General features: G+C 50.7%; 5 protein-coding genes across 19 annotated transcripts; 3 read left to right on the top strand and 2 right to left on the bottom strand.

Moving 5' to 3' along the window:
- Positions 1 to 60,645: 60,645 nt before the first annotated feature.
- On the top strand, positions 60,646 to 73,042 carry LOC123348730 (tyrosine-protein phosphatase non-receptor type substrate 1-like). The gene is made up of 7 exons (XM_044986348.1): positions 60,646 to 61,009; positions 63,168 to 63,482; positions 64,084 to 64,461; positions 66,504 to 66,611; positions 68,356 to 68,377; positions 69,311 to 69,350; positions 70,695 to 73,042. The coding sequence occupies exons 1-7, from the start codon at positions 60,646 to 60,648 to the stop codon at positions 70,944 to 70,946; spliced, it is 1,479 nt and encodes a 492-aa protein (XP_044842283.1). The 3' UTR covers positions 70,947 to 73,042.
- Positions 73,043 to 83,045: 10,003 nt separating this feature from the next.
- On the bottom strand, positions 83,046 to 186,578 carry PDYN (prodynorphin). 12 transcript variants are annotated; one of them, XM_044984686.1, is made up of 12 exons: positions 186,403 to 186,578; positions 184,802 to 184,910; positions 182,394 to 183,000; positions 163,983 to 164,115; positions 136,015 to 136,149; positions 134,323 to 134,573; positions 98,283 to 98,376; positions 95,881 to 95,976; positions 94,850 to 95,021; positions 94,352 to 94,412; positions 85,222 to 85,369; positions 83,046 to 84,340 (listed from the first exon to the last, which is right to left on the bottom strand). In XM_044984686.1, exons 11-12 carry the CDS (start codon positions 85,348 to 85,350, stop codon positions 83,681 to 83,683), a joined length of 789 nt encoding a protein of 262 aa, XP_044840621.1. In that variant the 5' UTR covers positions 85,351 to 85,369; positions 94,352 to 94,412; positions 94,850 to 95,021; positions 95,881 to 95,976; positions 98,283 to 98,376; positions 134,323 to 134,573; positions 136,015 to 136,149; positions 163,983 to 164,115; positions 182,394 to 183,000; positions 184,802 to 184,910; positions 186,403 to 186,578; the 3' UTR covers positions 83,046 to 83,680. The 12 variants fall into 12 exon arrangements, with proteins under 12 accessions (XP_044840621.1, XP_044840622.1, XP_044840617.1 ...); XM_044984687.1 differs by having other exon boundaries at positions 134,323 to 134,569; positions 186,222 to 186,578; XM_044984682.1 differs by having other exon boundaries at positions 186,222 to 186,578.
- STK35 (serine/threonine kinase 35) lies at positions 113,165 to 140,123 on the top strand. 2 transcript variants are annotated; one of them, XM_044984680.1, is made up of 4 exons: positions 113,165 to 113,316; positions 113,747 to 114,284; positions 123,190 to 123,937; positions 139,547 to 140,123. In XM_044984680.1, the coding sequence occupies exons 2-3, from the start codon at positions 113,852 to 113,854 to the stop codon at positions 123,900 to 123,902; spliced, it is 1,146 nt and encodes a 381-aa protein (XP_044840615.1). In that variant the 5' UTR covers positions 113,165 to 113,316; positions 113,747 to 113,851; the 3' UTR covers positions 123,903 to 123,937; positions 139,547 to 140,123. The 2 variants fall into 2 exon arrangements, with proteins under 2 accessions (XP_044840615.1, XP_044840614.1); XM_044984679.1 differs by lacking the exon at positions 139,547 to 140,123 and adding an exon at positions 125,086 to 127,202 and having other exon boundaries at positions 113,186 to 113,316.
- Positions 184,247 to 189,151, top strand: FNDC11 (fibronectin type III domain containing 11). Its single transcript, XM_044984681.1, is given in 3 exon segments — positions 184,247 to 184,274; positions 184,277 to 184,354; positions 188,104 to 189,151. Coding segments are annotated over 3 exon segments (1,056 nt in total). The 3' UTR covers positions 189,054 to 189,151.
- Positions 189,152 to 191,483: 2,332 nt separating this feature from the next.
- HELZ2 (helicase with zinc finger 2) lies at positions 191,484 to 238,264 on the bottom strand. Of its 3 annotated transcripts, none has more exons than XM_044985592.1 (20): positions 238,152 to 238,264; positions 221,572 to 222,720; positions 221,180 to 221,363; positions 220,253 to 220,360; positions 218,969 to 219,492; positions 215,573 to 216,205; positions 212,745 to 213,528; positions 211,934 to 212,009; positions 206,427 to 209,934; positions 205,399 to 205,484; positions 204,022 to 204,153; positions 203,556 to 203,714; positions 202,961 to 203,105; positions 202,120 to 202,236; positions 201,110 to 201,305; positions 199,677 to 199,811; positions 198,185 to 198,403; positions 196,197 to 196,353; positions 195,454 to 195,621; positions 191,484 to 194,289 (listed from the first exon to the last, which is right to left on the bottom strand). In XM_044985592.1, the coding sequence occupies exons 2-20, from the start codon at positions 222,576 to 222,578 to the stop codon at positions 194,168 to 194,170; spliced, it is 8,460 nt and encodes a 2,819-aa protein (XP_044841527.1). In that variant the 5' UTR covers positions 222,579 to 222,720; positions 238,152 to 238,264; the 3' UTR covers positions 191,484 to 194,167. The 3 variants fall into 3 exon arrangements, with proteins under 3 accessions (XP_044841527.1, XP_044841525.1, XP_044841526.1); XM_044985590.1 differs by having other exon boundaries at positions 204,022 to 204,156; XM_044985591.1 differs by lacking the exon at positions 238,152 to 238,264 and having other exon boundaries at positions 204,022 to 204,156; positions 221,572 to 222,727.
- Between the last annotated feature and the right edge of the window lie 8,492 nt (positions 238,265 to 246,756).

Raw genomic sequence — 246,756 nt, forward strand, 5'->3', positions numbered from 1 at the left:
GGCCACCCTCTGTACGTACCGACCAGGGGACCCCATCGATAATCGAGGGCACTTCAGTCTAGCAGAGAAAAGTCCAACGCAATCCAACGGCTGGAAGTGGAAGCTAGACAAATTCAGACTAATGCATGTTAACAGGGAGGATAATTAACCACTGGGACAATTTACCAAGGGCCGTGGTGGATTCTCCATCCTGGGTTTTCTCTCTCTAACAGATCTGCTCTGGTTCAACCAGGAATTAACGCAGGGAAGTCCTATGGCCTGTGGCACACGGCTCAGACTAGATGATCACAGTCAAACCTTCTAGCCTTATAACCTGGGAATCTTAGGCCTCGTCTGTCTACACCTGAAAATGCAATCAACCCAGCCACACCGCTCGGGGCCGTGAAAAATGTTGCTCCTAGTGTGACGTCGTTAGGTCACCCTAAGCCCCACTGTAGATGCAGCTACGTCTTCTGTCGCTTAGCTCCCCCCTCTTCTGTTGCCTAGCTCCCCGCTCTCGGCAAGGTGGGTTATCTACATTGATGGAAACACCCCTCCCATCACGGTGTGGAGCATCTACACCATGGTGCTGTAGACACAGCCCTACGAGGGGCTAGACTGCCAGCCTGCCTAAAGGAACTCGCACTGGGGGACGGCCCTTTTGAAGATGATGAAGGGGCTGCTAAATTGTGCAGGACCTTCCATTTCAGGGGATCAGCCCCCCAGTTTGAAGGTTTCCTAGCACCTGTGGGAGCCCGGGGTGTTTTCGGCACTTTGGAGAGGAGGGTTGAATGAGTCACTGAAGGGAAATGATTCCATAACGAAGGGCTGGATGGGGCCATGCTGGTGCAGCCCCTAGCAAGGGGTGGCGTGAAGCAGCACCAGCGGGGGAGGGAGGGAGGGCCTAATGGGAGGCATTCTGCCTCATGGGGCCAGATCCTGAGCTGGTATAAATCAGGGTAGCTCCACTGGCTGCAGTGAAGCTACCCCAATTTACACCAGCTCAGGATCTGGCCCAGAGTAGTGTGCAGACACTCAGTGGCTGCATCCCGGCTGCCTCCTTTGCAGGGTGTAGCTAAGTCCCGCATGCCCGGACAGCTGCGTTGTCTCATGCACAGATGGGGCAGAGTCCTGGCATTGGCTGCACCGGGGAACAGGGCGGGAGTAACCCCTGCACACCCCAGGTGCCAGGGCTGTAATTTCACCTACACTTACATAAGCCAGGGAAGGGGGTGAGGATAAGGGTCCTTCCGCCGCCCACCCCCTCCACGCCCCCATCTAAGGGCTAGGCACCATCTGGCTCTGCATGATTCATTGTCATAGCGAACAGCAGATTTGGATGAAGGATACGACTTGAAACCAACACAGGTTCATTAGGCCTGATGCTCCTCTCATGAACCAGTGAAACCCTCACCCCCTAGGCTTCAGCGGCGTCACTCCTGAGTCACCTCTGTGTACATGACATGAGCAGCAGACCCTGCGAGTTAGGGCTGTGGGTGGTGCTAGATTGTATTCTCATCACAGACGGGGTTGGAGCTGATTCCAGTGTACCCCCGAGCGGCCTGCTGTGCTCATTAGCGTCAGGAGGAAGAATGTCCTGAGAGTTTCTCTGCATGCAAACGAGGGGCAGGAAATGACAGGGGCAGTTTACATGCATAGGGTCTGAATGGTTTTCCAAAGAGAATCACCCGGCACCAAACAAGCAGAGAGTTTTCTGTAGCACAGAGATTAGACTGGTAAGAAATGCGGATCTGGACCCATGCAGAGGTGCTGTAACAATGAATCCGAGCTCCTCTTTCTTTCCTGCTGTGTAGAAACGAGGAGGAATCCAGCACAGTGCCCAGGGAACAGGCCAGCGGCATTTGTAACCCTTTGTGCATCTGAACTTTGTTTCCCTTTCCAGAAAGACGGTTTAAAACATACTAAAATCCCAAGCCCCAGCCGGCATCTAGAGCTTGCAGCCACAAGTGCTGTGAGAGCACATAGAAGGAGCGAGGAATCGAGAGGAGTTGATCATGTTAAGCCAGGTTCCTTCCTTGGCCTCACTCTCAGACAGTCCCTTTCCATGCAATACTGGGAAACGCGAATGCCCTTTCACAGCCCAGCAAAATGACTGTATCAAATTCAGCCTCCTGCTGGTTCCTGTCTAATAACCTGGGAGCAAAATAAACTCTCCATCCCCAATAGCAAATACAAACCTAATAGAACAGCTCCCTCTAGTAGTTAACAGGGAAAGTGCTTTCCGTACCCCGGCTGTCTGCCTCTTTTTATGGCGCTTTTGCTACTTAATTGTATTAGAACTGTCCTCATGTAACTCGGCCTCTCAAGCTGCCTTTCCAGCCCGTAGCTCTTAATCATGTTCAAAGCCTTCTGGAGCATTCAGGTTGTGTAATATCACGCGTTTAATAAAGCATCTTCCTCCCAGAGAATCCCAACGCGCTTTGCAAACAGCAGGCCAAATCCTGAGCAGTGCGGGGCCTTTGCAGCTCCCAGGAACATCAACAGTAGTTTTGAGAGCTCAGCACCCCTCAGGATTGGGCTTTCTGCCGACGAGCATCATTTAAGGGAGCATCTGCTTAGCAGCGCACTGGACATCACCCGCCAGCACATGGGCCATTCGTACGCTACAGGGGTCAGTTTCTCAGAGGCTACCGTGATCGTCCTTGAAGGAGAGAAACAGGAAGAGGAGGTTGTTGCTTTACCTTGGTAAAAGAAAATTTCTTGATTCACAACTTCATCTGATTTTTTTAAAGCAACTTAACATGTAGATTAGTCTCTCCCTTGTTCACCATCCAACCCCCTTGGAACAAGCTGATGGCCATGTGCTGCCCCCAGCTCCTGGAGCCATGCAGGTAGGAGAGGCAGGTGCTGATGGCGTCTGTGACACTACAGCCGTCTGCACAATGCATATACATTCTGTGTGGGGCTGGGCGCTGGCCATGCCCCCAAGGTGGCCCAGTCCAACCCCTGGAGCCTTCTTTGCTGATGATTTTAGCAAAGATACCCAGGTTTCCATGGCTCCCACAAGGCCTGGCACACCACCCACAGTGCCCTACTGACCCCATACTAGCTACCAAAACTCCCAACTTCCCCCTGACAGCTCCTACGATCAGGGGCAGCTCCAGGCACCCCAGCGCAGCAAGCACGCGCCGGGGCAGCAAGCCGCGGGGGGGCAGCGTGCCAGTTGCCGTGAGAGCGGCAGTCAGGCAGCATTCGGCGGCACGCCTGTGGGAGGTTCGCCAGTCCCGCAGTTTTGGCGGAAATTTGGCAGCGGGTACGCTGAAGGCGCAGGACCGGCAGATCACCCACAGAAACGCTGCCGAATCTGCGTGACCGCAGACCACCCACAGGCAAGCCGCCAAAGGCCGCCTGACTGCCGTGCTTGGGGTGGCAAAAAACATAGAGCCGCCCCTGCCGACGATGCAGGAAGGCCCCATCAATACAACCACCTGTGGCACTTAGAACATCCAGGTTTACTGTCAAATACATTGAATTGAATCACTGTGACATGCTGTACCTCAGGGGAACACCCTGCACCCCCATGTTCATCCTTATAATATGATTGTGTGGTATCCAGTGCAAAGTTTGTCATGTCGGGTGTCTTTGGAAGGCTCATGATGCACTGAGCATTATTGTTACAGTGATGTTATAGGTTGTAATTTCATGTATATCGTTATGAGGCTGAAAATGTGTCCTCATGGCTTAAAACAAGCTCAAACAAAACTGTCCAGGAAGAGAGGGGCAGTTCACACCTCATCAGGGCAGGTATGAGACAAACCCAGCCCAACCTCACAAGAACAAAGGATACTGGCCTAGGCAGCAACAAATTACCCTGATTGCCAGCTCAACTGTAAAGAGTGAGTGAAAGGTCACAAAAACGTCACTATACCGGTTCTCTATGACAGCAAATGTTGATGGGAAAAGGCACGAAAGCAAGACAGACAGACTGACCTAGTCCCAGCAAACAGGCCGCTGGCTAGAACTCAAGGCCATTGTTAAGATCGTGCCTGTGAGCAAGAAAAGTGAGGGAATGGAAATCAGTGAGCCAAAAATCGGTGTGGCGAAAACTAGGCCTAATCCAGAGTTTCTCAAACAGGGGTCGTCGCTTGTGTAGGGAAAGCCCCTGGCGGGCCGGGCCGGTGTGTTTACCTGCCGCGTCCGCAGGTCCGGCCGATCGCGGCTCCCACTGGCCGCGAATCGCTGCTCTGGGCCAATGGGAGCTGCTGGAAGTGGCGCGGGTCGAGGGACTTACTGGCCACCGCTTCCAGCAGCTCCCATTAGACCGGAGCAGCGATTGGCCGGACCTGCGGACGGGGCAGGTAAACACACCAGCCCGGCCCGCCAGGGGCTTTCCCTGCACAAGCAGCGACCCCTGTTTGAGAAACCCTGGCCCAACCTGTGGCCAAAATAACGAGAGGACGGGTTGTTCTGCCCATCTCTCCCCTTCGGGGGGCCTTGAACCAAGAGGCTTGGGGGAGGGGGGATGGGTTGCTACATTGGCTGACTGAGAGACACAAGAAGGGGAAGGCGTGAGCTTCACCATAATGGCTGCCGCCCCCACCAGCCTGCGCTGTTTAAAGACACACGAGCCCTCTTTGTGGCAGATGTTACTGTATGAGGCTGACTTGACTTCCACTGGGGTCCCGCTACATCAGTGTCTGGATGCACAACTCTCCTCGGGGTCAGGCCCTGCCTCAGCTGGGAGCTGGGTCCTTTCCTGCATCCATCCTTCAGGAGCACAGCTCAGTCGCACGGCGTTTTCTTGAGATCTGGCTGTTCTTTGAACATGAGAAGTCCTGCATGAAGCTCCCAGGCGTTACGTGGCTGCGTGTCACTGGAGTTCCTTGTCTGGCTCTCCCAGCTTTGTTCTTTTGCACTGTATTTTTTCATACCAATTCCCGTATTGATTCCTGGAAAATTCACTTCATATATATATATATATAGTGACAAAGTTCCTCCTCTACCTTGGTGGGTCCTGCGCTTATTGGCAGATTTGCTCACCTCAGTGATCTCTCCCACAGTCTGGGTCAACTCCTCCTGTGTCTGATCAGGAGTTGGGAGGTTTGGGGGAACCCGGGCCCACCCTCTACTCCGGGTTCCAGCCCAGGGCCCTGTGGATGGCAGCTGTCTATAGTGCCTCCTGGAACAGCTGCATGACAGCTACAACTCCCTGGCTACTTCCCCATGGCCTCCTCCAAACACCTTCTTTATCCTCACCACAGGACCTTCCTCCTGGTGTCTGATAACGCTTGTACTCCTCAGTCCTCCAGCAGCAGCAGCACAGCCTCACCCTCAGCTCCTTGTGCCTCTTGCTCCCAACTCCTCACACGCCCACCACAAACTGGAGTGAGCTCCTTTTTAAGCCCAGGTGCCCTGATTAGCTGCCTTGATTGGCTGCAGGTGATCTTATCAGCCCGTCTGCCTTAAACAGTTCTAGCAGGTTCCTGATTACTCTAGTGCAGCCCCTGCTCTGGTCACTCAGGGAACAGAAAACTACTCACCCAGTGACCAGTATCTTTGCCCTCTACCAGACTCCTGGACCCCACTGGCCTGGGTCTGTCACAATATATATCAGGGGGCACCGACCGTGTTGTGCTGGCCGAGCTTCTCACTTCGGTGTAATTTCATTCACGTGGTTCAGTTTCCCCAAATGAAGATGCTTAATACACTTAAACAACAGCTCTGTTGACAACAGCCCTAAAAGCCCCTTTTCTGGTTATCTTTCTCTGCCCAGGTTATCTCTGCTCTGGACAGTTTCCTCTGCATAATCAGCAAAGAATCCTGTGGCACCTTATAGACTAACAGACGTTTTGCAGCATGAGCTTTCGATGAAGTGGGTATTCACCCACGAAAGCTCATGCTGCAAAACGTCTGTTAGTCTATAAGGTGCCACAGGATTCTTTGCTGCTTTTACAGATCCAGACTAACACGGCTACCCCTCTGATACTCTGCATAATGGAATCTGTGCTCTTCTCCGACACATGCTGCAGCACACACTGTGCTGTCTCTGCTCCTCCCCGTGTCACCGTTCAGTGCTTTGAATTTCTCTCCCACTACAGAGCTGCCTTCCTCCCTGGCTGTCAGAGCGTTTCGGTGTGTACTTAGCAGCACTGGATCGGTGAGCTCCAGCACGCCTCAGGCCTCAGCACTCTCAGCACTTTGAAATGCCCCCTGGAATTCGAAGGAAGACGAAGCTAATTTTTGTATCAAAGGGACATTTTCTACCTTTTTTCTTTAGCTTTTATTACTAGCCCCTTAAGGGGGTATTTTCCAGATATCGAAAATCTCAGTGTTGGGCATCTCCTCTGGAGCTGGGGATCACAGCAGCTAGGAAACTGGGACCCCCTCCCCCAACTTGCTGCTGTCGACGCAGTCAGGATATTGCAGGTTTGAATTCGATTCCAGTCTGCCAGTGCTTGTCTGTTCTGCAGACAAATACAACATCAATACAGATGTTCCCCTAGCGGCAGCCACACACACATCTGGGAGGTCAGGAGGAAAATCCTGATTAAAAAGGGTGTCTCTTCCCTGTAATAAATCAGGGTGAAGGAAGGGAGCAAGCCATTTGACGCACATGCTACACCCAGTCCGACACACCTGCAGCACTCCAACGCAATCTGATACATGTGCGGCAGGCAGACACACACAGTCTGACACACAGCATCCAAACATGCACACGCTCAGCCAGGCACGCAGGCACCTCTTCGAAAGAACACTTAGAAGTCCAACCACACACATTCTGTACAGAGCTGAAACCCCTCTGTGCCAATCACTGGCTCTATCATCCTGGAGGTTTCTGGCTGATGCCAGCTTCCAGCTTCCTCTCTCGGGCCCTCTTTCGGAGACTGAAACGAGGAAGTGAAACGAGACAGCAAGAGATACGTATCAATACAACAGGGCTTAATCACGGCTCCTGTGACAGGTCAAGCGAGTTTCTATTAAAAGCAACGGTTATTAGGCAATCCGGAGGAGAGGTTTGGGAGACCAGATGTCCCGATTTTATAGGAACAGTCCCAATTTTTGGGTCTTTTTCCTATATAGGCTCCTATTACCCCCCACCCCGGTCCCGGTTTTTCACATTTGCTGTCTGGCCACCCTAGGAGAGGCCGTTTGTGAAATCTGTTTGCATGACTGCAAAGTCGTTTTGATAGTCAAGTGCCTGGGAAGGAAACATGGAGGGTGCTGGTGCTTTCAAGCTGAATGACAATGACAAGCTTTGTATTCGGTAGCCCAGCCCAGCCCCACCTTGGTGCGGGGTGAGGGTATTAAAGGAGTTCATAAAGTCAAGCTGCATGAAGAGGCTGTGGGGGGTGCACAGCCGCTCTCTGGTGCGTGTAACTCACTGTGAAATGAAGCATTGAAAAAAAATACAGATTGGAAAGAGGAGAATTAAGCAGCAGGTGAATTCCATGCATAGAAGCAGCATCCAAGCTGCAGCAGGGCAGTGCAGGGACTGTCTCTGGTAGGGGGTAAAGCAGGTGTTTAACTGTTTTAATGAGGGAGACAAGAAATTCGGTGGAGGCTGCACACATAATATTTCAGAGGCATTGGCAAAGGCTCCACACTGCTGATCGTTAGTGGCAGCTGAGGGATCAGGGTATTGAGGGTGAAATAGCTTAAAAATGCATGCTTGGCCCTTGGTAGAACACTAGGTCAGATCATCCCTGAACTCTGGTTCTTTGTTCAAAGGCTGAACCCAAATCACGGTCTCCATTTTGCAGAAGGCCCCTAGCTTCCTAATGGGCCCAAAAGAAACCCTTTAAATCCAGAATATCCTGAACTTTGGAGGCATTGAAGGCCAGAGCCAGGTCTGGACTCTTCTGGTACAAACACTCTCACTTCTATAGCTCCTTTCAACGGGGGATCTCAAAGCACGTTGCAAACCAACTAAGTAGGTCTCACAACCTCCTCAGGGGGCTGTTACATTTTATTCTCATTGGACAGAGACAGAAGCCAAGACAAAAGAAGTGAAGTGACTCAGGGCTTCTTGTCCACACTACAGCCTAGCTATAGCACCATAGCTAGGCTGCTGTAACCCCAGAGTGTAGATGCAGGCTACTGTGACAGATGGTTCTTCTGTCACTGCTGGAACTCCACCTCCCCGAGCAGCGGTAGCGAGGTTGACAGAAGCGTTCTTCCATTGACCTAGCCACGTCTAGAGCCGAGGTTAGGTCAGCAGAGTCAGGTTGCTGAGCAGTGTGTAATTTTCTCACACCTTTGCACAACACAGCTCTGTGGATCCAAATTTTACCTGTAAACCAGACTTCCTTTTGTAGCCCTGGACACAGAAATGACAGATCTGGGAACAGAACCCAGGAGTTCTCCACCTTCATCTCACATTCTAACACTACTAGACTTGGTCTGCAATTAAAAGTGATGTCAGCAAAGTTACGTGGGTCCACAGTCTGTGTGTGTGTGGGGCAGGGGACAAATGAGAAGCCTGGCTGACAGCTGTGCCAACAAACCCCTCAATGTAGATTCAGCCGTGTCGATGGAAGAGGGCGTCTGGCGACAGAGCTAACGTCATTCAGGGAGGTGGTGTTCCTACCCCGACAGAAGAACTCCCTCTGTTGGTGAAGGCTGTGTCTACACTAGGGAGCAGAGCTGTGCTGACGTAGGCTTCATAGGATAGACATTCCCCTAGATAACACTCCTTCATTTTACTCAGGGCCAGCTCTACCATTTTTACTGCCCCAACTAAAAAAAAAAAAGCCGCTCAGACTGCCGCCCGAACTGCCGAAGCAAAAAAATAAAATTAAAAAAAAGCCGCCCGGACTGTGCCACCCCGAGAATGGACGGAATGCCACCCCAGGCGAGTGCTTCCCCCGGTGGTGCCTGGAGCCGGCCCTGGTTTTACTCATTTGAAAAACCTGTTCCTTGAACAGGGTCCTTTCCTTTAGAGGAGAAGCCTAACACATACTTTGTGCAAACAATTTAGGAAAGGATCTCGAAGAGGAGAAATCATACTGAGACCAAAACAACGAGGAGTCCTTGTGGTAGAACAGTAGGAGAACACTTCAATCTCCCTGGACATTCAATAACAGACTTAAAAGTGGCAATTCTTCAACAAAAAAACCTTCCAAAACAGACTCCAATGAGAAACTGCAGAACTGGAATTAATTTGCAAACTGAACACCATCAAATTAGGCCTGAGTAAAGACTGGAAGTGAACAGGTCACTGCAAAAAGTAATTTTCCCTCTGCTGATACTCACCCCTTCTTGTCAACTGTTGAGACTAGGCCACTTCCACCTTAATTGAATTGGCTCGTTAGCACTGACCCCCACTTGGTAAAGCAATTCCCATCTTTTCATGTGCTGTATATTTATACCTGCTGTGACAAAGTTCCTCCTCTACCTTGGTGGGTCCTGCGCTTATTGGCAGATTTGCTCACCTCAGTGATCTTCCCCACAGTCTGGGTCAACTCCTCCTGTGTCTGATCAGGAGTTGGGAGGTTTGAGGGGAACCCGGGCTCACCCTCTACTCCGGGTTCCAGCCCAGGGCCCTGTGGATTGCAGCTGTCTATAGTGCCTCCTGGAACAGCTGCATGACAGCTACAACTCCCTGGCTACTTCCCCATGGCCTCCTCCAAACACCTTCTTTATCCTCACCACAGGACCTTCCTCCTGGCGTCTGATAACACTTGTACTCCTCAGTCCTCCAGCAGCACAACCTCTCACCCTCAGCTCCTCATGTCTCTTGCTCCCAGCTCCTCACACGCACTTCCTCTCCTCTGGCTCCTCCTCACCTGACTGGAGTGAGCTCCTTTTTAAACCCAGGTATCCTGATTAGCCTGCCGGTGATCTAATCAGCCCGTCTGCCTGAATTGGTTCTAGCAGGTTCCTGATTACTCTAGTGCAGCCCTTGCTCTGGTCACTCAGGAAACAGAAAACTCCTCATCCAGTGACCAGTATATGTGCCCTCTACCAGACTCCTGGACCCCACTGCTCTGGGTCTGTCACACTCCCTATTGTATTTTTCACTCCATGCATCCGATGAAGTGGGCTGTAGCCCACGAAAGCTTCTGCCCAAATCAACGTGTTAGTCTCTAAGGTGCCACAAGGACTCCTCGCTGTTTTTGCTGATACAGACTAACGCGGCTGCCCCTGAAACCTGTCACCATGCTGAGACCGAAACGAGAGAGGGTGGCGGGATGAGGAGAAATGAAACCAGGCTCAACGTTTCGCAAGGCTTTTGCGTTCCTGGCTGGGCCAGGAAAGGGAAACTCCAGTTCGATGTGAACAAACACAAACAGCAGGAGAGGAAGCCGCCCCGAGTGGTGCACCTGGGAAGTGACCAGCTCTGCGGCTTACTGGCCAGGAGAGGGATTTGATGGTTATTGTGGGAAAATCCTTTAAGCCATCTGCCTAGCGTGTGGTTGGCAGTGAAAGCACAAAACAAGCTCCTGGCCCGTATCAGCGCACGGTGATAATACAAATCCAGGGGGGTGTATTGTTACTTTGCAAGGCACCTGTTAGCTCTGGAGCTATTTAAATCTGGGGGAGGGGCTGTGGCGGGGAGAGCACCTCCCATTCCTTAGGGGTCTCGCATTAGCCTGCCTGGGCTGAGCAGCGGGAAAGTATCAGGCAATGAACAGCAAGTCAGTAAAGAGAGAGACTCTGCAGCGCTCAGGGTTGTCCTGGAGGGAGGCAGCGAAGGCCCGGGGGGGGGGGGCGGGGAGGGGAGAAGAGGGACTAGCTCTTCTCTACCAGGCCAAGATGAGTCCAGGGTTCATCTCGCAAGAAAAGGCCAGGGAGGTTTTCAGTAGCGGCCACTGATTTCAGGTACCGCAGTTCGTGGTGCCCAGCTTGAGACACGTCTGACCCCCTTGCTTGCAGAGAGGCTGAGCTCCCACTGTCCCAGCTGGGAGAGCTCAGATCCCCTGAGGACTGTCTCACTTTGAGTACCAAGAACCTGCAACCCGTGGCCACCCACTCCTGAAAACGTGGCTCTGGGCTACCACTGACAGCAGGGCCTGGGAGTCCTGAGTTGGGCCCTGGAAGCAGCCAGAATTAGAGGTGACAGTGGGTCCATGGAGAACTGGTGAGGTGCACAGTTCAAACTGCAGAGGGATTTACGTCCCCGGGGGCAAACAGTGGGACATTCAGGGGACACATAGGAACCTGCCTGGACTATCTCACGAAGGGAATAGCAGAGAAGCAGAATGAGTTGCTGGGTCTGACGAAGTATAAATGAGCTCATGAGCGAGAGAGAGAGTGATTATGGAGAGCAGGGACTGACAGGCCTGGGATGTGGGGCGGACTGGCTGGCCCTAGGCGACAGTTCTTGGTTAGCTCCACCGCACAAAGAAATGCTGATAGTGTCGTTTTCCTGTCACCGTCCAGGCAGGCAGCTAAAATGCCTGGAGAGTGATCACTATGGTTTTCACACTAATGAGCAAAACATGGGCGACTTATTTTGCATTAAGAAAGACCAGCTCTGTCCCCGTGACAAAGAGAGCAGAGTCTAACATTGCCCGGAGACTCTCTCCAAAGTGGCAGCGCTCTCGGCAAACAGGCAGGATCCCTCTGTACATTTACAGTTACGGGGTGCTCAGGAATCGTGTGCACAATTACGTACAGTCGCTGCCAGATAACACGGTGATGGGCACAGTAGGAGGACCTGACTAGAGTGAAACAGAGTAGAGCTACAGGGCGTCATGTATACGGTGCTGTTTATCAGAAATGCGCTAGGAAGATGGCATCTGGTTCCAGATCAGATCTAAGGTCGGGTGCTGGGCCAAAGCCCAGCCACGGAGAGGGGCTGAGTTTGACAGTGACGCAATTTCACAAGCTGGCTTCCTCACACCCACCTCCAACCATCTTGAGCGACATCCAGAAATCAGACCCCATCTGGATTTGCATCTGGCCCCAGCACTGTATCTGGGACACTGTTCTTTGGGTCTAAGCACTGTTGTGATGCAGTCCCAGGAGCACCTAGGAGTGGGGCTCTGTTGAACTCACTGGGTTACAATGGCAGGGATAATGAGGACATAGGCCTCAGAATTGCAGGGCCCCTGACCTGCTGGGAGAGAAGTTTCTCATTCAGATGACGGCCTGGGGAATGTAACAGGGCTTTTCCAGCTCCATGATTTGTGACCTGGAGAAATAGGCTGGAGGAAGCTTGTGTGTTCCAGCTTTTTATTCATCCCGAGACAATAGGGGAGCCGGGAAAGAAAAGCGAAGCCCTGACAGGCTTTGGAAGGAGGCTGTTCTCATAGTTACACAACAGCAAGACTCTGTGCAAAGCCCTGAAGTCCGGAGAGGGAAGGAAAATACAAATAGCCCTGGAAGTGAGAAGTGGCCAGGCCCCAGATTCGCCAGGGGGGTTGGGCAGAATCTGCTTCCAGGCCCTCCACTGCTTTCCTGACAAAAACAAGCTAAGGATCAATCAACTGGTCTTGGACAAAAAGAGAAACCAGTTCGTCTCTAGATGCTATAAATTGGACTTCCTGGCAACTGGTCAGAAGCAAACAGAACAGCTCCTGCTGCTGCGGACAAACCCCTTTTTGTATTCTGGTACAAAAGATGGTCCGTCCTGACAAGATGGGACCCTGTGCCTTTCAAAGCCAGCACGGAGCGCTCAGGCTGGGTTCTCGCCAGACAGATAAATGCCGTGATTGAAGACCAGCCCTGCCAGGGTGACACTAGTTCCATGCAATGCACCCAGCTGAAGCCCAGGAGACAAACGGGAGGTGGGAAACCGCTTCTGCGGTGCCCAAGGAAAGGCAGTTGGCTACCCAAGCTAGTTACAAAAGTGCCAGATTATTATCTGTGCCTAGCATGGATGGAAGCCACCAAGGAAAGAGCACGGCTTGCAAACAGCCAGGGAAGCACACCCAGCTGAACGAAAGCTTGCAATAACGCCGAGTCATTCGTTCAGAGAACAGGATTCAGAAAAGAGGACAATCCAGGGAATGATTTAATTAATAAGGGGAGGAAGTGCGGTCTCAATTAGTGCACAGCAGCAGGCGTCAGGGCGGCTGGGTTTCATGCCCAACTATGCCACTGAATCACTGTGTGACCTCGGGCAGGTCACGTAAATGCTCTGTGCCTTAGTTTCCCCATCTATGAAATGGGGATAATACAACCTGCCTGCCTGGCAGAGCTGAGGTGAGGCTAGATTAATGAATGCTTGTAAAGCCCTTTGGCCCAGATCCTCAAAGGTATGGAGGCTCCGAGCCGCCATTGATCTGTTAATAGGGAGGGGGTTAAGGGTGGGTCTGCAAAGCTGTGGCTCCTCTAACACTGTTACAAAGAGTATCGCACCCTCCAGCCCGGCAAAGATCAGAGGCAAGCGAGTGAGAATACCACCATATGGAACCAGTTACCCCAGGGAGGGACACCGCTGAAGTCAGAAAACTCCAGCTGTTAGGGAAACATCTTCCCTAGAGACCTGGAAAACAGGCTCAGGTTGGTAATAAATGGCAAAGAAGAGACGGCCAGGAGAACCAGCGTGTGCTGGAGCCCGGGGTGAGCTCAAAGAAAAGCAGCGCTCGGCTGCCTGCATCGATTCCTCCTGCCCCGCGACTCGACGTGCTTGGGGTTCTCAGCACTTCGCAGACAGGAGAGTCTCTGGCTCGGACGGACGAACCGACGGTGTCACTGGACTGCGACAGGGAGAGGCGGCTCAGAGGGAGGCAGTTTCATGTCTCAGGAGCTCTTTGAAATCTTGGAGGCTGCAATTAATGCTGGTACCTTACAGCACGTTGAGGTGCATCCCCCCTCCAGAGAATGTCCTGGACTGTTTCCATTCGGCTGTACAGAGTTGTCCCCCTGCCTCCCCGTTTTCCTTTGCTCTGCGTCTCAGAGACTCTCCTTCGGGCTGAGAGGGGCCCTTTGGAGCCCACCAATGCTGCTCTGATTTGCCTCAGGCCAATACAAGGGACACCGGTCCCACCACACGGCCAGGGTGCTGCTTCCGCAGCCCGTCCAGGCCCAGGCGAGACAGAAGGCCAGAAACCACATCCCTGCCCACTTCACACCTGCAGCTTCCTTCGCGTCTGCCAGCTGGGAGAGACGGGAACAAGTGGGTGCCCATTCAGCGTGTGCAGCCTGCAGATGAGACTCCCGCTGAGGCTTAAGGCAGGACTCCCGTGGTCCCTAGGCAGCAGCGCTGCTCCGTGGACTAAAACGGAGGCTCCCTCTGACCTCCGCCATAGGAGCCGAGCTGAGCTGGTCTCCGCTGGGAGGCTGCTCTTTGCATGTACCTCCCCACTTCTCTGTTCTCACTCCCTGGCCGGCCCAGCTTTGGTCTCCTCATCCAGTGCTGACTGAGCAGCCGCTTTCATCTCCTCTATTTGATCTTCCTCTCTCAGCAAAGCGGCGCCGAACAGCTCCCGTGAAAGGCCCTGTCTGAATAAAAATTGTGTTATCCTGCGTCTGAGAACAGCAGCCGCCTGCAGAGCGCTGGAGAGGAACGGCTAGATAATCTGAACCCGTGCCCATCGGCTGTCACCCGGTGCACTGCCAGCCTCACCGCAGACCAAGGCCAGGCTGCAAAGATCTGCTACCGTCCCCAGCACCAGCGCCGTGTAAACCAGTGCCAATGGGGACTGCACTGGAGAAGCACAACCAGGATTGGAAGGTAAAAATATGAGGGAGCTACACAACAAGCAGATACATGATCACACAAGAAGGCTGACGGGGGCTTCGTAAACCAGGGAAAGCCTGAAATGACTCTGTAGAAGAGCGACCATGAGGTCATGCTGGCCTCCACTGAAGTCAATGGCAAAGTTCCCACCAACTGAAACGGGAGCAGGATGGAGTCTGACCTGGTGCTGGGTGAGAGAGGCTGGGGGGTGCTTCAGTGCAGTCTGATCTCTCATCATGACGGGGCTCTTGTCTGAATTACTCTGCTCAGCTACTATGGTGATTGGGACTAGACAGATACTAGATGAGCTAGTGATTATCTCCTGAAATGTCGAGAGCTGAATAAGCCCAGCTGGCCGCCTACGGTAGCTGCATGGCGCCGCCTCTCTCCTTTTGCAGAAAGATGGCACCGGCTGGGCTAGCCTGCCCTCCAGACACACAGGAACGTCTCCAAAGCCCCCTTCTGCCTCTGCTCCAGGACAGTCTTCTGTGTTGATGCCACTGCTGCATCGCTTTGTGCCCACAAGACCTAGTCACAGGCCGGATCTGTAGGCTGCGAGGGTTGAGTTTCTGTCCCCCGTATAATCCCCCACACTAGAGAGATCAAACAGACTTAGTCTCCCTTTTATTTGCTTGGGAAGCACACGTGAAGGCGGAAAGCAAGTTCACACCAGCAGGAGAACAATGGACTCGGCTGATCCAATACGCATGTTAAAATGGAAATACTTTCTCCTTATTGCGACCTCAGGCAGCCAGGGAGAGCCGAGGGGCATGGAGCCCCATCCTGCCTTCGCTGTGTTCTGCTGGAGAGGTCACCAGGGTTAGGGGCTAGCCGCGCTGTATCCGGGGTCCCTGACATGTCTGTGTTTGCAGGGTGGGAACAGGGGGAACGGGTTCCTTTGCTCAGCTGGCTCCATCACACATGGGGGGCCTGACCCTGCTCAGAGCCCAGCGTCGACGGGAAGGGGTCCATCCACAGCCTGCCCCAGGAAAGCCAGCGCAGCCGGAACCATGGGCTTGTGCTGGCCTCCACACCACGAGTCAGAAACCAGGAGACAAGTCTGGGAACACTGCCTGGCTTTTAGATTTTGGCTCAAACGTTTGCAGCCAGATTCTGGTCCCTGTGAAGGCTGCTCCACACTGTTCTTTTGCAGGAAAGCAGCAGCAGCGCTGGCTTAGCTGGCTCTGGGAGCAGTCACATTCATAGGAATCCCTCGGTGGTACAGGAGCTGTGTAGGAGACCAAGCACTGACTGGTGCAGCGCCTCCTTCTGGAGGCCTCGGGAATTAGCTCAATTCCAGCTCTCGGAGTGTCCTCTGCTGGCCGGTGTCTCGCCTGCCTCAGACCCCCACGTCCCTCCTGGACCCCGGTGCGCTTTACCTCGGGGTTCTGCCCCAGCAGTACCCCACACTCGGGTCTCCCCTCCCAGGGGAACCCCCAACCCGCTATACCCACCTTGCCACAGTGGCTACTGCCAGTCGTCATCCAGCCCCGTTCTCTGGGGCAGCCTGCAGCCTGTAACGACCACTCATCGCTGGCAAGGGGGTAGGACCAGCCGCCTCTGACTATCCCCGGGCTGCACTGCTGCAGCCCCCGTACCTGCTTAGGCCTCACCCAAGGCCTCAGCCTGGGGAGTTGCCAGGCTGGAGCTCCCCAGCTCCTCTGGCCTTTCCCCAGCCCTGCTCTGTGTCAGGAACCCTCTGTTCCCAGGCAGCCAGGTCCTTCTCCCTCCGAGGCTGGAGAGAGACTCTGACCCAGCTTCTCCCTTAGCCCTTTTATCAGGGCCTGCTATGGTCTCACTAGATGTGGCCCCAGCTGTGGCTGCTCCCCCAATCAGCCCACCTTTCCCCCCTGGAGCAGGGTAACTGCCCCTCTACAGGCTGCTCTGCTGGCCGAGGGAGTATGTGTTGGGAAAGGAAGTGTGGCAACAGTGCTTGCAAGGCTATGGCTATTTCTGGATGCAGAACAGCCCCTTGGGGGCCACTGCAGGCAGGCTCAGTTTAGAGCAGCCCCCAGGCTGCTCTATCCTGTGCCAAGAGCACAACTGGCCCAGGCTGGTTCCAGGATCAGGGGGGGAGAACAGAAACGTAGCTTTAGGCTCCTTGTGCACAGCCCTCGGGTCTGTCCCAGGCTATCTCACACCAATGCAGAAACGTTTTTACATGTCTGTGTGCCGCTGGGGCTGTCACTTTCTCCTCCTCACAGGAGTATTTCCAAAGCGTGGTGGGTACAGAGCCTTCCTGGGACTGAACTATTCCATACCACGGGCCAAATTCACTCTTACAGCGTAAAGGGCAGACATTTCAACAGCGCCCTGCATGCTGCCAGGTCAGCAGCGCTGCTGACCTTTGATATTTGCGGACAGGCTGTGTGTGCACATTCAGCTGGGAGGGTTGTGTTCCCAGCCCTGTACGTCTCGCTTTTCTTTAAGAGGAACATAAAGAGCTTGTGAAAGGTGTTAGACTCCAGTGCCAGGAGTCTGAGCTGTTCTGTGCGAGGCAGAGGAGAGGACAGCACCAGTGTAAGCTCCCCCAGGCTGCCCTGCTATCACGGACCCAAAGAGGCCCACCAACCCGTACTGATCTCACAGTGCCAGGCACGGCACGGCAGGCAGCGGCTAGTTATTCGTAGTTTAATAGAGAGATCATGCCCAGTGAGGGACCCTTGTTCATGCTCCATTCAAAAGCCTTTTGCTGCAATGGATCTGGGGGGGAAAGGGAGCTCGGTCTGCATGGGCCATTCGATCCTTGGCCTCTCTGCTGAGCCTGCCAGCGAGGAGCCAGTTGGGAGGGTGGTTATTTTGGAAAGTGGGTACATCCAGTAGGAACCGTCCTGAGGCCCCCAAACGCGTTACACACGCCACCAGCCAGCCGCCACATGGTAACCCATGGTCCTTGTGTAATATTCAAATCATACTTTGCCTCCTCTCAGGGACTCGGATAATCTATTGTACAAAGCCGCTGTCTTGGAAAAATGGACGCATATTTTGAACCCCATCAGTACCCTGTGGCACTCCTCATACAGGCACAATTCTATTTTTCATTCCCCTGCTTCCGAAAGTAGCAAGAGGTATGTGCCACCACATGCATGTTTCCATTGGCTGGAAAATGAAGCTGTGTCTAAAATGCCATTAGTCTTCTTCCTCAGGAATGTGTTTTTCTCAGCAAGCTCAGGGGAGGCAGTCGAAACTCAGAGGACAAACCAGCAATGAATCTTGGCTGTTTACTTACTAGGACAGCGTTTTCATTATGGAGAAATGAGCTAAGTGAAAGTATAAGGGGTCACACACTTTATGGTGTCATTGATCTCCTTCATATGCCAGTTATTAAATCTTCTTTTGTGGCTTACTGTAGGTTTTTTATGAAAGAGGATAAACAGGTTTGAGATTTGGGGTTGTCATAGGAACTGTTTCGGTCCCGTGCGCTTGCCTCTGAGATACTCTTCTCTCCTCCCCACCATTAGTGATTTAGTGCAAGGATTCAGTTCTCCCCAGCACAACACAGACATTTTTCCAACTGCATAGGCACGGCCTCCGTGAGTGAAAACACATGCTAGCGAGAGGATCTTAATTAAGTTGGCCAGTCAGTTTGACACAGTAATTGTCAAATCGCTTGGTTAAAACTTCTGACTAAATTTCCCTCATCAAACAAAAAGGAGCCAGTAAAACGACTCCCCGCTACACACACTTTTAAAATTGGCATCTCTGCTTTGTTAATCTGTGTGCAGTGAACTGGCCTTGACAGAGCAAGATGTCTGAGGAATTAGAAAATAGGGAGGTCTATAGAGCCCTGCCTAATATGAATATAATTGTCTGTATCTGTATCGTTAGCCAGGGGAGTGTTAATGCTAATACTAGCAGCTAAGGTCAGATGTAGTGGATGGAGTTCACCCCTCCAGAGAGGGTGACTCTCCCCCCAGGTGAACAGGTGATGTGCAGGTGTTCTCTGTCCATCAATGCACCGCAATCGTAGCCTGCAGCACTCCACATACGCCAGCATCACAACTTTCCCTGCACAGAGGTTGCCAGCCCTGCTAAATCGCACGGTGAGGTGTGCTGTTGTGGTTACACATCCCTTAAGGAGTGGAAAGAGGATGGCAAACTCATTTCCCATTTGTGTCTCCACAGACAGCTGTGAAAGCAGGTTTCTAGGACACACACACATCCACCCCCACCCAGAGAGTCTATCATTCCTGTTGGCTGCGAGATGGAAGCAGGGAAGAAAAAGGAAGCTGAAAAGAACAAACGACATCAAACCCCAAAGTTCACCAGATCTATATTTATCACCTGTGCTCTCTGCTTCACGCTTGATCTGTCGAACTGGCTGTCCCCTGCCACACAATAGGGAGGCTAAAGCCACATCCATCAGCCACGCTGGACGTCCTTCCAAATCTGGTGGCTCTGGATTGCGCACAGGGCCTGGGCTTTCCCTCCCTGGACGTAGCATCTAATTATAGCTCCCTGTCAGCCAGATTCTGCCACTCTTATGCAGGCTGAGTAATAACTGACTCCATGAGTAACGCCTCTGGATTTCAATAGGATTCCTCAAGCGTCGGGTCCTAGTCCACCCAGTAAGGGGGAAAGAATCTGATCCTATTGGAACCTGACCCAGCTCCCATTGACCCCAAACAGGGAGGCTCCCACTGAGTTAGACTGGGCCTTAGACATCTGGAGATGTTCAGACACAGGACTATGAATTAAAGCCCCCTGGTCTGGAGTTTGTTCTATTTGCTAAGGAAGCGAAATATAATAATTAACCGTACAGGCCAGGCAGCTCAGGAGCTGCTGTACTCCTTGTCTCACATCACCAGGCCAAGGGGATGTTCCATGACAATGAACGATGGAAAGTTAAGTGCTGACCAATGGAAATACTTTTTTGCACAATGCTCAATTAGCCTGTGGAACTCACTGCCTCAAGGTGCCATTGATACCAAGAGCTTAGCAAGAGTCAAAGAAGGATTCGGTGGTTACATGGGTCACGGGAATAGCCAGAGCTAGAGTAGTAAATGCTAAATATCTATTGGAAGGGAGAAAAACCTCACTGGGTCTAAGCCAATCTTGAACTATTCGGGATCAGGATGAGGGGCAGAAATAACTCGCATCTGCCTATTGTGCGGTTCTTGTAGCTCCCTCTGAGGCACCTGGTTCCGGCCAGTGTCCGAGACACGTTACTGGGCTAGATAGACCCGGGGGCTGATCCAGGCTGGCACCTAGTTGCAGTTATTCTGCTGAGGGCCACATTCTGCTCCTGTCAATGTTCGAGGCTTCCCTCAACCTGCTGACGCAACTAGTCCTGGGGACTTCTGCTTTTTGGTTTCGGGAGCTCCGCATGTGATCGAGTTTCCTGCAAGAGGCATGAGAACCTTTCGTTACAACCCCCAAACAGCTCGAAACCTGCCGGCTGCAGTTACAGCCTCAGGACTCAACCCAGAAGTACGGCGGGGGAGGCAGTGTTGAGGTTTTGTTCAAAAACGACACGAAACTCGCCAGTCCCAGCTGCACCTGGCTTTGAGTCTAGTCTCCAAAACGAGAGTGAAACCAAAGTGTGTGAAACCACACGAACCAAAACCAAAAATAAACTTAGCTGAACCCCAGCCACCAAATCTCAGCGCCACAACCCCACCCCAGCAGCAGCAGTGAGAAGTGTGCAACCCCCGCCCTGCCAGGGAGACCCCGACTCGGGGAGCAGTCGGTCAGGGGCCAGTCACAGTGTCCCACCCCAACCCTTTGTCTAGGAAGCTCAGCCCTTAAAGACACAGTCTCCAATGCACAGGCTAGTGCCCTAACTTCCTCTCCTGAGGGTGTCTTTCAAATAAAAGAGAATTATTGTTTGTTAGCGGGGAGGCGGGGGGGGGGGAGGTCCTAAACCAAACTCGCCTGTAATTCAGAGATGATTATATCTGTTTTTTAGATGATCTCATATTCTTCATGACCTGCCTCGCTGCCAGCGCCTGTTGGAAACAGGAGTTAAGCGCTACCTATAAAAGATATCCCTGGAAATGGCTGGCTGGCATATGTGCCTCTGGACTTGTGAGTTTATTTTTCGGCGTACTGTATCTTTAAATGTATTTGGTGTTTGCCAGCCTGCAGGGGCAGCCATCGTTTTGCAAAGGGGCCTTGATGCAGCATGTTACAGAAGGGATGCGCACACACTGTGCTCTTCCACAAAGACCGTACTTTGGTTTTCTCTTGTTCCCCTCACTCACACAAAGCCATTCAGAAAGAGAGGATGCCGTTGCTCTTTGTGCATAGGAAGCCATCACCATGTGGCGATCCCAGTCGCTATTCGTGCCGTGCATATGGAGCCTCCTTAAAACTTTCCTCTGCTTGGCTGCGCGCCTCAGGAAGTTGGCAGCAGCATCTACCAGGCAGTCACAGCTACCCTCTGATGGGAAGTGCAAAAGAAAGGAAAAAATATTTAGAGAACTAGAGAATGAAGCAACAGAAACTGCTGGAAGAAGCCAAGAGAAGTGTTGAAAGCAATTTCAGAGCACAAACGAGTGAAGCAAATCTGCTTTTGCTGGGCTGTGAGTGTACACAGATGTCCTTGGCACCAAGAGAAGGCCGTATGCAAAAGCGAAATGTCTCCTGGATGCCACGTGGACCCTGTATTATAGTGGAGTGTCCCAGCGCGCTCAGGAGAGGGGAGAAAGGATTTAGCAGGAAACATGCAAAAAGGGGGACTGGGGGCTTTTCCCTTCTAGGTGCCTGGCTCAAAGTCCCACCACTCTGACAAGCAGCGACCCAAAGCCAGGCCTGTTCAGGAGCCCACAGGAAAGTCATTTGTGAGCTTCTCTCAGCCCAGTGCCTAGGTGACGAGTGCCAGCACCCCCGGTTCCCAGGACAGAAGGGGCTCCCTGGCTAGTCCCCTCATTCACTAACCCAAGGATTAAGCTCCTGGAGCAGGAACCATCTTATACAGCCCCTAGCACAGTGGGGTCCTGGCCCAGGACTGGCGCCCTTGGCACCAAATAAATAACAGTAGTAATGATGTGCCTCAAAAGTGACCCAGCTTCTCCCCCCGCCCAGCATGAGCCCCCTGGCTCAGGCCGGAAGCGCGTACGTGAGGCTTGTCCTGCACTGACTTCGCTTTACCTTCTCTAAACTTCAGTCTCCTGAGCTCTCAGCCCAGCTCCTTCCACAATCGCTGCAGCCACTGCCAGCCCTCAGCCTGCCCTCCCCAAGCACACATCACAGCCCAGCGTTACCTGGGGGGCGGGGGAATAAACAACTCGCTCTTTTAAAATAATTGCTTCTGACAGATCCAGTTCTACCACGAGGTTCAAGCTTAATTTTATAATGGTATCGGTAACTATAGCAACGTGTAAAAATAACGTACCCCAGAGCAAAGCAAAGTCTCGATAAACATTTCTCATTTTCGTGAGCAAAAAAGTGAGAAATATGGATGAGTTTGGCCCGCCCACTCTGGCAGCGAAAAAAAAAAACAAAACAAAAAGTCACCACCACCTTCTTGCAGGGCGAAGGTGAGCAGAGCAGAACACGGCATCTTACAGCACGTTCCACACCCGGCGCTTTGCTTCCTAATAAAATCCCTTCGCTCACTTGTGCATCTCCTCTCTTGTCCTCCCGCCCATGAGTGCAGTACCAGTCCCTACAACAGGGCAGGCAGAAATGGGGCATTGCACTGAATGGGATCCGGGCGAGAGGCTGTTCCTGAGAGGTGCTTAGGGTTAGGGTGCTTAGTGGTTCTAATCAGAAAAGTGACTCTGTGAAAATGGCATTGTGGGATTCCCACATTTATACCATCTTACAGACTGGCTGGGCCGAGCTTACAAGAGGGTTTGTGCTATCTGCCAGCCCTGTGGACTCAGTCTAGGATCTGAGCGCCAAGCTGGCTTCTTTTCTCCATTTTGGGCATTGTCAGCAGTCATTAAGGTGCTTGGCTCCGTAGATCAAAGTATAGCCTAGGCTGCTGCCCTGTGCAACTTTAGTGGGTGTGCACAAATGTCTCGGACGGGCCTTCTAATTGGAACTTAGCAAACCACCCTGTGAGCTATGAACAAGGAGCAATAAATCCCACTAACTCTCTCTGAGCCGGGTGGCCTCTGCAGGGCTAACTGGAGTGAGACACAACGGGAACTGATTTTTGTCACTGCAGTCAGAAGATCAGGCTCTAGGTATGTCCAGGCAGCAGACATGAGGAGTAGGAAGCTGCTCTGCTCAGCGAAGAGAACCGCGCTGTAAGAGAAGAGATGTCAGGCCCAAGAGAAGCAGTTAGCCCGGGGATGAAAAGGGCAAGTATCTAAAAGAACATGGAGAACAGGCTGTTCAAGAAGGAAATTCCAGCTCAGATCCAGGAGACCTGTGAGAAACCCATCCTGAGTAAAGTGTAACTGACCAAAGTAGAGATCCTCTGAGTGAAAGAGTGACGTTTTTAATGTAAGGACTTACTAATAGCTTCTTGGCTCAGACAGCCAGAGCACCATCAGCTCTTTGTCCCTCACTGCGGCAATGCCCAGGGCAGATTGAGAAAGAAACTGATAGGGCAAAATCTACTTCTCCTATCAGTCCCAAGGGGAAATCCCCTGCTCAGATATAAGGAAACATTTCCTTCTGATCGGAATGGCTCCGAATATGGACTTGGGCGCAGGAGGAAGCTACTATGTAAAGTAGATTTCATGTTATTAGTTCATTGCCTACAGGACATGGTTCTTCTCGTCCAGTAGCCTGTTTCTGACGATGGCGAGTAGCAGCTACTTCAGAATACGCTATAAAATGGAAGCTAAAACGTTTCTACAGCTCCTAACACAGTGGGGTCCTGACCCATAACTATGACTCCAGACACTGGGGTAGTACAAATAAATACAAATAATGTTAATAATAAAAATCTAAGCGATGTCACTTATGCCGTCGACTGCTCATGGGGGAAACAATTAGTGCTTGGCTTGCGTTGGTTTATATATTTTAATCATGCCTAATATAATGGCAGATATTTTTATTACCAGTACTTATAAATGGTTAATCCTTTTTTGAATCCCACCAAGCTTTTTGTGTCCATAATATACTGTGGCTGTGAGTTCCACAGGTGAATTAAGCACAATGTTTTTTGAAAAATACCCTCTCACTTCGTATTTCAGAGAGCACAGCAGATTGTTACTGAGAAGTGTGAACAAGAGCTGGATAACAAAGGAAAAAAGACTTGGGCTGGCAGGGAAGGAAGAGAATGGATTTGCTTTAGGTAATAACTGGTTAACACACAGGGACTGGGAACTGTGACACTCTGTACCTTGGGGGAACACCCTGCACCCCCATATTCATCCTTATAATATGATTGTGTGGTATCCAATGCAAAGTTTGACATGGCGGGTGTCTTCGAGAGGCTCATGATGTACTGAGCATTGTTGTTACAGTGATGTTATAGGTTGTAATGTCATGTATATAGTTATGAGGCTGAAAATGTGTCCACATGGCTTAAAACAAGCCCAGGCAAAACTCTCCAGGAGCAGAGGGGCAGTTCACACCTCATCAGGGCCGGTATGGGACAAACCCAGCCCAGCCTCACAGGAACAAAGGACACTGGCCTAGGCAGCAACAAAGGATCTGTTGGACTCTGGAGTGAATCACCCCCCTTCCCTTGGTCAGTTTGGGACTGCGATGAGGTGATGCTCACCTGACCCCGTGGGGGAGGGGGCCAAAGCCGGTAGGGAAGAAAGAACATGATAAAAGGGAGAGACGTTTGCCAGGCTCTTCCACCTCCATCTACAGACACCACCACCAAGCGACTGAAGGGGCGAGCCTGGCTGAAGAGCAACCAGCCAGCCTGTGGTGAGAAGTATCTAAGTTTGTAAGGGCTCTGAAAGTGTTGAGATCAGCTTAGAATGCGTTTTGCTTTTATTTCATTTGACCAAATCTGACTGGTTATGCTTTGACTTATAATCACTTAAAATTTATCTTTGTAGTTAATAAATCTGTTTGTTTATTCTACTTGAAGCAGCGTGTTTGGTTTGAAGTGTGTCAGAGACTCCCCTTGGGATAACTAGCCTCTTACATATCAATTTCTTTGTTAAACTGACAACTCATATAAGCTTGCAGCGTCCAGCAGGCATAACTTGACCCTGCAAGATGCAGGTTCCTAAGGTTGTGTCTGGGACCGGAGATATTGGCTTGTGTCATTCAGGTGCACAATCCAAGCAGTGGCTGGCCAAAAGTGCTCACTCACGTAGCTGGGAGCAGCTTACATGCTAGAGGCTGTGCATGAATGGCCTGGGAGTGGGGGTTCTCCCAGCAGAGCAGGGTAAGGCTGGCTCCCAGCATCCAGGATTGGAGTGACCTAGCAGATCACCAGTTCAGATACCACCAGGGGAACCTCACAGGAATGCCTGTGTTCCAAGGTTTATTTGTTCTTAATCATCCCTGGTGAAAGATTGTGCTTTAAGGAAGTCCAGCTCAGTTTGGAGGTTGTGTCTGGTGTTGTGGATTGCGACACTAGCATGTTAAATCATTTCTCCATTAGCATAGGGTCAGACAGTTCCCCAATGTCCAAGTGTTGTGAAAGGCTTGGTGTTTCAGTTAGAATCATGCAGTGACTAATTAATGGAGTTAACTGCTTACACTTGGTGATGGTAACTCACATTAAGATGGTGATGATTTCAGTTGTTAATCCTTCAGGCTATAGAGGGTTCACATGTAGCTAATTGGGCAGATATTTATGCACATGGTTAGGAGCTGTGGTGACAGCACAGCGATCACTCTAGCATTTTACTGGCAAGACTTACATGATTGAATTTCTTTTCCTCTCACATTACTGAGCTTCTGTTTTGCCACTGGGGCTGTACTTCTCCTGTCTCTTTGGAGAGCACGGCCGCACTAAGTCTGTCACTAATCACATTTTGTATTTCCATGGGGCTTTTTATCCCTCTCTCTTGGGAAAGGAACGGTTAGCAGTTGTTGAAAATTCCCCACCTAATCATTTGTAGCAGAACTCCTCCAGTTTGGTGTCGCTCAACACACACTTTAATACCCCTGTACACGTCTGGAGTTTTCTTCCACAAATCTAATCTCAGTGGGAACCAATATCTGCACCAGGCACTTCCCTAAACGGTGGTTAGTTACGAAACTGCACGGTGGGAAAGACGGTTGATGGTTGAAAGAGATGAGAATGTGCAGAACTTCTCTGAGCTAGGCCAGGACATGGTGTTTCTTTAAGTCTTTCCATTTGTTTTTGATGCATATAAATACACACAAATATGTCTGGCCAAATAATAGATCGGACGCAGAGGCCAACAGGCAAGGTGCTGTTTATCTACCCGCAGGAGGCAGGGCCGCGTCAGTCATTCGGGAATGATGTTGGGTGAAGGAAAGGCTCATTCCCCATTAAAATAGTGGGTGTCTATAGCCAGCCCCCCACAGCACAGCTTGGGACCCCTCCTCCTTCATGTCTAGATCTTTGTCTCCGCATCTCTGCACGCACACAGGGCAGTGACTATAATTTCAGATGCTCCTCTGCCCGACACATGTCTCTGGGGGTTGGGGGTCTGTGCTCCGCAGTGCTCAGACACACGGTCAGCGCGGAATTAACTGCTGAATCCTGTAGCTGAGGGGCCAGAGGTAAGAGCATGTTGCCGGTTCAGGAGCCTTGTTGCAGCTGCCAGGTGCACAGAACGGGCCCTCTCTTGAATTTACACAGACCATCCTCCCAGCCGGGAGCTGCCGCCGCCTGATGCAAGTGCACGTTGCGCTGGAATAACTTGGGTCACAACAGTTACTGGCTAATCCTGGTCAATATCTTCTAGATTGCACAGTACACAGCCCATAGGCCGTATGAATCCCTGATCCCTAACCCTGAAAGCAGTAACTCCCGACCCCCTTGAGCACAGACCCTCTGCCTATTTATCCTCATTGGCACTAGTGGGCTGGGTTCCAGGAGAAGGGGCTGCAGCATTTTGTGGTCTGTAAGTCAGCGAAGTGAACGGCGTGTCACATTCTCGCTTGTCAGCTGGGACATATCACTTAGGCCATGCCAGCCCCCTGAAAGCGGTTGGCCTTGGGACCACTGCATCAGCCGAATGCTTGTATGTGCGTCAACATCACAGAGCTGGAAATAATCATGGTGGTTTTGCTGCATTCACGGATTTGAGAAACCCTCTCCCATGCATTTCCAGCAAGGATTTCCCACAGCAGGCCAGTCGCAGCCTCCCCTACAGTGGACAGCTGAAAGCATGAAAATCACTAAGGACGAACAGCCTCTCATGCTCTGAAACAAACAGTTCTGTGCTATTGCTCACAAGCCACAGGAGCCCCACGTCTGCAGAGCTGCTGCACACCAACCACTCTGCCTTCTTCGTGCCTGAACTGGCCGGCACCTGGGCTGGTGTCAGGACAGGAGGATCTAAGCAGCAGGCATTTGGGGTTAAAGCCACACTCCCATGGGGGGTCCTGTCCCTGCCCCATCAGCCCCAACTTGGAGGCAGGACCCAGCAGGAGCAAATCCCTGTTTAGATCCTAGAGCGAATCAGCAGAAACAAGGCTTCTATGTTCACGCAAGCTTAGCTGTCACTTTGGCATCTGTGAACTGCCCTCACTACTGTGGCAAGGGTTAGATGTGGGTTGTGCACAAATAACCCTAGAACTGTTATCACAGCCACTCATATCACTGTCGCCCCCTGTTGACATTGTCCCCTAGGGTGTGATCACCCTCCTCTCTATCTCCACTCCACCCAAGTGCTTTAACACCCCACTGGACACAATCAGCAGCATAGCACAACACATATAGGACACAGGGCCACACCCTCAGCAGATGTTGCACCACCCATTCCAGTGGCTTGTCTGGCCAGGGGCTCTTTTTAAAAAAATGCCAAAGAGAACAGACGTCTCAAAGCCAGGACTTCAAAGTCCTGCAGCCTCCCTTAGCAGAAAGCCATGGCAAGCAGGAAGCGATGGGCTGCGATAAACTAATGTGAGAAATGTCCCAGCAGCAGCATTCTGAATTATCTACAGCTGCTGTGAGATCTTATCAGGCAGCCCAGCCAGCAGTGAGCTCAATCACCTAGGCCTGGAAGGCAGAAGAGCATTATCTGCAGTTTCAGCAGTGGATGTTCTCTCCCGATAAGGAGAGCTCTGAGGGAGTGAAAAGAATCCAGATGGTATCCAGGATAGGGCTGAGCGATTTAACCCACTGCAGATCCTGGAGGCATCAAAAGGGGATGGATGGATTTAAGAACTTCTACCGCACCCTGCCTCCGAGGAGCTCCAAGCACTGCACAGACACTGCCGAGCGGTAGCTGAACCAGTTTATGGATGGGGAAGATGGAAGGCACAGAGCTATTATGGTGCCCAGTCACGGAGCAGCCTGTAGCCAAGCAGAGAACAGAACCCAGCCCTGTGCCTTAGACACAAGAGTCAATTTCCTTCAGCTAACGAAGCGCAAGAGGGGGCTGGTGGCCTTGCACGGCATCTCTAGACATTGGGCTCAAATTCTTTTGCAGGTCACAGGTGAAAACGAAGGAGGCGGTTTCCTCCAAGTCCCCATCTCAGTCCGTCACATGCTGGGTCGTCTCGGCTCAGGCAAGGCCAAGGACTGGAGTGGCTGGCGGGGAGCGAGCACATCTGCAGGGGGAGTGTGCTACCATCGGCCCATTGCCTCACACCGATGCTGTTAATCTCTCCCTCACCCCAGACACGCTGCGTCCGGGCGATTCCCACTGGAAAGCAGCCCCCTCCGGAGACCCTGCTTGACAATGTGCTACGTGGCCCAGGGCATGAGGAGCAAGTGGCACCCCCAATTCAGATCACCGCTGAGCTCCAGAGAACGTCCATGAAACCTCTGGGGCAGCCGCAGGGCCAGGCTTCCAAGACTCTAACTCAGCAGCAGTTTGGGCTGAGGTGAAGAAAACTCAGAGATGGGCTCAGCTGCAGCCCCTGGAAAGGGCAAAATAAATACATCAGGCGTCAGCACGACCCCAGCCCCCTTATTAGCCCCTGGAACATAAATAGATGGGCTGAGGAAGCGGCATCTGGATGCAGATGGGGGTGAGGCTGGGATGTCAAGGCCATGGGCAGCAGGTTTGTAGAAATTTTGGTGGTGCCCAGAACCCACCCCCGCCCAAACTCCGCCCCCCCAAAACTCTGCCCCCCCACCTGCCCAAGGCTGTGGGAGGAGGTCTGGGGTGCAGGGTGCAGGCTCTGGGAGAGAGTTTGGGGGAGGAAGGGGGTGCAGGGGTGGGGCTGGGTTTGGGGTGGGGCTGAGGATGAGAGGTTTGGGGTGTGGGAGGGGGCTCAGGGCTATGGCAGAGGGGTGGGGTGAGGGCTGTGGGGTGGGGCTGGGGATGAGGGGTTCATGATGCAGGAGGGGGCTCAGGGTTGGGGCAGACGGTGCAGGGGAATGAGGGCTGGGGCTGGGGATGAGGTGTTTGGGCTGTGGGAGGGGGCTCAGGGCTATGGCAGAGGGTTGGGGTGTGGGGTAAGGGCTGTGGGGTGGGGCTCAGGATGAGGGGTTCATGATGCAGGAGGGGGCTCAGGGTTGGGGCAGACAGGGTGCGGGAGGATGAGAGGTTTGGGCTATGGGAGGGAGCTCAGAGCTATGGCAGAGGGTTGGGGTAAGGGCTGTGGGGTGGGGCTCAGGATGCGGGGTTCATGATCCAGGAGGGGGCTCAGGGTTGGGGCAGACAGGGTGCAGGGGGATGAGGGCTGGGGCTGAGGGGTTTGGGGTGTGGGAGGGGCTCAGGGCTAGGGCAGAGGGTTGGGGTGCAGGGAGGGATGAGGGCTCTGGCTGGGGTTGGGGATGAGAGGTTTGGGGTGCTGGAAGGGCTCAGGGCTAGGGCAGAGGGTTGGGGTGCAGGGAGGGATGAGGGCTCTGGCTGGGGTTGGGGATGAGGGGTTTGGGGTGCTGGAGGAGCTCAGGGCTAGGGCAGAGGGTTGGAATACAGGGGGATGAGGGCTCTGGCTGGGGTTGGGGCTGAGAGGTTTGGGGAGTTGGAGGGGCTCAGGGCTAGGGCAGAGGGTTAGGTTGTGGGGGGGGGTGAAAGCTCTGGCTGGGGGCTCTGGGGTGGGGCAGGGCTGGGGATGAGTTTGGGGTGCAGGCAGGCTGCTCTAGGACAGGGGCCAGAGAGGAGGACTCACCCCAGCCCTTTCCCTGCCGGCAGCAGCGAGTTCTGGGGGAGGAGCCCCCCTTTCCCGCCCCCCCCCAGCAGCACACTCACCCCCACCACTGTCACTGCATGTGCTCCTAGGGCCCCTCTCAGGTCCAGGAATCTCCCTCCCCTCCCCCATGGGTGCCGGGGGGGGGGGGCTGTGTGCGCCTCCTCCACTGCTGTTGCCCCTGACTGTAGCCTCACTGGGGGTGGGGGATGGGGCTGCCTCCTTGCCCAGCGTGGGGCAGGAGCGGTGACTGGGGGGGGGGGAGCTGTGCTGGTGGAGGGTCCCGCCGGAAAAGGGAAGGGTCTGAGGAGGAAGGGCAGGCTCAGAGTCAGTCTGCCCTGGCAGTCGATATGGGGGGCACTAGGACCGGGAAGCAGCATGGAGCTGCACGGAAGAGGCAGGGACGCTCTGCTCCCTTCGGGGCCCGGGGACGTGCACGGGGCCAGCAAGGGGGGGCCGGGGGACACTCGGGGGAGGCACGGGGGGGCAGCAGGTGGGGCCGGGGGGGAGACCCGGCCCCAAACATTGGTGGAGCTGAGCCCCTGGGCTCTGAATATTGCTGGTGCCCAGGCACCACGTGGGTATATAACTCGCCACCCATGGTCAAGGCTGAACCGGAGGCCAGGACGGGTTAGCCCCCATCACGTCTCCTCTGCTGAGAGGCAGGCCCCAGCGTGGGAGAATTCTCTAAGAGCAGGAATTCTGGAGCTTCTGACCCAGAATGGGACGAATCCTATTCAACGCCTCTTCCTGAAAGATTTTAGCTGCTTCTGAATGGGAACCTGAAATCAGGCCCCTGTCCAGTCCTGGGCTTGACCTGGAATCAAAATCCTAGCAGAACATTTGGCTCCAGACACTCAGATCCGACTTCTTCCTCTTATAAAATGCAGGGTGGCTCATGGTTGAGGTTCTGGTTTTGCCCTAAGGATAGTGCCCAGATAGAGAAGGGCACAGGGCCTGGAGACGTCCCCAAAGAAGGCTCCTGGGGGACTGGGTCACGAGGTCTGATCAGGTGCAGACAGCAGCCGAGCAACAGTGCTGGGAAACTAAGCTAGACGCTGGGATGGCCACAGAGAGACTGCAGGCAGCCAGGGAAAGTTAAAAGGCCTCTGCTCAGCAAGATCAAAGGCTCCAGCCGTGCTCGTTACTCCTCCTCACCCAATCAAAGACACCGGGACGCCTCTCAGAAGGTAGAGCCTGCAGCTCTGGGCTGCTGGTGCCTACACACCCTGGAACTGATGCGACAGATCACACCTCGCCCAGACTATGCCAAGAACCTCAGGTCTGTTTGCATCCAGCTCGCAGCCTGGTGCCTTCATCTCAGTGTTAGGACGCCTGCCTGCTAAACTGAAGCCCAGCAGCTATTCTGTCCTCCATCCCATGGTCCAGGCAGGTGTGTTTGTTGCACAGGGAGATGGGAGGCACAGAACATGCCATACTAGCTTGCATTTGCCCTCTGGCAGACATGAACGCTCCCGAAGCAATCCCGATTTCCTGCCGCATTCTTACTTTCAGCTAAGAAGTCACAGCTTATTTTACAATTATCACGGCGAGAAATAATCCTCAGCCCTGAACACAGCAAGCCTAGGTTCCGATTTGTATATTCCTCCTGCTCCCTCGCTTTCTTTGTTATAGCCCCGCTCCCTATGTGCCAGCCAGCAGCAGAGCACGTCCCCCCGAGCCCAGGCTGAGCCCGGCCAGACATCAGGAACAATTAAGTGCTGTTTGTGGGGAATAGGACTTGTGAGGAGTGAAGGGCTTTACAGCACTGGCAAGTATATTTGTCTCTGTCTGTTCATGCACAGAGCACATTGCTGCTGGCACAGGCAGGCTTCGCTTTCCAGTGCTTGCCAAGAACACCACCTCGGCCCTGGTGTGTGGGAGGGGGGCTGCGAACTAGGGATTGGTAACTAGCTTTCCATGCTCTTCGGAGCCCCTAGCTGGGAGGGGAGGGTCAGGGACTCTCTGAAGGTTCGGCAGCTTGCACCTCTGTGGCACTCCTGTCCTCCAGCACTTGCTGCTTCTCAGAGTTTCTGAGCTGGCGTCAGAGCTAAGTGTCCCAGGGCTAAGGGCGGATTATGTATTTCTTGTCTCTGGTAACAAGAACCAGAAAAGGAAGCTGTGAAGTCCCTGTTTTGCAGCCAGTGCTCATAGTAACGCTCGCCCTGCAGAGATCACCAGGATGAGCTCACATACAAGCTGCACAGTTAGATGAAGAGATAATGGACAGTAGGTCAGACTTGCTGTAAGACAGCCAGTTAACTCTCCAGCACATTGCTAAGAGCATGAGGAGAAGCTGTTCCTTCTAGAGGGGAACAAACGAGCATTACCACCAGAGCTGTGTAGTATTTTATGTTTCACTAAAAACTCCCCAGGGACCAGCATTCCCTGAAGTCCTCAGCCATTAATGCAGAAACACCTGCTCTCCATATTCTGGTCCCAGCAGCCTGAGGCAGAAGTAACATCACAGAACAGAGTGAAGCTACAATGGGGTAACATGGAACCAGGCCTGAGAATACCAGCTCGGTCAAGATTCTGGGCTGGGTTCTGATCCTGGTTACTCCAGTGTAATCCTAGAGCCCCTCAATGTGCTACACCTGCGCAACTAAGATCAGAATCTGGCTTATTTACACCCGCGAACACTAGACGTGACTCCACTGAAGCCAGCGAAGCTCCACTAGGTTTACGCTGGCCCCTAAGCTGGAGCACAAGTCATAAAATCAGGATCTTCATTTAGGACCATACCATCACCATGCCAACAAGAACACAGAGCCCTCCACCGGCACCAGGCCCCTGAGCATTCAACCCCCCACCCCTACAGTCAGCACTGTGATGATGCCTCTTCATGAAAACCCCCGGGTCCCCTTCCCATCTAGCAGCATGGGCAGCGCAGGAGCCGTTGGGTCACTGGTCCCTGCTCCAGTCGTGTACCTAATGGGGGCAGAAGGTGCACATTGGAAGCAGATGTGGCTCTGACAATAAACTGCTTTGCCAGGGAGTTTGTGTACAGAGGTGCAGCTCCCCTGATCCTCATCCTTCGCCAGCCACATCCTTCTAATGCCCTTGAAGCCTTAACCATGCTGGGTTCATGCAGAAGGACTCCAGCTTGGGAGTCGGGTGCCAGGGTCTGTTCCCCTCCTGCTCCCAGCTCGAGGGTTTCGGTGTGTGTCCGCACAGCAGAAAGGCGCACAGGGCCCTAGGAAGCCAGGGAAGAGATTGGAGTGGGACGCTGCTGGAGCGTTCCCTGTGACGTGAGCCCAGCCAGGATATTTAACTCCTCGCTGTAACTAACCAGAGAGTAATTCTAGAGATTCGTCAGCTTCTCACTGCTTCCTGACTCTGAATGCTCCGGAGCAGGTTTTCAGCCCAGGGCCCGCGCACCCTGGTACCTCTGCACAGCTACACTTCCAGTCCATATAGGTCAAGATAGGGCAGGCTTCCAGGATATGCCCACCTTTCCTGCTGTGACTCAGGCCAATAGGAATTCCCCAGCAGGAAACTTGCAGGAATATGTTAAGGACGCCTGGATGAATTACTCTGCTTCCACTGCTGCAGGTGCCATACTCCAGCAAAAGCAGAGCCAGAAAGCAGCTGACGGGTCCCTGCATAGCTCACTGAGAGACACAGAACCATCTAAGATCCAAGTAACAGCTTCAGGAACCGTCCCACTGCACACATGCAACACCCGGCGCAATGGGCACTACCGCAAAACAGACAACCGATAACGTTTTCGTGGGTTTGAATTGTTATCCACATAGAGTAAAGGCCGCCTTCCTGTGCTCAGGAGCTGAGGTGGATTTCGGCTGTGGTTGTTGGGGCAGAAGAGAAGACAGGGCTTTGGGAGTCAGGTTTTAACATTAAGCAATCAGACGTAAGTAGTTCTGCAGAAGTCATTGAGCAAGGGCAAAACAGCACAAGCTCCCAGTGGAGCATGAGTGTGACTAAAATTAAGTTGAATGTGATTAGAAATACTCCTCCCTAATTAGTATACAACAGGGGTCCTCAAACTGGGGGTCGGGACCCCTCAGGGGGTCACAAGGTTATTACACGGGGGGTTGCGAGCCGTCAGCCTCCTCCCCAAACCCGGCTTTGCCTCCAGCATTTATAATGGTGTTAAATATATAAAGAAGTGTTTTTAATTTATGCGGGGGGGGGTCGCACTCAGAGACTCGCTGTGTGAAAGGGGTCACCAGTACACAAGTTTGAGAGCCACTGGCCTACAATCACTGCTGGCTTTTCACGGTGAGCTGTGACACAAGCTGTGTTGTTGTGTCCTAGTTTCACTGTTCCTTTAGACGCACACAGTTTGGGTCCTCCCCCCCCCCTCACTTTGGGACTGGTAGGGCTATAGCTCAGGTTTCAGCCTCCAGCTGTAATCACCATCCACAGCTTCCTAGGACCGCCAGAGGCCTCCAGCACAGAGGGCCTGGGATTTCTGCTATGAAAAGCGAATCAAGTGGTAAACCCCCTTGCTGAATAAATAACAAAGACAATTCCTTTGAGGCCCCTCCTAAAGGCACAGTACGCACGTTTCTTGACTCTGCCGTTCATCTTTAATAGAGCGAGACCAGTGACACATGTCACAGCCAAGGAAAGGCCCATCAGAAACGCATGAGAAGGAAACCTGCAGAAGAAAAGCCCCCATCAAACAACCGTTCTGCTTCACAAGGCAGCTTTACCCCACGCCACCCCAATGGCCTTTGCTTCTCTGATAAGTACTTGAGGGCAGGGGGTAGCAAATAGATTCTTAACGCAGCACCTGTCCCTTTGTTTCCCTGGGCTACGTACGAATCTTGTTGCGGTTCGTCGCCTCTGACGGTGAGACACCCCTGAGAGCAGAGACCTGGTGCAGTGGAGTAAAACAAGGCAGCTGTGCTCAGATGAGTGTGCAATGAGGAGGCCAGGGAGGATATGGTCTGCGGCTGTTAAAATGGGTCAGAAGGTCTCTTTAGGCAGCCCATGAGTCTGACCCTCACACAGATACGAACGCCTGCTCCCTTCCCGCCCCCATAAGTCACGTTCTCCCTCATCTGAGGCTCAGCAGGCCCTATGCGTCACCCCTTCTCACTGGCACAAGGGTATTTTTCCATCCTCAAGTTAACATATTGTGTAGTACAAGCTAACATCAGATCCAACTAATTTAAGCTCCTTCTGTACTGGGTGTCTTGGATTAATTTGGCAGGCTCCCCAGCTAGGCTGAAGGTGCATTTGGCTCCCGGGAGGTGCTAAATATCAGAAGTGCAATAGCAATACCTGGCTTTGCAAGGGCTCCTAACAGAACCTGCCCCAGGCTCCTGCCTCTCGAGTCAGAGGGGGCTTCTCGGGCTCGGCCAGGAGACTGAGCAGTGTGAGGCATCGCTTCTATTCTGAGCTCACCGCCTGCTTTGCTTGTGAGAAAACACAGAAGTCATTTAATCTGAGGACTGGCTCAGAGCTCTCATGGTCTGTGCAGTGTCTGGGGCTGAAAATGAGGTAGTTTATGGAGGCCGAGCTCACTGCACACACTCCTGGCAGCCCTTCAGTCCACCCACAAGCTCCCTGTGCGACCCTGCCAGCGCCCTCTCCTCAGGGACTCCCGGCAATTCCCCCCAGTCGCTTCCCTGCTCGGGCCTCCGTTTGCCCCCATCCCTCCTAGCAGAGGGTCCCCCATTCCCCCTTCACGTTCCACAGGCTGGGTGCACTTCCCCCCACTCCCTTTCTTCTTTCTAACTGGGAGAGAGGTCACTCAGCGTGTGAAAGGACTGAGAGGATATTTGCAGGGTTGTTGTATCCTGGTTGGTCCCAGGATATTAGAGAGACAAGGTGGGGGAGGGAACAGCTTTTGTTGAGATGAGCAGGGGTATTGTTTAACAAGAGCCTTCAACCAGTTCTTCGATCTACAGACAGTTGCAGAAGCGCTAGAGTTTGGGGGGGTGCTAAAGAGCTGGCATGGGCTCCGTTTGTCCCCCAGCTCCCCATTTCTCATTTTCCATTTTTCCCAAAACTCAACAGAGTTCTGACCATCGATGGCTAGAACATCCCCTGAAACGCGGGAGCTGGTTGGATGCAGCATTCAAAAGTTCTCTTTTTACAGACAGACAGAGAAATGCCCCAGAGTTGAGTGTAAGGGCTTTGCAAGCTCGGCCAAATATCAACATGATCAGCAATTGTAGCTGTCATTGAAAAGTGAACCTCCTCTGGAAGTATGAGAATGTGGGTTGTAAGGAATGGGAAAAAAAAGAGCCTTAAAAAAAATTTGCTTTAAAATAATCTGAGATCATTGTTAAAGGTGGAGGAATTCCTGTGCATGCTGGCTGATGTGTTGTGGAGGTCCAGGAACTTCATGGGTCTGATCCGAAACCCACTGAAGTCAATAAGCATCTTTGATTTGACTTCATCTGGCTTTGGATCAGACGCTAGACTGAGGTCTTCTTGTGGCATTGATTTTAAAGGAGAACTCCCCATCGGTTTCAGTTCCTACACCTTAGCCTATGGTATCTTTCCTCTTTTCTGATGATCATTTTAAGAGACTTCCCCACCTGCCCGGGATTTTGAGAGACTTAATGAAGCTTGAAGACCCAACAGGCTGGGTGGTATGGCCTCATATGGCCAGACCTTTTAGTAGTGGTTGGCCATAAGGCTGAAGACTGATTGCTATTAACCTCTAAGGCAGGTCTCTGTTACACCATAATATAAACTGCTTTGTCCTAATGGGATTGTAAAATATTCGTCTCTAAAGGAAAAAGCCCTAGCGAGGGAGTGAATGGAATATTTCCATTAGTGATAAAACGGTGCTACTTTGATAGAACTAGAACTTGTCAGGAATGTCAGTGTGTGGTCCCACTGCGCAAGAATTGAAAACCTCTCCACATCTGTGTGTAATTTTAAATCACTCTCTCGGTGTAGAAAGAGCAGCTGCCAGCGTTCTCCTGGCCGTTTGAAACCAAGCAGGGCGGGGAGCGTGATAAAAAGGGGATGAGAAAACCTGACTGGGGTCGATGTTTAAAGACTTTAACATTTGAATCCCACCAGACGAAATTCTTTCCGTTTCTGAGCACACTTGTGTTTCTCTGTTAGGCAACAGACACTCGACGTTCTGTTCTGACACCGAGAAGAGAGGGGAGCAAAGCTGGCGACGAATGGGGGGCAGCCTATACGAGGAACCCAGGCTAGCCCCCCCTTACATGAGGAATCCAGGTGCGATAAAGCCAATAATCTATATAGCAGTGCCCGTCGCCCACCCAGCCCTGGGACTGGCTTGGCTCACAAATCGCGGGGCCTGCCACACTGCTGGTGGCTCTGGCCTCAAATGCTTGTCTGTCTGCATTTCCTGTCTGCATCTACAGTAGTAGATAAATCCTCATGGCAGCCTGGGATCCGCTGTGGACGCCCCCCGTGCACTTATGCCAGCTCCAGCGTGCACCCAGACTGAGCAGGTCTGGCCCTGCAGTGAGTCTGCTGCTGGGACTGCATGCAGGGAGATGTTCTCCTTTTCTGCTCTCCGCTGCCCCTGCTACTGCTCAGCCTGCAGGGTGGGCATGTGGGCGGAGGGATCTGCTGGCAGCTGCCTAGGGCCCTGCTGGCAAAGGACAGTAGGCTGCGAGTACAGGGACTCAGTGCAGAACAGGCTGCAGGCACAGGATTCTGCCCATGCTGGCCCCATTCCTCAGGAGGGATTCACAAGTCACAGTCTGGTTGCCTCATGGGTCAGTTTGTCCCCAGCTGGATAAACTCTCTGCTTACAAACCTGCTGCTGCCTGTCCCCGAGATGCATCAGAGAAAAGGCTGCTATAGCCATAAAGACACCAGCATCTGGATAGGTTATTACCATTGTCTCTAGCGCATGGGAAGGTGGGCTCCAGACTCAGTGCCTTTGAGAAAGTGAGGTGTGATGGAGCAAAGGCTGAAAATCACTGTTATGCTGGACTGGACATGGAGCTCAGAAGCCAGGAGTCCTGCTCTGATCCTGGCTCTGACACCACTGGCGAGGGGAATGAGAAGGAGGCATTTCAAATAGCTTCAGTCTTCAAAACTCCCCACTGGCTTTTTGAGTTCCCAGCCTGCGGCACCTTGGACCTGGATTTTCAATGACACAGAACGGGCACAACTCCAACTGAAGTCGATGGCAGAGGAGGGAGCTCCACATCCCTGAAAAATCAGCCTGAGGGGTCTGACGCTGGGCACCCAAAATCAGCGCCCACTTTTGAAAATGCCGCCCTCCACCTTTCCATGTGCCCCAGTCTGTCAGTTGGGGCAGTGCCACTCACCCACTCCCGGAGGGAATTGTGTTGATGTTGGCACAGTGCTTAGACATGTAAACGTGCTGGATAAATACTCAAGAATCTGTGGCCAGCCCAGACGTCCCTTGATACTATGGTGCCCCCCAGATTGGACAGCAGTTTCAGGAGCAGAACTCAGATCTTCCAGTACAAAATCACATGCCCTTTCTCCTAAAGCTCGAGGGAAATCTCCTGTCCCCACGAGCAGTAGAGGGACCATGGTACACATCTGTTGTGTACCCTCTAATAGTGGACAGCTGCACACACAAGCGTTGGCTGCAGGGGTGATAATTCTATTTTGTGAAGGATTTTGAGGTTTTGAAAATTGGCTTCATTTTGAATTGGAACAAAACCCCAAAGTTTCAAAATTCTCCAAAGGAAGATTTGCATTAAAATATTTTGTTTCAACAAAAATGAAACTTAGTTTCAATCTCAACTTTTAAATTATATGTAACATGATGAAACATTCATTTCAAAAAGGGATGTTTTCCATTGCCAGAATTCCCCTCCCCCAATGAAATTTAGACAAAATCAACGTGATTGCAAAGCACTTCGATTTTGTCAGAACTGCATTTTCCGCTGCCCCTCCTAATTGGTGCCATTGGTACATGCCTTTGTTGCGGTGTAATGAATAAACACCGTGGTGGTGCTACATACCAGCTAAGTGTTCCTGTTGCAATTCCTGAAGAATGCATAATATAAAATAGGGAGACATTCTGAGTCCAGAAATAATCTGAGCTATTTACCAGATTTCATTCATGCTCCTGTGTCACGGGGGACAAACTGAAACCCCAACCAACTTCTTAGAAAGAGAATTGGGACTGTCAGTTTGTTGGGGGTCAATGAAAAAAAAGTCTAAGGCCCGAAGGCCACAGAGTGACTGATCCAGCCATAGACTTAGAGGGCTCAAATATCCAGCACTGTTGCCACTGGCCTGGTAATGCTTCCTCAAGAAAGCGTGGAGAGCTCCTAGGTCCAGCCCTGGAAGCTGCGAAAGCAAACCTGTTCCTGAAAAGCTCTCCTGAAAGACTGAAACCTGGGGCTTCCTCTTCTTCAGTTATACCGGCCAAGCAAACCCTGCAAGCAGCGAGTTATTTATTATTGCAACCTGTCAGAGCAGCCCTGAATGCACAGAGTTCTCCCAGCACCTGGTCTGGATTGCTTAGGAGCAACTTAACACCAATGGGTGCCGGAGCCACCTGGTTGTATGGCTGCTGAAGCAGATAGGAAAGGCCAGCGGGGCTGACTAAGGAAAAATGGCCTTTAAAATCCAATGCCTCCACCCCAGCTCAAGTGGCAGTTTCAGATTAAATTAGGAAGCAAAAGCAGAAGCTAAACTTGTCGAGCAGAGCCTGGCTGCCCAATAATAGTATTTAAGGTCTGGCAGCGCTAACCCACCCCGATGAATAGCGCAGCAAGCTGCCTGCTAACGGTGGGTGTTTGATTCCGAAGGAAACTACTAATTACGGCATTATGTCTCCTGAAAGGCGCTGAGCTCTCGCTCCGTCGCAGGCGCTCAGCAGCCAGAGGAAATGGCGCTTTCATCGCAAACAGATTATTAACCTGCAGCCCCTGCTACGGCACAAGGGCCTCCTGAGTGGGCGGGCCCCAGAAAACAGCACTCGCTTTGATGGGGAGCTTGTGTAACCAACCCAAACAGCCTTGGGCAGGAGGGACGGGGTGGGGGGCAGACGCTGATCCCACCGGCCTGCCCATGTGCTTTTTATAGGGGAGCAACACCAGTTTAGCTCCATGAGGCGCTCACGCCACAGCCATCTGCTTTGCTTCAGCACATTCCTCCTTGCAATGTTTTTTAGCTCTGTAAGTTCCCTTCCTAACCATTCGGTAGCTGCTGCTTGCACACTGGCTGTCTCCACTTTGTAATTGCCTCAAAACAGGTTGTCTGAACCTTCAGCACGGCACAGGAGAACAGCCCAGACATGCTGAAGTCAAACAGGCCTCCAGGAATTCTGGCTCCATTTAAAAATAACTATCAGGGCGGAGAAATGCGGCAGACAGCTGTGTGCATCGCACCCATATATCTTCCCCCTTCCTTCTGGTCCGCCCAGCACCAACTGCTCCAGAATTCAGTTCTGGGGGGTGCAATGAATCGAAATCTAGGGAGGGGGGTGTCTAATGCTTCTATAAGAGGATCAACTATAGGATCTTAATAACCCTCTGCCCAGTGCCCCCTGCTTTCCATTTGGATCCCACATGCCCACCACTGTGCAAGGAATTGTTTTAAGCCCAGACCAAGCTCCTCTGGCCTTACAAAAAGCCCCAGATGAAGCATGAACGTGGGACAAAATGGTTCCAGTGTGCTCACAAACCCCATTCCCTGCTGCTCACTTACACGCTTGCCAGACAGACGGGGGAGATAAAAATGGTGGTAGCAAGTTTCTTTTTACATAGGACGGCCACTGTTTCCACTGGAATAATATTGACCACAAAGATATTTGCATTATGGTAGTACCCAGAAGCCCTTAATCAGGTTTGAGGCTTCACTGAGCAAGGCACAGCACAGGCACATAGGAAAACACGTTCCCTGCTTTCAAGAGCATGCAAATTAAGACCAGATGCAACACGTGGGTGTAGCAAACTACAGGAGAGAGGAGAGGGGTTGTAGTGGTAAGAACATGAAGTAACATGGGCTGACAATGCGCCCAGCTTGGGGGGACCATTTCCAAATCTCTTGAGGTAGCTTTGTTTTTTGTTTACAGCATGACATAAATCAAGAGACTAGCTATGGCACTCTGTCATCCTCCCAAGGGTGGAGTGTTACGGTTAATGGGGGCGGAGGGAGGCTGCAAGCCAGGCTGCTGGAAGAATTACAGCAAAGTTCTCCAGAACATTGGAATGATTCTTGTTCTAGAAGAGCAGTCGCAGAGCAAGGTCTGCAGCCACCCTCTGGCTGAAGTCTAGTGTGGGACAGGAGCTAGCTGGTATTTGCGCTCTTCCTGCTCCTGGGTATGGATAACTGTCCTGTGCAGTGTGAGCATGAAAATATTTGGTCTATCTGGCCCCAATCAAGGATTTTTCTTTCTGATAAGAAGCTAAAACAGCAGCAAAGACTCCCCCGAATATCTGCCACTCCCCAGCCCCCTCTGTAAAGGCTGTGTTGATTCCCTGTGTGCTGTGCATTCATATTGCTTGTAGGGTCGGCTCAGGTACAGCGGTGAAATCCTTCGGGGCCCAATGGGCAGCCACAGCCTTACCCGGTAGGTCCTTCCATCTCTTCTGACCCAGGTTGGCAGCGAATGAAAATTGTTACCAGCTGACCATTGTTCAATGAGTTGATCATTGTTCATTTCCAGGAAGAAGCGCCCAGGCCACAACTGGCCCCTTGTTCACAGAGAAAACCAAGGTCTGAATGGGTAGTGGAAGCTGTGCTTGCCATAGGCGGCAGGTTCGTATAATTTTTGGTGGGGCCCAAAATGGTGCCCCCCCCCGGCGCTCTCACCCTGTAAACTGATATAAAATGAAGCTACAATGCGTCAGCACCACAAGATTACAAGGGTCAATTAAAAGTGGAAAGTCAGAAGCAGCACTTGCCTATTAATACCTAATATACGGTATTAAATTTTGTTGCACCTGTTGTGACAAAGTGGGAATGTTCTTAATGTTTTCTCTGAATACTCTGTGGGTGCCTCAGTTTCTCCTGCAAAGTGCCAACTGACGGTGTTGGGGACAAAGAGATCAGGTGGCCTCCTTGTCCGGAAGAGACACAAAGGCCAGATGAGGGAGTGTCAGTTTGGAGCTGGCTGGGGAAATCGGGAGAGGCCCAGAACTTGGGTCTGGGCTCCCCACCCCCCAAGATGGACCTGACTGAGGGTCCTGTTTTCTGTACTTACAAGCTCTGTTTTAGACTGTATCCCTGTCATCTAATAAACCTTTTGTTTTACTGTCTGGCTGAGAGTCACATCTAACTGCGGAGTTGGGGTGCAGGGACCTCTGGTTGCCCCAGGACCTGCCTGGGCAGACTCGCTGCGGAAAGTGCATGGTGTGGAAGGGCATGCTGAATGCTCCGAGGTCAGACCCAGGAAGGTGTAAGCTTCTTGCCCTGGAGACAGTATGCTCAGAGAGGAGGCTCCCCCAGAGTCCTGACTGGCTTTGTATGGAATTGTTCCAAAGCATCCCAGCATCCCCTTCCACACCATGCGCTTCCCAGAAGTCTGCACAGGCACTGACCCTCCCTCCCTCTGGCCTTTGTCTCTTTTCCAAGCATTAGGAGGCCACCTGATCTCTTTGTTCTCCAACACCTTCAGTTGGCACCTTGCAGGAGAGTGGCCCAGGCCATCAGTTGCCTGGAGGCAGGGTTGCAGCCATTCTCTGTGCAGACGGCATCACACTGGCCCTCTAGGGCTTTACAACAATCACACCCCCTTATCCCACCATCTAGAGCCTTAAGAAATGCATTGGGGAAACTGAGGCACACAGACAGTATTCAGAGAAAACACCTGTATACGACCAGTTACATACTTTGAAGGGTGTAAAATAATCAAATATTGTGCTAAATACAATGATACTCCAAACACCTTCAGTTGGCACCTTGCAGGAGAGTGGCCCAGGCCATCAGTTGCCTGGAGACAGGGTATCAGCCATTCTCTGTGCAGACAGCATCACACTGGCCCTCTAGGGCTTTTCAACAATCACACCCCCTTATCCCACCATCTAGAGCCTTAAGAAATGCATTGGGGAAACTGAGGCACACAGACAGTATTCAGAGAAAACACCTGTATACGACCAGTTACATACTTTGAAGGGTGTAAAATAATCAAATATTGTGCTAAATACAATGATACTCCAAACTGACCACCAAATTTAAGTTGCATGTTTTTCCCCTCAGGTGAGGGTTCTGGGGTGGGGCTGGGGATGAGGGGTTCACAGTGCAGGAGCGTGCTCGGTGCTGGGGGTGCAGGCTTTGGGGTGAGGCAGGGCTGAGGATGAGGAACTTGGGGTGCAGACAGGCTGCCCCAGGGCTAGGGCCAGAGAGGACTCCCCATCACCACCACTGGCAGCAGCAAGCTCCAGGGGAGGGACCCCTCCTGCCCCCCATGGCGCACACACTCTGCACATGCTCCTAGAGCCCCTCTCAGGTCCAGAAAGCTCACTCCCCTCCCCTATGATGGGTACTGGGGGGGGCACAGGTGGCCTTCCATGTTGCTGCCCCTCACCATAACTTCACTGTGGATGGGGGGATGGGGCTGCCCCTTGCCCAGCATGGGGCAGAAGTGGGGTAGGCAGGGTGGTGGCTGGCTATGGGGTGGGGGAGCAGGGTGTCATAAAATTCACCCAAGCCCCAGCTGCTCAGGTCTAGGAAGCCTCCCTCTCCCATCCCTCCTGTGGCGGGTGGGTTGGTGGGTGCTGGGGAAGGGGGCATTGCCTTCACATGTGGCTTCCTGCCTCCCCTGTGCAGCCTGCTGTGCCTCACTGGGGGTAGGAGTAGGGGCTGGGACTGGGGCTGGGGGGGAATCATAGGGTCAAACACTCAAACATAATAAAAAATCATAGGGTCAAACACTCACGGAAGCCCCAACAGCTGCTAAGGTGATAGGTGAATGATGTCTGTCTCCTGGCCCGTTTGTGTCTCCTCCAGGTAGGGGCAGGAGAGGGGAAGGGAGGGGAGGCCCCCTCCACTCCCCTCCCCCTCCTGAGTGCTTCAGCAGTAGTTAGCACATTCCTCTTATGCTAATGCTGCAGCCCTTAGGCTACCAGCAGCAGCAGCAAAGGAGAGAGAGAGAGACGTGCTGTGTGCTCTCTTTACATTCAGGCAGAGAAACTCTGGGGAGGGGGAAAAATCTAGCTCCAAATATTGGTGGAGCAGAGCCCCTGATTATGAATATTCCTGGGGCTTTAGCTCCAAGAGCCCATATAAGTTGGCGCCCATGGTGCTTGCCTGTGTGTGGGAGGAGAAGCGCAGGAGTGTAGCAATGCCATGCCCGCCGTCCCCAGCGTAGTGGGTCTGGGGTCTTGCAGGAATACGCACAGCACTTGGGATATGGCTACGCTGCAATCAAAGACCCATGGCAGGGGTGCTGCTGCCCGGGTCAGCCGACTTGGGCTCTCAGGGCTCAGGTGGCAGGGCTAGAAAATTGCAGTGTGGACATTCAGGCTCAAGCTGGAGCCTGGGCTCTGACACCCCACGAGTGGAGAGGGTCTTAGAGCCAGACGCCAGCCCATGTGTCTACACTGTTATGTTTAGCCCCAAGCCCCGTGAGCCTGAGTCAGCTGAGACTCGGCACCCCGGGGGTTTTATCGCAGTGTAGACGTGCAGTGTGAGAAGGGAGAACCAAACTCTGCCTTCTCCCTTCACTCGCTTCCTCTGCCCGGCTCTTCCTCCGCTTTTCACCCTCCCATCGCCTCCATCTTCTCAGCCTCACACTTCCCCCCTTTCCTCCCTCGCCACCCTGGGCTTTTGTTCCATTGATGGAAAACAGGCCTTGTCAGCCTGTGACAAACGGCACGTCGCGCGGGGCACCCATTCATCCGTTTCCCCGCTCAGACAAAGCTCTCCTCATCGCCATGCCAGGGAGGGAACCGGTACCACTTGGCAACCATATTCCTATTCTGTGCACTTGCTGGAAGGGTTCCTCTTAGCTCCTGAGGAGTCGGAGGGCCGGGCAGTGGGTAGGGGAGAGGGAGACCAGGCTTTGGGGGTAAGGGCCAGGGGAGTCGGGGATTTGTCTGGCATGGATGGTTGTGTATGAGGGGGGGGTCGGTGCTGTCAGGGGCAGGGACACCACCTCTCCCCTCCCTTCAGTTAGCTGTTGGAATTTAACAAGGGATTCCCATCCGCTCTCCAGGAGGTTGCAGAGAGACACCTCCCTTCCCCCACTTCTCCCTCTCTCCCCTGTTTGTTCCCAGCCCCACATCTTCCTACCCTTCCAGCTAAGGTGCTTACCATTATGAACGTGTATTACGGTAGCACCTGCGAGCCCCAGTCCTGGGCCAGGACCCCATTACGCTAGGCACTGTACAGACACGGAACCAGACAGTCTCTGCCCCACAGAGCTTCCCTTTAGGGAGACCAGATAGAAAGAGTGAAAAATCGGGATGGGGGTGGGAAGTAATAGGCACCTATATAAGAAAAAGCCCCAAATATCAGGACTGTCCCTATAAAATTGGGACATCTGGTCACCCTACTCCCATTACCGATGTCTCTGAGCCCCTCACAGTTGGGAATGTTTCGCCGCACCACTCTCCTCGGGGCAGGGTGGGACTGTCACCCCAAATGGAGCAAATAAGTAAGCAAACAATTTTCACACACCTAGACGATAATGTGATAAACAGCAGTCAGCATGGATTTGTCGAGAACAAATCGTGTCAAACCAACCTGACAGCTTTCTTTGGCAGGGTAACAAGCCTTGTGGATAGGGGGGAAAGCAGTAGATGTGGTATATCTTGACTTTAGTAAAGCTTTTGATACAGTCTCACATGATCTTCTCATAAACAAACTAGGCAAATACAACCTAGATGGAGCTACTATAAGGTGGGTGCAAAACTGGTTGGAAAACCGTTCCCAGAGAGTAGTTATCAGTGGTTCACAGTCAGGCTGGAAGGGCATAACGAGTGGGGTCCCGCAGGGATCAGTTCTGGGTCCGGTTCTGCTCAATATCTTCATCAATGATTTAGATAATGGCATAGAGAGAACACTTATAAAGTTTGCGGACAATACCAAGCTGGGAGGGGTTACAAGTGCTTTGGAGGATAGGATTAAAATTCAAAATGATCTGGACAAACTGGAGAAATGGTCTGAAGTAAATAGGATGAAATTCAATAAGGACAAATGCAAAGTGCTCCACTTAGGAAGGAACAATCAGTTGCACACACAAAATAGGAAATGACTGCCTAGGAAGGAGCACTGCGGAAAGGGATCTCAGGATCATAGTAGATCACAAACGAAATATGAGTCAACAATGTAGCACTGTTGCAAAAAACCCAAACATCATTCTGGGATGTATTAGCAAGAGTGTTGTAAGCAAGACACAAGAAGTAATTCTTCTGCTCTGTTCTGTGCTGATTAGGCCTCAGCTGGAGTATTGTGTCCAGTTCTGGGTGCCACATTTCAGGAAAGATGTGGACAAATTGGAGAAAGTCCAGAGAAGAGCAACAAAAATGATTAAAGGTCTAGAAAATATGACCTATGAGGGAAGATTGAAAAAATTGGATTTGTTTAGTCTGGAGAAGAGAAGCCTGAGAGGGGACATGAGAACAGTTTTCAAGTACATAAAAGGTTGTTACAAGGAGGAGGGAGAAAAATTGTTCTTAACCTCTGAGGACAGGACAAGCAGCAATGGGCTTAAACTGCAGCAAGGGCGGTTTAGGTTGAACATTAGGAAAAACTTCCTCACTGTCAGGGTGGTTAAGCACTGGAATAAATTGCCTGGGGAGGTTGTGGAATCTCCATCATTGTAGATTTGTAAGAGCAGGTTGGACAAACACCTGTCAGGGATAGAACAGGGACTAGTACCGCTGTCATAGACTGGTGCTCTAACCACTGGGCAGCCCATCCTCTCCCCTCCCCGCTTCCTGCTTTCCTGCCCTGCCCTCCAGTTCTTCCTCGCCCTTTCTCTGGGCTCCATGGGGGAGCATCCGGGAGGGGCTTGGTGCAGCCCAAGGCGGGCTCCTGGCTCCACGCCCTCCCCTGGCTGGGGAAGCGATTGGCGAAGGCAATGGGCGATGCAGGACCCGCCCCCACCCTGCTCCAGCAGCAGCCGGAGTGAGGGGGGATGCCGGGAGCCCAGGAGGGAGGGGAGGGAACTCGCCCAGCCCCACCTTAAGCCCGCAGCGCGGGGCTGATCCAGGCGGGCAGGGGTGACCTTAGCCAAACCAGTGTGTGCGGAGCCCGGCCAGCCGCCTTACCCCGGGGGCGGGGGGTGTTGGGCGCGGGCGGCAGCAGCGTCTCGCCCAGTCCCGCCTGCCAGGCAGCGGGGGAGGCGGGTGTCTGCCCAGCGCCAGCCGCGGCAGCGGGGACGGAGCGGCCGCAGGAGCCGGGCTGCAGGGTCCGCGCGCTGCCGCTCCCGGGGGCGCACAGGGCGCGCGGCTCCCGGCTGCAGGGTCCCCCCGGGGGCGCACAGGGCGCGCGGCTCCCGGCTGCAGCGCCCCGCGGCTGAGCGCTCCCCCCCGCGGCTCGCAGCCCAGGTGCGCCGGGCTCCCGCCCGCTCCCCGCGCCGAGGGGCGTTGCAGCGGCGGGCATGTGACTGGAGAAGGCGGGTGGTTCGCCGGGGTCACCGCGCCGGGGATTTGGATCCCGCCTGGGCACAACCCGCCGGCTGCCGCAGGTGGGTGGCGGCTCCCGGGGCAGGATCGGCCGATTCCTCCTCCTCCTTTCGGGCTGCGGCGCCAGCGCAATTTCCTCCTGCCGCTGCCCGGCCCTGGACCCTGCTCTTCACGCGACTCTTCTCCCGTCTGCTCCTGCCAGGGGCCAGCGATGGAGCCTGTCGCCTGCCGTGCCTGCTGCCCTGCCTGCTGGCTTTCCTGCCTGCTGCTCCTCGCCCTGCGCTGCTGGCCCGGTAAGTGCTGCTGCCAGAGCGGGATACCCCTGGCAGAATGATCGCTGGGTCCTGTCTTGATCCTGCCCCCCCCCCACATCTCTTCCTTTCCCTGGTGTCTGGGTCCCCTATAGAAACCTTGTCCAGCCAGGAGTGGCTGGTGCACAATATAAATGCGTATTGACCTTTAACTACCGCAGCACTGCTGCAGGGGAGGGGGCCACAGATGTGAATTAAAGGGGCGGGGGGGTTGTAACTGGGCTGCTATGGATGGTGGTAACCGGGCTCTGGCCCCTGCGTTCCGCCTGGGTTCTGGGAAGCCAGGATTACACTGTGTGGCTTGGTTCATGGCTGGGGTTTGTTTGATTTGCTCTGATCCATGGATTCTGCTACAAGGTAAACACCTCTGCCTTGCCCTGGTGAAACAGGGGCACCAGGGGCTGAATTCAGCAGCTCTGAACTGGCCAATCGCTCGTAGGGCTGACGCGAGCTCGGCAGCAGATGGGGGTACATGGTGAATTTGTCAAAATTGCACAAATCTGCCATTCCGGCAATGTACGGAATTGGTGTAATTTACACACCAACGGGCAGCATGCTAGAAGAGCAACTAAGGGCATGTCTGCATAGGAAGTTGTTCCTGATTAACAGGCAGTGTGGATGCTCTTAGTCCAGAATAAGAGCATCCACATAGGGAGTTAATCAGGAATATCTGATCTGCTTTAAATTCACACCCTATTTTATTCCAGATTAATTTTCATGAGCCTGTGTAGCAGGCTGTAAAATGAGCAGTTGTAAAATAGCTGTTTTTTTACTCACTGCTGATAGTTGCTTTTCCTGTTCCTTAACCTCCTTCCTGCACTGTGTGGTGTGCAAATCTCACTCGCTTTGCACAATCACTGACCATCAAATCAGTGTAACTTCCACCACTGGGCATCAGTTTTCTGGCCAAACTACGCCCAACATGAAGTTTGCATCACAAGGGAAGTTGCACACACTGATGCCAGGCTCCATTCGACCCTGTCTAGGTTATGGCCACAGCTGCACCACTGTAAGGTCTCCTGTGTAGCCGCTCTATGCCGGTGGGAGAGAGCTCTCCTGCTAGCACAATTAAACCACCTCCACCAGGGCTGGTAGCTCTGTTGGTGGGAGCAGCTCTCCAGCTGACACAGCGCTGTCCATACCGGCGCTTTTGGTGGTGAAATTTACGTTGGTCAGGAGGGGTTTTTTTTTTCCACACCACTGACCAGCAAAAGTTTTGCCGACAAAACTGCTAGTGTAGACAGAGCCTAATCTAGGCATTTAAACAGTGTTCGCCCCATGGTATCTGAACACCAATCAGGGCACCTGGCTCACATTCCTGCCTCTGCCAGATTTGTTTAATGCTTGCAAAAGGCTCTGAGATCTATGATGAAAGGTGTGACTGTGGTGCATCTAAAGTATTTATTTATTTTTCCTGCCGTTTGCATTTCCCTCTTTTCACTCCCTCCCCTCCATCAGTGTCAGTAAACCCCCCTCTTCCACCAGGAAATGAGCCCTGCAGCAGCTGCTTTCAATGGTGCTTCTCTTGCAGCTGAAATGCTGTCACTAATTTTATTTCTATCTCAGGATTAAGCCATTGGGTTTACCTGCCTTCTCTAATTCATGTAAGGCCACATGTGCGACCAAAGTCAAGGCCTGCATTTCATTGGAAGCCCTCACAGGAAAGATGCTGGAGTAGCCAGCTCCTGCTAATGTCCAACCACCTCTAATGCCAGTCCATGAGCCAGAAAATGCCATTGACCAGAGACTAAAAAAAAAAAAGAGAGAGAGAGAGCACGCACCTCGCTAGGCTGTCAGTTACTGAGCGGGGTTCTGTGTACTAATAATAAGGGCAAAATTTTCAGGTGAAAGTGTGTGTAGGGTTCTTTCCATGCTGACTGACCACTGCTGTCTAAGGTTGATGGGTTCCAGGCAGAGTTGCCACAAAGAGGTTTCTGAGGGAGTGGGGAAAAGGCACAACAACCCAGCATATTTCTTTCCTGCAAAAAAGTGGCACTGGCTGATCACTGGTAAAGCTGACTTTGAACTAGAGATTTGCCAAATCAAAGCCATGACTCCCCCCACCACCTCCCTGACACCGATTTTCCTAGTGCAGCTCTGGGTCCCATTTCTCTAAGGTCTCCCTGTGTAGGAGAGTCAGGTAAACGTTCCTGTGGTTCTGTCAGTGCTGGGGGGACAGCGGGTCACAAGTAAGAGTTGTTGAAGCAGATGATATTTCCCTCATGAACTACACACACTTTCGGCTGATGTCACCCACGTGAAATACACCCTTCCTGTAACCCACCAGAGGCTGTCTGGGGCTCCATGTAGCGCTGTGTAAATATATCCCTGGCTTTTTTTTTTTCCTTTTTCCCAGTTGCAAATTCCATCCTCATTTATAGCAAGCACCTGTTCGTCTTCTTAACTGCGTATCCCCACTGGCGGGGAATTTTAAGCATTGTACCTAGTGAATTATTTCTGGGCTCCTTCTCCAGTTGAAATTGTCTCATTCCAACACATGACAGTGGCACTGCCTGCAAATATTCAAACCAGCTGCGTATTTCTTTACTAATGTGAAGTCCTTTCTCTTAGTAACGCTCACAATGCTCCTTCCAGAGTTACTTTAAATTGCTTTTGAAGAAAAGCTATTTTTGTTGGCAAGAATTGAGGCAAGCGCTGCAGCTCGCCTGCAATTAAACCTTAACCCATTCCAACCCACTTAGCAGCAAGTTACTTGAAAATGAGGAGAAAGAAAAAAATAATCACTCACCAAACCGGAAATTTTAAACTGCAAACAAAAAAAAACTTACTGCTCTCCTAAGCCAAGCAAAACTCAAGGTGAGGCTAGACGATGCTGAGCATGTGCTATGGGACACTGTGCAGGCTGCTGCCTCCTTGCTCGGCTCGGCGCATCGTAATTCACTCCAGCCTTCACCACTTCCCCCCGCATGATGAATTCTATACTGTACAAGTTCTGGGGCTGCGGTATGAGGATTTCCACACTTACAAGGATCTTGCCTTACGCGATGAGATATAGTGCTTTTAAAAACAACATTTCGCTAACCCTGACATTTAACAGCATGGAAAAGTAGATTGCAGCAGATGAGCATTAAGGGTCCAATCCTGCGGGGATCAGCACATGCTTAACTCTCCTTAACTGATCCTTAATTCTAATTTTTAAAGGCATTAAGGGTGCTCAGCACCTTGCAGGACTGGGTCCTAGAACACAAGTTGCCAGTTTCCTAGGAAAATGGGTTTTCTAAGAAGCTGTTCAGTGCTGTGCCTGGGAAGTGATTTGTGCTGAATGAGTGTTCCCTTGGGAGGAACCGCGGGTCGTTCGTTTGTGGAAGTTGGCTGTGGAAATTCTCTCTTTTCCATGGGTGTGATGCGGCAGAAAGAACTCATGATCTCGATCACTGTACAGTATGTGTGTCACATGATCAGCGTCTGAGTCAGTAGCCGTGTTGCACAGACTATTAGAAGAAACTTTCTGAAAACCTTCCCACTCGGTGCTTCCGTGCTGGGTAGTAGGAGCCTTTGTGGAAGGGGATGGGTGAATTCTTGCCTGATTTTAAACCCATTGAAATACTGGTGGATTCGGAAGCTCACCTGTAACAGAGCTTATGTTTTGCTCTGAGGAGATAATGAGGAGGGGGGTTAATTGTGGGGAAATAAGTAGAGGAAGAGAAAATATCCAGTCATGAAGTGTGGCAGAGAATGGAGTTTCAGCCTAAACTTTGCATTTTCTTGCTCGTATGCTGAGGTATGCCTGTCTCTTCAGGGGTTTTCAGCTCAGCTTCCTCTTTTTTCATAGTGATGAGGGGAAGGGACTCACACCAGTGGTGGGTCTTGGCATTTCAAGCCATTTCTGAACTAATACTGGGCCAAATGCATCCCTGGAGTTACTCCGCTGACATCGCACCAGGAATGAATTAGCCCACTCTGTCAATAGGCATGCTGAGAGGTAGGCCCGTTTTGTATGGCAGCTCCAGTGAGAGTTGTGTGCTTGTAAGATGTGTGATGTAAATACCCCTAGTTGAAGCTAGGAAATGCTAGCATGGCAGATCATGGCAGAAGCTTGTGTGCTGTGCCCATCCTGCAAATGCTTCTGAGCCAGTACAGTAAATCTTAATATCAGCAGTCGCTTATGTCTGATCTATGGACCAACAGGTCATCACAGGTTATGGAGAAGAGGCTGAGTTGGGAGGATGGGGGAGAAGGGCTGATACAGGTTGGGAAAAAGCAACATTTGAACTATATCCCCAAAGCGCGTACAGCTGGGCAACGTGGACAGAGACAACTCGGAAACCAAAGCCGTCAGATAAGCTAGTGGCAGCTTCACACCCTCGCTGCTGTTGGCTGTTTGTTTCATAGTTACACTGATGGTTCCTCTCAAAGTGCCAGCTCCATCTGAAACAAACAGCCACATCTAGTGCACTGACCTCACCAGCTGCAACAACACAACTGGCTGACCTGTGGCAGAATGTGTGTCACCAGTTGGACGCGACTACAATGAACAGACTCATTAACCACAAACTCCTCTTCAGTTAGAAGCTGACAGCCATTCAGATCTGCACACGTTGCAAGAATAGGGTTGGACGAGCCAGTGCATGATACGGACGAGCTGCCTGCAGATCCTCACTTCAAAACACAGACGGGCTTGAGCTCCAGGAGCACGAAAGAAAGTCTCTAGTACTCTGCCACTTCCTATCCATGCTGAGTAGCTTGAAGCTGCGGGGCTGCCAGGGAGGGGAAACGCCATCCTAACTGGAGACTAGGTATAGTGGGTTTCAACAGTGACCAACAGTTACAGTTCATGGCCCAAGTTCCTCTCCTAGTTATACTGGTGTAAATGCAAAGTAATTCCATTCACGTCCCTGGAGTTACTCCAGATTTCCATTGGTGTAACTGAGATCAGATTCCGTCCCTCTGAAAGCCTGCATTCATAATAGAAACCAATGAATAATACACACAACTTGGCTGAACCACATCCAGACCCATTGATATCAGTTCCTGAGGCTCCTCAGACCCCCCAGGATTCCAGAGCAGACACTTCCCCCATCTTCCTCCTCTCTGGGTACAGTGCCTGCCTTTCAGCGAGATCGACAGATGGCGAGAGGGAGGAGGAAGGAGAGAGCTCTCTCACATCCATTACACACTGTACAGTCTACTAGCCTACACACTCCCTCTGCCTAGGGCTACTGATATGGACAGGTTCATTCCTACTGGGAAAGTTTATCCAGGATCTTCCTCTGGACAGAGCAGAATTTTGTTTTGCTGTCTGATAAGACCAGGGTGAGCTTGTTTCAGACAGTTAATGTTGGAAACTGCCCCCTCTTTAGTAGATGTAATTTAATCAAACATTGCTGTGGTGAGCATGATGCAGAAGGAAAATTATCTTCTCAAAGAACTTTTGGTGGAGAAATAAATCAGCCGCAGTAGCGAGCATTCAATTCCCCTCCATCACGTTCTCCTTAGGGCCCAACCCTCAGGAAGCTCAGATGTTACAGTGATGAGTGTCAGTATAGGAACATAGATAAGGTTGAAGGATCTCCAAGGCAAACTCCCACTGAAAACATTATGAGTCGTACCTGAGTGAGACTTGCTGGACTGGGCTTCTAGTGAGGATTGCAGTGGGGAAATGGACAAGAATGTCCTAGAATTCTTTCACAAAGCAGTTCTAATACCAAAGAGGAGGCCAATATATTGGCAATACGATGGAAGCCCTTATTTTTCCAGCAGAAGCTGCTTTTCTATTATCCCCAAGTGATCATGGAAGAGAACAGCTCTGCTAGCCAATTAGGTCCATTTTCAAAGCAATCAGTACGCAACATGCAAAGGCCCATATTTAATATTACTTCTATGTAATAATTGTGTATTCATGGCTTCTGGGAACAGTGTATATATCGAAACCTATCAGCCAGCCTTGCATGCATTAGGCAGCAGTATGAGCCATTCCCCCCAGCCCTCTGGCCCAGCCCGCCAGGTGGCAATCACACCCAGAGTTGAGCCCAGAGTCCAGCAAATGAGTAGTCAAGACAACAACCCTGTCACAATTCCTTCAAGCCCAACGCAATGACTCTGGTGCCAATTCCATGGCAGGAAGCCATCCACCAAGCACACCCTATCTCCATGTCCCAAGAGCTTACGAGATGGCCGCCAGCTTGGCCCACAAACAGGGGATTGAACCAGAGACCTCCAGAGCTAAAAGCCAATGTTCCCTAGAGATTTTTATCCTCTGTGCATAGGGATCTGTAACATACACTCACCAATGGGTTACACTTAAATCTAGTGACTGTCAACAGGGGAAACCCAGCTGATGTCACCCATTATGGAGATGCATAGGGAAAGGAGATCTTATTTGACAAAGGTAAAATAAAGACCCAAATGAGGAACACAACCGCAAATTAGCTGGGAGAGATGTAGGATTTTTTTCCTTATCTGTCCCCAGTGTTTCAAGGCTATTGGTCAGTTGCAGTAATTTACAAAAATTAAATCCAGAGCTAACAAGACTTGTGTGTGCAACAGAGCTGAGTGAATTATTAGTGGTAAACAGCTGACTTGATGAGCTTGGCCTCTTCGTGCTTACCGAAATGATCGTGATTTCCTCCGACGTGGTTGTTGTATGAATTTCATCTTTTTATACTCTTTGAATGGATCGGTTTGCTGCAAGGATTCTCTAGACAAAATTTGAGCTGTTGAGTTTGGTCAGATGATCAGAAGTCACATGCTGTTGGTTCTGTTTCCTGGGAGAGCGTAGGAGGGTTTGAAGAAGCTGCTGGAGCGCTAAATCTCAGGAAGCAGCAATGAGAACCAATATTGCAGAAAATTTTTAGATCTCTTACTTCCTGGGTCACACAGGCCTTGCTTGAGGCACCCAGAAAAATTAGACTATTAGATGTACTGACTAGGTGCAGAGCAGAAGTTTAACTTTCCCTTCTCCTGTGCACATCTGAGTAGCTGCATCTGAGTGCAGTCTGAGCTACGACCAATGTGGTCAGATCCTTATCTGGGCTGCTTAGTGGGCTCTGTTACAGGAATGCTCAATCGGTATCTATTACACTCAGAGATAAGGTGCCAGTAGGCACAGCTCATCTGCGTCAGCTCTTCACAGCCTTTGTGCCACGTTTTGCGGACGGGTTTGAGGAACACTCGTTCCGTGCTGAGCCAAACAGAGTTCTGGAGGGAGTTCTCAAAGGCGCAGCTTAAACCTGGTCTCTGACCGTTGGTACAAGTACGGCTCAGCCGCATTCACGTGTTCAAATGTCTGTGAATGCTCGGCTGCTTTGCTGCAGGAATAGCTCAGTGCTACTAATGGAGGCACATCAGAGTCTAGAAGTTGAGTGTGATGCCTTATTTCACAATTGTGTCCAGTGGAGATTAACGTTCCCTTCTCACTGCTCACACATGCCCCAGTCTCTCTACTCCTGCCCTTTAAAGAACCTCTCTCACACACCCGGCACGTGCTCCAGAGAGGGACACTGCTGTAAATGGGTATCTGAGAAACTCAGGGACAAAGTAACATTTAACGTTGTATGAGCCCATAGTTTTTAGACTGACACCACTCACGGGTGGATGAAATGGAGACTAGACTGAGCTTACACATTCTGAAATGCCACTGAGCTCCTCCGAAATGGGGTTTTCACCTTTAAAATGTCCTTTTGGACACACTTGTGTCTCAGGATCAAAATGCTGATGCTGTATCAGCCCCATTCTATTTTGGGGGAAATTTCAGTGTCCTGGTGTTCTTAGTCACACCAAAACCCAGGATTCATCTGTGAAAGGAACAATATCCAGAAAGCAACAAACTTAAAATGGATATTTTTACATAACGCACAATTAACCTGTGGAATTTACTGCCACAAGAAATAATTGATGTCAATTTCATAGGTATCAAAGGATTGAGAATTTATATGGATGAAGAGACCATTAATGAGTTACATTATAGAGGATAAAAAACTATAAGTGATAAAAAAAAATACCTTGTGGCAGGGCATCAACCAGCCACTAACTAACTGGGTCTAGGGAGAAGCTTCCCCTATGGCGAGTCATTCCATAGTTGTCCAGTAGGGGGTGTCTTGCACCACACTCTGAAGCATTTTGCTATTGGCCACCATGATGGGCTAGGGGTTGGCATTCAGTTGGGATTTAGGCTAGCTGAGAAAATCATCTGGTCTCTACAGTAGTTGTAAGACCCCTTGGCACCACTGGGAACTCTTCACAGGGCAATATTGAGTCCAGGTCTTTAATTTTCTGGTGGGGATATAACCTGTGTGCATCTGCTGCACTAAAGACTATTATTGGATTCAGGCAAAGAGAACAGACCTTACTGGTGAAATGCTCAGCATTTCATAAAAGCGCATCACAGCTAACACTAAGCATTTCCTCAAGAGCTAACTGCTTACGCGTTTGGTTAAACTTAACACCATTTGTTACAGTTGCCATCCATTGACTCCCCGTAATAATACGGCAGGCAGTGATTGACTCTAGCTGTGAGTGCCATTAACAGCCACAGAAGCTCTGCAACTATATTACACTTCCCTCCATGCAGCGTTTAAAAACATAACCGTACGCAATGGCATGGATAGAAATCTTGTCCAGTTCAGTTCCAATAACTATATTGGCATGACGAGGATGACAAGTGTTGCCAAAATTAATACAGCAATACCTATATTGCTTCTCCAGGTCTTGACTACAGCACTTTTCATTACTTCTGGTGGTCTTGAGCCCTCAGCTTCCCTGCCCTATTCTGCCTCGGTATTGCAGCACTTAATTTACTTTAGATAACCAGGCAGTGTTTCAGTCAGCTGAGCACCACAGGTCAGGGTAACAATCATCATCATCATTATTACCTTTGAAGGTAAATTAGAACGTTCAGAGCATTTTCAGAGACCTCAGACAAAGTTCCCACGTAGTTGACCAGTGGCTTGTTTCTGCACATGCATGTGGGCACACACAGCCTTGGTATGCAAGTGCAAATGAGCACTCAGGCTCACAAGGTGGAGAATTCTGTGCAGAAGTGCCCACTTGCATTAACTAATACAGCACACTCTGGTTAACTGGGGAGCTGCTTTATTGGGATGTCTCCTAGGGAAGTGCCTTAGCCTATTGGCAGGGAATGGTAGTAACTTCTGGTTAATTGGGAAGAACTGGCATAAATATCACATCTGCTTAGTGCCAAGTGGTGCCAGGTCCGCTATTCTAAGATTCAGTATTTGAATTCAATAGACGCCAAGAAAAGATAAAGATTTAAATGCAGGAAATAAGACCTATTCTTGTATTTGTATTAATTACAAAAGTTTGTCTCTTGCGTTAAAATTGGAAAAGATGCATTGAAGGGGAACAAAAATGATGAAGGGTGTGGAACAACTTCCACAGAGGAGAGATTAATAAGACTGGGTCTGTTGATCTTGGAAAAGAGACGACTGAGGTGGGATATGATAGAGGTCTATAAAATCATGACTGGTGCGGAGAAAGCGAATGAAGAAGTGTTAATCACCCCTTCACAGAATACAAGTATAAGGGTCACCTGAGGTAATTAATAGGCAACAGGTTTAAAATAAACAAAAGAAAGTACTTCACAGAACACGCAGTCAACCTCGGGAACTTGTTGCCAGGGGGTGCTGTGAAGGCCACAAGTATAACTGGGTTCAAAAAAGAACTAGGTAAGTTCATGGAGGACAGGCCCATCAATGGCTATTAGCCAGGGTGGTCAGGGATACAACCCCATACTTGGGGTGTCCCAAAGCCTCCAACTGCCAGAAGCAGAGATTGGGTGATGGGGTTGGATCACTTACTCATTGCCCCATCCTGTTCATTCCCTGTGAAGTATCTGGCATTGGCCACTGTCAGAGACATGATACTGGGCTAGATGGACCACTGGTCTGAGCCAGTGCGGCTATTCGTATGTTCTTAAGTTTGTGGGGTGTTTTTTAAATGGCCCTTTTTGCTGATAGAGATGGGATAACACCAACCTGCCTCAGGGGGCTAACATAGGATCAATACATTCATCTTTGTACAGTGCGTTGGAATTGTAAAGCTCACTGTAAGTGCTAACAGTTATTATTGTTATTCACTAAGGCTCCAACCCTGCTGCCAGTTCCTCCAGCAGGGGCTTCCATGCCCACGTACTGCCACAAAGTCAATGGCACGTGGCACAAGCCCAGGACTCCATGCTAGTACAACTGGTTGCAAGACCAAGTGTCTAACCAGGGTGTCCCAGTGAAAGTTTTGGTGTAACCCCAACATGCTGCAGAGACTGGCTTAATTTCCAGTGAGCAGGAGTATTTTATACTCTCCTATGTTAACTTAAGAGCAAAGAAGCTCCATACAGAGCACAGAATCATTAGAGCAATTACACCGCAGAGATAAGGAGCCTGAGTCACCTCTCTCATACCGGTCTCATTTAACAGCTACTCCCAAGAACTCCATTGCAGTAAGAGGACTGTCAGGCCCATGAAGGAAATGCCCCGTGGTTCACTAGTAAAACCAGCAACTGTTGTTACAAGATCCATTTCTAAAGTGCCCACCCCTGGGCATTTTTTACATAATTAAGAAGTTTAACGAGATCACTGAAAGGAATAGACCTCCCCTGTGTTAAATTAGTTTCTTTGCAGCATGAGAGCCAGGCTGGGATTGGCAGGAGAATATAGCTGAGACAACACTGTCACCCATTCAGAAAAGGTCAGTATGAAAGTGAGTCTTACATCCCCTCTGAATGTAACCCCAGCCGTTTCTACTGGTCACGTTAAACAGTCACCAGGAAAGTCACACTTGTCTGGAGTTTATTTTCCTAATATCGGTACAAAAACCCCATAAAGTGACTGACTGGCTCATTAGGAGACAAATATTTTCTTTAGTTTGCATTTGGCAGCAGTGTGTGTGTGGCGTCAGTTTGGCTGCTCTGTTGATGATCACTTGGGCTCTCTCATATACGTTAGCAGGATGACGTCATTCGCCAGCTCGGCACCTCACTCCTGCTCTTCCTCAGTCCTGCAGGAGGGAGTTTACCAGTAACTCAGCAGCACGGCTACTCCTGTTGCGGAGTTTGGAGCCAGGAGGACATCTCCTCTTCCTGGGAGCCCTGTACGGAGACTGGAGGCAGCAGGAGCTGGGGGTGAGGGAAGTGGTGTCTGGAAGAACCTCCCCCACCCTTTCACCATTCAGACCTCTGGGTAGATTGTATGGGGATGAGACCTGCTACGTCAAAGTGTAACCCAAGTGACATAACTACTCTCCACACAAGAACCCTCCTGCGCTGAGATCAAACCTGTACAACTGGGGGCTGGAGGACCTTGAATGGAATAGTTTCAGCAGAGTATAAATAACTGGGCCAAAGGCATTGGATGGAAGCTACACCCTCGTAACAACGAGGGCAGGGTGGGCAAACTTTTTGGCCCGAGGGCCACATCTGGGTATGGAAATTATATGGTGGGCCATGAAAGCTCACAAAATTGGGGGTTGGGTGTGGGAGGGGGGTGCAGGCTCCAGCTGGGGGCAGGGGCTCTGGGGTAGGGCCAGAAATGAGGAGTTCAGGGTGCAGGAGTGGGCTCTGGGCTGGGGCAGTGGGTTGGGGTGTGAGGGCCCCATCTGGGGGTGCAGGCAGGTGCTCTGGGATGGGACTGAGGGGTTCAGAGGGTAGAAGGGAGTCGGGGTGCAGACTCTGGGCAGCGCTTACCTCAAGCAGCTCCAAGAAGCAGTGGCATGTCTCCCCTGTGGCTCCTACACAGAGCCATGGCCAGGTGGCTCTGTGGGCTGGCCTGTCCACAGGCGCTGCCCCTGCAGCTCCCATTGGCTGTGGTTTCTGGCCAATGGGAGCTGCAGGGGTGGCACTTGGGGCGGGGGCAATGTGCAGAGCCCCCTGGCTAACCCTGTGCATAGGAGCTAGAACTGGGACATGTGGCTTCTGGGAGCCATGGCATGTGGAGCCGGGCAAGCCCCAGATCCCCCTCCCCAGAGGGAGCTTGAGGGCTGGATTAAAACATCTGAAGGGCTGGATAGTTTGCCCATAGTTTGCCCACCCCTGAACTAGGGCAAAGCCGAAACCAGCCTCCCATATTTCAGGCTGGGATTATTGCTGACAGGCCTTGCGAGGAACCACTGAAACTTTTCAAGAGGGCCCAGCCCATTGCTCAGCCATGTTTTGGGGTGGGGGTGTATTCAGTGCTGTAGATCCCTTCCTTGATCATGACCAGGAATGTCCACCACATCTCAGCCCAGGGAGATTACTTGAATGAAATTACTATCAGTAATATACAGAAGAATTGGTGACACTGTAGCACAGCTGTCACTGCCATTGTTTTGGGGGTTCTTGTCTCTCCTACATTTTTTTTTTTTTTTAAACAAGAAAACACATGACCTGACAGGTAGTAAGAGATAAAGCCATCCCCACCTGGGCTTGCATCATAAGGGATAAGGCACTTTTAGATACCCACAGACAAGTCATGCATATAAAATTTATGACTAAATGTTAGTTTCTCCAGGGTAATAATCCAGCACAACCACAAATTGTGGTTTGTCTAGACTGACATTTCCATGTGCAATTTAAAGGGGTTCAGACTCTGAAGGTGTGTAACTCTCTAGGGTAAGTATAAGGTGCCCAGAAGCAGCTCTAGGGATTTTGCCGCCCCAAGCACGGCAGGCAGGCTGCCTCTGGCGGTTTGCCTGCGGGAGGTCCACCGAAGCATGGGACCAGCGGACCCTCCTCAGGCATGCCACCGAAGGCACCCTGCCTGCCGCCCTCGCGGCGACCGGCAGAGCGCCCCCCGCGGCTTGCCGCCCCAAGCACGCGCTTGGCGTGCTGGTGCCTGGAGCCGCCCCTGAAGGTGCGTATCACCTGGGTACTGAAGATGGGAACCGTTTGTGTGATACCAACAAGCACAGAGTCCCCTGGTTGGGGCATGGGCCAGTGGATTTGGCCCAGCCCAGCTATTTTCAGTCAACGCTGATAAACCTGGTAGGTATTTTTAAGCTCGACCATACCTGTCTTCTGCAGGCGGCCGCTCAGCCCCAGAGCGACCTGGAGATGGCACTGGGTGTTGCCATAATGCAGGGCACTGCTGTAAGCTCCTGCTGAAAGGAGACGTGATGGGCTCAGCCCTTGGACATGGGAGGAATGGTGCTGCCTGTTACTCTAAAGGTCACCCCATGTAACAGCAACACTGGCTGGGTCCCGTCCCCGGGGGCAAGGGGTGTGTCTAAGAAAAGAAAGAGCTGGATGATGAACATTGTTTTTGTTACAGGGGCCAGGGCCCAGGAGTTCCAGCTGCTGCAGCCCCAGGACTCTGTGTCGGTGTCAGCGGGAGAGACTTTCACACTGACCTGCTCTGTGACTGGGCTCGCTCCACCAGGACCCGTGAAGTGGTGCAAGGGCTTATGCAGTGGCCGCCAGCTCGTTTATGCAGACACGGGATCATTCCCCCGCGTGACGCGGGCTGTGAGTGGCTCTGACACAGACTTCACCATCCGCATCAGTGACACCCGCCCCGAGGACGCCGGGACCTATCACTGTGTGAAGTTTAAGAAGGGGTCTCCCGATGAGGAGTTCAGATCCGGCGCTGGCACGGCCGTGTCTGTGCGCGGTGAGTGCGAGCTTCCCCCCCCCCCCCCCGCCACACGCCCCTCCCCACCGGGGGCTGGTACCCAGGCGGGGAACAACCCAGCTCCGCCCAGACACTGACCGGGGAGCTGCGCTTCCCATGGAACTCACCTAGACTGGCACTGAAGCAGCCTGGTGGAGATTTGCCCCGTGACAGTTGGGCCTGGGGGATCTGGGCACCAGGCAAAAATCTCCATTTCTGTTCCTACCTTGGCTTCAAATTGCGATGAGCACCAGGACGGGGGCCTGGTGGGAGGAGGCAGGTGTCAGGTTAGTGCCTCCCAGATCCTCCCCCACAAACATGCAGGTGCTGCTGGCATTGGCAGGCTGATCCGAGCATCACCCCAGTGATACTAGTGTACCAGGCTGGGACTCAAGTCCCACCTGCAGGGCCATTTCCCCTGCCTTGTACAGAGCTGTGGGGTGGCCCCCCAGGAGCTGGGAGGCTGGAGCATCCAGCCCTAGTTCACTCCTTGTGTGTGCAACCGGAACTGGAGCCAGATACAATCTTGGGGGTCCTTCACCCTCCCCCACTCGTTCACTTCCTTCTCCTGAAGCTCACTGCCCCTGAGCTCAAGTATGTGAATGAGTCATGAGGCATCTGGGGCTATATTCACAAGGGTACTGAGGCACCAGGGGGCTGGAACAATGTGTATTGTGGGGGTGCCGAGAGCCATTGAACCAAACTGTAAACCCTGCGTATGATGCAAATCACTTCAGTTCCAGCACCGATGCTGCAGCACCTACACCCCAGATTTGGGGGCTTTAGGCTGGGTTTAGGCACCGCAATACAGATGTAAGGTCCACTGCGACCCACCGAACACCCAAGCCCTGCAGGCACCTGAACTCAGAGTAGAGCTTCCCTAGGCCTCTGGTTTTTCCCTCAGCCATTCAGATGCCTCATCTCCAAAGCAATTCACAAGCCAGGGAACTGGGCACCCGCCTGCCTGCCTCGTGTGCAGGGCCCGAGCTGGCAGCTGTGCTCAGAGACCACCCAGTGTATTGGGTCCCCTTCAGAATTGAGGAGAAGGAGGTGGAGGCAGCCCCTCTCCCCTTAAACTTGTTGGTTCGAGCACTCACCTGGGAGAGCCCCAGGTTCAATTCCCCCTTTGTTAGAGGAGTTAAACAGGGGTCTCCCCCTACTCAGGAGAGTGCTCTAACCCCCGCACCCATCGGACCCTCTGGGGGCTCCCTCCCATTGTGCATTCAGAGAGTCACTGGAGCAGGGGTCTGGGCTCTGACCTCCAACCTGGGTGCCCAAACTACCAGACTCCTCCTCTCTCTCTGGCTCCGTGACGAGTTACCCACAGTGGAACAGCTTCACCTGGAGACTCCTGTTCATAGAATATCAGGGTTGGGAGGGACCTCAGGAGGTCATCTAGTCCCATCCCCTGGACTATGCCAATGCTCAAACCACTGAGCTATCCCTCCCCCCTCAGGCAGAGAGGAATTGAACCTGGGTCACCCCAGCCCAGCTGAGCGCTCTAACCCCAGGCTAAGGGGGATACCCCCCCACATCACCACCTCCAGCTGTTGTGTGTGGAGTTACACACCTGCCTGGCTCATTCACACCACAACCACCTAGGGCACCTTAGCTGCCCAACTCCAGGCCGGGGATTCCCATTCGTGGATCACGTCGTAGAGCTGGGCACCCCCTGAAAGCTGGACTTAGGCCTGATCACCACGAGAGGGCTGGGGCCTAGCACACATCTGTCCCCGTCCTCTCCCATGAGCTCAGGTAGCTCCCTGCCTCGCGTGGGGCTCTTGGGGATCGCAGTCTAAGGCGCTTATCTAGCCCCGCTTTTTGGGGTAGAAAGGGGGGCTATTTCCCACCCATAACCAGAGGTGCTGGACCTAGGGGTGATATCATGCTGCCCCTCCCCGCCCCCAGCTGGAAGTGGTTTCCATTTTATCCAGGGTTTACAGTTTGGTTCAATGGCTCTCAGCATCCCCCATACACATGGTTCAGCACCTCTGCACATGATTAACCTCCCTACACCCCAGCCCTTTGCATTTGCTCAGGGGCAGGGGCTGGGGCTCCCCTGCTCTCAGGCTGTCCCTGTGGGGAGGTGGGGCCCGTGGGGCGGGGGATGGGCTCTCAGTCGCAGAGGGATCTGACTGATAAACGCTTCTCCCTGCAGCCAAACCGTCGGCCCCGTCCGTGTCCGGCCCCCCCAGCAGGGCAGAGCCGGGTCCCCAAGTGACTTTCACCTGCACGTCAGGAGGATTCTCCCCCAGAGACATCGCTGTGACCTGGCTCAAAAATGGGACCAAACTCCCAGACCCCCAGACCCAGGTTCTCCCTGCACACGAGAACGTCTCCTACAGCGTGTCCAGCACCGTGGGAGTGAGGCTGACTGCAGGAGACGCCCGCTCCCAGCTCACCTGTCAGATAGAGCACAGCACCTTACCGGATCCCCTGCGTGCGACTTACAACCTCAGCGATGCCCTGCGAGGTAGGAGCCCAGCCGGGGCTGAGCACTGGGGGCTCCACTACTGAGGAGGGGCAGAATTGGATCCTTCAGCCTTTGGGCTGGGTAGTGGAGGGTCGGGGGGGTAAGAGGGGAGTCACTGCAATCCAGATTCAGGTCTGGACTCTGTCCTGTGCCCTTAAAACTTTAAGACTCTTCCCCCTGGGCTGGCACATCCCCTACTCCAGCCCAGGGGAGGGCGGGGTGGGGAAGATGTTTGACTTTGTTTAAACCCTGGTAAGACACCACTCTCCATTTTAATGTCCCAAGCTGGGTCTGTCAGGGGGCTTTCCAGGGGGAAGGGGAGGGAAATTGGGGACACGGTAGATTTGGGTTTTTGCATTCTGCTCCTTTTAAAACATTCGCCTTCCCCTGAGTTTATTCCTGTGAGGGGGCCAAGGCTCTCACACATGGGAAGGCAACTTAGAGACAGCCAAGTTCTTTGCCCTTGGAAAAATATCACATGGCAAGTGGGACGTGGGCTCAGGGGGAAGGTCTGTTTGTCCAGCCCCAGAAATTTCCCTCTAACTCAGCAGGAAAAGGAGAATTTCTGTAGATGCCGAGCGCAGGGTATTTGTGTTCTCAGTTCCACCCAGGCTGCGAGTGAGCACTGCCCCAGCCGCGCCCGTCGCACTGAACGAGTCTGTGACGTTCACCTGCCGCGTGGAGGGGTTTTACCCAAACAAATCGAGTCTCACCTGGCTGGAGAACGGAACAGAGACGAATCTGGGAAAATCCTCCCCCCTGGCTGAGAATCCAGACGGGACGTACACGCTCCAGAGCTCCCTGGCTGAGAATCCAGACGGGACGTACACGCTCCAGAGCTCCCTGGAGGTCAAAGCAACTGAGCAGAGGAATCAGTCTGTGTTCACCTGTCGGGTTGTGCACGATTCCCAGCCCCCCGTCAGTGCCAGCGAGACGCTGAAAATCTCCCAGCCACCTTCTGAGGCTTCACCTACTGCAGGTAAATGTGCAGTTGAACCCTCCCCTGCACTGCTGGGAAATGCCAGGTCTGTTCTGCTGAACCCAGGGGCCATTTCAGCCCATCTCCGCCAGGGGAGCCCCTCAGTGTAACAGCCGCTCTTTTATTCCAGGATTATCGCTGGGCTCGGCTCTCCTGGGGCCCGTAGGGAAGGGGAAGGTTAAAGGCAGGAAATGTCACTTTGGCTGCACTCTGTGCCCAGGGCAGATCATCTCAGAAGCCCTGCAGGGTGTGACGGAGGCCCTTGGAGAGGGGCTCAGACAGTCACTCCTGCAGAGCTGAGGATGAGGTTCCCCGTGGCCAGATAGTATCTTATGCAGGGCCGGCTCCAGACCCCAGCGCGGCAAGCACGCACGTGGGGCGGCCCTTTCCCGGGGGGGCAGCAGGCTGGGCCAGCGGACCTGCCGCAGTCATGCCTGCGGGAGGTCCACCGGAGCCCCGGGATGACCGGACCTGCCGCAGGCATGACTGCGGACGGTTCGCTGGTCCCGCGGCTCGGCTGGACCTCCCGCAGGCGTGACTGCGGCAGCTCAAGCCGAGCCGCCGGACCTGCGAACCGTCCGCAGCTGCGGGAGGTCCAGCCGAGCCGCGCGACCAGCGGACCCTCTGCAGTCATGCCCGCGGGAGGTCCGCTGCTCCCGCTGCTCCGGGGCGCCTCCCGCGCATGACTGCTTGGGGCGGCCAAAAAGGTAGAGCCGCCCCTGATCTTATGCAAACAGCTGCCAGCCAGAGCTGGGCAAACGCAGCAGGGTTCAGTTGAGTAACTGAACCCACGTGTTTGGTTTGGGGATGAGACAGCCCCTGTGTGTTGCCTGGGGGCTTGAGTTCAGTGTTTGTTCAGCCTGTTGGAGGTTTCACTGTGAACATTCTGCACAGCTGATCACTTGCCTCTTGAGTCTTCCTCAGTATCCCAAGGCATAACTTAACCCCTCCACACGGTGGGTATCTGTGGGTTAAGGAGGCCTCTCCCATATTCCTCTCCAGCCCACTGTTGCTTGAGATGAACAGTTATAGTGTCTGCTGTGCCACTCGGGGGCGGGGATTGCTGTCTAGTGCTGCCAGAAGTTATACTGAGACCCAAAGGCTTCTCCCGCCCCTTTTCTAGAGCTATGGAACAGTCTACTTGGAACACATTAACTTGGAGTTGCTGGTCTTCACTAGATATGCTCAGCAGATGGGCTGAGACTGGTCATTATTAGAGCTGAGAAAATAATAGATTTTTTGATGCAAGGACAAAATTAAACACACACCTCAAACAGTGTTTTTTTGACCCGAAATGGAAGTCTGTTTTGGGTGTCTCACCCTTTTTTCTATGCAAAACAAAACTTTAGTTAAACATCTAAACAAAACACCATTTCAAAATAAAACAAGAGCCAAGTTTTGACTTTGAAATGGCCAAAACAAGCCATTTTAATTGTTTCCACTGAAAGATTTGTTGAATTTGGCCTGAATTCACAAGTCTTTCTGATATAAAGAACCCAACCATGCACACCTTTTTGGTGACTTCATTGTTTGCCAGAAAAACTTCAGCCAACTGCAGTAACTATATCCACACACCTGAGAGCACCTAGCGAACTGGATTCCGAATCCTCCCCTAAACCCCACAGACTAGGCCTGAGAGACACAAGATGGGGGAGGGAATCTCTTTTATTGGACCAAACTTCCATTGGTGGAATGGACAAGTTTTCAAGATGCACAGAGCTCTCCTTCAGAACAGGCCTGCCATCTCTACAACAGCTATGAGCAGGAATACCAGGTCTGCACAATCAAACTCTGTGGAAGTTCCCATTTGTACCAAACTTCAGACCTGAGCTATGGTTGAGATTCTCAAAGAGGCCAAAGGGAGGCTAAATTTCCATGAGTTGAGCTCCTAACTCCCTTAGGCTCCTGAGGCCTAGCTCACCTTTACTTATAAATATAAGCCCAGATGTCCTGCATTTAACTCACTCAGTCTGGCGAGGAGTTTTTCTGTTTGACTGTTCTGACACTGGCCTCCTATGATCCCTGAATTTCTCTCGTTACAGAGACAACTGAAGAAAAAAAGATCTACATAGCAGTAGCAGTGGTTTGTGCAGTGCTGGTTGTACTGGTAATCGCTGTCATCTACCTCATCAGAGCACGACAGCGCAAAGGTAAAAATGAATTATTTTCCAGGGGTGCCTGCCGGGGGATGCCCTGGCTAGATCACTCTCTTCCCATACACGCAGGCAGTGCTTTACAAACACACAAGCATCGGGGAGTGGAGGGGGGCTTGAATCGAATTGGTTAGCGTGCACCTGGGGAAGGTGGAAGAGAATTTCACTCACAGCTGTAGGGAAAAGTCAGTTATAGCTTAAGGGGTAACAGCCTCTGGAATAGATACAAGTTATGCATTATGGAAATCATATGAATGTGTCACACTTTGTATTCTTCTCTTTCAATAGCATCTTGGGACCCCCAAGCCCTCTACTAAGATGCAAGCTAGACAGATGTAGGGGCAATGACTATAGATTCTAAGGGCAGTTATGGGAATTTAAAAGCTGTAGTTGAGGGAGAATGCCGGCTAGGACACCAGGTTCTCTCCTAGTGCTCTCAAAAAATGCCTAGGGGATATCTGACGTCCTCCTGGACAGATGAGGAGTAAAAGGATCCTTGATTTAACACCCTTTCTAGAGGGCACTGCTGTATGGACACCAAGCAAGGAAAGCATCAACTGCATGAAATGATGGGCTGCATTGTTTGTCCTTGCAATGGGCTTAGCGTGTCCATGGGGCAACCCCATTTAGGATGGAGACACTCTCACCCCCATGCATTAGAACATAGGGGTACTACTAAGATTTTAACACTATCCCATAGATTCTAGCACCCATCCCACAGAGCCCAGCACAGCTGCTGGGAACAGGTGTTTGGGTAACTTCAGCATTGCACTGTGGGAAGGACCAGTGCAGCTGCACCACTTGTTCCACTCCCCGCATGGAGGGAATACCACTCCTAAACACGTCACTGGTTCTGCCAGGCCGTGAACTAAAGACCTCATTCCAGGTGCTGCAACCAGCTAGTCCAACAAGGGATTGTACAGGGTCCAGATCAGCCCGTGTGGGGATGTAGGTATTTGTACATTCGTTGTAAGCCCAGGGTGTTTCAGGCACTGCTTTGTTGCAGTATCTTCTTGCCTAACAATGCAGCACCCCATTAAATACATCACTGAAACATCAGCACTGCTTGTGATCTCAGGGTCTCTCAGTAGGGTTGTCTCTCTTGTCTGATGGAAGGGTAAATGGGAAAAGTCTCACTGCTACCATCCCCCATCTAGTTTCTGCCGATTGCTGGGGGAATCACAGCTCCCTGTACTGTGCCTGGAAGGCATTGGAAGATTCATCCCACAAATAAGAGGGAAGGGGAGGTGAATTACAAGGGGATCTCTCATCAAGGGGATCGGATAACATTTTAAACAGCAAGAGCAATAAGACCTTCTCAGAACTCTGATACCGTTACAGGTTTCTGACTCCTTTCCCATCACTCCTCTAGGATGCTGCCATGTTTAGCTTCATAAAACAGGCCCATTCTGAAAACCTCCAGGCTGCCCATAATATTGTATTTGATGCAATTTGTGAGTCTTGCAAAAGACACTCCTAAAACAGGAAAGGTTTAGACTCCACCCACAAAGATTTGTCCTGCAAGCAAAGGAAAGGAGCTTTGCAATACGTTCAGCAGAGTTTTCAAGAAGTTGCCGTTATTGGGTTTCTGGAAAACCTGATCTAGCAACTTCCACCAAAAAAGTTAGAAAAAAAGTAAATAGTGTGCAAAGGAACTAAAAAAAATATAAACAAACATGAAATGTTATGGGGGGGAGGTCATTATTACAATAGGTTTTTAAGTTGTGTTTCTCTTTAACAGGAAAAAGCTCCCCTTCTGTAAGGTAAGCACCGCTCTCCACTGTCTTCATTGAACTGTTGGGTAATCAGTGAGGGAATTTAAAGCTACAGGAGCTAATGAAGTCAAAGTGTTGACACCAGGGATGAATTGGGGTCAAGTTTTAGCTAGGTTCCACGTTTGTAACTTGAATCCCTATGGTTTAGGATGGTCTACGCTTCACTTTGAAAGCTCTTCGCCTGTACATGGCGGTTGATGTGATGCTCAGTCACTAGTGGCTGGAAGAGGAGAACCGTGCTATGGAGACATTGGTCTCCAGCTCTAGTGACGTGGAGGGGTACAGTACCTCAGAGCCAGTGTAAAGGGAAGAGTAGCCCCATGAGCCATGACTCAGCCTGTAACAGCACACGACTGTTCGAGAATTACCACCCAGAGACGGCTCAGCGAAGTCGCTCTGTACAAACAGTTACGAGCCAGCAAGCCGACATCGCTGGAGATGGTTCTCCCATAGCATTGCTGAACGGAGGTTCCTGGCTGAGCGTACACCCTCACATTCATTAACTGAGCTGCAGACCACCCACTTGTTCTTCATTGTCCATGCCACACACAGGCAGCCTGAGGGAATCCAAATCTTCATTCTATGGCCAGCTGGCTATTTACATCTGTGTGTTGTGTGAGGATAAACTCTGCAGAGTGCAGTTAGTTCTCTGTTATCACACACCGGTATCCAATGGTTCTCCCCTCTGTCCTGTAATCAACCGTCAGTCAGTCCTCAGCCATCCTAACCTGAAAGAATCCTCTGCAAAACTTAGGGTATGTCTACACTACAAAATTAGGTCAAATTTATAGAAGTCGATTTTTTAGAAATCGATTTTATACAGTTGATGGTCTTAAGTGGGGACACACACAATTAGTCACCCAGCAGTGCTACTGTTTTAAAATACGAGTGTTTGACTGTGTTCTGTTGCTTTTTCTGTAGGCTACACGAGCCCGAGAAGAGCCCCAGCACAGCTCCCCAGGTGCGTAACAACTAGCTTCTTTTGGGGAACCAGAGAGGGGAGAGCCACGGAAGATACCATGAAAATACCAAGTGTCAGGCCAAAATCATGGCAGTTTATAAAGTGCTCAGAATCTCAGCTATACGAGCCTGCTTCTGTGGCTGGGGAGGGAGGGAGAGACAGACAGTTCAGGACAAATGCTCCCTCTCTAAATTGCGTAGGGATGTTGCCGCCATCGCACTGAATTTCTCTTCTCCTCTTCCCCACCCGTCCCCAAAGAACAAGTCTGGATCTGTTGTGACTAGGGCCAGCTGTACAATAAGCCAGGGAAGCTATTTCTAGAGTTATTTTGCATTCTGTGATGGGCTATGAGTAACTTACCAATCAGAACTGAGCTCTATCCCCCCTGCCTCAGCTCATCCACATGCTCACGCTCACGCAGGCACACAGCTGGCCGAACACGGATAAGACCTCAGCCATTCAGGACACAGCAGCCCAGATCGTGATCTCACTTACACCACTGCAAGTCCAGAGTAATTCTGTTGACTCCAGTGGAGCATCTCCAGACCTACAGGGGTGCAGTGGATTGCAGTCTCTGGCTCGGTATTGCCAGCTGGTTCTTCCCTCTGAGCATCACTCGCCAGCAGACTTAAGGGCGAATTCTTGCAGTGGATAGTAACAGTGCAGCTCAGTTGCATGAGAAGCCTGAAGGCAGCAAGCGAGTGTCTTGGTTAGTCTCGGGCCCTGTGGACGAGCGTGCTTCTCTGCCCCTCTTGAAACACTAGCAAGTGTCCCCGGGAGCCTGAATGACAGGTCTAGAGCCAAGTTATCTGATAATAGGTACAGTGTGCACTGCTGCTGGCTAGATTTACCCACCCTGTCCCACCAGCATGTCTTCATCCTGCCCGGGATGGTAGATCAGTCTCCGGAGCTATTTCCGTCTTTGCCAACTGGCTGGCTTATTCAGCAGAGAACAGTTGATGCCCAAAGTTGAGGGGCTGGTTTTGGAATGGGGACCCCTGTCTCAGGATCCAGACCCCAGGTCTCCGGCGGTTGGACTTTAGGTTTGAGCACATCATACTTGTGCTGCCCTGGCAGGGTCCATCCAAGGACCCCAGAGCACTGGAGTCATTCATGAAGTAGTTGTAGTCCCAGTTTATGATGGGGAAACTGAGGCACTGGGCTACTAAGTGACTTGCCCGGGGTCAGTCAGCAGCAGAGCTGGGAGTAGAATCTAGCTCTTTCCCCAATCTCCTGCTATAGCCACTAGAACAGGCTCTTAACTCAGGATGAACAGCTTCATATCCCATCTGTAGGGGACCCAGCTCCCTACTGACTCCATGTTTTCTCCCTCCCCCAACTCAGGATTCTGATCCCAACAACCTGACCTACGCAGACCTGAACTTTGACAACCGGAAGAAGAGGAGGAGCCCGCCCCGGCTGGTGGAGATGAGCCCGCAGTCGGAATACGCCTGCATCCAGCCGGCAGCCACTGAAAACAATCTCACCTACGCTGACCTGGACATGGTGCACCTCAGCAAGTCACCCAAGAGACCTGCCCCCCGGCCCGAGGAAGCCGTCTCGGAGTACGCCAGCGTCCAGATCCAAAGGAAATGATCAGGGCTGAAAGCAGTCCGGGGCTCACTGGGTTTTCGGTGAAGTCTGGACATGGAGCCCTGGTCCTCCGACACTGGCTCTCAGTGGAGGCACCAGGACCACAGTGGAAGGGTGCGCCAAGCCATGGGCACTGCATTCCTGGGTCTGGAATGCTTCACACAGCATGCGGAAGCCTCCCCATGCCACCGTGTCCTCACTTGAGTTAATACCAACTTCCACACCCGGCCCAGACTAAGCTCAGACCCTCACACAGTGCAGCTTTTATGTCTGGACCAGTATCTCTGCTATTCCCCCTCTACTCTCCCGGTGATTTGTCACAAGACTGGAGAGATCCTTCGCTCGGTGCACCGAGTTTGTTTTCACACGTGTTAAGCAGACAGACTGTTCTCAGTGCTTCGCTGGTGCAGTGGCCTGCTCCACCTCGTAACCTCTCCAGACAAGGGCTGTGTCAGTCTAGTGAACACCTGAGTTTCTCTGCAGCCAATTTAGCACATTGTGTGCGTGGAAGAACCAGCCAGGCAGCCTCAGATCAGCCACCTGAAGGAGAGGAGGCCGTTTTGGGAGATAACTTAGTGGCAGAGAGCTGTCTGGCAGCAGGCGCTGGACTGCTGTTCTCAAGGCAACATAAGCCAGCTAGCTTGCCTGTTGGAATCCCTCTGTGAAGAGCTGACACTGATCTGGAGTGACTACTCCCTCCCCCTGCTCCAGAACCCGCGTCTGAACGAGACTGCTCATTTTAGGCCCAGATTTCCTTCCAAACTAAGTGTGTCATAAGTAATTCCTTAAGTTTCCCCCTCCCCAATCATCCCATCCTTGGGGCAGTATGTTAAGACCAGTGACCCCCTCGTGCCCCTGAGGGTTGAGCACCAGGCTGTGTCTCTCATGCTCTGCAATCAGATCAACAAAGTGAGGATGTTTCTCAGCACCAGAGCACCTTGGGCTGGGGAACGCAGCCTGCGGAGCTCCCTGGGCAGAGTGGGAGCCAACCCAGGAGCCAAGCACAAGCTACACTAGTCGAGCTACTAGGCACCACTGCTCCCAGGCCTGTGTTCCCCAGCACAGAGCATCCTCATTGCCAACCACAGAGCTTATCCTCACGAGACTGGGACCAACGGGCTTCCTAAGGAAGCTTGTGCTAGCCGGGGTGGGGGAAGAGGCTAGCCAACCTCTACTGCCAGAGCACAGGCTAATCCCAGGGCTATGCTGCCTTTCTGCACTTCCTGCTGGCCAGTTCATCCAGCACTCCCGGCCCCAGTGCCTGGAAGGAAGAAGAAAGCCTTGATGCATGGGGGAGGGCATCCCCCGGAGAACAACGTCACCGTGTTATGACTGTTTGACATGTAACTGTTAATCTTTAGAGCTAAAAGCCAATGCTTGTGTGTCGTCCATGGGTGGAGTGCTGTGTGTTCATCACTAGGGTGAGACGTGCAAAACTAAGTGTCAGAGTCAGCGTGCTAATCCCCAGCCCTGTCAAGTGAAGTTCTGGTAAGCTGTCCCATCAGCGCTGCGGGGAGGGGAGCGGATTTCTGATTTACCGGCCTAGCAAAGAAAAGTGACAAACGAAGCTGAAATGCAGCCACGAGTGGCATTTCAGAAGCAGCCGTCTTCCCGAGTTTCTCCATGGGAGGTTGCAGATAATGCACAGGTTCCATTTTCACCGTATCCCTAGGATTCAGGTTTCAAGAGTCCCAGGGCCAGGAAGAGCTGGGCCAGGCAGCTGGCACTCCAGGCAGTGGATTATACCCGTTTACGCCAGGCCTGAATGTAGCCCCTTTGCCCAGTTATTGTGATGGCCAAATGCCCTTTCACTGCCCTCCTTTCCTCAGCAGTATTAACGGGAACACACGGGATCTGTGGTACCATTCCTTGGAAGGAGGGCAGCCGAGGGAGAAATAATCTAGCACTAAGACGTGTTGGAAACCAGTTGTATTCTAGCTGCTTGATCCTGCAGGGAGCAGGGGAAGAGGAAGGGGAAGCCAGGAGATCTAGACAGGATGTTTCAAAACCAACAAGGTGGCCACTTGTACAGATTGCAACATTATTTTTTTGTTGTGTTTTGCTTGCAGGATATTTTTGTAATAAAAAGTTCAAAGTTCCGTCTTGCTTGTGTGTCGGTGCCAACAGCAGTGCTCAGGCCCCCTGCCCCAGGGAAGCCAGGACACCCTTCCTGGGTTAGATACCCTGGGGGAGCGGGGGGGGCAAATCTGAGTCATTCATGTTCTCAGACCCTTTTCCCCCCATCTCTATGTACTGCCCAGTTTTACTCCGTCCCTCCCTTGGTGGTGTCGGGGAGAAGAATTTGCAGGGCTGAGCACAGCGGCTTTGTACGTCTAAAGCATCTTCTATCCAAGAAGCTCCAGGGGCTTCCCAGTGCAGCCTCACGACCCCTCTGCAAGGCGGGGCAATGTGACCCCCGTGGAGCAGACGGGCAGACTAAGCCACAGGGCGGTGAAGAGCCGGGTTTTTAAACAAGTCTGGCACTCAAAGGTGCAAGTGCAGTCGTGGTAACTGAGCACAACTGCACGTGCAATTCAGGCAAGTGGGACCATTTGCTTGCATAACTGCAGATGGGATTTAGATGCACACCTACCTATCGTCAGGCAGCCAGCACCAGCCAGCGTCAGGATTAGAACTCAGGAGCTAGTTTAGTCTTGTGTTTTTCTAAACACCAGCCCATGCTCCTTTTCCCTCACATCTCTTCCTCCCCCGTCCCCCAAAGCTTTCTGCCAGTCATCTGGTTTTGCTGACTGCTCAGTCCATAGCAGAGCATCCAATAATGCTAACAGAGGCAGTTAAACCTTGTGTTGAAAGCCAGCCTGTGTTCCTCTTTCTTTGTTTAGCTTTCTGTGGTTAGCTGTCTGGATCTCAGATGAGGTCCAGTAACCATCTGCCTGGGGTTAGACTTGCTGGGCCTCTTGTAAAAGACTCCATAGCTTGTGCTGATGGCAGCTCCCGGCTGAACCCCAAAACATGTTCTCAGTACAACTACCGTTGGCTGAAGCCTACTTCTGTTTGAGATGAAGTTCATTGTTTGGGGGGTGACAAAGGTCCATCCCTTGCAGCAGAAGACTCAAAAAGCAGGGCAAGGACCCTGAGCAGCATCACGTGGAGAAGGAGGGGGTCTGTGTGGGAGGGGGCTTGTCAGGAGATTGCACTGAACTGGAGAGGGAGGAAGCAGTAGAACCTGGTGACATAAGCCCCTGGCATGCGATGTGTTTCCCCACTTCTTGTGCCAGGCTAATCAGCTGCCGTGAAGCAATTAAACAAGACATCCACAGATCCCATTTCCATACAGCTGTGAGAAAAACAACGTGACGCAGACACTGTGTGTGGAAACTTTCCAAGTGATTCCCATGAGTCTGTGGCTGATCTTCAGGGCTCCTACAGCTTGTGAGGGGGATGCGAGAACTGCAGAGACCAGGTCCTGCAGGCAGTAGCAAGCAGACTACAGGAGGACTCAGGAGCATAAGCCTAGGGCAGTAATCATTGGATGGTTCTGTGAGGTGAGACTGAGCTTTCCAGAAGGAAGAACGTGCGTTGGGAATAATGATGGAAAAACACTAAGGCCTGCAACAAGAATGATCCAAGACACCACGGCTGTCTGCTGTGTTTAGGAACAGGAGGGAGCAGAAATACTGGGATCGTTCTTAAGAACAAGAGATCTTGAAGTAATGGTTCAGTGACTCCCAACTGTCAGGAAGCCCCAAATGTTTTCAGACCAGCCATGATCCTTTCCAAGATTCAAGAGTTATTTACCCTGCCCAAGGGCCACTTGTGTATTTACAACCCACCTGTGCCCCCACGCCTCTTTATCTTCCACTCTTGCCGTTCCACCCCTCCCGCGGGGAACGTGTTCCCGTGGTGGGGGGCTCAGGTGAGTGGAAGAGGGGGAATGAAGGGGTGGGGTCTGGCCACAGGGGCTGTGAATTATCAAATCCTAGCTTTGTTGGTGGAGCTCCCCCCAGGCTTAGCCCTGTATGCAGGCAGGTGGAAGTCAATAGTAGCAGGCGTTTCAGAAGAGGAGCCCTCTTCCGGAAATGGGCCCTTTCACCATGACTGCTCCAGCTATGGAGCTCCAGCATTGCCGGGATCCCCTGTACAGTGATGAGCATGGCTAGGTCTGGGGGTGGCATGAGCCCCTAAGCAGGGCAGCCCCCTCCATTCCGTCTTGCAGCAGCGACTTGTCCCCCTCGGTGAATTAACCCTGTCCAAGCAGTAACGCCACCCTGCTCCCTCCTGGCTACTCTCCGAAACCGAGCCACCCGCTAACCAACATCAGCCTAAAACAGTGAACAGGTCCCCGGCACACAACTGCTTGCCATGCAGATGGTCCTTCAAGTCCCACTGAGCAAGGTGGGGCTGTGCCCTCCAGAGCCCCTCTCCCAGCAGGACCCCCCAGCAGTGTCATTCTGGTAGCCATCTGGGGAGTACCCCTGCCTGCCTGCTGTGTGGGGGGAGGGGGTCCACATCCCCCCAGGGAGCTGGGGAGCGTAGTGATGAGTTTCAGTACAGCTGTGGCTGACTGAAGCCAGGGCAGATCACAGAGGAGAAGTTCAAGCAGCAAACTCACTTCCTTACTTTGGATTTCCCAACAGCTGAACCAGCAGCCACTCAGACCACAAAACAAACAAGACTGAGAACCCGGAGAGGGAGATTTCCTGTTCCTGTGGTCAGCAGGGCACTAGGAGCCCCGGGTTTCAGTATTTACAATCCCCCAGCTCAGAAGCAGGTGCTGAGCCTCCCCCCACCACCCCCTCAGCTATTGTATCACTGGAGCAGAATTGGTTCCTCTCTCTGCAGTCCAGCCTTTCTACCCTCTGGATCTCATCACAGCGCTCCAGCCGGTTCTGTTCATTCCACCACGGCTGAGCGGGGGGTGTGCAAATCCAGCCCACATTCAAAGTTTGCTTTCGAAAAGAGACTAATCACAGTGAGCTTCCAGGGAAGAGGAAGGTCTCTGGAGTTGCTCCAGCCCCCCACAGCATACAGCTGAAGGCTGGGACCCTAACAACTAGGCCTGCTACTGGTCAGTGCTGCAGTGTGGAAGGGTCACCTGGTGCTTTGAAAGAAGAAAACCCACAGCTGTTGAATAGCCTCCCTGGGTGTTACTCAGCTAACCCCTCACCAGTGCCTTTCGGAGAGGGGTGAGGATAAGGATGTTAAAGAGGCACGAGAAGAGGTTGCCTGTCTGTTAATGGGAGAGCTGCAGCTTATGGCACAGGCCTTCTTTCCCCAGCGAAGGCTGAAGGTAGCCTCCCACTGGAAACGCAGAGACACTCTGCCCAAAGCAGCTTCCTCACACAGAAGCCAGTCACTCTGCAGTGTTGCGGCAGATCATGCCCAGGTAGAATATTTGTTTTGCTCATTCTTCCTCCTCCAACAATTTAAAATTATGGTCTTTCAATGCATCCCACTGACAGGGCAGGTTTTCCTGAAGTGGGGTAATCACACACGCCCCCATTTCCAGCTGGCCTGGCCAGTCTGCAGACTGGCTCTTAGCCCTGCCAAGAAGCACCGTTTGATTAGGTGAGGGATGTTAACAAGAACATAAGAACGGCCACATTGGGTCAGACCAAAGGTCCATCCAGCCCAAGTATCCTCTTCTGACAGTGGCCAATGCCAGGTGCCCCAGAGGGAATGAACACAAAATCACCAAGTGATCCATCCCCTGTCGCCCATTCCCAGCTTCTGGCAAACAGAGGTTAGGAACACCATCCCTGCCCAGCCTGGCTAATAGCCATTGATAGACCTACCCTCCATGAACTTATCTAGTTCTTTTTTTAACCCTGTTATAGTCTTGGCCTTCACAACATCCTGTGGCAAGGAGTTCCACAGGTTGACTGTGCGTTGTGTGAATAAGTACTTCCTTTTGTTTGTTTTAAACCTGCTGCCTATTCATTTAATTTGGTGGCCCCTAGTTCTTGTGTTATGAGAAGGAGTAAATAACACTTCCTTTCTCCACACTAGTCATGATTTTATTGACTTCTATCATATTCCCCATCAGCTGTCTCTTTTCCAAGCTGAAAAGTCCCAGTCTTATTAATCTCTCCTCAGACAGCAGCTGTTCCATAGCCCTCATCATTTTTGTTGCTCTTTTCTGAACCTTTTCCCATTCCAATGTATCTTTTTTGAGATGGGGCAACCACATCTGCACACAGTATTCAAGATGTGGGCGTTTCATGGATTTATATAGAGGTGATATGATATTTTCTGTCTTATTATCTATCCCTTTCTGAATGATTCCCAGCATTCTATTTGCCTTTTCTTTTGTTTTTAAACTGCTGCCGCACACTGAGTGGATGTGTTCAGAGAACTATCCACAATGACTCCAGGATCCCTTTCTTGAGTGGTAACAGCTAATTTAGACCCCATCATTTTATATGTATAGTTGGGATTCTGTTTTCCAATGTGCATTACTTTGCATTTATCAGCACTGAATTTCATCTGCCATTTTGTTGCTCAGTCACCCAGTTTTGAGAGATCCTTTTGTAGCTCTTCACGGTCTGCCTGGGACTCAACCATCTTGAGTAGTTTTGTATCATCTGTAAATTTTGCCACCTCACTGTTTGCCTCCTTTTCCATATCATTTATGACTATGTTGAATAGGACTGGGCCCAGTACAGACCCCTGAGGGACACCACTATTTACCTCTCTCCATTCTGAAAACTGACCATTTATTGCTACCTTTTGTTTCCTATCTTTTAACCAGTTACCAATCCATGAGAAAACCTTCCCTCTTATCCCATGACAGCTCACTTTGCTTAAGAGCCTCTGGTGAGGCACCTTGCCAAAGGCTTTCTGAAAATTTAAGTACACTATAGCCACTGGATCCCCCTTGTCCACATGCTTGTTGACCCCCTCAAATAATTCTAGTAGATTGGTGAGGCATGATTTCCCTTTACAAAAACCATGTTGACTCATCCTCAATAGGTTATGTTCATCTAGGTGTCTGACAATTTTGTTCTTTACCATAGTTTCAACCGTTTGCCTGGTACTGAAGTCAGGCTTACCAGCCTATAGTTGCCAGGGTCACCTCTGGAGCCCTTTTTTAAAATTGGCGTCACATTAGCTATCCTCCAGCCATTTGGTACAGAAGCTGATTTAAATGGTAGGTTACAGACGACAGTTAGTAGTTCTGCAATTTCACATTTGAGCTCCTTCAGAACTCTTGGGTGGATACCATCTGGCCCTGGTGACTTATTACTGTTTAGTTTATCCATTTGTTCCAAAACCTCCTCTAATGACACCTCAATCTGGGACAATTCCTCAGGATTTGTCACCTAAAAAGACTGGCTCAGGTTTGGGAAACTCCCTCACATCCTCAGCCGTGAAGACTGATACAAAGAATTCATTTAGTGTCTCTGCAATGGCCTTATCATCCTTGAGTGCTCCTTTAGCACCTCAATCGTCCAGTGGTCCCACTGGTTGTTTAGCAGCTTCCTGCTTCTGATGTACTTTAAAAAAATTGCTATTACTTTGAGTCTTTGTTAGCTGTTCCTCAAATTCTTTTTTGGCCTTCCTAATTATATTTTTACACTTCGTCTGCCAGAGTTTACGCTCCTTTCTGTTTCCATCACTAGGATTTAACTTCCATTTTTTAAAGGAGGCCTTTTTGCCTCTCGCTGCTTCTTTTACTTTGTTGTTTAGCCACGGTGGCTCTTTTTTGGTTCTCTTCTGTTTTTTAATTTGGGGGATATGTTTAAGTCGAGCCTCTCTTATGGTGTCTTTAAAAAGTTTCCATGCAGCTTGCAGGGATTTCACTTTTTGCACTGTACCTTTTAATTTCTGTTTCACTAAATGTCCTCATTTTTGTGTAGTCCCCCTTTCTGAAATTAAATGCTACAGTGTTGGGCTGCTGGGTTTTTTTCCTTTATTCCGCGTTTGTTAAACTTGAACTGTTTCTGCCAGATTTTTCCTCTCACTCTAGCTTCTGTCAGAACCCTCAGCTTTTGACACCAGACATTAACTAGCAGCCTGTTGATTTTTCTCTGTCCCAGACTCACCATTAAGGGGAGCTCACGTATCAGCTATTGGAGAGATCAGAGCTTGTTCTCACTGGCTAGATGGTGCCACCCCGTGCTGCTGTTTTTACTTGCAGGTCTGTCCCATACCTAAGCATACGCCGAAAGCCTGTAATGTACTTCCCTGGAGCAGGGTCTGTACCTCAATCAGTCCCCAGATAAACTGACACACAAGCTGTACCGAAAGAGCCCTTGTGGCCCAAGGAGCAATAATTGCTGGGGAGGAGGGTGGATCATTAACCACTGGAGAGGACAGTTCACTCACTGGGCATGGGGACGGCTCACTAGACACACCTTCATTTTAACTCCCATTACACATTTACACACACACACACACACACACACACCCCTCTGCCTCCTTTGCATGTTACAAAGCAGCTACAAAGGCTCATCTCCAGGCCACAAGGGGAGGCTACAGGACAAGTTATCTGGCAGCTGCCAGCACTACCACTCTAGAGCACACCTAGGACGGAGGCAGGGTGCCTTCCCCATCAAGGGGTGGCACTGGGGTGTCCTGTGAGCCAGGCCCTCCTTCCCATGGGCCTGAGCTGGCCACAGAAGCTCATTCCCTGGCAGGCCAAAGTCCTCTGCCCCCATGGAACATACAACCCCGTCTGCAGCCGTTGCTAAGCAGTACAGCTGCTACCAGCCCCCCACTACCACCCACCAGCCTGTCCCCGAGTCGGCAGCCACCCTTCACACCACAGGTGCTGCAGGTCAGTGGTTACTAGCCCCCAGGCATGGCTCCAGCAGATAGAGCCCCCAGCCCAGAGTTTGTAACGCAGAGACAACGTGTTCCCCGAAGGGCTGCCATGCAAACCATCTCCAGAGCCAGGCAGCATCTCAGGGCGCCCTCCCGAGGAGCTTCCAGCAGCATTAGCACCAGCGGGCAGCCTCCCCCTTTGGGGGCTAATTGGGCTGCCCAGCAGGAGGAGTTACAGGGGGTGAAGAGAGGCAGGAAAGCCGCAGCTCTCAGGGCCAGCACACAGCATTCAGCCCCAGCTGCAGGAAGGCGCAGCCTGCTTCAAACTGCATCCAACCGAGGTCGCGTGGGCACTTGACACAGTGATGTCAGACACAGCAAAGGCCATAACCAGCCTGCATGCACAGCGCCTGCCCTGGGTCCTTCGGCACAAACAGAAACCCAGCCAGGCCCTGGCCCTCCAAGCCTCCCTCAGCCCCCGCCCAAAGTACCTGGGAACAGCCCGGCTGCTGCACTCCGGAAGGCAGGGTCTTCTCCAGCCGGGCCAGGTTTGCTCTTCTTGGGCATGGGCACTGAGGAGACCAGCTGGCTGCATCTGACCCAGCATGCTTGAGCAGGCCCCAATTTTCTGTTAGCCCCACCCTGGGTAGGGTGCCTGCTGCCTTCCCTTTATAGCCCCCGCCCCCTCCTAACGAGCCAGCTGGGGGACAGCCCCACCCCCTCCCCAATTGGCAGCCCAGGCAGGTTCTCCAGGGTGCAGCTATTCTGCCTCTGGGAGCTGTTGGGGCATTTACACATACGCCCGCCAGCCGTTCCTGCTGAGGGGGCGGCCTGGGCCACTCACGCAGAGGCCCCCTGCTGCAAAGCTCTTCTTGCTGTGAAGCTGTTGGCCGATGGCTCCTGCTCCATTGAAGGTCACGGCAGCCACTTCTGGGCCCTGGGCAGCTGTTGCCGTGGGAACTGTGTGTCAGCTTTACTCTTGTTTTCCAGGGGAAGGAGAGGAGGCGGTTTCTCAGCGAAGGGCCATTCCTCAGCAGGAGCAGGGCCTGATTCTGATCCCGCTTAGCTGGGGTGAATGAGGACTAACGCCCCTGGAATCACCAACGGGCGAAAAATCAGGCTCAAGCTCTCTGAGCCTCCCTCCTGCGGGCCCCAGGGCACTGGCGGACCAGCTGGGAGCGGACACCTGACCCTGGGACCTGCCTAGTGCTAGGGGAGATAGAAGAATCCCTCCTTAACTTGTCTCACGCTCATTATAATTAACAATTTGCACTTACGCTGCACATTTCATCCCCAGCTCAGTGTATCTGGAGAAGTCTCCTTAGCCCTCTGTTGTCCATGGGGCCCAGGAGTCTCAGGGCAGGGGGTTAAGGGTTTTGCTCCGGGCTGCAAAAGGTGAAATTCAGCCCCGGGAAAGGACTTTAGAGAGGTGTGTGCAGTGCCTAAGGGTGGGGCTGGCTGGCTGCACAGGGCTGAATTTCAAACAGTGGCAGAGCCAGGGACTGAAGCCAGGTTTCTTGCCTCCCAGACCTTTGCCCTGCCCAGTACGCCACATGGTCTCCCTTCATCTACTGCGGCTCCTGCCCTCCTGACATCTCCAGCAAATTGCTGGCTGTGTTGTAACAACGGCTCTGTTCCTTCCCAAGGAGAATGGCAGGAGACTGGGGGATTGTCTCTGCTGAGCAGAGCTCAGCTCACCTGCTGTCTGGGAGCTGCAGCTGGAAAGTTTTTGGCAGGGCTTGTTTCAGAGCACAGAAAGCACCAGGAAGAGGGAGTGGAATGGCAGAGTGGGCCGAGGAGGTGGGTGCGACTGGGCGGAGGGGGATCCACAGGGGGTGGGCCCTGCTGTACAGATCAAACCTGCAAAACTATCAGGAACAATTGCCAGCTCCCAGCCCGATACCTACCCACCCATTCGGACTGTGAAGGGGGCGAGGACCCGCTGATATTTCCCTTGCCCTGATGTGTGGGTGAGAGGCTGGAATTATATTTCTAACACAGACACATTTTCAGATGGGAGTAGCAGAACTCTCTGGACAGGGGCTTCTTCCTCCCTTCCCCTGGACGAGGGTCATAACTCCACGGGGTCTCTACGCTTTGTGTCCCTCTGTACGCCAGTGCTTCATGCCCAGCCGAAGCAGGGGTCCTGGGCATTCATTGTTTTCTTCTCTGTGTCCTTGTCCTGGCCCCTGCTGCTCCCCTCCCCCAGTTGAGTAAGTCGAGTACTCGGCAGCGAATCTAAAAGCTCCCACATTTGCTCCATGCACATAAAGCACGTTTAGGGTTCACTCCTGTGAGGTGCTGGCTGCTCTCCCAAAGGAGCCATAGTGAGAGGTCGTCTAGTCCAGCCCCTGTGCTGAGGCAGGACCAAGTACACCTAGAGGTTCCCTGATTTCCAGGGCCTCTTCCCCAAAGACCTATGTAGCACCGCAATGAGCCCTCATCCTGGCCGGCCCCCACGCTGCGGACAGATGCACCACCAGACACAGACTCATTAACATCTTTTTATTTACCGTACAGAAAAGGAAGGGGGTGAACGTGACCCATCTCAAGACAGACCAAACTTTATTTCTTCTTGTAAACGTAATAACGAAAAGTAACCCGACTCCGAAACAATCTGTACATTTCAGAACAGCACAAGGGGGCAGGTGAGGGCCAATGGAGGCCTGTGCTCAGCCAGTGTGTCTCAGACATCGTCTACATCCCCTTTCATCACTTTCTTCTAGATTAATTTCCCAATTTTGCCCATGGTTGGAAAAGGAAACAATGGGCCAAGCCCCGCCCTTTCCTGCCTCTGTCTCAGGGTATTTTTGTTGGCCTGTTGCAATTCAGCACTAGCTGGGGGATGGGGAACAACACTGATGGTTGCAATGGGGAACTCCATGATGAGCCAAGCTCTCAGACATGGCTCCTCAGTGATTTCTGTCATTAGTGTGGGAGTGATCCCCTGTGAGCAGAGAGAGAATGGGGACAGCTAGCGTCAGTCTGGGCTCCTATCTGCACCTGCAATTCTGTGCACACAATCACTCCAAGGCATAAAGAACCGGACTGTGCCAGCAAATCTGGCAGCACAATACCTCCATTCACTCTGCTCCCTTAATGACTGTGCGCATAAACCCCCAGGTGACTAACGAGAGGCTGACTCGGGTGCCTTCAGAACGCTGTTGTGATTTCATCGCTTCATTAGGAGTGTGCGTCTCTTGTGTGTATTAGAAAGGGTCACAGCTGCGATTTAGCTGGAATATAATGAAGCAAGTCCGGGTTCTATCGGGCAAGCCCACCTTGCTCTCCAGGCAAGATGCCCTCCCATACAAACACAGGTCCCTCCGGGAGACACTGGATGTTCTGAGCAGAGGCGTCTGAATGGAGAGACTAGTAGCAGATGCCTCTGTTTCCATTAGAATATTTAAATTGGAAATGCCCAGCAGCACCTGGTGCCAGCGCTGGGGACCTTTGAAAATGGGGTTCCACTGCAGGAACTACAGCGGCATGGTTCCGGTTTGGAGCTAGAGCCGAACTCCCCCAAAGCTGGGAGGCCTTTGGACCTGGAGCTCTGGGTTGGTCCATGACGGACCAGAGGGGCCAGCCACCAGGTTTGGCTCCAGAGCTGAACTTCCCCAGCGTTTGGGGTATTCCGACTGGAGGGTGAGTTGGGCTCATCGCTAAGGATCACAGGGATCAATAGTCAGTCGTCTGAGACTTAACTAAAGTAACCTGCTTTCGACACAGCTGAACTAAACCCATCGCTGGGCTGATCGGTTCGGTACTGGAAACAGCAGCAGGTGCAAGTCCCAGAGCTGACAGAGACAGACACTAAGGAGGAACGTTGCCGGTTGCAATCCCTGCCTGGCTCTTCAGGGAAGCAGCAGCAGGGTGGTGCGCCTGGGTCTCCGCTCACAGGCCGGATCGGTGTGTGATGCCTGGGATGCTTGGCTGAGCACGGGAGGGCGATGTGGGTCGGGAGGAGCGATGCAGTCCATACTGGAAGTATTCCGGCTGTAGGGGGGGTTCTATAGGTCCAAGACCTCCCCCGAGTAGGCGTTGGGGTCCTCGTCCGACCGCGTTGTCACCTTGAACTGGCGCCGCAGGAAGCCCCCGTAGCGCTTCTGATTGTCCCATTTGAGCTTGGGGCGGATCCTGCGCAGGAAGCCCCCGTAGCGCTTGTGCAGGTCCTCCAGCTCCTGCCCCTCCCCCTCGGGCGCCAGCGCTGAGCTCCTCTTGGGGTACTTGCGGAGGAAGCCCCCGTAGCGCTTCATCTCGTCCTTGAGGTTTCCTTCCTCAGGCTCCTCCCCGTGGTCGCCTGTCTCCCCGGCCTCCAGCTCTGGGTAGTCCTCCGCCACCTCCGAGGCCGCCCTCTCCCCCGGCTTGCGGAAGAAGCCACCGTACTTCTTAGTCATGCCGCCTTTGCTGTGGGCGTTCTCACGCCAGAGGGAGAAAATCTTGTTCTTGTCCAGTTTCTTCATGAAGCCGCCGTAGCGTTTGACCAGGTTGCTGGGGAGCTCGCCGGGGATGGGGCTCCCCTCTGGCTCTTCCTTCGCCTCAGCCTCCAGAGGGGACAGGCCCTGGCCCTCCACCGCCGCCATCAGTGGGGCAAGGAGAGCCAGAGTGGTCTGGCACCTCTCCCACTCCGCGCGGGACAGCAAGGAGCCCTGACACTCCAGCGAACAGATCTGCAACACACCAACGAGAGCAAACCCGTGACACCCGCCAGCAGTTCCCAACCGCCAGGGCTCTCTCCGGTACCCTCGAGAGGGAGGAATGTCGTCTTGGGATTCCCCTTTCCAGTCCTGGAAGGGACTCTAGCTCTACTCCTTGGGATCCCACCACATCCTACCTTGTAAGAGCCTGCAGCCCACCCTGCTGCAGTGGACGGCTGAGTAATCTGGTCCCACAGTGGGAAGCAGATGCTTCCATACCTCTAACATCCAGGGCCGGATACAGAGAGGGAAAGGTCGTCAGAGGTCAAAAGGAGCCCCAGCCCCACAGCCCTGATTCTGCGTCGCGCAGCACTTGGGATCATCGTAGACACCAGTGCAAAGTGGGTGTGAGATGCTGTCACATCAGACTGGTAGCTCTGACAGACTTTGCACTAGTGGAAATGGTTGCACAAAGTGCAGGGCAGTGGAGAACTGGGCCCGTGTTGTTCTCTGGTCTCTGCTAGAGCATGCAGAGTCCTGAGAGCAGTTATGCTCTCGGTCCAACCTTTCCCCAGCTAGCAGGACCAGCCACTTCAGCAGCCCTGCCACTGCCCTATACAAGGCAAGAAGAAATGCTCACGTTGAGCTAGATTTCAGAACTGTGTGCACAAAAGCACATTAGTGTGCACAATTACTGCAGTTTCATGCGCACAACCATGGCAACGGCACCCCCAAATCAGGCATGCAAACACAGATACACAAGTCTGGAAAATCTGGGTCTTTGTAGAGCAAGTGTTACCCCAGACCGGGAAATGGGCTAAAACAGGGGCCAGTTTGGATACAGAGCTCGTTTTATCTGAGCTCCAAAGCTGAGTTTGCTCCAGACTGCACCTGACATAGGACCCAGCACTTACCAGGGGACTGATGGGCTTCTCCAGATCTTGGGTCTGCACGGCACACATGGAGCACTGGGCTGCACAGTCTGCAGAGGCCGAATGAGCCAAACCCATGCAAAGAGCCAACAGCAGAACCTGCCACTCCATTCTGCACAGTGAGCACTTCCTGCAGCGAGGAAGGGAGAGAGAAAAACCACAAGAGACCAATGATCTTTCACCATCAGATGCAAACCCCAGGCAATGGGTCCCCAGCGCTACCCTCCCATAGCCAGGGGCACCCACAGCACTTGGACATGGGCGAGCCCACAGTGGGGAAAACTCAGTACTTGGCCTGGGAGTCCCCCATGAGTCAGAGATCACAGCGTAGCTCCCAGAGCAAAAGCTATTGGGCCAATAGGAGTTAGAAAGCAAAATGCCCCAGCCAAGGCAGGTGATAGTCCCCCGAGAGAGGGCACTGCACCGATGTCACCCTTGCCCTTAACCAACAGTACCTACGCAATGGGGCAAGGCAATGGGGCATGGGGCACAGTTCCTCACCCAATGAGATGAAGTGACTTGCCTGAGGTCACAAAGGCAGTGTGGAGCAGAGCTAGGATCTGAACCCAGATCTCCCGAATCCCTGTCCAGTGCCTAGTCTGCGAGGCTTTACTTCCACGCAGCCTGTCCCAGAGAACACCCTCAGGCTGCCAGTGGGAGGGAGGGGTTAGCTGTGACCCAGCAGCTTGTGCTGAGCATTGCACGTTCACAGCAGTCCCACAGACATGCACAGGAAATGGCTGCCACTGGGCATCAGCAGGATCCTGGAGGAATTTCCTCTAGAGGCTGTTGAGCTGCTTTACAGGTCGCAGGGGCGTGAGCGGCCCCACCACTGAGATTTGCTCTGAATGGCAGAAAGGGGGCGTTAGCTGATCTCTGATGCAGCATGAATGATGATACAGAATTGCAAGATACGACTTCAGCGTGAAACATACAGGCATAAACACACCCCGCCACCCATGTGCAGACATAAACACACAGAGGCACATGCACACGCACACACATGTTCCATCTAGATGTCTCAGAAACCCTTCACTTCCACCCAGCTGGTAACTTTTGCACATGTGCCTAATACACAGCTTAGCCCAGAACTTCTGCTCATATAAATGAGCATAACTTCATGGAAGTTGATAGAGCTAACTCCGATCTACACGAGCTGAGAATCTGGCTCTTTGCCTCCAATACACAGTAAAAGCTGTGTTATCCAGCACTTTATCAGCTGGAAAGCTCTGTTAGCCGGCATTTCTGATATCTCCCAATACAAATCTTCAATCTAGTAACGGGGACGAGTATACTGCCCAGCACGTTATGCAATTGCACATTCTGCACTCTACTTCTATGCAAAAGAGGCAGAAGACAAGCAAGCAAGCTGGTATCAGGGATTTATTCAAAAAAGCAGCTTCCAGGGTGTGTCAGGGTCATTACAGATTCAGCCCAATCTCCTACACCTTCTACAGCGACAATGATAATTGAGGTTGATAATGACGACCCTGCGGCACTGCAAGATCCTGAAGTGCCTTTGGAATCATCAAAAAAGATGAAATTATATTCAGTATCGTTTTAGTGTTAAGGGTATTTTTAGTGATCTGGGTGTTCGCCATGCGCTGCCCATAGTGACATGTAGTTTCATCAGATAACCTACTGTATAGAAAACTACCTGTCTACACCTAAGTGCTTCAAGAGACCAACCACTCGGCGTTGCAGCACTACTGCTGGATTGGTGAGTACCTGTCTACTATTTTATACTTCATTCATTTTATCGTATTCTCATTCTTTGAAAACTGGTATTCCATTGGTAAGTAGAACTCTTAGTTAACTGGAATATTTGATTAACCAACACCCCCGCATCCCCCCAATATGCCGGAAACCAAAGCTTTTAGTGTATTTAAGGAAGTCCTAGTGTGCCTGTGTATGTTACTGACCTGTCGCTCAATGTTCCTAATGTCTTGGGGGCTGTTTCAAACATGCCTGCGTACAGCATGTCCCTCATCAACAGGACCTTTCTAGTCTCACCAGCTCATGGATGATGTGGGTCTTGCTCTTGTAGATGCTGTTCAGTAACCTGTTCCTCCCGGTGCATGAGTGAGAGCAACTCAAACACATTTATTCTAAAGCCTTTTATTTATCATTTTAAAGAGATTCTTTCTTAATCAACAGCAGCATGAATTTCTCTGCGGTATTGTTGTCCCTGCGCTACCGAGGGGCTTGGAGAGGGTGAATCACTGCTTCTCTCACGTGGCCTTGAAGAATAAAGGCAATGAAATCCACAGCAGCTATTCACCAAAGGCGAGCAGGGGGGGAGGGAAGGAATTCAAGGTCTTTGCATTATCCAGTGATGGATGGCAGCACCTTTCCAACACCCACTTCCCCAGTTCCCAGCTGCAATGGAAACTTCACACTCTGCTCTTCTTCCCTACGGGCCTTGAGCCTTCAGGAGGAGGAGATGGGAAGGGGTGGAGTCAGGGCCGGCTCCAGGCACCAGCTCAGCAAGAAGATGCTTGGGGTGGCCCAGGGTAAGGGGCGGCGGGTCCCTTGGTCCCTCTCAGAGGAAAGGACCTGCCACCGAATTGCCACCGAAGAAGACAGTGGCACGGTAGAGCAGGCGCCGATCACGATTGCGGCCTCTTTTTTTTTTTCCGCCGCTTGGGGCGGCAAAAACCCTGGAGCCAGCCCTGGGTGGAGTTCAGGAAACTAGGCTCTGAACCTAACCTACCTCCGTGTCACATTTTGGATTCTTCATCCATCAAACGAGAGGCCACACGAAGCACTCCTCTCCCTTTTGGATCTAGGTCCAATCGCGTCACGCTCATGAGAGAGCAGATGGTGCAGCTTGGCCGTGACACATGTAACTGGCTAACAGCAGCAGCCATATTAGTTGGAGATTTCCAGCCCAGAGACGCCCTAGGAAGATTCCATAACTGCCTGCTAGCGCGCCCTGTCCTCACCACAACTTTCCTCTCTCACAATATTCTGCACCCCCCCAACACCTTCCTTCCCCAAATCCACCCTAGTCTTCTGTGCCCCCCGCCCCTCCCACACACAAACCCCATGCCTCCCAAATACCCAAACTCAGCCTCTCCCAGGGACATGCATTCAAAGCACTTACACCCACTGTTCCACTAGGAACAGTAAGTGGTAACTAAACTGGACCAAAGTGAGTCTTGCTGTGGAGTTCACTGGCATTGCATCAGAGAAGCCGGAGATTTGATGTGATGCCTTGTTCCCACCAAGATTCCTCTGCTAATAGAGAAATGGGTGGTTGGGGATGAAGCAAAATGCCGTTGGCCTGTGGAGTGAAGGTGCCTGCTCCCTACACCCCTCGACAAGGAGAAAATAAAGTCAGAGGTGCTTTTGTTTTCCAACCAGCAGTGAAGCAGAGGCAGTGCAAGAACTCAGCCTGGCACAGGAATATGCCATTTAACCCATGTTGCCTGCAACGCAGGCCAACCCTCACACTTGCCATGCCAGCCACGGTCCCCCTGCCCCTCCACTGCATGACACCTAAACATCCTGGACTAAGCCATCTTTTTCAGAGCTTAGACGCACAGCAGGTCACACAAGCCCAAGATCCCTGGAACATCCTGACTCCCAACTCCCGAACCTTCATTCCCGGGATCCCTAGGTCATTATTTGTTTAAGTTCAGTACAATTTCAGAAGTACCCATAAGAATTAGGAGCCTAAGTTCCATTGACTTTCAATGGGACTTAGGCACTTTTGAACATTTTGCCCCTTGTACCACGCGTGTAAGAAGTTTAGTTGTCTCCAAAGCATGCGTAAGCAGAAAATTAGCCACCAGTTGTCCCCTTGCTTTATTGTGAGCATGTGATAAGTGTCCTGTTACCTTCTTGGTCCCTTTTGGCTCCAGGACAATGGCATAACCCAGAAGCAGTCCATTTGGGATTACTGACGTGTACTGCAGTCTCTTGCATTCTCAGTCAGTATCTGTTAATGGACCATAATTGGCACTAATGAAGAAATATGTTAATGTTCTGATTATTAATTCAGGCTACGCTTTAATGTAATTTGAGTTATCTGCATTATCGTATGCTGAACTATCTGCATTAATAGAACATCGAATTCACCAGGCTCAAAGCTGTTATCAAGACGCTCAGTAAATGAATGGCTGAATAATGACAATACTTTGCACTAATGTAGTGCTTTTCATTTGTGGATCTCAAAGAACGTGAAAAGCCAGGAAGCCTCACACCATGACTGTGATAGGTGTTATCACAGTTGTAAAGGTGGGTAATAAAAGGCACAGGAGGTGTAAGTGATTTGCTTACGGTCATATAGCAAATCAATAGAACAGAACCCAGGAGTCCCTATCCCCAGCCTCCTACACAAACCACTAACGGTTAAGTCACTCTCTCTCCTTGTTAACCTCTCGGGACGTGTCATTAGAAACAGGAATATGAGATACCCTGTTACTTTATTAGCCTCTCTCCTAGTCATGCAAATAGAACTGGTCAGAGAAAACTCAGCTAATGCCAATATCAATGCAAAACTGTCATAACCGGGTCGGCAACTTTCAGCAGTGCTGTGTCGAGTCTTCATTTAGTCACTCTGATTTAAGGTTTCGCGTGCCAGTCATACATTTCAATGTTTTTAGAAGGTCTCTTTCTAGAAGTCTATAATATAGAACTAAACTATTGTTGTATGTAAAGTAACTAAGGTTTTTAAAATGTTTAAGAAGCTTCATTTAAAATTAAATTAAAATGCAGAGCCCCCCGGACCGGTGGCCAGGACCCGGGCAGTGTGAGTGCCACTGAAAATCAGCTCGCGTGCCGCCTTTGGCACACACGTGCCATAGGTGCCTACCCCTGCTGCAATACAACAGGAAGAGAAAGCTCAATACAGCACGAAAACAAAACCGATTTTTAACAGCCTAATTTAAAGAGCTCTCGGTCTGGAAGATTGAAATGCTGAAGGTCTTGGCTCTGCATGGAAAGCAAAGAAGGAAAAGGGAAGGGGAGCACCAAAGAGGAGGGGCTGGTATGGAAAGGAAGGACGGAGAAAAAGACAAATATGCCACTTGTCAATAACCGCAACATGTTCAGCTCCTCACCGCAGGGCCGTTAACAACATCAGGCTCCCCAGTGCCCCACTTCTATCCAAGTGCCCAGTGGGACCGGACGCTTGGCATCACACAAAAGCCTGAGGAAGGTTTCCAGCAGCACATGGAAAGAAGACAGCAACGTGCCCTATTTTCTAGCCAGGAAAATCCCCGTGCCCAAGGCAAGGCCTGGGGATGAGGGGAGGGAGACACATACTTGGGGGCTTGGGAAAGTGGTGCTTGACAGAGCGGCCTGAAGCAGGATGGCTGGCTTTTTCCTTGCCTAGAAGCCCAGCATTCTGCAAGCAGTGCGGGGCCTTCAGTCAGGTTTGCATTCGACAGGGCTGTGGCACAGCCTCTCACTGGGGCATGCGGTCGAGCCTTGGATCTGAACACCCCCCGGTCTCAGACTGGCCCCACACATCCAGCCATTCCTGCTTTATCCCAATCCCGAGTTAGTCTAGCCAGCCCCGCATTCTACATTCTGCTTGGATTAATGGGGCTCAACTCTGCCTCCTCCCTTTACCGGGTTAAGTCGAGACAGAAGGGCCAAATTCACACCTGGTGTTTCCAGATACCTCTTGACTTCACTGGCGCTTCACCTGCTTAAACCAGGTGTAGACACAGCCTGGAGATTCATATTTTCCCTGTTCACTATCGAGCCAGAGTTTTCCGCATTAATAGCTTTTCTCTGTCTGATCCAGCACTGAAAACATCATTGATCTCTAAACTGAAACAAATGTCTGGCACCAGGGAACTGGCTCTGATTTGTTCCTACGTTAGCTATGGCATTCCGTGACATCAGCTCCTATATATTGATTTCTACCAAGATGATTTAAAACGCCTTGTAGAATGCAAGAGCGGTGAATTAAACCCCTGGCTATCTGGTATTGGATTTCAGAGAGGAGATCAGAAAAGGAGCCCTCTGTGCCATCTGGAGAAGCCGGGCACCACCTTACACATCTGATAATATTTATCACACAGGCGTTTCAAACCTGATGTGACAAATTCCAGAAGCGATTAACAGACTATGAAATCAGAGCATTTGCCTGATAGTTAAGCTACTGGATCAGGCACAATGCACCGAACATAATCCCCACACCCTCCACAGCCAGAAGACAGGGGATTTCATGACACCCCATGCAGCTGTAACTCCTCTGGACAAACTGCAGGCTACAGTCACCAGTCATCAGGCAGCCAGAGACCTCCCCCGTGAACATAACTCACCCAGCACTGTAAGAAGTACTCCACACAGAGCTTAGCTGCGCTCTGCTCAGAAACGGAGAAGTGACCGATAAAAATAGAACAGAAGAAAAGGAGAGAGAGAAACAACATAGGATAAAAGCAAAGGAGGGAACACAAGGAAGGGAAAAGGTAAAGAAAGGAGGAGGAAAAGCAGAGTTATAAATATCTACCATATTTTATATATGTACGCAATACCCACACTATAATGTGTGTATATACTCACACACACACAATGATACACACACATCCTGGAGAGATAGATCCTTGCATTAATGGAATTTTAATAGATATAATACAATTTAACTTCCTGCTTGCAGCTACCTATAATTAAGTTAAATATGCACCTTTGGGGCTGAATTCTTCCCTACTTGGTCTCTGATCAAAAGCGGATTTTTTTTTAAGTTCATGCAAAATCCCTTCAGCCATTTCTGAGGACATTGTGTGCCAGATTATAAATAAAGCAACAAATGTACAGTGTATTTAACTAACGAACAGAATGAAAAACGGGAAGCGAAGGCTGTTCCTGTAGGTGGTCATTTCAGAATCAGATTTTCTATATATTCACCTACTGGATTGATAAGCAGTGTGATGCAACATAATTAGTGGGTAAGAAGGGCTGCAAGGTCCTCAGATGAAAGGTGTGAAAGATATGAAGATAATTATTTTTGTTAATAATTATTATTGGCAATCTAATGTTAACATACCTTGCACTTTATACAACACAGAGTACGCTTACCTCAGCCCGGTTACACCAGTTTTTCCTCTCGAAAAGATCGATCATTCTGGATGTTTTCAGGACCTTATAAACATTTCTAATATTTCCCCTCCCCTCTCATTTGCATCCATTTTGTCTTTAAAAATGACCTGAAAAATGTCTTTTGTGCATGTTTTATTTTACCAAATAAAACAAAAACAAAACACCAACCCTTAAAACAGAAATGCTGCACAATTCTACAGCAATGGTCAATGGACAATGGCCCGTTACTTCCACTACTGCTACTTCAGAGTTTGGTGCTACTGCTGTAGAATACTAGTCTTTTTTTAAGGGAATTATAAAAAAAAGGAAATAGGTGTTGTCCTTAACCTCCATGTGCACTTTCTAGTTTATTTTGAAATTTGATTTGTTTCAGCATAAGTAATTCTGTCCCTTCTTGAAAGATAGAAGATGTGGTATCTGAACTGAAATGAAGTACAGGAAAGACATTTACACAGATAGCCTGGGTAGGCGACAGACAGCTATAGGGATGAAAAAAATATCTGGGGACAAGGAGCCTCATCTGCATGTCGTTAAATAATTTAGCAATTGATAAGAGGTACTTGGCACTAGAAACCAACCAGGGGTTTTAAGCAAATCAAGTCCCTTTTTAATGACAGAATCACTATCCAAGCTGCAGCCTCTGCATCATTATTAGAAGTTGAAATGCAAGGAAAGGAAAAGCAAACCTGAAAGCAAAGAATTAAACTCCAAAAAGTGTTGGATTCAGGGAAGTGCATCACACACACCCGTACAGACCGACAGACACACACATATACACACACACACAGCTGGTGTCTTACCTGTGTGTTCCTCCCAGTCCCTGCAGAGCTCCCCACCCCAGGCAGAGTTTGGGTGGAAAGTGGATTCTGGGAGCTGCAGGCTCCCTTGGAAAGTTGAGAGTCTCAGCAGATTCTGTCCCCCTCCTTTCCTCGGCTTTAGGAGAATCTGGTCATCAGTCAATGGGGAGTGGGGGAGGAAACTGCTCCCTTTTTGCAGCTGTAGCTTTTGGCTTTGTAGCCCCGACGGCACCGAGGACGGGCGAGCTCTGCGTGTTCCTCTTTGGAATTACAGCCCTACTCTTTCCATCCCCTCTTTTTATTGACACGGAGCCTCCTCCTGTCACTGAGCCCCAGCTCAGCACAAGCTCTCCAGAGCCAATGGGGGGAGACGGAAGCTGTGAATAATCAGTCACAGACTCCTCTCCACCGCCCTGAGACGGGCCCCCAGTGATCCCCAGGCCCTTTGAACAGTAACTCCTGGGAACGCGCACGAGGCATCTGCTCAAGGCAAGAGTGTGCAAAAGGGAGCATGAAGGAGGAGGGTAAACACACACACACAAGACACACACGCAAGACACACACACACGCAGACACACACACGCTACTGAATGTCGTTTACATTTGCAAATCTCCAAGTCTAACTCACTCCAGCCTGCTGAGCGCCTGCCCTGCCAAGTGGCTCTCCCAGTGACACTGCTGGGCTGTGGGCTTGCTGTGGGATATCACGATAAGCCAGAGGATGCGCCAGACCCAGAGACGAGCCCTTCCCAAGCAGCCTGGGACTTAGGGTGAAAGTCACCAGCTGCAACATAAACGGACAGACTCCGCTCGTAGGCTGGCAATGGAGCGAGGTGCTTCTCACCTCTGGTAGCTGATTCAAATCCAGCCCAGACTGGTAGTCACCTGAAAGTCACCCACCTGCTGACCATCTGACAGCCTGTGTGAGATGAGATTGGTGGATCTCAGTCCAGCTGCCAGGGAATAGATGAAACTCACTATGAACACACAGTAGCTGGCAAAGAGGCCCAGGACTGAATACACCCTGGGGACTAAACTGCCATCCCCACCCACCCCCGGACAGGGCCCCTTGGGATCAGAGGGGAGGCCACTCTGGCAGGAGGCAGCACACGGAGATGGCACTGCCACTGCCCTGCTTGGTCCTGTCCTGTGGCTCGATAAAGGAATTCAGCCTCCAGGCCTGTTGATCTCTCACCAGCACTAAATTCAAACATCACCCGTAAAGAGTCAAAACCAGTGAAGCTGCCACCTGCCCTCACCTGTTTTCCAACTGTCAGAAAGCCTTCGTCGGCTCGGTAACGTCTTTGAGATGGAGTCAAGCTCCCAGAGCTATGGACGAGACAAAGAGAGAATGCGCAGTCACATGGACTCCGGGGAAAGGCCTGGCCCAACTAACTGGATGTGTATTTCCAAATATTAAACCCTGGGATACAGGGCCTTTAGCATTCAGATTCCCGCCCACCCCCCTGTCCCCACTCTCACTCCCCCCTCTACCACCACCCAGGCACCCTCCTGCGGCTGAGACATCTGTCACAAGGCCAGGAGACCTCACAGGCCCTCCCCCAAATTTACCTCTACTGGCGACTATGCCAAGACACCTATGTTCTCCAGCTGCTTCTTCTCAGAAAAGAGCCGGAGAGGAGCCAGCCAGGGACTAGTGTGTCTGAAGGCAAAGGGATTCAGCAGCCACAGGGGCTCTCCTCGGTTGCTTCAGTTCTCTCCTCCCTCCCTGTTTTGTACAGCCAGCAGTCCCTTACCTTGACCTTCCGACGCTGGATACGGAACAAGCCTCTTCACTGGTTCGAAAGCTTCCACCTGCGCTTGCTATTGAAATGCAGGTTTTTATTCACAGCCAGGGGTTGGCTGTACTTTCCCCCTGCTGCACACTCCACCTCCTCTTTCCCTGCACATTGAGCTATTGATAATTACCTTGGGAAGAGACAAAGAGATGGGAATACCATTAACACAGAGGAGGGGAGTGGGAGGCAGCCGGACAAGGGAGAGACAGAAATGTGCCCAGATTCTATTTCCCACCCTGATGCTGATTCAGTAGGGCCCAGACTGGCATCAGGGCATTTTTAAACATCTGCCAACCCTCAATGCCGGTGCACAAGCTAAGATTTGAGTGTACAAGCCTTGAATTGCACACGTGCATCGGGGGTTAAGCTGGAGAAAACTGGGCATGGACTAAAGTACATTGTGGAAAATCTGGGCCTGCAGGCAAGTCACCCAAACCCTCTGTGCCTCAGTTTTCCCATCTGTAAAATGGGGGTTCAATTTATCTGAGAGGGGTCATTCATCATGTAAGAGCATTAGGTGAAAGAAGCTACACAAGGGGCATTTCTTATTGGTAGAGCTCCTTATTGCCATGTTTCATCCCAAGCAGCAAATGTAGCCACAAAAACAGACTGAGCAGAGGTTATAGCGCTGATCAATGTGCCTGGGGGTCACCCTTTACCTCGTCCTCTTTCAGACAAGGGTGAAAAAACTCCCAGAAATTTACTCCCCGTCTTTCCCGCTCTTTCTTCCCAGTAAGTCTGAAATGAAAGAAACCAGCAGGGACCAGCGAGCAGGAGACACCTGACTGGAGTGATGCTCAAGAGGTTATGATTCTGCATCTCCTTTGCACCAGCATGGACGCCTGGGCACAAACAGAAAAAGCTCTTCCCTCTCTCCCTCCCTCCCCCCCAGTAAAGTTTATGCCTTAGAAACAAGAGAGGTTCTGACATGGTTACTGCACGTGATGCCTTTCAAATATTAGTGATAATCCGGGATCTGAAGAACGTACTATTTTTACCATATCTCTCTCCAGAGGGATGTTTCCCAGCAACCCTCCCTTCCCCTTAGCTTGAAAATTGCCTTGCTGGATACTTGAAGTTCATTCCTGTGAATAAAGAGCTGGATTGAATTAGCAGGTAAATCTTAGTTCTCTACAAAAGCCTCAGGAGTCCATTTGGTAAGGATGGAAAGGTGCCCATGAGATACAAGAAACATTCAGCTTTTAATAAAAGTACTTTAAATCCCGATCCTTTCAAAGGGCTTCTTACTGGGACGTGCACAAAACTACAGTGATTTTGCACCTAACTGGCCAAGCCTATTGCATACACAAACGCCACATTTTCACATAAAGATGGGAAGTTGTGCACAGTTGTCAGCTTGTTAGGTGCACAATAACCCAACTGTTGTTTACATGTGACCTTTGCTCATGCTAATTTTGCAGATATACAGCTTGCAGGCCCTCTGAAAATCCAGCCCCAATTCAGGGCAGGTTACATGGAACACCTGTGTAATCACACGGGGTGAAAATCACTCCTGTCCAGAGGATCGACATAAGGCCCACGTACCACCTACGTTCTGCTTGAGTTGGAGCATGGGCTCTTCTGCTGACCCTTTGCACGGGGTAAATTTCACCCTATGTTACTAGCCACTGAATTCCAAGATAATTCAACGTGACTAGTTTTATTCCAAAGGTGGCATGAGGAAGGGGAAGGCCATGGGACACTGCACTTTGAGACAGGACTTTTGTGTTCAGGACCTTTGCTCGCCAGACCAAGAGTGGAAATGGAGGGGCAGCAGCAAGTTCTACCTTTCCATCAGATGCTTCCAGTCACAGAAGGCTGGTGCCCTCACATCAATACTCTGTAAAGAGTTATTACAAAGCATTGTGCATTTCCATAAACCGTCCTCAGGGACAGATGAGGGGTTTCATTTATCCACTGGACAGACAACCACCACTCTCCATTTGACAGCTCTGGCCACGGAGTTTGAAAGAGAAGTTCCCCAACCTACCCGAAGGAGCAGAGATTCCAGCTTGCTGCTCACATCTGACTGACTAACGTGTGCTGCCGTTAACAGATAAGAGACTTGTCATGGGAGGGCACGCTACCAAGGGGCTGGAGTCACCATCTTAACTCAGCCCATTCTTCTGCTTGGCTTTGCACACATGGACTCAGGCACCGGTGTAGTAAAAAGCAGCTGCAAACCACAAACACCCCTGGCTAGCTGGTTAAGATCACAGCTATCCTCAGAGAGATTTAACCCTTGCCATTAGGCACAATGGGTATGATTCAAAGGCCACTGAGGGCAAGCCAAAGTCTCCCGTTAACTTCAGTGGGTTTTGGGTGAGGCTCTACGTGGGCATAATGCTTAATACTGGAAAACATTCTCCATACACAGAAAACTGTCATTTCTAGCAACTTATTCTCCCAAGTTAAGCCCCCAGATGTTTAAAACCCGGGCTCCCTTTTTTATAACCTGTAATTATATGGACCCGTTAGATGTCATGTTAGTGTCTGATCACCTCTAAGTGCCATCAGCCGCGTTCCCATAACAGTGCCTGCGCAGCTGTAAGGCCTGACTGGAAACAGAACCTGCCTCAGCCTTCCACGCTGCACCAGCTATTGTGAGAGCTGAAATGGCTGTCAGCTACATTGTTACCTGACTGTAAGGCACCACTTAATCAAACATTGATCTGACATCTGTTGTGCCCACACAACTGCAAGTGCAAAACTAGAAGCCAGGGGTTTTTTTGGTTTGTTTTTGTTTTTAAATCTGTCCCCTAACGTATGACATATTGAATGCACGCATGCTGTGTGGAATTCATAAACAAGGACGAGAGGGAGAGAAGAGCTGCCTGCTCCCTATTAACCCTGCTTATCTTTAGAGACTCCCGTGCTGTGACCGATGGCGTAGCTCAGAATTCACAGAGAATCCTGGACGTCAGATGGAATTCAGCCCCCAAAGGGCACCTGAAAGTCCTCGCTGCTGCTTTGCTTTGAACCAGTTCAGTTGCACCATAGAAAAACCTGCTTTGGGAGACCAAGCACCAGGCTTGGGTTATTCACCCTAAGATTAAAGTACTTGGTAATAAGATTTCTTAATAAGAGTTTGTTTCCTTTGGCTAGAGGGGAAAGTTAAATTGCTTCTCTTCCTAGAGCAGAGGGAGTTTATTATTACTCTCAATTTATACTGCAGATTCTCTCTCTCATCTTCAGCCTTTGCTGTAGCTAGTGTTGAGAGTCCTCTCGTCTCGCATTGCTGGGTTCCCTTCCATCTCCCACAGCCTGACTTCCACTAACACTGTCAGTTCACTGACCATCTGGTGCCAGCTCAGCTGCTCAGGCCAGGGAGCATGTAGCTACAGGGTCCTCAGCAGAGTCAGGGAAATGACAAAAAAGAAAACCCACTCACCAGTAAGTGTAATTAATATTCATCTGTCTCTTCCTAATGGGAGACTGTCTCTGACTCATGCTGACATTTTGCTGGGACAATGGTAATTAAGCACCTGGGTAAAGGAGACAAATGTGCAGTAATAGAAAAGTTAAGTTTTCTTAACTAGAGCAGTTAAAAGCTGGTTAGGAGGGAGGAGGGATTAGCATGAGTCGCAGGCTAGTGGAAAAACAAGTGGGAGTTAATTTCAGCTAATGTCACACAGCTCCTCTCTTTACAATTCTAGCCCCTCTTCACCAGGGCCAACCAGCAGCTGCTTGAAACCCCCTGAATTTTGGTAGCAGCTTGCAGAGCACCCTGGAACTTTCCAAATTTCCTTGAATGAAATCAGCTTCTTCCTGAGTCCCCCTTTTTGATGGCCTGGATGATCCGCCTGGAACAGGAAGCGTCACCTTTGGTAAATCTCCAGGGAATACCACGTAACCATTCAGACAACATGCTCCAACCAGCACCAACTCCGCCATACAAGCCACAGGAGGTGGACACCGAGGACTACAAAATACTAGGAGCAGCAGAACATTATATTGGAAGAAGCATGTTGTATCCGTGGCAGCACCAGCTGAGCAGAGTGAGCAGATGCAATACCTACCAGGAAACAGGGAGGGTGCAAGTCTGGGAAGAACATGGTGGAGCTGTTTCATTGTTATCAGTTCACTTAAAATCCAGCAAAGTCCGACTACCTGCTTCTCAGGTCTACCAGGATAGATCACAGTGCACTGGTATTTATGGGGCTGTCCCTAAAGGCTTAATGGCATCTAGATAGACATTCAGCAAGGTGCTTCTAGCCCCCTCTGGCCCTCTCCTGCTACTGCATCTTATGGGTTCACTGTGTGCATGACCACAGGCTGTCCCCAGGCAGATGAAAACCCCAGAGCCAGCACTGAGTCCCCGACAGGAGCAGGTAACTCACTGCCCAGGGGCCATGCAATAGCAACCACCATGCCCAACTGGGCAGCAATTCTTGGCAGTGTAGCCATCAGAATGGAGGTACTGCTGCAATCTGCAGGCAAGCAAAGTGGCACTGCTGCTCGCTGGAGCTGATTATAGAACGTATTGGTCTTCAATAGACCAGCTGTTTCCCAAAGTTTGTTGAACAGTCCTGATGGAACCACAATAGGTACATAAAGCTGCAGCCCTTGGAGACTGGATGGCTCAAAGGCTTGGTCATGGGGATATGGCATCTCTGGAGTGCCGGTTTTCTTCCAGTCCACCCGGAATGTGACCGAGAGTTAGCACCATCTGACCACACATGAGGTCAGTGCTGAATGGAAAATGAGTTTTATTTTTCTCAGTCTTGTTCCTACATCATTAAAAAAAATCCTCAAAATGACAACTGGCCCTACATTGCTGCTTTATTGGCAGTCTCAACAAATAGATGGAAGAGGAAAGTTGGTTATAACCAGTGAGCTCCTCTCAACATGCATGAGACCCAGAGGTCATAGAAATAAACAGCCCTTCAGAAGATCTTTAAATATCAGCTCAGGAAGGCTGTGTGCCAAGCTCCTTCCTCTTTCACTTCACCAAAGCCCCTGGCCTTTGTACCCGGCTTCCCAGCTTAGACCTGCAGTGCAGCAGGGCAAGGATTCACTCCCTACTTCCACTCAACCTTTAAGCACCATGGACATCAAAATGTTCCTGACGAGGGCAGAGAGCCTGGAGCTGGGAAGGAACAGAACAGGGCAGAAGGGAGGGGAGGTTAAAGAAATCACCCGGGAGTCAGTAGGAGAAGCCCACATCCAGGTTTGGAAGGAGGCTGAGGATTTTCTCCAGGGGACAGGCAGAGACCAGCACACTGTGGAGAGGTGTAGGAAAGTGACAACCACCCAGCATATGGGTACCCATTGACTGGCATCAGTCTCATGCCCGGCTACCTCCCATGCTATACCAGTGGTGGCCAATCATACCGAGAGGAGAATAAGGCCTGTACCATGGAGAGCACGTAAAGACCACCTCTGGATCAATATTCAAGTGGAGGCAATGCCATTCTCGCATACCAGAGACGAGCCAGAGCTTCTGACAGTGGGGATCATATAGGGAGAATGAGACAATGGCAGAGAGGCCTGCTAGCAACCAAGTGGTTCAGTCCCAAACGTGAGAAAAGAATTCATACAGCTCCTACAATGCTGTCTGCCACTGGAGAGCAGAGCAGCCACACCTCAGCCTGCTGGGAAGGGGCTCGAGCAACGGAGAACTCTCAGGACCAAGGCATATCCCACCCTCCAGGTACGATCGGCCAATGAGAGTTCATGCTGGTGAGTGATGTTTGGAGAGCTCTGGTGGTGGCAGAGTTTTGGTGGAACCCGGCAGAGCTGGGATTAGCTCCCAGCTGCTCCTGCAGTGCCAGTTAAACACAGTTTAATTCCATCTTCAGCGTGGTTGTTTTCCCCAGTAACTTTCACTCTAACTACAAGATCTGCTTGGGGAGGGATGGCAACTGGGATTTCTTTTTTAAGCAACGCTACTCTGGCTAGTCAGAACAAAACATTTGTGAGTTTGGTGTCCATCATTCCCACTGTTCACCTCCCACCAGCCAGCCCGATTCCAGCAGCTACTGTCCAAATAGCTCATTTTTCAGCAGGCCAGTTGCCCTGCTTCTTGAGGCCTCTTTCAGGAGAAACCAGGCAACACTCTTCTAGTGGAAGAAGGAAACTCCTCCGTCTGGCAGTAAGGCGGTGGGTGCCGGGGAGCAGTGAGGGTCTGGAGATATTGGGCTGTTTTGTCACCTGAGATCCCATCAGCCAAATATTCCTTTTTACAATTAAATCCAGTGACTAACTGGACCAGAACAACAGCAGGGAAAATGAAACAAGCTAGCACAGTGAGAGGCTCTTGCTTTGTACGCCGCCTCGAAGCCTCCACCCCAGCACTAGTGGAAGCTTTTTGGACTCTGCTGGTTCAGAATATTCCAGGCCTATAAATGTGCAGTAACTACACGGTCAGGGCAGTTCTTAGTATTCTGTGAACCCCTCGGGCAACCCGGGCTGCAAGGGGTAATTGGCCCACAGTAAAAACTAAATACAGATCCAAAAGGAAAAAAATCACTGCATTGCAGAATGGGGATGGAGCCAGCAGGGGGAGCTGCATGCTGAGGTTTTTCTAATGTCTCTGGGAGAATGGAGCCATCAAGCATCTTTAGTGGTACCTCCCTCCACCTTCCCCACTGCAGTGACCATCAGTGTCCTTTGGGTCACGCTGAGCTTGGCCTGTGAGCCTCCCAGCCATAATGTTCCCGAAGTCACAAAAAGTTACCCAACCTGAATAGAAGCTTTAGACAAAGAAATCACTGGTTAATCACTGCTGCTACAACTGTTAATTAAAGTCTGCTTCTCCGATAATTGTAAGAGCTACAAGTTAACAGCAGGCAACCACAACTCTTCAGAAGTCCCACTGGCCTGAGCTTATGGGATTGAATAGAAAAGGAGAAATTTCCTACTGAGGTCTGAGGTAATTCGATAGCAGGGATATAAATTCTCTATTAATCGCTATATGGCTGCAATAAAATTCTGTTGCATTGTGGAGCAGAAGGGAGATAGTGCTCTGGTTTTAAAAGCAATTTCTAAAGAACTCTGTTGGTTTCAATCTTATTACATTCTACACTTTTCCCAGAAAAGGCCTGTGCTAAGTAGCTTGTTCACCCCTCATTCTCCCTGAGCAGATGCAACCTGCTGCCCTATTAGGACACCGCTAGGTGTGAAGCCGGATTTCATCAGTGAGTGGAGGAAGAAGGGGGACAGAGGTAAAGGATAGGATAGGGTACAAAGGGAAGTCCCTGGCAGTCTTCTTAGTACAGGGACCTGGACCAAATATCCATTTGCAGCAGCATCCCTTGTTGCTATGAACGGAAGGTTTCAGGATTCCACCCAGCCCAGCCCAGAAGCCTCACTGCACTGGCCATTTAGAAATGATTGTTGTTTACAAACCAGAATAAAATCCAATGGTGTGAAACATCTGGGCGTGAGGCCAACTCACTTCAAAGAGAACCTTACTCCCTGGGATTCCGCTGCCAGCGATTCCCAATGCGCTACAGGGAGGCACCCCTTAAGTCACCCCATCAGCGACAGCAGTGAGTCAGGGGTGCACAAATCTTCACAACCACCAGTTTGGGGCAGCGGGAAAAGGCCCAACTACTAACTCGCAGCCTGGCATCAGCTGCACTGACATTTGCAAAGTGCTTTGAGATCCTCAGATGAATTCCTGTCCCATCTGTTTTTATTGCGGTAGTATCAGATGGCCACAACCAGGTTCAGCACTCACTGTGCCAGGCAGAATAAAGTCAGTCCCTGCCCCCGAAACAGCTTGCAATTTCAGCATGTGATGAGAGGCAACGGGTGGAGAAAACCCACGAGAGAGAATGGAGGGCAGGTCACAGCGAAATGAAGGCATTTGGTACCAGGGCCGGCTCCAGCTTTTTTGTCGCCCCAAGTGGCAGTGCGAAAAAATATATATATATAAAGCCCATTGGCGGCAGTTCAATGGCGCCACTTCATTCTTCAGCGGCAATTTGGCGGCGGGACCTTCACTCCCTCTCTTCCTTTTCACTGGCACTTCAGCAGCAGCTCAAAGAGGAAGAGAGGGACTGAGGGACCCACCGCCGAATTGCCGCCAAAGACCCGGATGTGCCGCCCCTTTCCATTGGCTGCCCCAAGCACCTGCTTCCTTAGCCGGCCCTCTTTGGTACTACCCAACACAGACTGCCTACCCACTGGCATTTGTGGGCACTGCAGCACAGATGTGACGTAAGGCTATGCACACAGTGTATTATTTTCCCAAGAGGGTGAGGAGAGGGAGGGCTGCAATGACCATTGTCGGGGTCCCTTCTCAACATACCCCCCAAGGCCATTGCTCATCACTGGACAGGGCTCATCCGGTGACAAGCCAGATAACTCCGATCTGGTGAGTACTGAGCTACGCATCAGCAGAACACACGTTTCATTCCTGGGAGAACAGGTAGTTCAGGGGATTGACAGAGGGACATGGAGCCTTTCTAGGTCGTTGGCAGTGACAGGAATCTGTCATCATTTGACAGCTGTTTGGTGGCCCACATGTAGTGAGATTGGGGGTCTCAATCCAGTACTGATGGACAGGCACCTGCCTCACAAAGACAGCTAAAAACTGGCACCCGCAACACCATGTCCTGCAGAGAGGCCCGAGACTGAATAAACCAATGGAGACAACTAGCATCTCTCCTCTCCAGGTCATGGCTAACGTATGTTTACGGGTTGGTATCCACTTGCCTTCTTGCTGCCCATGTGGTAGTTGTCCTGTAGCCAAATCAATCCAGTCCCCAGGCCCAGATCCTCAAAGGTATTTAGGTACATATTTCTCATTGAAATCAATGGGAGCAAGGCACCTAAATATGTCTGAGGATCTGGGCCCAAGGTCTTTCTGACATATATAGCCATCTCTGCTTTTGGTAGCTAACCAACTGAAGGAATGGGCTGCATCTCTCTTGCCACCCGAGAACCTAACCCAGAGCCCACTGAAGTCAGTAGAAAGACTCCTGTTTACTTTGATGGGAATTGGTTCAGACCACCAGGAGGAATCCAGCCAGAAAACTGGGCAGCTTTCATAGGTGGAGCTGTAAGATTGAGAAGCAACTGCTAAAATAGCCTGTCTCCGATGACATGGCTTATTCCTCTACATGCGCAAGATGAAGGATTCCTAAAGAAACAATGGCACAAACAAAGGGGTTAGACCCTGGGATGAGTCAAGCTGTCAGCCTCCTGCCCTGACACCATGAAGCTATTATATATGCTGCTGTATCTGCATCTATCTATGAATATATTCTGATTCATTTCAGCCTTGGGAATTGAGGCTCTTCGTGACACCTTGCTTGGTGGCGTCATTAAGAACGCCATTCAGCAGAACTCGCATGCCGCTGCCTGAGATGAAGTGACGTGGGAGCGAATGAGCGGCTGTCGCTAATGAAGGAAGTGAATGCCTCACAAGAGGCTCAAAAGTGACCAGTTCCTTAGTTACCATAACTGTACGGAACTGCCAGGATGCACCCAGCTAAAAGAAGCCACTGTGCTTGTAATGTTCTTGGTGAGAATAGCAGCCTTGATCTCCTTTCCACTTGAAGTCAGCGCTGGGGAAAGGTGCCAGACTGACGGCCCTAGAGAAGGGCCAAATTAAACCCTGGTGCAAGTCCACGGTCTTCATGGAACAGGGTGAATCTGGCACATAGCTCTCTGCTTATCCACAGAGCAGATGCAGTGGAAGGCAAGCTTCCCCACACCACCCCATCGCCATGCCTTTACCCTGATTTGCAGAGACCACTGGGATAGCTTGCCCTCCAGGCCAAACCACTTTCAGCCCCACACAGCAAAGCCACCCAATACTGCCAGTTGCAATGCTATCCATAGACTCATAGATCTGTAGGGCTGGAAGGGACCTCAAGAGGTCATCTAGGCCAGCCCCCTGTACGGAGATGGGACCAGCCCTGAGAAGTGTTTGCTCAAAACGTCTTGAATAATTTATTGGAAAACCAAACCAAATGCTGGAAGAGCCATGAACAGCTGGCAGAAATGTGGTACATTTCTCCTAAGTTCTCCTTGTCACAGGCACCTGATCCTTACCTCTTCTTAATGGGTACTTCCCCAAGAGAAACACCCTTTATGTCTCAAGGGCCACAGGGAGATGTGAAGTGTGTCTCTCCAGTACTACCAGCTCATCATTGTGTAAGAGTATCATCTCCTTTTACAGCTGGGGATACTGAATAAGGGCCTAATCTTGCAATATGTCAAACGCCCTCCACACAGCATAGGCAATAAGAGCTGAGGGTGTTCAGCATCTCAGCAGTAGTAGAGGCAATTCCCTGATTTGTAGTCCCATAGGCTACCCACAGAGCCTCACCTAGGTAGGGAAATGGCAGCGTTCCTTAAGGAGAAGGAAGAGGGGATGATGCAGGGTGGGGACACTGTGAACATGACAAGAAAACAGCCCAGTCAGCTGTAAATTCAAAGTGCATCTTCAACTGGTTCCTGCATCTGGGTGGAAAAAAAACATGACCCAGTTCTTCAGAAAACCCACCATAAATGTTCAAAGATAATGAGTGTGTCTATTCGTACTAATTAGCCATTTGCATACATAATTCTTGTGCACACAAAAGTGCATAATTTGCATGTGCAATCAAACACTAGCAGCTACGTGATGTCGTTATGAAACGATGAGCCCGAATAAACAAAAGAATCACACAACCTCCATTATGCCTGACATGTCACTGAGAATATTGTGAGCCTCTTAAAAGCAAACATGCTGGCCTCTGCTGCCCTGAACTCAGAACTCTACCCTTGCTAACAAGGCATTACCGCAAGAGCTGTTAGTTGTGTTAATGGCCCCTCTCATTCAGTACCAGGAGACAAAGTGACTTTAGTTAGAAGTGAATTGAGTTTAAAAAAGATGATCTCGGCAGCCACCTACTCTCACTTTGTAACTTCTGCCGAATCTGCGCTTAATCAGATCTTCCATCACAGCATGTGCCAAGTGATCTGACACCAAACTGCAATCTCCATCTATCAGCCCACTCCTTCATACAAAATTAACGAGTGAAAAAGCTGCCGACTGCACCAACAAGCCCTTCCAACCTTGTAATGAGCATCCCCTGCCCTGATAAACTGCCCTCCTGTTGGCAGGAGGGGCAGGCATCCGTGTCATTTGTTACAAGGCTGCACTGGCGCCAACACACACAACTAGCTCTGCAAAGCCCCATCCCCACCAACAGCCAAGGCAAACCCAGCCTGCAGGCAAGTATCAAGAGATTTAAGGTAGCATGTTTTCATGCTATTAACACTTCCACTTGAAAAGGAATTAAAGGTCTCTTTGTTTAACCTCCACCTTCCCATATCTGGAGACGTGAGTGAAGAAGTGGGTTATAATGAAACACAAAAAGCTTTAAGTGTGGTCCACAGGTTCTCTGCAGGCCCATCAGCTCCCCTTTGCTGTTCCTTCCCAAGCCCCTTCTAAAAAGGCTATCGTAGTCTGCCGTAACGATCACAGCCACTGAACCATGCTCTAGTGTCACTGCAGCATTTGGAGCCTGCCCTGGTACTTTCTGAAGAGGGAGCTGGGTAACGAGCATGCGGGCCTTCAAAACATAACATAATTTCTGCTCAGCCACAAGGAGTGAGACGCAAGATGTTTGACAGTGCAGAATTCAACCCCCAGCATCTCAGCCATGTGAGAGATACAGCAATTCCTTGTGTGGCTGGCCGTTCGAGGGAAGGCAAGGCAAGGTGACAGTGACATTGTAACAGAGGATCTCTTAGCATGGTAAGCTTCTCTAACATAGACAAGGTTTCACTGAAGCCAGCAGGAGTTTTGCAGGCACAAGGATTCACCATGAGGCATGATTAGGCCCATAATATGATAATGGAATAATTTTTGCTTTTAAGGCTTCACTGCTTAGAGGTGGGATTTCTTAGTGAGTTAGGTACCAGATTCCCTGAAACCACAGGTTCAAATCTTGGCTGGATCTACACAAACCTTTGTCCTTCCAAGGTGTAGCAGATAAATTGAGAATGATGCAGTTTACGGCGTAGGCGTCTTCAGGGTGACACTGTAAAAACAGAGCTCTGTATGGACATTACTGGCTAAATCTTATAAAGAAAAAAAAAAGCTAGGCATGCAAAATATGCATGGAAACATGCTTAATTTAAACTCACAATTACTATGATTGTGCACACAAGTGAAATAACTGTGCATGCAAGTGGCTAATTAGATGCATTTGTATGAACTGTGCAGGCAAATTAAACTCAGTCCAGCAGCAAGAGGAGGACTGAAGATTCTAAGGCAGCGACTTTTCAACCTGGAGCAGCGTGTAAAGATCAAATGCATCTTCCCACTTCTTCTCAAGTTCACGTCAGAAAGGCTAAGAAACAAATCTCCCATCCCGGCCCCCGCCATCACTGGCCATTCTGTACTTCGCCTTGCACAAACTGAAATCCATTGGTTAACACAACACTCACAAAGGTACCGTCTTCCAAGGGGACCTGGTTTTCCCAATGTATTGATCACCAGTGTTGTTTTGCACCAGGCGGCGAGGGCCTCACACCATTTGTAGGGGAGGTCTCTAATGCTGCTGCAGACAGAGCATCCTTGTCCCAGATCCTATTCAGGAGGGGATCAGTTCAACAACTAAAAAAAGATGAGCGCCAACATAATAATAATGCTAAAACTCGCTTTTACAGTCATCGCCTCCAGCTTTACGTGCCATTTTTAAAGGCCTTCAGCGTCATGAGGGGAGAAAAAAGAAAGAGGAAAGAAAAAAGCAGGGAAAGCAGCTTTTCTCTTTTCTTATTTAATAAGAAATGTTTTTGTGGTAGGATTTGCAAACTTGCAGAAAGGGATCTAAGGGACAATGTGCTAGCAGGCTTCATGGAAAGCAATGCAGGGACAGAAAACAAGAGAGAAGGACAACATACCAGCGATAATTATAAGCAGTTATTACTAAAGCATCCTAGGTTAAGTGGCTGACTGAGGGAGGGCTTTGCATAAAAGCACTGGCCTGCCAGTTGCACACATCAGAAAGGGAGCTCTGGCAAAACGAGCACAGGAACACGCCTCCCTTTTGGCAATCTGCCGAGCCCACAAATGTACATTTTTGTGGTCCACGTGTGTACCTGGAGGGAGGAGGATTGTGTTCCATGCTGCCTGAATCAGCTGCATACGGAGCATGGGTATAAATCCCTATGGGTCACCTTGGACACTCTGCTGAAGTGCAAAAGGAAATCCCACTCTTAGGAGACTTCCTCCACTAGGAGTTTGGTCTGCAGCCCCTCACTTCTGCCTTTCCCCTTGCCAAACATCACTACTTCTCCTCGACCCCCATGACTGGAACCCTCGGGATTCGCTCCACTTTTGATTCTCTCTTGAAATGTGCTGCCATCTCTGCCCTTCTTTAAAGGCTAAACTGACACCCACTGAAAGAAATGCTCCACTTGGAATGGCCCCTGCCCCAGCGCCCATCGACACTGTCCTTTCAGCCTCCCCCTCCCCTTCGGAGCATTTGTGCATTTTTAGCCATCTTTACACCAACAAATAGACAGCTATAAAAGCAGCTGGAAACTTGGGGAGGCAGCACCTTGGGACCCTGTAGGCCCTCCCATGCCTCCACCAACCACCTATGGCCCATAGAGCAGTTTGGGAGTGAACCAAGGGTTAATTTTATTCACCCATCTGAACACAAAACTACCTCTTCCCAACAGCTGGTTGGCATGCTGGCGGCCCTGAGTGATGTGTCTGGGCTTGGCAGGGCCGCCGGCATCCCAGAAAGTGAATGGGTGGAGGGGACCTGGCACTGACTTTTGACGTTAAGTGCTTTGCTTAAGAGAGGGGAGGTGTGCCATGATCGGCCAATCTCCCACCTTCCCCAGAGCGGAATTGGCACAAGCTTTGCTGGAAGGCATGGCCTGGCTCTCCCAGGGAGAGGTTGCACAGCAGGTGGCAGCTTTCAGTCAGCTAGAGAGACACTTCACAGTGGTAGCTACTGTGGGTGCTGGGACACTCACAATGGACTTTGGACTCTCAGAAATGGGCTTGACCCACTAAAGCCCATTGAAGTCAATGGAAAGACACACTGACTTTGACTGATGAGCTTTGGATCAGTTCACATTTTTTCCAGCCTCACAATGTCGATCCAGTTTTGCAAAAGCCACCTATGGAATATGTTTTCCCACTCAATTATCATCACTTAGGAGCTAAAAATGGCCTAGTAGTCACTTGAAATGCTTTGAATTTGGGGGGCAAACCCCACAATTTTTAAATTAATTTCAGTTCCAAAGAATCACATCAGAAGTTATGCCAAGCTGTATGTTTTGGTGCCAAAACTGCCAATCTTGTACATATAAAAAGCCCTGGAAAGGGTTATAGTTGAGGTTATGTAATGGGCCCAAAAGAAACTGCAAATAGCTGTTTGCAACACTTTATGAAAAAATAATTAGGGTTTGATTTCCCCCCAACGACCTCGTTATACTTAGGTTGATCTGGAGTGAGGAAGCAACACTGAGAGCAACAAAGAGGGCCAAGTTAGAGCCCCATCCTGCTGCCTTTCCCCTCCCACAATGGAAACAGAGGGCCCGCAGCACCTCCGATGGGCCCCGAGGGCTGCATCCTGCACACCTACATTTTCAAAGGCTTGCCCTTCATTTTTCTAGTTACCCAAATCCTGAAGCCCTTATTCACATGAGCAGCTGTACTGACTTCAGTGAGATTGTTCACAGTAGGAAGTGCTATGCGAAGTGAAGTGGTTACAGGATTGGGCCCTTGATGCTTACCTGCACCCCTGTGATGTAGACAAGTTGTATGGATGCTTGTCAAGCACTCTGAGACCCTCACACACGAGGCATTAAGGAAATGCAGTTTATTGACTACTTCAGTCCCAGTTAAGTTCAGTCCCACTAGTAAGAACGGTGCCAGGACAGAGTCCAGGTTTGTCACCACCGCACCAGGCTAAAAGTGACTGGGAGGGATTGAAATTAGGGAAGTTTGCCATAATCACATGGCCAGTAACTGGGAGCAGAGGGTTAACAAGTACAGGAGACCCAACCCCTTATGCACTGAGTCAGCCTGAGAGTCTCAATTTTTTTTATATCAAGGAGAGCTTTGCAAGGCCGAATACAGACTTGGAAGTAATTACAGATGGAGACTCACAGATGTTTCTTTGACTCTTTAGTAATTATCTTTGGGTTTGTTTTTTTAATATAACCCAAATAGCTGTCAGAGCTCTTGAGCCTCCGCTGTGCCTCCAAGTGTATTAAGTACTGGAATTATTTACTGCCAGGCTATCACCCATCAGAAGTGTCAAACCAATTAACTCTTGAGTTTTTGCTTAATCTTAATATTATGAACTTGACTGATTCAGGCAGATCACTGACCATATGCCATGCCCTGTGATGCAAGGTGTAACAGGGATGGGTGCTGCTTTAAATCCTGTATTGCTGGCAAGGAGCAGCCATCCCAAACAGTTTATTTTGCTTTAAGAAGCCCTAGCAAAGAATGTCTCTTTATCGCAAGCCTGGAAACCCAAAGCACCAGAATGAGCATTGCGGGACAAACACATTCAGAAGTTTATCTGATGGCCCAGAAATTCTCTCTCTCAGCCTCTAGAAACGGACTACGGTATATAGTAGTAAAAGTTAGTGGTTCCAATGAGTCAGTCTAGTGCTACAATATCTATGCTCCAGAATACATCTAAGAGCCAAAACTGCTGCAGATTTTAAAATCCCCCATATATTTCAATGGAGCTACAGCAGGATTGGCCCAGTGTCTGCAGGCTTTATGAAATGTTTGATGATACCAGTCTCAGAGGCTAATTCCTGGTGTGGATGAAAAATACTTGTCAAGAAATGAACCACCATGTAAACCTTAAAATCCACACATCACTCATCTGCACTTCTATCATCCTTGTCTTCCCCAGCTTCTGTGTCTGTCCTCTCCTCCTGTTCTTACCTTTAAACCACAAGCATTTCAAGGCATGGACCCAAGCTGAGATTTTCAAAGCCATCTAGGGGTTTAGACACAGTTCCCATTGGAATGAGTGCGAGTTATGCCTCCAAATCCAAAGTGTCCTTAAAGAGTTCAGCCTCACAGTCTTTCACTGTTTGATAAAGATCCACATGCATTTATGGCATTGCATAAATACAAATAATAGAGATGGACCAAAACTGATTTTTTTCAGCCAGACTCTACCATCCTCTTTCAAAAAAAAAAAAAAACTGTGATGATTTAGATAAAATTGGATTTGATCTGAATCACCTCTGGTTTTGGAGATTTAAAATCAAAACCAAAACGTGACCTCCACAGTTCATCATTTAACCAGCAGCTTCCCCTCAGTGTAGACTGAGACGCTCTCAGTGGGATATCCCTGGAAGTCATGTTGTGTCCACAACTATTTATTAATGGCTTCGAGAAAGCAGTAACTAAGAAGCTGTTGACGAGACAAAGCTATTTAGACTAGTGAACACTAAGGAGGATTTTGAGAAGATGCAGCTAAACAAATTCAAATATTGCATATTTTATACTATACATAATAACAATGGGACTCCCTCCCTTTCCGTACTGTTTGGTTTTTATCATTTCACCCTAAGGAAGGCCCAGCAGAGATTAAAAGCCACAGAAAACTCCCCATGGTATCTGTAAATATGGATACGGCCTCCCAATGAATATAGATCAAGCTCTTTCCTCTCCTCTCTCAAAGGGCCTGGTGCTGTGTGTGGGTTTCTTCTTGTACCACACTGTACCGGGCACATGGAGCTCTTCAACACTGAGCTATTCAGGGCAGAGAAACTATCTTTTTGGTACACTTCACCTAACACCACAGCCGAGCATACAGCCCTGTCCCAACTGACCCTTCCCCCATACTACTGTACAAAGCCCCCAAGATCCTATCCCCACGCTGCTTCATCACAGCACCTGCCTACTTCACATCCTGCAGACTGATGCATAGCCCCCACCCTTCGGTTTATTGCCCCCACCATGTAGCTGCAGCATAACCACCCCCAAGACAAAACACTCCTTCCCGCTGCAGTTGCACAGCTCCCTCCTCCCCCATTCACTGCCCAGCCTCAAGTTCCCCTCTTCACATCCCCATCCCACTGCTGCCCAGCCCTCCCCCATTTACAGCCCCCACTACCCAGCCCTCCCTGTAACACCTCTCACCCCCCCATCCCAGCACTGCCCACCCGTACCCCATTCACACCCCCATCCTGACGCTGCACCCCCCATTCCCCCATCCCACCACTGCCCAGCCCCCCCATTTACAGCCCCCACTACCCAGCCCTCCCGTTAACACCCCTCATCCCAGCACTGCCCACCCGTACCCCATTCACACCCCCATCCCAACACTGCACACTCCTCCCCATTCACAACCCCATCCAGACACTGCACCCCCCACTACCCATCCCTCCCCATTCACCCCATCCCACCACTGCCCAGCCCCCCCATTTACAGCCCCCACTACCCAGCCCTCCCTTTAACACCTCTCACCCCCCCATCCCAGCACTGCCCACCCGTACCCCATTCACACCCCCATCCTGACGCTGCACCCCCCACTACCCACCCCTCCCCATTCCCCCCATCCCCCCACTGCCCAGGCCCCCCATTTACAGCCCCCACTACCCAGCCCTCCCGTTAACACCCCTCATCCCCCATCCCAGCACTGCCCACCCATACCCCATTCACACCCCCATCCTGACGCTGCACCCCCCACTACCCACCCCTCCCCATTCCCCCCATCCTACCACTGCCCAGCCCCCCATTTACAGCCCCCACTACCCAGCCCTCCCGTTAACACCCCTCATCCCCCATCCCAGCACTGCCCACCCGTACGCCATTCGCACCCCCATCCTGACGCTGCACACTCCTCCCCATTCACACCCCCATCCAGACACTGCACCCCCCACTACCCATCCCTCCCCATTCACCCCATCCCACCACTGCCCAGCCCCCCCATTTACAGCCCCCACTACCCAGCCCTCCCTTTAACACCTCTCACCCCCCCATCCCAGCACTGCCCACCCGTACCCCATTCACATCCCCCTCCAGACACTGCACCCCCCACTACCCACCCCTCCCCATTCACCCCATCCCCCCACTGCCCAGCCCTCCCTATTCACCACCCCGCCCCCATTCACATCCCAGCACTGCGCACCCCCCCGCCCCCATGCTGCTCTGCAGCCACCGCCAGCCGCGCCCCGCGCCGCAGGGCGGATTAAGGGCTCCCCCCCCCCGCGCGCAGGCCGGAGCCGGCCGCTGTTACATAAGGGTTACGTAAGGGGCTGTAGCGCCCCGGCTCTTATCCCAGCCGCCGCCGCCGCATTGTCCGCGCGCAGCGCCCGGGCCCCAGCAGCGCGGCCGGGGGGGAGCTCGGCGGCAGCAGCCGCGGCCTCTCAGCGCCCCCCGCCCCGCTGAGCCCCGCAGCAGCAGCGCCTCCGCCCCGGGCCCGGCAGCGGCCCCAGGCCCGGCCGCGCGCGCTTTACGCGGGCAGGCAGGGAGACAGGTAAATGAGCGATTCCTCGCGCCCCCTCCCCTGGGTGCATAATGGACTCTCCCAACTCCCGGAAGCCAGCGATGGAGTGTTTACACTTCGGGGGACAAACCATTCTAAACGGGGGGGGACCCAGGCAATGGATTGGGAGCTGAGCCAACGGTAACGCTTGGCAAGGCTAGTAATGCCCCACTAGGATTTTTAATTGGCGTTTGTCGAGCTGCCCGTGGAACCAACGGCTCCTGTTTGTCTTGGAGGCGTTTGGGGCGGGCGACCTCTTTCTTTCCTCCCTGTCCTCCCAGAATGGTTCGGCCTCACCCTCCTCGGCAGCCGCTATTGGCTCAACCCTTAAAGGGGCAGGCAGGGCGCGCTTTTCTGTCCTCCGACTTAGTCCCACGCCCCCCATCTCAATCCCTGCTTGTCGGGCTTGTGTCGTTCGCAGGCTCCGGTTCCCGGAGGCGGCCTGTGCTCCCCGCGCCCCGGGCGGCGGGATGAGGAGTGGGGGTCCCGGGCGGCAGCAGCCAGAGCCCCACGCGGCGGAGCAGCCATGGAAACGGCCGCGGCGGACGGCGGCCGCCGAGGGACACAAAGGCCCGCGGCCGAGAGGAGGCGGCGGCCGGAGCGGGAGCGGGGCCCGGCGCTGAGGGGCCCCATGGAGCCGGCGGCGGGCGGCGGGGCCGGGGCGCCGCGCTACAGCCTGGTGGCCGAGATCGGGCGCGGCTCCTACGGGGTGGTGTACGAGGCCGTGTCGGGCCGCAGCGGCGCCCGCCTGGCCGTCAAGCGGATCCGCTGCGACGCGCCCGAGAACGTGGAGCTGGCGCTGGCCGAGTTCTGGGCCCTGACCAGCCTGCGGCGCCGCCACCCCAACGTGGTGCGCTTCGAGGAGTGCGTGCTGCAGCGCGACGGGCTGGGCCAGCGCATGAGCCACGGCAACAAGCAGAGCCAGCTGTACCTGCGCCTGGTGGAGACCTCCCTGAAAGGTACCGACCCCCCCGGGACCCCCCCAGCCCTGGGACCCCAAACCCCCTCAGCGACCCCCCCGGGACCCCCCCAGCCCTGGGACCCCAACCCCCTCAGCGACCCCCCCCGTGTACCACCTGGGACCCCCCCTCAGCGACCCCCCCGGATACCCCCCTAGCTGTACCTGCGCCTGGTGGAGACCTCCCTGAAAGGTAGCGACCCCCCGGGACCCCCCCAGCCCTGGGACCCCAAACCCCCTCAGCGACCCCCCTGTATACCCCCTGGGACCCCCCCTTATACCCCCCTAGCTGTACCTGCGCCTGGTGGAGACCTCCCTGAAAGGTACCGACCCCCCCGCCCTGGGACCCCCCCAGCCCTGGGACCCCAAACCCCCTCTGCGACCCCCCAGATCCCCCCAGCCCTGGGACCCTAAACCCCTCCGCGACCCCCCCGTATACCCCCTGGGACCCCCCCTCAGCGACCCCCCCGTATAACCCCCCCCCAGCTGTACCTGCGCCTGGTGGAGACCTCCCTGAAAGGTACCGACCCCCCCCCCCAGCCCTGGGACCCCAAACCCCCCTCAGCGACCCCCCAGATCCCCCCAGCCCTGGGACCCCAAACCCCCCTCAGCGACCCCCCAGATCCCCCCAGCCCTGGGACCCCAAACCCCCTCAGCAACCCTCCTGTATAACCCCTGGGACCCCCTCAGCGACCCCCCAGCCCCGGGACCCCGACCCCCCCTCAGCGACCCCCCTGTATAACCCCTGGGACACCCCCCCTCAGCGACCCCCCCGTATACCCCCCTAGCTGTACCTGCGCCTGGTGGAGACCTCCCTGAAAGGTACCGACCCCCCCAGCCCTGGGACCCCAACCCCCTCAGCGACCCCCCCTGTATACCCCCTGGGACCGCCCCCCTCAGCGACCCCCCCCGTATACCCCCCTAGCTGTACCTGCGCCTGGTGGAGACCTCCCTGAAAGGTACCGCCCCCCCCAGCCCTGGGACCCCAAACCCCCTCAGCGACCCCCCCCAGCCCTGGGACCCCAAACCCCCTCAGCAACCCTCCTGTATACCCCCTGGGACCCCCCCAGCGACCCCCCCAGCCCTGGGACCCCAAACCCCCTCAGCGACCCCCCCAGATCCCCCTAGCCCTGGGACCCCAACCCCCCCTCAGCGACCCCTCCCGTATACCCCCTTAGCTGTTCCCGCGCCTGGTGTAGACCTCCCTGAAAGGTACCGCCCCCCCCCCCCCCCGGGTCCCCAAACCCCCCTCAGCGACCCCCCCGGATTCCCCCAGCCCTGGGACCCCAAACCCCCCTCAGCAACCCCCCCCGTATAACCCCCCCAGCTGTACCTGCGCCTGGTGGAGACCCCCCTGAAAGGTACCAACCCCCCAGCGACCCCCCCCCAGCCCTGGGACCCCAAACCCCCTCAGCGACCCCCCTGTATACTCCCAGCCCTGGGACCCCCCTCAGCGACCCCCCCGTATACCCCTCTAGCTGTACCTGCGCCTGGTGGAGACCTCCCTGAAAGGTACCGACCCCCCCCAGGGACCCCCCCCAGCCCTGGGATCCCAAACCCCCCTCAGCGACCCCCCCTGTATAACCCCTGGGACCCCCCCTCAGCGACCCCCCCCCCCCAGCTGTACCTGCGCCTGGTGGAGACCTCCCTGAAAGGGACTGACCCCCCCCAGCCCTGGGACCCCAAACCCCCTCAGCGACCCCCTGTATACCCCCCCCCCGCTGTACCTGCGCCTGGTGGAGACCTCCCTGAAACGTACCGGACCCCAATCCCCCTCAGCGACCCCCCTGTATACTCCCTGGGACACCCCCCCTGTATATGCCCCAGCCTTGGGACCCCCCTTCAGCGACCCCCCCCCCATACTCCCCCAGCTGTACCTGCGCTTGGTGGAGACCTCCCTGAAAGGTACTTGGACTCCCCCCCCCTCCCCCCCAGCCCTGGTACTCCCAAAGCCCCCTCAGCGAGCACAGCCCCCCACCTCCACCCCACATAACCCGCCATCAGCTGTACCTACGTCTGGTGGAGACCTCCCTGAAAGATATCATCCCTTCCGCATAGACACCCCCAAACCCCACTCAACAACCCCCCCATATAACTCCATCTCAGCTACAGCCAGCTGTACTTACGCCTGGTGGAGACCTCCCTGAAAGGTACCAGACCCCTGCCCCCCACAGTGCTGGGACCCCAAACACCCCTCAGCAACCGCCTGTATAACACCCCCCCTCAGTGACAGCCACAGCCCCCTCTACTTGTGCCTAATGGAGACCTCCCTGAAAGGTACCCCCCAACCATGGAGCCCCCAAACCCCGCTCAGCGACACCCCCCGCCCCCAGTATAACCCCCTCTTAGCTACAGCCACAGCCTGCTCTACCTGTGCCTGGTGGAGACCTCCCTAAAAGATACCAGGGCCCCCACAGCAACCCCACATGGTGACCCTATAGCCCTGAAACTCCATATGCCTCCACAGCCCTATCAGATCCCCATACACCCCCACAGCAACCTCTGCACCTCCTAAAGCCCTGGGAGCTCCTATACACCCCACACAGTGACTCCCAGTCACCCACTGTGCAACATGCAGAGCTAGCTCAACTTGAGCCTGGTGGAGACCTCCCTGAACGTTACTGGGACTCGCCCACAGGACCTGTACACAGTCCTGGCACCCTTGTAGTTCCCTCACCCCACTTCCTCCCTTCCCCCCCCCCCGACCCTTCATAATACCCATCCATACAGCAACAAGCTGTCCGCTTTACCTGCACCTGGTGGAGATATCCCTGAGAAGTATTGCTTCCCCCGCCCCCCATCTCCTATATATCCTCAGAGGGATCCTCCATAAACCCCCTCACACAGCAGCAAGCAGAGACCGCTCTACCTGTATCTGGTATAGGGTCCCCCTCCCCCAACCTCTTCCCCCCCCGTACAACTTCAGCCAGGGGCCTTCCATAACCCGTATATTCCCACTCAGCTATAAGGAAGACCTGTTCTACTTGTGCCACACCTCTGGGTCCCACTATATGCCCCCACCCCCAGTGAAGGAGGGAGGCTTCCATACCTCTCATAGGGATTCCTTCTCATACACCCAGCAACAGGCAGTCAACTATGCATGTTCCTCAGGGAGAACTTTCTGAAAGATAATTAGAATCCTACACATGGGTACCACCCTTGAGGGCCCTGCCCCTCCTCCAGTGGGACCCACCTCATTTGTAATAAGCAGAGCCAGCCTTATCTGAGTCTGGAGACCTGGCAGAAAGGTCGTGGGGGCTCCCCTCGGGGCCCTCGTACAGTCCCTGTCGTGGAGTCCTTCCCTGGAAATTGGGGAAAGAGGTTCCCCAAGACAATATTCTTCCCTGAAAGAGTCCGGTATGTTCTCCCCTACCCTAGAAACTCTCTCAGGCAGAGAGGTCCAGAAGCCACCCCCTCTCCTTCAGACCTTCCCTCCCCTCATGGCAACAAGTGGAGCCAATTGTATAGGAAAGTAAAGATTCTGGTGCAGGAAGCTGTAAATTGGGGAGACTACCCTGGGACCCCCTTCCTATCCTGAGGGAGCGACATGCACTGCGTTGCAACAATCAACGCCAGCTTGAACCTGCAATTGGTGAATTTCTCCCTCAAAACTACTGCACCCCCCCCCCCATCCTCCCCATACCTAGCCTGTCATCACAGACCTGTCAGTAAGCTTGAGTTCTGTTATTTGCTAGGTGAAGAACCCTGTATGCTCCAAAATGCATTGGTCTCCCCCCCGCAAAAAAAAAACCCTCAATAGCTTGCAGCTCAGTTACCTCCAAGGCTATGTAACTTACACTGATAGGTGCTTTGAAGTAGGTAAACAGGTGGGGGAGACCTCACCGAAAGCTACGGTACCTCAGTTCCCCCTTCCCCGGTCACCCAAGGCACCTGTGCTTGGTCATGCCCCTCTTGTTCCCCGCTACCAGCAGTGTTCTGGCCCATGTGCCCAGCGCTTAGAATCCCTGCCGTGCCGTTCTGCGTGACCTCAGCCCGGCTATTTACAGGCATGCACAGATGTTGTGCCAACGTGCCGAGGTTCAGGATGTGGGGATTAACTCGTGCGCCTCATTTTGGATGAGTCTCAAGTAACAGACCACTAGACTGTAGGGTTCAAATTCGTTCGCAGAGTGAATGTCGTTTATGATCCAAAATTCATTATTCGGCATCTCAGCAAAATACAGCTGAAGCTGAGCTCCTGGCTTGGAGTTCCATTAGTCTCAGTTGAGGGACCATTGAGAGGGAAATACACACATCGGCAAAGTCACAGCCTTCATACATACACATGTTCAGGGCTCATGTTCGACCACGTGCCCTATGGGCTGTTCTAGCCAATGGTGTCAATGTACAGAACTAGCTTACGAGAGAGACACTGAGCATAGATAGCTGACGTGCTAGTAAGCACTGCCCTAACATGCTACAGACTGGCTGCGCAGCAGCCTGGACTCCGTGCCGTAGCTCTCAAAATACTTCTCCAGTGTCCATGACTGTACAGCCTGCACACTGGTTACAACACAGCAGTGCATAGCCTGTTAGTTTTAGATGCCACCGGCTTATACCAGTGACTGTGGCCATCTCTTTTCAGTGCAGTGTGCTAGCCATATCTGTTTGGCATATCAGTCTTAACAGCTAACGAGTGTATTTTAAGATTACATCTAATTTCAACAATGGCGAAAGGGACACCAGTTCGATAGCTGTTAAATTTGCTCAGTGATTTGACTAAATTAAGTCACTTTGAAATGCTGAGGTTCCAATAGGTGTTTCAGGGGAATGTCACTGCAGCAATGAAGGGGTTAGTGCACGTTATCCATCCTACACCACCTAGACTGGAGTGCAGTGTCCTTGAATTCAGTGGGACTTTATGTAAACACTCAGACAAGTTCTGAGACTGTTCCATGATGTAAATCAGTTGTCTTTTCTCTTAGTCTCCCTTTGCTGCCTGCTCTGTGTGTAAAAACTAGGGTGACCAGATGTCCTGATTTTATAGGGACAGTCCCAATTTTTGGATCTTTTTCTTATATAGGCTCCTATTACCCCCACCCCATCCCGATTTTTCACATTCGCTGTCTGGTCACCCTAGTAAAAACCCAGATGCAGAAGGAGACTGTTCCCAGTAATTTTCTCTATGCTAAGTTCAAAAACTGCTGAGGAAAACTAACTAGAACTCAGTCCTTCTATGCACCCTTCAGAGACAAAAAAGGGAAGGACCCCAACAATGGGGGTGCGGGGAGAGAGGAGAGTGGCCAACAAATCACCCCAAAAACCATAGAGTGCAAATAAAGAGAGGGCAAAGATCAAGGGAAGGATGAAGGCAAATGCAGGAATAGAAGGGGGCTGGTGTCCCGTGTTGCTTTTCCCACTAAACCTACTGCAAGGTGCCTGCTCTTGCTGCTGTTGGTGTGTAGCATTCCCGCATAAGTCAAAATAGGAGACTGGATCATTAGCAGAATTTCAAATGCTAAATTCCTACCCAAGGACAATGTTCTATCCTGTATGTATAGGATTCCTACGAATAGTCTCAGTGTACTTTATGGTCCCACACAAATCGTAACCTGGTCCTCTCCACACGAGTGCCAACGAGCACCCTCTTCAAAACTCCGCTACGTGCAGTCTTCAGACCCGCCGCCACAGTTGTGTGAGTGTGCACATGCAACCTGAGTGTAACATTAGTTGTCACTTATTGCAACTATTGGGCCAGATTCTCTGCTGTGGTTCCAGCTGACTTGCGCTGTCTCAATAGCATAAAACCACTTGAAAGCAGCCCTGAAGGATCAGTAGAGGATTGGCCCTGATACAGGGGAGGCCGTTGCCGTTCCAGTTCTATGCCGCTCACTCCCTGGTGTGTGAGTAAGGGGACATGCCAGAGGGGACGGCTGAGGAGAGCCGGCAACCAACATAACCCAAAGCCTACTAAGGACTTTCCTAAATTACACTGAAGCTCATTTTGGTCCCCATCTGGCCCAGGCTCAGGGGTGCAAAGAGCTGCTTTTTCCCCAGCTCTAATCACGCCTATTGTCTAAACTCTTCATTGTTCTTGGTCACTTAATTTCACTTTCGGAAATTCCATTTTAGCTACTTTGTCAGCTCTTTAAATGGAGGCTCTTTGTTCTGACAACAGAATGGTGATTTAACAAATTAAAATACTTTCTATACCCCAGAAAATAAGTAAGGGAATAAATAGTGCTCCTGGCCTAGACCTGGTAGGTCAGTGTCCCACCCCCAGTTACTCGCCCTGGACTTGGCCTATTACTGTTGGTGCAGCTGTCTTGACACGAGAGCGCTTGGCTTGTGGGAGTCCAGTGGCAGAGAATGTGCTTCAAAACTCAACACTCCTCACTTTGCTCTTAAAAACTGAAGGCTTTTTCTTCATTGCTAAGCCAATATTTCAGCCGGTTGGAAACTGACTGGCTTTGTTACTGAGCTTGGCCACCACCACACAGCTCACACTTGTAGAAAGGTGCCATCACCGCCACTAGAATCGGAATGCTTTTGCATTCCCACATGTGCCCTATAGCCTGGTACCACCTGCACTCCTACTTCTGTATGACATGCACACAAGGGGGGGTGACATTGCTGTTATAAGCAGAGTCCATACGTCCTCATGCATAGAATACACAACTCGTAGAACAGCTGTTCAGAGTTATTACCAGAACAGGAATAGCCATCCCACCCAAAATCTTCCTGCAGTGGGCTGGAGCAGCACTGACTGAAGGTTATACACAAACCCTTGTGTCTTAAGGAGGTGTTGTCGGGTTTTAATTAAGCTGAGTTAATAAAATTATAAACTGTAAGTGCACGTAACTGTTTTCACTCTGCAAACGTTTTTGTTCCCAAGACCAGTAGTTCTGTCTTTGGTTTTCCATTCTGTCATGTCCTTTTCCCACTCTCTCACCAAGGGCGGCTCAGACAGTAGACGCTGTTTTCCTGTTCTGAGTTTTCATCTCCAGAAACAAATAACCCTTCCTTCCCCAAATAGACTGTTTGCCACAGAGACTCTAGCCTGGAGGGATTCCCTCTTTACAGTACTCTGATTAGGGAGCCTTGATTTGGCCACCAGCCCCCCACTTTCTGATGGCTTGTTTAAAGCTGGGGTCCCCCCTCCCTCCAATGCTGTAAAAACTCTACAGCCCACCTGTGCCATAACAATTGTTTCTCTGCATATAAAAGCCAGGGCCAGCATTGGCAGGGTAGGCAGCAGGGCAATTGCCCAGGGCCTCATACCACAGGTGGTCCCACAGAACTAAATTGCTCAGAATTCAGGTTCAGCTCCAGGTGACAGGGCTTTAGCTTTCTGTCCTGAGCTCCAGTGACTCTGATGGTGGCTCTGTTTGGTGGACCCTCTGAAACCTGCTTGCGGCCCCAAGGGGGCCTTGGACCCTGGTTGAGAACTGCTAGTTTAAAGGCTCTCCCTCCCACTCCTCCCTATGATCTAACTTTCATCATTCACATAGGACAGGGAGGTGCAGCCAGATTCTCCTTTTCTAATTTCCATGGCAGTAGTCATGGTTACAGACTGTTTATGCAAATAACCAATATTTCTCTCCACCTACCCATACCAATCACTGGCCATTAAAGAGCTGATGACTTGGCTTGTTTGGTGTTCTTTGGCTTTATCAGCCATTGGAAATCCTAGTTTCTTTCCCACGCGTTCTCTGGAGTCTGTGCTAGAATGTTTATTTGCTGGAGGGTGGAGTCATTTAACACGTTAACTTTTCAACTCTGCCCATGTGATTTGATAGAAAAAGTAGAGGCAATCAAGTTGAGTACTCTGGGTTTATGGTGAAATGTAATTCTCAACATTTTATGAGGAAATAGTCCAGTTGCACTAACAGCTTCTGTCTGTATAACCAAAGTCAACTTCCATCTTCTCTCCTGCATCATGTGTGTTCACTATATTCAGGAAGTGCTATTTGCTAGAAGGCAAACAGTTCAAGATTCCTCCCCTTCCTGCTGGGAATACGGCTGTAGGCACAGATATCATCCCAAATAATCTCTAATGGTAATCAGTAGGCATTGTACTGGTATAACTATATATACATGAGGCTTTTACCAATATACACCTATGTTAGCAAAAAAACATCCCCCTTACTAATAGAAACAACAAGGAGTCCAGTGGCACCTTAGACTAACAGATTTATTTGGGCATAAGCTGAAGGAAGTGGTTTTTTACCCACGAAAGCTCATGCCCAAATAAATCTGTTAGTCTTTAAGGTGCCACCAGACTCCTTGTTGTTTTTGTGGATACAGACTAACACAGCTACCCCTCTGATACTTACCAATGGAGTTTTGCCAGTAAAACTTAAGAGTAGGACAGCCCTTAGTGGTGCCAGTCACCACAGCGGAAGAAACCCTATAGGAGAGCAAGCTCGATTCTCTTCTGATTCCTATATCATCAGCAAGGCCGAGAATTCTAACTGCAGAATCTTATTGGTGGTAAATGCAGAAGCTGAAGAACATGGCTTGGTTTTCAGATTCCAGGTGGAGCCTGCAGGACTGGTAGTAAAACTGTTCACTTGCAATCTGAGCTCTGTAGAAACTACGGAGGATGGGTCCATGTTTACCTTTTCTCAGAGCCACTTGTAGAACAATTTTTAAAGCAAACCATCCTTTAAGCTGGTGTCTAGGGTACGGTTGTGACTGTGATAGGAAGTGAAAAATATTCTATAGCCCCCTCATTCCACAGGACACCAAAGCAGTTAAACTATAGAGATGAGGGCGTCAGTCAGCCAGTCTGCATAACTTACAAATGACACACTTAGCAGTAGTGATCACCAGCATGTCCTCGTGAGGGCGGCTCTGGCTAGACTCATCAGGACTTTCCGCTGCATTTAAAACATAACTGTCCTTACCGTTGCTAACCTCTTGCTGTGTCTGCCATTACCATGCCCCTTTCTTTCTTTTGTAAGGTGAGAGAATCTTGGGCTATGCTGAGGAGCCCTGTTATCTCTGGTTCGTCATGGAGTTCTGCGAAGGGGGAGATCTGAATCAGTACGTGCTCTCGCGGCGACCGGACCCGGCCACTAACAAGAGTTTCATGCTACAGCTAACCAGCGCAATTGCCTTCCTGCACAAGAACCATATTGTGCACAGGGACCTGAAGCCAGACAACATCTTGATCACCGAGAAGTCTGGCACCCCAGTTCTCAAGGTGGCAGACTTCGGACTCAGCAAGGTCTGTGCTGGCCTGACGGCTCGGGGCAAGGAAGGTGGGAATGATAACAAAAATGTGAATGTGAACAAGTACTGGCTGTCTTCAGCCTGCGGCTCTGACTTCTACATGGCCCCTGAGGTCTGGGAGGGACACTACACAGCCAAGGCAGACATCTTTGCCCTGGGCATCATCATCTGGGCCATGATTGAGAGGATAACTTTCATCGATGCAGAGACCAAGAAAGAGCTACTGGGGACCTACATCAAGCAGGGCACAGAGATTGTGCCTGTTGGGGAAGCACTGCTAGAAAACCCAAAGATGGAGTTGCATATCCCCCAGAAACGCAGGACTTCCATGTCTGAGGGAATCAAGCAACTCTTGAAAGACATGTTAGCTGCTAACCCACAGGACCGACCTGATGCCTTTGAGCTTGAAACCAGAATGGACCAGGTTACATGTGCTGCTTAAATTCAGGGCAAAGCATTAGTGCGTTTTGCAATGGGGTAAGTGTTCTGCAGTTTTTCTGCAACTCTTTTCTCCACCTATTGCACTATCCCACTTATTGGCTGTACTGTGTAATGGCACAGTGGAGCCTTTTATATTCTTAGAGCTATTTATCCACTGACTCATGTAAGAACTACTTCCTGAGGCTTTCAACCACCTTTATTTAAACAAAAAAATCATAAAAAGGAGATGGGCAAACAGAACTAGCAGCAGCCCTGTCTAATGTTCTCCAAACCCTGTGTTGGAAACATGTCTAACACAAGTCTCAGTTGCCTGAGAGGACCCCTACCACACTCACTCACTGACCGAGCTGGCTAGTGTGTGGTGAGGCAAGGGACCACTCAAACAACTGGGACAGAAGCTTTCCTGCTGGCTCATTCCCTGTGCACTGACCAATGAGAGGGAGGGATCCTGCAGGGGAAGAATAGTATCCTTGTATCATGTGTACACGAGGGGACAGAAGGCTTCACTGGCAGCCTTGTCGATAACGAGTGCTTCCCTTTGCAGCCTTAATGTTCTCTTAATGGTGGTTTTTGCATGTAATATAGCAATTTTCTTCTGTTTATACAAAAATGAAGCTCATCGCTGTGCTCAGAGGCCACTTGAGGTGACCTACAGAGGCCTTCCCATGATAAGGTGCCATATTCTACTCACTAGCTATCTTTTGGATGCAATACAGTTTTGCTCAGCTACTTCATCCTCCTCTGCTTAATGGTTGCAATCAGGCTGAGCCTAGTTTAGACAGTCCTGAAGCTGGAAGAGTGGACATCAGAGCTCCTGGGCTCTGCGTACCCATTCCCACCCCAATATAATGTACTGGACTGATAACACCCCTCTTGAATTAGAAGAAGTAAAACAGCTGTCCAAACTGCTTAGGAATACACTGGGCAAAGTGGCAGGTGAGTTTTCAACATGCACAGTCCTGCTTCACCTAGAAGGAATGTAATTGGTCTTGTTTCATTTTTACTTCCTAGTACTAAATATGGGAGTTCCTCTGAGTGTGAAACATACTTGTGCAATGCCAGGCCCGTGTTCCTGTGTTTGGCACGGTTGGGTGATATAAGCATTCCCAGGCAGAAAGTTTCCAGACTTGTTGTATTTTAAGATTGCTCCTAGCTCAGTTTAAATGGAACCACTTTCCTTCCAGGCTCAGTTCCCTAAACCACATCGAGGGACTCCCAACGTTAAGGAGGAAGTGAAGCTCTCATTTGCCTTTGCCACTGCTGTATTCAGAGCCTAAAGGACTCCAGTAGCCAAAAGCCTAGTCTGTCAGAGCTGTAGAACTGGGGAATGGGGTTACATTGAGCTGGTGTCCTCAGTAACCGGGAAGTATTTATTTGTGGCAAAGCCACTTAGAAACAGAAGCAGTTACTAGGGGCTCCCCCAGCCAAAGAACCAGGATGAAACTGGAAAATTGCAGATCTGGGAGATGAAAGTAAAACTTGCCTTTGGAGAACCTTGGTCTGTCAAAAGCTCCTGCAGTGCTCTCTGTATAATGCTGATCAGGAGAGATCTGTGACACTTCATTAGTGAGAAATGACTGAATGGCAATTTAGCCCACCTGTTCTGCTGGCTGTGGCCAGGAGACTGAGGAGCTCAGACTCAAATTAGCTATTAAAGGAAATTACAAGTTGGAGCTGCCTTGGCACATGTCACTGTTTCCCGCCCCTCATGGTGAAGTTGTGCAACATGTGGTAAGATCAACCCGTAGAGACAGGCCTCTGCGGTAATACGCATGTACAACAGGATGAATTAAGGACACTTTGGCAGCCTTGGCTCCTAATTTCCTCGCTGCTGTTGATGTGCCTTGACCTGGAGTGAGCATGCTAGAGATTCTGTAATAAAGATGTGCTCTCCGTCCCCTTTCTCCAGCCGCCAGTCTGGAATGTGCCCAGACAAGTAGGTTATTTGGGGCATTTCTTACCAGCATCAATCAATCAGCAGCTGCTTTTCTCAGCTGAAGAGCTGCTGTGAGAAACTAATTTTTTAGGGGGGGGGTAAGAATCGGACTTTACCAGGAAAGCAAAGACACCCTTAGTTGAGACTTTGCTCTAGATTCTCGCTCTCTAGTACCATGTATGTGATAAAAGGTCCATCGCAGTGAGTGACTGAACGGTGGGGCTGCTTTAGTGCACAGGCTGGTGGATCGTTGGCTGTGTATAATGCAGGTTCCTGATGGGGGTGGGGTAGGGGGTGAAGAATGAATGAGCAGAATTGTGAACCCTTGAAATGGACGTGAGTGATAACTGATCCTTCCTTGTTCTGGTGTGACTAGGTGCTACCGGAACAGCAAACTTCACCTCTTGGTTTTAAGGGAAGAGGTGGATGTTTTCCTCCTGGTGGGGGGGTTGGGGATATGCTATTTTTAAAGCACCCAGCATCATGCATCTCCCGAGTGGTCCATGTTTTGCCTCTGCTGTTGCCATCTGTGATCACTCATGCTCTGCTAACACAATGCTGCTGAGTTATGTAACAAGCCAGTGCCCTCTGGGGAAAATCCATTCTGCACATATCTGCAGAATAGTAAATGCAGGGATAATAAACAGAGAGAGGACAGTCCTACCCTGCAGCTGTTTATGTAAGACCCTAGCTGCCTGTTCAGATTCCCCCCTTCCCTTATCCATGGATGGAGCCAGCAGTTCATCTTCACCAAATGTTTCCTTTCGTGACCTAGCTGCAGCGGAGGTGGTTACCACTCATGTAACTAAATTGAATGTGCCATAGTGGCCATGCTTTGCTTGTCCCCAGTAGCTGAGCTGAGTGCCAGCGATATGTTCATTGTAGACTTGGCGCATCATGTTACACGAGGGGGAAGAATTTCACTGGTTCCTTCACTGTGAAGCAGTGCTCTTACATGCATGGCTTTTTAAACAGCATTCACACCTTCAAATCCACAACAGATCCGTCATTGTTGCTGAGCTTTAGTGTAACATTCCCAACGCTTATGTCTGAAACTGCCTGAGAAGCTCAGAATGAACAAATCAGTGCCTGAGGTCGGCATTAATGCCCCACCACTTGAGCATTTAACCACAAGTCAGTTCCCACAGCAAGTGTAACTTTGACCCTTACGAACCTTGTATCGTGAATTGCTGTATGTGCCATTCAGAACAAGGCCTCTCATTTCTGTTTGAGGAGTTAAATGGCAAGAGACTTCAGACTTTAACTAAAGTTCATGTCCTAGCTTAGGCAGCACGCAATGCTGCCAGCCAGAGCTTGCCCATTCTTGGTATCGCACTGGCCACTTCTGGCTTCTCAAGGTCCAAGGAGGCTCATGTCTCTACACTTATGCTACAGATATTGCAGATCTGCCACGCAGCAGATTTTATATTTAACCAATATTTATGGTTTCCTGCTGTTCTGCTGAAGCCAGCCAAAACCAATGAGCTGGAGACGGTGAAGGTGATCTTCCTGCTGGTTTTCCCAGCCTGGCTGAGTATCCCAGAGCTGTCTGTCCCATGTGGTTACTCAGACTGTCCCAGTTGTTGCTCCTGACTCCACACACCCTGAGATTTACTCTGTAAGAGTAGCAGGCATTCCCTGCAGTGTTTGTGTGCATATTTCACTGACATAAAAGGATTTTTTTTTCCTCCTCATTTGAGTAGACACAAGGGGTAAGACTTTCACAGGACCCCAGCTTCTGGAGGATGCTGTCACTTTTACCTAAGATCTTATGCACAATTTATACAACCTTTCCCTTTCGAGGTATGTGATACAGAAGTCATTCTAGTACAACCAGAAACTGAGCTGTTTGATCCTGGGGGGTGACCTCAGGTTAATCCCTTGATTCCTGTAGGTGTTTAGCATTGTTACTGCACCTGCATTACACATTAGCAAGTACTTAACCTCTCCATGCCTCAAGGGGGAGGCTGACTGTAAGCATGGAAGTGGTTGGATAATATTACTTGTAAGTAACCATCAGCATTAATGTGGATTCTATCTGGTGGGTCTGATTCTGCCCTTGTAATTTTGCCATGTTCCTTGGTGCAGAGCAACACTAAAGGGGCAGAAGCAGCCCAGCCAGTTCCTTTGTGGCTAGAGACACAGGATTTCCTTCCTCGTTCACTCTGCAGTTATCATCCTGTTCTGTATTCCGGTGAACGAATGCACTGCTTGATCACAGACAGTGGCATCAGTTCCCCCTTTTCCCAGCTGTGCACTGCGTTCTAATGTTGTGGCCACTGTGGCATATGTACGCGGCGGGCTTCCCTCTCCCGGTGTTAACTGTGGCAGCAAACCACCCCTTCTGGTTACAGGTTAGGCAAGTTATTTATATTTGGACATCAGTTTAGTATTGGACATAGTTAACTATTTACACAGCCAGGAAGCTAGGGCACTGTGGCGGGGATGATTTGTCTAGAGATCTTACTCTGCTCAGGTGAGTGGTGGTGTGGGGACGAGCACACAAAAGTAAGATCTCACCGATTTTGGTTTGTTTCTCATCACAGTGGTTCTAGTAACCTTAACTGTAGAAATAAGCAGATCATAAGATGAGTAAAGGCAACATCTCTCCTGTGCTGTTCTGATAGCTGAGACTTTGGTCCCCTTAGAGTGATCTTGCATAACTACCTTCCTGAAGCTATAAACACCCTGATTAATGCTCTCCCGAAACTTCTTCAAGAGCTGCTGCTCTTTGCGAATGGAAAGTTACTTTAGAACCGTTGTGGTGGGGTCGGAGGGCTGTACAGAGCAGCCAGCACTGGTATTACACAACTCCCACATGTCCAGGCAGTTTCAGGTTGCCAGGTAGTGCCCTGAGCCCTTCCAGAAGGGGGAGAGTGGCTACACTTAACCCTCAGGAAACAGGAAATATAGAGCTAACAACCACCCCCCTACACTCTGACCCTTGCCCTCTGAGTGATGCCATAGTAATCCCCTAACACACCTGCTGGGGCCCTGCCATTGCAGCTAGTGTAGAACACGCAGGGAATAGGCCACGTGAGCACTTGAGGACTAAGTCTAACACCTTCCCTGTGCTACAGCAAAACTTGTGTTTAGCTGAGATGTACTGGACAAGAGCTGCCTACACCACACTCACTCTGCCTGCTCCACAGCAACAACCACATTTTACAAGCCCTTCACCCTCACGGACCGTGTTCCATCCAGCGTTATGCTTTCACTTGGCAGTCATTAAACCCACAGTTCACTCCTGTCCCATCTCACTGCTGACAATCCCCGTGGCAAGACGACCGTCTGCAGCACTGAATCGAGACATTGCATCCCTAAAGATACTCGGACACTTCTGTCCTTGGCTCACACAGGTGGCGAGGAGGGAGAGGGTCTCAGACTCCCTAGACCACCCCATCACAACACAGCTCTGTCAGGCTGCTCTAGCAATCCCTCCACCATTCAGTAGGGCTATATCTAGCACCGGGAATGCAGCAGAAGTGCATGCAGATAACTTCCAGTGGCTGTTGCCAGCTCCAGAGGGGCAGAGTTAAGGTTGCAGTGCTGTTTATCTTAACTGTATATCCTGGTTTTCAGAGGTCTTCGTGTAGCCCCTCTCCACATTAAGGAAGGGAATGAGGCACCATGGGGTAACCTGAACCCTGGCTTAAACCCTTAGTCATTTAATTGTTCTTTTTTAAAAAGTTTCTCAGCACCCAGCTCTTCTCCCTGCACTGCATCAGCTATTATTAGCCTGGCCACAGAATGCACTGGCTGGGCGTTGGTACCTTCACTGCCTCGGTATCATCTGCAGTGACTGCCTGTCCAGCACTGCCCTCCCCATGGAGAGGTGGGCATCAGCATGGGACCCCCAGGTAGAGGAGCTGGGCAGAGCATGGAGTTAAGGGGGACATCTTTTGGAGGGAAGGACAAATTGGAGGAGGGCCATAGAGGAGGCTTGGTCTAGTGGTTACCAGCTGGGATGTGGGAGACCTGGATTTAATTCCCTGCTCTGCAACAGACTTCCTGTATGGCCATAGACCACATCTAGTCTCTGGCTTTCAGTTCTCCATCTGTAAAACAGAACAACAGCACTGGCTGAGGAGAACTGAGGGTAGATACAGTAATGGCTGTGAGGTGCTACAGTAATGGGGGCCATGCAAGTACCTGTAATTGGAGGGGTTTTTGGTGGGGGTCATGTGGAGCCCCCCCCACATCTTCCCCCACATAGTTCTGACCCTCCCTCTTTTCCATCCCACTCTTGCACTGTTCTAGCACCCAGGATGACTGGGCCCAGGGCCTCCCACGTGGGCATCCTAACTACTGAACTGCAGTTATTCCCTTTCTCCGGCCCAGTGACTATCATAGTCCAGAGACAGCTAGTCCCATTCTCTCTCTCTCTCTAGTCCAGGGGTTAGGGCACCCAAATGGGAGGTGGGAAATCCTGGGCCCAGTCACCCTGCTCTAACCACTCATCTACCCAGAGTGCAATAGCTTCTACAGGAGAGACTGGGGGAGCCCCACGTCAGAATATCCCATAGCTCAAGGGCTAGCGAACGCTCCGAGAGGTGGGAAACTCTTGTTCTTTCTGAAGTGAGCCTGACTCTCACCACCACCTCCTCATCCAGCCAGATTTCGAAGGGGACCTACTCTGGTAGATGGCCTCTGAGCACGTGACTTAGGCAGTCGAATGCCTGTTGTCTTGTAATTCATGCATCACTCTGGGACTCAGGCAGGAAATAGGTGTCTAGTCACCTAGGGGGAGGCATCCGTGCGTGTGCTCAGAGGCAGAAACACAGACACTTAGGGAACTTTGACTTGGAAAAGGTTAGGTGCGGAGTGAGTTTGGGTAACTACGGGATCATTGTTTCATCCTCCTTAATCAGTGCTGGCCCTCTCTTTTAATAATGCTGCAGGTGGAAGAGTAGCCACAGATCCAGCAATCATTCTCACAGCCGCATAGAACACATGTAATTAATCTTTCAGAAAGTAGTTAGAGGCCCTTCTAAATTAGCTGAACTACTCAAGACGCATTGCACACAATATTAAACCCCCTTAACAGGTTTTAGAACCACGCCCACTGATCATTCACAGACTTCTGCCAGGGGAAGGTTCACACTTACAGCATGCCTGGATGTCTCAGGTTCATTGTCCCCTTGAGCCATACAGGCACTGTAACAGCAAACTGCCTGGAAACCCCCTTGCCCTAGTTTCTTGGGCTTGTTGTTTTTGGCATATGTCATTGTGGAGATCTCAGATCAATAACTTTCCCAGTAGCGCTTCCTGAAAGGGGCAGGGGGTGCCATGCGCTAGATGAGCAACTGAGTGCAGTAAAATGGAAGGGGGGGTTGAGTATCTTAGGGACCCTTCATTCAAATGACCCCCAAATTCGGACCACTAAGCCTATCTGAAGCACAGCAAATTTCAAGGCAAGCCGCATAAATCTGTGGATTTTACAGCTCTGAGAGTCTACTTTTAAAAAAGTGTTGTTCAGCCATAGCAGTAGCAGAGATCACATTCTGCTCTCCTCAGGAGGGCTTGTACTGGAGCTCAGGTGTAGCTTCTAGCCTGTGACTAGCACAGCAGTGAGAGGGGGAGGTGAGGGACGGAGCCAGTGGCGGAGCTGCTCTGGCTTTTGTTAACATTACAGATGAATGTGAAGAGTGGTCTCACTGTACAGAATACTTCTCAGGCTGCAGTGTGTGTGGAGTAGGGGGCAGGTGATGGTTTGATGGGATTTCAGTGCCCAGCAGAGGTGAAACTAACTTATTCCAGCAGACTAGCTCACTCCTTGCACTACCTCTTCTTTCAGCCTCTAACTACTGCGGAGATGAAGGAGGAGGGCGACACGCATCAGGACCTTAATTGGGCCCTGGGTGATCGTTTCTTCCCACCACCCAACACAGATGTAATGAGGTTGAGTAGTGCCTGTATAAGAAAAATTAAAACTACTGATTATTCCTCAAAAAAGGTTTTTAATGACTTTCGACTATAAAGGCAACACAGACAAAATAAGAAAAGCAAGAAAAAAGACCAACACTGAATAAGGATGAATATAAATGGCACGTTATACTGAAGACAAGCACAAGTACATGTAAAGTTATTATTCATCAGCTACTTACTACTATTCTTAACACTATAGTATCAATACAACTTGATCAATTCAGCTTGAGCAACCAGACTTCTTTACTCCATAAACTTACCCTGCATTTGTCTGAAAATACGTTACCCTTCAGTCGGCCGTTTTCCTCACTGGCCAGGTATAGAGTGTTGAAAAGTGCATGTCCCTTCGGTTCAGAGGGTGTGGGTCAGGTTTCCCTTAGGACAGACACACACACGGTCCCAGACCTTCGTACTTTTTACCTGATCTGTCAGCCGTGTCTTAAAACAGGCCAACCAATTAGGGTCAGCTAAATCTTTAATGTGGGTAGCGTTGTCTCTTGGGCTGTATAATTTATGCTTACTTATATCCTTGTAGCCAGTTTTAAATGTGGGTTAGACAAGCTGTGACCCTGGAGTCACAACTTATCTCGCTTTATAGGAGTTAGCATAATGTGTTATCTGGTTGCAGTGTGTTTTGACCACAAGTCTTAGCTTTCGTCTGCAAAGCTTGCCCTTTTCACCTCTGCAAAGCGGAAGTTTGAGGCCTAACCTGGACAAAACCTGTGTTCATTTTAAGCTTGGCAATAATTTTGTTCAGAGATTAATCACAACTACCATCTTAACTCTGAGAAATGAGTGGAGAGGTTCACTTCTCTCCTGGAGTTTGTCCGTTGAATGTCTTTACCATTTTCTGTTGGTAACTAGTTGCCTGTTCACCAGATCACATTATGATTAAGTGAGGTGGCAGTTTTTCTCCTGCTTCACAGCATGCCATCCCCCGATACCCATTTATCATTTCTATGCAAAGTCGCTAAGAGACACCTTCAGTCTCCTTTCTGATTTGCTGCTCCTCAGTCCTTCTGTCTTGTGCCAAGTATGGCCTGGGATACCATTTCCGTGTGTCCAGCCATGGAGAACTCCTGCAATACTTCTCTTGTGTCTGTCTTCATACGCTTTTTTTTTTTTGCTCCCAATTTGCAACTCTTGACATAGAAATCTGATGTCTATGCACTGACCAGCATCTCTCAGCCAGAAATTCACCCACTCTCGCGACCTCACTGTAGTCCTTTCCGTAAGAGCAGTAGCCCCTGTCTGGTCTCTGATCCTCTAATTATAGCAGTCACACCTGAACCCCATTCTCTTTAGAGGCTAATTGTAGCTGAAACAGGATCTAGTTTGAGGCACTCTCAGAGAGTTGGTAAAGAAATTAAGGCCTAAGAGGTAGTTGCTAATTACCATGTACTCTAACAGCTGTGTTCTGCTCCGGGTTTCCTTCAGCTAATTGAGAGTTCCAGTGGGCCTCGGTCCTAATGAGCACAGTTTACTGAACTAGGTGCTGAAATGGACTAACCCAAACACACACCCCCGTTGGGGAAACGCCTCTTGAGGGCCAGATGCATGGGAAGGGAGGTGGGGGGGAATCTCACAAACAAGCTCAGCAATCTTCTTGCTTTAAAACAAAATGTCTGTTCTCATCTATTATCCCCTCATGTTCAAAGTACATTGCTTAGGTCTTGATGCCTCTGCAGTGACAAGCACAATCTTTGGGTCTCCTGTGGTACCCTTGCATACTCTGCAGCTCTCCAGCTGCAGCAGAAACGAGGACACTTAGTAGTGACTGAAATTCTAGTAGCTGAGATCTCTAGACACTTCCAGTCTCTTAATAATGGTGGCTTGCTAGTCATCAACCACAAACTGAGTTGGAGAAGAAGAAAGAGGAGCAGAGGCAAGGAATGTGTCCCCACTGTCCCTTTAGGAAAGAGGCAGTGTAATGACTGGTACAGTACATCTACACTACAGTGACACCACTGTAGTGTGCACACTTACTACAGCAACAGAAAGGGTTTTTCTGTCACCATAGTATTTCCACCCCTTTGAGAAGCAGTAGCTAGGTAGAGGAAGAATTCCTCTGTTGACCTACAGATGTCTATGTTGGTGCTTAAGCTGGCTTAACTATGTATCTCAGGGTGAATTTTTCACACCGCTTAGCAACGTAGCTAAACCTGTAGACCAGGCTTCTGAAAGCAAACAAGCTAGTACGAATTCAGAGCTGAAGGTCCAGCCGCAATGCAAGGTAAAATGGAATTGGTTTCCTCTACAACGCTCTCTCGCCAGCTTCTCGACCTTCAGGGCGCCCCCTTTCAGAGGGATCAGGGGTTGTGGCCAGACAACAGGAGACTGCTGGTTTTTCCTTACTCCTCCCACCTACCTTCCATTCCCTCAGGAGGGATCTGTAGGATTTGTACTGTTGGGGGAGGGGTTAGAATAGGCCAGTCAAAGCAGGATCAGCAGACACCTTGTATATCGGGATTACAAACACCTAGGCAAGCAACCAACCAACCCAAAATTCTTATCCCTCCTCAGCTCACTTCAAGGTTCCAGAAAAAAGGTGACCTACCTTAGACCAAAGCACAATGGTCCCACGTGTCTTGGTTCAGTATGGCCCCAAGAGCACACAGCCCCTGCTTTGCCTTCAGCTGTCTGCTAGAGCTGCTTGTTCCCTTACTTCCTGCTCTCTTCCTCTTTCCTAAGGAATTCAATAATTCTCCGCAGCTGGTCCCACTGCCCTTCTGTCCTCAGGGTGGGAGCCTATACAAGCTATCTCAGTGGTGAATTCATTGTTGAGCTGTTGGCTATGGTCCAGTCTATCTGGTATTAAAATATAACAACAAATGAAGGCCATTAATTTAAAATTATTAACTTAAACAGCCCTAATACATTTGAACGAAGTGCCACAAATAACTTGCAGGCCGGTGAAGAGCAGTCTTCTGTTTTATCTTTCATTTGTGAGCTCAGTTTTAAAGTGCTAGACCGACAGTCTTGGAGAAAAAACAATTCCCTATCCTCAGAATGGACCAAGCTCCAGATTGCTAAACAAAAAGATCTCCACCCTGATCTGGAGGGGCCTTTTTAGGGGTGAAAGGATGGCTCATCCCATCTCTTCCCTGATCAGCATGACTACAATTAATGCCACATGTTGCTTTTGTGATTGGATGCTTGTCTCCTGGAAACTGGTCTGAAAAAACCACACTCATTTCACACAGGTCCCGACATCCACTAGCCAATAATGACTCTTGCTCACTATCAACCTGAGCTGGATTCATTAGTCTTTAGCCATTGTTAAACTTCACCAACCCCCTTCATGTGCTTGGGCCTGGGGATGGTTTGGGGAAAAAACCATAAAGGATCACAGAAATGTAGGGCTGGAAGGGAGCTCATGAGGTCATCAAGACCAGCCTGCTGTGGGGGATGCAGGATGAAGTAAGCCTGGACCAGCTGTGACAGGTGTTATCCAGCCTGTTCTTAAAAACCAATTATGGGGATTCCACAACCTCCCCTGGAAACCTGTTCCAGAGCTTAACAGCCCTAATGCTTCTAACGACCCATAGTAGATGAAGACTTATCAGGTCCCCCTTCAGTCTTCTTTTCTCAAAACTAAATGTGCCCAGTTTTTTTTAACCCTTCGTCATCGGTCAGGTTTACTAAATCTTTTATCATTATTTTAACTCTCCTCTGGGCTCCCTCCAGTTTCTTTCCTAAGAAGTGGTGCCCAGAATTGGACACAGTGCTCAAACTCAGGCCCCACCACTGCTGAGTAGAGCAGGACACCTCCACTGTCTGTCTTACGACACTCCTGTTACTATACCCCAGCATTATATTAGCCTTTTTCACAACTTCACGTTGTAGACTCATAATTTGTGATCCATTGTAACCCCAGATCCTTTTCAGCAGTACTATCCCCTAGCCAGTTATTCCCCATTTTGTAGTTGTGCAGTTGATTTTTCCTTCCTAAGTGAAGGTTTTTGCACTTATCTTTACTGAATTTCATCTTGTTGATTTCAGACCAATTCTTTGTGTCATGGTTATTTTGATTCTAATCCTGTCCTCCAAAGTGCTTGCAGCACCTCCCATCTTGGTGTCATCTGCAGATTTTATAAGCATCCTCTCCACTTTGTTATTCAAATCAGTAATGAAAATACTGACTAGTACCAGAGTCAGGCCAGACCTTTCAAAGACCCATTAGATGCACCTTCCCAGTGTGACAGCAAGCCCTTGATAACGACTCTTTGAGTACAGCCTTTCAACCCACCTTCTCGTCATTTCCTTTAGACCATATTTCCCTAGGTTGCTTCTGAGAACGCCCTGTGGGACTGTGTCAGAGGCCTCATTAAAATCATGCTATATTACATCTACTGCTTCCACGCTCTTCCCTAGTCCAGTAACCCTGTCAGAGAAAGAAATTAGGTTGCTTTGTTTCTGTAACACTTAAGCAGCATGATGTAGAATCTATCAATCTAAGGTAGTGATTAACTCCCTCCCTCACCTCTTCCGTGCCCTTTCGTCCCATGCAGGGGAGATAATGTGATTAATGTGAGAATCTGCAGGTTAATCTCTGCCTCCCCCACGGTAGTAAGAACACTCTGCTACCAAAAATAACTGACTGATACCCTTAGCAGGACTGCCCCCAAGCCAGCTCCGGCTCTCTTCAGTGTGACCTGGGCCAGGGGTGCCCTCCTGTGCTGGGCACTGTGTACACGAACTCCCAGCTGCATGCACCAGGTCTCAGTGTAGTAACTGATAAGCTGTTGATGCCCATGTGAACATTTTTTTAGCTAATTAAGACTATAAGTGTCATCAGTGGAGGGATTAAAAACTCTTGCACCCACCCCCTTGAAACAGCGTGCAGCATTTCATCTCTCCTCACCTTTTGTCAGAAGTTATTTTGGGAAACTTTGAACTTGGGGAAATCTCTCAAATGCGGGATCTCTTCTGGGTGAAACTGGAGCAGAAGAGCCATACTACCCTGCTTATGAGGTTGCAGCATAACATAAACATTCTAGAATTTTTCCTGTGTAATTTCCTTTAAGAAGCATGCTCCTGATGTTCCAGGTGCCTTTGCCCATGGCAGAATGCTTTGTCTTTGTAGTGAAAGTTTATCTGGTCAATCCACTAGCACGCTGTTCTGACTAGCATTTCTCATCTATACTCTCCTAGAAAGCACAGATAATACATATATTCCCATTTCACTGCTTCAAGCCAAGGTGGATAAAAATAGATTAAACTGATTTATTTAAATAAATAAATACATTTATTTTTTAAAAAATCAACCTATTAAAATTAGACAACCTACATTAAGGCCTAAATTTACTCTAATCTATTAAAATAAAAAAAGTCAAGCTGTACATGTTTTCTGCCAAAATTTTAAAGAAAATCAGCACTGAACTGCTGGAAGGTCACTGGCTAAGCAGATGGAACCAGAGTTTGTTGAAGTACTAAACCGGTTTTTGTCAGTAGTAACCTCTTCGACAGCGACAGACAATATTTTCTTCATTTCAGTTTATTCAACTAAGTTAGTTGAATGACTAGTTCTTTCAAAGTTAAGAAACCAATGGGGAATTGAAAAAAGCAGGAAGGCTTTTTTCCTCTTCCAATCAGTGACTAAAAACTAGGTGTGAGAGCATAAGATCTACTAGTTCTAAAATCCTGAAAGACGTGATGACCAGAAACAATCACTTCAGTTCACAAACTACATATAATACTTCCTTTGTTTAACAAATTAGTTGGTTTTAAATGCAAAATATGTTTTGATTACCCCCCCAGCACATTTGAGGTAGTGTTATTTAATTAAAAAAAACCAAAACAACCATTTCTGCACATTTATTAAATTCCAATTTCCATCCAAATAGAGCTTGACACTAATCATAAGTTAAAAAATATCTAGTAAATAAGTATCATTCAGAATTTTAACATAATAAAAAAGTAAAAATTAAGAATCTGAATAAATGTATGTTAAGCTATATGACTGCTTAAATAAATGTGTGTAAATACAATGTGTTGTCCTGGTAAGCAAAAAAAATACCAAATTTAGTGTAAAGACTATATTTAGTTGCAAGTCCACATGTTTTAATGGTTACCAATCAGTGAGAATCAATTTTCCTTAGGAAGATAATTGTGTTTTGCATTTGTATTTTTTTTAGTTAAAATCCATTTAAATCAAGGCTTCCTGCTTGCTGATTTAAATCATGATTATAATTGAGTGATTTAAATTGGTCTGATTTTAAATCAATCCACTCTGCTTCAGGCACCAGGAGAGGAGGTTTCTTCCTTTAAGAAGTTTATTCTTTAACAAGATTTCTTAGTACATAAAGGGATTTCAGTGATTTTTCTGGGGCATAACCATCTTTTCTCAACAGGTTAACTCTGTCACTGTTAAGTCAGCAGCACTGTTTTAGTGGGAAACTGATTTCACTCATTGGAGGAGGGAGGACTTGTTGGCTCTCCTAGGATACCAAGGTTGTAGGATGGTGACACTTCTGATGGGGCACATTCTGTCCCCATTGAGATTGATAGTGAAACTCCCATTTACTTCACTGCCACCATACCCTGGCTCAGAGTTTGTCTTGGAGAAATGTAGCTTGACGTGTACTGCCTTGCTTTTGTTTGGCCAATCCCTACACATGACATTTCTCCACTTGTCCGTATAACTTTTGAACACTGCATCAGATCAGTTCCAAGATTTCAGAGAGTGGAGCAGAATGAAGGGATGCAAGGAGCTCCCAATACATGCAGTGAGCTTGATCTACAGTTAGGGTTGCCAGTTTTGGTTGGATGTATTTCTGGAGATATCACGTGACAATCTTTAATTTCTGGATACCTCAGGACAGTCCTGGAGGGCTGGGAACCCTGCCTACACCAGCAGTAAAGAGGGCCAGCCTCTAGTATTACTGGCCCAGCAAAGTGAGATCCTACACTCAACATGATGGCATCTCTCTGTTGGGATGTAACATGATAACTTTTGAACACCACCTCCAATCAATTTCAGAATGTCAGGGAATGCACTTGGCATCTGGTTAGTGCAGACATCAGCTTGTGGGAGGACTAGACAGGTGTGTGCAATGAACTTGGCCTGCAGAAGCAACAAAGCGTGTGACCTCTAGCGATTTAGTTACAAGTCAAACATGGAACGAAGGCATGGGAACTTTCTCATGTTCCAATCTAGCCCCTTCAAAATTGACTCCCCCTTCTGTTCTGTAAGTCGCATGAATGCGCTAACTAGCAGACCATAGCAATTAGCAGGCAGAGATGGAATCTAACATCCCTGAGAGTTAACATTCACAGCCAATAAGAAACAGTCTCTGCTCCTCTTGAGTTTCTCACTGTGTGTACAGCAAGGGGGATTTTTTTAATTGCCTCCAGCACAACGATTTGAGAAGCCTAAGATGCTTTCTAACTGTTAGTGAATTGAAGACGGTCATACCTGAGTGTGACATCCACAGTGTTCCTCCTTTAGTCGGATATGCGTACGTACAGTTGAAAGTGTTTTTAAATGGGCATGCTCATGAGCACATCATATGGAACCTCTGGAAAATGTGCTTTCCAATGCTTACAATCTATCAGCAACTGGCAGGTGGTAATGGTGCAAGTGAAATGCAGGGAGGTGGGAAAGCAAGGTGAGCAGAAGGAGAGGATTTGAAAGGTCCGATGTCTCTCACTGTGTCAGGACTACCCATTTTGGCCAGCCAGTGGCGAGGCTTTCAGGACATTACATTTTTCCAGGTACAGCCCCTAGACCGGTGAGTGAAACAATGGCAATATCTGATCTCTATTATTTTTTTTCCTAGGTTTATTTACCAGGGACCTACAATCTCCATTACTTACATGCACAGAGGGAAGCAGATGGTATTGAAGATCACCTGACAACAGGATCTCTGGCAATGGGAAGTTTTCCGTTTGTTTTGGGTTTTTTGGTCACGTGAGATTTCAGAAGAGCAGAATCTTTGCAGCCCATTTGGTTACAAGACTATTGAATGAGGTCCAGAAGAACATGTGTCTCTTTCCCCACATCCCCACCCCTTTCCCCCACCGTTTCAGCCTTGTTATTCAACTAGAATGCTACAGGTTCTTCTGGGAAAGACCTGTGGCTTTTTACCACCACTGATTGCAATTAGAAGCTCTGCAGAGCATTCCCTCAACTGCTGACAAGTACCAAGGATCAAAGTCAGGCTGTGCCCAAGTGTGTTTTTTAAAGTTAATATTCTTTATCTAGGGGAGAGACGCTCACTGGGCTTGCTCTGTAGTTGGGAAATTGTAGAAAAAGTAAGGTCTTTGAAGCCCCATGTTGGAAACAGTCATGTGGCTCAGAACCTGATGGCTCCTTAACAGGCAGGTGCTACCCAGGCTATAAAGCAAGTGACAGAGTAGGATAGCAAAAATAACGAGACGGAAAATAAATTGATTAGGCAAGATCAGTGCTGTAGTGGAAAGATCCTTGTCGTCCCCCCACCCAAATAAAAAAGTCATCTGTGGAATCTGGCAACTGAGAGCCTAATTCTGTAATGGGCCTGTGGAGTGGATGGGACAGATTTTCAGGTGACCAACTGAACTGTAGGGTGGATGTATCTGACAAAAGCAGAAAGTAGCTGAAAGAAAGATCTGAAGTCACTTGTGCCAGACTTCAGCTGTGAGGGACTTGGCAGTATTGGAGGGAGGGGGCCCTGACAGCTAGTCACTCGCTGTGTGGTTTCAGGGCTCCTGCAGAAGACTGTTTGCCCTTTGCATGGGAACTGTGGTCTACAAGGGGCAAAGAGCAGGCTGGCCAGGCTTGGGCACTTCCGGTTACGCATCAGCGGGATGTAGGGGGAAGGAGGTGGGAATCTCAAGCCAACAGTTAATACTTAGTTTCCTGGCCTGCAGTTGGAGCCGCACTGACATTCTGGGACTGACTCTGTGCGACGGTTTTAGTAGCGCTTTAGACCTTGCTCAGTGTAAAGCACAGCACCCTTGTTACCCTGTGATTTCTTAAACACGCTAGAAGTGTCTTCCCGAACAAACCCCTTACCAACCCCTGCTGGCATACTGGTCTAGGAGCCACTAGTTGGGCTTCCAGACTAAATCTCCCTCACCCAGGCACCTCCGTATTCCACTGTCACTTGGTAGGATGTGACTGGCTTCACAATTAGAGAAGGGCCCTGCTGACCTAATCCTACAGGATCTGTACCGTACTAACATGCCGGCTGGCTGTGCGGACACTTCAGTCTTATTTCTCTTCATTGACATTTTTGTGCACCCACTTGCTACTTGTCTGTCTACTCAGTGTGCTGCACCATCCCCTGACAGTGAATGAGAATGCAAGAACTCCATTAGGGCTAGATTAAGGATGGTGTCTAGTTGTTTGTTTGTTTTTTAAACCCGTAAGCCTTGACAGCTCTGCTGAGCTTGAGTGCAGTGAGCAGAGAAGATTGGGGTGGCCCCTCACCAGGAAGGTTGTGCTGTGCATTAGGGGAATAGCAGAGCAGTAGCGTATAGCTGTAGTTATGTGCTTCCCCCCAGCTGATTGAACACCTTGTGTTTTGAAGGTTTCACACAGAGATAGTAACCAGCATAGCACAAGCCCAGGATTGGGACCCAGTCCCTCTTTCCTGCTCCCCCACTGAGCAGTACCCTCAGTACCCTTGCTTCTTCCCAAGATGGTTATTTGGGGTTAGGACGTTTGGGTTTGGTTATCAACCACAGAGGACTGTCTGGCTTTGTAACTCCTCCGTTTACTTTGGTTAGGCTACGTTTGATTCCCATCTTAGCAGGGGGCTGTTGTAGCAGCATCTAAGCTGCCCCACCCCTCTGGGCTAACGAAGGGGTGAATTTTCTCACTCCTTGAAGCCTCTCATCAGTGACATGGTGCATTGAAACATAACAGGCTTTCGTGCTGTTCTGCCCCTTGTTTTTCCATCCCCCTTGCTGTTTTCCTGACCCATGTTCTTTAGAAGCAACCCAATACTCCTCCACTCTTGTTCACAAGAGAATTGCTCTTCCATGTGGCTGTCTACATCAGGCGGCCAGCTGCTTCCTGCAGGCAGAGGCTCTTTCCCCGAAGTCCAAGACTGTTAACTACACCTGTCTTAGGATGAGAGTCTCAAGCTTGTATTTCAACCCTCTCTTTGGGCACTTCACCCATGCTAGCTGTGCATGGATGGGACAACTGACAGCAGAAGCCAGGCTAATAGCAGGGCTACTCAGTACAGCCTTTGCAACTGTTGGCTGCTATAGCTCCATCCATGGCTAGAACTGACCTGCTCTTACTGTGTACACTCACACATGCCTTCCCCGCCAGGAGGAAGCCCAAGGGCGATGTTATGGCACCAAAGGCAACTTCCAGGAGACTCCTAGGAGAGCTGCTTTGACCTAGCTCATGCTTGTGTCAGAACTTTCCATTCAGCCTGCTTACCACCTCCAGTGATATTGAAGCCATCACCCACCAGAGGCTTCCAGTTCTGCTACTGCCTCAGAGGCTGTGCGTTCTCTCCAGCACTGCTGTATGTGGTGGGGAGGCAGATTTCAAACAGACAGAGTGCCACTTGCTTCAGGTCTTCACCTGCGGAGGAGGTACTAAGGAATCCTTTTCATTGGATATCCATGAGTGCCCCCTTCCCCTCTCTCTGGAAACTTCAGTGAAGACATGGCTACTCCCTGACTTAAATGCACTGCTGGCAGAGCGTGTGGCTAGCCTCCTGGTTAGTGTAGTCACCCTCTCAGCCCTGCCATGACTTCCAGCTCTCACATTTCCACTTCACCTTTTGTATTGCAGATGTGTTTTAAAACAGCTTGATGTTAGCTAGATAGACCGTAGTGCCTTATAGGATTTAGAAAACACTTCCAGGAAGAGTTTAGGGGCTGCTAGCCTTTGGCCAGTTGGGTCATTTCCCCTTTAGTTTCTGTCAGTCTAAATATGCTTCTCTCCTTTGGTTTCCCGCCGATGGCGGCTTTGCTGCAGAGTGCTCTAAGGTCACGAGAGCAGTGAGGAAGTCATACCGGTTACAGGTGGTGGTGTGTCACCACACCTCACCTCGGGGCCCTGCCCAAACTCATCCTAGGGCAACAGCATCAAGAGAGGGATTAGTTCTAACTTGCAAGGACAAAGTTTTCTGGGGAGGGGCATCTCTTTCCTCTTGCTTGATATCACGTGTCTGCCCAGCTCCTCCACCTTACTGCTGCTGGCTGAAACATCTCACCCATTGTATACATCTATGGCATTAGGCTTTACAGCTGGGGTAATTCCAGCTTCTGGGAAAGGGGAGCTAAGCCGGAGGCTCAGGACTGCCTGGTCTCTGCAGCTCATATTCATACAAGAGTGTCTCCTAATTTCTGACTGACCACGCTTGATACTGAACTTAAAAACTGACACTGGAGAGACAACTCTAGCTGTTCTGAGGTCTAACCCTAAACAGAGTGGGGAGAGTTGAGGGCTCCTACCAAGGAGGTTCCACTGATTGAGGCTCGCTCTCACGAGCCAGGTGTTTGCTAGAACAGATGACATGGCCCTGGCCATGTTATAGGATTGTATTAAAATTGTTTACTTCTAAATATTCTGTTTACAGTGGGGGTGAGGGGAACTAGCCACATTTCTGGAGAACTTTGAAATGCGGTAGCTGCACCAACCTGCAATGGAGGTCTGCACCTCCAGCATCACACCAACACTGGGTTGGCTGTAGTACCACAGCTGTATTCCATAAGCAGAGGGGTGCTGAGATGAACTCAATAGGCTGGTTAGAGAAGGAGTCAAACTAGCTTCCCCCGTGTTCTCCTGCTGCTGTGTTTAAGGTTTAAAGGGGCTAGTGACAGCTAGACAGTGTCCCCCTTCAGTCTTCCTTTACTCCTCAGGATCCAGCTCCTTAACATATCAGGAGGCTCCCAGAGCCTTTGTGGAGCAATAAGAGACTTCCACAAAGATGGTAACTTTTTTGCTAAACTCCTTGTTTGTGTAAATCTCCTCAATATGCAGTATCTCCTCTGGGTTTAAGCCTGCCCAGGGACATGGTGCAGCTGCAACGAGAACAACCAGCTGCCATGGAGGCAAAACAATCCAAATATACTAAGTTTAATTTACAAAGGCCATAATAGTAGGGGACACGTTGCTGCTCTGTTTGGTTTCCTCCTCTAAACACACTGCCAAGGCATGTTAGGGAAAACCCTTCCCGGGGCTACTGGTGTTACTGTTGCTTTAAAGCCAATCTCCCTTTCCCTCTGGAGGTGGGTTGGTGCCCTTCAGTGACTTCTCTAGGAGACTAATCAAGCACTTACCCCATTCTTCAGCATCCACCCCCACATCATCTGTAGCTGGATCTAGACCATGCTGCTCAGATTCCCCTCAAGCTGTGTACTGCACATTGCACTGGAGACAACCACCTTTCTTGGAGACACTGGTCTTTTTACTGAAGCAATTCAGATTTGAGGCTTGGCTGCAGTCCCCTGGAGCTGGACCTTGTGTTTCTTCTGATGCTTGGCAACACTAGTTTGTGTGGCTGAACAAAGCAAATTGCTTGGCATTCAGATTTATCCATTCCTTCCATGTTGCAAGCAATACATCTGGCCATAGTTCCTGGAAATCCTTGCATAGGCTGTTCTGTTCTCTACACTACAGTGCTAGCTGTTACCTATGTAAACTGGTGCCTGCTTACCTTGTGCTGCCCACTTCACACTGCAGTCAAATGTTTACAGTGGAAATGACAGCCTGAAACAACCAGTGACAAAGCAGTTACACCATTCCCATCTAAGCATTTTCACACTTTTTGGAGTGGCGGGGGAGGGGAGGCAGGGTGAAAAGCACAGTAGGAAGTGGCCTCTAACTGCAATGTGACAAATTCCATCTTCCTGCAGTTTGGTCTCAATGCTTTTAACGCTGAGGTGTGGCTCCCAGGGGGATTTGTGGTAGGATAGTTAATGCATCTTCTCTACTGAACTACGTAGAGTGGGAAGGCTTAAACCCAGACACCAAACTAAAGTTACTTCATGATACTAGTTAATAAATCTGTATTTTTTGTTTTGCACAGAAGCTGGTAATCTAGGACCTATGTGTGAACTTTATATAAATATTTTTTGTACTTGGTTTACTTGGGTTGGTATGAGACGTATTTAAGTTCCTTGAACACTGTGGATACCCTGATGTGTATGAATGGCAGAGGCGCTGTAAATTAAGAGACGTTTGTGTGAATAAAGCAATTTGATGGGGTTGAAAAGCCATACTCAATTTGAAACGCGAGTTTTGTTTCTTTGTTTGCAGCCTTCCAGCTGCAATCTATTGTTAAGAGAAGGGAGTCCTTGGAACAGCAACACACACCATGGTCTGAAAGAACAGCAGAGGCTGGGTCAGGCTGGTTCTTTGACTCCCCCTTAGGGAATCTTCCAGCATCAAGCTCCAGCAGAGAAATGGGCATGGAGTTCTTAAGACATGAAAGTAGCGTCTCCCAGAGCTGTGAAATGAAAGCACCTGCAGCTCCTCTCTCCAGAGAAAGGGAGGTGGGGGGGGGGGGTGCTGAGCTATCGGTCCCCATGGCATTTAGAAAGAGAGGGAAAGACAGGAGCCAGGCTACCCTTCTGCCTCTGTCCTGTTACAGCCACCTGTGCCATTGCAATTTCCAACCTCCTCACAGATCTTGATCTTGTCTTACAGCAAGGGGGGAACATGAGTATACAATATAGTGCTAATATGAGAGCAAGCTGGGAAAAGGTTTTTCTATTGTAAGGAGCAAAAGCTGCAAACCAAAGAAACCCTAACTAAGGTGATGAGCACAGCCCAGGCTCCTGCGGGCTGCAGCTAGAGCTCTGGCTGAAACAGAAGCCTTGATCTTGGGAGTTTATTTCTGTTTCACTTCCGAGAGAGGGTCTCCTGCTCCAGGCTTGAGAAGGAGGCTGAAAGGCAGGGTCTTCAATTCTATTGCGTCACTGGAAACGGTGGCAGACGGGTCAAGCTGCAGAGGGCAGGCAGAGCGTGAATGGGGCTGCAGCTAATGGTGCCAAGTTAACAACTAAAACTCAGAGGCTAAAATGGCTTGATGTTGTGCTTGTTCACCTCCTACGCCATTGCAGAGGGCACTGGGTTAAGCCAGCCACAACTTCCCACCCTGGGAGAGGCCTCAGGGCTTGTCTAACCTCCCTTGGGAAAGGACTCATCAGGCTGGGGCCATAAAGGTAACATCGCTTCTGCTGAGCATACTCGTGACCCCCAAGAGCAGCTCTGGGAGCTCTGACCTAAGCTGGTTTTATGTCAGGGATGACAAGCTGGACTCATCTGCTTAAGGACTCTCTGAAATAGGCTCTGCTGCTCCAGAGAGGTCCTGTCTCTTACATAGACGGGCAGCAAAGGAGAGCACGAGCACAGGAGAGGGCATGTTCCTCTACTCAGAGCTACTTCAGGAAGCCAGTTTGCAGAGAAGCCCTTCCCGCTCCAAGTGTGGCTAGACATCCTGGCCCAGCAGCATGGCATCCCTACTGCAATGGAGCGGTCACAGTCTGAGGATGCTCTCAAAGGTCACACCGAAAACAGAAGCTGAAGAAGATTCTCTTTACAGCTTAGTATCAGTCTGATGAGGTTGGAGGGGAAGTAGCCTGCCCCTACGGTGGGGTGACTTGGTCTAATCATGGTGGGGGGACTATCATTTGTAGTCTAACACAGAGGATTCACAGCAGGGAGGAGTTTGACACATCTTTTTGCAGCATGTGTTCTCTACCTGCTCTGAAGCCACCATCCACCTATGCTGTGTCCAAGAGGAATGTAAGTTCTGCTTCAGCTGCAGGGAAGTCAACATAAGTGGCTTCTTCTCATCCTGCCCACCCCTGTCCATGGGTGAATGAGACTAGCTAAAATGTAAATAGGACATCTTGGAACTGAACTCCTTGGGCCCAAGTCACCAGCCTGCACCTTGCGTCACTGTTCACAGCACACTGCATGATGATCTAGGAGCGGTTCCCATCTCTGTGCTGGTGCAAGCACATACTCCCTGAACCTTGTGCAAGTACCATGGGCCCCCGAGCTAGAGAACCTTCAACAAACTCTGTAGCAGGACCCTCCGCAGACAGGCCGGGGGGGTGTCCATTTCGGTAACAGACGTGCAGACAGCTGCCTGCCAGAGGCAGAGGGGCCAAGCTGGCCTATGTCACAGAACTCCGCCTTCGACAGCGGGAGCTTAAAAGGATGGTATCCTACGAGATGCTGAACGCCCTCAGCTCCCACTGAGCCTGCCCCTGCCTGCTGCAGAGAAGAGAGCTCGTTTCTTTAGTTCCTGGAGCAGTGAACTCATATGCAAGAGGCCCAGCGGCTCCTCTGCTGGCCTTTTAAAATAGATGCCACCAAGGCTGGTTAGACCCAGCTGTGAGTATGTCTACACTACCCCCTGGATTGGCAGGCAGCAAGCGATCCATCGTGTCTAGCCTAGATGCGATAATTGACCCCCAAGCGCTCTCCCATTGACTCCTGTACTCCACCGCCGTGAGAGGCGCAGGTGGAGTCGATGGGGCAGCGGCAGCAGTCAGCTCACCACAGTAAAGACACTGCGGTGAGTAAGTCTAAGTACGTCGACTTCAGCTATGTTATTCATGTAGCTGAAGTTGCTTAACTCAGATGGATCCGCCCTTGCGGTAGACCAGGCCTGACCGTGTGTGGAGAAAGAGTGTCATGGTTCAGTGCGTTTGGTTTCCTCTGCTGCTCCCAGATCAAGGTCAGCACAAAACCAGTCTCTTTTACACTCGTTCTAAAATAAAAGCACAGCAATAGATGTGAGTAGCACCAAAGTGACGCGGTGTGTGTGGGAGGGGGAGCGGTTCCCATTTAAATTCTGAAAGCTGTCTTGACGGTGTTCTATTAATAATCTCAAGTTTACTTATCACCTTTAAACTTGAATGAGCCCCAAGCACTTCACAAACCATATGGTGACTGCTGTTAAAAACAAACAACACACCACGCAGTCACTTTCCAGGGTGGATGTTTAACACCCAGCAATGGTTCAGGACAGGAAGAGAGGATTACTGCAGCCACTCAAAACTGGAGGGAGGCGGGGGAGGAGGTGTTCGGTGGGCAGATATTTGGACAAGGCACAGCTTGATATGCCTAGTCTCAGATCCTTCAGATATTGCTGTGATTTAACTTGATCTCAGATTTGGGAAAAGAAACATGGCAGGTTGGGCAAACTTTGTAGAGCAGACCCGTGCTCCCCAAGAGGAAAGCCAAGCAGTAGGCCAAGTCTCCTGAAGTGTTGTTAGACTCCCACATAAAGGCACACTTGTCTAGTTGATGCTTTTTCCCCACCCCTGCTTGCTCAGACATTGAGGCTCAGGGCTAGACAGACAGTCCTTCCTCCACCCCACCCTGTCTTGGAGGAATCTGGTCTCCCAGCCTGACAGAAGATAAATCACAGCCCTCGCAACAAGTCCATTTCTTTCCCTGTGTTGTGTAACCTGGATGGAGTTTTAGAGCTGTCACTCCCGGCCTGTTACCAGAGTTTGGCAAGATCCTGCCCTTTTGGGGATAGGAGGTTAAATCATCAATTGAAATATGCTAGACCAGGGGTCTCCAAACTACAGCCCGCAGGCTGGATCCGGCCCAGGGCTTCCATTTGTCCGGCCCTCCAACCAACAGGGGAGAAGCTGCCGGCAGCAGCTCGCATGGGTTGTGTGGAGGGGTGAGTGTCCCCTGGAGCCAGTGTCCCCCCAAAAGGGAGCCAGCTTAGGGGAGAGTTGCTGCTGCAGCCGAGCAGGCGCGGACCCCTGCCTTAGAGTAAACAGACAAGCCAGATGCTTAATTACATCTCCAATGAACGGAGTAAAGAAGATGGAAATTAACCATTTCATACTGGTTAAATTTTAACTATAGCACTAATAGAACCAAACAGTATTTGTAGGATACAAATGTGAGTTTTTAGAAATAAAAAAAGTGAAATGATTTTTAATGTATTGACAAATATTGTGTGTGATTTCACAGTACCCGCATCGATTATCTTTGCTACCTGATTTAGAATTTAATCCAACACTGACACAGTAGAGTAGTGTTGTTTTTTAACGATTTTGCATCCATTTCTTTCACAGTCACTTCGGCCTGTGAAGCCCCTTCAAAAATCCAATATGGCCCTCGTCTCAACGTCTGGAGCCCCTGTGCTAGACCGAGTGCACACGGGTGCCCATGCCCACAGCCAGGGCCTTCTGTAATGTGTCGGCCCTGGGACGCTACCGTTTAGCATACTTTTGAGAGCTGTTTCTTTAACAACTCAATTTTGTTCAGCACTTGTCATCCTGAAAGCTCACAAAGCCCAAACTGTGCATAGTACATGCAGCACCAGTGTTATGCGGCCAGCTCTGGGGTGGAAGCCCACAATCTGTATGCAGCATAGTAGCCGATTAGTCAAAACGTCTGCTGGCTGCTCCCTACAGCCCCAGGGCATTCTGGCCTTAGCTCAACTTGTGTGCTTCACATTTCACCAGTTATTGAAATACGCTCAGTCTTGTGTTTTCTGGCCCACAGAAATCGCTTTTACCCCTAAGCCAGAGCCAGCCTCCTGCTTTCATTTTTTAATTAAAGTTTTAGATAACAGCTCTTGCTTTGCCATGTGGCTCTTTAAGGACAGAAGGATAATGGACTGAGTCAAGTAAATATTGGGGGAGGCGAGGAATTCTAATTAAAGGGGACAGATCTGGCAACCACTGCTCACATGAGCCATCCCAGCCAAGGTTCAGGCGAGAATGGGTTAGAATCAGACCCTGAGATTCGAATACCGTGACCAGGTCAGCTTCTCTACCTACCACCTTGCTGATCACTCAGCGTAGCATCAAGCTAACATTACTGGGGGTTCCACTTAGAGAAATGCCCAGGATAGACCAGCCACCACATGCAGCCGACTGTGGCTTTTAGAGTCTTACCCCACGGCCCTGCCCCCCCCACCCCCATAGTCAGTGCAGTTGCCAGGGAAGGATGAAAGGCTGGGTCAGCTCAGCTGGGAATCCTGCAGTCCCAGAAAGTCCAGGTGGACTGAGGCTTACACACAAAGCCAACGCACTCAGGCCAGTGAGTCCCTGTAATGCTTTCTCCTGGCACACGCCATCACCTGTGGCATCAGGATAAAACTGCTTTGTTCTCTCCACACCAGGTACAATACAGGCCAAGGCAGGGAGCTTCCCAGCCGTTCAACAAGGAGCTCAGGGTAGCGTTTCCCTGGAGCCGGGGGCCCTGTGGAGGTGAGGGGGGAGATCATGCAGTGGTGTGACGCTCCCCAAGGGGTGCCTCTGCTTTCCCTCCCCTCCCCGCAACAATCTGTTCCTTAAGAAGAGGGGGGTGAGTGGTTTTCTGCACAGCCCCAGGAAAGCATTCGGCCCAAAGCCACAACATTGCACCCACCTAAACAGTTATGGCTTCGATAGCTACAAACAGACTGTTTACTCGGCAGAATCCCTCTGCTCCCTCCCCAGCAGCCAGACACAAGGGCCAGGAGGATTTAAATGGGAACAGAAGCAAGCAAAAGAGCCAGACACTCCATCCCAGGCAGCACAGCCAAACCTGCGCATTGATCATATTGCCAGTGCCAGCACTTGCACGATCACAGTGTCCTCTGGGAAGCGCTGGCTCCCGACAGCTTCACACGTTCTAGCACAAAACCACAGTTCAGTCCAGAGGCGCCCGTCCTTCCATGCAGGGAGACTGGCCCAGACCATCTGCCGCTGCATTCGTGGCAGGCCCAGAGCTGCAACGCTTCTCCCTGCACTAGGAGAGGGACTGGTCCAAAGTTACGATCCTCCACCCACAGAAAGACTAGGCTTGCAGCCCTATAGGAGCTCTCCTGTGGGGCTCTTAGAGAATCAGAGCAACATCCATGAGTTTAGTCTCGCTCCCCTCCAGCAGTGTGTTTGTGCCGAGGTTAGCAGTGATGGGGCCACAATTTTAAGCATGTGTGAAACCAGGTGCATGCACCTTAATGCAAAAAGTCCAGTGCAGCAGGCAGGGATACACCATGCAGCATATGCACCTCTGACCCATGCACTTCAGAGACAAGCATGTTGCATGTGAGAAGTGTAGATGCACTTTTAAATAAAGGTCACAAAGCAAGTCTGTGGTAAAGCTAGAAATAACACCCAGGAGTCCGGATTTTGGACCCATTCTCACCACTAGAGCTGCCCATCCATTCTTTCCGAGTGATGCAGCAGCTATACAGGGAGGGACTGGTCTTGAACCAGCACCTCCATCTCGGGCTAGAGTGCTGGAGAGCGAGTCACACGCTAGTCAGTGGCTAGTCTGAGGTTTGCTGTGGTATGAACCATTCTGGAATTGCTGCCACAGACCGGCACAGGACAACTCCCCAACAGCCAGGCCAAGAGGAGAGAAGCATCCTGGCCAGTGAATGCAGTTTGCAACTGGCAGCGCAGCAACAGTCAGGACTGAAGGTAACAACCAAGTTGATAGGACTTTAGGGCCAGAAGGGACCGTTACGATCCTCTAACCTGACTTCCTGTATAACACGGGGCAGAGAATTTCACCCAAGGGGTGTCTGCTCTGCAATCAGATGTGCAATTGAAGCATGTGGAGATGCACCCCCAGCTCGGTGAATCTGGCTAGCTATGGCAGCCCCACCTAGCTTCCCAAGGGCCCAGGGCAGGTTATACCACCAGCTTCACGGCTGTTGGTAGCCACGCTAGCTAGATTAGAGCCATCGAGGGTCTGCCTACCTGCTGCAGTCACACACCACGACTGCAGTGTAGACAGACCCTAAGTGAAGTGAAAGGAGTGAAACCCTCCATGTAATGAAGACACCAGAGGGAGTCGTGTTTTGGGTGGACAGAGGCAGGGCAGGTCACCCAGCAGGCCCGTGGCAGAGATGAAAACAAACCCCTCCCCAGTCCCAGTCTGATGCTCTGCCATTGGAAAGGCCCAGACACAGTCAGCTGCCCCCGCGACAGACGAGCTCTCAGATACCACAGGGACGCTCAGTCGGTGGCTTTTCAGGGGCCAGTAGGCTCAGACCATTGTAGTTAGTGAGGGCAGTGTTCTGCGCCCCACTCCACCCCCCAAAGAGATCCTAATGTCAGCTACAGGCAAACCCAGGTTCCTCTGCAGGGGCCAGACCAGGCAGCATGCTTGGCTATCCAGGTTAGCAGGCGACAGGCCTCAGAGCCCCAGAGAGGGAAGGAGCCACATGACGCAGCTCGAGCACTTGCATAACAGCTGACAGCAGCTAGCGATACAGCCTCCTTATGTAATTGGGCACTAGCCCGATCCCAGAGACCCCTGCGGTTTTGTTTTGAACATGCTTCCTACCCACTCCCCCACCCTGCCCCGGGGAACTGAACGGCCCAGAGAACGCAAACCCCCGAACAGACCCCATCACCATTGTCCTCCGTAATCGCATCTGACACTGATCTAAAACGGATTCATTCAGCCCGACTAGGCCTGAATGGGCCTTGTCAGCCCCAGTGAGGTGCAGAGAGAGACAATGCTCAGGCACGGAGCTGAGCGAGCTTAATCGAGCAGCACTCGCACCAGGGCTGCACATGCATTTGCACGACTCCGAGGGGAGCTGCCCTGCTCACCTGGGGAATGGGGCGGGAGTTAAACCTGCCCAATGGATCTCCACAGAGCCCCTTGGGCTGTAAGCAGGTGCCACCTACCAGTCCATTCCACCCTGCTGACCTACGACAGCCTGGGCCATCTCAGTGCTGAATGCACCAGGTTAGCAGCCTGCACACTCAGCACCACCACTCGGCACGGCTGGATCATAGAGCCCTTCCTGATCTACTTGAACTGCTACAATCCACCCCCTGACCACGCAGGGCTTCAGCCATCACCAGGCTGCAGCCCATGACTCTGTGGAACCTCACGCTAGAAGCGGAGGAAAAACAAATATAATCAAATCCACAAGCCCTCCCCTTGCCCCCCAACACTAGAACAAAATGGAAAATCGCCAGTACTTCTTAGCAGCACAGGGCCCATGACACAGCTGAAGAGTTTTGGAATTACCCACTACAGGGCACCGGTGCACACCGCCAGCTCGTGGCACTGTTGGCCAGATGAATGATGTGAACGTGGTGTTTGGGAAGGGTGGATGGCCCCAGCTGAGCGCTCAGGAGAGAGTGAAATCCGTGGAGCAGGGACATCAGCAGTGCTAGCTCCTGCCGTCCCGCCCCCTCAACAGGCTTCTCTTGGAGGGGGTCACTTCTAGGGACGAGAGGGGGAATTCAGTCTCCGCAGCCCCTCCAGTCCTTGGCCTCTCTGTAGGTGTTACTGGCAATATGGACACCTGGCCATTAGGAACTGGAGTGAGCTTGTTTCACAACTGCTGCCCATCGTCCAAGAACCTTCAGGGCCCCTCAGCAGCTTGGTTTGACTGATAGTTGACTTGTCTGTGTGTCAGCAGCTCTGGAGATCCAGCTCTCCCCATGCCCTCCAATGAGTCCCTGAAAAGATTTTTTTTTTTTAAAAGAGAAGCCCAAGGAGCCTGGCACAAAGCAGGGAAGTGAGACCCAGGCTTAGAGCAGATGTGGAAGCTTGTGAGATGGACTCTGCATAGGCCTCCCTTGCCCCCATCACATCCACCGTGCAGCTCCATGTGTCCGGTTGTGCACTCGAGATCCAGGACTGGAACAACCAGCGTACTGCAGGCCACCGGGGAGATGCGTTAGCAGAGCTGGGTGGGGTCCAGAGGAGAAGCAGCAAGGGATGCTGCGTGTCTGGACTGAGGAGCATGGCAGAGCTTAGGGAGGCTGTTTGCACAATGCCTGCCTGAAGTGAGACTTAGCTAGTGCTATTGACCCCTCTCTCCGATATGCTGACAAAGGAGATGGGGAGCCCTAGAATTTTATGGCTTTCTTGGGCTTGCTCCAGGGAGGGTTCGGTCTTTCAGTCCTTCCGGGTACGTCTTTCTTCTTCCCTCCCACCTCCCCTCCCCACAGCAGCCACTGCAGTCTCAGAGGCAAGTTCTTCTTAGAGGTTAACGATGGAACAACCCTCGGTACAAAGACGAGTCCTGGCCAATTGCTGAACAGGAGCGGTTGTTCAGTGAAGAGGTCACGTGATCAGTCCAGCAGCGTGGGCGATTCCTGTCAAGGGTCCGACGTGAGGAGGTTGGCGGTGACATTCACCTGTCATGTCATCTCATTAACCCATCATGGAGAGCTGAGTGTCAGCACTTTCTGAAGTGCTGCTCTGCGTTCTCCTAATGCGTCACTTCAGTCAGGGAAGTGAGATCTGTCACACCTCGTTAGTGGAATTTTCCATTTAGTGCTTAAAAATGGATCTTGTGTCCCAACACCTTTGAGTGGGAGCACACAGCAAGGATGTCACAGGCCAGCTGCTGCATCACACCTGATGTGGCCAACAGCCGGGGTTCGCGCTCTGACTCGCTTCCCAGGAATCCAGCTGAGCTGCAGAGTCTCGCAGCCGTAGGGACAAGTGTCACCCCCAGCTCCTGCAGTGCTGCAGAATCTCTGAAGTCTCTTCTGCATCTCTTCCATCACCAGGGCATCACGGTACACAGACTGGGAGGGCATGCGAAGAGGAGGGACTCTTACTCAACTCATTGTCGTAGTTACACCCCAGATTCCCGTGTGTCTCGAAGACAACATCAGGCAGGCAGAAAGGCTACTAGTGAGGGTGCACAGGGTGTTTTCTCCAAGGATAAACTCATTGCAAGCACAGCCAGCCCTGGAACGTTGTCTTGCTTCGAGGAAGTTCTTGGCAGCTCCTGGCACTCAAGTGCCAAAGGGTGTCCAGTGAAGAGACAGCTATTCATGTCTGGGCTGTGCATCCGAGCTCCACCCACCAAACCAGAATGTGCACTGCTGAGCATTGGGAAGGGCTTCTCTATCATCACACCCCCCAGCCTGGTTCTCACCCACTCATTCCTAATGGCCAAGTGTCCACATCACAATGAAATACCCCAGGTTGGCCGCCTCATCAGACAAGGGCTCAAACATGTCAAGAGCTGAACAGAGCATAGATCCACAACTGAGCCTCCTGATGTGGAGATGTGGATAAGGGCCCAGGTCTGAGTGTCGCACATCCACTGCCCTCTTCTGTGGATGGAAGGTGTCAAGCACCATTGCGGTCAATCCAGCACCTACACTGGGGGAGCTCTTCCATTCCCAGCCATGCATCCACCCAGGCGCTGCTGCTGCTGTGAGTTCAGAACCATTCCCATGTGCTGTACTCACACCGCACAAGGCCAGACTCTGCATCTAGAGCTGGGATCAGTCCCTAACTCCCACTTGCCAGCAGAACCTTTCCCAAATCCTCCTCTCTTGCCCTATTCCCCCTGGCTGTCTGACTGAGCAGAATTACCAAGGAGAGACTCTCCTGAAACCTCTGTGCATTGTCCCCTGGGATAGGATGGTGCCAGCTGAGCTAATTGCATCCGATGCTTTTCCTGCATCACACAGCCGGAGAAATGTCAGAAAAAAAGTTAAAGCAAATGATACTAAAGGGAAAACAAAAACATTCTTTGCTTCCTGGGGAGGAGTATGGGAGCCGAGGCCTCCTGTGACGCACACGCAAGCACACACCAGCACCCAGGTGCAGCCAAATAGGTGGGAAAGGGGGAAATCAGAATTAAAACCTAGAACTGCTCTACAGACCAGGTGTTGGCCAATGGCATCTGAAGAAGTAGCCTTCCTTGGTCCATGTAGCACAGAGGACTAGAGAGAAGAGACTCCAGACACAGCCAGCGAGGATCAAGAAACAGGATGGAGAGGGAAATGCACGTTAAGCTGCAAGCCATAGTGTCCACAGATTTACTACAGCCTGGCATCATCACTGGCAAAAGTGGGCAGTGGCTCTGCCTCAGTGTCAAAGACCAAGTCTGACTCGCCAGGAGCTCGATTTCCCCAAAGGACGTTGGAGTGCGAGGACCTAGCAATGCAATGAACCAACCCAGCTTTTGCAGAGGTAATAAACCCTCAGATGAGCATTTCACTTCCTCCCACCTCTCCCCCACATGGGCTGAAGACAACGCATGGGTACGCCACACCACGTTCTGACACCTGTTCCTCTGAGAGGGCTCCTCTCTCATTTTCCATTGTGTGCAGGGGAGGAAGCAGAAGCTTCATACCCTGAGCGGGACAACCACGCAGATCACATGTGGACTGGCGGCTAGAGGTGGAACGGAGCTGAGTTCCTAGATTTTGAATACCAGCTGAGCCATGTGAATTCTCTCAGTTGGCACACTGGTAAAAGTGGCCGCGGAGCCGGGTCTGTCTGAGAGCCAGAGGTTGCCTCCAAGCTGAGCTCTCTGGATACATAGATTCCACCCTCGCAGGGGCTGATGCCTCAGCATTGCAAAGCTCTAGCACAGCGGCTTGCAAGCTGTGGTCAACCGTGGTCCCTGGAGCACCAGTTGGTGAGCCACAGAGAGCTGGCCAGTCACATGGTGCTGGCTCCTCATTTGCAGCTATGAAATGGCATTAGAAGAGCTAGAAATACATTAAATGCTTCCACCGCACTTTGCCCCAGGGCTGATATTCAATTTCCAGTGTGCAGAAGGGGTCTGCGTGGTGAGGAATGGGAGCGATCCCTTCGCATGCCGACCGCACCATGCAATAGCACGAGATCCCCTGCTGTCGCTCCCCAGCTCTAGCACCAGCACCTAAGAACAAAAGCCCACAGCTTTGCCACTCGTAGGACAGTGCCATGGCTTCCCCACCACACTGGTGGGACTAGGGACCAGACAGAGATAATGCTGTCGTCATCTTCTCCCTGAGGCTTGGCCGAGTGCCCTCCCCCAGTCACTGCTTTGTTCTCTCATGTATTGTTCCTCCCTGTCCTCCTGGAGAAGCAGACCAGGAGGCTGCGCTCCCTCCATTAGTGAATGGATGGGGCTCTACACTGCCCGGATGCTCCCATCTCTACTCAGACGCAGCTCGGGGGAGATGCTGCAAAGCTCGTCTTTGGACAGTAACATGAAAATCCCCAACTCCACCACTGCTCCAATGGCCGGGGCAAGCTTCTGGTTCCTCCTGAGCACGGGGAATCACAACCCTGCAGTGCGCCTTCCCGGGCTCCGAGTTGGGTTCCTTCGGTTCAGCTCTTTCTTAAGAGAAGAAGAGAGCCGAGAAAGAGCTTCCCAAGGGCTTTATTTGCTGGCTAGTTTTGCTCTCCCTTGGTGGGAAGGTAACTGCTCTCTCTGGGCGAGACGGGAGCTTTGCAATCCCAGCTTTGGGAAGGGCGTTTAGAGGGAAGAGGAAATTCACGCACCAATACATCTCATCCCTGACCGGGGAATATCACCCCTTCTAGGCTGCACTGGAAAGCTTCCCCATCCCCCAGCCTAAGGGCACCCCCCTACTCAAGGGCACCAGGGGATCTTGTGCCATTTCAGTTTACTTAGGTCCTGGCCTTCTCCAGCTGGCCAGCCTACAGGACTCACCTCTACCCCCATAAGAAGCGGACGCTGTTTCTACATCACTTCTGCTGTCAACCTCACCAGCTCCTGCACGCAGGGATCCCCAACCCTGATGTGGAAGAATCCTCAGCTCCAGGGAGGCACATGGAATTCACCCTCCCTGCCAGCTTGTTCTCAGCTGGTCTCGAACTGCATGACCCAAGCCTCCCCGTGGAGGAATTCCCGTCCCCGGGGCAAAAGGGCCCAACGATCTCCTCCTTTGTCCAGCTCTTAACTTCTCTCTGCTCCACTTTAGACCAGCTGAGACTACACCGTCCCCATGCTCCTTTATTACTGAGGAGCCTCTCCCAGGGACCCCAGCGCTGACCTGGGTGGACCATGCTTTCCAAGGGCAAGAGCGGGATTCATTCAGCACAGCCGGTCATTTAGCCCTGTACAACCTCTGCCCTGATCGGCCGGTGAGAGCAGAGCTCCCATGGTGAACGTTCTGCTGGGTGAAATCTCCTTCCCTCATTTCTCTCTTTCCATAGAACATGCTCTGTTAGACTCAAGGGGGAGCAGGTTTCCTTTCAAGCCAAGCCTTTTGGAAGAGGGAATAGAGTCTTCTTCCTTCAGTCCTGAGCTTTGCTCAAAATGGCTCCATCGACAGACCAGGCCTTGAGATAAGATAAGGAAGCTCCGGTCAGCTGGCTCTCCCCCCACCCCCCCAGTGACATTTTTCCCCTTCAATCAATGGCCTTTTTTCTAAATTGGTTATTTTTGGGGAAAGAACCAAGCTTATCAATGAAATGAAATAAAATAAAAAAAAATGTAGCAGTTTTAAATTCCATCCCCTCCCTGTTACCAGTTTGCTGCTAATACGATTGAGTGACTGGGGACCAGGATGATTCTCATGTTTCCTTTTTCTGCTCTAACTTGTGGAGAATTCCTCAATCCTCAGCTTTAAGAGTCAGTCAGTCACAAACCCTCCAAACTTCCCAAAACAAGCCCCTGCCCGGCACACCTGGGAAGAGGATGAGAGAATGAACAAACCACGCAATGGATGGGAATCACGTCGCTCCCTGCACTAGTGAAAGGTGCTCAGCACTATAGCTATGAGTGGTAAGGACCCTTCAGAAAAGAGCAGGAAAGAGAATCCCTGGCTATTGTCCACCTGCCACGTTCACTGGCAAAATGGAAAAGGAAACAAAGGGGAGAGGAGGTAAAATTGGAAATAAGATTTGGTGGGGATTTTTTTAAGTGCAAATGGCTCCATGTGGAAACAACAGAACCACCATCATTTCTAACTTTGTCTTCTGACCAGCTCTTGGCCTCCATTCTTAGCAAGAACAGAGTCCTGCCATCTTCAGAGCCCAGCTCCTTCCAGGCAGCCGTGCCTGCTCTGAACCCTCCTCTGCCCCTCTCCAGCTCACTCCATGATTTCTAGATGGATTTTTCGATGTTCTATTCCACTCAAACTCTTTACCTTCATCCTGACCAGCCAGTTACCACAGCAACAGTAGCAAGCTGCCATTCACTCCAGGCAAGTCTCTCGAAACTCTTAGAAACCACAGCCCAAATTCTGCTTTGGTTTACACAAGTGTAAATGCAATGAACCTCCATTGCCTTCCATGGAGTTGCTCCAGATTTATACTGGTGTAAACACAGACAGGAGTTGACTGCAAGCCCAGACCTGCTCCCTAATCAGTGATTCATAACTAAACCTGATGTCAGGACAGAAGGTCCTATCGTTCCCAAGGACAAATGTTTGCTCTTGTCAACCCTTTCCCAGCTGCCGTTCTGGTGCAGCCCAGCTGTTGTCTGAAGTGCCAGCCCTCCAGAGGAGGCCAGCCAGGTACATGGTGCAGCACGCGAGGCTCCATTCTCTCTCAATGCCAAAGACAAGGGAGCAACATAAAGCATTTCTCTCATCTCCATCTCCCCCAAACCCCTTCCCTCCTTCGCCAGCTAAGAGGAGGCTCCTCACCTCAGCTCCCGGAGAGCTGCCAGCTCAACTGGGGCCAGCCCTCAGCACCTAAAAGCACAGGGCTTCTTGGGAGCAAGTTCTCCAGTGCATGAGCTCTACCTCCAGGACAAGACTCCCCTCCTCTGCTGGAGATTCTCTCTCCTTCCAATACCGTGGGTCCATGTTCTTACCGTGAGCGCTGCAAAGCGAGACTCCTTTGCTACCAATACGCCACAAGCAATTAGTGCTGCTTAGCCCCAGGGGTTAGACCGCCCCATGTGCTCTCCAGTTCACTGGAACTGGATCAACGAAGCTAGAGATACCAGACACCTACAAGCTCATCTTCTCCACCCTGAAAAAGGCAGGATTGCTCCCCAGCATCCTCCAGGGTTTCACCACAGTTAATGGCAGGGCCGGCTCCAGCTTTTTTGCCACCCCAAGCGGTGAAGAAAAAAGAGAAAAAGAAAAACCCGATTGAGCTGCCGCTGAAGTGCCACCGAAGAGGAAGAGAGGGAGTGAAGGACCCACTGCTGAAGACCGGGACGTGCCGCCCCAATAGCGGACGGTGTGCCGCCCTGGGCACCTGCTTCCTTCCCTGGTGCCTGGAGCCAGCCCTGGTCAATAGGGTTCTCACCGCTTCCCCAGGGAGTCTGTTCCACTGTCTAAGATCTCCATGTCGGGACACTCCCCCCCGCACACACACATACACAAAGCCAACGCTTTCCTTTCCTCGCTTTCCCCATTAGTCCTTGCGGCACCTCCCCTTGGAGGTGCCTAAACAGTTCCTGTCCTGGCGTTCCCACCTTTCATATTCTCCCAGACAGTAATCACATCCTCCCTCGGCCCGTGTTTAACCAAGCCGTACGTGTGCATGCTCAGTTCTGTCTCCTGATGCACCCCCACCCCCTCGTCCCATCACATTTGCTGGCACTTCCGTGGATTTCCTTCCAGTTGTAAACATCTTGCAGCTACTGAAGCCCCCAACCCTGAATGCGAGACTCTAGCTGTGGCTCACCTAGTTCTGGGGAGGAGCTCGCGATCACCTCCCTGATCAGTGCCGTCTCTGCCTGTTTAGGGCCCAGCTGTGGTACACCCTACGGCAAGAGGTGAAAGCACGATGGAATTGAGGAGGTCAGTGCTCCTCTGCCCATGCTCTGGTCCATATTCCCAGAGTCCTGCTGGCAGCCTGTTCAGGGTGGGCAAGAAGGGACCCATGACCACTCCTAGCCAAGAGACAAAGCGTCCCTGCAAAGCTCAGACAGACACATGTGCAATGCCCTGAGTTATTAATAACCCAGCAACATGCCCCCCTGCCCTAGGCTGGCTAATGGGACCCAGATGGAGCTCAGCTTGCCTGCCAGCCACTGGGATCACCGACCCTTTGAAATGTAAAGCTGTCCGCAAAGCGGCAAACCAAATGGCTGGCATTCATTACAGCACAAGTACCAACCCACTAGACACATGGAAGCAGAGTCCTCCCAACATCAGCTCTGCTGTTCATGCCAACGGGGAGGCTGCATGATCCTGCATAACAGGCCCCGCTGTATGATAGAGGGGGATGGGCAGGTGTTTGTTAGGTTTCCACTAGGGTGACCAGATGTCCTGGGTCTTTTTCTTATATAGGCTCCTATTACCCCCCACCTCATCTCCCGATTTTTCACATTTGTTGTCTGGTCACCCTAGTTTCCACACATGACGCTTGAGTTGCCTCCAGAAACCCCAGGACACAAAACACCCTCCCTGTCCACCCTCTCCCCCAACAACAGAGTAGGGAGCCCAGCTTGTGTAACACAGAGGACTGTGTTGGCAAGTGACCAGCAGCCCCCAGCATCTGCACATGCTTTGCACACAAGTTTTGGTTTTTTCCATTAAAAGAGCACCGCTCTGATACACACGCACTTAGCAACACTGCGCACATACTTCGTACAATTAGCTACCCGGGCATCTAACTGGCACTTCGTATGCTGTTAGCCTATTTGCATGCGCAAATTAGGTGTGCAATTGCACACATTTGCTCAACTAGCCCCACAATTGCATGTCCTTGTCTTTCCATTGATACATGACTAGAAAGTGCTGTTTGAGTTCTCTCCTTTGTTCCACCCTGCACATACCCCCAACCAGGAGCAAGGGCTGCATTTTAATTAGAGGGGAACCAAAAATGGAGCCTTGGAATTTCACTGGCTGGGACTAATCCCCAGGTACAAGCTGACCCCTGCAGTTTGGATTTCAGGATGGATCTAGAACTGGGAGGCGGTTATGTTCCGGTGCCAGTTTGGACACAGCCAAATCCAGGCAAAAATGGTTGTTGTTCTCAGGGAGTGAGGGACAATCTGCCGAAGACCCGGACGTGCCGCCCCTTTCCATTGGCCGCCCCAAGCACCTTCTTCCTGCGCTGGTGCCTGGAGCTGGCCCTGGTTGTTCCCATGAGACCCTGCCCCAGAATGGTGGTGCTCTCCCCATGTTAGCTGTTCTTGACAGATGTCCGTCATCCTAAACCAAAAATCTCACGGGAACTGCTTGCTGAGTGTCATTGCTGTCAAGCGCACACACACACCCACACACCCACCCCTGTTCAGTCTCAAACGCAGTATCCAGATCAGACCATTGCCTTCTTAGCACATTTTAACATAAATATTGCTCGGGTGACAATCTGCATCGTTCCATCAGGTCAAATCCTGCATTTCTCCCTCATTCACCATTGTAGGAGCTGAATCGCATATGCAGAAATCCTGCTCCATTGTAGCTGCCAGTTTGAGGTCAGTAAACATATTGGCCTGTCTTTCCCCACCCACAATTTTCCCATAATCCTCCAAGGGACACCTGTCATTATCCATAATACAGTTGTCGGCCCAGCAAGTACAAATGGAGTAACAAGCAAAGCATTTAATTAAAAGATCCACTGAAGAACAAAGCTACCAGCCAGTCATCATAGTGACATCAGCCCAGGAAGAGGAGACACTCAACTGCTAGAGTTTTCAATATGCACCTGCTTACACCCACACTTTTAAGTACTTTTCAGAGATGTGCACAGGGATTGACTCACCAATAGCAAGATGGTGAGGGACAAACAGTGCATTTCTGGACACTAGGTGCCATTCACCCAAGAGTTCTGAAGGAACTCTAATGTGAAATTGCAGAACTACTGTCGTCTGTAACCTATCATTTAAATCGGCTTCTGTACCAAATAACTGGAGGATAGCTAATGTGACGCCAATTTTTAAAAAGGGCTCCAGAGGTGACCCCAGCAATTACAGGCCGGTAAGCCTGACTTCAGTACCAGGCAAACTGGTTTTAACTATAGTAAAAAACGAAATTGTCAGACATAGATTAACATAATTTGTCGGGGAATAGTCAACATGGTTTTTGTAAAGGGAAATCACACCTCACCAATCTACTAGAATTCTTTGAGGTGTCAACAAGCATGTGGACAAGGGGGATCCAGTGGCTATAGTGTACTTAGATTTTCAGAAAGCCTTTGACAAGGTTCCTCACCAAAGGCTCTTAAGCAAAGTGAGCTGTCATGGGATAAGAGGGAAGGTCCTCTCATGGTTTGGTAACTGGTTAAAAGATAGGAAACAAAGGGTAGGAATAAATGGTCCGTTTTCAGAATGGAGAGAGGTAAATAGTGGACCTTCAGGGGTCTGTTCTGGGCCCAGTCCTATTCAACATATTCATAAATGATCTGGAAAAGGGGTAAACAGTGAGGTGGCAAAATTTGCAGATGATACAAAACTACTCAAAATAGTTAAGTCCCAGGCAGACTGTGAAGAGCTAAAAAAGGATCTCCCAAAACTGGGTGACTGGGCAACAAAATGGCAGATGAAATTTAATGTTGATAAATTCAAAGTAAGGCACATTGGCAAGCATAATCCCAACTATACATATACAATGATGGGGTCTAAATTATCTGTTACCACTCAAGAAAGATCTTGAAGTCATTGTGGATAATTCTCTGAAAGCATCCACTCAGTGTGCAGCAGCAGTCAAAAAAGCAAACAGAATGTTGGGAATCATTAAGAAAGGGATAGATCATAAGACAGAAAATATATTGCCTCTATATAAATCCATCTTGAGTACTGCCTGCAGATGTGGTCGCCCCATCTCAAAACAGGTATATTGGTTCAGAAGGTTCAGAAAAGGGCAACGAAAATGATTAGGGGTATGGAACGGCTGCCATATGAGGAGAGAAAAGAAAATCTCCCCTGTTTGTGGAAGGGCTGTTGGGAATGAACAGCAGCTCCGTCAGGAAACCTCCACACAACCACAGCTACAGCTGCAGATCAGTAAGCAGGGCCAATGCTGCTCCCTTATGGTTATTGGAAAAACTGCAGCATTAAGAAGCAGATGAGATAAGAGCAGGGTCCCACTAGACCAGGGATAAGCAACCTATGGCACAGGTGCCGAAGGCGGCACACGAGCTGATTTTCAGCGGGTCCTGGGTCCTGGCCCCAGTCCAGGGGGCTCTGCATTTTAATTTAATTTTAAATGAAGCTTCTTAAACATTTTAAAAAGCTTATCTACTTTACATACAACAATAGTTTAGTTATATATTATAGACTTCTAGAAAGAAACCTTCTAAAAACATTAAAATGTATGACTGGCACACAAAACCTTAAATTAGAGTGAATAAATGAAGACTCGGCACAGCACTTCTGAAACGTTGCTGACCCCTGCACTAGACAATCTCTTGTTGGATGGGTTGAAAATCCTGCAGTGCACTAAACTGGCCAGGGAGAATTTATTCCCTTAGGGACATCCCTAGGGGTATGCACACGCTCATCAGGGGGTACACAAGAAAAATCCTGTAACAGTGAACAATGCATTTGATTTAGTAAGACTTGGCAATCTAATCCAAGGTATATTATACCCTATCTCGGATGGGGGTACACGGTACACTGCATTATTTGGAAAGGGCTATGCAGCCAAAAAAGGGTGAAAACCACAGCCTCAGAGGCTAGGAAAGAGCACACTCACCGGTGATGGGCCCCTCACGGCTGGGTGCGGTGAAGCAGGCTCTCTCCTCTCTAGTGTCCCCCGCTGATGGGCGCTCCAGTGCTGCAATGGTCTCTCTTCCCGTAAACAAGTCCATCCCATCAGGATAATGAGTCTAACAAACGGAAGTCCAAGGTCCTTACATTAGGTCTCCAGCCCAGCTCTAGGTCCTGTGGTTCTTACACCCCATTGGCTCGGGACTTTCCAATGCCTGAAGCCCCCGATGTAAGGGGCCAAGGATCACATCCTCCAGTGGCTGGCAGAGGAGCCTGCGCCCCCCCACTACCCAGGGATCCAGCCCAGGAACACTGCAGTGAGCAGGCCAAGTCCATCTATTCAGACCTGCCCCTGCTACCTCCCTGGGCTTCTTCCTACCATGGTCTCTGCCCAGGCCTTCCCACCACAACCTCCCCTGGGATCCCCTGACAAATCCAAACCAGCTTTCACCCACCTCAGGCTTGGCCTTTCATGCCCCTGGCGTTTTCCTCACTGTTCCTCCGCTGACCCCCTCCCAGTGCTCTCTGCCTGGGAGGCTGGAGCCTGCCCCTTTGATCAGGGCTTTATCAATCTGCTCCACTCCCAGGGGCTGCTTCACCTCTCCCTTGCAAGCTGTCTGTATTCAGGGAAGGATCCAGGGCTGCCTTTCTTTGCACTAACCACACCGGTCCTGCCCCAGCTGGGGCTCATCATTAAGTCTGACCCGCCCGCCAGGTGCAGCCCAGTTTGGTCATTGGGCCCATTAACCCTTTCAGAGCCAGTGTGGGGCCCACACCTCCTCCCAAAAAATAACTAGAGCCATCGGTCCTTCTCTGGCCCCTCGGGCTGGATGAGACCAGCCCCCCAGTATCCTCCCTCGTGTTCTCACAGCCCCGGCTTTGTACCAGGGCACCCTACTGGATTGAAAGCTGTCACAGATGCTTCCATGTCCCTGAAGAACCAGCTACTGTCACTCTCCTCCCCTGGGCCCCTCAACCCTAAATCTCACAAGCAGCCAGTTACTGTCACCCTCTTTTCTTAGGCCATTCCTGAGCCTCAGTCCCCAGCCATTATTCCCTTCCTTAACTTGTGGGTGCTAGCAGAATAAATTGGGTCTTGGACACTGTGTTCCTATGCGGAGAGCAGGGCAGGGCAATCGCTCTGTTGCTCCTCATGTCGTGTCAGGCCCTGGGACATCCAGTAAAGAGTTCTTGGTGCTCAGGGCTTGAGTCAATTCACCCCAGGTCAGTGCTGCAGATGCTGCCACACCAGCCCTAGAAAGGTTCACCCCAGTGGGCATGTCCCCCTCCCAGAAACCAGACTAGGTAGTTTCCAGAGACCATGGGGGCAGAACTCACCCATTCTCCTGGCTAGGGGAGGTCACCTCTTGTCCGGGCAGAGGTGGATGGGTGGCCTGGAGTGGGGAAGTTTGCACTGGCACCACCCTCTGGAAAAATAGAAGATTCCATTCTCCAGTTCCCTCAAAGCAGCACTACGGTCCCTTGGGGAAAGAGAGCTTTTCGGAGGTGCAAGGGCCTGATCCCATTAGGTGCTGCGCACCCTTGATGCCACCTGTCTTCAAGATGCCTGGCCACTGCCAGGATTGAGCCTGCGTGGTGCTGTGAGGGGCCACTCAGACTATCTTGCTTGGACGGCCCTAGGAAGCACGGCTGGGACGAAACCCAGCAGCGGTTTGGGACGAGGTCTCCAGTTCGGCGTTTATGTAACATCGCAAATGAGCCAGCTCCAAAGTGCAGCAGTGAGTGGGTAAGAGCTGGTGACCGCACAGAGCTGAAAAGCTTTTAAAATCATTAGCACAGAGCTTGGTGTCAGTCAGTCAGCTGGAGAGATGGCTCACTCTGGAGTTGCTCTCCTGAGACGTTCCATTTCATATGCAAAGAGGACTGCTAAACTCTATGAAGACTTCAACTCTTCTAGTGCTGCCAAAAACCCGACTCCTTTCTCCTGGGGACCAGGGCTCTATCAGACCCGTGTCTAGCTCGCAGGCTGCGCGAGGCAGTTGGGAGCAGGGAGGTGGTGGGAGCTGAGGGACAGGTAAAGCCCTGAAGGGTGAGGCTGAGGAATCAGCTGCTAGGGACAGCAAGAGGACACTGCTAGGGGCTGCGGTGCAAGAGGTTGGGGAGGTATAGACAGCATCCGGGCTAGCAGCACATGTACAAACCTATCGTCCCCACTGGTTCAGCTCAGGGATACAAAAGGAGAAATAGGTTAAGTGTGTGGGCTCCCACACTGACCTCGTCGCCCAGAGCAGAGTCTGCCCCTCAGCCAGACGAGGAGCAAGTGTTTTGAAAGCATCTGCTCTCCTGAACGCTGAGGCTCTGGCGTTGCGTTGTAAGGCTGGAGCACGGTCATTCCACTCACACCACGGCTGGGGGCTTGAGTCCATACTTCTCTCAGGAGCCCTCCAGTCCCCACTGCAGCGTCCACACCCAGTGGGCCGGCTCTGGCCAGAGGACTGGCTGAGCTAGTGGGCAGGATGACAGCGAGGCTTGTTTTATGGCACAGGGAGCTCAGCTCAGCTCATCCCCAGGCTGACAAATAGCCGTGGTTGAGCCAGCGTCAGGCTTGGCGAAGGCAGAGATAAACAGGCTAACGCTGAGGCCAACCCACGCACTCCCCCTTAGCAGGGAGATGACTCAGCCTAGGCTGCAGGCGGAGCTGGAAATGAGATTTGGACTCTGCTAAACCTTTCATGTGGACAAGTGCGGGGTGTGGGGGCCCCTCCATTTTCTGCCCTTTGCATTGGACTATCAGGAACGCTGGCTGGGGACTCTGGAGCGGGGGCCACAGACTCACCAAGACAGGCAGGAGTAGCGCATAGGCCAGATGGAACCTGAACAAGGGCTTCTTCTTCCCACCTGTCCCATCACTTCTGGGTTGAGTCTACAGAGATGGACCACGTCAGAGTTATCCACCACCTGCCGCAACTCCATGGAGTAGGAAAACCTACTCTGATCTCGGCACTGGATACAGATGGAGGACAGAGCAGCTACCAGTTATTCAGTTGTCTATAAATCACATCACATTATTGTAAGAAGCTTGTCATTTCTCCAGAGCCAGCTTCCCACCACCGGCGTCTCTGTCGGGAATGGTGGACGCCCATTAGCAGTGGAGGGCACTCAAAGCCACACCCAGCCCATCTGTTTTCAGCAGAAATCACTGCAGGGAAGAGGTATTGGATTCAGAGAGCACCCAGCCCGTCCAGTCTCAGCCACTCCCAGCAGCAGTTGGCACCAAATGGGATGGGGCGAGGAGGAACAGTAACTATCTTCAGAAACCTGGCTTCAGATTGGCATGGAGGCAGCAGACAATGTCCCCTCGCTAGTGTATTTTCTAGCATTGCACCCTATGGCTCAGCTTGCAGTGTCTGCTCAGGCAGGGGAGCAGGCTGGAGGAGCAGTCAGGATTCAGACATATGCATGGAGCTGTGAAGGGGCTATGACCTGGAATAGCAGGAGTTTCTGCATAGTACAACGGTGGTGCACTAGCAGAGCTGGGGGGGACCTGGTGGTGGCACACTCGAGCCAGGATTGGGGAGCTGGGCTGTTGGGGTGGAAACGCACACAGCCCCTGAACGTTCTGCGGGGCAGTGGCCAACATTATTACACCATCAATTTCATAGACCCCAGCGCCGCACAATCACAATTCAGGTTGATCCCACATCCAGAGAGCAAAGACACTTCTCATGGCTGTTTTCTTTCAGGATTGATAGCCTGGCTTTCTCCTCTGTGGACTAAGCACCAGCGAACAGAGACAGCGGGAGGCAAATGGCAAATGAAATGAGGGCATTAAAACCTCATTCCCTTGCCAGAGATGAGCTTGAAACAAGTTTTCAGCCCAGAACTTTAATATGTAGCAAATTACAAGGGAATCTTGTTCTCTAGAATTGCATCCGCCTCCAACCCACTTAGCGCTGTCGAGGCCTGTGCCTCCCCCGGGACCAGCCTGAGAGCAGCAGAGATGGATGAGCTGACACAGGCATGACTTCACCTGCCTGCCCCACAGTGTGCGTGTAAGGTGGTGGGGGTGGGGGAGTGACAGGACAGACCTCCCCCTCTTCCCCAGCACACAGCGATACATCACTGCCAGTGGCGTGCAGCGGGCAATAGCTCCAGTGGGGCCTGGCTCTGGGGGGCCTGCTGAACGTGCCCACGGCAGGGACCGCACGGCCGATGTCTGCTGGCGATCCTGCATGCTGGAGTGCAGGGAGACGTCGTTGTTCCTCCTGCCACTCAGAACCGCTTCAGCCCCTTGACTCAGTATCCGCCCAAGCCAGTGAAGCCATTGGGCTCCTTCTCCCAGGCTGGGATCCAAGAAGCTCCTGTGATGTTCCAGACCTAGAGACACCAAAATCCCATCTCCAGCAAACACCCTCCCAGCTAGGCTGCCTTGGTAGAGCCCACCTGGCTCCCAGGCACGTGCCCTCTCTTCCCACATGGGCATCCAGTCCCAGGAGGTCTGGTTAGCACAAGTTCTTGGAGAGACAAGAACCCTTCACTCCAAGGGACGAGCCAACCAGTCATCTTCCCTCTGGCCAGGGGCAAGCTGACGGGGCAGACGGGTCACAAGGAGAAGAGAGGCTAGCGACGGGGCAGGGCGCAGGGCAAGGCTGAACAACCCTTGGAGGGTGCAGTGTACAGGATGGTCCCTGCTGACAACAGTTAGCTGAACTCCAACCACACACCTGGCCCAGCCAACCCTGGGTCCAAACACCTCAGAGCTTTGGGCTGCCTGAAATCCAGCCTGGAGCTGGAGCCGGGTTTGGGGCTCGAGTCCATCTCTGATTAAATCTGAACCTGCCCAGACTAGCCAGAACATCCAAACCCAGCCTTCACCCCACACCATGCTCCTCCTGCCCCGTATTCCAGCCCCGGGCCCAAGCCATGCAGGCGCCAAGAACAGACCTTGGACAGGAATGACCCCACGCACACACTCATTCAGATCTGACCTTAACTCGCTGGGAGGACTGACAGTAACTTCTGTTGTAACAAGGGCTGGAACGATTTCCCCATTCAGAGATTTCAGTCACTCATCCTCTCAATCTACTGGGGTTCATTGAGGAAGGATGCTCCAATGGGTCAGGCGCTAGACTGGGACTTGGAAGACCCGGGCTTAAATCCCTGCTCCACCACAGACTCTCTGTGTGACCTTGGGCCAGTCACTTAGTCTCTCTGTGCCTCAGTTTCCCATCTGTGTTGATAATAGCCCTGCCCTGCCACACAGGGGAGCTGGGCAGATGGACACAGTAGCGATGGTGAGGTGCTCAGATAAGTAATTCAAATCCCAAAACAACCCGAGCCTCAATAAAAGAGAGTAAACAAGCCAGGACAGGAGCGGGGACCTGAGACAGCAGCAGCCCACCCCCTGCACTGTTGTGTGACAGTTGCATTGACGTTCTCTCCGGGACAGGTGCTGTGCAGCGTCTGCTCCCATCCGTTCTCCTCTCTGGGGCTGTAATACTTCGGCTGGATTTATACAGTACATTGGTGCCGTAAATTAAAGTGAGGGATTAGAGTGAGAAGCAGCCTGTGGCGCACGTTATAAATTCCAGGCAAACAGGCTCCAATCCCAGAAGGTGAATTTAGTCTGGAGATATTAGTCTGCAGGTTCCCAGGCAGACACACGATCCTGACAGCTCCAATCTCAGTGTGTCACCGTCTCCTCTGCCTCCTGCCCCTGCAGGGAGTGGGGACTTTCTACCTCCTGCCACACCAGGGCCACAGAAACAAAGCCCAGCAGTGTCCCTCCGTGTACAGCAGGGAAATCTGGCACTGAAGCGAGGTGGGGAGTTTCTGGAGGGCTGGGCAGAGAGAGAACACACTGCCCCACAGGACTGCACTCAGCTCTCCAGAGGGAGTCATCCCAGCAGTGACTGACCGCAACGGGGGCCAGAAACATCCCGCACCACCAGGCACTGGTGGGAAAAGCCCCTGGGAAGTTGGGGAACTCACTGGCTGCCTGCTCCTCCAGCTTGTGTGTCTCGGGGGCAGGGCCCAACCACTGCTGGCAGCCCTGGGGGACAGGCCGCTGCTTCGCCCCTTCTCCCCCCAGTCACCACCCAGGAGGCTGTGGCCACAAGAAAAGCTCCTGGTGGCCACATTTGAGAAACACTGAAAGCCCCTTGTCCTACCAACCTCAGCTCCCCTTGGCAGGAGCCCAGCCTGCTTCCTTCTCTGTTCTGTGCCCTCCTCTCGACTGACTAATGCTGCCAGGCTTTCCCACCAGGATTGGGTTTGTAACAGCTGTTGTGGGTGGGGTAGGTTTAAGACACTGTCTTTGGGACAGACCCTTCCTGCCCTGGCCCAGCGTGTGGGATTTGTACATTTGTGCATTACTGGCTGGATAACCGTACTCAGAGTAGTTATTAATGGTTCCCAATGCTGCTGGAAAGGTAGAACAAGTGGGTTCCGCAGGGGTCTGTTTTGGGACCGGCTCTGTTCAATAACTTCATCAACGACTTAGATATTGGCATAGAAAATACGCTTATTAAGTTTGCAGATGATACCAAACTGGGAGGGATTGCAACTGGTTTGGAGGACAAGGTCATAATTCAAACTGACCTGGACAAATTGGAGAAATGGTCTGAGGTAAACGGGATGAAGTTTAACAAAGACAAATGCAAAGTGCTCCCCTTAGGAAGGAACAATCAGTTTCACACATACAGAATGGGAAGAGACTGTCTAGGAAGGAGTACGGCAGAAAGGGATCTAGGGGTTATAGTGGACCACAAGCTAAATATGAGTCAACAGTGTGATGCTGTTGCAAAAAAAGCAAACATGATTCTGGGATGCATTAACAGGTGTGTTGTGAGCAAGACACGAGAAGTCATTCTTCCGCTCCACTCTGCACTGGTTAGGCCTCAACTGGAGTAATGTGTCCAGTTCTGGGCACCGCATTTCAAGAAAGATGTGGAGAAATTGGAGAGGGTCCAGAGAAGAGCAACAAGAATGATTAAAGGTCTTGAGAACATGACCTATGAAGGAAGGCTGAGAGAATTGGGTTTGTTTAGTTTGGAAAAGAGAAGACTGAGAGGGGACATGATAGCAGTTTTCAGGTATCTAAAAGGGTGTCATCAGGAGGAGGGAGAAAACTTGTTCACCTTAGCCTCTAAGGATAGAACAAGCAGCAATGGGCTTAAACTGCAGCAAGGGAGGTTTAGGTTGGACATTAGGAAAAAGTTCCTAACTGTCAGGGTGGTTAAACACTGGAATAAATTGCCTAGGGAGGTTGTGGAATCTCCATCTCTGGAGATATTTAAGAGTAGGTTAGATAAATGTCTATCAGCGATGGTCTAGACAGTATTTGGTCCTGCCATGAGGGCAGGGGACTGGACTCCATGACCTCTCGAGGTCCCTTCCAGCCCTAGAATCTATGAATCTCATCCCAAATGAGCAGCTCCTTCACCAAATGAAGATTATTTCTAACCAAGTGGCTGGGGAAGGAAACAATCCCCCCCGCTCCACTTCTTTCCAGGGCCACCCTTTTCCCCCAGACCCTAGTGGACTATTTACCTTTGAGACTACGTGCAAGGCAACATTGAAACACGGGATCAAAGACAAACTGTGAGGACCAAGGCCCCCATTGCCCACCCGTTGTGATGACAGGGAACTGATCATACTGGATGTAGCCAGTTGATCATGATGGGCCTTCCCTTCTTGGTGCTCCAGAGGAAATTCTTCCAAGGTCCCAGTCAATATGGCATGGAGATCAATCCCTCCCCACCCTGCCCCCCCACCCCTAAAGTGGGTCAGTAGCATGTGTGAGGAGTCAGGTGGCTAACAGTGTCCAGTTGGAGGATCACGGTAATGTCGGGGAGTTCCACTGCACAACTGCTAGGAATGGATGTGACCACAGAATCGCTGGTGGCAGGGAAGGGGAATGTTATTAACAAGGCATCCTAACATCCTAAAAGCTCAAATCCCCCAGGGATTGGGTCCATTGTACGGCATTGTGTAAACACAGACCACAAAACAGTCCCTGCCCAGAGAGCTCACCGTCTAGTTTCCCCAAACCCTCTACCGCTTCTGAACCAACTCCATTTGCCCCAACTTTTTAAAGGGGGCAGGGGCAGAACAATGTGCTTAAAAATAATGCAGCCGAGTATTTCCCTTTCTCCTCTGATGTTTATTTATTAGTAAATTACTATTTCATAAAAGCAATAGACATGAAATACGAGGACAGAAATTGCCAGTGACTTTTAATTTGGGTACTGCTGATTCCACTGTTCCAGCTATTGATTTTCCATAAAGATGAATCCCAGCTCCGCAGCCCACAGTGACAGGCAGTATCTGAGCATTTTGCTCACTCCTCAAGATTGGAAATATTTGTTTTATTTATTGTCAGCCCGCACTAATGAGGAGAGGAGGAAAATCAATTGGCTCCTTATATTTTGATCTCGAAGACAGAACCAACAAGTTCTTAACTGGAATGGTGTGGGAATGAGGACAGGACAGAATAACTGACTAATGCCACAGACAGCAGCTGTCAGCACTTCTACAGGCCTATCTTGGCAGATGAGAGGGGGAAAAGGGAGCACACGGAGTTCGATTGCTTCATGTTAATTTATAGTCATATTAATTTATAGAGATTCATAGAGTCTTGTAAAGTCTCATGGGCGAACCCATCCCTGGCGTAATGCCACCAAACCCTGTGGAGTTATAGTAAGGATGACAAGAAACTAAGATCATCAGCCAGTCTATATTTTTACATCCCTAAAGTCAAGATGGAGGCCCACAGGCTATTTGGGATTCTGGGTGGGGTGGGGAATTTTTAAGGGGACCCCATCTTTTTCTGCTTACATTTGGGGTGGATAGTGGCATTTATGGCAGTGAGGAACTGACAGCGCTCCCTGGAGCAGGATCTGTGCACACAGCTCTAGCAATGCCCCAATTCAGACATATGTGGAGATTAATGGAAGGAGGAGGCACACAACAGAGCCCTAGGGGGGCTCCTATTAGGGCCCTAGTGGGGCTCTGGGTGTTCGCTACTTCCCACCACCCAACACAGATGTAATGAGGTTGAGTAGTGTCCGCAAAAGAGAAACTAATTATTCCTCAAGAAAGGCTTTTAATGACTTAGGACTATAAAGGCAACACAGACAGAATGTGCCTAATGACAATGTGCCTAATGACTTTAATTTTAGTAGCTTTAACCTATTTATAACTTTATCTAATCAATTTATAAACTTTTATTGACTTTTATGATAACTTGATGGTAACTTATACTGAAGACAGGCACAGTGGCTTGCAAAACTACTATGATTTATAAACTACTAACTTTACCAACGCTGTACCTGTTTCCAGCAAGGCACCAAACATATACAGTTACTATATATTGATTAAACCTATAGTATTAATACAGACTTAAGATTAACCAGCTCGAGCATTACCAGACCGTTTTAATTCATACCTCACCCTGCTTTCGTCCAAAGTTACGTTACCTTTCAGTTGACCATTTCCTGCACTGGCCAGGCACAGACAGTCAGTGAAGCACAAGTCCCTTTGGTTCAGGGGGTGTATGTGAGCCTGACAAAGAGCGATTTCTTTTAGGTCAACAACACACAAACACACTTGCGCCTCTGCATCTTATTTAATACAATATTTGCTGGCCGTGCTTCAAAACAAGTCAACCAATCAAGGTGGCCAAATAGTCCAGGGTGGCATTTGTGGTTGTTTTGAACTTATGAACTGTGCACCCGTACCCAGCTCATCTCTTCTGTATGTGGCTAGTTGTGGTCAATTTGCTAGACTCAAAAATGCTCGATTCAGCTTAAAGAGGTATTTGGTTGCAGAGCATAGTAACCACAAATCTGTATCTACCTTGACAGAGTTTCCTTTTTAGTCTATAAAGCTTTCTAGATAGATTATGCTTATGCTTGCAGGATTCTACTGTACTCACTTCTTACAACTTCCGGAAGTTTGAGGCCTAACAGTACTTAGCCTGACACTACTTGGCAGGGCTTATGCACATTAAGCACAACATACAACACCCTTACCGCTAGAAAGTACTGGAGTGAAATCCTAGGCCTCACCAAGTCAGTGGGAAAACTCCCATTGACCTCAGTGGGGCCAGGATTTCACCGTAGGTCCCTAAAGAGCTGTGCCAATGCACCCAGTTTAGACTTGCAACATTTCTACTTTTCTAGTCTTATGTCCCCACCTTCCTCAGCTCAATCCTGACCTACAGCAACGTCAGCTCTCCAACTCCTTGGCCTCTCTGGCCCCAAGACTCAAATTCAATGCATTAGAGCGTGGCAGACCTTCTCTTGTGGAGCCCAAATGAGCTCATGTCGCTTATTTCACTTGTGATCTAATCCAGATTTGGTTACTGGCCTCCAGAGGTGAAACCTCTGCTCCATCACTTGACCCTTTTCAAATGAAGTCCTTTTATAAATTATACTGATGTGCAAAAAGCTCCCAGACGATACAGGCAGGGGGCAAAGGACAACTCCAAGCAGCAGTGCACAAGGACCAGACAACACCATCTGGGCCTATGAAATGAAAATATCAGTGTATCATTTCCTGATGAATGTCATCATTTCAGTTACAGACCATGTACATCCCCTGCCCTCCCCATCAGCACCCATTGCCCATGAAAAAGGACACTCCGCTTTCCTTTTTACCCATCTTTATTGTCCTCAAAATCTGCAGCAGGACTGTATCTGACAATTGCTTAGTTAATCTTACCATGACTGGGAAAAGAAATGGCAAACTCATGCTACCTTGGACAACTACACTGATTTCTTAAAGTGACAGCTCTCCTATTCCTATGCTATTCAAACACTTCCTCTGCAGAGGCTCAGGCCTGGCATTATGGAGCTCAACTCTCATTCAGTTAAGAAACTTCAGGAGAGGTGCACCAGCATGTCTTACATGTAGCATCATTTCTGAGCTCTGATCCAATGATTTCTGCACAGAGATTCTGCGGCTGCTTTGGAGGACAGGACACATGGTAGATTTGCTGATGAAAGCACCAGTCATTACACTCAGCTCTCTACCATGAGTGATAGCAGAGGGTCTATTATCTGTAATAAAGCGCCAGTCACATGGCACCAGTCACATGGCCAGTCACATCCCTTAGGTAACAGAGTATCCAAATCTCATCACTTAGAAAAGAGGTTTTGCCTCATGATGGGGCAACTAATGCCCAGTTCCAATGTCACTCTGGGGAGGATGGTCTTTAAAAGAGATGTGTTTATTTGTTCAAGAAGTTAACAAAACTCTTAGGTCCGGGGTAGTCAATAGGCAGACCGGGGGCCAAATCCGGACCGCCAGATGCTTTTGAACAGACCCCAAAATCTTTTTAGTTACTTATTATTATGATCATTATTGTTATTTTCTCTGGAATCCAGATCTTGACTAGACCTGGCCCAAGACATTTGGACCTTGCCCAAGAAATAATTGACTACGTCTGTCCTAGGAACTTCAGGAAATAGCACCAGTCCTATGGTGGATGGCAAAACCCAGGCATACTTGAAGTCACAACTGTCAGCTCTGTCGAAGAAAGAATACTTGCTTTCATCTACAACTAGTCAGGAGAACGTGCCCCACTTTACCAAGCACAGAGCTGGCTGTATTGCTCCAGGTCTCAAGGTTGGATCACTGCAGCTCACTCCATTAAGGAACGACGCACCAATATTAACCAAGCTTAATGAAGTCCAGAAATGCAGCATCCGCCTCCTCGGCATGATCAGCTGCAAACAGCACATGGTGCTTTGCACACGACACTGACTCTCTGCGGAATGCCAGGCCAAATTCCAGGCCTCGGAGTTAAGCTTCAGGGTCACGCCTGGAACTGGCTCACGGTAATGAAGAGAGCATCTCTCCTCCCCCAACAGCTCTGTTCCTCGGGAATGATGGAGCTGTTACTCTCAAAGGCAAAGCTCATGACAGTGGCAGCAGGACTTTCTCAGCTGCAGAGTCAAGGCTTGGAGACTTAGATCGACCACCAATCACACAGCCTCCAGGACATTAGCATTCCCACAGCCCTAATGAGAGCAGCGAGAAGAGAGAAATAACAGTGACTCACAATCAGCCTGATTGCCATGGGGGACGCAGGGAGGACATTGGGCCCAGATCCACGAAGGCATTGGAAGTTAGGCGCCATCATGCCTTTTGGCTCCAGGCCTTAGTGACGTCTCTTTTTTGAGGGCTCCCAGATACCAAGAACCTAAACAGTCAGGCAGACCCTGCAAAGACCCTCCTCAGCATCGCCTTCAAGCAGAGACGCGCCTCACATTTAAAAGTACAGGAAACTGAATCGTAAGATCTGGCAATACACTAAATGCATCACTCTAGGATAATGCTAGCCAGCCATTGTTCTCCAGCTCATTCTCAGCAGCGTGAGTCACAGCTTCAGAAGGAAAACACACATATCTAATTCAATAGGAAAACATCACTCTCCCCTCCACAGACTCCAGGGAGGAGCACAGAGACCAGCTCCTGGCCCTGTGGGAGCGGGGTTCTAAACTACTGTGGTGTGGATTTGCTTTCCTGTTTGAAGCATGCACTGTGTGACATGGAGACAGTGTACATGCAGGCAGCGTAGCCTGTTGGTTTGGAGTAGGAGACAGGGAGTCAGGACTTCCCAGCTCTGCCAGTGACTTGCTGTGTGGCCTTGAGCATGTCACTTAGCAGCTCAGTGCCCCAGTTTTCCTATCTGTAAAATGGGGATAAGATTTGCTGCCTCCCAGGGATGCTGTGAGGCTTAGTTCATGAGTGTTTGAGACAATTGAATGAAAGGCACTGTAGAAATGCAAAGTACTGTGGTTAGCTGGAGTGTGGCAAGAGCAGTGCCGCTTAGGAACACTTCCTGCGGCCAGCCAGAGTTCTGGGGATGTAGTTCAAAATCAGATCTCTGGAAGACCTCTGAGAGTCATAGCCTTCCCCTCCCTAGAGATGAAGAGAGGCAGATGAGATCTGAGCTGTTCAGTTCCACTTATTCTGCCAAGATGGGAAGCATCAGTATGAACAATAAGGGTACAAAGAGGAGACCTAAGATTTGCCAGGGTGATTGTCTGATTGAACTGGGCCTATGGAGCCGACAGCAAAACAAGATCCTGGGACCAAACACTACACCCTCCAGTGCAATCATGATGTGTCACATCACCACCACACACGAGTTGTAACAGGGCTACCAAGGGTGCTGTGGAAATCGCCACTTTAAAAAGCACGTCTGGAAGAGATCTCAGCATATACAATACACTCAGATGCTGGTATATTCGGACATCATCCAGAGACACACATGTCAAACTATCAAACACAATGATGAAGGAAACAGACTGGGATCTGATTTCAGGGATATGAAACACTATTTGTGTATTGCTGACAGGGGTTTGTTATCGTGCAACGAGCACTGAATACAGATATCCACTGCAGTCGTGGGACAGCTGCTGCTTTTCTGGTAGACTGTGATGATGTGCCTGCCACGACACCTTTGTCTAGGACATAAAGCAGGATTTTAAAAGGCTGTTGAGACTGGCTTTCCATGTATTGCTCAGCTATCTATTTGTAAGCACTGCACATTTGCTGAGAGAAATCACCTCCAAGTTTGATCCCTACCCTCCTATACATTGGTACCTTGGGTGATGTTATGTCACCATACCAATGATGGGAAATATCACTAGTTAAAAAATACCAGTGGGTGAGTAGATGGATTTGGTCAAGAGCTCTTTGGTACCCAACTAGCACTAGAACCTCTTCAGAGCAGTGATCATTTATTCTGCCGCTACATCAAAACCCAGGGGAGAGGCCCAGATATTCTACCACTAGGAGAGGACTTAGAAGATAGACATTGGGGAAGAACTAACCTTTGGTCTCAGTGTCAGCAGAAATTTAGCACAATGCTCCTGGTGGATATAAGTTATGAGGTGACCATAAACTGCCTAAAAACTGTGGAGGCCAGATGAATCCATTGCAAAACCAAAGTGCATTTTACAGTTACTTTGCTATGCAACAGAGAGAGCTTGTGCTTGCCAGTGGATGAAGCACAGGTCTGGGAGCCAGGAATTTCTCAATTCTAATCTTGGCCCTGCCCATCACAGGGTCAGTGCTTTGCCTCAGCTTTTAAACTGTGTCTTGGAGGAACCCCTTCAGAGAACCAGCCCCCCAGGAACTCACCCTTCCTTCATAGTAGGCCTCATGGCCTCAACACCTCTGAGAAGGAGCCTCTGGACTCAAGCACTCCTGCTTCACACCATGAGCTCTGCCCTGCAAGTCCACATTGAGACTTGTTTCAGAGTAGCAGCCGTGTTAGTCTGTATCCGCAAAAAAAACAGGAGTACTTGTGGCACCTTAAAGACTAACAAATTTATTGTAGCATGAGCTTTCGTGAGCTAAAGCTCACTTCTTCGGATGCATAGAATGGAACACACAGACAGGAGATATTTATACATACAGAGAACATGAAAAGGTGGAAGTATGCATACCAACAGGCAGAGTCTAATCAATTGAGATGAGCTATCATTAGCAGGAGGAAAAAAAACTTTTTGAAGTGATAATTAAGATGGCCCATAGAAGGTGTGAGGAGAACTTAACATAGGGAAATAGATTCAATTGGTGTAATGACCCAACCATTCCCAGTCTTTATTTAGACCACAGTTAATGGTATCTAGTTTGCATATTAATTCAAGTTCAGCAGTCTCTCTTTGGAGTCTGTTTTTGAAGTTTTTTTGTTGCAAAATTGCCACCTTCAAGTCTGTCACTGAGTGGTTAGGAAGGTTGAAGTGTTCTCCCACTGGTTTTTGAATGTTATGATTCCTGATGTCAGATTTGTGTCCATTTATTCTTTTGCGTAGAGACTGTCCGGTTTGGCCAATGTACATGGCAGAGGGGCATTGCTGGCACATGATGGCATATATCACGTTGGTAGATGTGCAGGTGTACGAGCCCCTGATGGTCTGTCTGATGTGATTAGGTCCTGTGATGGTGTCACTTGAATGGATATGTGGACAGAGCTGGCATCGGGCTTTATTGCAAGGATAGGTTCCTGGGTTAGTGTTTATGTTGTATGGTGTGCGGTTGCTGGTGAGTATTTGCTTCAGGTTGGGAGGCTGTCTATAAGCAAGGACTGGCCTGTCTCCTCAGGCCCTATGCTACCAGCACTCCCAGCTATCTTCGAGACACCACTGACTTCCTGAGGAAACTACAATCCATCAATGATCTTCCAGAAAACACCATTCTGGCCACTATGGATGTGGAAGCCCTCTACACTAACATTCCACACGAAGATGGACTACAAGCCATCAGGAACAGTATCCCCGATAATATCACGGCTAACCTGGTGGCTGAACTTTGTGACTTTGTCCTCACCCACAACTATTTCACATTTGGGGACAATATATATCTTCAAGTCAGTGGCACTGCTATGGGTACCCGCATGGCCCCTCAGTATGCCAACATCTTTATGGCTGACTTAGAACAACGCTTCCTTAACTCTCGTTCCCTAACACCCCTACTCTACTTGCGCTACATTGATGACATCTTCATCATCTGGACTCATGGAAAAGAAGCCCTCGAGGAATTCCACCGAGATTTTAACAATTTCCATCCCACCATCAACCTCAGCCTAGACCAATCCACACAAGCGGTCCATTTCCTAGACACTACTGTGCTAATAAACGATGGTCACATAAATACCACCCTATACCGGAAACCCACTGACCGCTATACTTACTTACATGCCTCCAGCTTCCATCCCGGACACACCACACGATCCATTGTCTACAGCCAAGCTCTAAGATACAACCGTATTTGCTCCAATCCCTCGGACAGAGATAAACACCTACAAGATCTCTATCAAGCATTCTTAAACCTACAATACCCACCTGCTGAAGTGAAAAAACAGATTGACAGAGCCAGAAGAGTACCCAGAAGCCACCTACTACAGGACAGGCCTAAAAAAGAAAATAACAGAACACCACTAGCCATCACCTACAGCCCCCAACTAAAACCTCTCCAGCGCATCATCAAAGATTTACAACCTATCCTTAAAGATGATCCCTCACTCTCACAGATCTTGGGAGACAGGCCAGTCCTTGCTTATAGACAGCCTCCCAACCTGAAGCAAATACTCACCAGCAACCGCACACCATACAACATAAACACTAACCCAGGAACCTATCCTTGCAATAAAGCCCGATGCCAGCTCTGATTCAAGTGACACCATCACAGGACCTAATCACATCAGACAGACCATCAGGGGCTCGTACACCTGCACATCTACCAACGTGATATATGCCATCATGTGCCAGCAATGCCCCTCTGCCATGTACATTGGCCAAACCGGACAGTCTCTACGCAAAAGAATAAATGGACACAAATCTGACATCAGGAATCATAACATTCAAAAACCAGTGGGAGAACACTTCAACCTTCCTAACCACTCAGTGACAGACTTGAAGGTGGCAATTTTGCAACAAAAAAACTTCAAAAACAGACTCCAAAGAGAGACTGCTGAACTTGAATTAATATGCAAACTAGATACCATTAACTGTGGTCTAAATAAAGACTGGGAATGGTTGGGTCATTACACCAATTGAATCTATTTCCCTATGTTAAGTTCTCCTCACACCTTCTATGGGCCATCTTAATTATCACTTCAAAAAGTTTTTTTTCCTCCTGCTAATGATAGCTCATCTCAATTGATTAGACTCTGCCTGTTGGTATGCATACTTCCACCTTTTCATGTTCTCTGTATGTATAAATATCTCCTGTCTGTGTGTTCCATTCTATGCATCCGAAGAAGTGAGCTTTAGCTCACGAAAGCTCATGCTACAATAAATTTGTTAGTCTTTAAGGTGCCACAAGTACTCCTGTTTTTATTGAGACTTGTGCCTCTCCTGGGACCAATGCCCCTCAGCAAGGATTTTCAGTGACAGCAAGCAGCGTTTTCAGAACAGAGTAGCTTTAGACAACCGGAACACGGCACTGAAAGTGCTCAGGTTAGCATAGAAAAATGAAGGTTAAAACACAGGCTAGCTGGCCAAGCCAGAGCAATCAATCAGCCAAGCTGTAATGGATTCCATTTCAGGTTCTGTCTCTCCCGGATGCCTTGGTCAGATCCCGGTGCAAGCAGCCAGCTTCTGCCAGAAGCCCACCCATTGTCCCCAGCTGGTCACTTCCCAGTCCTTTGTCTCCAGGCAGGGCACATTGAGTTCACAACCCCACCGAGTTTCCCACTGTTGAGTGTTGATTGTTCAGTCACTGGAGACTGCATTCTCCCTCTGAACCCCTTGGTGATCTGTTCTTAAAGACCTATTCATTGCGACCCAGCCAGCAAGCTGACACCCACACTATGTCCTGAGCTGTTCCAGGAGCCGTGTTAACCCTTTTGCACCCACTGCATAGCAATGCAAAGTACAGAGGGAAATTGAGGCAAGCAGAGTTCATAAACATATACAGAAAACGCCCTCTTTGTTACACCTAGGGCAAGCAAGTATGGGCCAGCATTCCTAGGCACTGATCAGTGAGGTTCCCATTGACTTCAGTGAGAGCTGCAGGTACTCTGCACCTCTGAAAAGCAGGCCATTAACTGCTGTGCCTTGGGTTCCTCCTCTGTAAAACAGAGCTGCCTGCCTCACTGGGCGCTGTAAGGCTTGGTTGATGTTTGACAGCATTGTGAAAACGTACCGTGCCAGAGCAGTGCTAAGTAGCACGTTCACAAAGGGAGTCACTGTGCATCAAGAGGAGGAAGGAGCATGGATCAGGGTATAATAAGCTATAATAAATTGTGTGCAAGAAGAGGAGATGTAGTGGGTGGCAGGTGAAGGTCATGGATACAGAAGGTTTAAACCGAGTGCTGTGCGTGAAAAGTGCAGGGTGGGTGGCTGCAGAGAAAAATGCGGGGAGGGGGGAAGTGAGCGGCACGTGTGCAGTGGGTGAAAGGTGAGGGAGGAGGGTCTAGAGGCTACAGAGTGATGGCTCTGCAGTGGGTGGCATATGAAGGAGATGCTCATAAAGGGGGAAATGAGCAGCTCAGTTCTCTCTCTGCACTGGACCCTCCCAAACCCGTCTAGTTTTCCTTCTTCTACTCTGGGAAAGAGTGTGGAGGGGGTTGTTTTGGGTAGGTGACTTGGATGCTTCATGTTGGGCAGCCAAAAACATCTCACCCGTATTTCTTCCCCTGCCTCGTCACTATTCAATAGCACGCGCCCATTGCAAGGAGGCAAAGTTTAAAACAGCACAAATCTATCAGTGTTTTCCACTGACAGAGGGGGGGAAACAATTTTGCTGCCCTCTTGTGGAGGAAGGATATAGAAAATTATCTTTCATCCTTAAGTTCTGACCTAGCAATGGGGTCCGAGGGGGAGTAGAGCAGAATCCCTCTCCTAAGGATGCACTAAAAGCTTGTTTTTCCCACAAGGTTAATTCCTGTAAATCAAACCCCATGGACACTCACCTTCTAGCCCATGAGTGCACTTGAGATTGCGGGACTCTCCCGTCTGTCCCACCGGTGACATTCCCAGGAGTGGATGCAGAGCAGTCTCAGCAGAAGGCCTTTGCAGCTTGTCCCTTCCGGCTGCCTAGCAGGTCCTTTGATTCCCCCTTTGGGGTAGTTCTCTGTCCACTTCTCGATATTCTTCCAGTCTTCATACGTAGAACTTAAATGTTATGAGCCACATTGGGATCCCCTTACTCACACCCCTTCCACCATGAATACACCAATCAGCCAGTCCAGGAATCAGGTACTACACAGTATCTGGGATCTGGCCCTAAGGCAGGAAGTTGTGTAAACCCCTTAAAGAAAAAAATTGAAAATGGGCTCAGGGCCACGTATCTGCACCAGTTGGTTTTGTGCAGCAAAATGTATATCTTAGGTCCTAAGCACAGTTCTCAGTGCCCCAAACCCCACGCGGAAGGAGGTAGGAATGAAATCTATAACTGTAGGTACCTGGGCACATGCAAGCCCGGGATGGGGTATGGGCCAGCCGAATTCTCCCTGCCGGCTGTTGACAGTGAAATCATAGGATCCAAAACCAGGCAGGCAGGAGCGCAAAAGAAACAAACTGCGAATAAAAAAATCAGGGCTGGTCTTAGCCCTTAAGAGAGCTTCTACGCTGCTGTTTCCAGGTGTCCTCCCCAGCACCAGGCACAGACCAACCCTCTTCCCCCGAGCAGTCCTATGCCACTGACCCAGCTCAGACCCCCCCATCCTGCCCAGTGCAGCAGAACCAACCCAGCTGCCCCTCACTCACCCACCCCTCGTTCCCCCCTCATCTAGACCCCCACCTGTGCCTCTCCAACCTCCCCAGCCCCCTCCTCTGCCTCTACCAGCCCCCTCCCCCCAGCCCTGCCTGTGCCTCCCCCTGCCCCCCACCCTCTGACCTCCCTGTGCCTCTCCCTGGCCCCCACCCCCACAACCCTGCTCAGCCTCCCTCCTCTGCCTCTCCCAGCCCCCCACAGATCTCCCCAGCCCTGCCTGTGCCTCTCCCTGGCCCCCACCCCCACAACCCTGCTCAGCCCCCCTCCTCTGCCTCTCCCAGCCCCTCACAGACCTCCCCAGCCCTGCCTGTGCCTCTCCCTGGCCCCCACCCCCACAACCCTGCTCAGCCCCCCTCCTCTGCCTCTCCCAGCCCCTCACAGACCTCCCCAGCCCTGCCTGTGCCTCTCCCACCTCCCCAGCCTCCTACCCCAGCCCTACCTGTGCCTCTCCCCACTCCCCGCTCCCACAGCCCTGCCCAGCCCCACTTCTCTGCCTCTCCCACCTCCCCAGCCCTGCCTGTGCTTCCCCCAGCCCCCCACCCCCTGACCTCCCTGTGCCTCTCCCTGGCCCCCACCCCCACAACCCTGCTCAGCCCCCCTCCTCTGCCTCTCCCAGCCCCCCACAGACCTCCCCAGCCCTGCCTGTGCCTCTCCCACCTCCCCAGCCCTGCCTGTGCTTCCCCCAGCCCCCCACCCCCTGACCTCCCTGTGCCTTTCCCTGGCCCCCACCCCCACAACCCTGCTCAGCCCCCTTCTCTGCCTCTCCCCGCCCCCCACAGCCCTGCCTGTGCCTCTCCCACCTCCCCAGCCTCCTACCCAGCCTCCTACCCCAGCCCTGCCTGTGCCTCTCCCTGGCCCCCACCCCCACAGCCCTGCCCAGCCCCCCTCCTCTGCCTCTCCCCGCCCCCCACAGCTCTGCCTGTGCCTCTCCCCGCCCCTCACCCATTTACCCCCCCCCACTCGAACCCCCCCTCAGCCCAGCGCCCCCCTGCCCGCGGGGGGCAGACGGGGCGGGCCCCGGAACCCGAGGGGGGGGGGGCTGCACGAACAATGGGTTCCCATGGCAGCTGCCTGGGGCTGGCGGAGCCAGGGCAGCCCGGCCCAAGCGAGGGGGCGGCGGGGAGCTGCCCCGGGACACGCCGCCCGGCTCGGCCACAGGTCAGGAGCCTCGCCCCCCACCGCGGGAAACCAGCCCGAGGGGACCCCGGGGGCAGAAAGGGGGGCCGGGGGGAGGGAGCCGGGGGGGCGGAGGAGGGACACCTGAGAGGATGGTGCAGGAAGGGGGGGATCCTGGGGGAGGGGCATGGAGGGGGGATCCCTGAAGGGAGGGTGCAGAAAGGGGGGAGTTCTCAGCGGAGGGGCACGGAGAGGGAAGGACTCCCGGGGGTGGATGGCGGGCAGAGAGGAGGGGGTGGACAGCCCCTCCCAGGAGCCAGCACAGAGGCTCAGGGGAGCCCCCCAAGGCAGTGGGGGGGAGTCCCTTCTCTGGGCACAAAGGGAGGAAGCCAAGGAGGCCTGGCACTCCCCAGCTGGCGGGGGGCAAGCCCCGGATCCCCTCACTGCCATTAGCAGGGCACCCCAGCTGCCTCCCTTCCAGCGCCTCACCTGCCCTTCGGCTGGAGCATCAGCTGCCCCCAGAGTCAGGGTGTTGCATCAGGGTCGGACTGGGCCCTGCGCTGTCATGCCCATAAGGAGGAGGAACAATTACCTCTTTCTAGGGTACAACAGAAAACACAAAAGCAGCCACAGTTCAGCACTACCAGACCCTGTGTATCATACTGGCAGCACCAGGCTCTCCCTAGCCTGCCACTTAGGCCTTCTGGCTGGGATTGTCCAAGGTTCCTCAGGGAATTAGGCACCTCCCTCCCAACAATTTACATCAGCCTCAGGTACTAAAGCTGAACACATTGTTAAAATCTAAATTCACTTCTCCCTCATCCCGCTGCCTCTTTTGGCTTTCTCTGACCAAACTGCAAGGCATAAGCCAATTTCACTGTCAGTTATAGTCAGTTTCATTTTCAGCATCTTCCCTGCTTTCATTTTTTAGGCCCTAATTCCTGCAATTGTTGCATGCAGCTAGATCAGGGGTTGGCAACCTTTCAGAACTGCTGTGCTGAGTTAATTTATTCACTCTAATTTAAGGTTTCACGTGCCAGTAATACATTTTAATGTTTTTAGAAGGTCTCTTTCTATAAGTCTATAATATATAACTAAACTATTGTTGTATGTAAAGTAACTAAGGTTTTTAAAATATTTAAGAAGCTTCATTTAAAATTAAATTAAAATACAGAGCCCCCCAGACCGGAGGCCAGGACCCAGGCAGTGTGAGTGCCACTGAAAGTCAGCTCGCATGCTGCCTTCGGCACACATGCCATAGGTTGCCTACCCCTGAGCTAGATCCTTATTCCTCCATAAAACCACGCAAGTGTTTTAAAAGCATCTCTGTCCAATGGAATGCAGAAATAATTACAGAAACATTTCTGTTTGATTTAGCTTTGTAAGAGATCATTTTTACATCATCTAAAGTTTGGGGCTATATAACCCAATAAACTGCTAGCTCTATATTACATTTTATACTGTGGTGCCCTGGGGCTGATCTGTGTCAAATTTTTGGCTTTACCTTGTTTTCCCACATTGTTCTGGTGGAAAGAATAAAGTTTACAAAATTCAGGACATCCTTGAAAAAGTATCCCTGGGACTGAAAGGATAATCATTAAAGTAAGTGCATGGTGTGTTGGTCCCAGGATATCAGAGAGACAAGGCGGAGTGGACCAATTTCTGTAGGTGAGAGAGAGAGAAGCTTTCCATCTACACCAAGTTCTTCTTCAGGTCTGGGAAAGGTACATGCTGAAAGCTCAAAAGCTTGTCTCTCACCAGTAGAAGCTGGTCCAATAGAAGATATTCCCTCACTCACCGTGAGAAATAAGTGACACTTTTGCACTTCTATAATCCAAAGACTGAAAGCATGTCACAGATTTAATTATATCTCATAAAATAATGCCCCATGAAGTTAAGTATTACCAACCTCATTATATAAATGAGGATAATGGGGCACAGATTGGTGCTGTTCTACCCACTAGGTAACACGGTCTTGTCAGAAAACATGTGAGGAGGAAGAGTAAAATTTCAGAATTATGCACTGTAACCACTTTATAAAAAACAACTCTGAGAAAAAGCCGCTAATGCCCTGGCTGTCAGATAGCTACTTGAGAACTAGTCTCCGTGTGTCACTAGCACCCTCTTCATGGTATTGAAGCGTAGCTAGGCTAGCAAAGCAACAGCTTGACATTGCACATTTTCTTTGTCTTCCATATCAACTATGTTCCGTTTTCAAGCCTAAATATGGGCTTCAAACTGGCATCCAAAACAAGCTGCATTCTGGTTCAGTCATTATCACTGTCAGTGAAGATTCAAGAACCGGAATTTAGCTGACAATTCTATTTTTGATACCTAAGCCATAGATACCTCAACTAAAAGATAATACAGGTAGGTCTTCCATGGCTACATTGGCTCAGCAGTGGTATCAAATAGTACCCTTGCCTTGGTCATTGTAGGAAATAGATACAACGAAGGAGACAGAGCAGAGGTGGAGTTATAAAGGGCCATTTCCATTGTCCCTTTTCTGACTGATTAACCATTACTTCGTTCACGGTTATTTTCCACGTGTTGTGTGTCATGTTGTTACAGTGAAACGCATGTAGAATAACACGTTTCATCCACAGGCAAATTAATATAATTCATTCTGAACCATTATAATGTAAACTAAACGAAAGGTGGGGAGAAGGATTGGTCATTCAAAACGTTGACATTTAGCAGTGGGTTGCACTGTCAAACAGAAAGGACACATGACAGTTCCTCTCCTTACAACTCTGGTGAGGTAGCACTGGGACCATCACATTGAGTTCAGGCCACTGCACTCCCAGAAAGATGTTGATAGATTGGAGGTCTTTTAAAGATAGTAGCCAAGCTGATTTGAAGCCAATATCCTGCAGCTGCCTAAAGGAAAGCCTAAGACCTGAATGTGTGTATAGCTTGGCTAAGCAAACTAAGGGAGGGATGTAGACATCTGCAGATATGAGAGATGTGAATGACCAGCAAGAATGGAGAAAGAGAGAACTTAGGGCGGTATAAAGTGGTCTCAATAGAACGAATGAGATGAGGAAAAAATGTGAGAGTATCAGGATCAGTTATTTACCCCTTCACATAACACAAGAACCAGGGGTCACCTAATGACATTACTAGGCAGCAGATTTAAAACAAACAAAAGGAAGCATTTCTTCACACAACACAGTCAGCCTATAGAACTCTTTGCCAGAGGATGTTGTGAAGGCCAAAGCTATGGTGGGGTTAAAAAAAAACAATTAGATGAGTTCATGGAGGATAGGTCCATCAATGGCTATTAGCCAAGATGGTCAGGGATGCAACCCCTTGCTCTGAGAGAGGCCCTAGACCCTGATTGCTAGAAGCTAGGTGTGGACAACAGGGGATGGATCACTCACCAATTGTCCTGTTCATTCTCTCTGAAGCATCTGGCATTGGCCACCATTGGTAGACAGGATATTGGGCAAAATGGACCATTGGTCTGACCCAGTATGGCCATTCTTATGTTCTTATCTATTAAACAAAGATATAGTCCCTCAAGGGAAATAGCAGGAGCCCAGTTGATTGGGATATTTAGGACTAGACTAGACAAAGCACTCAAAATCATAATCTTAGAAAGAAACGTTCTTGCATTGGCAGGGAGCCTGATTGAGTCTAACAGTTCTTATCCCATCTCTAATTTCTAAGATAATTTATAATTAATGTTAAAGTAGTATAAGGAAACAGCAGTCACCATCATAGTATGCTCCATATTGACTGCTTTTCCTTTGGTTCTTAAATGATGTTATTGTTGCTTTCCTGCACAGCAACTATGAGTTTTGGAACCATGGATGTGTATTTGAATGAGATAGAAAACAATCTGCAGAGTATTTTGTACAGCGAAGAGGAGGATCAGGAGAATGAAACCTGGAAGATGTACATGGAGAGGAAGAACATTGTGCTGGAGTTCCTGCATGCTGACTTGAGTCTCCACCTGCTGAAACGCCACCATAAGCGAATTGAGCTTCTGAAAAAGTGCTCTTATTACATTGAAATTCTGCCCAAGCATTTGGCACTGGGAGACCAGAACCACCTCATGCTGCCCACCACAATGTTCCAGCTGATTGACCCCTGGAGATTCCAGAGGATGAAGAAGGTGGGAACAGTCCAAACCAAAATCCAGTTGTTGCTCTTAACTGACCTGTTAGAACAATTGGAACAGGGGCGGGAGGAGCTGGTCCACTTCCTGGAGACCTATGACATGGTAACATTCCTCGCCAAGTGGGACTTAGTCAAGCAAAAGCTGTCAAATCTGTCTGAGCTGATGGATAATTTCCTTGCCATGCTAGTGCCTGGAAGGTTGTATGTCAAGCATCGTCTGGTGTCGGATGTTGGGGCTACCAAAATCCCACACATTAGGCTTGTTCTGAGTACCAAGATGCCAGTGATGTTTGATCGAAAGGAATCAGTGGCACATGAGGACTGGGTGAGCCTCAAGTGGTTTATCACAAGTCAACAGTCACAGCCTGAACAGTATGAACTCAGGTTTAAGCTATTGGAGCCCCGAGCCCAGCAAGAGCGGATCCAGTGTGGAATAATGCCGGTCACGTCCAACATGTGTGAAATCCGGAACCTGCTGTCTGACAGATCCTATAGATTCACAGTTAAAAGGGCAGAGGCATACACACTTGTCTATGAACAGTGGCGTGATACCATCACATTGAAGACAAAACCTTATCCTGATGAAGACATGGAGAGCACCATGTGCGAACCCTGATGGATGAAGCAGCAGATGAGAATTTTCTAATTTTATCAATTCAAAGAAGTTGAATAAGTAAAATTTAAAATGTATTTTTAAAGGTTTTTGCATAAAAATTGAGCTTCTGTCTTAAATTGTAATTTCACGAAGTGCCTCATATACATCTTTATGGTCTGAAAACAACACAATTTAACAGTCACCACCACCTGGTGCCTCCACCCCACCCTTTGTGCCATCCGTTGCCGATGAAGGTCAGCTACCCCTTGTAGCGAGTAGGCTAAGCAGACTATAGCCGTGGGTAACAAGATGACCACATTGTGTCTGACACAAAACAATTTAGGGGAAGTTTATCCACTGTCCGGTGCCTTCCTACAAATCAACAGCTGACCCAGCGCCTTCTTCCCACATAATGTCCTCACTTTTCATTGCCCTTCCCCCGCCGACTCCTTGTGTCCTTTCCTCATTGCCCCTTGTCACAGCAACAGTGCTCTCTTTACACGCACATACTCACCTAAATCCCAATCCCCACGGTCACTCACCACTGCCCAGTCTCCATGCCCAGGTTCCTTCCACCAGCCTCTGCCATGTAGTTGCCCTCTCATTTCCCATCCCATGGTAATGCTCTACAGTGCAGGAAAAGATCCTTTTTTGACTTAAAACAGGAGAGGGCAAAATCTCCAGGGTGATCAACCTCTGTAAAACATCAGAGGGGTAGCCGTGTTAGTCTGGTTCTGTAAAAGCAGCAAAGAATCCTGTGGCACCTTATAGACTAACAGACGTTTTGCAGCATGAGCTTTCGTGGGTGAATACCCACTTCTTCTTGCATCCGAAGAAGTGGGTATTCACCCACAAAAGCTCATGCTGCAAAACGTCTGTTAGTCTATAAGGTGCCACAGGATTCTTTGCTGCTCTGTAAAACAGTTTTTCTTCTGTTGAATATTGGGGTTAATGCTAACTTCCTCTTTTCCCATGTTTCTGTCCAGATTCAGTTCTGTAGAATCCTTTAAATTAAATACAGCACAGAGTCTATTCACGCATGGACATACACACACACACACACAGACCTCATCCCCATAAATAAACATTTTTCATTTAATAAATTCAATCATCTTTACAATTATGGCTTACATATGAAACAGGAATGTTAAGGTTCTTATTTAAAAACATTAGGGGCAGATAAAAATATTTGTATCCAAAAATGTTGTTCCAAACCTGTTACAAGTCACACGTTACAGACACAAACAAGATAAAAAACCTGTCACGTTTAAGGTTCCTTAATTTGCATTTCACAACACGTAACATTTCCATTTAAAAACTGATTTATTGCAGTGGATCATATTCTACACAGCTGAACGGCTCCTCAGGAATAGCACCAGTCTATTCCTACTGAAGCCAAGGATGATTTTTCTATTGGTTTTACTGGGAGCAGGAGCAGACCCACAGGAGATTGCTAAAATCACAACGATCAGTCGGCTTGAAGCCTGAGACACTGTTTACTCTACATGCAGATCACCTTTCCTGAACTCACATAGGGTCAAAGTCTAGACAGTGGTGGGGAAAGCGACGCTACCCTCCAGTATGAATGGACATGTACCACAAAGGCAATTTTAACAGGTGCTTGTCTTCTGGCTGAGAACCCAAAGACAGCCCCTTACCCCAATCCTGCAGAAAGAACAAGCTGTATGGAGTGGGGGTGGTGATAGGGCCGCCTCAGCTCACCCCTGCCCCGCCTCCTCCTTGGCACTGCAAGCCTGGGAGGCAGGAGAAGTGAAGCAGCGATGGTGTGCTCGGGGCGGAGATGGAGCAGGGGTGAGCTGGGGCGGCGGGGGTGCCTCAGGACAGAGGGTGGGGAGCTGCCATGGGGGGGCACCTCAGGGCGGGGGCGCGGATGGGGGGGGAAGGCACAAGGTGGAAGTTTCGCCTAGGGCGCGAAGCATCCTTGCACCAGCCCTGGGTGGTGAGGGTGCTGTGCTTAGATTGTACTCCAACCTCTTAGCTACAGCCCATACCCACCCCGCCACCACTCCTGTCAGACACACGGCCTAGTGGGCTGTGCATGACTTTTCAGGGGTTTCAGGACTGGGATGGACCCCTTTCCACCCAAACTGCAGCCATTGTGCTGTTCTTTGGGCATGCACCTATGGTCAGCACCAGCTGGAGTTCAACTCCTGATGTTTACGATGAAAGACTATTTCCCACTCATAGTATCTCCCTAAGAAACCATTCTGATCTATTTTACCATTCACAAGCCTTGTTTTTAATCAAACTCCAAGATGTGGTGCTTGTGATGTGGCCGACAAACTGCACACCATCGTGCCAGACACGTGCCGGGGAATTATAGTGGGGGCTTTTTTCTTCCCTCCCCCCCATAATAAAAAAAGGTTTGTCTTTATGTCAATAGTTTTATGTAAAAATCCTTCCATCATAAATAACTGATTCAAATCTTTCTGCGCATCAGAAGCTGGACTACATTTAATGAGTCTTTTCCATATTAACTTCTCTGATTCTGTATATCCAGAAGCACAATGTCCATAATGCTGTATTCAGTTATCAGTAATAGTCTCTACAAAACGTTACATTAATTGCCCTTCCTACTAACCCCTGGCTACTGAGGCTACATGATCAATTATGCAACTACCTATTTACAACATCAATGCAACCCAGCAGTCTGAGCTGCGATCTCCCTGTAGTTGGTAGGCCACAGGGCAGCATTTTCAAACACAGGTTATGGGACCGTTCTCTTTCAGAATAAGTTTCCGGAGAAGTTGCTGATCTGTTGCCTTGTAAGATAACAGTGACTGGACAAAGTACTTCACTCTAGACTTTGCCTCACAAGGTGTAGTAGTTTGGCGGAGAGGGGGGTGTTTTGTTTTTGTTTTTTTTAAATACAAACAAGTGGAAAATGGTACATGCCAAAGTAACACGGCTAAATAATGCTCAGCAGTATCAAACTAAGCCCCTACAGTGTGTCTGGTTCTCCTCTCATTTATACCAGTTGTACACTGGTGTAACCTGCATTCTTTCCATGGAGAAATGCTGGATTTATACTAGAGGGAGGAGAATAAGGCCCACTAGGCTTAAAGGGACCATGATGAGTGTGCGAGCTATACAATATTCTCTCTGCTGTGATGCCTGCACTATTCTAAATTTAAGGATTCCAATACCGTCACCATCCGTTTCACTAGTCCACAAAGCGACCCCTGTTTAGAATTTATTCTGGAGTCATAAAAACAGTTAGTTTGCAAAAACAAGGCCCATTTGGAATCCTTGAGATAAGAGGCTTCAATGTGGGACAACTGTCAGGCCTGAGAACTCACCCGTTCTCTGCCTGTGGCACATAAGAGTTTGGTCTCTTGAGGGCTGTAAAACTTTGGTGGTTGGGCTTAGTGTGCAGTGGCCTGTGATACACAAGAGGTCAATCTGGATGAGGTGGTGATCCCTTCCGGCCTCAGATTCTATGACCAGCCTTTACCCAGTGCCCCTTAGAAATAATGAGGAAGCCTTCTGCATTCTTTCCTCAGACATGGGACTTGGACCCATATGCTGCAGTACTAGAAGAGCAGATGTGTGTGTTCTCTTTCACCAGAAACCAGGTCTACTACATGGCAGGAGAGCAAGCAAGCAGTTTCAAAACAAACAGTAGAGGAATGAGAACCTTCTCCACAGCTTCTGTCCTTTCCGTGGCTGCACATGACTCAAACCTAACAGGAAGGATCACAGAAATGGAGCATGACATTACATGCTGGCTGTTCAGGTTTTCTTATTGCACATTCCTTCCCATTGGAAAGGAGCCCTGCAATCACAACACTCATTCATCCCTGCTACAACTCTTGTTGAAGTCACAAAGGTCAGTACAGGGACGACACTTGGCCCACCTTGTTTTCATTTGATATAAAAAAACAAACCTGTTGCAATGGCAGCTTGGATCAGTCTTACATGGACATCTACAGGTGTCCATGTGTTTGGTCTCAGGGAGCGCTGAGGCAGGCACACGTATAGTCAGAACTGGACTAATGAGAAGGGTGCTGTCCCCCAGAAATACCACACCTACATAAGCAGCTCCAGCTTAACAAGGCTCAGTGCTGAGCACCATTTCACTACTACACAGGCATGACCAGAACTGAATTACTGGGAAAAATAATTCCTGTTCCTGTCAGCCTCCTGTTCTCTACTGATTTACACCTCCCAGTGCACAGGAATTTGGCTATTTTAAAAATATATACACATACATATCACATGGCCAAAAGTATGGGCCTTTGATTGCAAAGCAAAGTTCACTGAGTTAAAAGTCAATAAGTTAGAAGCAGCTTTAAAACAAAACAAAACAAAACGAGGAAACATTCTTTACACGAGGAAACATTTTCAAGTAAAACTAGGTGGGCAGCTTAAAAATATCTTTACAATGTCAAAATCTGCTGGTAGAGGTTGTCCTGCACGGTCTTCATTTGCTTTATACTGGTCATCACAACCTCCTTTGCACTAAGAGTCAATATGTCTATTTATAAAAATACTTGGCCTTGGCTAATTGATATTTACCAATTCTTAAAGGCCAAGAATATTTCATGTTCTGGGTTTGGTTTTGCTGGTTTTCTCCCTGTTTCTTCCTTCATTTAAAGTAAAACACAGATTGTTCTTTCTGCTTTGAGAAATGAGATAGCTGTAGCAGGTTCCTGGCCTTGGGTTTCAGAATTAGTGGTAGCACTCGGCAGCCTTGGTCCTAGCATGACACATCACAGCTCAGCTGCAGGTCTGTCACACGCCATCCTTCGGCTCCTGATGAAGTGGAAATATCTATTTGGTCCCCAAAGAATAGCTGCTGTCACAAAAAGGCAGGTTGGGAATTCCACTGAGGCTCTCTTGGCTTCCACAACATAGCACAACCTCCCCCTGCACAAAAGCTTTTTGGTTTGCAAATGCTGAAAGTCTTGATCCAAGGTTGCCTTTTCATTAAAAAAAGCTTAAGGTGAGTGGTCAACATGCAAGGATAGTGCAGCTTGTCAGTCCCTGGTGCCTTTTGTTCACTGGTTAATGCCTGACGGGTGGAAAAGAGGCTTGAACGCAGCATTGTTCCCCAATGGGCCCAGCAAACATTTCGGGCAGGGACTGGTTTAGCCAGTTGTGATCCATTCACCTCAGCGAAGGGCTGACTTCTTCCTGACTCGAATGTCGTGAGCCAAAGTGCTGCATCCCATCCGTTTGTAATGCTCCAGCAGTCTTCTCCACAAAGGGTTGGATTCCAGGAGATAACGGTTTCCTGTTGGTAGAAGGGAAAAACAACAGTGAGCAGAAGAGGCTAATCTGTTTCCACAGAACGCTTGGCGGACCCGTCTGTAACCTCTGGGCCTGGAGAAAAAAGCCAAACTGCTGGATAACCCGGGGGGACGTTTCCTTCAGCTCCAAAGTCCCCAGCCAAGGCCCCCCCATTGCCACATCACTGTAAACATATCCTGTCCAAGTGACCAACAGGTCAAATTCTGCTTGTAGTCAGTAGCTACCGGTGTGGTGCTCTGCTCTTGCACGATGGTAACAGTCGGCTGCGTGCGTGTTCCCTCTGTGTGCTGCCCTGGCTCTGCGCAGGTCGCCGACACAGCAAACCCCGAGAGACCCCCAACAACCACAGACTCTAGTAAGGTACGAAGGAACCCGAGCCAGGTTTATTGTCAAACGAAGCACAGTAATAGTTTCCCGTAGACTCTACAGGACATACTACGAATATGTGCCCCCGGCAATGGACACAGCTCAGTCAGTGGCGGGACACTCCACTGCCCCCTAGGCCGGACAAAGATGCGCACTCCAGGACCTACTTTTATACAGTTACAGGACAGATCACTCATCCCTCCTGACGTATTGAGGTACAGCCCCTTGGCTCATTAGGGGCTGTCTCCTCCTCTGATCATGTTGTTCCAGACAGATCTATCCATCATGCTGTCCTTTTGACCCTGCCTTTAAGATGCACCTGCTTCTAGCAGCCCTCTTCTCGCCAACTTCTGTGAGTGGGGCCTGCCTCTGGCTCACAGCCCAGCTTTTGCTTAGCAATGCCTGGAAGTACTTTGGTTCAGGCTTCAGGCCTCAGACTGGGCCTCTGACACAAGAGTTTATGTTTCAGGGCCTCATCTTGCTAGACTGCTGGACTAGAGATCCAGCATGCAAGCAAAGAAAGAATATGATCAAAAACAGAGAAACAAGGCAATACACTCTGAATGTATGTTAACAACATGCGAGAGATGCATATGATCACTGCTCTCCACTCTGACGGGTAGTTCCAATACATGGGTTGGTTCCCAGCCACTCGAACTTCAAAATCATTGACATTGTAACGGATAGAAAAACGAAGACAGACCATCTTCTTTTCCCTCTAAATTCGGATCCCCACTTCCTTCTCCCACCCTAGCTTCATGCACCTTCCCAGGAGACTCACCTATAATGCAGAGCCCCTCTTGAGCCCGAGTGATGGCTACATTGACCTGGTTTGGGTCAGTAACAAATCCCAGATACTTCTTTTGCCAGCTTTTGGTGGGTTTCCTATCAATATCCGATCGCGAGCAGGAGCGTACAGTGGACAGGATCACGTACTTCCATTCACTCCCTAGAGAGAAGGAATTGCACCAGTTTTATTGATGGAGAAGTTAAAGGCATTTAGCCAGAAAGTGTCCAGTTATGCTTCCCTACTGGAGTAACATCCATTCCTCTACAGCAAAAGTCTAGAATATCGCAGCTTACAGCTGTGTTCCTACAGCTTTGGAGCCATTACTGTATCCCATCGTCATTTTTACAAGAGCAGCTGCAAACCCTGGCTCTATGACGAATGCTCACTTTAACAACCCGGACCTCCCCTCCAAGCGTCATTCACATTTAACTTCTTCACTTATGTTCAACAATTGCGCTCCATCCATGGGGTTTTCTGAGACACAAAGATTTTGGGGATTTCTCTAAACACGTATTTCAAGGGCTCCCTTCGCTGCCAACTGGGACCAAGAATCACCCAGAACGCCAGCTCCGTGGGGTCTCTCCTGGTGGCTGATGCAAGCCCTGACCCAGGAGATGTGGTGATTCAGTGTGACACGGTGCTGCACCCCACAGGAGGGTGGAGAAGGGTAATGACCTTACTTCACACCAGCTGGAAGCTGAAATAGAGAATTCTGCCGTTCCCTACGACCTTACCTTGGCTTTTCATGATGGTGCAAACCGTCATCCCGCGGACACCCTCCTGGGTGAGACGCTTGTTGATCTCCGACACCTGGGCGTTGTACGGGCTCAGGATGGCAACACTCACTGGCTTGACGGTGCCATCCAGGGTCAGCTGCTTTGCTATCCTCACCTGAGGAGGGACACAACGTGAGCTCCTGCTTGTTTGGGCGAAAAAACAGCCTTTCCCTTCACTCCACACATAGGTGGAATCGCTATGGAGGGACAGAGGAGAACAGGTCCCTCAGACTGGGAAGGAAGAAGGAAGAGAAGACACGAGGTTCCCTCCTGCTTTATGCCATCCCGTTGACACCCCACTCAGTGATGCACTCTGGCTCCTTGTCCACATGGCCCCTTTCACCAACACTGGTTTGGTATGTGGTTGCACCGCTCATCCCAGCCTCTCCCCGATCTCCGTCCACATGGCGAGGAGACCAAAGGGGTGGAGGAAGAGACTGGTGTCGAGCTATTCTTGGGCAGCAAAGCCAGAGATTTTAACATTAAAGCAGGGAAACTCAGCCTGGCTTTCCCAGCCCTACCCATGGCTCTCCGAGGGCTCAGTGAGGCAGAGCACAACTCCTTGCTGACATCACTGTGTCAACCCGGGAACAAGACAATTAAAACGAGGGGGGGGGGGAGAATAGATGCAGGACAATCTCCTCTTGGTTTTGTGCTGGTAGCCACATTAACTAAGGGTGAGCGAGGGCTTCCCACTGACACACTGCGGAGAGCCTTTGCTAGCTGCGACATCAGCAGGACCATACATCTTTGAACTGGTGCTGGATATTTCAGCAAGCCCTGACCAATGCTCCCTTTGGGGCCCGTCCACGGCAGACCAGAGCTGTGCTGGCTACAGCAGCGTTTAAAGGCAGCAGTTGTTAACATCACTCTAATGCTTTCCCCGTGACCAGCCTGTGCACTGGCTTGTGCTCACCAAATAGTGATGTAAGCCGGGCTTTCCCGAACAACGTGGCCCAGCCCCACTGGTCAGACCAAGCCTGGGCCTGGGCCTTTCACTGGATGTGTGAAAACAAGTGAATGCCAGGGGCTGCCTGGGACAGTCTCTGAGATTCCCCATGAGCTCCTGTCAGCTCCAGTACCTCCACCAGGGCTCCATGGACACCAACCGGTCACTGGGGCCATTCTGTTCCTGGCACTGAGGGCAGGGAAGACTCATCTACTCTCAGTGCTCCCTCTGCTGCTGCCAGCCACCAGGGAAGAAAGCATGGCTAAGAGGTAGTGGTAGTCTGGCTGTATCAGGGACTTGATAGACAGAGGGAATAATGGAGCAGCCCGAGGGACGGGGAGACAGGAGCAGCCCTATCCTTCCCCCCAGCTGAGTCCTTTGGTGGGACTCAACCTTCACTCTCCCGTTACCACTGGAGTCCGTCCTTCCCTAGCAGGATACGCTCCATGCACAGAAACCTGCTCCTGCATCTCACCGAGACGCATTGTGGTATTTCACCAATGGCTGATTGATACAAAGACTGTCTCTAGCACACAGGAAGGTGGGGCCAGAGCTTGTTCGCTGTGCGGAAAACGGGTGGCTGGCAAGAAGCATGAGGCTCCCTGGCAGAATTTTATGAACGCAGACTGATCGTAAGTGTCCATCAGCACCGGCCTGAGAGATGGTGCGAGAACCGTGTCGTCACAGCTTGTGCAATGGGCACAGCGAGGGCCGTGCTGTTTCGATGGATGCATTGACCTTATTAATGTTTAGATCTTATGCGTCTCTTAGCAACTCCTTTCAGTGACAAAATGGCAGCTGGGTTGCATAGACTGAAAACCACCGTCAACGTTCGCAGCTGATTGGCTGAAGAGCATTTCAGGCTGGATAACTATTATATGGGACCCACCCAGCAAGCAAACAATACCAGATGCCAAACAATATGTCCCTAAGTCCAAGTGCTGCCTTATTCCACCCTCACCATCTGCCAGCAAAAAATGCCCTGCTGGCTACTCACCACCTGTTCCACTTCTTCCAGGTTAGCCCTGGAATTCTCGTTTCCCTCCTCGGTGGAGACCATCAGACTCTGCTCCTTCCCCTCTATGTGCCCGAAGATGATTGGACAGCCGCTTTTGTGTCTGTGTTCGAGTGTGCTGGGAGGGCGTTTAAGCTCGGGGCAGGTCGTCAGCTTGCTCCTGTAAAATTCCTGGGATGGGAACCTGCAGATGTCCTTTTGCTGACAGATCAAAAGGAGAGAACCTTGGGTGAGTAACAAGAGTGACAGCTCCGGGTCCCACAGTACCTCTTTAAGCAGGCTGTCTACCAGCAATTTCTCAAGCCATAGCTCTTCATACAACCGGCTACAGAGCCATTCTTAATAGCCTCCAAAATGCTGCCCCTATGGAAAGGGCAAGAAATTCAGTGTCACCTGTATACTGATAGATATGGACAAGAGAGCCGGTGTGTAAACACGCATTCTGCATGTGACAACTGGGTACCCAGCCCCTTGAGTTGTGTATTCCCATATCAATCAATTGCATGGGCAAAATCAGAGGCCAACCAACATTTTGCCCATCCGCTATTTATAACATGTCCAATGCTTTACAGAAAAGCTCTTCTGACAATTAAACCGGAAGGCAGCGCCCGCTCAAGCAGCACGGTGACTGCCGTTTTGGCCTGCGTCACCTAGATCAACACTTGTGCATTCTATAAAGCAGCAAGTCCTCTAGTATTGAACCCACTGAAGGTGGCTACTGCTAATTAATTAATTCAGAGCCATCCCAGAGCCTGCATTATACAGGAGGTCGGATTCGATTATCACAATGGTCCCTTCCAGCATGAGGACCTATGAATTATTTGTATTGTGACAGCATCCGAAGGCGTGAGTCAGGATCAGGGCCCAATTGTACTAGGCACATTGAGACAGGGACTGTCTTTCCATAAGAACAACAAAGAGTCCGGTGACACCTTAAAGACTAACAGATTTATTTGGGCATAAGATTTTGTGGATAAAAAAACCTCACTTCTTCAGATGCAAGAAATTACACAGTCTAATTTATGACAAGACAACCTGTGGGTGGAGGTAACAAATAGGAGTATGGAGGAGGGTATCAGTGATAGGAATGTGTATTTACTGACTAACAATATGCCAGTTAGATCGACTAAAGGGTTACACTAAACATATCAGCAACCCCCCGTGACCCTGTATCTGCCCATTGTCAGCTGGCGATCTAAGAGGCGAGAAGAACTAGTGAAAAGTTGGCCAACGTTCTAGGGAAGCTGAGAAAACCAAGTTCAGAAAGCTCTTCTGCAGTGGAGAGTAGCCTATCCTGACTAAAACAGTATCTAGGAAGGCTTCCCTAAAGATAAATACTCAGGGCAGACTCTGGATTAACAGAGGAGCATCCTGGGCAGAGGAGATGTTACAGCAGAATATCCGCATCCCAATGGGCTGGAGCAAGCCAACAGCACTTCCTATGGCGGGAGAAAGACCACCACGGGACTCCTACCATGCGGTACTGTGTGTCCAGCATCTGGGCTTGGTCCTGGTAACGTTCAAAGAGGGACTTCTCCATGCCAAGGCTCTTGCAGAAATCGTTGTGGACCACAGGCCGCAACTGCTTATGGTCCCCAAGCAAAACAACCTGGAATACATGGAGTGAACACATAGGCTCCAGTTCTCTGCCTCTCCCACCCTACTCCTTCCAGTTAACTTGTTGGAGGAATGTGTGTGAAGGCACATACATTATTACTCTTTATTTCTATTCAGGCAGCCCCTATGAACCCCAATCCAGGATCAGGGTCCCACCAAAGAACACAGTCCCTAGCTTACAGTCTAGGTGTCACTTGTTATTCAAGACACTTTGCTGAGCAAAAGCCTGCCAGAATCTCCATTATATTCTCCAACTTCAAGGCCAGGGCCAGGTGGGTCAATACGACACGCACAACACATCTCATCACACTGAGATTGTCTATCCGGGCCAGCACCTTTTCTGGTTGCAGTGACAAATGCCTATTCCAGAGAACGCCAAAATAGCATCCACATCTTCCATCTTCTTTTCTCTCCAGCTCCAAATGTGCTTTTAGGAGAGTCAAGCCAAAATATGGATTTAGCATGTTTGAAAGATTGCACTTGTGGGGCTGAGATGAGATACTTGGGTCAAGTAATTAGCTAGGGAGCATATAGACCAGTTTTATACTGCAGTTGTCACCATCATAATAGACCCCCATTAAGTGTGTGTGTTTATACACTATATTGACGTGTGTGCGCACGATCTTTTTGGATATGTGTGTTTATGCAGAGGGGTGTGAATGCAGATGTGCAATGTACACCTGAGCCTGGGATGCATCACACCAGTTTGACCGGAGTTGAGCCTCACTTGCAAGTTAAAAGGGTGATTCATAATGTGGCAGAACGCCAAGCATCCTAGTGCTTCTGCTTGGTGCTCCATGCTGCCGAAAACAAGGAGGAGACACCACAGAGTGCATGCATCACCACAGGGGCCATCAGGGACAGTCTTGAAATACGACTGCAAACTTCAATGAGTAGTGAGGTACGGTCTAGAGCAGTGTTATCAAACTAGGGCCGCCACTTGTTCAGGGTAAGCCCCTGGCAGGCCGGGCCAGTTTGTTTACCTGCCGAATCCGCAGGTTCAGCCGATCGCAGCTCCCAATGACCATGGTTCGCTGTTTTCAGCCAATGGGAGCTGCAGGAAGCGGCACAGGCCGAGGGACAGTGGGAGCTGTGATCAGTCGAACCTGCAGACGCGGCAGGTAAACAACCTGGCCTGGCCCACCAGGGGCTTTCCCTGAACAAGCAGCGGCCCTAGTTTGAGAACTGTACTAGAATGAGTGCAGAGCCAATGGAGAGATCCTCTGAGCAGGGAGTAATTCCAGGGGCAACTGACAGCATCCTAATGACTTACCACTGTAAGGGACTCACCTTTTCCACCGTCTTGTAGCTGACCAGGGGTATGAGGGTCTCTGGCTCAGTGGACATGGCGCACTCATCAATGAGGATCTGCTTGACATTCAAGTTGTCCACAAGGGAGACAGCAGAGGCAGCAGAGCACGTGCACAGGATCACATTGTGGAGTTGCAGCTCATGCGCACGGGCTTCTAACAACAGGCTTTTGTACCTGTAGGTTAAGGTGAAGGATGTCAGATTCCACACTAGCGGCAGCACTTGTGAAGCTTTCACTTCTGCTCAGTTCCTACTCCAGAAACGGTATACACCTTCGCAAGGGGTTACACCCCACCCTCCCCCCAGCATGGACCCCTCCATAAAGGGTTTCCGACAGGCCCCGTTGGAGACACCCTGCAGTCTGAAATCCATGGAACCTATAGCTTCAGGGCACAAACACAGTCCAAAAATTCTTCCACGCCCCCAGTCCTGGTAGCGTCATTTTTCAGTCCAACAGCCCAGTGTCTCATGAACCACACAAGAGGAGCTCTCTAAGCAGAGAGAACTCTAGAAGCACTCCCAGCTACAGTGTTACCCTGAGGAAGTACCCCTTTATGCTCAGCTGACAATAGAAAATGCTTCATCTGATGCATATTCTCTCTCGGAGGATTCAGAGAGTTACGATCTCCACAGCATATTCTGTGCTACAGTTTCAATGGGATTTGGTTGTATTTGTTGGTTTTTTAAAAAAGCAATCTCAGGAACAAGATGTGGTTTGTTCTTTAGTTTCAATTTCCAATCTCGGCAATGGCTAAGAGGGCCAGATTCTTAGCTGGTGTAAATCAGCAAAACTCCATTGACTTCCATGCAGCTATGCTGATTTACACCAGCTGAGGTTCTGGCCCAGCAACTGCATCCTAAACCTCTCCCTGGCGGGGATTTGAGTAACTGCACTGTGTTGCATACAGGTACTGGCTATTTCATACTAATACATGCTCCAATACAGCCAACGATAGCCAGACCTCTCATGTGAGTCTCTTTTCACTCACCTCTTAACCTCCTCTTCTGATATCGGCTCTTCTCTTTTCACTTTTGCATCAAAGTCACGGATTTTTCGCCAAGAAGGATTGGACGGCTGCCGGATTCGGTGATGCAAAATTATTTCACTGAAATTTAAAAAAAAAAAAAAAAAAAGGATTTTTCAATATAAACATTATACACACCCACATCCATGTACACTGGGAGATGTCCCGCTACAATGGAGTACACCAGCTTGGTTATACGCCAGCGGCATCTCTAAGAAAATACATCCCAGCTTTTACATTTTTTCAGGCCCTTTGCTTATTTCTCCCTAGATGGATCAAAAGATTTTCTTCTTTCTATTCCAGTTAGTAAACTGAATGAATTTATAACAAATGTCAACATTTGTCAGAGAGCTCAGTAACCTCTTATTTTTGAAGTTATCCAGAAAAGAAGATGGCTTCATTCTAAATACATGTCCCAGATATGTCCAAGCATCTGCCAGGGCTGGTGGGCAGCTGGAGGGACACATGAAAGGGGGCATCGACAGAAAACCCTCCCTACTCAGAAAGGGAAAACGTAGGAGACTTAACAGAGAGGACACGCAGAAAGTGGCCTGGCATAGGCAGAGATGGTGGAGCCTTGTTCACGACTTAAGTGGCATCTGATGGTGCTGGAAGGATTCAGATTCTAGTCCAGAGTCCCTCCTGCCCATAGTTCCCCACTCCCAACCTGCAGATCCCCCATACACTGCAATAGGATGTCTCTGCCCTCTCTTGAGCAGATTATAGGATAGCTTCCTCAGCTCCAGGCTTGGGTGAACTCAGGATACACTCTCGCTTTAATCTGCTTGGAGTTGCATTGTCCTACCTGAGCTCTGGCTTCGGTTTTGCATCCCGCAGGGCCTTCCGGGAGAAGTGCCGGTTGCTCCCAGGGTAGGGGAATTCCATCGACTCCATTGCCTCGCCATAAACCCTCAGAGGCTTCAGGTTCCCCTTCATCTTCAACAGCATCTCTGGGGAGGGAGCGGAATAGACTCCACTGAGTGACACCAGGACTCCTGCTCTCCTAAGATGCCCCCCGGCAACAAGCCCTTTTAGCCTCCGGGTCCCAATATACAGCCTTGCACTCAAAAGGCACAGATCTCCAAGCTCCTTTGACAGCAGGTCAGTGAGGGGTCTTTTATAGAGCAAAGGGATGCTGGAGCAATCCCAGACTTCAATGCAAGCTGCACCAGGCACCCTGAGCGTAGGGACCATCTGCTATTAAAGAGCATGCATTATCTCGCTTTGCCAGATGTACTATTCCCACCCCCTCTGCAACTTCTGATCTGCCACTGCCTTGTGTGCATTTAAGAATTTTGGACTAAGACGTACGCTAGGAGGATCTCTCCCAGCTCCCCCCAAAAAGGGGTAAATAAAAACCCTGTATCATGTGACCCTCAGCAGTCAGCATGCAAAGTTACCTGCAACAACGTCGACAGACTTGTTGGATGGGCCACAGTACAAGATGCATTTTCTTGCTTTTTCCGCATCATCCAGAGATGGTTCCTTCTCCAGCCTCTCCTCATTCAGCTTGTTGAACCAGTAGACAATATGGACCCCAACCACCGTCTTCCCCGTGCCTGGGTGAAACAAGGTCTGCTGAGAATGTTCCAACACCCCGTCGTTGGCGAGTGGAGCAGCGAGACTTTCCAGGCTGGCGTGTTTGAGAATTTAGAACTGAATGGATTTGCACGGCCCTGAGTGTCACTGCCCCACCCCACTTCTGTCTCCCTTGCGTGTGGTCCCAAAAAGAACACGTCACCTCAAGGACTTGGCCCGAATGTCACGAGCAGAGGACTCTGGGGGAACGGCAGGCCAGGCTCAAGCAGCTTCCATAAAAAGTGCTATCACCCATACAAACGCATGCAGGTACCCCCCTCGTCTCACCTGGTGGTCCCTGGATGAGAGTGAAGGGTGTTCTCAGAGCATCTAGGATTGCCTTGTTTTGACTTTGGTTGAGTTTCCTCAGGCTCCCAGAGATATCAAAGGTTTTTTGTGTCAGGAGTTTAGATTTCTTCTCTGCTACATTTAAAAAAATAAAAACAAAAACACGCAACAACTTTAAACGGAGATTACAGAGGGCCCCAAACAAGCAGGGCACGTTGCAGTGTCACTGAGCACAGCATGGTCCAAGCCGAGAACTCCCAAATTTAATCCTACTTTAACACCAACTCCCTCTGCCACTGAATCACCTGTAAAGATCCAGAGGGTTAAATGTTAGCTGCTCTAATATGGCGGCTAGGTCCCGTCACTCCACTCCCTTTCGGAAAGAGGAATCCCTAGCCAGGGAACAGAGAAGAGGCAGATGCTGAGAACAGCAGAGCTCTATCTGGGAGCACACTCGCTTCTCTATCATAAGGACCTGGGTGGACAGCTGGGACTCCCGCGGACGTACCTAGAGGCAGGTAGCCACAATACAAGGGAGCTGGTGCAGCCCTGTCATGAACGACCTGCTTATTGGCTATCCATTAACAAAAGGTAACCTGTGTCAAACCCAGAACCAGGACCGCGCATATATCCGGGACCTGTAAGATCTCAAACCTCACATCAGCTAAGAGATGCAGGAACTGGGGGAGATTTTTTACTTTTTCTGCCTCGGTTTCCCCATTCACAGAGGAAGGTTAACTCTTAGGCCTGGTCTACACGGGGGCGGGGGGGAGGGAGAGGGGGAAGAGCCGATGTAAGATGCATCGACTTCAGCTATGCTATTCCCGTAGCTGAAGTCGACGTATCTTATTTCGACGTACCTCCCGTCCTCACGGCGTGGGATCCCCGTCGACTCCGCTTCTGCCTCTCGCCCTGGTGGAGTGCCGGAGTCGACGGGAGCGCGTTTGGGGATCGATTTATGGTGTCTAGACGAGACGCGATGTATCGATCCCCGATAGATTGATCGCTACCCGCCAATCCGGCAGGTAGTGTGGACGTACCCTTATTCAGCTGCATCACAGGGGCACTCGTTAATGGCTCCCAAGGGCTCCAGCGAGAGTGGTATAAGCAAAATGGAAGTGGAAGTGTGGCCTAGTGGATAGGATACAGTTCCTGGCTCTGCCACTGGCCTGTTGGGTGATCTCAGGAAAGTCACTTCCCTGCCCCGTGCCTCAGTTTCCCCATGGGAAGAATGATACCTGACTTCTCATGCTTCGAGAACTATGTAAGAGCCAGATTGTTTTATTATCACCACCAAGTATTGTCTTAAACGTGGCCCATTTCCTTTGGCAACTGAGCAAAAGAAGCCTGCTGCACCCTAGGGACGTTTGCACATACCTGTCTGAGGAGGCTCCCGGCCCAGCGCTATGCTCTTGGCGAGCATAGTGGCATTTTTCAGTTTCCAGATTGCATTCTCCTTCCGGCTGACAGAAAGGAAAACAGAGAGTTACTGAAACATAGCCCCACATGGTGAAAAATGTGACACGCAGCTTTCTTGAACTGCCTCTCGTTATCCTACCACTTTGCTTTGTTCACTCAACAAAGGCTCTAAGCAGAGAACTAACAGCAATTTGTGAAGAAGTTGTATTGGAACCGTGTTACTCTGCACAGGTGACCCATTTCCTGCCTGCATGAAGAACTGAGCCAGGCAGGATTTGGGGGGCAGAGGATTATATTTCACAGAGCAGCAGGGAGCACAGATCACATCCCAGCTGGCACCAAGGGAGAGGTCACCCCAGACCGAGAAAAGCTAGAGCTGCATGTAATTGTAGCTGGGTTGATCCCAGGGTATTAGCAAGACGAGGTCGGTGAGGTGGTATCTTACTGGACCGACTGTTGGTAAGAGAGACAAGCTCTTGAGCCACACCGAGCTCTTCTTCTGCTGGAGCTACCTCGAGCGAGATTGGCCACCCAGCCTGTTAATGAGGCTTGATTCTAAAGGGAGGCCATGGATCCACCCGAAGAGTGGCTGTCTCAACAAGGCACTGTTGCAAAGGAACCAGCATAAACGAGAAATCAGGGGGCACGGGGCTATGAAAGAAACCACGAACAGCCTTTCAAGCTGAGTGGTTTGTGAAAGACACTGTAGCAAGAGTGAGGTGAATTGCTACAGTAACAGAAGTCGGAGCTGTCACCCCAGGGCTGCCTCTTTTCCTAGCCCCTCAATCCTTTGCTCTTTAAGAAAGCTAGGACTGCAGGGAGCAGGGTGTTTTGGGAATGGCTGAAAAAGTGACAACCCAAAACACAGAGCGCCCTGCCAGAAGCCCAAGGGCCTGGCTGATTTGTGTAGGGACATGAGGATTTTCAGCGGACCAGGAAGTGACTGAAATCACCAGCTACGCACTGAATATCGCACCCACACTTACACATCCGGAAGCATCTTTGGAATGATCTCCACCGTAAACCTGGCTGAGTCTTGGGAGATCTCCGCAGGAACCGTCTCCATGGACATAAAATGGATGTAAAAATTCACAGTCTTCAGACCACTTCTGTCCAGTTTCTCATTGTCACTAAACTCTTCGGACAGCCCATGGGCTACCCAAGTGTATGTAGCTGGATCAACCATGAAGCTGCCACCTGCCGTGCTCTGGTTGGACAAGCTGAGTTTCTGGAGGCTGTGGCTAAGACACGCCTCGTCGTTACGGCGTCCATTGAGTGTCAGGCCCTCTAGCCGGATGCACAGGTAACAGTGGTTGAAGTCTACATCAATGGCGCACTCCTCTAGGAAGCTTTTGGTTAAGGAGAAAGTCCCCTGCAGCTGCCCTTTGCTGTTCCTTTGCTTATCCCACGTTATTTTGACATCCTGCAGGACAATGGAGTCGTTTTCTGCCACAGCGCACGAAGCAGATTCCATAGCACTGAGCGGCTGCCACACCCTGCTATAGTCCAATGGATTCTTGTACTTGTCCTTGGACGCGTGCGTGGCATAATTCGAGAAGCAGTTGATTGGCTTTTCCGTGTGCTCCAAACAGACGTCGAAACCCGGCGTCACGCTCCACAGCTGCACAGAAGGCACCAGAAATCCCCGATGAACCCCCGTGGTGAGCTGCAGCTGCACAGCATCCCCGGCACTCAGTCCTAGAGACAGTACCACGTAGTGCGAGCAGTTGCTTCTCTCCATTCTCCCCACCTGCCTCTGGCGCGTGGCCCGGCCCTGCCGCAAGAGAGCAATCGCGCTCTCAAACTCCTCCTTTTTGATGGCCGCCAGCACGTCTTCCCACACCTGAGCGCTGAAGAGGGTGATGTGGCGGTCCCGAACCGGCGAGGACCGCGGGGGGAGATCCTTTGAGCTCACCACGGAGTACATTCGCCGCCTCCACGTCAGCCTCATGCTGTTCCCCTCTTGGTTAAACAAGGGCTGTTCCACTAACTGCAGAGCCCGGTAGTTGATCACTTGGGGATCCGGAAGGGTCTCCTTGTTCAGCGGGAACAAGGCTTTAAAGAACCTATCAATTCCCTCAACGCTCACAACGAACGCAATCTTCTGCAGGACTTGGCACCTCAGCCGGGTGGCCATCTGCAGGGAATGGGCCCTCTTCTCGTAGGTTACTGCCCGTAAGTTCTTCCTGTTGAAGTCATGGCAGAGAAATTCAATGTCCTCCGAAGAGTACAGCACTGGCTTCTTGCAGAGCACGGAACGAAGGTGCCGCTGGACCACGACGTCCAGGTATCGGCGGATGGGGGAGGAGGCCCAGGTGTAAGAGTCGACATGCAAGGAATAATGTCCTGCCTTAGACTGAGCGGTCGAGTTGGAACGACTGAAATAGGAGCGGCTCAGCAGCCTCCTGAACTCCAGGACGATGGGGGCGAGCTTCGGGTGAATGTCATCGGTAGCAATGAGGTCGAGCATCTTGCGGACATCACGAGTCTCCACAGCTGACTGGAGGTGCTCCCACAGGGGGGTCAGGAGGCTGAACTCACCCCGCCTAGCGGGGGCTGGGCCGGCAGGCAGAGCTCCCAGGTGGTGCGAGAGGTGGATAGACAAAGGGATGATGTGGCTGTATTTGTTCTTCATCTGAGCCACCTGCTGGGGGTTGGGCTCCATTTGACACCGGAGAGGAGTGACGTTCTTGGTGTGGTCTTTGTTGGTTAGAAACTCGGCCACGAAGCTGTTGAACATGATCATGAACTCCTCTATCATCTGGTGGGATCCCCTGTTGCCCGGGGTACTTTCCTCATCCAGCCGGTCATAGTAACAGTCTTCCTGCAGCCTGAACTGTCGGTGGACCCTGGAGAAGTGATAAGCCACAGCTATACAGTCCTCCAGGGTGTCAAAGCAAAGGGCCTTCGCTTCCCCACTGTAGTGGTTCTTAATGATGCTCTCTGCCTCCTCGTAGGACAGCTGCCGGTCCGAGTGGATTGTGGACAGGGCGAAGTCCCCTTTCATCACCTTGTCTGTGGTCTTTTCGACAGTGACGAACAGGGAGATCACGTGGCGATCCTTTCGTGGCAGGAGGCTGCAGCGGTCTTGGCTGATCCGGGGTGGGAACATGCACAGCGGCTCCTTACCAGGGGCATAGTAAGTTGTGCCTCGTTTCTTCGCCTCCATATCCAAAGCACTGTCTTTGGGAATCAAGCCAGCCACGTCTGCGATGTGGATCCCAATCTCGTAACAACTGCCCTCATCTCGGACACTTATGGCATCATCCAAATCTTTAGAGCCTGGGGGGTCAACCGTAAAAGTCAGGTAGCCCCGGCAGTCCCTCCGATTCTCCTTGGGAGGGTTGGATTTGCTGGAGGTAATTTTGGCCAGCTCCTTGGTCACCTCGCTTGGGTACTTTTTTGCCAGACCGTACTCCAAATCAAGGATCTTCAAGCCTCCTTCCAGAGTCAAAGCCATGGGCAGGATGTCTGTTACTATGCCCAGAGGGTAGTAAAAACCTTCCCGCCAGGAGATAATTTGGACACAGAAGAGCTGACTTCTCTTCATCTCCTGGTTTATCTTCTCACACTTGACCACCTGGTACTTCCCCTTTACCAGTTTGCGGATGGGGACGACATTGGGTTTTTCTTTCAGCCCTGGGACGAATACTTTGGTGATGGTGCTGTCGATGGGGATCATCACGCGGGGGTCGAACTCGTCCATCGTGCAGATGAAGGTCCGCTCTCGCTCGGCCCGCGTCAGCACCCCCACCACTCTCCCCTGGGGGCGGAGGGTGCCGCCCTCAGGGGCGCTGGTCTGCAGGAGCTCCACTAGCACTTCGTCGCCAGTGAAAGCCATGCCACAGCGAACTCTGCCTTTGATCTGAATGTTGAGGGGAGGCGAGTCATCGAAGGCGAAGGCAGATGCTCTGTCAAACCCCTCTTTGACCAGCTCACACCTCTTGTACATTTTGGGGTGCATGCGAAGATACTCCTGCATTGTGTGAGAGGAGAAGTTGACATATTCCAGCCAGCCGTTCTGCTGGGCCGACACCTCGGAGTTCACGTTCAGCAATCCTTCTTCGGAAACGGTCACCTGGACGTTCTTGCTCTCATCCAGGAGCTCCTGGAGAATGGGATCATCAGGATTTGCACTATCCAATTCAGAGGTCCAGGAATCCGTGTCACTGTCGTCCTCCTCCTCCTCACTTCCCCGGATCCAGCTCTGCTTGTCCGACACTGCCTGCTTAATCTGCTCCAGCGTCAGCGTTTCCGGAGTCACGCTGCCCTTCTCGATGCACTCCTGGAGGAAGCGCTTCCAGACCTTGCTGCACTGGCCATAGGAGCACAAGGCCACAGCATCTCCCACCACGATGACCTGCGACTGGGCCCTCGTCATGATGGTGTTCAGCACCCTCGCTTCGTTGAAGAACTCCATGTTGGGGGAGGCAGAGCTGAGCAGGCTTTCCTTGGTGTGAACTGTGCTGATGATGATGACCCGGAACTCCCTCCCTGCATGGAACAAGAGGAGAGAGAGGAAAAAGATTACCGACGGGAACTGAGTGAGAAGGACTCTCTCTGGGTGAAGCATGTGTCTTTGGGAGGTGTCCGTGCCTACACAGTGCTGCATGTCGACCCCCAGGAGTGACAGGCTAAAAACACCCACATGTGATCATTTCCCTAAGTTATAAGAGTGACTTGAGATTTAACCCAATGAAACAGACTCCTTGGTATTGCAGGGGCCTCACACACAGACCAACACCCAGGCACCACATGAGGAGTCCGAGATAAAGCAAGAGGCCGAGCACGGTGACTAATACAGGAGCAGTGTTCGTGGACTAACATTCGGATTTCAAGCCACTCGTTGGTTTGACAGTGTTCTGCCCCTTGTTATCCGCTCCTCGTGAACACACGTGGGAATGGGGTTTGTGCACAGGGACATTTGTGAACAGGCTTTTCTTTCCAAAAATCCCAATGGGAACCAGAGGTTTCGTGCAGGAAGGGAAGTATTCACCATTCACCTGTTTAAAAAAAAAGTTTTGATCGTCCAGTCCGAGAGTAGAAACAAGGTTGTCTGGCTCCAGTAACCATGAACACTAGGGATAACAAACAGCCCATCAGTGAGTTCATAAACCAGCCAGAGCCTGAAAATGGTTTGTCAAGAAGGAGGAATGTGGAGATGGGAAACGCACACCAGGCATTCGTTATTTCCACCACAAGAGGTCTCAGCTGCGCCATAAAACCAAAACACCAATAAAGAACTAGATCAATCTTCTCTGGCTTGAGATTTAAAAAAAACAAACCAAAACTCTCTTCCTTCAGCTCCCAGGGCAGAGTCACATTTCAGCAAGCAGCCTCACTGGGAAGTCATGTGTCAGTTATACTGTGTCAGTCCCAGAGGCCTTTGCACATGGATGCCCTGTTGGTCACAATGTATCACCTTCTTTTACATCATTCGACTCTGCCTTGGTATCCTGGGAATTTTGAATATAGACATGAATCACACCAGGATACCCAGTCTCCGGGGCTCTGGCAAGTACGGGCATTTCTGCTTGTATGGCTGCAGGCCAGGATTATAAAAGGGATCAGGGCCTGTGTCCAGGCTTCTCAGGAAATAAAGAGAGAGCCCATGAAATCAGTTGGGTGAGGCTAGGATACGGACGTACTTCAGGAGCCCGGTTTTCAGTTTAAAACCCTATTCATGTGTAAAAAACAACCGGGAACCATTTTAAACTAGCCAGATCAGTTCTGGGCCCGTAACTCCTGTAGCCACCACTGCATGCTGCTGATGCCTGGGCAGGACAAGGCAGTGATGGGGAGGTGGTAATGTGGGGGACAGGAACAGATCTCCAGCACTGCTGGCAAGGGCTGAAAAGAAAGGCAGAGCTTTCTAGGCCAGCAGCTACACGGAAAGGAGCTAAAAGCGACTCACCAGTTTCTTGCGGGGGGGAGGAGTGTGCATGCGCTCATTGTATCCTGTATAAAAATGTTAAAGTGATGAGTGATTCTGGGCACTCAATTTACGTACCTTAAAGGGGCCCAGTTCTCAGAGTGTGGTGCTCAGCAGGGTCCCTTCAAAAGGTATCTGAAGCGGGGCACCCAACATCACACACACCACACGCGCCCTAGAAGGCTCAGCCAGCAGTTGCATGGTGGGCACAGGGTAAGAACATAGATGGAACAGAATGGCACCGTATGCCTGTGCGGCTGCCTCATATCCATATGGACACATCTGCTGCAGCTGCTCTCCCCTCTGCAGTTTACAGAGGAGGATTCTGAAGGTGCCAGAGGCGCCTCTGCTAGTCGTCCAGCATTCGGTCCAGGCTGCCCCGTTACCCGTCTGCAGCGCCCAGCAGCGTGGGAATATTCTCCCAGCTTGTCACTGGTGTGACCACGTGAGTTCTCACCAGCCTAGAGGGAGAGTCCGGGGTAGAATGGCTCCTTTTTCCTGCCACCGAGAATGGATTCCACTCCTGCCACAGCAAAAACAGCCACTCAGCAAGATACAAACCTGGTAAGTTTTCGAAGTTTTCCACTGCCACCTCTCCCAGGTGCTTCTTCCTCAGCTCCTGCCTTATTGCATTGACCTGGTGGGAAAGGGAGGCACGAAGTTACAAACCGGGGAGCAGCTCACCAGCCCCCGATCTCCAGAGAGCAGGTATCATATGGCCACTAGGTGGGAAGTGGATTTGATTGGCTCAAGCTTGTTTTATTTCCACCATCACTACCGAAAGGCTCCCTATCAACACGCAACGCAAGAGCATCTTGTTTAACAATCCAAGGCTCACCAGCCATCTGGGAAGGCCGGGCAAGCCAGCCTTGGTGCATCCTGCTAAGACCCTGCCCCTCAGCTCTGCCAGCTCTACCCAGGAGCCCGGGGCACACTCACACTCACTGGGGTAACCTGCAGCTGCGGGCGGGCAGTGGGAATCACATTCGAGAGACTTCAAGAACAAAATGGAGCCCCGAGGCTCAGGGGAGGAATGACATCAAGGAGAAGGGCAGGAAAATTCTGACTTGCTTGACTTCAGCAGATTTGCCCTCTGCCCTACCTAAAACCGCCCCCTTATAAAGCACCCCTGCTCCATCCGTCCCTTCCACTCCCATACGCTGTGAACACCCCCTTAGCAAAATGCACTGGACAAAAGTAAATTCACGCTTCTGGCAGCCAGGGTTTGCCAGCAACAATAGAGAAGGGTGTTTACAGAAAACAAACCAAGTCCAACGTTTGGCATTTACAGACAACAATGCGTCCCATGCAGCTCCAGTGCAGAACAACAGATCGACAACACATCGGCTCGCCCTGGAGCCGTTCTGCCTACCTGCATGCCATGGGAGACCACACAGATTCTCTTCAGGTCCCGGGCTCCCCATTCATCTGGCCACTTCTGGTGCATCTCTTGCACTTTCTCGATCACCTGCATGATCTCGGAGACGTTGTACCAGGATGTCATGGCCATATCCCGCTCGGTCGAGCCGGGCACATGGCAAAACATTAGCGGGTGGAGCTCAGGGTGGGGCGGGATGTTGCCGCTGGCATGGATGGTGTTGCCTTTGCTGACGTAGAAATGCTTGGAGACAAACTCGATGATGCCCGCAGTGGAGCGGTAGTTCTCGTTGAAGATGATCCTGCTTTTCAGAGCTACTTCGTGTTTCTCCTTCTGGTAGTACTGGAAGAGGCGATTCAGCAGGGTGTGGTCGGCCGACTGCTCACCTCCCAGGCAGAACAGCTTAGGGGTCACTTGCATGTGGTCCCCAGCTAGAACGACTCGGGTCTCAAAAGTAGCATACGAGAGCGGGATCAGAGCTTCGCATTCCAGCATCTGAGCTGCCTCATCTATCAAGATGTGGGTAAAATATCCAGGGGGCACCCTCAGGTTCTTGGACAGCATGGATGTGGTGATGATAATGCGGTGCCTGTCGATCTCTGCTTGAGTGGGTTGCCTGAAGGTCCTCTGGTCTGGAGAAAGGCAGCAGTACAGCTGAGTGATGGGGTCGGTCATGCTGATGGAACGGTCTGTGTATTTGATCCTCAGTGGGACTGCCCCAGGGTGCCCGTTTGTGACATACTCGTGGAAGTACTCACGGATGTAGATGTCAGCCGCACTGGAAGCGAGAGAAAACAGGAGTGTGATGCTGGTAAACCAAGGGCCAGCTCTGGCCAAGGCCATAGATGTGAGCTAAGAGCTGACAAACTCATAGCTGGAAAGCAACACCAGCTCACCCGTATGTTAGTGTTGTTCAAAATAAGTAACGGTCCTCTAAGAACGAAGTTAGTGTTCAGACTAGGAAATGCTTGTAAGCTGCTCCATGCACTAATCTCATTGGTAATGTCTGTATTTCATGCTATAAGGAAATATAACTTTGAAAACTGAAGCAAGAGATCTCTCAGGGATATCCCTGGGTCTGCCCTGAAAGACATTTTGAATGACAGAAATGTAGTGATTTGTCCACTCTTAGGAGCTGGCTTCTAACTCATTTGCATGTAGATGTTTGCTTGCTTTCACCTGTAAATAACTCCTTTGTTTTTCCTCATTAATAACCCTCTAGATAATTACAGGATTGGATACAGGTGTTGTCTTTGGTGTAAGACCTAGGGCACCAATTGATCTGGGGTCTCTTGGGACTGGGAGTAACCTGAATATCTTGTGGTTTTTGGTGTAAGTGACCATTTATCACTAAGTCCAGCTTGCCTGGCTGGAAAGATCAACGAGAGACAGTCTAGGACTCCATGGCAAGACTGTTATAGTGATCCAGGAGCTCACACTTATTACTGGCTTGGTGAAAAGTCTGATTAAAGAACACACCGCCAGCCTGGCGTGTCTGCCCTGAGGTAGGCACTCACGGTGCAGGCAGCATGGCAAGGGAAGGTGAGTGGGAGTCTCAGACAAGCCCTTCATCCCAGATGCACTGGGGAAGTCTGTCCCATTGTTTATTCATTTGGGAACGGACCCTTTGGACAAGGAACACACTTAGTCGCAGCATCCAGAGCTCTGGCCCCTGATTTACAACCTGCAGGCGATACTCACGTACGTGCAGGAACTAGCGTCTGGGGTACACACTCAGTTATCCGCGCTGTGCACACAATGAGCCTGTGCTCATGTTTTTCAAGAGTGCAATTTAAGGTCTAATCAGTGGCTGCACGGTGCCTAGAGCCTCACTTACCAAGGGACTTCTGAATACATACACTTGGGCCCTCAGTCACAACGCCACATGGACACAAGGAGTGTAGGGTCCCAGGTATGAAAGTATAGCCCCAGGCATTCTTCGTCCCATAACCAACCTTCCTAGAAGCCTGTGCTGGTGGAGTATGTGCAAACATCTCAGAGAATGCACTCAAAGTCACAGTGCAGCCAGAGGGCAGGACACAGGCTAAGACTGAAAGTCATCTCTTTTTATTATACCTTTTAAAAAAATATTAAGGAAATACTGGTCCCCATAGGAAAGGAAACGGACCCTCCACCGTGCCTTCCTTCACGCATTGTCGCTTTCATTTTAAAATCTCGGAATAACGAAGGTCAGTTCAGAGCCTACCACGTTTGCGTGCATCTCGACCTTCCCTCCCCCTAACTCTCCTCTTTATGGGACCTGCAGAATCAATATTGACATATACACACGCAGCACAACAGCTTTTGGAAAGAGTCAACATCGGAAGGCAAATACAAGAATGAAGTCACCTGGGCAAGACCAAGAGGGGAAATTAAGGGGCAGAAGTGAAGGTATTTCCATTTCACCTGGTGTGTAACTGTTACCTACGGTGTTGTGGGGGAAGAGGACCCAGAAGGGAATGTCTGTAGCACACCATAAAACACATCTCTCTCTAGCTTAGAATCAAAGTCCCCATCAGGAATGTATCCTGGTCTCCTTCCACCCACATCTTTCTGCCCCACATCTAAGCTCAGATTTCGACCAAGAACAGGAGAATGCTTTTCTTTAAGAAATAATGTTGTTGTATTTCAATAAAGGACCAAATGTTTGGATTGTTTGCAAAACTCTTGGCATCAAAACACAATTGAGTTTCCTTAGGAAAACCCTCACATCCCCATCACACAGCTGAGCATCCCCTGGCACAGCTGAGCACCCAGCCTTCAGTCTATGGCCTCCCAGCGTCTTCCCTTGGAGAAGAGCCTCGGCAAAACTAGCAAGTTACCTGTTGGTGTGGGTGCAGATCAGCACTCGTGTGTTGGGCTGCTTGATGATTTCCTGGGTGGCCATGGCCAAGGTGAAGGTCTTCCCTGTGCCAAAAGGCCCATAGATCAGAAGAGGAGGGACCTGCCTGGTGCTGGTGGCCTGGCCGGTGATGAAGGAGATGGCTTGCATCTGCTTCTTGTTCCCGCTCAGCAGGAGCGTGGGGGAGTGAGGGATGGAACAGGCTGCAACGTCGGGCAGGATCAGCCGCTCGTCCAGCAGCCGGTCCACCGCGTAGTGCCACAGCCGGAACTGCAGTCGGTCGATCTGGAACTGGATCTCCACCTTGCAGGAGGTGCCCTGCTGGAAGCCAAGCTCGGAGCAGCATCTCTGGGGGATGAGGAGCCAGATGCTCTTCTCCGTGATGGCCTTGCTTTCCACCTTGACCTCGTACACCCGGTTGTCCGTGGGTGGGTCAGGTGCCAGGAAAGCGGTGCTCACAGACCGGCTCAGCAGGTACCCCTCGTTGGTGTCCGGCGTTAGGGCACAAGGGGTCGGCACTTCAGCAAAGAGCTCACCAGGGAGGGCGATCTTCATCCCCATGGACAGGGTCTGCAGCATCGGGGTCAGGGAGACGATGACCTGGAGGTTGAGCCTGAGACGAAGAAGGCACCAGAGCTAACAGTGCTGACTGCATACCTCAATTCATCACCAATATTCCCCCTTATGTGGGAGGGACTGTCTGCATCATGAGGATCCCCTCCCGATTCCCCACCCTCTCCCCCCAAGAGGGCCACTGCCCTGGTCCTTGTCCCCTGGTGACAAGACTCTCTCTGTGCTCCCCTAGATCACGCCAAGGAGCGTTTTGAAATTAAATGCCACTTGTTTAAAATTACAGCATGCAGACTTGCGGGACCTGCAGGAGCAGCTGTTTTGGAGACTTGGTCAAGTCACTTACTGAAAAGCTGCACTTAAAGAACGGCAGTTTGGCAAAAGTTTGTCAATCTCCAAGAAACTCAACAGCACTAAACTCCTACAGGACACCTTCAAAACAAGGCTTAGAGAGCTGCCTGCCTATGGGACTCCTGCAGATTGCTGATAAGCAGAGCTACACCCTAGGCACCCATCTACCCTACATCGAGCTGGTGCAACAAGGAGCATAGACGTCCCAGGTGCATCCACTTCCTTCAGGGTAGGCGCCTCATGGTGGGTCTGGCGGGGTGCACAGCACAGCTCCCTTTGTTTCTCCCCAAGTAGCAGCACTGAAAACCTCCACCCACGGCTGGCTAGTTCTCAGCACAAACCAGAGCCCGGGAAGTAGCCAAGACGTGGAATGCACAGCAGAGCATTAGCCAGCCATACCAGCTGGTGCACTCTGGAGACTCAGGGCAAGAGATCTTGCCTTGCTGCTTGAGATGGGACAGGGGAGAGTGACCAACCATTGCACTCCAGAGGAAAGCAGGCCCCGAAAGAGCCCATTGCCTTCCCATTCCTCTCCCACAGCTCACTTTGCCTTCTCCCCGTCACAGACACAGACATTTCTCCTCCTCTAACCCCTCTACTTACCCCAGTGACCCCATCTCCTGACCTCCCTTGTGCCCACTCTCATCCCCTCTCTTATTCTTCTCCGTAACCTCTCCCTCTCCTCCGGCTCCTTCCCCTCACAATACAAACATGGTCTAGTCTCTCCCCTCTTAAAAAGCCCTCCCTCGATCCCACTTCTCTCTCCAACTACTGCCCCATCTCCCTTTCGTCTCAAGCTCATTGGACACGCTGTCTACAACTGCTGGCTAGCATTCCTCTCCTCAGGTTCCAGCCTAGACTCTCTGCAAGCTGGCTTCCGTCCCATGCACTCCATGAAAACTGCTCGACAAAGTCTCTACTGACCTCTTCCTAGCCAAATCTCAGAGCCAGCTCTCCATCCTCATCCTCCTTATCCTGTCAGCCTCCTTCAACACAGTCAGCCATGCTCTTCTTAAAATCCTGTCTTCCCTTGGCTTCCGAGACTTTTCCTCTCCTGGTTCTCCTCCTCTCTCTCCAATCATTCATCCACTGTTTTCTTCAGAGGACTCTACACCCTATCTCTGGGTAATCTCATCTGCAAACCCAAATTCAACTGCCATCTCTACCAACCCACAGATCTATCTCTGTCCTCTGGACCTGTCAGATTCTGTCCATACTAAAGTGGCCACCGGTGTCTCTGATTTCTCCTTCTGGATGTCCAGTTATCAGCTCACGCTCAACAAGGCTAAAGCAGAGTTCTTCATCTTCCCCCCGTCCTGCCTGCTACTTCCTTTTCCAATCTGCGTGGGCAACACCACCATCCTGCCTGTCACTCAGGCCCGTAACCTGGGTATCAGCTTTCATTCAGACCTCTCGCTAGGTCCACATCCAGGTAATGTCTAAATCTTACAGACTCTCGCTGCAGAAAATCTCTAAGCTACAGCCCTTGCTATCCACCCACAGGGCTAAGACTCATCCTCTCACACAGCAACAACCTTCTCTCCAGCCTTGACAAACGCAGCCTGGCCCCCCTCATATCCATTCAGAAAGCTGCAGCAAAGAGCATTCTTCCTGCCTCGCCGATGTCCCCTCTCTCTTTACGTCCCTCCACTGACTCCCTGCTTCTATATCGCAGCAAACAAGCCACTTGCCTTCACCTTCTAGGCCTTTCACAGCCTACCTCTGCCCCATCAGCTCACTCACTCTCCTGATGTTGCTCCCACCTGCGATCAGCCTCCGAACACGCACTTCTTAACTTTTCATGCGAGTGACCTCGGGAGGTGCTCCCCACAAACAGCGGCAAAGCCACCTCCTTATCCACCTTCAAACTCTCCTTTCTGTGCACCTGCCAAAAACCTGCCAGTGGTTAGGCTGCTGGTGCGCGGAGACCACTGCCTGTCACACTGACCAACAGCATCTCACTGTTTCCTAGTGCTCCCCACCATCTGTGGTCTTCTGTCTTGTGCTTCGATTGCAAGCTCTGTGGGGCCAGGACCGTCTTTGTTCTGTTTTTGTACAGCCCCTAGCACAATGGAGCCTAGTCCATGCCTGGGCTCCGAGACGCTACAGTAATATGTGGAGAGTGGAGGCTCCCTACCTCTGCCCTTTACCCTGCTTACACCCCACAGGGCAGAATCTAGCCCTATATTATCACTCTCTTTCCTGTTCCACACATCACCTTCCATGACAGCGCCCCACTTCTCTGTGACAGGTCTGAGCTGCCGCGGTCCCTTGGGACCATTCCTGCACAATGGGCACGGGGGGAAATACGGGGACTAGACCTGAAGTAGCACCAGGGCCTAAGGGACAGAATTAGCATTGGCACTGGGACCACTGCAGATAGAAGGAAGGCAGGCCCCTGAAGAGGATGAGTCCTTCACCCTCCCGGATCCGCCCCTACCGCCGGGACACTTACTTGTCAACGAGGGTCTGCTCAGCTTCCTCCTCTCGGAACAGGAAGTCGTGCATCCTCTCCCTGTAGTTGAGGTGGGTGATGGGCGTGTTCGCGGTGCTGCCAGGCCGGAACTCCAGGGAGAGCGCTGGCGCTTTGTACTTGGCTAGCAGGTCCACCTCGTCACTGGTCATCTCCACGCTGGGAACGATCACCCGGTTGCCGCTGTGCCAGCGCTGAAAGTTCACAAAGCGGCTGCCCTCTGGGCCAGCCGGGACGTGCCGGGGGAGCTCCCGCTTGCCGATCTTGGCCTGGATTTTCCGCACCAGGACGGGGCGGCTGCCGAAGTCAAAGACAACCCACTGCTCGTAGACGCCGAACGTGCAGCACTCCATGCAGACCTCCACCAGGCATGAGAGTGGCGGTGACGGCAGAGCCTTCAATCGCTCCCCCCGGATATAGGTGAGGCCCCGCGGGAACCCGTCCCCTGCTAGGAAGAAAGTGGCTCCGGGATCTCTCTTCAGTAACGCCACGTGCCTCAGAGGCATCTGCCAGTTAGAAGGGAACAGAATACCCGGTGAAGAGAAACTCCCTGCATGAGACCTGCCATCTGGCCACCCCCTCTGCAAAAGCCCAATAGAACTAAATAGGGAATGAGGATTTTTCCCCTCTCATCACCCTATGGAATTCCATTGCAGGGACAGAATTCCTACTGGAACCTACAAAATGGCCCCATTCCCTCTTCAGTTTTAGAGGGGTTTAGAGTGATTCCTAAGGAACTCTGTGGGGTTTCATCCCTATTAACCTCTTAAGGAATTTTCCATTAAGGGTCAGTCCTGGGACCAAGCAAAAAGAGCAGAGGTGGAATGAGCAAGACGAGATCCTTCCCTGGCCACATTCCCTCCCCACAAAGCCTGTGCAGGCGTAAGAACATTTTATTTTGTCCTGAGCACCACAGCCGGCAATAACAGGGCTACCGATCAGCACAGCCAGACCCACCTGTCCGATAAACGCTTGGCCCGTCCCCAGCCCTGCTTTCAGAGCCCCGGCCCAACACGACCCAGGTCACAACCGTAACACCTCTGGGCGGGAGCTCCCCCCCCTGCTCAGCAGCCCCAGGGCGCCTGGAACAGATCCTCCTCTGCATGCCCCAACCTCCTCACACTCCTTAAGGGTGCAGAGACGCTCTCCAGCAGCCCCTCGGGGCGGAAGAGCAGGCGAGTCTCTACCGGCAGGAAGAGCAGACTATGTGGGGGGACAGAGCTGGTTTCAAACCTCCGGACTTTCTTTACAGAGAATCTGACTTACCTGGGAGTGAACTTTGAACTTCCACCAGTATCGCATCTTCCTGTCCTCTGAATGCACCCGCATGGGCTGCTCGCAGGTAACCACGACGCCATCAACCTGCTCAGAAAGCTGATGGAAAGGAGACAAGAGCCAGGTGTTTCCCCTTGCGATCGCACACCCACAGCGCCTGTCAGTAAGCCCCAGCACTGGTGGCTGTAGCAGGGCAGCCGAACGGGCAAGGCGAGGGATTCGAGCCCCAGCGCTTCTCACCAGCGTAGCCAGCGAGGGCTTGGAAAGGTGGAAGGACACACGGCAGAGCAGGATAGCTTGATGCACAGGGTGTGTTCTTTAACAGGCCTGTTCCTTCCTCAGAGGAGCATGGGAAATAGGCAGCGCGGGGCGCGCCGGGGGCTGGAGGGCAGGAGCAGCACACACATTCAAGATTAAGTCTCAAATACATTTTTAAGGTCTAATTTACATTTCACCATTTATCCCCTTCATTTGCTTTCTGCCTCTCTCATGGTCTACAATGAAAATGGTCTGAACTCGTTAACTTCACTTTCATTTCTAGCCCACTTCGCTTCCAGGCTCACATGCATTAGCCTCAGGGGTGCACACCCTGCAAGGGAAGCCTTATTTAATAGATCAGGCCCCAGGGTGATCGGCCCATATTGCCGATGCAGGTGGAGAGATATTCCAAGAGCCTCTGAAAACACCCCCTTCAAAAAGTGCAAGTGCACACCCAGCCGGCATTCACGGGCCAGCCAGGCACTCCTGCACGCAGCCAGCCAGTGCAAATGCAGGGATTTCGCATGTGTTAATGCTGCCGCCAGGTTTTCGCAAGGCCCTTTATCGGGATTCAGCTTTAAGCAAACTCAAAACTCTTCCAATCAGCCAGATCATTCAGGTGCCCCACAGCCAGCGTCCACCCAGCAGATGGTGACGTACAATGAACACTTCGTTACGGCACTCCTTGTACTCAGCAATGAGACGGTCCTGGTAGGAGAGGAGCCCATCTCTCCTGGCAGATTTCTTGTTCCTCTCAGCAGCCTTCGCTCTCTGGATCCACTCCTGCAGCTCCTCCACAGAATGGGCCTTGGTGCACCGTTCGCCATATTCGCAGATGTCCCCTCTGTGGGGGAACAAGGTCCACATGCAAAACAAAGCATACAGGTTAATCTGAACAGCCTGAGACTGCACGGGGGAATGAGGCACCCCCACCCCACGCCCCCGCACCTGGACAAGGATTATCTGGGGATTCAAGAATAGAATCAAGTCATCAGCCCATTGTGCCCCCATGCAGTTTGCTCATCGCCTGCTAGGCAAGGCTGCCCCCTTACCTGTTGCACAGTGTGAATGTGATCAGCCCATAGGGAGGCGTGCGGTGAGCCCACTGGATCATGGTGTCGGCTGAGACCATCTGTGCGTGCTCCACCAGGGAGCAGTGGTTCTCGAAGCTCTCCTGGGAGCTGAAGGTCACCAAGCAGGCCCGGCAATAGAACTGGACTTGGGGCTGCACTGGCTTGTTGCCGTTCTCGCTGCCCGTCGCCACGGCCGGCAGCAGGTCCGAGCGCACCAGGCCGCGCTTCTGCTCAGCCTCCCACACCGCCATCTCCACCTCACTGTGCGCGAAGTTACACCGCTGGGCCCCGTGCTTGCACGGGTTGCCTCTGGAGACGAACATGCAGTAGCTGAGCTGTGACATGAACTCCGGCCGTGGCCTGATTGCTGTGTACTGCTTCTTCCTCCTTCCATCGGTAACCGCGTGGACCAGGAGAGCTTTCCAAGCACCGTGCTCCTCACAGAGCCCAGCCAGCCCCCCAGACGTTATTCTCTGGGGACTTTGGTAAAAGCAGAGTTTGCAGATCTCCTGGAACTGCCCCCCAAACTCACTCTGGATTTCCCCTGCGGCGCTGGGTGCTTCCTGGCTTGGGAGGCCTTTTGTACTGCCTGCCGTCTGTGCCTGGAGCACCATGGCTTTCAGCACACGCCGCTCCAGTTCGTGCTCTCTCTCGAAGTTCCACACAATCGCCTCCTCCTTGCTGGTGGCAAAGGTGCACTGGTTCCTGTGCTTGTGGCACCCTGAGCCGGGGGAGTAGTATCTGCAGACCTCGTAACGTGCTGGGTTTGGGAAACCCGGCCTCCTGCCCACCTTCTTCCATAGCTGGCTCCTCTTGCTTCTGCACTGGGCCAGGAGGATCTCATGCATGCAGCGATGCTCCACCTCTCTCCGCCCGTAGGTGCTCTCGTTCTCCCTCACGCTGCACTTGGAGCACACCAGGCACAGCTCTAGCCGCTTCTGCAGGCCGTCCAGCGTCAGGGGGACGAGGCCGTTCACGGCAGGCATTTTCCCCAGTGGCCAAGTAAAAACAGCTACGAATCTCTAAAAGCAGATCAGATGCTCAGGAAGGCTCCAAGGAGCAGGCAGGGTCCTAGCTCGGTTCGCCCTTCCTGGCCATCGATGCAAGTTTAAAAGCAAGTTTAAGAACCTAGAGAGAAACAAACAACCAGTAAGGTACCCCACTACCTCGATATAACGCCACCCGATAGAACACGAATTTGGATATAACACGGTAAAGCAGCGCTCCGGGGAGGGAGGGAGGGAGGGGGGGGGCTGAGCACTCCGGTGGATCAAAGCAAGTTCGATATAACACGGTTTCACCTATAACACGGTAAGATTTTTTTTTGGCTCCCAAGAACAACGTTATATCGAGGTAGAGGTGTATAAGGGAAATCAGCCTCCCCCTCTGCTGCATGCACTTTGAGGTATTAAACTAACCCATCCCAGCTCCTCAATTTCCTGAAGTGAGCAAGGAAAAATGCATCATCTTGGCCACAGCAAAACCAAACAAAACCACCCACTCAGCACTTGGTCAGATTCTTGTGAAACCAGACGTCTTGCTGTTTGGCAGAGTTAATGCCCTGGCTGCTGCCCCACTGGGGCGGGGGTGTTGTCCTGCAGGACATTTACCACAGTCCTACAAAAAGGGCCCCTTCATTCAGTGACTGCTGCCTCCAGCCCATCGGTGAAGCCACAAGTTACAGACATTCAAGGCCTGGCTCCCAGCCTCCCTTGCTGGATGGCCGTGTGGGGCCCTCCCCGTGACCCATCTCTGCAGCCTCGCTGGCCCATTCTGCTTGGGGCATGTCCTCATTTCCTCTCTCCCTTTTCCATATGTTTTGCTGACTTCCTCCCCGGCCTTTTGTGCCTGCCCTCCCCATTACCCCACCCACGGCACCGCACCAGAAGCCTGCACGCTGCCGGGGCGCCGCAGAGCAATGATTGGTGCCCCAAGGGCAGGCTGAGGAAGCCTGGGCTGGCAGCCTGCAGCACTGCAGCCTTAGAGGTCACATGGGAGGCAACAGCACCAAGCTTGGGATGGGGACGGAAGGGGAATGGGGCAGCTCCGGGGTCCTGCAACTTTCCCCACCCACAGTGGCCCTCTCCTCGGTCTGCAACCCCTGAAATCAGCCTGCCCGCTCCGCCTCGGTTTGGGAAACGCTGCCCGAACGGAACACCACGGCAGACAGGTATATCCCACTGCAGCCCTCACTGCTGTTCCTTCATTCCACCGGCATCTGGGATTAGCTGCGGCCTAGCTGCCCTCAGGCCCCCCTCAGTCTAGGCACCAAGTCCTCACAGGTTTCCTTTCTGTGCTAACTGCCTCGGGGTCCTGCTGCCTCTTTGCCCCATCAACCCCCCACCCCCTACGATCCGACTGCTTCCACCGAAGGCGAGCTGGACCATCACGGCAGTGATCCTGAACTGCTGCATCCGACACCTAGAGCAGGTGGTGATGGGGGCGCATCAGCAGAAACGAACAAGATCTAGACAGCCAGCTGAGCACACCCCCTGTCGGGCTGCTGAGCGCTCAGAGTCCAGCTGTGGGAACGGTGACTCACTGCTCAGTGCACAGCCCCATGGGTAACGGGTTGGAAGCCTTTTGCGGGCTGTTGCCTGGGTAACCAGTGGCTGGGAGCGTCCCATAAGTGATACTTCAGATCTCAGGGGGAAACTGAAGAATGATGGGGGTTGTGGAGCTGCACTGCTGATGGCATTATGGGGCATTGCTTACAAGGGGAAGGCCCGTCCCCTGCCCACCTTGACCACATGACAAAGCACCTGGGGTAGACAGCTGGTGCAGGGCCAGGCATGTGCCTGTCTCTTAAATAAAATCAATCCTTCTGGCACCACAGGCCAGACAAAACCTGAGTTCTATGGCGAAAACCCACATCAGTGGCACCTCCAGCCTCTTGTTTGCACCTCAAGGGGTGGAATCTCCAGAGAAAGGGCTGAAGCTACTGCAAAGAATGAAGCCGAGTGCAAGATCTTGCATTTGTTTTATACAGAAGCTTCTCACTGCAAAGCATTTTCACAAGCCAGGATCCCTTCACCCACCTCTGGGGTGAAACACAGCAGCTGTTTAACAGCACACAGAAGAACCAGGCACAAGCTTGGGATGAGACATAGCCCACCGTCCAACTGAAACTGCAGAGGGACTCAGGTAACAGAATCACTCATGTTGGAATTCCCCCAGGATACAATGGCCAGCCCTCCCCTGCCCCCCTTACAGATGTTGAAAGCGCCCCAGTAATTCTGATGGCCATATGTGATCAAGACCTTCATCTTACCCCTATCCAAATGCCACTCTAGCACCCTGGCATCAGAAGACAGGCTGTGACCTACAGAAACCCCCGATATCCTGTAAGCACGCCAAGGTTTTCCTATCACACACTCATCGGGCCCAATCCTCTTTAGCTTCTAAGATGCAGCAAAATCACAGCCCGATGCGAGATCACTTACTGAAGCAGAAAGTAGTCAAACTACCCAGCAGAAAGTCGGTGCATCATTAGAATTTCTCCGTTTAGATTCAGTCACCTACGCTGTGTCTAGAAATAAATCACCCCTGACTCATCTCTGTGTGTTAGTTTAATTCTGTGTGTTGTCTGCAAAGGTTTTGAAACAATCAAATCTCACACTGGAAGGCTGAACCTACAAGCTGCATGCCTTTATTTAGCAGGGATGGCACCCTGTCTCTTACTGTACAGGCTTTGTATATTTATCCCTGTAGCCATCTGTTGTCTCCTTAGATGTTGATTGTCAAGTCCCTGAAGCAGGGACCATCTTTCTCATCTGCATTCACACGGCGCCTAGCGCAAGGGGGTCCTGGGTCACAACCAGGACTCCTAGGTATGATGGCAAAACAAACCACTGTCACTGCGGTATCCATGAAAAACACACCTAGATACCGCAGAGAAGCGTAAATACAGAGTAAGGCCGTAAAGCAAGGACCGACAGGCCTCAGGGCTGCAGGACAGTTAGCTTAGCACGACTAAGCCAAGGCCTAAAGCAGGGGTAGGCAACCTATGGCACAGGTGCCGAAGGCAGCACATGAGCTGATTTTCAGTGGCACTCACACTGCCTGGGTCCTGGCCACCGGTCCGGGGGGCTCTGCATTTTAATTTAATTTTAAATGAAGCTTCTTAAACATTTTGAAACTTTATTAACTTTACATACAACAATAGTTTAGTTATATATTATAGACTTCTAGAAAGAGACCTTCTAAAACCGTTAAAATGCATTACTGGCACGTGAAACCTTAAATCAGAGTGAGTAAATGAAGACTCGGCACAGCACTTCTGAAAGGTTGCCAACTCCTGGCCTAAAGCTTTAAGTTAAAAGGAGGAACTAACTGATAAACTTCCCTTTTTGCAGTGCAGTCTAAGGAAAAGTTTTAATGGCTGATGAGTTTAACCTAAACGTACATATACTAACTGCAGAAATACCATAGCAACTGACAGACATAAATGCTAGTGATTAGGATGCCATGGGTTAATTAACCTATGGGAATTAGGAACCCCAATATTATTGTGATGTGGAAGTATGTCTAAGGAAAAGAGGCTGAAACCAACGTTGAATACTAGCAGGGTGTAGCAGGTGTTGGTGTATCCCTTCCTCTGGGCGGTGGGATACACTGAAAGGCACAAGCCTGATGACTACGCACAGATCACCTGGCCTACTTTGGGGTTCTCCACAAGGATGATGTGAGTAATGCAGGTGCTAGACATTCTTTATTGGCGCCGTCTCCTTTGCTATGTTACAGAGTTCACAATGTTGTCAGTTTCACTGATATAAAATTTACACCATTGCTAGTCAGAGAACATGGACTGGATTGTTTCTCGTGTGCGCCTCAATTTAATAACAATTTCACTCCTGTACCTGATCTGGAGGCAGCAGCCTCTCAGGCCACTGCATGTTAAGTAGAATCAACGCCCATTTACCGATTAAGCTACATAATAAATAATCATGTGACTTTTTCCTGGGGGAGCCGCTGGACACTGCAGCAACACAGATGTAAAAGAAGAGACGTTGTTTTCCAAGCTGGTGTGGATGGTGGGTGGCAAGGAACACAAGGGAACGCTCAAAAGGCCGTTTCTCGGACCATACTGATCAGAAGAAGGATGCTCTTGGGGTTCAGGCAGCAGAACAGAATTTGGAAGATCTGGTTCAATCCCTGCTCTGACACAGATTCCCTCGGTGACAGTGGGCGAGTGATTTCACTTCTCCACATCTATCCACCCATCAGTACAATGGGGATTACAAGACTTCGTTTCTCCCGCCCTTTGCCCATCTAGATGCAGAATGCTCCCAACTATCTGAACAGCAGCAGGGACATGGATTTTAATCAGGAGTTCAGGTAACGGAGAGGGCAGGAGCCCTCCCATGACAGCAGGGCTGCAGAGGGCTCCGCACTGTCACAGGAGCCATTCAGTTGCTGGGAGACCCCCCGCCCCCAGCCCGGGGGCTCTGCTCTCTTATCCAACCTCCACATGACCCAAATCCCTCCCTTGTCCCCCCCAGAACGGACAGTGCAGAGGTTTGGATAATAGGGCTTTGGAAAATGAGGATTATACTGCACACTGCAAGCTCTTTGCGGCAAGAACTGTCTCTTCCCAGGTGTATATGCAGCATGTAGCACAGAGAGCGCTTGGTGGGGACGCTACTGTGATAGAAATAATAATTCAGAATAGCTCTAATCCTCAGCATCCCTAGCACTGTGGTCCAGTCACTGATCAACCCTCACGCCCCCCCTGTAAGGCGAGTAGGTATGAGCCTCCTCACCTGGGCTTCAGGGACACCAATGTGGACAGGTCTGGGGATTAGAGCTGACATTAGTGCCCAGGCATTCCTGGCTTCCCAGCTGGGTGAAATCCCCTTTAGATGCTGCTTTCCTACCCTGCAGTCATAATCATAACGGGATTAAAGCAGCAGACGGGCTGACCTCCACGGGTTTCTCAGTGCTAGAACGATTGCTTAGTCTGCCAGCGGTAACAGCAAGTTACTAGACTAGTCCGTTTCCTGAGCTCCCCGAGGCCAGAACAAGTAACAGCGCTGGGAGTGTAACCAGGCTCCAGCGAGGAGAAATTCCTCAGGGGCACAGGAGAGTGGCGGCTCCGCATGGGAAAGGCCAAGGAGGGATTAGGAGCATGTGCAGGCTTTGGGGCGGTGCTGTCACTTACTGTGTGTGTACCGGCCCCGGCCCCTAGGGGGCGCTGACCTGCTTAGCCAGGTGCGATCACTACGCAAGGGTTAAACAACAGTACGGGGACAGGCTGATGGGGGATGTGGACTGGGGATTTCAGAGAGTTCCATTAGAAAGCCAGAAGGGACAATTCTGAGCCTCTTGTACACCACCAGCCTCTGGACTTCCCTGCAATAATTCCCGTTTGAAGCAGAGCAGATCTTTTAGAAAATCCTGCCATCTTGCAGGGGCTGCACAGTACCATTTAGAGAGAGAGAGATCCTGCCTCTGGCAGAAACTGGAGTACACCCTGCACTCACCCCACAGCACTCCTGTCACTGCTCCAGCCACCGTCCTTCTGTGACACCCCACCCCCATCCTGCCCTAGAACCGCCGGATCTCCTGCTCCAAGTTGGGACCAAGAAGTGGCTGGGCCGTGGCCCCCTGGGCTCCGCAGCCCATGCAATCGTAATTTAAAAGTGCCAGCGATGGACCATCCACCACAACGCAGCACCATGTGCCCAGAGAGCAGGCAGAGGCTGTGAGGCTGGACCACGGGGGAGGAGAGGATTAACACAGTGAGTGCAGAGCTCCAGTGGTCGGGGTGTGTGTGGAATGGTCTGATGGGGAAATGGAACCACATGACCAGGAAGCGAGCTGATGGGAGACCAGGATGGTACAGTGCGGGCAGCAGTACAATATCGATCTCTCCAGCTACCAGAGAACAAAACCCCCCTGACCAGGAAGGACATTCATCTTGACACACAGCCACCACACATGGGTCCTTGCAGTAACTCTCCAACAGCCTGCAGTCCCTCCCCACCCACCCCCCCCGTTGTCGTCAGTATCTCATTGAGGACGTTTCCCTCCCCCCACCACTGCACCGCTGCTTTTTATTTTTGTTACCAATTTTGTTAAAATTTCACCAAGAAAGCTCCCAGCAATGGAGTCCACCAGGACAAAGTGCGTTTGGAGAGAAGATCAAGGCACTTCTGCGTTGTTTCATTTGGCTCCAAGCTCAAGGGATTTCTGTCTAGGGTGGACATGTAGTTAAAAAGCTAAAATTTACTCAAGTCTAAATATTAGATAAAACTCTATGCTAGAAATTTGGGATTAAATGCTGCAATGTATCAGCAAGTCAAGCTCCTTTGGGACCCAGCAAGTTCATTTGGTCCTAGGTCAATCCTTGACTAACGTGGAACCAGCATTTCTGGCTAAAAAAAAATGCTGGAAAATAAAAAAACAAGAGACTCCAAATCAGTGTGGGACAAACCTATCTGCAGTTCCAGAGACTATCGTGCCTCAGAGGAGCAGCTGCGAGGCTGTCTGGGCTCTTCTGGGGCCTCTGGATAACCAGAGAACCTGCTGATATGCTAACAGCAAAGCAAAGACAAGGCAACAGTGACACAGATCTTGAGTCCCTGACCCCAAGGCAGCTCACTGTGATCGGAGGATGCTCAAGGTCTTCTGCCTATTGATTAGCCAACGTTAGAGAAACAAGGCCTAAAGCCTGGGAATTCACAGCTTCCCCCCCACCCCCCCAGCCACGCTCACTGAGTCAACCTGCTGCTGCACTTTAAAGACAGATCTCATCTGCATCAGCTCTAAGGTCATTCCTACGAAAAAACGTGCTTGATCCTAGTCCAGAGTAATCCTACACACAAGCAAGGCACCTTCCCAGCTTCACTGAGTCCTCAGCCTGCCACCTCTGACACAGCATCCACCGGGGTTACCTGCAAGCCTTATGATTTAACCAGAGATCATCTGCTGCCCTGTGGCCACACGCAATGCTCCCATTGACCCAGCAAGTTCCTTGTACATAGATCAGGCAATATACAGCTTTCAGGCCTGATTTTCATATTGGCGCACTTAACTGTCTCCTGCAAATCTGGTATGCATGCAGCAATGGGGCACACAGCAACTTGCACCCAACCCGGCTTCCTGGGTGCTCTGGAAATCAGGCTCCACACAATTACCACAGCAGGCTGGAAAAGGTAAAGCCACAAATCTTCCCATGGGCCAAATTCTTTCCAGATGGAACGCTACCGTTTCAACTGACTTACGCCAAGGATGCATCAGACCCCCGTGTCTCAATTTCCCTGCACGCAAAGTGAGAACAGCACCACTTCCCTTCCTAGCACGTTGTTAGGAGAGTTATTTATTGTTTGTGGAGCCAATCAAGACGTTAAGTGCCAAGTAATATTATTGGTATTATTATTTAACTGAACAAATTGCAGAGTCACGCTGTCATGCTGGTAAGCCAAGTAAGTGCCAGCTCTTGCCCAAGGCCGTAGGTGTGAGCTAAGAACGGACGAACCCATAGCTGGAAAACAAATGAGCTCACCTGTGATAGGTGTGATTGTATTGTTAGAAGTATTTAGTGATTAGACTCTATGAAATGTTTTACGCTGCTACCCACATTAATCTCACTTGGGATGTCTGTATTCCACGCTACAAGGAAATACGAGAGACACAAGGCGGGTGAGGTGATTAAAAGATATTACCTCACCCACCTTGTCTCACTATTATCCTGGGACTGACACAGCAACAACAACTCTGCAAATACAGAAATATGTAAGTGTCGCTTTATAACTCTGAAAATGTTTGCTCTGAACTTGTGGACCCAGGCACGGGACTCGCTCCCTCAACCGTTCAGGAAGCCTCTGAAAAATTAAGTGGGACATCATGAGACAAAAGCTTTGTTAACTGCCCCATCCACTTGTGCAGAAGGCCTCCCAGCCATCTGACTGCTGGAAGAGAAAAATAAAAATAGCTGACACGATGATTTTTAATCTCTTTGCTGTTTGAACTCTCACAGGGGACGGATAGCTCAGTGGTTTGAGCACTGGCCTGCTAAACCCACCGTTGTGAGTTCAATCCTTGAAGGGGCCATTAAGGATCCAGGAGGAGAGGGAATGTCAGGGACAGTACTTGGTCCTGCTAGCAAAGGCAGGGGACTGGACTCGATGACTTTTCAGGGTCCCTTCCAGCTCTATGAGCTAGGTATATCTCCAAATATTTTATATTATATTTAGAGAGACTAGCTCAATGGTTTTCAACCTTTTTTCATGTGCAGACCCCTGCAAAACTTCAAATGGAGGTGAGGACCCCTTTGGAAATCTTAAGAAATAGTCTGCAGACCCCCAGGGGTTTGTGGACCACAGGTTGAAAACCACTGCTGTAAACTGAAACAAGAGATCTCTCAGGGTTATCCCTGGGTCTGCCCTAAAAGACATGTCAAACTGAGAGATCACTACAATTCTGTCACTCTTAGGAGCTGGATTGCAACTCATTTGTGGGTAGATGTTTGCTTGCTTTCACATTATCCTGAACTCATTTCTTTTTCCTAGTTAATAACCCTTTAGACAGTTTAGGACAGGATTGGCTACAGGTGTTGTGAGAATCCCTGCCCTAGATCTGACAACACATTTTTTGGTGGCATCAGAGCGTGGCCATCAACTCTTGCTGGTGGCCACTATGACATTTTTTCCTAAAATACTTAATTAACTTTAGGAAAAAATAAATATGCAGATATACATGTCCAAATCACAGTAATGTATGTATGTAGGGGTTTTTCACAGACTGAATAATAAAAACAACATACAGTTGCCTCTATTTCTTTACTGGATCTAAACAGAATAGAAACACAAATAAGGCGCTTTGCATGTTCTTTTATTTTTTTTGTTTTGTTTCTTTTGCTTTTTCGGTTGCATTTTCTTTTTAGACTTGCTAACTAGTAAGCCTGTCTGTGAAAAGTGATATTTGTACGTTTATTAATATCACTTTTCACAGGCGCAGACTTGTTAGTTATCTGGGAGGCTGTGAAAAGTGATATTAACAAACGTACAAATATCACTTTTCACAACAGATGTACTCAACCCTGGCAAGCCGGGGGACAAATTAAGGCTTGGATGGGGAGGTGGGTAGGGAGGCAGCAGGGGCCAGGCGACGAGTGGGAGAGTGAGCCCTGCAGTTAGGGGACGGAGCCCACCACTGTGCAGCCAAAGCCCACAGCCAGCAGCCCCGGGTCCGGAGCCTGCCAACCGCCACCCCAGGGCTGAAGCCAGAAGCCTGAGCCCCATTACCCCCGAGAAGGTGAGGAACTCTCACTGGCTGGCTCCGGCAAGGGTAGGGCCCAATCCCTGCCGGCGGCCATGGGGGAGGGGCCGCTGCTCTCCCCGTCACCCCCACCCCAATTACCGCCCAGGAGGCTGGGACTGCAAGAAAAGCCCCTGGTGGCCGCATTTGAGAAATGCTGATCTAGGGCACCAATTGATCCGGGGTAAGTGACTGGTCTCTTGGGCCTGGGAACAACCTCAATGTTTTGTAATTTTTGGTGTAAGTGACCATTTATCACTAAGCCCAGCTTGCCTGGGCAGCAAGACAGACAGGAGAGCCTCATGGGACGTCTGTGACTCCATGGAAAGACAGTTACAGCAATCCAGGAGCTCTCATTTGTTACTGGGCAGGGGAAATCTAATTATAGAGCACACCACCCGCTCCGGGTGTCTGCCCTGTCTTCTGACAGTCTGCCCTGCAGGCTGAAGTCACTACTCACGCTCCTGAGCCACTCCAGACAATGCAACACATGCCCTGGGAGGAAGTATCAGTAACCTGGCACGAAAGAAAACCTCTCCTTGTATCGGGGGCAGGGCTCTCTTGTTCCGGTTAGTAACTCCAAAGTCAGTAACTCCTCCCGACAGGAGTCACAGGTTTGCTAGAAGTCAAAGGAGGCAACACATTCCCACTGGCAGGTCTGCTCATCTCAAGGCATCCAGCTTTTAAAGAGCCATGACTGGTAGAGAAAAAGGTTTCAATTATGTAGCTCCATTGTTTCAACAGAGCCCCTTTTACTGTATGGTGTATGGAGACTATATTCTTTTAACCAATCATATTTAGGTTCATGGTATACAGCGGATTTACTGCACTGAACAGAAAGCCCTTTGCATGCCCTGTCGAGACACCCATGGCCCACGTACATCACAGTTACAACAGCCAGAGAACTCCTCTTCAACAGAGCTTCCATTTGCAGCATGGACAGACTAGGACCATGGCTAAGTGGGCCGAGTCTGCACCAAGGGGCTACGCTGGCATAGCCTTTGCAGTGTAGACATAGCCTCAGACGGGACAGGAGGGTGCTCACTACCTTGCAGGAGGTGATCAGTGCCTCACCAGATCTAGCCCCAGCAGCCTAGCTACCCAGCTGCAAAGGGCTGGGGGGTACTGGGCATACCAGTCACAATCCCGGTGCTTGCCCACCTTTTGCCCATCCTGAGAGAGGACTGGCGTGGAAACCAAGAGACCTGGGTTCTATCTCCAGCTCTGCCACTGACTAAGTGACCCTGGGTAAGTCATGTCTCATCTTGGTGCCTGTGTCCCCTCTGTCAGAGATTAACACCTTTGTACAGCGCTTCCACACCCAGGGACGAGAAGCACCAGGTAAGAGCAAGTGCTGTTGTTATAACCTACAGTGAAAAATGGGTTTCGGTCACTGGGTTGTTGTTTTTTAAAAGATTCTTATGCCCCATCCACACACCCCTGCTGCCAGAGGGCAGCTCAAGGCATGAGGGCTGGGAAGCCCCAGCATAGACACTTCTGGGTGAACAGAAGAATTCTTCCGTCAACCTAGCTACCACCGCTCAGAGTGATGGATTTGCTACAGGGATGGAAGAACCTCTTCTGTCGCTGTAGCATGTGTCTACACTACAGTGCTGTAGCTGTGCTACTACACCGTTTCCAGTGTAGACATAGCCTGAGTCTTCAGCACGTTTCAGGCCATGGATCCTGTACCACCCGCAGGGCCAGAAAGGGAAGAATGGAATCCATGCCTCTAGAATTCTGCAGTGAGTAGTGGGCTCCTTGTTAATGCAAACTACTCAATGCCAAAAGCTGCAGACTCGCTAAAGCTGTCTCCCATTTCTGTTGCCCTTGCTGCAGACTTACCAGGGCCCTGGCTGCAGGGGGAAAGCTCCTAGCAGGAAACATTCCAGAGAACACCTGTGGAAGTCCTTCTTGGGAGAACACAGGACTCTTACACAGTGCACAGGAGGGGAGAGTTTGGGCATAACGATAGCCCCACTGAGAATGCTTCAGTACCGATTGAGTTCAGCTGCCCCACTTCACAACAATTAGCATTTCCAAAAGAGGCTAATCGGGGTGGTTGGAGTGGAGCTGAACTGGGTGCTTGGAGAATAGTTCACACCTCTGAATTTGCTATTGTTTGACTGAAGCATCAGGGCCACACCAGGTCAGCTTCCATCCTGACAGCTCTGCCCCAGTCAGAAGGGCTGGACATGTTCATTGATTTTAAAACTAAGTCTCTTCAACAACAAAAACCAGTAGAAGTTACAGGGAGAACGTACAGGTCCCTGGACCTCGGATACTGAGTGCTCACAGTGACCACAGTTCAGCAAAGCCCTTCGGTCCACGTTCAAATCTGTGTTTAAGTTCCATTGAAGCCAGTGTGAATTGAGGATATGTTCGAGTGCTTTGCTGAATCACCTGTGTTCTCCAGCATGCCTGGCTGGATGCATGGTTCAGGTTCACTCTGCTACCAAGATTTCATCTTGTATTTCCTTCAGGGCCTTTAAAATGACCTAAAGTCAGGCCCCTAAATAACAATGACCAGATTTCTTCTAGGGGTGCTGAACTCCCCACTGCACGGCACTCACTGAGAAGTTTTCAGCACCTACTGCCTCAAAGTCTGTCTGGTCTTGTGGGTAAGACATTAGACTGGGACTTGAGAGATTTGGGTTCTGGTCCCAGCTATGCCACTGGCCTGCTGGGCGACCTTAACTTTCCTGAGCCTCAGTTTCCCCATAGAGATAATGGTACTGGCCTCCTTTGCAAAGCTATAAAAGTTAGACCTCCTTGTGACGTTATTGACATACTCTGGGACTGTATAGATCATTGTTGCAACCAAGGGCCTGTAGCTGCACAAAATCTGGTGTAAAGGGGGTCAAATAAGGTGTCTAAGATAAGGTTCTGGTTTGCTGGTTATGATTACGCTATCTGTATGCATGGATCATTTTTGTATTTAAAGTTATAAGTATTGGCTCTATACTGTCTGTATTTCAAACTTATGCTGTGCTTCCGGGTAACCCCCCAGACAAGTTGGTGTCAGCTTTGCCTAGCCTGCTTGATGGCCCATTAAGGACTATCAGTTACACAACTGACCCACCAAGTGAAGACAGATACACCTTGTGACTCAGCAAGGTATGCAGGAACATGCCTATGGACAGAACTCCAAGGTTTTTTCTTGCCATGTGTCCAAATCCTTGTCTTTGAAACAAAGAAAGAGGCCTCATGACAAGAGACTATAAAAGACTGCTGCAGCTCTTGTCTTCAGTCCTGCTTCCTTTCTCTGGAGGGACTTTGCTACAAACGGAAGCTCTACACAAAGGACTGATGACGCATCCCAGCTGTGGATGTTCCAGAGACTTGATTTGAACCTGCAGTTTATTCTGTCACCGCTACAAGCCTGAACCAAGAACTTTGCCATTCCTGTATGTAATTGATCCCATTTAACCAATTCTAGCTCTCATCTAGATCTTTTTCCTTTTATGAACAAACCTTTAGATTCTAAAGGATTGGCAACAGCATGATTTGTGGGTAAGATCTGATTTGTATATTGGTCTGGGGCTTGGTCCTTTGGGATCAAGAGAACCTTTTTTTCTTTTACTGGGGTATTGGTTTTCATAGTCATTCGTCCCCATAACGAGTGGCACTGGTGGGGATACTGGGAAACTGGAGTGTCTGAGGGAATTGCTTGTGAGACTTGTGGTTAGCCAGTGGGGTAAAACCGAAGTCCTCTCTGTTTGGCTGGTCTGGTTTGCCTAGAAACCCCAGCCTTGGGCTGCAACTGCCCTGCTTTAAGCAATTTGTCCTGAATTGGCACTCTCAGTTGGGTCCCACCAGAACCGGCCTCGTTACACTCCTCCCCCTGCACCCACACCGGGGGGGGGGGGGGGGGAGAAAGGTCTACCTTTAAACACCCACGCATGAACATTTTGGCCTAAGAGATTAGCTTTTGTTTTGAAAAGACATTTCTGGCCCTTTGGGCTGTAAAGGGAACTCTCCCAGCTGCAAAGAGATCCAGGGCACTGGGCAGCGTAAAGAGTGGTCATATGCTATCATCACTGGGACGGATTTTCGCCAAGCCATTGTTTAGGTTGTTTTCAATCCGGACTGTTCTGAGCAGTGAGGGGTGCCATCAGAACCCAACCACCAAGAACATTCACTCACCCACGGGGCCCAAGCATTGTAAGCAACACTGCGGATAGTTTTCAAATGCCTCTAGAAGTGCACTCGCCCTTTTGTGGGAGAACACTAGAAAGCATGGCCCTAGATTCTAAGCAGGTTCACCGTTGATCTCGGGTTTAGATGCAAGTCACAGATCCCCACACAGAGGAGGCTGGTTTGTGAAACCTCTTACCAAAGTCCAGCACAAACGCGTAGAGTGTTCCTGCCTCATCAGGATTAACAGCTGGGCTTATTTCTCATAGGTTACATTTCCTCCTTGCATGAAGCCCTGCTACGCTGAACTGCTCCCTTTGCCACTGCTCCAGCCCTTTTCCTGTGCAGCTCATGGAGTCCAATGTGCAATATTCAGCTTGTTCACCTCTACCTCATCCGCTGCTTTAAAAAACAACCGCCAAAGAACATTTCCTTTAAACTCCAAAACCAGCACACTCTTGGGGTCAGGGCTGTATACATTATGCCTGTACAGCACCTAGCACAAGTCTCCATTCTGGTTCAGGCCTCTAGGTGCTAAATTAATATGAATAATAAATAACTTCCTAGGAAACCGAGATCCCTGAATTTAAGGCACCGCCTCCCACACACGTGTAGAGAAACATATTAGTTGTATTTAAGGGGCCCGATTCTGCTCCTCTGCACACTCTGGCAACTATGACAGCCCTGAAAATCCACAGATATCCGCAGATACCTGCATCCATGTGGGTATTTTCCCAGACTGCGGATAGGATGTGGATACAAATTTTGTATCCGCACAGGGCTTTAACCATAACTCCAAAGAGGCTGAGAAAAGAATTTGGCCTAGTGTCTTTATAGTTAGGTCTGGCCTTGATTAATTATTTACCAGTGATTCTCTAATGTGTTACTCCAAAGAGAGCCATTAGCCCCCTTAATCAGGGGTGAGTTACATGGGTCATAACACCAGATGTGCCCTCCCCATCTCTGCACTCAGGGCTAGTTTGGCACACCTGGTGTACCCACAGAACACAGCCCCTTCTCTTTGGGCCACCACGGAGGAGCAGCTCATCCCATCTTTGGGTGCAAACCTCACCTCTACTACACACCCCAGTGACAGGTGCATTTCTGGAACTCCACGGTCTCATTTAGGCTCCTGCTCCCCGTGAAATCCTGATGCAAGCAGTCAGGGTTTTCACTTCCTGGCAGAGCATCTGTGTAGTTTGTGAGGTCACCACAAAACAAATATCTCACTTCTCTTTTGTTTCTAAGAACTTAAAAGAGGTGGCTGAAAAATAAACCCAGGTATTAACTGTAATACGGTAAGTCAGTTGGATCCGACAGGACCCCAAAACTACAAGTAACCAGTTGAGACAGAAAGTGTCACACATCTCTAGCAGCCTGCCTACACCGGGGTTCTATTGCACCATATATTATCGGTGCAAATTCCTAGCACAGACCCCAGCGCTAGCGACTTTTCACACCAGTGCAGACAGCTTACACTAGGGGTTTGCACCCGCCTGCCCACGGCAGTATCCAGCCTAGACAAAGCTGCCATCGCTTCCCCAAGCACGCCGCCTGTGTGCCCGGCACATGAACTGCTAACTTACCTGGGACAATATGTCTGAGTCCAGGCTTCTCTGCTGACCAAAATAAACAACCTCCCCCAGCCCTGCAGCCCCCACGCTCCCGCCTCTCTCCCTAAAGCCACACGGGAAGGTTTCAGGGCTGCATCTAACTCATAACCCCTCAGGCACCAGCCCGCTGGGGAAACAAGTCACCAACTTCCTCCAAGTCCCCGCTGCTGGCCCTGCTCTGGGGACAGCCCCGCCCGGGCTGTAATAACGCCCGCGGTCACCTCTCACTTCCCCATCCCACGTCGCCCCGGAGTCGGCTCCCGGGGAAGGGACCCCACGGGCTGGGGAAGGAGGTGTCGGCCAGAAACAAGGGCGCCGCTTCCCCGCCCCCACTTGGGGAACAGCCACGCGGGTCAGCCGGTCCCGGGTGGGAATTCCGCGTGGGGCAGCGGTGACCCAGCCGGGCTGGCCCGGGCAGGGGGAGCCTGGGGGAAAAGCGAGAGAGGCTCGGCTCGGCTCCCCCCCTAAACTGGGACTTTGCAAACTCCCCTGCGCGGGGTCCCCGAGCCGTGCCCGGCGCGCCCCGCCTGGGGCCGCCCAGCTGCTTACCCCGGCGCCCGCATGGAGGGAAGGAAACTTTGTGTCCCTCTGCCCGGCTGCGCTCCGGCTCCTGCCGCCCAGTGCTGGCGGGTCCTGGCCCGCGGGCTGCGACTGCGGCGGCGGCTGAGCTGGGGCTGACTCAGTCCAGCGCCCTATAAGCCGGGCTGCGCCGCGATCGGTTTCGTTTCTGGGCCCTCGCTGCATTCAAACCTATGGCAGCGCCTCGCGGAAATTACATCACCGCAGCCCCGTGGGAGCCCGGCCGGCCCCCTCCAGCCTGGGGGGGCAGGGCCAACCCCGCCCCTGCATGCACCGCCCCCTCCAGCACCGCCCCCTGCATGCACCGTCCCCCAGCACCGCCCCCCCTGCATGCACCCCCTCTAGCACCACCCCCTGCATGCACAGCCACGCCCCCTGCATGCACAGCCACCCCTGTATGCACAGCCACCCCTGCATGCACCATCCCCCAGTACCGCTCCCTGCATGCACAGCCACACCCCCTGCATGCACCCCCTCCAGCACCACCCCCTGCATACACAGCCATGCCCCCTGCATGCACCACCCCTACATGCACCGTCACGCCCCCTGCACCGCCCCCTGCATGCACAGCCACCCCCCTCCAGCACCGCCCCCTGCATGTACTGTCCCCCCAGTACCGCCCCCTGCATGCACAGCCACGCCCCCTGCACCGCCCCACCAGCCCCGCCCCGCCCCTGCATGCAAAGCCACACCCCCACATGCACCCCCTCCAGCACCACCCCTTGCATGCACAGCCATGCCCCCTGCATGCACCACCCCCTGCATGCACAGCCAGCCCTCCAGCCCTGAGGGCAGAGCCAGCACAGCCCCCTGCATACATAGCTACCCACCTCCAGCCTCCAGCACCACCCCCTGCATACCACATCAACCCCCACCCCCCCGCCTCCCTCCATGCCGGCGGGCAAAGCCAGCCCCACCCCCTGCATGCAGAGCCCCCCTCTCCATGCCCGGGGAAGGGACAAAGCCAGCACCACCCTCTGCATACACAGCCGCCCTCCACCTGTCTTCAGCACCAACCAGCCCACTCCAGTCCATGCTGACTACCCCCATCTCCTTTCCAGCCTAGGGTGAGGCCAAGTCACAGTCAGCCCCACCCAGTCTCCTGCATGCGCAGCCCTCCTGTTCCTCCTTCCCTCCTGCATCCAACCCATCGCTCCAGGCAGCTTCTTCCCCTCCCGCTCCGCTTGACTGCTGCCCTCCTTGCCTTTCCATCAGAAATAACCTGGCCCTGAGGGGGCAGAAAACACCCAACTTGCTGCATCCACACAGTCTCTGCATAGGCACTGCCCCCCACAGAGCTCCAGCTGAGCATCCTGCCTAGCCAGAGCTCCCCCACGCCCTGAACTGAAGCACCGAGCAGGTATAATGCCTGGGCTGGCTTACAGGGAATGGAATCCAGGACCGCTGCTGCTGCCAGCTTGTTACAAATGGTCCCTGGGATCCAGAACTTGGGCTCCTGGGTGGTAAATTAGATCCATAGATTCCAAGGCCAGAAGGGCTCACTGGGATCAGTCTGACCACCTGCATAATACAGGCCACGGACTCTCCCCAAACTAATTCCTGTTGCCCTAGAGCAGATCTTTTAGCAAAACATCCAATCTTGATCGGACAATGGCCAGTGCTAGAGAATCCATCGCAACCAGTGGTGAGTTGGTCTAGTGGTTAATTACCCTCACTGTTCAAATGTTGCACCTTATTTCGAGTCTGAATTTGTCTCGCTTCCACTTCCAGCCATTGTTCGACCTTTGTCTGCTAGAGCGAAGAGCCCACTGTTAAATATTGGTTCCCTATGTAGGTGCTTACGGACTGCGATTAAGCCAGCCCTTAATTTTCGGTCTTTGTTAAACTAGATAGATTGAGCTCCTTGAGTCTATCACTTTAAGGCAAGTTTTCCTTAAAACGTGACATACCTTGACTTTAGCAAAGCTTTTGATTCGGTCTCCCACAGTGTTCTTGCCAGCAAGCTAAAGAAGTATAGATTGGATGAATGGACTATAAAGTGGATAGAAAGCTAGATTGTCGGGCTCAATGGGTAGCGATCAACGGCTCAATGTCTAGTTGGCAGCTGGTATCAAGCAGTGTGCCCCAGGGATTGGTCCTGGGGCCGGTTTTTTCAACATAGATTCATAGATTCTAGGGCTGAAAGGGACCTCAAGAGGTCATTGAGTCCAGTCTCCTGCCCTCATGGCTATCTTCATGAGTCAGCAGTGTGCCCTTGTTGCCAAGAAGGCCAACGGCATATTGGGCTGCATTAGTAGGAGCATTACCAGCAAATTGAGGGAAGTGATTATTCCCCTCTATTCGGCACTGGTGAGGCCACACCTGGAGTATTGTGTCCAGTTTTGGGCTCCCCACTATAGAAAGGATGTGAACAAATTGGAGAGAGTCCAGCGGAGGGCAATGGAAATGATTAGGGGGCTGGGGCACATGACTATGAGGAGAGGCCAAGGGAACTGGGGTTATTTAGTTTGCAGAAGAGAAGAGTGAGGGGGGATTTGATAGCAGCCTTCAACTACCTGAAGGGGGGTTCCAAAGAGGATGGAGCTCGGCTGTTCTCAATGGCGGCAGATGACAGAACAAGGAGCAATGGTCTCAAGTTGCAGTGGGGGAGGTTTAGGTTGGATAATAGGAAAAACTATTTCCCCAGGAGGGTGGTGAAGCACTGGAATGGGTTACCTAGGGAGGTGGTGGAATCTCCTTCCTTAGTGGTTTTTAAGGCCTGGCTTGACAAAGCCCTGGCTGGGATGATTTAGTTGGGGCTTGGTCCTGCTTTGAGCAGGGGGTTGAACTAAATGACCTCCTGAGGTCTCTTCCAACCCTAATCTTCTATGATTCTATGGCTTACATTCTTTATTCCTCGATGTGTGACTTTACATTTGGCTGCATTAAAACACATATTGTTTGCTTGCACCCATTTTACCAATTAATCCGGGTCACTCTGTATTAGAGACCTGTCCTCTTCATTATTTACAATTCCCCCAAACTTTGTCTCATCTGCAAACTTTATCAGTGATGATTTTGTGTTTTCTTCCAGGTCATTAATAAAAATGTTAAATAGCATAGGACCAAGAACTGATCCCTTCCGGGCCCCATTGAAAACACACCTGCTTGATGCTGATTCCCCGCATGGTTACATTTGAGACCTATCGGTTAGCTGAGGTGTAATTCATGTAATGTGTGTGACCCCAGCACACTGTTAGTCCCAGATTTTCCCCCAGAAATGTATGTCCTGTTCTGCTCAGTCCTCTCCTGGACAGTATGACTATATTATGTCCATTGTTCCTGTAAGGAAATAATATGCACACAACTTGCTACCTGAAATGGCGTCACCCAGACAGTTCAACCTGAACACGCTGAAAACAATAAAACTAGTTTATTAACAACAAAGAGAGATTTTAAGAGAGTAAAAGTATTGAGGTATTGAAAGTCAGACATAGTTACAAGAAAAATATTGATAAAACATTTATGAGTGCCTAACTTAACAAACTGTATTAGATTCAAGCAAAGTTTCTCACCACATGCTCCAGCAGCTTAGAGACCAAACTTTCACGTCAGGACCACGCTCTCCCCCCCGCACCAAGTCCAATGGCTGTTTTTCTTTGACTTGGGTGAGATGCCAGAGACAGACAGGGACAGAGAGCGGGGTCACCCCGTGGTAATCTTTAAAGCTGGTAGGAGTCAGGGTGTGGCTTCCTGGTTGCAGTACACAGAGACATAGCTGGGAGTGATTTACATGCTGGAGATGGATTGTGAGCAGTCCGGGCTGGAGGCTCCAGCATCAAAGGCATTGCAAAGGGCACCCCAGGTACAGGGCAGGGGTGACACAACTACACCTGGACTGTACCCTAGTATGCCATTGGGTGTCAATTGAGTTTGTATCATTTTAATTTCTTAATCAAAATGTTGCGTGTCACCAAGTCAAATGCCTTACAGCCGTCTACTACATCAATGCTATTACCTTACCTTGTAATCTCATAACAAAAATCACGCTAGCTGCCTAGATCTATTTTCCATAAGCCATGTTGAATGGCATTAGTTATATTACTTATCATTAATTGTTATCAATCAAGTCTCATATCAGCCATTCCATTACTTTGTCCGGGATCAATGTCAGACTAACAGGCCTATGATTGCCTGAGTTGTCCCTTGTACCCTTTTTAAATACTGGCACAACATACCTTTCTTCCAGCCTTGTGAAACTTCCCCAGTGTTCCCAGACTTCTTGAAAATCAACATCCCTGGTCCAAAGAGCTCCTCAGCCAGCTCTTTTAACTTTCTTGGATGTAAGTTATCCAGACCTGCTGATTTTAAAATGTCTAGTAGCTGCTGTTTAACATCCACCTGAGTTCCTGTTGGAATGGAAAGTAGTTCATTTACATCAATTATGACTAAATCGTCTAGCTTTTTCCCAAGCACAGAACAGAAATATTTATTGATCACTTCTGCTTTTTCTGCATCAGTAGTGAACGTTCTACCATTTCCATCTAATAGTGGACCAACACCATTGTTACGATTTCTTTTGTTCCTAATATACCTTAAAAACTTTTTATTGTCTGTAACTCTGCTGATGATTGAGTTCGCCTTCTGTCTTTTTGCTTCCCTTATCAATTTTTTACAATTCAGAGCTTCTGATTTAAATTAATTGCTTTCACCTTCCCCTTTCCTCCAGTTGTTATATATATCAGCTTCCACTGCCCTTCTAAGTCAGGCTGGGGTTTTTTAACCAGTATGACTTTCTTCTTTCTCAGTTGTGGCTTTTTGAGCATCTACTAAAATGTTCTGGAATGGTTCTCAATTATCAATCACATTTTTCAGTTTAAATTCTTTTTCTCAACTGCTTTGGCTCATAATTTTTTTCAGCTTTGTTAAATTGACCCTTTTGAAACACCAAGTATATATATTACTGGGTTGGACTTTATTCTGTTTGCACAGAACACGTGATCAAATCATGTTCACGTGTACCTAAGCTACCATTGATTTGTAGTTGTATGATCAGTTCCTATTTATCTGTCAAGAGACATCTAATATATAAAATCTATACTATTGAGAAAATCCAAGGATGTTTTGTTCTGGCGGCATGAGACCAGTAGCATGTGTCACTCAGATTGAAGCCCCCCAAAATAATGCAGCTTTTCCCCCCTACACATTATAGATAGGCTCATAAGGAGCCAGCCATCCTGTTCTCTAATGTGATTTGGTGGTCTCTAGTGGATGCCAACTAATACCCCATCTTGTGATTTATCTGTTGGGACATTGATCCATAAGTATTCTAGATCATTTGCTTCCAAGTTATGTGACTCAGAAAAGGTAATGCCATTTTGGCGTAGAATGCCACTCCCACTCCCCTTTTGAAGATGAATCTTCCTAGCAGGTTTCAGTAATACCAACTAGATCAAATTTATGCTCATAAACATGCAATTCCAATTCCTCTTGTTTATTACCCAGGCTCCTAGCATCAGGCTGGCCGATGGGGGGGTCAAATGGGGCAATGTCCCAGGGGCCCAGGAGATTTAAAAGGGCCGCTCCGGGCACTGCTCCGGGCACCACTCCAGGCACTGTGAGACTGCTCCGGGCACTGCGCTTTGGGGGGCCCCGTGGGCTGGCATGGGCGGAGCCGGAAGTGTCACTTCCACCCCAGACCATGCACCCCCCCAGGGATGGCCCTGGCCCCTGGAATTTCTGTCTGTCTAGCACTGGTGTATAGCCTTAGGCAACTTAAGAATTTCTTCTCTTCACCTATTTTGGTGTCTTAATTAATTTTGTTTGTAACATCTTGATTTTGTTGTAAAGAATGCTTGTTTGTTCTCTCTTTTCACCCTCTCCTTTTGTTACTAGCTTAACACCCTCCTGTCTAGTCCTACAGCCTCTCTTCAAGACGACTGGTTCTCCTTCTAAGATAATAAATAGTTATAAATAATTTCAGGGACCCCAATTCAAAGCACCTTTTACTGGTGTAATTGCATCCACACTAAGTGGGTTGTAGCAGTTTAATTATGCCAGTGCAGGTAAAGTGGTTCAGTTTTTGCATGTAAACAAGGTCCAGTCAGTTTCCTTTCTGTGGATAAATCAGTTTCGTTTTCCATTTCTTAGTGCCACCAGCACTATTGCACAAGATTGCAGAGGAAAGTTCAAATCCAAGCCAAAGTCATTTATTTGAATTGAGCACAAGCCTCAGTGTCAACATGCCTGTTCATAGCAGGATCTGTAAAACTTTTAATCACAAAACAAATTTTGGGCCTAGCCACCAGGGGGCCTGATCCTGAGAGGAGCTAAATACCCTCAATTCCCACTTCAGGAGGTGCCTGGCCCCTGGCAGGTTTGGGCACAGAGTCTCTTTAGCGTTTGATGTTTTCCTCCCTCCCAGTGTCAGGACCTGGGTGTTGTGTACAGAATTTAGTGCAAAGGGGACCTGGTCAGAGCAGCCTTTAGCTGCCACCTCAATACAAATCGTAACGACCAGGAAAGTTACTGAAGAAAATGCCAACTCCCGTGACCCCAGTGAGAGCTGCTTCCTGTGCACCTTCAGGTCCTGGCTGCTCACTTTACTGCCAGCACTAAATGCTTAATTGTTTACTCCTCTTAGCCCTGCAGCACCAATACAGCTATGGCAGAGAGAGCTGGATTCTGTCCTGCCCTGCACATCATTAACAAAAAACAGCTGAGAAGTTCCTATTGTGCAACTTCCTTAAGAGAGATGATGCAAGAGGCAGAAAGAGGGTGGCTGGGCTCTCTGGTCACTGGAGAATGAGAAGCAATGACACAGAAAATTCCTGTCTGGACATATAAAGTGAACAAAGAGGATCTAGTAGCGGAATAAATACACAATCCCACTGTATCATCCTTGCAGTAACTTTCCTGTCTGTAACTGCCTGGAGAAGGGGAATAATCAGAACGAACTAAGTGCAAACTACACACCCCACTATCAGCTGAACTATGGCTGAGGAGTTTGTGTAAATAGCCAGTCACAGACATGTGATTATGTATCATGCAGGGACGTTCAGGCCCAGCCGTGTTCCCACTCAAAGACAAAATAGTCCAGAATGAGGGACGTAGTTCTCATGTATAAGGCCCGGCTAACCAGCAGAGCTATGTCATGGGAACCCTTTGCACCAAGGGTGGCCCCTGATCTTGTTACAACACTCTTCCATTGTGCACTCTGTGGACAGGATCTTATCAATGGTCCAGAATGGTGCTTAATTCAGGAACAGTGTTAAGACCCCCTGTAGCAGGGTGGACAGCCCCTTGGTTGTTCACAGCCAGAGGACCTGTAAGAACAGCTGCTTGGGGCTGGGAGAAAAGATTATTAAACCCAGCTAGGAAGGGGTCAGGTGAGTCCTATAAAGGGCTGGAAGTGCTCCCTTAAGGGCTGTAGGAAGGAGGTTGTTTCCTACGGCAGGTCCTGGAGGTGGGGAGAGATGCAAGGGGAAAGGCCTGCAGGTTCCTGCAGCCTGCTTGGGTCAGTGGAATAGCTTGCGGTGTTGCTTTGTGTTTGAAGAACAAACTGTGCCCCGAAGGAAGGGCCCAAACAGACTCTGGGTGCAGCATGCATCCTTCCTGGGCTGGGGAGACAGGCCAGCCGCCAGCACCCCCTGCCCCATGGAACCAGTCCAGGAGCCAGCCATGTCAAACTGAGATTCCCCGACAGCGTTCTGCTTGTTGTAGCGGGGGCAGTTCCACCAGCAGCAACGTCATCCCAGTCCTGCACATGCGATAGTTTCCACTCATGCTGCCTCCAGTGGCGCTCCCCCCGGGGGATTATGGCTGCAAACCGTGCAAGGCCTCAGCAGTGTTCAGAGCTCTCATGATTTTATCATGAACCTTACACTGTTGGGTGTTTTTTCTTAAAACTCCAGCTCTTGGAGTCATGGGATTAGGGAAGAATCTCAGCTTTCTTTAAAAAACAAAAGTTTCTAGGCCTCCTTGTGGGGGGGCGGGAAGCTTGGAAAAGTGACCTGTATAGGCCCAAGGAAACAGAAGAAAAATGTCCCCCACCCACCACCCCTGCAGCTAGGGTGACCAGACAGCAAATGTAAAGAATCAGGAAAGGGGGTAGGGGGTATAGGTGCCTATATAAGAAAAAGCTCCCAAAATCAGGACTGTCCCTATAAAATCGGGACGTCTGGTCACCCTACCCCCAGCGTTTATTAAGAAATCATATGATTTTTTAAAACTAGTCTCATAACTCAGGGGTGGGGAGGCTTGACTCATTATTTCAAATCTTTGGCATTGACAATGTTGTCTTCATGTCTGCTTCAAAAGCTGGCTATAAACACCGCCCAAAACTCAAACAGAGGCACAAAGGGAAAGCAAGAGAATGGCTGAGATGTCCTGCTGTTTGGCCAGCTGTGTGCTCAACAGGACTGTGGCCATAGGAACCAAGAGGAAACACGGAAGGACCACTCCACCATGGCCACAAAGGTACATGGAAATGCTGTAGTTCCCAGCTTGATGCTCAACAGTTCAGTTCTTGAAAACAGAGAAAAAGTAGGGGAGTAGCTGTGATCCTGATGGGTGATTTCATAAAGAAGGGGGTGGGGAGAGAGATTCTGAAAAAAACCCTGAGTCACTGGGAGTC

This window comes from Mauremys mutica, chromosome 13, assembly GCF_020497125.1.
Source record: "Mauremys mutica isolate MM-2020 ecotype Southern chromosome 13, ASM2049712v1, whole genome shotgun sequence".
Classification (NCBI taxonomy): Eukaryota; Metazoa; Chordata; order Testudines; family Geoemydidae; genus Mauremys; species Mauremys mutica.

What these genes read in the sequence shown, in the direction of transcription:
- PDYN (XM_044984686.1), bottom strand. Translation starts at nt 85,350, where the DNA reads ATGGAGTGGCAGGTTCTGCTGTTGGCTCTTTGCATGGGTTTGGCTCAT. An exon ending in AGAAGCCCATCAGTCCCCTG is followed by an intron (nt 84,341 to 85,221) that starts GTAAGTGCTGGG and finishes GGTGTGTTGCAG; the next exon opens with ATCTGTTCGCTGGAGTGTCA.
- HELZ2 (XM_044985590.1), bottom strand. Translation starts at nt 222,578, where the DNA reads ATGCCTGCCGTGAACGGCCTCGTCCCCCTGACGCTGGACGGCCTGCAG. An exon ending in TGGTCTCCCATGGCATGCAG is followed by an intron (nt 212,010 to 212,744) that starts GTAGGCAGAACG and finishes CTTTCCCACCAG; the next exon opens with GTCAATGCAATAAGGCAGGA. An exon ending in GCTACAAGACGGTGGAAAAG is followed by an intron (nt 199,812 to 201,109) that starts GTGAGTCCCTTA and finishes CATGTATTCCAG; the next exon opens with GTTGTTTTGCTTGGGGACCA.
- LOC123348730 (XM_044986348.1), top strand. Translation starts at nt 60,646, where the DNA reads ATGATGAACATTGTTTTTGTTACAGGGGCCAGGGCCCAGGAGTTCCAG. An exon ending in CACGGCCGTGTCTGTGCGCG is followed by an intron (nt 61,010 to 63,167) that starts GTGAGTGCGAGC and finishes TTCTCCCTGCAG; the next exon opens with CCAAACCGTCGGCCCCGTCC. An exon ending in CAGAGCACGACAGCGCAAAG is followed by an intron (nt 66,612 to 68,355) that starts GTAAAAATGAAT and finishes TCTCTTTAACAG; the next exon opens with GAAAAAGCTCCCCTTCTGTA.
- STK35 (XM_044984680.1), top strand. Translation starts at nt 113,852, where the DNA reads ATGGAAACGGCCGCGGCGGACGGCGGCCGCCGAGGGACACAAAGGCCC. An exon ending in GGTGGAGACCTCCCTGAAAG is followed by an intron (nt 114,285 to 123,189) that starts GTACCGACCCCC and finishes TTCTTTTGTAAG; the next exon opens with GTGAGAGAATCTTGGGCTAT.